The sequence below is a fragment of the Lates calcarifer genome, linkage group LG18 (assembly GCF_001640805.2).
Source record: "Lates calcarifer isolate ASB-BC8 linkage group LG18, TLL_Latcal_v3, whole genome shotgun sequence".
Classification (NCBI taxonomy): Eukaryota; Metazoa; Chordata; class Actinopteri; family Centropomidae; genus Lates; species Lates calcarifer.
Genome location: NC_066850.1, coordinates 3,464,608 through 3,728,948, shown reverse-complemented (window position 1 = coordinate 3,728,948; position 264,341 = coordinate 3,464,608). Strand labels below are relative to the sequence as shown.

Here is a 264,341-nt window from a genome sequence, read left to right as displayed (position 1 = left end):
GTCTGACATTTGATTTACAAGTGACTGGCGGGTAAATATATCATCACGCGGAATTTGCACAGGGAGTCGGCACTTTTAAAAAAAGCGATTCTGATGAGCAGGAAACGTGAAACGTGCTGCTGCTCTGCCGCAAGTAGACTTCACCCACAACTAGTCATTACATGGAGAAATATAAGACCTATAACAACTTCATTTACAACATGTTAATACTTAAAGAGACATAAAATAGAAAACGCAGCTCAATAACACTTGGATTTATCAGTCACTGACACTTCCCTGCTCTTAAGATGTGGAGCAGTGTGCTCCTCAGAGATTAAATTCGAGGGCTATTTAAAGAATGTACTTCATCTGAACTCCTGCAACAAAGAGCTGATCTGTCCTTTAAATTCTTAAGTCAAATTTTCAAATCTCAGTGTCTGATGACTTAAATCAAAAAGTTTGCACAGATAATTATGCAGCTCAACTATCATGAACTTTGACATGGCATCTGTTTTACCTTTAGCAGGTGAGGATACGTTCTGTTCGTTACTAGGATTTACACTGGGAGTGAATATTTATACTTGACTTCACACAATTAGAGCATGACTTGAAACTCAGGAGGTTTTTGAGAGATGTATTTACTTGATAAGAAAACTGAACTCCCCAAATTAACAGTGACTGCTCACTCATTACATCAGACTGAACTTCAACAGGACTCAGCTCCCATCAGGCCTACTGTACGTCTTCTCGTCACTGCTGACAGAGTCATGGTGACTGAGATCGACAAGGCTTTCTACATGTGTCACTTTGAATCCATCTCCACAGTCAGGTGGTGTTCAGACAAAATGCAGCCCCACTAATTCATTTCACTGAGACCACTGTGCAGATGTAGCAGGGTTTTGACAAGATCTTCTGACTCACATTCAGAGAGTCAGCTCTTCATTAAAAAAAAAAAAAGATTCTCAAGAAATTAAAAAGTATGCGTCTATTTCCAGGTTCTTACTGCCACACCATTAATTCGAGATTTCACCAAAACTAACTGATGCCAGTCAGAGAAAACTGTATGCAGTGTGTTTAGTTTATTGAAATAATTCTGCCTAATAATAGTCTTTTGTACATGAAATATGAAAATAATGAAATGAATGTGGACTTTACTGACTGCCACTACCACCACTGGATGGAACTTCGTCCATCTCTTTGAGATCAAGGAAAAACAGACAGAGACAGGTGTGAAGCTTGTTTTCTCTGTCCTGTCAGTGTGTGCTTGATCAGCCAGTCTTCTTTGTTAGTGCTGGAGTGTGATGCTCCCTCAAGCCAGAGTTATGAGTATGCTAGGGTCCACGTGACATAAATATTGTCAGCAGAGGGTGTATGTGAGGCTTTATGGGAATGTCTGCGTACCCACCAATTTGCTGTGTGTGCACAAACTTGTCTGTGTAAAGTCCGCACTAAGTACAGCAGAGTAAGCAGCTCCTCTTCTTCTTGCATGGATGTCACCATTTTGGTCTTAATCATAGTGCAAATACATGCTAATCTACTGTTCATGGTTGGAATGCATTCTCCAAATGGAGTATAATGAAAACTAGGTGTCCGTGCATGTGCCTGCAATAAAGTATAACTTAGACTGAATGTTAGATGCTGGGTGGTGGTGTATGACATATTCACAAAATACTTCAAAATAAAGCTAATTATTAAGTTACTAAATTTAAAATGTATCTAAACCCTCATTTTGATTAAAGTTACAATTTAATAATTGTTGAATGAAAGCAGTGAAGTGAATTTTTCAGCCTGGAGGGCAAACTGTAACAGATGGAAAGGTTGTAATAACTTAACTTCATGCCTTTAGGCTGATTGTGTGTTTTTTTTTGTTTTTTTTTTAGCCAGAGTACCCATTAATGTGGAAAACTTTAAAAACTCATATTATTTTAACCAAAACATCCATACTATTTACATTCTAAAATGTCCGCAGTGAGTCGAAGATTGAGCAGAGCAAACCTTTTTGATCTCTCTGCCTCTCTAATCGTTTATTTAGCAGATCACACACACCAGCTACAGTATGTGTTTTTCGGATCTGTGATCCATAACCCTCAATTTTGTTCTTGTAGTCATTTGACTAATTTCATCCTCTCAAATAACTGCAGGAAACACCAGCATGGATTATTTGTCTGCTACAGAGATGATACACACAGAGCTGCATTCTTAGCTGCTGCATGTCTATGATGCATGTTTTTTTTTTAAATCCAGAGAGCAGTAAGCTGACTGATGACGAGTCACGCCTTGGCACCTCTGGAAGCTGCTAAGAAAAGGGCCTAACCCACACTGTAATATGCTGAACTGTGCCACATCATGCCTCGCAATCTGTTCCTGTCTAGTGTGCCTGCTACAGGCTGTTAATGTATTTCACACAGTAGGTTGACAGAGAAGGAGACTGAGAGGTTTTACATGTGAACTGTGGCAAAACTGCAAAACTGAACATCATCTGTGGCATGTGTTGAATACTGATATCATTAGCTGCTGCATCTACTCTGCCTTTCAAAAATGAGCCTTGGTGTTTTAGTCCCTGCCAGGTACCCCAGGGAGTCCCTACTGCAGTTGCCAGGGGATACAGGCAAAGATTATGGAGGAGCTCAACTAATTAGAAAAAATAGGAATTATGATTTATGATTAAAAATAGTATATATCTCCACAGTGAGTCACACCTAACACCTGAACACTTATTGAGATTCAGAGTATGTGAAAAATAGTTATTAACCAAGCAGTAGGATATAAATCAAAAAGTAATATTGATATAGTTAGCTAATAAATGACAAATGGTTAAATAGCTAAAAGTAAAATTGGAAACTTTTGACTGTATAAATTGATAAATGGTTGAAATTAGGGCTGGGCCATAAAATGATGATGATAATTATCAAAATATAAAATGATATTGTGATATAAAAGTATTGATGTAATTTTTCTTGATATGTTCGGACCATAAAGAATAGTTTAAAACCACAACTAACCATCTGGTTTCTTTCAACTTTCACTCAGGAAAGAATAATGATTTGATATTTATCGTGATAATTATCAATATTCACTGAAAATTTCCATCGTAATAACTTTTTTTTAGCTATGTCTCCCAGTCCTAATTGAAATACATACTTGAAATCCTGAAACATTACAGACTGAAACGTCTGGTGCAAAGTTGACCAAACTGGCGCTTCACTTAAACATTATTGTGATATAAATGTCTACTTTTATATCATTTATAGATTTTAGAGAGAGTTATTATCTGTTTTTAGTGAGAAATGAACATAAGTTTGCAATCGTGCCAAAACAGTTGCAGCTTTTTGCAGTGAAGCCCTCCAAATGGATAAGCTTACCTAGATTTACAGCACCTACAGTAAAAGTTGCTCTCATCCCTTCAATGCTGCGGTGGCTGTTTTTCTGAGGTGATTGGGTAAGAAAAACGCAGCATTTCAGGTCCGCATCAATTTAAAAACTGCAATACGAATGTCTTAACCCTCACACATTGGGGGTGCATGTGTGTGTCTATGTGGATGTGTACATCCTCTATCACAGTTAGGCCACCAAGCTGCTGTGTTAGCTAAAATAGCAGCCGACCCCGCTGGCCTAAGCCTAAGTGACTCTGCAGCGATAAAGACAGAATGGTTAGCAATGACACACTCAGGATATGTAATTAACTGGTGTGTACACGTGTGTGTACATGTGTGAGTGTGCACTACTGTTACTCCTGCTTTTCATTTGGCAGCTTAACCAATTCAATCCTGCCAACTGGACAGTAGATTCATTCACACGCACTAATGGGAAATACTCTTATTGGTTTTTTTGGATTAGTTTGAGGTCAAACTAATAAATTAGAATTAATTCTTTTAACCTCGTCCGTGTGTTACTGCACACAAGATATCCAGTACACAGTGCACAGTGTGTGGATGTATTTGCCTCCATCCATGTATACACTGCATGTGCACCTGTGTATTTGTTTATATTGGTGTCTATATGTGCTCAAATGTGAATGCTTTGTGTGTGTGTGTGTGTGTGTGTGTGTGTTTGAGTCAGAGAAAAGCTCCTCCTCAGTTTGATCCAGTCTTGTCATTTCTGCTGCCAAATGACAGTTTACACAGTACCATGCTGCATTGCCTTTAGCACCACAAAACCTCATGCTGTGACAATGTGCCACCTGGCAAGTTGCCATAGTGTGTGCTTGTGTGTTTTTGTGTGTCTTAAAAGGAAAGAGAGCGACAAAGGGAGAGTTTAAGCTGAAGGCATTCTGTACTCTGATGTCGTTTTTGTTGTGTGGGTCTGTGTGTTTACATGGTTCAGTACTATATTACTCACTGTAATAGTAAAGTATTATTAACATAGCATTTAACATGTATTGAAGTTCTCTTAAGTACTTCTGTTGCTTAATAATACAACTTAATACTCGGGTAGGATTTCTTGGGACAGTTGCAGAACAGCTGATGTGGTAAAAATACATGTATTTGTGGGTGCAAATTCTCCATGCCAACACACACATGTACTTCACTGACCAAAACCCTCAGTTTAACCCAAACATAACTGTAACCTTTAAACCTAAAATGTAACCAAACGGAAGGAACAGAGAAAGTATCCTTGGCGTCAAAGTCAAACACTTTGCACACAGTCCCTCCCAGCCTCATCACTCTTCAGTAAAAAGTGCCCACTCATAAGCACTGACACAGATGTGGAGCCAAATTGTACAATGTAGAAGAACTCTTGTATTTTAATGCAGAGTGAACTTGAAAAAGGCAAACATACAATCCTGTTTGCTGCAGTTTGTCCTTGCCTGTGCTCCAGAAATGAAACACTCACTATGATAGTTACTGATATTTTCTCTCCTTCACTCCTCAGATTAAACTGAGCTCAGGCCAGAGTTGAAACGCTGCCAGCGAGTCAGGCAGGTGAGGACAGGAGGTCAGAGCCGCGTTTGACGGTTGGCTGCTTTAGTTGTCCCACAGGGTGAATCACAGGGGTTCGACCGGCACCCGCAGACCAGGAATGTGTGCACAGAGACAAACATGCGAGCAGAAATACAGATCCGACGACTGTCAAAACCAAAGGTACACAAACTGCTGTTTGGCTGTTTATCTGTGTGTCTGTGCTTTACTTCTGCCAGTTTACTTTTCTGTGAGACCAGTGGAGCCTTTAGAGGCCAGTGAGCAGCTTCAGGAGACACTTTGTGGTTATCAAGTTAACACTCCAACCCCAGGTCACCCTGACCTACTCCACTCCCACCAGACCACCTTAAAGTCAAGAGAGACTAAAGAGGACTATTAGTCTGCAGCAGCCTCTACAAGGCTGAGCTGAACTGTTGGTACTTTGGGAGGACTTGTTGAGTTTGTAGATCACCTCTGCTGCATTACACTGACATTGACTGAAGAGACCAGACATCACTACAGGCAGTCTGAGCCATGCACCTGCTCAACTCTTTTCCTTATCAAAAACGTGTGGGCAAACTTTGGTGGTTCACGAAAGAGCAGGGAAAAAAGAACTTTTTAAGAAGCAACACAGTTCAGATGTTTCTTCAGCTATGTTGGGCAGAATTCAAAATAATAAGACGCTTAACTACACAGCATTAAGCCTTTTTCAAACAGCAGACACAGTATGTCCTGAAGGCACTGAGTACAAGCAGCACAAGCTGCAGCAAAAGCTACAGGCAGCAGGGCACTCGGTGAAACCTGCAGAAACCCTGGTAAATGCAGCGATGTGTTTTTTTTATGGATTACTTATGTTTGTGTCTGCTCAGACCTCTCCAGAAATGTCTGTAATTTACACTGAGCTTGAACAGTGTGAGCAGGTACGGTGATTAATCATCAGTATCTCATCAATCATCATATTCTTGATGGTGACTGACATTCTGTGCTCTTACTACACATTTTCACACAGTCTCACTCCATAACAGAACATATATGAAATAGGTTTATACACAAACACAAATATCCACCTCCACACACACAGACACAAAAAGCCCTGACCCATGACCCACAATAACACTCCTAGGTCACAGTTACTTTCTCAGCCATTGTCCCATTGTTTCAGAGATACATACTGCACACACACATTGAGTGCCAGCGTCTCCTCTCCATCTGTTACTGCCCTTTTCTCCCCTCACTTCCTTACCTCCCCCCTTTTCTTGTCATCCTCCTCTCTTTCTTGTGGAGGGGTGAGTCACGCAGTCTTTGGAGCGCTTGTTACTCAAAGTGCCTTGTTAGCGGTTCTGATTAATCTTCATTTGAATTTCAGAGGAGGGATAACGCCTGTATTTCACAGAGGTGGTGGTTTTAGGGATTGGCGGGGATTGTAAGATAGTTCAGCCTGACATGACAGAGTGAGAGAAGGAGCCTCATGCTTCCTGCTTATTGTAGATATGATTTGAACACTGCTATAAAGTATAGAGAGGAAGAAATTTTATGGCTATCTTGAAATATACTTTACATATTAGAACATGCTAGTTATTTAAAGGCAACAGTATCTCAGAGTAGTTTGCAGCAGCCTACAGTTAAACAATTTAACTGACTCATTTAAATAAGTTGAATTGAGTGGCAAGACGTGGCTAAAGCAGAACACAATAGAAGAAATACAAGTGTCAGGGAGTGTTTGTCCTTGTGCAGGAGTCAGCTATTTAAAGTCCCTGCCTCCTCCTCTGTCCAGTGGATAACACACTGAACTCTGTTTTGAGCCCAAGGTCACTGACCATTTCCTTCAGCCAGCGCTTTCCAAAAAAAAAGGAAAGAAAAGAAAAATAAAAGAAGGCTCACCTTGAGGTACCTCTACGTGAAGACTGACAACAAAGAGGTTGATTCGCTCAAAAAAAGGCAGTCTTATATGTTTTGTTATATATGTCTGGAAAGCTTGAAACTGTAGGATTTGCCAAAGTAAAACAGTTGCTGCAAACTGTAATTTAATTTCATATTCAGCTCATAATTTAAAGGCCTTTAGACTGTTCTCTGGTCCAACACTAAAAGACTGAAGCCTGACTTTACGCATTGTCATGGGTCTATTGTTGTGATTGTCTCCTGATGGATTGAATTATTGTCTTTCTCAGATATTGACTTTTGATTTCTTTTCAAAGGTTAATATGTTACTGCAGTACAAAAAGTCTTGGCCTCTAACACCTTAAATGGATCACAATTTTTACTTCTACAGTGTCAACAACAAGAAACACAATAGTCTCGTTTACTGCAAAGAAGGGTGTCAGACAGACAATGGATTTACAAAGACACCTCCCATTGGAGTAAGACACAGCCTGTTGCACTTGAAAAAAAATTCAATTTCAACAGACCGTTACCATTCAAATATTTATTTTCCCATTTTTGAACAGTAGTTCTAATATTGAATAAAGAGCCTGTATTAAAATTAATACAGTCAATTAAAAAAGAACTGTACACTGTAGCTTGCTTGTTAAAGGACCTCTACAAATATGTAATATGATAAAAATAGCTAATTTAGGCCATGTGACTAAGGCTAACAATGGGGGTAACAGATGAAATGCTAACAAGCCTGGTAAATGAGAAGTCTCTTGTGTAAAGTGCAACAACAGCTCAGACCTTTTTTCACAGTCAAAATCTAAAATGTAAGTAACAATTCATCTGAGAGTGGGCTCAGTGAAAATGTCACTGAAGTCAGTCTGTAATTGCCTTAATATTTTTTATTGCCTGAATTTAGTTTGATTTGTTAAATCTGTTCCACCTCAGTTATTTCTTTAGTATAGAGGAAAGCTTCACAGCGCTGGTTCACTCAAATTGAAACTGACAAAATTGTATTTGAAAAAGGAACAAAACTGAATACTTGTGAAGATACATGTTATGTTTTTTTTAAACCCCCACTTGTCAATTTTGGATTAAGCCCAGAAGCAAAAGGAAATCTGTTCTCCAATATGTTGACAGATGTATCACCACAAATATAAAATAGACTGGAAGGGGGAGCATTCATTTCAAAATACAGCTCGACTCATTTGGATTGAGAGGCAGGCCACAATGTCAAAAAAATCCTTTGTGATACCTTGTTGGTACAGTACGTCTCTTCCACTTTATTACAATGGAAAGAGCTCTACTCCGAAAATAATAGTGAGAGAGAGAGAGGCAGCTACTTGACTGCTGTGGAGTGCAACATTTTGTGACTGCTGAGCTAATTGAAGAGATGCATCTACCTTGACACTTATTTATCAACAGCTTGCATACATTTCCAATGCTAATCTCTCTGAGATCTGCATTACCCCGAATCTGTTCAAATTTGAAAGCAGTACTGTCTCTCAGTTTTAGTCCTTGTCTTTGTGTTTCCAGTTTGCTCAAATGATATATTTCCGGATTTCCTATAGATTATTATGGTCAAGTAGTAATGTCTGATTGTGACTGAATGGTTGGCATATAATTTTAGAGATATTGTAATCATTTGTTCAGCCACATATCCACATATCCAGTTTAAGTACTTGAAAAACTAATGACATTCCCATTAGCCTCAGCTGCATTTGTGCTAATTAACACGTTAGCATGCTAAAATGCAAAACTAAGATGGTGAACATGGTTAGCACTCTACCTGCTTCACATCAGTGTTGTCATTAGCCCCTTTTACACAGCCTTTTCAAGGTAATTCCACCCAGCCCTCAAAAAGGGTGGGGCGATAATGCCAATGTTATGCAATCTCTGTGTAAAAGTGGCAATTGTGAGCATGTTAGCCTGCAGACATGAGCATTTAGTACAGAGTCCCACTGTGTCTATACTGGCACTTATGACACTTTGGGTCACCCACTTTTGCCTGTAATAGTTTGTCTCCTTTTCTTTGTTAACATAGACCAGATATACATCAGCAGTATGCATGGAGGGCCTGAAACACCTTAAATCTCTTACAGTCTTTCTGTTTTTCCAGGTACAACACCCACTAGACAATTAACAAGCAGCTACATGGGTTAGCAGCCAACTGTGCATATATTGTTTTCAAGTACAGCATAGTTAGCTGTGATGAAGGAGCACTAATTCAAATATGTGCTGTACTGTTTCAACAGTGATGTATGCCATTTTGTAAATTAAATGGAATGAGAGTTTTATAGTGTGAATTGATTGGTTTTTGAAATGTACAAGCCTTGTGTTTGAATCCTGTCATGTCTGGCTAATTAGAGAGAATTAATGTGTTTTTGTTTTGTTTTTTTATCTTTATCCTGAAGCTCCAGTGCTAAATGAAACTTAAATAGAGTTTGTGAGGTTACATCTTACTCCTGCTTCACTGTCAGTGGAGATTGCTGGGCAGCAGCTGGTAAAGTTACCTAAGATGAACATCTGATAATGGAAATGGAAGGAAATCTGAGCACTTCGGGGCCAGATACATGCAGACACACATAATGACTGCACATGTTCTGCTCTGTTCACCTCCTTGTACTATACTGTACTGTGTCTTACTAACACACACACACACACACACACACACGTTACATAACTTACAAATACACAACAGGAGTACACACTTCTGTCTACGTATATGAACCACCTGTTACATAAAACCCTCTTGCTCACCTGTTGTCATGGAGAACCGCTAATATCACAACCCTCCTATAAGGGTTGGGACGTTGTTCTTAGCTATCTTGTTCTTTTCACAGCTGCTGTCTTGGCAACCAGATTGTCACATCAAATGTTATACTAATAATTTTTGTGGCATTTAACATGACTGCAAGTTTTTTTTTTAAACATCATGGAGACATGTCATGAAGCTGGTTTTCACTCTGACCCCTTCACTCCTCACAGAGGTTTTACAACTGCAGTTCAAATCTCCTAGCAACCACTATTGATGCTGTGAAGATGATTCACTGTAAAACACTCTGTGTGTAAGAATTTATTAAATACATAACAATCTGGCATGAACATGTCCATGTGAAGAAAGTGGAAAGATTGTTGTGGAGGCAGCTCCCAAACAGAGTGTATGGACAGTGATTCTTCATTCAGACCAGGTCCCTTTGTCTCTGTGGGAAGGTCGGGCACAATGGTCAGCTGCAGCAGAAATTAATATTGGTTTTTCTCCTTTTGTCAAACATCAGCCTGTGTGAGGAGTGAGCCCCTGTGAGCCAGTCCCATTCCACATATCATCTGACCCCAGAAAAATCTGTTGGTTATCATGCTCTTTTTGTGGGATCACCCTAGTTGGCTGCTTTGTTCACTGATTGTCAGTTTGAGCATTGCTGCAGTGATTTCTGGCACCAGAGGACCCTCCTTTGCTAAATCAACAAACTGGACTAGCTGGTCCCCCTGTGTTTGTCCTCACCCTGTCCATTCTTGCATCCATTCTTTACTTCACTCTGGTTCTCTACGCAGGAACACACAGCTCCTTCTCTGACAGCAGCACATTCAGCTCCCACTTTGTTACAGTGTAGATCAAGTGTATAGTCCATAAGCATGTAAAGTAATATCACACTTACCTGACTTAACATCAGTCAAGTGCTTCAATACCTGATTAAATCATCATTTGTCATTTGAATGTTATACAACTCATAAATAGAACTAAACTAAAACCAATTAGATTTTCACTCTTTAGGTAATTAAATCATCTATTAATATTAAAATGAACAAACCCATGCTGAACTAAGAAGCCAATGCTAGCAAAAAGAAATAAAAAATATCAAGCTAACTAAAAATAAAGTGAATTATAATAATCCAGGGAAAGATAGAAGTTTGTGATTTGAAATGAAAAAGTGACGTCTTTGCTTTTCTTGTATTTCTTTTCAAATGGCATCCACTTCCTTTATCAGTGGGATGATGCTCGTAATTTAGACTTTTTTGTGACACAGAAGCTGGAAAAAAAAGTGTTTAGGAAACGACAGAAATTATCTACGTGTGCAGGTCCTTGCATGCCTCCCTACCCTTTTTATTTAGGTCTACAACTCTGTGGTCTCTACATTCAGTGTGACTGGCATGCAACGTAGGTAAGCTTTAAAGATATATAATTAGTCACCTTCCACTGAGGCTAACTCTGCTTTTGTGGTGACACTCAGTGACGCCTGCACTGACAACAGAAGAGGAATATATGGTTTATAATTTGCTGGCAATTTTGAAAGTAATTAGAGGAAGAAGAGTTTTTAGAGACAGCAGTAACCTGTTGGAAATATAACTATTCATCAGATGTTTTTCTTTGACTCAGGAAATTATCCTGAGTCTGAAGTTCTGAGACATTTAAGCTCTGCCACAGGTCTACACTGTGATCATATATTATTCTACTGTAAGTAATTCTGTTGTTGCACTCTTACACACTGAATTTCCCCACTAAAGTAAACTAGTGCCTGTTGAATTCTTCCAGAGTTCAAACATTTTCTGCTGGAATGAAGAATGAAGAAAGCTGAGCAGTTGGATGCGGCTGCTCGGCTTTAATTTGCCCAAAACTCATTACAAATTGGGCCTCCACAAGACGTTCGAGAACAAGACGGCTTTGTGCAACTAATGGATTTAGACGTCTACCTGAAGTCTGACCATTAGTTTGATCAAAGCCAGAGTCAAGGTCTTTGTATTTAGTTTATGTGAGGCAACCATGACAGCTGGTGAAATCACCTTTAAAGTAATAAAAAACAATTTACAGTCCATCCAAAAACAACACTGAAAGAAATGAATGTCAGAACTAAAGATGACTGCTAGTTGGATATTGACTTTAGATTTACAGAAGCTGGAGAACACCAGGTACAAATATGCCTAGTAACAATCTAGAACCACCGGTTGTCCATCACTGCCAGCTCAGGTACAGTACAATGCTACTGTTATTTAAAAAGTAATATCAAACAGTTAAGTTAAAAGGAATTATCTATAATAGCTATCAATGAATCAAACTCATGCTAAATGGAAGCTGTTACTGCTGACATTAACGCCACACTACTTGCTTTGAATAGCCAATATTACCAATATTCAAAGCCATTTATTGCCTCCTAAGCTTCTGATCGCTACAGTAATGCTGAAGATTTAGGGGATTTAGTGAGCACTGCAGACGCATTAGCCAAGATCCAGTCAAGGCCCATTAATTTATAGCATCTACTACTGATGTTGAGCACATAAATATGTAAGATGTCACAAAAATGTCACAAATGTACATTCTTTAAACAATAAGAAAAATTAGGTATACAATTATATACCTATAATCTATATCTATAACCCAAAACCACAGCTACTTTAACTGCAATTACCTGTCTCATTTTTTAGAGGCGTCAGCAACCACAGTGCACTAATGAAATCCTGTGGTCTTGAATGAGTATGAGTTTCTTTTTTCTTTATCTAAGGGTTAGAGATGTCTGACTGTCAGCAGTCTGGCTGTCTGGCTTTGATGAGACCTGCTGGGTAATCCACAGAGGGGTTTCTCCACGTCAGGGCACAGGAGGAGGGAAAGGAAAAGGTAAGAACATTACTGGGGATGGGCAATGCAAAAGAGAATACCACTCTGTCCGCACTTGAAAAGTTAGACAACGGTATGAGACTAGACTTCAGATTTGCCTGTTGAGAAATCATCTCACAAACCATGTCAGTGTCAAAATGTAGGGCAGGAGAGGCGCGCCCGCAGGTTTTACCAGGACAGGAAAATACACTTCTGCATGTCAACCAAAAGTAAGAGTGAAAGATGTCTAATGTTTTATGAGGGAGGATTGATTCCACCCATTAACTTGTGGATCAGAGCCTCATGATCTGGTGGCTGAGTAGGAGAAGCAAAACAACACAATTCTCTTCTTGCCAATAATACTTAGTAAGAAACCGCTACATTCACTGGTTGTGTCATAAAGATGTGATGTAGGGGTCTGCAGTTTATACTGTGCTTACTGTGGCTACAACTGCAGCAAGATATGGCTCAGACTACAGCAAAAGACAGAGGTAGTAACCTCTGTTGGGCATCTTCTCTCCCTGATCAGTGGTGGGTGTGGGTGTGGGTGCTAGTTTGCTTCCAGTTTGGTGTGAGTGATATTCTCACCAAAGTTTGTTGAATGTCTGAGGTGTGGAGTGGCAGGTTCAGGGGGTGCTGAGGTGGATCATCATGAGTGCTTATCCAATAGTGAAGCCCAGTAGTTAGCCTTTCTCTGAGAACTGCAGTTACTCTAGGTAACTACTGTTGTCTTTGTGTTTGTTCTGTCATCATCTGTGTAAGATACAGGCTTTAAGGTGCTTTTAGACAATGAGTGGTTGCTGCTGTCGCCCTTATTTCAGTTTCTAAGGCCTAACAAACTGTTATTTATGCCAAAGAATATAAGTTGCAGTTTTTACAGTGTAGGATTAGACTTGGCAGATAAGAAAACCCTGTGGCATATGGTACAGGATCAGAGCCTGTGGCTGAGGTGGGGGTATTGCACCCTGCTGCCACTCATTCAAACACAGAGCAGCACCAACATACCAAATACCAACAACGTTCCCACGCACCATACACAGCAGTAACTGCTTGCTGCCATATGTTTACTTGATTGGCCTCACATCAACATATTGATCATAGATACCAGCAGACAACATGACAAGTCCAAATGCCTTTGTCAGTGTAGTTAATGAATGAAGGAACAGCAGAGAAAGTCAAGTAAAAATAATAATCTTTGTTGGTGCAATGCGCCCTTAATCTAACTTGGATAAAAGATTCCCTCTAAAGCCAGAGGTAGAGTTTGAGCTGAGGGGAGGAAGCCAAGCCACTCTTTAATATTCAACATTTAAAGCCTCTGTTGTTTAAGCTGCTTGTTGTGAGTATGAACACCTCAGATTAAAACATTTTGGCCAGAAGATGTAGGAAAAACTTAGTTAAGCAAGAGGTTTGTGCCAAAATGAAATGTTGGAGCATTAATTTAAAACACTTGCTTTACCAACCGACTTTATGTCAACAATGGAAAAAAGAGATTTTGCATGTGGACTGCTGTGTAGTTTGAATTTTGAAATGTTGATTTTAAGGTTAAGTTGAACATTGTTTGTTTGTAGTGTTGAGACTGAATAAATGTTTTGCTGTTTTGTTTTTGCTGACTTCCAGTGGTGTAACTGTGCTGGCTGCTGCAGTGATGTACAAGTGTACTCAGGAGTGTGTTGGTACACGGTGACATCACTACTCGGCCAGTGTGCCAATGAAACCCTGGTTTTCAGCCTGGTGTTAAGTTACTGTATAAATCTTAAGTATTGTTGGTGTTGCGTGACAAACATCTTTAGTTGCATCTTCTTTTTTAAGGAGACACTCTTTACTTTGACACATTTTACTTTATTTTAGCTCTGTGCACTGGAGTTTTTCCTAAATAAAATCCAAATCACATTGCATTGGGTGTAGCAAACATGCTTCCTTGCTTTCTTTTCATCGCTACGTCTTTTTAAGTTTCTCAATGTCTTCTCAAAACCTTTTTGTTGGCCATTTCCACTGAGAACATGACAGGATTTTGCCTCAAGTACGACTCTTCGCTTCTTGCAAGAGTGTAACCTGCTGTTACTGTGGAGTGACTCCACTACCAACACAAAGCTTTTGATCAAACCTGCAGCTTTTTTGACACTGGGTAATCTATCATCACACCATGTGTCTGTTTCTCATAGAAGAGAGAAGAAAATTCTGGGGGGAAAAATACTGTGATGAAAATATTGTAAAGTGTTGAGAAAGAATCCTGAAGTTCGCTTGTAGTGTCATAAACAAGCAGACTTGTGTAATATAAATCACTACAAATGAGGCCATACAGTTGAACACACAAACATGCATCGTTATTAGCACGACACAGTCTGTTCTAGAAAGAGTACATCCAACATCGAGCGAGCTGAACATATATGCATGAAGTCGTGGAAATGTAGCCCATCTCTTCTGTTCTTGGTTGGGGGTCCAATGAATGTTGTATGCGGAATCACATTGGCAAATTAACATTTCAGCAAGCTGTGTAAATTGTGGATGATGGGAGGGAGGAGCAGGTGGGAGCAGGGAGGTGACTGTGGGTGGAAACTGAGCAGAATTCAACACTACCCGCAGCCTCCTGCTGAGACGCTGCCTGTTTCGTTTCGGGCTGCACTCAAGCTGGAGAAGAGCGAGTGGAGAGGAGGGAGATGGGACAGATGAAATGAGACTGGGAGAGTGGGAGAAGTAAGACAAAGGGAGGAGGAAGAGGAGGAGGAAGCAGGAGGATAGAGTAGAAGGGAGGATAATGTGGAGGGGTGTTGGAGAGAGGTGGTGGGAGAGTAAGAGAGCAAAGGGTAACAAACAAGATTTCACAGTGCGTTCTCTGTGCAAGTGTGCAGCACTCAGCCCACCAGATTAACACTATTCATTTGTACTGTAGATTTCCACACTTCAGAGGCTGATTTGTTCAGGCACCCTGCTGGGTTGCGCAGGGGTTCGGGCAATCTGTTTCCGCATATTTAAAACTGTTGGCTTCATCCACTGCCACAGTTACAATGCACTCATTCTTACAGCTCCTCCAAGGGGATCATCATCTCTTAGCCTAACAGATAATAATGGCCATTTTCAGCCATTTTCCTCATGATTTTACACTAAAGGTGTGAAAGTGTTAAAGAGGCCATACTCGGGGTGTTTCTATGATCATTTTTTAGCTCAGTGATCCAGTAAGTCTGTGTTGGAGTCATGTTCATATGGAGCTCACGCACAGCCACAGAAAAACACATGAGCCAGGCACACTTGACTTCACACAGCATAGCAAATAACACACTGAGCTTGATATTTTTTGTGGAGTGAAATCAAGCAGATATACTGTATATGAGAAAGCCAGCCTTATGACTGACTGATCATGAAAGAATGTTTTCAGTGTGGATATATTAAGCAATGTATTTATCTGAGGGAACTAATGGTTTATTATTAATTATTGGAAGAACTTGAAGTGTCTGGACAAACTGAAGATAACTTGGAGGAGATGAGATGACCAAAGTCAATATGTCATGTGCTCATCGGACACACACACGCACACAAAATATACAGTGAATAACAATTTACCTCAGAGGTTACTTGATACAGGAAACTAATAAAATGCCTGAATAGATGGTTTTCAACAAGAACTTCTGTTGCATTAGAGATTAGTTACTGCCTGTACTGTGTACTGTGTACAAATTACATGTTGCCCAGTCCTAATTGGTGCACTGAAAAATGTGACAACACCTTTATCCAAGTGAGCCTTGCCCACTTTAAAACCAGTTAGAGAAAAAACCTTAAAGGTAACTGAGGCTCTAACAATCAATTAAAGTACCTACAAGGATTTTCTGGTCATTGTCCTCCTGCAGAATACTTGGTTAAGAAGATGACATTTACTTTAGTTTGAGATATTTTCATCAAAGTGGTCCTTTAGTCACTTGACCTTTCTCTAAACTCCAGCACTAATTGTGTGAGTGTTTCTTTGGCCGAGCTTCAGAGCGACTGCAGCCGCTCCTCCCCGCCTCACTGAGAAGGGCTGAGGAGTCGAACATTACAGCAGCTTGACCCTCTGTCTGCGGCACAGCGCCCTGCTTCTCTTGTGGCCTCTTTTTTTCTGCCAGGTTCCTGGCTTCCTGCCGAGTCCCCGTCTCACTGCTGAAATTGAAATTAGGTATTAAACTCTATTCCGGCCTTGAACTGTGCTTTCTAAAATAAACCCACCTTTCATGCTCTCGCTTGCTTTTTTTCCTGTTGTATTTGTGCTCCCGGCTGGTGGGACTCATGCTGGGATAGTGGCTTGTGTGTATGAGTATGTGTCACTGTGTGTGTGTGCGCGCGCTATACTTGTGGTTTAATGTGTCCATTTGCACAGTTTATTGCATGAGGCAAATTGCCAAAGAAAAAAAGACATGGAGAAAGCACAGGGAAAAAACTCAGATTTGAAGAAATGAAGGCAGCTTAAAGATGTACTACCAGTTGCCATGGCAATAGAGTCATACTAGCACTTAATTTTTGAGTCCATTATAACAGAGATTGACAGTAATATAGTGTTGCACAGAAGTGGAAATGTCAGGATGGTGGAAAATCAAGGAGTCATGTACAAGTATTAGCCTGGTGTTTTGCTGAAACCTTGTTGCTGTCAGAGAGCTGCTGTGTACTGGACACTTCTGTCTAAAAATCTGATCTGCCAGTGTTTGTGTTTGTACAAAGTGTGTGTGAAGAAGAACATAGTGGACATTTGTGTATTTATGTCTGCTATGTCTATTTTGATTCATCCTTCAGGAGCCTTTTGTGCACCAGCAAAATGTCTACAGTGTATACAACTGCAATCACATAAAACCAAATGTATGGTCAAAGGGATGAAATAAAAATATGCAAATGACACAATTACAAAAAAATATAAAAGGAGAAAGAGGATGATCTCGAATATTTAGTTCATGTGCACAGAGATGCAATTATTTTCAAACAAGGGCAGAAAAAGAGAGGAGATGTCCTCATTCCTAAGGGGTAAATACAATACACCTCAGTTCTAAATAAAATTCCTCCAAACAGAAAACGGAGATAATGAGTGTGCATACAGGAAAAAAAAAGAATGAATAGTTTGGGGAGGGGGGAAAATCAATAGGAGTAAAATGTGGAGTTCTTGTCCTCTACAATTCTGAATCAATTCACAAACTCCATAATTATAATAACTGCCTTTGTAAGAAAACCAACCAACAAACCCTGCACCATTAGACAAAACTGAGAGTTAAACTGTCATTTCATAATTCTCATACAGGCAGAAGATTGTAATCTTCTAAACTCCACTCCACATTTTTTTCATGCGTATCACAGACATTGGCTTAAAGAGGTTATTTAGACATTTTCTCCTCTGCTGAATGGTTTGTTGCTGGAAGCAGTTGGTGGTGATGGTTACTGGCCAAGAGCTTGAGCCATTGTTGTGTTTACCACAACTTCTTTAGGGCAGTCTGGATGCTGCAGTGAGTTGCTATCAGCAAGTGATGAGACGGGCCAGAGCTAGTGGGTTAGCATGCTAATTTCAGTAGAAGAGAAGAAGTGACAGAACTAGAGGCAAAACCAGAGTCAGCATTTGCGTTGCTTTCTACTGCTGGAGACAGTTCTTACAAGTAAACAGCTGTTCATGCTAACGTGCTATGTAGCAAAAGCAAAAACTTGTATATGGTACCTTTAACTGCCAGTTTTCAATGTTACGTTTTACATTGAACTAAAAACACGACTGAATGGTTTAGGACTGGACTAAGGGCCTGATATAGATTAAATCAAGAATCAATTTTGAGTTGAGAGTTCTGAAATGAATCCTGACACCATGATTCAAAACCATATTGACTGTGAGATTCCAACCTTAAATAAATACAGCCTCCCTTAACAGGCCATGCATTTTTAGGGGGTGTTATTGCAGATATTGCAAGTTATATGATACTGAATATGTCCTCAAGGACCTACCAAACAATCTAGATCACAAGTGTCTTAACATTGCCATTTGAGATCTGTGTTATACTGTAGCTTGAGTCCTTTTTCTTTTGTACATACACAAGACAAGCACTCAGCTCTCCATGCAGTTAACAGTACAGTTATTTCAAATTTGACATCAAGAATGAAATGCAGAAAAAAAGAGAAGTCTTTCACATCTCCTGCTGTGAAGAATTAGGTATTCCACTTATACTCTCCACTTTTTCTCCTCATGTTTTGCTGACCATTTTCACATTTGGAACATCATTTGTTCTCCTTTGCTACTCCTACCATCCATTCTCACCTTCCATCTCTCCCCGCTCTCCCTGCTTTTCTGCCTAGCATCTGCGTCGAGGTAACTTCAGCCATGAAGAGCTTGAAAAGGCATCTTGAAAAGGCTTGGCTTGGCAGCCTAGGACGGAAAACAAATTAGGAGTTCACGACTTCAAACGAAGCCTCACCAAGGCAACCCCTACTCTTCTGCCAAGGGTTTGCCTCACTTGCTCTAAGACAGCCCGTGAGAAGAGTTTTAATAAGCATGAGCTCCATCTGAAGTCTTCTGGTATAGTAGAGAAGGATAGTACATTTATAATCTCCCTTTCATTTGACTATGGATTTGTTGCCTTCTCAGACACTGTGCGCTTAGTTTCTTGAAAAATACAGTTAATTCTGTGCTAAGTCTTAGATGGTGCACCAGACGTGACAGCAGATTAAAGTTTTGTCACTTTGTCACACATTTGTACATCACCACTATGAGTAAAAAGTTTGGTGACTGCTCTGGCATGAGATTTTGGAGCAGATAGAGAGAAAAAAGGATATGCTCCAAGTTTCTTAAACAAGTCTCCACTGTATTCTGAAGCCAAGAGCTTTACTGACTGCCTGAGAAATCTGCCTGAGAAATGTCAGCAATTACTCCTGTCAGCCGTCTTCCATTTCCCTTGTTTACCTAGGAGACTATACCTCGCTATTATTGATCTGCAGTGTGTAAAAGGTCACAGGATTGAAGATGACAGCAGCCATAGTAACCATGGAGACTCCCTTTCTCTCTGTCTCTATGACCGAGCACAGTATCATTCGCTAGGTAAAACTTTAATGCCAGTTGCTTTGTTGCTCAGGTTTCTTCACAGGTGTGCTGGTCATAATCTCCTCCCTGTTGCCTTTGCTTTATCTTCAGTGCAAACACGTGCCTGCACGGCCCAAACTCACACACAACCAACTTAAATTTTACCACACAAGCCCGCGAATATCATTCAGGGATAGATTTAAGACATTTACGGACAGTGATGTTTGTTCACTTCTAGCAGGGAGATTATTTCACAGTCTTTCTGGTATTCCACTAGCTTGGATCAGTGGTGTTTTGATGAATCATCTCTCTACTGGACAGCTTTACTCTGGGACAGATGCAGCTCAGTTAACAGTAATATTGGTAAAATATTGTCAACGTATGGCACCCAAGATGACTTGGCTGAAGTTGGGGGAAGTGAAGTGAATACACTGTCAACATATAATACTTCATTAACAAGGTTACAGTTTTCACCATGTCTTGGTTTTCCCACACTACATGCAAATGAGGGTCAGCTCTACTCCAGTAAAGTAGGTGGTGGAAGTGCACTTGAATCTGGAAACTGCTAAAACCATGAGAACAACAATTTTTAGCAGCAGTTTAATTACAACAGCAACATTTTAGCTAGTGAGCCAATAAGGTTCCATTTTTCATTTCACTGATCAGGGACCAGGTAAACACCTACTGTCATACAGGCATTGTAAGACCTGGATACTGGACTCTAAGATGGCATCTATTAAATTACAGAAGTACTGCATATAACCAGCTATTTTTATATAGTTATGGTATGAGTGCAAGTGTTGAAATTGCTTTCTTTCTGTTACTTATGGGAAGAAAAGTTGGTAATTTCAGTCTAATTACAGTGTGACCACAACTGCCATAATCACAGGGGACAGTTCCTGTAATGCTACAGACAGCATAGTGATTTTGTCTTTTATCTTGAAGAAAAGAAAGCTGGAGTGTGTGTGTCAGCACCTTGTGTTTCTTTTATTTTGAACTCTTCTCTGCTGGCCAGAAATGTAAAATATACAGCGTGATGATACCAACAACAAACTGTCAGATTTTCATTTGGTTTTTGTTGTTGAAACATTTTATTCTGATTATGTAAAATGTAAAGTCACTGCTCCAGGTGTGCAGCTGCATTGAAAGACTGCTTTTTAATTTTCATATCGCTAGCAAGTAGAAGATCCATTTCAAGCCTTTTAGTTCCTTGATGAGCGAATCTTCTCATTTTCCACTGTTAGATTATTTCATTCAGGTTTTGCATGTTGTTTCATCAACTTCTTCTTTCCAAGTGGTCATGATCTTTGCAGAGTGAGTTATGTATGTAGCCATGAGCATCCAGCAGGGATGAGTGCCTCAGAAACAGGCCTCTGCACTCAAGCCCACTCAGCATGAGCTCGACAGCTGGTAGTCGCACCGCTGGGAGGTTCGGCTCAGTATAAGGAACAAAAACAGGATGGCTAAATCCCCACTGTGTGAGTAAGAGTACTGTTGCTAGAACATGTACCTGCATGATACTCCTGGCCCTGATCCCAATTCTCTTGATTTCAGCTCCAGTCAGAGCAGCTGTGCTGGTGGGTGTGATGAGAAACTCCCAAACTGTGAGGACTACTACTTTTGTCAACACCTTGAACATATAACACTGGACACTCCAACCTGGTCAATTTTGGTAAGTCACTAACTGTAGACATACTGTAGGATATAGAAACTGCCGTGAGAAACTTGTCATGGAGAATATACTGTACATCTCCTTTAATGGCTTATATTAATCTCTTGAATTAAAAGGCTCCTGAGCTAATTCAGGGTAAAAGCTATTATATACTTGTGTTTCATGTCATTAAATGGTCATTTACTTTACCTTACTGACATTTTGGTAAATTGAGACCACATTCATGTCGGTTAGCTTAGCCAGCAGTTGGCTGGCTTAGCTTAGCTCAAAGACTATAAATGGGGAAAGCAGCTAGCCTGGCTCTGTCCAAAGCTAATAAAATATGCCTTTCATCACTACTAAAGCTCACTAATTTCATATTATATCAGATTATTTTAATTCCCTAATGACAAAACTCCAAGAAGATGCTACAGCCAGCCGGTTAGTGGTTCCACCCATAACCATTCAAAAACCACAATGTGTTGTTTTTATACTCAGTTTTTGTATGAATTAAACAAAACATGATGTCTTAATTTGTGAGGGACAAAGCCAAGCTAGCAGTTTCCCTTTGTTCTATGCTAAGCTAACAGGCTGTTGGCTGTGGTCTTAAAGATGAGAGTGGTATCAACGTTCTCATCTAACTCTCCAGAACAGAAAATTACAGGAGAATAATTTTCCACGTCAAACCATCGCTTTGGTTTGGTTTTCTTTAACATCTTGTCCTCATTTACTTTAATTCAACTGTAAACTGCACAGAAAACAACAACAAATCCAATGCACCAAAGGAGACAGCTGTTAGCATTTTGCAAAGCTGCAATAAGACAGATGATGCTAGTAAGTAGTTTTTTAAGTGCATTTCACATATTCTACTTTCCCCTACAAAATATCACTTGTGGTTATACTGTACTGAAGCCTGTGCCAGCTATACTCCAGCAATTTACTTGGAAAATAAAACTTAAATTCTGTTTCTATAGCCTGTAGTTTATTATTTATGCCCTGTGTGAACTGCTGATTTGCTTTGAATACAAGAAAGGGAAAGTGGCAAATATACTGTGTCTCATAATGTGTATAAAAGTACAAGAAAAAAAGTAATGTAAACCTTTTTAGTCATTAATGGTCAAGTCTGTATTGAAACATCCAATAAAACAACTGTCAGTTACCAAAGTCCTCAACTCCAGCTGTTTTTAGAGCACCCATTTTATACACAACATTTAAATCAAGATACTATTAATAATTATATATTTTCATTATTTCTAAAATTCTAGTTTTATGTATTACCGTTTCAAAGAGTGACCGCAGATAGAGTGGGCACCATTAAGCGTTATAAATCCAACCATTAGTAAAGCAACATGTCTATTTTTTCCTTCCTTTTTTTTTTTAAAGCAATTTGCTGCTTCTCATTGCACCCTTTTCATACATAATGTAATGATTTTAGTCTGGATGATCAGAGCAGAGAAGAAGTGAGTGGGGGAGATCTCGGCTAACAGCTCGTTATACTGTGCATTCCAGCAGCTCATCAGTGAGCAGCCAGTCAGCCATTAAGTGTAATATGTTATTAAATATTTATTTGGTCCACGGCCACTGCTGTGCTACATTAGATCTACATGTTCGTCATTAGAGGACATCAGCTGCATTATGAATGCAGGATGTGAAGCACAAAAGCCATGTTTGGAGTTGAGGTTATAGAGGCCAGCTGAAACCCAAACACCTACTGGTTCACTCACAGTCACTGATAATTGTATTGTCCTGGACATGACAGTTTTTGTATTCATCATAACCTGGGACCTAAACTGCTTGTTTCAACTCTGCTTTCACCTCTTGTTGTTTGTTAGCTGTCACAGTTTAAACCATGCTAGCAGCAAACCACCACATAGATTCAGAACGAAATGCCAAAATGACTATTGGATGGATTACCATGAAATTTAGTGCAGACATTCATGGTCAAGGAGGATGAAATCCCACTGACTTTGACCCCTGACTTTTCCCCCACAGATTGCCATGAAATTTGGTGCACTCGTTCATGCTCCCCAGGGGCTTAATCTCCAAAAACTATTAAATCAAACTGTTGGCTGATATTCAGTGTAAGACCTGTTGAAACAAATTGGTGTAGGTCTTCTCCCATCATATCAAGGTTTAAATATTTTATCATGTATGTCATACAGTCCTGGTTCAAACACTATGTTGTGAAAGTGTTGAGGTGTATGGGCTGGATAATATTAGGAGTATGTATGCTCCTACCTGGGTTTGCTAGCTTTTAGACTGAAGTCCCACATGAACCTGGTTTCATCCTGCTTCAGCTCTTGACAGTGCTCATGGGATTCACAGTGAACTTTTCCTGCCTTCAGGAATTTAGTGGAGCCATTATCACTGCTGTCTTTTTCTAGCCAATGCACAGGGCCACACAGAGAGTTTCTGGTGCCAGACACATTGTTTCCTGATAAAGGATTAATGTTACCTGATGAACAACAACTTCCTCTTCAAAACAATTACCCCCACAGGACCTACTGCTGGTGTTTCAGAGCCCTGTATTGACAAAGTTTGCACCTACCTTTAGCAGTTGACTACAACAGTGCTAAAGTTCATTTTTATATAGGACATAACAGTTTGCAGAAATAGGCAATAAGACTAATACTTAAAGGTGTTGTGTTACCACGGCTCTTTCCTTCATCTTCAAGGCTGGGTGATCCTCTTTGTGTGGTTTCCACGCTGTTTGAGCTGTCACCTATTATTCTATATTATAAATCCATAGAGCATTTTTCCAAAGCTCAGCACCATTTCTTATGAGTTTTGCGCAATACGTTTTGGCATCTTACTCCTTGTATAGCTCTTGAACTTTGGGTCCTATTTTGCTTCAGGTTTCAGTTTTAAACTTGTTGACTGCAGCACTTATATTTAGAGTCTTAATAATGAAAGCAGAACAAATACAGAACATTAGCCCTGTAGTGCACTGACTTATGTTTTGGGTGAAAATGCAACTTAATACAGTAATTATATTTATTTACTGCTACATAACCTCCAGCAGTGAGAGCAATGTTCTTCAGCATTAAGAGTAGCCCAGTGCTCCTGAAATAACAAAAGTGGAACATTGTGTGTGTTTACTGTGAGTGTGTTTGTGCATTTGTGTAGTAGTTGTGAGTTACTCCATGGGGCGCAGGAGGAGTGCCTAAAAACTGGGTGTCTTACTATACAAACACACACCACAGTGAGGTGCCACTATGCTGAGCTGTGCTGGGTGACTCGACATGGTTTACACTATAGACCTCACTGCAGGAGGCATTTAGACACACACACGCACACACCCACACACAGCAGGGTCTAGCCACAGCTCATTACTGCCGGTTGAAATGGAGCGCAGCACACACCACTGGGATTAAATGGGTAAATAGCTCAAATAGAACAGTGTGAGCTGGTGTCTGTCATTGTTCTGTGTGTGTTGTGTTTACTGTGTGTAAACGTGGACAGCGTGGACATGTCTACATAGGACAGAGGCACAGAGGTCAGAGACAGCGTGCGATTACTGATTACTGACTGACACACACTCCTCTTTCCTCACTGTTTACACATAAACCTCAGTCACCCTGGGTGTCAAAGCTGGGGGTTGGATATCTATATCCACAGCGGCACAGAGCATTCCTCACACACAACTGAGCGATAGCCACATTATACAGTGCAGAAAATCCTGTTCCAGCTTTATCAATATCCGGCCCTGAAGCCAAAAAACCCGCCACAGCCAACAGAAAAATATGACTGTGGGAGACAGAGAATATTCATCATCGCTGGGGAGGAAAGGTTGGCTCTGGGGAAACTGCAGGTTGTTTGTTCAAGCCAGACAATGTTGTGTTTGTTTATTGTTGAGGTCTCTAGCCAGCTGGCTTCCCCTTCATTGCCACAGGACAGGAATAATGGACAGCCTAGCAGTTGGGGGAAAATCAACTACTTTTTCTTGTGCTTCCTCCTCCCTAATATTAGTTTGTTTTGAGCACAATTTCTCTTCCTCAGCAGCACCATGCTAAATGCTGTTACACACATTCACAGCTGTGAGCTGCCCTGTGCAATGCTGGCCCTGTGCTGCTGGCCAGAGAGCTGCTCCAATGCTGCTGAGGGAGTTTGTTGCCTTTCTCACCTTGATAGAAGCTGCTGAGAGACTGGAGGAAAGATGCTATTCATGTCTTTCCCTGTCAAGATTTCACTGCATTCAGGCTGGTGAGGCTTTTACTCCCAGGTTGTTCTTATACCCACAACATGTACTGAAGGGCAAGTTAGGACTTTGGTGGGCACAGTTACCTCATGGTCAGAGATGATTCACCAACTGAAGAGTCAAATAGCTTTCAGCATTATGCTGTCTAGTCCCAGTGGTCATTTCATATCTGATTTCCATATGTGGGACCTGATTATCAGGGCTGATATTCTCTCTTTGTTCAGTAGCTCCAGAATAAATGTGGAGAATCTGTATGTCCTGTCACGTAGGCCTGTCCTTTACAAGACTGTCAATGAAATGCTGAGGTAATGTTCCATTATAAAGATAAGTTCAGCATTTTTTTCATCAACACAACCTTTTCCCTTTCATGTCAAGAGTTAGATGAGAAGATGAATATCACTCTCTCTGTATGCTAAAACAGTTTTCATCAAGTGAAATTATTCCTTGGGACAATGACATGACAATAAATCCAAAAGAAGCATTCAGTGATGATTTTTGTCAGCTTGACAGTGTAGTAGTGCAGGAATAAGCAGGTTGCAAAAAGTTGTCAAAGGGAAAAATAAATGAGTAAACCCCCTTTTAAAATTAGCAATTATTCATAACAAATTAAATCAATTTCAATTTTTTAAAAATTAATTTGAACATTAAATGGTTTTTTTGTCATTTGATTTTTTTTATTTGATCCATTAATTGATGGATTCAATTAAAATAATCTCATTACATGTATGACCATGAAACAATCAGTGGAGATATATAAGATAATAACAGAGAGCAATAAAATATGAATCAGCAGTTGGAGTATTATGTGAAGTGTTCTACATAGAGAGTAATGTTGCTGCTATCAAAGGAGGCAGGTGAGGATTGAGAAATGCACCGAACAAACGGAGAAACATTAATTTTCCAGACACCTGCAGAGGGAAAAGTTGAGTCCATGTGGACACCAGTGCCTGGATTGGCATGTAGAGCTGGTCTGTGGCCTCTTAATGCTTCCTGTGCTCTTGAACTGACAGTGTTTGGTGCCCTGCCAGTGAACTCTTGCATCTGCCACTTTTCTCTACGTAGATACACTGACTTTACTGTAATATAACTTGATTCTGTAGTCTTTAATTGTGTACTTAGAGACTGAGGGAGGATTTTCTCTCTTGCTCTTCTCACTTTGTCTCATTATTTCTGTCTCTCTTTTTCATGCTATTGAGTAATGGCAGCAGCAGATGATGTTGGAAGTGCAACCACTAATTGCACAATGCTGTTCCCTTCTGCTCTTATCTTGTTGCATGTCCAATTGGGAAATCATACAAGGGTTCTTGTCACTCAGTAAATAGTATTGAGTCTTGTAATGCGTTGAGTGTACAACTCTTACATCTTCATTTTTACATCTTACACATTGCTCTTGTACAACAGAGGCAACTACTGCTGTTCTTTTAGCACAACTGTATTTGAAAGTTGTGTGCTTATTTATTCAACTATAGCTATTTTAATTAGCCATGTTAGTGGCATGGTTCCATAGATAGGTTATGTACTTTGTGTTTGGTGTTAAGTAGCAGATATTACCATGCTAGCATGCTAAGCTAAAATAGTGTATATTGTAAACATACCTCCTTAATTGCCATTGTGAGTATGTTGCTATGCTAATATTAGCATTTAGCTCAGTGTGCTGTTAAGTACAGCCTCACAGAGCAGCTAGCATGGGTGTAGACTCTTAGTTTCAGCTTCTATCAGGAAAGATCAAAGTGTTTACTGTGTTGTATTATTCAGATCATTCAGTTACATCAGTAAAATCTTGAGCTGGTTCCACACTAAATTTAACAAGGGAATGTGTCTGTATACTGTTTGTTTTCTGAGCGCCACTGGCTTTTTTCAATTGTTTTCACTAAACAACTAGTAATAAAATGTAATAAACAAATAGTAATACAAAGCAAAGGGGCGATGCTATCTCTATCATACAACATGGTGAAATGCTGTCAAGATATTGCTGTCATAGAAACAAAACCCACACGCTGTGCTTTTTTGATCAAACTCCCTTTTTGATGCCAGTGCTCCTCTGCCAGAGAAAAAAGCTGTAGGGATATTCAGCCTCACTGAAGACAATGTGATAGTCCAACAGTGTGTCCAGTTTTGTGATAACTCTCTTTATAACTCAAATACCAGACTTCCTGCCATTCAGAATTAACTGCCAATTCAATTCAAATTGAACTAAATTATTCAAAGGATGAACTTCATTTGATCAGAGGGGCAAAGAATATACAGAGGCACTGTAAAAATAGATAAAGTTAAACAATAGAGACTGTCCATAAAAGGAACAATACTGAAGAAAAGCTGCACATTGTTATCTCAGTCCAGTGTGAGCTGGCTTTTAACTACCCATCATCTTGAAATAAAAGTATCCCTCTCCTATTAAGAAAGATTTAAAAGATATAAATGTACACAATAAAAGTGATAAATTAGATATTACATGCAGTACAGTGGTGCTGACAGCTGTCATTACAGACTGAACAGAAGGCTGTGGTTGTCGAATGTTGTTGACAGCCACAGAAACAAAAGATTGCATAAGTCTTGTAGTTTCTGTTCTGCAATACTCTGCTTCTGTGACGCAAATCAAATTTCTGGTGAAGGGTGTGAGTTTGATCATTCAGATACATTCAAATATCTTATTTTAAAGAGGTCATTATAAAGTTGTGTGACTTATGTTCACTTTCTGTCAGACATTTTGCTGCAGTGTAGCCCCTAAACATTGTGGCTTTGGATTTTAATTTTAAAAAATCATCTTTTACTTTTGAGCCATCATTGTTCACAAACTTCATCTTCTGTTTTTCTTGTCCTGTCTTTTACACATAACTGCTACTGCTGAATGACATGTAGTGCCCTTGTGCACAGGAAGAAACCTAGTGAAACGTAAAACTTCAGGCACATTCAATCACAGTTTCTTTGGTAGAGTGTACTGTTTTAATTCAAGCTTCTCTACCATCTCTCCATTTCTGGCTTGGGACTTGCCTTTTGAACGTTTTGAAATCTTATGACACCATACTGTAATAGAGAACAATACATTTTGCTTTCATGTTGTATTCCTGCGGCAGATCCTCTTTGCATCACACAGCATTGTGTGTGCAGTGCATGGTCAGGTCCACATGGTCCTCTCCTCTGCTCTGGCTGGTCAGTAGAGCTTAGCAACCAGGGAGGAGGACAGCGAGATGAGAGAGTGGTTGGTAATGAAAAAACCTTCACCACATTATTGCTTCTTTGTGGGTCCCTGGGTTACTGGTCACAAGCATCTGAGACTACATTTACCCACACAATATGTCACTTATAACGTCTGTCAGTATAATGCAATGTATTGCCATTGAGTTACCTTTACTGGGTCCCCCAAAGTGGGAGGTTCTTCTATCTATTACAAGCTCTAATCTATGTTAAATTTTGAATTTCTTCTGCTCTATATTAAGTTGTGTAAACACATCTGTGATTAACATCGCCAAATTACCCCAGATTCACATCCCTTTGATTTTGCGCTCAACCCCTCCAACCTCCCAGGGTGTTCTGCATGCTTGACACAGCTGGAATCATAAAAAATGCATTCAGTGTATGTTCATCCCAAGCGGCCACTACCACAGCTGAGTGGAGATGGTAATGCAGGGAGTGCCTTAAGATGCAGCTTGGCCACTACAGCCTGTGCATCAATTATCAATTATCAGTTAGCCTCAATATCTTTTTCAAAAATCATACTATTTTTTTTTTTAATTCCATGTTATCTAATATATCTTGCATGTTGGCCTTTTTCACTGTTATATAGATCTATGGTCAACTTGTTTATCCAGGTCTACCCCAACTGTCCAGCCAGAGAAAAACACTACAGGAAACTGTGGAAAGCAATGCCAATGTTAATTCTTGTTTTGTACCAATACCATTTAGCAATAGTGAGACACTGTAGCATTCAGTCTGCCCAAAGGGTGTATTCTAACCGTCTGTCATGTAAACACAACAACAGCTCTTGGAAGGTAAACAGCTGTGAATGCTAATGTTAGCCATGCAGTACTGGCAAAAAACTTGCACATATTACCCTTAACTTGATTTACCAAAAAGAAATGCCAGTATTCAGTACTGCACATGGTGGTGATGAATGATATTAACATAACATTTCAGAAGGCTAGATGCAATCCCAGCTCTGATGACCTACATTAATATATGCATCCCAGTTCCTTAAGGCCAGACACAAAATTCACACACTTGTCTTTCTGCTGTCTTCACCTACACATCTGAGCACATGCACGCACAGACACATTTTCATACATATACTCTAGAGAGACATTAACGGCACATTAGAGGAAGCACAGGCACAGACAGAGAGCTGCTTCATTACTGGTGGCATTTAGCAGGAGGACCCTTGCACCTTATCCAAGACAAATGCCAGCGTGAGGCACACAGTACCACCTATTACACACTGACATCTGTGGATAGGTTAATACAGTCCTTAAGTGGAGGAGATGCCCAGCTGCTCTTGATCACTTTGGCTTTCTCCACTTTTATTGGCCCATGTGGTGTGAGGGGTGGGAAAAGGCGCATGTGCAGGGCCAGTCATGCTCATGCTTGTTTTTATTCTGTATGTGTATGAAAAAGTTTTGTGACAGTATCCTCTTTGCCTTTGTGTGGGTGTAGATGGGAGTATTTTTTTCACATATAAAAGTGATAAAAAGAACTTACCTCAAAGGAAGAAAGAAGCAAAAAATAGATGACAAGCAACAGTGCAGCTTAATTGGATAACAGATTCTGAGCTCAGGAAGGAGGGGTAGGGTGTCAACTATTGAGAAGTCAGTTTATCCATAAAGCACATTTAAAACCTCAGATGAAATTATGAGATTGTTTGATTATAATCAAATAAAAATACAGGAATGAGAAAATAAGACGAAAGAGGGTGTAAGTAAATTAATAAAAGCATAGAATATCTGGATAAAATCATAAAACTTTTTAAAAAGGGAATAAAAGCGTGTACTATGATCTTCAAATCTTTGTCATAAAGGAATGATTTTAATTTTGCAAGAGATCTAAGATGGAAGAAGCTAGCGCTGACAGTGGAGTTGATTTGATTATCAAATTTTAATAAATGTAATAAAAAATAAAGTGCAAAAGAAATGAATGCACACTTACTTGGAAATCTGAGTGTAATGAGAAACGGAAAGAAGGTGGAAGGAAAAGATAAATATGTTTTGGTTTTTTTGTTTTTTTACAAACTGACATGTGCCACATAGTCTTAAGTGCTGAAGTTAAGTGCAAACTTGAGCAGGAGCAGAGTATAATCTGAGCTGGAGCAGTGACTTGTGACAAAAACTGAAAATGAAATAAAGATATAATTCTCTCAAACTTAAAGACCACGCTCTTGAATAAAGATAGGAAAATAATTCCATAGTTTCTATTTGTTTACACAATTCTAGCATAAACAGAGATGCTGTGATATTTGTAGTTAATGCTAAAATGTTGGTCTAGTATGCACAGTGGTGGAAATAAATGAAAGTACTGTGCTTAAAGCTACCCTGATATCGTGTTTCACAATGGCTCCCAATTCATTGGCATGAAAATTGATCAAAAGTCTCAGCAGGATCCCTCACACTTCCACAGCTTTGAGCCCATGGAGCATGAGTAGTAGAGTCCTTCTCCTCTCAGCTGACAGCATTAGTGTCCGACATTCCCTCTGCTTTTGTATGAGAAAATGCTTTTTCGGCCACCGTACATCCCATGATGCAGCCAAAAACTGAGTGTGACCCTTACACCAAACAGCACCTCACATTTTACCACTTTCATGACGTAAACGCATTCAACACAAGGCAGAGACTGTACTTTTCTCCACCACATTTACTGTATTAGATTACTGTAGTTGTTAGTTACTTTGAAGATTATATTTATAACCATATCACTTTATAAGATATGATGCACTTATGAATTCCATACACTTCAATACCCCTGTAGTTCACCCTTTAAAATGATGAATGTAGAAGAGTTAGCTTTACTTAAATAAAGGATCTCAGTGTTTCTTCCACTACTTATTATACAGCATGTAGCCCCACGTTGCTTGAATCTCCACTGAAATCCAAGCTGTAAGATCACTAACAAGTGAGTTATTCCCTGTAGTTTCAAGTCAGCCATCTCCCAAGCTAATGAAGTTATCTGGGACCAGTTTTGTTCGCAGCATTAAATGTCAAATGCAAATTTTTCAAACCAGCTTGTACAGTGTAATAAGTCAAATTTGTGCACTTTGGGCCTGAAACAGTTGGATTATGCAGCACAAGCTGTTTAGGGGAATCTGCCATACATTTTAATGTGCTATTTGGCAGTATGTTAAAATGTGTGGGTGTTGCTATGTCTGAGCAAAACCAACATTTCATCATGATTGGAGGAGGCAGATGTGGGGCTGCAGGGCCCAAGTTGTTGTAGTTAAAGATGTCTTCTATGTTTCCTTAGACATATATAATATGGGTGTAGATTTGCTTGAATTGGGAGTGAACTGTTCTGTATGAAAAATAGTAACACCCCCCTCTTCAGCCACCCTCCTTGTTTCTTTTGCTCCTGTGCCCCGATGTCACTAGAAATCAACTATTACAGCGTAGCAGGACATCCCCAGGGATATATATATATATATATATATATATATATATATATATATATATATTGCCTGTTGTTTCTCTTTCTTTTTAAACAAAAAAACAGAGCCCCTGGTGTGCAGGGATAACAGGGAATCAAAGCAAACACGTCTGTAGGTAAAAGATTAAATTAGGGATTGTCAGTTTACTGCCTGAGGGTAAGGTAGCCTCTGGAGAGAGTTTTAAAAAAATGTCACGACTTGAAACTACATCCATGGCCCCAGTTAGCACGGCTTTGAAGGGCTGTGTGATGAGAGTGTAAATAATATAGGTGGTGTAAGAGTAGTTAATATATATGGAATGTAAAGAGGAAAAGAGAATTCTTAATACAGTGGAATATGAATACATGATGATCTTGATGAGATAAAAACTGGAGGTGGGAACCAGTGATGGGCTACTATGTGTGTAGAAATAAGTAAATAGTAAAAGTAAATAGATTCAGATTCAGCTGAGTGGATAGATGAGATGAACTGAGAGAATATGGGAGTTTGAATGAGGACAAAGCAAGAAACTATGAAACTAACGAATGAAGGATGTGGGTGACTAGGGGACAAGGACAGAAGTAGGCTGCTAATTGAGCATTCATTAATCTCTATTTAGTCACCAAGGCAACTCTCATCTCTGGCTTGGATGCACATGGGTGCCCAACATTAGTCTCCACTATATAAACTAATCTAAAACTATCTCCATAGCTCCTGTAAAGTTCACTAATCATAACATTGTAATTATTACTATTTTTGTCTGCAGGCACACATCAAATTTGTCATTTGGCCAGGTTCATATCTCAGATCTTAACTCCAATTGTAGTGCTTTGGACTGGAAAGCACATGTGACAAATTTGCATCCAGCATTTGTACATCAGCTTAAACCATTTGGAAATGCACTTATTCAGTCTCTCTCCAAATGAGAAGATTTGCCAGTCCATTCATCAAATACAAAGCTACAACCTGGAGACATTTAGCTTAGCTTAGCATAAAGCTAACCTGGCTCTGGCCAGTGGTTTAAAATCAGCCTACCAGCATCTCTAAAACTTGCTAATTAACACATTATTTCTTGTTTGTTTAATCTGCACAAAAGTCAATTTGTAGAAACTCTGGGATTTTACTGTACCTGATGAAATAGTCGATGGTAGAGGTGCTGGTAGGTGAACAGAGCTGAGCTAAGCTAACCATATCCTGACACCAGTATTGATATTCTCTGCTAACTCTGCTAAAACAAATAAGCTGGAATTAATTATTAAACTCCAAGCTGTTCATTTAATTTCTGAGCTTTTAGTACAACCTTGCGTCTTTTCCTACCTATTTTCTGCTTTGAGGAGATAACTACATAATCTCATCAGTGCTCAGCGAAACACAATACCAGTGCTTTTCAGAAATTATTGGTATATTCACACCATGTACAATTGTGTTTCATTCATATAAGTCACATTGCTTGGTTTGTGAGAATGAAGGGAGTTGAATATTGCCAGGCCTGTGTAACTGTATGTTTTCTAAAAATGGGTGTACTGTAATTAATTCATGATTTCTAAAAATATTAAAGCCTTCGTCATTCTTGAAATGATGACTTATGCTGTAAAAGATTGGACAAAATTGCAAGACGTTGCAATATTTGCATGGAAACTGTTTATCTCACATAAAAAAGTCCCCCGCATCCTGGAGTTTCCTGGAGGGGCTGATTAATGTTGGATGGAGTCATGTCTAACTTGTTTGTGTCAACGGGCTGGAAGAAGTTAAAGTTGCATGATTCTGCTGTGATGTTTGAACGAGGAGTCTGATTCAGCGTCTTAATCATGCTTCCTCGGGCATGACCCTCCACCCCTTACCACCACCCCCCAACACAGAAATAACCATCCGCTTCTTCATGCCTTCTGTTGACTCTCAAGATGATAGTCACACAAACAGAGACATGCACAAACGTGGTCGTTGTAACACATCTACACACAAAACACGGGTGGACAGACACAAAGGCAGACTTACTCTATGTGCTCCACACACATACACCCTCCCTCACTTTTCTCTAAATGATTTATCTGCTCTGATTTGGGAGAAATGATTCTCCGTAATGAAACAGACAGAGAAGATGATTTTTTTATTCATCTCGGGACAAAGCAGGCCGTGGCCCTTCTCTTCATGGTAGACAGCTCGTATAAACACCTGCCAATGAGTTTGGAGTTTTCCCATTACCCCCTCACACCCTCTCATCATCTCCTCTCTGGATTCGGCATGCTCGGACAGACAGTCCATCTAATGAAGCCCTGAAAATTCATCGTGCAGCGCCTCGAAGAAGCTCGCCGAGAATCTTTCTGTCACCATACTCTCCTTAATCAATTTACAGGTCGTGAGCTGCGGGCTTAGCTAGATGATTATTGTTATGGCGAGGCGGGCGTGCTCGTCGCTCGCTTGTCTAACCTCGCTAACACCTCCAGAGCAGGCGGCCAGATTGAACGATAAAGTCGTCTCGGCAAACCCATCCTGATTTAGAGCCCCTCGTAAAATTGATACTTATTTTTCTCTTCTCCGGCGCTCACTGAAGTGCGATATCATAAACTGCTCCTCCTCTCCTTTTTTTTCCTTCTCATTCAGAGATTTAAGGCTCTGGGTCAGGGAGGTCACTGAGCAGGGCTCTCTCAATGTCAGCGATCATCAAGAGACTGCCTCTGAAGTCTGGAATTCTATTCAGTTGAGGGTGAAAAAAAAAAAAAAACAACAAAAAAGGCTGGCAATCCAAGTCTGAGTCACTGCCAGCCCTAAAAAATAGACCAGTGACGGATGCATGAGGTGGGTTCTTTGAGTGCTTTGAACAATTTTCATTTTCGTGAGACTTAAGTGGATATTCGGGGCCTTGTGACCCTCCCTCTTTTCTTTCTCTGTCTTTTCGACATTCAGCCGCTCACACTGAGAGACACACTGACACACAGAAGATAGGCTTTGTGCTTCTCTGTGTTATTATCTCCCCTGTTAGTAAGCTGGTTATATGAGCTGCAATGCTAGAGTGGGTCAAAAGCTGTCATACCTTTCCAAAGTGATTGACAGAAACACATACACACACACACACAGCACTATAAAATAATACTGCATTGTGACTAAAGAAGAAAGATTTCCAGACATATTGCATATTCAGGATATATCTGTATATCTCCACAAGAAAACAAAATTATAAAACAAGTAAATATAATATAAAACTCTTCCACCAAACTGCTTTACATGGATATAAGCACTGTGATAGATGATTCCTCCAGATTACTCCGTGCACTGGCGTCCACACTCCCTCTGGGCCGTGTGTTTCAGTGTTATGTTGAGGACGTGTGCATGTGTAATGCAGTGGAAGAGACATGACCTGGGCTCTTACACTTGAGATAACGAAGGTTTGGAAGAGGCCAGGGACATCTAAATCTATTTTTTATCTAACCGCTTTTAATTGCATGGGTGCGTCCTGTAACAAATTTCTACCTAAGTGCTCTACATATACTCTTATGGCCATTAACTCCAGTTTATGTATAAACGTCTGAAAACCACAACTTTTAATATCACTGCTAGGTGGGTTTATTTTTTATCATGACATCTTTACTAATTTGTATTTATCAAATTACTGTGGTATAGAAAAATTATAGACAAATTTTAGTCAGGGTTTATTCAGGGCTTCTGCAGTGTTCACCAAATTAAACTGAAGACTTAAAAAAAGCTGTTTTAATACAGCAGAAAATGCAGTTTAGTGGCTTTTTCAGTCATGCTGATCAAGGACTGACAGAAAACAAAACAATAAAGCCTAGAATTATTTATTAAGCACAGAAATTAACATCAGAGTTGTGTCTGCTGCCAACTGAATATAGTTTATATAATTCCAAGTAATATAATCAATCTATTAACATGACCTGAACTGAAGATTTCTAAAAAGGCCTATGATTACAGTCAATCTGGATGATGTGACATTCACATTTCTTGTTTAAAAGTCACAGAGCTCAAGTAAAATACTGCAAAAAATAGTAAAACTATCCCAAAGAGACACAAAAGGACAAAGAGATGCAAAACAACCACAGACGATACTTTTACATTGTTTGTAGTGATTTTGTGTCAGTGGAAAATTATCAATTGACACATTGTGTTGATGAGCAACTTAGTTACTATGACAAAAAAAACATATTTAATTTAATATGTTAAACACTGCATTCAGTGCAGACCTGTAGATGGCCTGTGTGTAATTTCTTTAGCTAATGTAAGCTTTGCTTCATTTGTTGTAACAAATAATCACCTCACTGCATACTTCTACATCATTATTTTCACACAGTTTCACATGAGATCAGGATTAACTTTTTCTGCCTCATGAAATCCAACACAATCCCCATTTGCTTGTGTTTAATGTTACCAGGAGAAAAAATAGGCAAGAAGAATTTCTTAGAGTTTCTTCTATTGCACGTGTCTGGCCTGTGGTGTGAGTAGGCATTACATGTGGGCAGTTAGGACAAAGATGTGGAAACATTAAGTCTTGATAAACTGAATTAATTTGAGTCCAGGTTTTCCAGGCAGCTACCTCCAGGCTATCTTGTGAACTTCATGGTTGCATCTGTGAAGAAGACAGCACATTAATCTGAACTGCAGTCACTGCAGTCGACTGTCTGGCTGTATGGTATGACCTTTTTCTTTAACAGGCAATGATAACAGCTTTTCAAGTAGTTAATGTCTTTTATTATTCTTTCTCAGTAATGCACAGTTCTAAAAGAACAGGATGTTTCAACAAGTCTTGAAGAAAAAAAACTGATTCAAATCACCCATAAGCCCCAAGCTTTATTATTTTTTTATTTAAAAATTATCAAGGCAAAAATGTCAGGAAAAATCAGGGAATCAGTATTGACTTTGAGTGACATTTGTGAGGAGAAACTGCTTGTATAATTACAACATGCACAGAAGCTGCAAATCATTTGTACCTTACACACCCGTTCTTTTTTTTTTCTCTTTATCTTTCTTTCTCTTTCCTCTTCATGATTCCCCTCATCCCTGTGTGTTCTTTTCAATATTTAATTGGCTTGCTTTTACATAACCAGTGTACAGGCAAGGTGTGCATGTTCTTGCATTTCTATCTTTGTGAGCACCAATTAGAGTTGTAGAAGTGGAGTGAGGGCATTTGTAATAACATTGTGTCAGTGCAGGTCTTCACAAGTACAAAAGTACAAGTGCATATGTGTGTGGGTGAGGAGGGTGACACGGTGGCTGTCATCTGCTTGAAGTGAGGAGGAGAGCACACACACACCTTGACTTCTGACTTTCAGATCTGTTCCTATTTACATTTTCTTCTTACTTCTTATTTTCTTCTTCTTCCTTTTCTCACTGTTTCTCTCTGCTGTTTTTTTCCTCCTCTTTCAGGATCTCATCTGTTTGTTTGAGGCCAGGTATTTTCAAAGCTCTTGTTGAAGTGAGAAGAAAGGCAGAGTTTTGCCCACTACAAAACAGCGAGCGCCCTGCTCCTGTATGAAATCTTGTGGGCTTACTGAGGAGCTTTGTGTTTTGACAGGTAGGAGGAGCTGTGTTTTGCTGAAGCGCCTGGTCTGGGCAGGTTGGTAGATAGAAGAGACACGGGGAAGAGTTTTGCTTTGCTTTGACATTAAGTTTCATGCAGTGAGCTTTTACTCTTTTCTCAGCCTTTTATTTTAAAAAACGAATGCTTTCTGGAAAATGTACTTGAGTAAGATGAAACGACTGATACCTCACGTTCATGCAGGCCACATGTATGTAGGCTTACGCCAGCACCATAGGCGTTATAGCTCTGCTCTATAAACACGCACATCCACAAAACTGTCCTTCATGTGCTTGTTTGCAGGCTCCGAAGCAAAGAAATATTGAGATAATATGTAGAGTAATACTGACCATGACAAGCTGTGGGGGTGACTTGTGGTCAGAGGAAGAAAAAATCAATAGAAGATATGGAAACTGTAGACAAGAATAAAATAGCGATACCATCACTCATGAAATGCTTGGAAATAAGGCCGGGCAGATAAAACATTTTGTATACCCCAGCTGCAAAGCAAATCCCAAACATACAACACCGCCGCATATAGCATTTTATGATGATAAAAAACAGATAGGATCCACAAATTGAATATATTCCTTTCCTCTGAATGGAGTAATCTCCAGCTGCAATCCAACATCTTACATTAAGAGCTCCTCTACTCAAGTGATATGAGATGCTTACAGTCAGCATGGATAAAAGGCATGTTTAGTACAACACTTGCAGAGGGCTCATTGAGATCCCTGCACACCAAACACAAACGAACGCTCTGGAAAAATGATTTGCTCTTGACATGTTGAGAGTGCCAAGCAATTACAAACAACATTAAAAATGTAATGAACCGTATTTGCTTCTGGGCCAGGAGAGAAAGAGAAAAAGAGAGAGAGAGAGACTGGTGTGAAGGATGGTGAGAGAGAAGAGGACTTGATAGATTTGTGTGGAAAACTGAATCAAAGAGGTGTAGCGAGGCAAGGGAGAGGAGGAAGAACATGAGGGAAGAAAGTAGAGCAGCGAGAAAGACACAAAGATGGAGAGATGTTGAGAGAATCTGTGCCGCTCTCTGAGGTGAATGTTTGGAGTCTACACAGAACGCAAGATCTCCTGTAACAGAGTAATAATAAAGGCGCCTGCAGACACTGGGGGAAATTGGATTTTTACAGCAGCTCGTCAAATATAATTAAAAGTTTGGGATATACAGAGTGGCACCAGTAAGAGTTTAGACAGGAGAGGTTGCTCTGTGACAACCTCCGTTTCCGGTGAGAGGAGTGTGAAACACCTCAAGTCAAGGCGGATGCAGATGTTGGCTAATTGGACTAAGCTGGACTGAGTCAGTTCCAGTCCATTTGTCCCCTGATCCAGTAGCTGCCTGTTATTCTCATTAGGATTTGTTATAACACAGGATCATTACTGACCTTTGAAACAGCAACTTGACTGAAATTCTTAGCACAGGGTCTTTTACTTGGGTCACTAATAACAACTGAACCGCCTCCATTACAACTGATCAGAATCCATCCACTGATGAAGACCATGAGATAAATAAAAATAAATAGTAAGTAAGTAAGTGACCTTGAGCTAAGAATTTTTTTGTCAAAATATAAAATTGTTAGATACTTATGATGGGAATTGGAACACTGATACACGCACAAGTGGAAGAAATAATAAGAAACAAAAAAGTTGAAAAATGGCTGATGAATTTGAACAAATGGTAAAACTACAATACGCTGTGAGAGTTTAGTAGTTTGGTATTTGAAGAGACTGTGTGGCTTCGCTCTGCTCTTCTCTGCCGGATGCCTGCTCTCCTAGCTGTTGTTAAAACAATGGTTCATACATGTGCTGAGGTCACACATGGCCCAGTGCAGTGCCAGAGTTCACTTGAAGTTTGTTTCACTCTGAAGAAGTTTACTCACCTCCAGCTCTCTGTGCAGAGCCCTCAATACCCTCATCTCTCTCTCTGTCCTCTGTCTCATCCAATTTTAGCTCTTTCCCATTTCTGCACAGATTGGAGAAAGTAAATTCGTACTTTTCTTGATGATTGTCGCTTTATGTTTTGGTACAGGAGACTGTAATCTTGTGGGATTTTGGTGGTTGTCTTGCAACAGGACTGTAATCATGGCCCTACCTTGTGTTGTGTCTCTGTGTTTACTCTGCTGCTGAGTATGTGTCCTGCTCTTCCTGTCAGAACTAAGTTAATGTGTAGATTTCAGGAAGTCTTCAGGTTTGTCCACAACATAAACACAACCTGGAACCATCTGTATTTTTAAAATTTTATTTATCACCTTCATTTTTCATTAACTTAAAAAACAATTTTTATTTCATTATGTAATCGCTCTATACTGTATTTAACAAGGTATAAATGGCTGGTGTAGGTGGATGCATGACTTAAACATATGTCCTATATCCTATGGGAGATATTAAAGGCGTGGAACAAGAATAGTAGGAGTTGCAGCTGAAAAATGAAATGAGCTGTATGGTGTCATGTAATAAGAAATGCTCAGATGAGAGAGAGCAAAATTGGGAGAGATGTAACAAAGAACTCTGCTTCTCAGAGAGAGAAACATCATAGGGAGAGAGTGTGAAACAATAGGGGAAAAGAGCATGTGTCAAGGATCTAGGAGAGACAAGATATTTTTCCCCCCATCAGATGACACTCAGATCTAATTCAGTCATTTGTCAGCCACACAGGCAGTATGGCTGGCTAATGGACTGGGAAGGCATGAGAGACACCAGCTCAGGGAATCCCTCTGTTGTTATCTGCAGCAGACATTATCAGACCTACTTACTGAGAGAGCTGGCTGACAACAGAGCTGACACCAGGAATGGATCTAAATGGCCAATAATTTAAGGTTTAGAGGGAATAAAAGATTACTGTAATCTCATAACAGTACATGTGATCTGATAACCAAAAATTGCATTGCCCTTGAACATGGACTTAACCCAACTACTTTTCCAGCACAACTGCTCAGAGGCCACCAACACAAGTCTGTGGTTGTACTTGGCAGCTGCCATATCTGAATGTGTGAAGCTTCGGGGTGTAAATATTAGCTGATGTGTACTGGAAAACTGATTAAACAGTCAAAGATTTGGCTACACTGATAGAGAACCACAGATCTGATCCAAACTGTCTAAAACGAGAATAAAAAAGCAATGTTTGGATGGCTGTTTATCCCGTGGGAGCATTCATAAAAATTTATCTTAGCTACATTCTTTGTATTTTTGCGGCCTTAAATTCACACTGTGATCTTGACCTTTGATGACCAAAATCTAATCAGTTCATCCTTGAGTCCAAGTGAATGTTTGTGCCAAATTTGAAGAGATTCCCCCAAGGCGTTACTGAGCTATTGCATCCACAAGAATGGGACGAACAGCCTGTAAACATCATGCCTCCACACGGGCAACAGCCATAAAAGCATTTAAAGAACAGAGATCAGATTGTAGACTGTGTATCATCCTGAAAAATTGCCTAAGAGGGAGAGAGATACTCTGCTTTTAAAAACACAACAGTAAGATGCTAATGCTATTACAAAACTTTGCAAGGAGGATAGAGATACATTAAAAATCCTCATATGTATAAGAGTCTTAAAAATAGTCAGTAATGGACTCTGTTAAACAATGACAACATCATTTTCATCATTCATGATGTGCAATATAGTAGAAAGTGGACAATATAATTGGTCCTGTCATGACACAAGAGCCTGTCAAGCCATTATAAGTTAGTTGCTAAGACTTGTACAGCATTCTCGTGTTGCATGACTGTTATATAATCAGCACTTGGTACAAAGGTGTATATATACTATACTGTCATATCACTGCTGTGCCTACAATCAAAGCAAGAACATCCTCTCTTTTATAATTGCTATAATACCCTAGTGTCTAGTGGGATAATACTGACGTGGGAAGGCAGAATGTATTGAAGTTGACTTACAAATGTGTTATTTTATTCCACTGATAAAACACAGGCATGTCAACTCAATAGATGTGCTGAAAGGCTACTATCACAGTCAAAAGCAGTGTGGATTTAAGGGCATGATGTAGTTAAATTTAAATACCTCAAGCCATTTAAGTCACTGCTGAATTCATGTCTATAGAAAGTGAATGTCTCTGCCCCCCCTGTGGCATAGCAGCAAGCATGAAAAGAAGTGCAGAGCGCTATCGCTGTAGGCTTCTGCTCTGAGTGCCATCGACACAGTGAGGAGCAATGGGAGCTCTGTCTTACACACAATCAAAACAGCCAATAGAGAATACAGAAGGCACTTGTGGGTTTATTGTACCTTTGACTCAGCTGCTTTTCTCTCTCGGGTACCACTCACGGAGACACAAGAGGTGCTGGTGAACAAAAGGTTTCATGAATCATATATAATGTATATAGTGAAGACACATCACAGGTAAAAAAAAAAAAAAAAAAAAAAAAAAGACTGGGGTGTTCTTGTATCATGCAGCAAAACTTGAATCATGTAGATGATCATTGCCTAGAATGAGAGTAGAATATCCATTGTGTTTTCACATACCATCCATTCCTCCTTAAACTTTCTGTTATTTCTTGGTTTGTAATTTCTTGATCTTGATTTGTGATTCTGCTTCCAGAAGTAAAAGTTTCATTTGTTTTCCCTCCAGATAATGTTACATGACTCACAGTTTGAGCTCTCCTACAGCATCAAACTCTACTGAATCAATCATTGGTCCAAATGATTAATAACTGCATCACAGAATATCTGCTTCTTTGATAAAGAGACAAAGGTACAAGCTTGTGTTCATGTAAGTTAACTGTGACTCCCAAGGTTTATTTTGGCAAGAAACATCCAATTCCCTAATTCCCTAACACTAGAGGCTCATTGGTCCTGTCGTATTAAGACCCAACTGCTGTGCCAAAATTACAGACAAAACATGATTTCTGAGAAGTAAAGTTTCATTAATTAAGACCTTAACATAACCTGTATGATTGTTACATTACCTGAGTATTTTGTTTCTATGTTAAAGGACCAGTGGATTTAGTGGCATCTAGCAGTGAGGTTGCAGATTGCAACCAACTGAATGTGGCCTTAAGGTAATGCAAAAAATGCAATGTAAAAATGCAAAAAGTTCATCTGAAGAGCCAGTGTTTCATTTGTTCATTCTAGGCTACTGTCGGAACACAGTGGTGCAATATGGTGGTCTCTGTGGAAGAGGACACGCTCCCTTTGGAGATACGAAGGGCTAATTCTAAGCTAACAAAAACAGAATGATTCTTTGTTACAGGTCATTATAAACATATATGAAAACATAATTATAAACACTATATTGCATTTCTGCTAATAGATTCATATGTGGCCAAAGAGTGAAGTCTTCTTCTGCTAAGATCACCCACTATTGTACACTGAATTGGGACACAGTGAGCTTTACACTCACACATGAATTTGACAGCATTTGAACATGCTGTGAGGTAGGTGACAGTTGTTTTTCATTGTGTAAATGGTAGAAAATGAGTGTGTGCAGGAATAATGTGAAATGGTATTGAGTGGCACAAACTTTAAAGAAATGCTCAATAATTTCAGCTACAAGTCCAGAGAGATGTTTCTCTCATTGTTGCTGTCTGATGGGCAATTTACTGTGAACAACTGCTGTTTCCTGCAGTGTCATTCTCAAGTGTACACTAATTCAGTTTTGCACCATCTCCTTCCAAGTCTGTAATTATTTTACTTGTATATTTATGCTTCTGTTCAAGTGCAGTCGAGAACTGTACCAGGAGTGCACGTGTCATGGAGGTTTTGTTTTGTGACAAAGAGACAAATCAAGGCTCACATGTACACAGTCTCCACTGTGGTTATTGCTGAAAAAGGCAAAGCATGGGATACAAAGAGATACAAGTAACCAACTTTACTTTACTTTAACCTTACTGAACTGTACTTGGGCAAAAAGCTGAGTCCTCACAAGCTGCAAGAGAACTTTTTTAGTGATCATCATGTAATTATCACAGTACGGTGTGTGTTACTTCAGTTGGTTATGAGCCATCAGTAAAATGTCAACACCCACATGTGCCCAGTTGTCCTGGATTTTCACCCTAATGTTGCAGCAGGAGGCAAAACATCTGTCCCCTGTGGTCTCACACCATGTCACAGAGGGCACTGTGCAGCACATCTGGAATGGCTGACCTATGCCAAGGAGCTTCAAAGAACCTGGCATCCTTTGATGCTCAGGCGCATTGTCTCCACCCGCCAAGAAACATCCTGTTTTTGGCATCAGGTACTGCACCACACACGCCAGAGAATTAATTCACAGCTGGAAACATGTGAGAGGTGCTCCCAAAAGCAAGAGAGGGGTGCCATTCTGCTTGTTGGCTGAAATTATTAAATGTATTTACAATTCTGACAAGCTTAAAAAGAAACTGAAACAACATCCTCCCACTCTCAGTACTTTGTCTCTGTGTCATTCCTTACAATTCCTACCATTTTAAAACTGGGATGTTACATGAAAATGTAAGGCTGACCTTGTTGCACTTGCAGTGGTTTTCAGCAGATGAATACCTTTGTTTTAAATTTGTCTCACATCATCCCAGAATTACATCATGGATATACTTTGACTGACAGATGTGTTTATTTAGATAAATTACATTTGAAAAATTAATGCTAACTCACCACAAATGTGTGGTAAGTATGTAGGAAGCCCAGAGGAGTGTGAGTCACCCTGTTTATGCAACACATTTAAAACAGGAATTTGGCCCCTGCTGTCTCCAGATACTTTAGGTTGGAGGAAATGGCTGAAGGATACTCAAGCTAAGCTGCACTGATTATGTTGGCCAGCAATAATGTTGTATGTCTGCTTGGAAAATTCTAGTACTGGTGATTTTTAAAAAAGATTCCTGTTTTATTATATTACTGACAGTGTCCTCTCTTGCTATTCTGGCTGCAATATTGATGTTTAATTGTGTGTGTTTTCTAGGTACCATGTTCTAATTGTCCAAAGCTGACTGTGAATGTTTAATCTTTTATTACATCAACATGAACATCATTGGCAGCCTGCTCTCAGAGACTGCAGATGAAAATTAGCTCCTGGCTATATCTGGTGCAGTAAATACCCAATGCATTGTCTCTGGTAAAAGGAAATTGCCTGTTATTGAACAGCTGCCACTGTGGCCACAAGTGGTAATTACAGGATGTTCTCCATAAAACTTTCCTACATTTCCCAAGATTCTCTTCCCAGTCTCTTAAGAGATGTCATCATCAGGTGACTTGATTGAGGAAGCAGAAAGAAGAAAAACAATTTTAATTGAGTGGATATAGTTTTTTTTTTTTTATATATGTATCATGTATTTTTTTTTACAGAGCACTGTAGTAAACATTCTGATCCACACTCCATACCAGTTGGTGGCAGTAATGCACTAATAAGTTGTTTGCCAACTGTCAATAAACATCAAAGAAGAAGAAGAAGAAGAAGAAGAAGACTTGACTGAGAACACTGAGAGTCCTGAGAGCATGGACTTTGAGAAATGGGTCTTGGTTACTTTGGAGAAACTTGGCTGGAGAACATCACCTGGTTCATTTTTGTGGCCCAGTGTGTGACCACCTGTTACACCTTAACACTGGAGAGGAACAACACCTGACTGAGAGCAACTGGAAGAGGACTCTAAGCAGGAACCAGCAAACATTTCTCATACCAAGGTACAGGGCCTTAACTTCTTGTTTCCTCTTGTGATGTTGAACTTTTTATTTGTAACACAAAGACACAAGTAGACTCCCAAAGTGAAACACCTTGTGTACAGCAGGTAGCATTAGCTGACTTTAGCCTGACTTTGTTGACCATGTAAAACTGTAGCAGCACAACACTTGTATTGAACTGAGAGGTCCTACTTTCACTTAAATTGGTTGTTGTTTTTGGAAGTATACCCATTATCTTTCTTGCAGAGACTTAGATGAGATGATTCACACCACTCTTGTTTTCTGTACGGTAAATCTGAAGCTAGTCAGGAGCTGGTTAGCTTAGCTTAGCAAAAAGACTAGAAGCAGGAGGGAAATAGCTACTTAGCTCTGTCCAACTACAACTGTTTCCAGTGTCCCAATGTTTAAGCTAAGCTAAGCCAATCTGCTGCTGGCTCAACAGTAGCTTCATATTTATCATATAGATGTGGGTTGTGTTAATCCTCTCAATCTATACTCCCAAAATATCAAATTTCTTCTTTGGTTTACTTTGAAAAGTCACCTTAATTTTGTTCAGTAGTCCTGAACAAACTGTACGAGCTGCCATTTCAGGCCAGTTATGGTCACGGTGTTTCTGTCTGGCCACAGGATGAGTCAGTGAATGCTTTTTCTTCATTACTTGTGGGCTGGGGTCTGTGAAAATAGGAAGTTTAGGAGTTATATGGCAGTCTATTATTACTTCATCCAGTGCACGTGACCTCAACACTGAAGAATGAGTTCTAGGTGGCAGCTGCTGTATTCGTCAATCTCCTCTTTGGTGCTTTTTATGCTCTACAGCAGCGCCAGTGTATGATAGGCTACTCTCATTTTGTTACGGTCAAGCAAGTCTTTGAGAAGAGTATAATAATCTATTTTCCAGCTCTCTTATTCCTTTGTGCATGTGTGTCGTTATGTACTGTTATGGATTGTAGTGGCAGGTATTCTATAAACCCCTGAGGAGCTCTGCTGCAGAGTGTTTCAGATGAATCACCTGGTAGGTGGCAGGGGGTTATTACAGAGAAAAATACTGAGATATAAAAAATCTAAAAGAGATAAAGAAGATTGATACCTCTCCAGCGGGCACACGTGTGAAAACATGCCAATGACTATCACCTTTAGGTCCTCACTCTTTCTTGCTCTTCCTGCTCTCCATTCCCCTCTCTCCTCTTGTTACAGTCTCCCAGTCACCCCAGTGCTTCTTCACTTCTTCTTTCCTCTCTTTACCTCTGGCATCTCTGCTAATAAATCCCATTTAAGCTCTTGTTGCGACCCCTCAATCATCGCCCGCGACCAGCTTAAAATAACACTGTGGGAACAGAAAGAATGGGGCTAGTGTGCAGAGGCCCCCATGCCGTTGTTATTAATTGTTGAAGAGATGAATATCCCATTACAGTCCGACTGAGGAATGGAGATGGAGCGGGGGTTATACTGTGATTAATGCTAAGTTCATGCAATGCATGATTAATTCTGAAGTGTGAGTGGGTGTTTAATCAAGGCCACATGCGATATGATCAATTATAGGGTGAAGAAAAAGAGCTGGATGATTAGACTACCTTTCAGAGTGTGGAACATATGTCACCCGAGGTTTAGTGGGTTCAGTCGTATGTAGGATTACTCTGGTAGTGAAAATGAGGAATATAACCATGGAGGCTGGATTACACAGTTGCTTTGTAAAGATGGGAGGGTTAGACTATATTGGGCTCATCCAAGTGTGAGCTGAATGTATTCTGCACTTTCCAACAGGGAGAGTAGTATGAGTGCACCGCATGTGAGTACACCTACTGTATCAAGTCACCTTCAATATGGAGTGTGACACCTCACCTGCCTTAGTTTTCATTTTTATACAGATTTTTTACACTAAAGCATGAGCGCTCCTTTAGGCGCAGAACGGAAGGCTGCTAGATACTGCTACACTGCAAGGGGGATAGAATTTAAAGGAACAGTTCAACATTTTGGAGAACACACTTACTTTTTTGCAGGAAGTTAGATTCGAGGATCTATACCACTGTCAGCACAGGTAATCAGGAGGTACAGCCAGCAGCTGTTAGCTTAGCTTAGCATAAAGACAGTAAATGGGGGAAATAGATAGCTTGCTCTGCCCAAACAGAACAAAGTCCACAATGTTATCAATGTTAACACTTCTACTGAGCTATAGTACCTGTTATCTAAAACGGTCACAAAATCGTTAATGTAGAGACATGAATAATTTCAGCTTTCATCTAAGCCAATAAAATGAACGTTTCCGTGAGTGTTTCCCACAGGTCTGAGATAATCTTGTGGTGGTAGCTGGCAGAAAGGTCCCGCATTACCTGCTAGGACAAAAAGCTATTTCCTGTTCAGCACTGTTGTCTTTCTTGTTGGTCTTTATACATAATGAACTATTTCAGAGCAGTTGTTCCTATGTAAAGCCTCTCTTTGCAAATGTTTAAATGATCACAGCAAATAATGCAGGCAATTTGGGCCACTTCCATTTTTAAAAATTGATAATTCAGTCATTCTCTGTACTGAGACTTTGCTCATTGTACCCTACCTCGTACCAAAATGAACTGTTTATACTGACTATTATATCCACAAAAACAAGAAATGGTGCTGCATAAAGAAGGAGGTACAAAGTAGATACATCAGAGCTGTTCAGAGTGTTTCTGTGTGGCCAGTTTTCCATACCAACCGTCAGCTGTCCATGGCCTGCTGCATGGGGAGAACTGCTCATATGAATGTGCCCTCAATCTGGCCTCTGTAAATGGTTCTGTTGTGCCATGCCAGCTTTCATAAGAGAACCGCAGAGACGCAGCAACACAGCCCAGAGCAAGACATCATAATTCAGGAGAATAATTGGGGCATTTAAACCAAACCTGGGACTCATCCATGCCAGACAGATACAGGTCAGAGCGGCCGGTCCACATGGGAAGGAGGAAAGGATAGATGGATAGAGAGAGGATGGGAGGATGTGACGAGGGAAGAGATAAATGGTAGTAGGTGGGGGGGAGGTGGACAAACGGAAAGGAGAAGATGAAAAATAAATAGTAAAGCGAGTCTCAGCACAGAATACAAAATGAAGGTAAACACACAGATGAATTAGGAAAGAGGGAAAGGGAAAGAGGCGAGTAAAAGAGGGAAAATTAGAAGGAGTGAGGACTAACCAGGAAGTCAATAACGATTATTTTCCTGCTTCATGAGGTGTAACCTAATCTGCTGTGCTCTCCTTTTCACAACTTTCTGATACAAGTTGGCAGCAGTTGATTCAGAATGTAAAGAAATCAGTAGGGAATTCTTCATTTTGGCATAAAGGTCACAGTATGTCATGTTGTGCTCTGTAGTTAAGCTCAGTATTGATTGATTTTCTGATTTTTACCGTTAAGCCAGTGGTTGAGGTAAAAACTTTTTCCATTACAATGGGATAGAAAAGGTTTAAATTGTAATTGTCCATCATTAAGACATTCATGGAATACCAAGTGAAAGAATCTGAGAATCTCAGTCTGAAAGCCCACAAGAATCTGACACATTTTAAGGTTCAATGCTAATTAGGCTAAACTGTTTGGCTATACAATTAGTTTTAAGCCTATTGAGCTCCATATGGTTTGACTGAGCTTTTCTAAAAATCTGTTATGCTCGTTCAACAAGCAATAAACTGCTATCTCCCTCATAGTAGCTGGTATTGTATCAGCTCTCTTGCTGACTCAGCCTCTGATTCTTGACATCCACTTGAACTATGTGCTATAGATCTATTAATTAAGCATAAAATCAGCATTGTCATTGTATTTGTCTTTCCTCAAATTTACCAGTAAACAAAGTAAGGCCAGTGTCAACTTATAGTGAAATCATAGTGTGATCTATGTGTAGTAGACCTTTGCACACTGTATGTAGCCTGTGAGTCACTATGCTTGTATGTAATCAGAGAGAGTTTTCCAACATAGATTTAGTACTGAGTCATCAGTGATTGGAGCATTGAGGGAGAGAGACTGGGCTTAGGATCGGTCAGTTTGAAATACCTATATGACATTTTCTCACTTATCCACCTGGCAACTGAGGAGAAACTGATGTTAACTATGTTAATGGAATCAGTTACCCCAGCTTCACCAACATCCTGCCCTCACTGTGTATCTTCTCTATAATTCAGACAGTGAGACAGCAGAGCCTGTAACAGACAATGAGAATTTGCAGAAGACAAAAAACAACTCCACACACGGGGATTCTTACATGGGTTTGAGAGACGGCTGCCTTATGGACTGTGCCACAGCAGTCCCAGACCACAAACCATGGCCATCTGGCAAGTAAGGCAGGCTAAGGCAAACAGTCAAACTTTCCGAGTGGATTTTCAGTCTCAGTGCAGAAGCCTCATCCCCTCTTTCTCTGTCACGCACATATATAGAAACACACGCCACCCCAGCATCACTCCATATCCGGGGGCTTTGTGCTTGCCATGCTAGCCGATCTTGGCTGTTCTCAAGTAGATGCAGCCCTTTTCTTTTTCCATTTCTGCTGTGTAAACACTACATATTAAGTCCAATAAACCTGTTCTTTCATAAGAACTCACTTCAAACACCAAGTTGGCTGACTGTATTCCCAGCATGCTCATCCCACAAGTTTCCTTCTGGACTTTTTCTAACTCTGAACCATATTTATTCTGCTTTCTTAAGATTTTAAACTCCTGCTGAGGTATTTTCCCCTACTGTGTTTATCTGCTCGTGCCTGCCAAAGCATTTCCCTCACTCAGCCATAATTTGTCAAAGCAGTTTCAAAGGAACACAAAACAACACAGAGAAAATAATGACGGAAACTGTATTTTAATCAAGATTATTTCAAAAGCGATTACAAGCTATTGAACTCAGCTTTACCCAGTTATCCTTTGCCTTTATAATGGACCTCTGTTCCCATTATTGTGCGAGTTCCTCTCAAAAAAGCAGGTAATTTAGTTCAAAGGGAAACACAAAAGAGCTCAAGTGAAAGGAATGGTTGTAGCTCTGCTCTCAATGTCAGCCAGTGGCTTAAATCTTTGTTTCACTCTTATCTAAGTACATTGCCCGAAGCCACACTGCTAATGCGGCTAAAAACGTGCTAATACAATCAGCAGGTATTGAAAGTACTGAAACATACACACAATAGAATATATGGCAGTATATTCTATTGACCTCTTCTTTTCCTCCGTTTATTATTTGCTAAGTCTTTCCATGCAGGTCACTGTGTTTGACCCTTCATCTTAACTAGACCCCGAATCATCAGTATAGAACTTATAATAAGCCCAATTAAGGGCCTGCATCAGGGTTTAAAGCACTGTCTCACAGTGTGTACCTTAAGGGCTTGTGGTCTAATAATTGAAGCATCAGTGTGTGGTGAAAAGGTCAGGGCCTCGTTCCTTTGTCACGTATTCCCTCATGAGGGGTGACAGTGCTCAGTACATCTGTGTCATTTCTTCATTGCGACCCTTATCATTTTTAGTTACCTTTTTTCTGTTATTGCAAAGTGAGTGATTGTCACAGCCACAGAAGGTGGAATGTAATTATACAGAGGTATAATGGAAGGGCATGGGTTAATGGTTTATATAAGTGTGTGTGTGTGTGTGGTGTTTTGTCTATGATATGGCCGCCTGAACAGTGAGTGATGGTCTCTGTTCAGCCTGAAATGTAGAGAGCTTTCCTTGAGGCTTAGCCTTCAGGGTTGATCTAGTAGCAGCCATTGTCAGCAATAACACAACACAGCCTCGATTGTTGCCAACAGAAGATCTTGCTGGTGCTTTTTACCATCGCAGGGCCTAATTAGATTGCAGCATTTAGGATGCCCCAGAGCAAGTTACATCCACATACAAGTAATATCCTCACTAATGCAATGGTGTTGCTCATTGGCTAACTGGAAAAGGATCCTTTGAGTGAATTGTTGAATGAGACATGAGGATGGGAAAACCATGTCTGTTGAAGTTATTTTAAAATGTAGTGTCGACCAAGTCCTCTAAAATAACATCAGCGTTGAAATATTCTCTACATTTGTCTCCAGTGTCTGACTATTGAAGAGGGATCCAGAGAGCAGTGAGAAAGGCTTTAGGAGGATCAGTTTTGGAGTGCCAGATAACACGAGCTGTACAAGAAGCAATGATGTGTAAATGTACAAAAGAAGATGTTGTAAAATTTTGTACAGACATTTATGGTCCCCAGAGGATGAAGCCTGATTCTTCTAGTAATCTGGTCAAATGTTTTCAAACTACCCTGCCGAACATTATACCTGCTGAAGATTAGCATCTAATGACATCGCCAGCACAAGTTGGCGGCAGCCATTTCTGTGTTTTGGCTTCATTTTTGTACAGTGGGAGGAAGTGGGGACGTGTTGTCCATCTGTACATACAGTCACTGTTGTGAACATGTTGAGCTGCTGAGGTCAGCGTTTAGCTGAAAGCCCCCTTGTGCCCTTCAGACCTGTCTACAGTGGCTGTAGACGCTGTGAGCTTTGATTTCTAAGAACTGCTGCATCACAGATTTTACTAGCAAAGCGAATAAAAGTAAAAATAATTATATGACAGAGAGGAACAGAAGATGACAAGGAAAGCAGCAGAATGAAGTGCTAGGCAGAGGCTGATGGATGGAGGCAGAGTTTTACAAAGATGTGGATACATATGGCAAGAGAGAAATGGAGATATAAAGTTATGTAAAAGCTCTATTATCTCACCTCTGTGTGAAAAAGTTATGACACAAAGAGAGATTGAGAGAGAGCTTTATTTGGTCTGTGGCTGGGTGCAGGGGCTCAGGAGCTGACAATATGAGCTGCATAGATAATTATTTGTGCCTTCCCTCAGGTGCAGACATCTGCAAAAAACAAGACAGTCCCCACCACTAAAAATGCTTAACAGTGTTTTCACTGCTGTAATGGCCCTCTGAGGAAAAATAAAAGTATCTTTGCTTTCCTAAAAGTCACAATCAGGTCTGTTAAAAGATGTCGCAATGATCAGCTGGCTCTGATGCACTGTACTCCATCACTTAACATGTAGATTAGATTCAGATGGTGTTTTCCCAGAAAGCCTGTGTTTCAGGTTAATATCACAGAGGCTGCTTCTTAAAGTGCAGGAGAGTGGAGAAGTGTCAAAAAATAATTTTGAATGGATAACTCATCAAATCTGCCATTCTGTACTGCTCAGCTAAATGAACCAGAGGGGAAATTCACCAGGCGAGGCGAGTGTCCCTTTTCCGCTGTTACAACCAACCAGCAGATGAATGGGGCAATTTATGGTTACCTTACAGCAATTTATGTCAGTCAATGGATGGTAAATCCATGTGAAATGGCTCCATGGATGACAAGAGGTAAAGTTAAAAAAGGATATATTATCATAGCAGACATCAGTTCTTATGTATAAAGCAATGACCTCTTCACACCTTATATGCTAATTTACAATAAGACAGTCTCAGGTCAAAAATTAACAGAGTGAAAGAAAACTGTAATAACAGGTAAAGGCTGCACTGAGATCAGACCAGTTGGTTGTTTAATGAAATAGGCCCAATGCACTACAGTTGGGCACTTCCACGAGTACTATAGCAATGGGTTGAATTGACAATTACTGTACTGTATATTTCTGCCTTATTAGCACTCAATGAGTCAGGGAGCTAAGCAGTAAACAGCAATAGTAATTGCTGTTTACTACAAATGCTCCAAAACCAACCAAACTGGTGTGAGAATTGGTTAAATTTAAATTTGCCATTCTACAGTACAGCTACATAAACAAGGCTGAGGTGTCTCTCCTCTAGCCAGCAGCTTTTGTCAGCATAAATGAGAAACACACAAAGGAAGGCCCTGACCAAAGGAGTGGTGAAGTGTCACCCCCACTGCAATTCTCTCACTGGTAAGTGTGCAGACCTCAGGAGGGCTGCCTGCAGAGTTGTCATCACAATTAATTTGAGGAAACCTTTGTCAATAATAGTTCTTCCTCTGCTCCAAATGGGCTTTCAGCTCTGGGCTCATTTGTGCTGCCATTTCTGTGTCCCTGTATCTCAGGTCGGCCTTAGAAAAACTGGATTAATTGTGAAAACCCTGTCATAAATGATGAAACTAACACCTCAATGTATATTATATATATGTGCAAAAGCCACCGCTGTAACTGAATCTGTCACCTTTTGACATGCACAGTGGCTTGAGGACAGGTAACAGTATAATTACCCACTTTACAGAGTGACCTCCACATTGTTGATGCTCTGAAACCATATGAATTGTTTCCATTTCATATAGCAGAATAATAGAATTATCTTGATGGAAATAACTGAAAATGCAAATGGTGTCTCTTGTTGCGCCCTCAGCTGTCTTGCCTGAATTTTGTATTCCTTTTTAGCTTTGCAATAATAATGATTCTGACTTGCAAAACAACAACAGAGTACATGTGTTTGTTCCCTAGCTTACAGATAATGCGCTCAAGTATGGAGCACCAGCTGTTGCCTGAAGTACAGTATGCTAATTACTAGAGTTTTGAAAGAATAGATATGCATATGAACATACAGTATCACCTCACCCTGCGAGATGTAGTGTGAAGTGTGAAGAGTAGAGCGTGAAAAAAATGCGTTTAGGCGTCATTTAAAGTCGTACAGAAATCATAATGTGTGTTTTTTGCTTCATCTACTTAGATTTGGATCTGCTTTTGAAGTAGTTTGTCTTGTGTGTCTTTGCAGGACAGAATTTTAATGCCATGTAAACAGCTTGTGCATTTAAATGTTGGTAAACAGTGATATCACTGGTTTGCAGGTGACACCGTTTGAGACTGATAGTGTGACAAAAAAAAAAAGTGTGTGCCACTGAGTGTGTTGAGCCAGCAAACTGTAAAAGAAAAGATACGCCCTCCTTACTGTGTGTCAGTTAGTTAACAAGTCTGCTGCAGCAGTTTCACTGGTTTAAAAACTTACCGTCAAATGTCAAAACCTGTGCTGTGTGCCGTGTTTAGATGTTGAGTGGTGCTGCAACACCATGAAGTAACTCTGCTGCTTTGCAATCTACAACCCGTCTGTGAGTTGGTTCGTGAGCTGCAGTTACAACAGAGCGAGTTTGTCACGCTGCGTGCTTCACACCCTTGTGGCTCACCTCAAAAATGTAACATTAAATATTAATGAGAAACAAGGGTCTGTCCTATAACATGAACACTTTACACTATAATCCAATCCACTCTAGTAACTTTAGAGGTCATTTGTGACCTAGCTGCACTAAAGGTGAAGCAACACCTTTCTGACACAAAATTTTAACACAACTGAATGCTATACTGCATTATTCCATTGTCCTTTTCCTGGTAGGATATTGGATAATCCCAACTTTCCGAGTTGCCATTTTAAGAAAGAGTTGATATGTCATGCCTTCTGATGCTTTAAATCTGCTGTAGGTTCAGGATTACCAACTAGACAAATGCCCACCATCATTCCCAAGTTAATAGCAATTTTGCTTTAAAAAAAAACTTTAAACAAGTAATCAATATCAAACCAACATTCATTTTCCGCAAAGCAACGAATCAATTGATCAACTAATCATTTCACTTCTAGAGGGCTGGTTTGGGTCAAGAGAAATAATAACTACCGTGTAAAGACAGGTCAGTAGGGGACTAATAACATTTTTTTGCCAGGGGTCATGAGTACAACTAGTAACTGTCAGTGTAAATAATACATATGATGCATTTGGATCTTTCTTAAAATCACTTGTTTATTCAAGTTTTTTGTTATTTCAAGTTTTATTAAACACACAGTTCACTATTAGCAATATGACTAATTAGCAATAATGCAGACTTTGTTAGCATGAATATGACTATTTGTATATGCATGAGGTTTTTCTGATTATGTAACAGTGAAACAGCACATTGTATTGAATATCCTTTAGTTTTTGGACTACACCAATAAATTGGCTATTCTGATATACTGGCTGATATTAGCTTGTCGTCTAGACGTTGGTTTATATGGATTGGTTATGGTAATATATTGGATATTGTTATCAGGAAAAAAAAATTCAGCTTCATCACACAACCCTACATTAGTCTCATGACAGATATAAGTAAGTATTAAAGTGATATTTTGCTTAATTTACAGAATTTAGCCTATTGGCTGTTTTTTTGTTTTGTTTTTTATTTTTTTCTAGAAGGGAGGAAAAAAAAATCAGGTCCTGTAAAATTGCTAAACTTAACAATGGCCTTTATTGCACAATTTATTTATCCCCTTGCTCCCATAACAACCTCCTTGTTTGCAGTTTTCCCACCCAACACTTCACCTGGCCCTCTCCCTCAATGGATGTTGGGCTTGTGGGCAGATTGCACACACACACACACACACACACACACACACACACACACACATACAAATGCAGGACTATTGATTTGTAGAGCACTGTGGTCGAGCAGCTCTGACTGGCCTTGCCCCTTGGGTGAGACACACAATCGGCAGCGGATGTGCTGCTCCTAAACTGTCCCTGGGCACCGTTTCAAATCCCTGTAGATTCATGATATTGATTTGAGCCATTTCTCCCTCCGCCAGCGTCTTCCACACCTCCATCATGTCCCCTTTCGCTTCTTTTTTATCCGACCTTTGTTGTTTTGTTTCATGTTCCCAGAGGAAATTCAGTGATAACTAAAAGACAGTCATTGGTTCTCCTTTTGCTTTTCCCTCTTAAAAAAAAAGCAGTCGGAGTGAGGGGGGTGGGGGTGGGGGGGCAGAGAATCCTGACAAGAGTCAAATCTAGTTACCGCTGTTGTGGAGGGAAGGGGAAAGCACTGTCATGCAAAGAGATGGAGGATGAGAGGAAAAAAATATGAGGCTGGTATGATTGCATCAGAGCTCTTTACAGAAATACCCACTTCCATGCGCTGCTATCTCTCTGTTATAGTGATGTGTCAACGTGGATTCAATCAAACCTGGATATGTGTTGAATATGAATGACTGTGTTTTTTTAAAAGAGAAACGGAGGATTAAATTCAGTGCAGCTGAGAAATTGGTTCTGTGTACAGTAGCTGTTTTACATTTTCTTGACAGGTGAATAAAACGATTACAATTTCGCTGCTGAGTTTCTCCATTTATGCTGAGTGAGACCTCTCTCTCCCTCTCCCCCTCTCCTTACCCCTCTGTCAGTTCCTCCCCCCTTACACTCTCCTTTCACTCACTCCCCATCTCTCTCTGCTAGTTCTCATTGTCAGACTGTGTAATTGAGATAATGCTGTTAATGATGTGTGAGTGGTCTCTCTCTTGTCTTACGCACACACACACACACACACAAACACTGACACACACACACTGATGGCAGTAGATAGGGCTCTTTCATTAGAGCTGGCAAGGCGAAGACAAGGCAGCGGTGGCTTACGGGCACAGACGACCTCGCCGTGGGGGAGCAGGAGCTTTAAACACTAATTAGGATGACTTTGGGAGACAAAACAGGTAGGGAGGGGGATATGAGCAGAGGAATGGATGGAGATTTGAAAAATGCAGGAAGGAAGGGACAGCAGACGTGATATGTTTCTGCAAAAATGAGGGAATAGGAGACAAAGACATGAGGAATGACGATGACAGGAAAAGTCAGACACAAATGGACAGAGACAGCGACAGAAGAAAAAGAGGAAGACCGAGGTAAAATAAAAAATCACTGATAATTTAGACAGAGGGTGAAATTTAGAGAGGGAAATTGGCAGCTTTGCTGCAATCAGACAGGTCTCTCCAGCGAAGGGAGGCATATGAGGCTTCTAAAAATACCCAAGTACCTGATGGGTCCACACTGGCATTACATGGGAGCTGCTGACATCAGGGTGCTTAGTCAAAAATATCATTTGTCATTCATTATCTTCTTCCTGTTGTTTGACTGGGACAGAACAGTTATATCTGACATTACTGGGAATGGAACACAAAGTCTATAAGAAGTATCTGTGTAACACTCTTGCATAAAGGCCACTGTAGCTTTCAAAAATGAGGGTTTGAGCAGATAAGAATAGTACTCCTCTTTTACCTGTGATGTGCTTCCACCCTGAGATCGATGTGAAATGAGAAGTAAGTGAGCCTGGACAGAGGGTTCTTGTCACTATTAGAAGTCTGTGTGGTGGTGTCCGTAAAAACATTCTTTTGCAGAAGTAGTGTGTCGCCAGATGGACATATTAATAGGTCATTAATAGGCAATTGAGTGGAGATTAAAGGTTGCCTGGCAACCTCAGGGCAACAACAAGGGCTGTAGGAGGTGACCGCACGTGGGAAAGCAATATTAACAAGCTTTAGAGGTGAAGGCAGGTAGTTTTTAATACACTCGGAGATAAGCTTGGCAAGAAAGAAGCATTTTGGTACTAATTATGAGGATTGTGTTTGTAAGTATAGCTCCTGAGTCTGTGAAAATGTATAGCATGGCGTGTGTTTTATTTGTTGATCATAATATCAGTAATGTCAGCACAATGAATATTTACTGATTACAGAGCAGGTCTGTGATGTGTGACAGAACGTCCTGCAGAATCAAAATTAAGAATATTTGTTTGTCTTTCTAGGAAACTGATGGATATTGACATCTGTTTATGAAATATTTTTCACTTACCTACTACATCATTTACTAATTTAAAAAAAATAACTATAGCAACACTTTCTCCATGTCCCTTTTTATGAGGAATACTAGTCATTTACAGCCTCCAATCATCTGTAATCTCCAAAACATTTAGTCAGAAATAACACAGTTCTACACAGTAATAAAAAATGTGGCATGTAGCATTTACAATGTGCCGGTCACTGGTTCATGGACATAACAACTACATAAAGGATTGTGTTCTCATTCAGTGATATAAAAGGAATACACACATTGTTTGTCCTTTTAAAGAAACTCACCCACATGTTTACAGCAACCTGTGTGTGCACACAGCCCGTCTTGTCTCCTTCACATAAACCAACATGCTCAGTTCTAAACACTGAATCAGAAGAGGGAGCGTAAGTGCTGTGCTGGGGTTGCCATGGTGCAATGTACATGTTCATACTGACAAGCTGGTAGGCTGTTATCTGTCAGCGTGAATGGTGCAGTAAACAGAACTAAACTGCACGACCCTGTGTCCTCCATTCCTATTCTAACATTAGACAATATTAGATGACACCTGCTGAGAGGCTCCGCTTCTACTGTCATCCAAAACACACACACGGCTGCTGCAGTTGCATATGTAGATATGGACACATACTCCAGTTGTAGGCACAGACACATACACATGGACATATGCAAATGCAAACAGTCCTATCACTCGCACACACACTTGTTACCGAAACACATGCAAAATCATGTGTGCAGGTCACACGCCCACGTTGCTGCATATACCAACACACCTAATTGACATGAGTGTGGGTGCACACACACACACACTTTGCTTTGTTGCTGCTGTCAGTTTAGCCAAATTACTGCTGGAGCCGCTCATCACTACAGCACCTCGTAGGCTGCTTCAGCCAGCAGAGGACAGATGCTGTGTAGGAGTGTGACTCTGTGTGTGTGTGTGTGTGTGTGTGTGTGTGTATGTGTGTGTGTATGTGTGTGTGTGTGCGCGCAATTGCATGTGCCTGGGAGGTGTTATGTCGAGGAGTGCTCTCTCTCTCTCTCTTTCTGTATGTTTGTGTGTGTGTGAGTGAGGGAGCCTGTCTAGCAGAAGCAGGACAGGCTAGTTTAGCTCAGGGCCTACAGTGCTGCAGACACACACACACACACACACACAGACACACACACACCTGCCTGCCTCCCAGCCATCTCCTCTCTCTCGCTGCTCCACAGTGGCCTCCCTTCAGTAAATAACACCATTCATTATCTGCATGAAGCCCTGAAATCAACTCCATGGAATAGACTGGTGTGTTGATGAACGCAAACAGATTCTTTGTATCTACCAAACATGACCAGCAGCTGCTGCTGAGAAATCCGTGTAACTGTTGTCCTCAGTACTTCTGTTAATTGAACTAAATGTTTTTTGTGCTGTAGTCATTTCCGTGTTCTCAGTATGACACTGCACAACATGTGCACGATACAGGATGAGGATAGCTCTTAAAAAGTTGAAAGTGCTTTTACAATTACACTGGATAATGAGATTGATTGAGACTAAACAGAAATGGGATGTTAACTAGACTGAGATTCTGTGGGCATACTTTGAGCCAACTGCTAACATCATCATGCTAACATTCTCACTGTGACTATGGTACCATGCTTATGTTTAGCAGGTACAGTGTTTACACAGAAAAACAACCTCATTTTAAAGGGAAAAGCAAATTCTCTGGCTGACAAATCCCCACTTTCTCATGGTAAAAAGTGTCCAACCCCACTTCATAAGTCATCAGTCTGCACCAAACCCTGTTAATGATATGATGAAAACAAAATCCAAAAACATAAGATGGCAATGGGATCACAAGCTGCATGTCTGCCAAACAGATCTGCATTCTGTCATATATTTCCTGATTTTTCCTTGCAGATTTGTGAAGCATCTGTGAACAGCTATTTTAATACGTTGCATTAGAATGTGAACAAGATTCCGGTCTGAGTTTCTAACTGGGAAAACTCCTGAACCTTCACATTCTTGTTCTGAAACCATCCACTGTTTATTTTGTTGTATATTTATGGTTTCCTGATTGAATCAAACCCATCTCTACATCTCAAGTCTATTTCTCTTTATGGTGTGTCCGTATCTGTATCACTTTATTCCTCCCTCAATCATCACAAGTCTCAGCCACTGAAAAGCCTCCCCCACCTCCTCTCAACCTCCCCCACGTCCCCTCCTCAGTCTGATTCTTCCACCTGCATGCATCACAGTAGGATGGTGTTAGATGAATGATGAACTGTGCTGTGCTGGGTCTCTGTCAGACATAACACTGGCTGAAGGTCAATTTTTGTTTCATCAGACCACATACTTTGTGTCATGCTCTCTGAGCTTTAACATGATTTTCTTTTTCCTATTTTTTCTTTCCAAACATTTGGCCTGCTGCTGTTGGTCCTCGGTCATCTCCCTGACCAGTGTCCTTCACACCCAATTAGACAACTTGACAAAACAGGAAGTAGTTCGTGTAGTTTCTGTATTTGTTTTTTCCTCCCACATTTTTTATACTGATGGATAGGATTTACTCACATGCTCTTGTCATCTCAGGGATTTTAAAGACAGAAACTTTTGCATTTCAGGCAAACTAGCTGCTTTTGGCTGTGATTGGTGCACTTCTGTATTTTACAGACTTGTTTGTGTCACTCTTGCTTAGCCAGATATAACTTGCTTCTTTCCTGTCAATGGATTACAGCTTTTGCCAACACCTCCCCACTTCTCTAATGACTCAGCCTGATAGTTGGGGGCAGCCTTGATCTTAGTTCCTCATGTGTGGTCTGAAATACTTCTGGTATTATATCAGAATATACATATAAATGTCCATACAACACATACTTTATTCCATCTATCAATAAATGAATCCGTTAATTAGCTATACCTGTCGGGTTATTAAATCAGAAAACATTACAGCTTTGGAGTCTCTCTCTAAAATATGCCACTTATCTACTTAATGTCAGTTCATCCACAACAACTACTGTGCAGTAATGCTACTTAGCTATAAAGTAAGCTAATACTATTTGAATAGCAGATAATCAGATAATTTAACAAACCGTAATCAATGTGTTCATTTAGTTATAACAGTTTTTCTGAAATAAAAATACTATTTTATGAATGAAGTGTCATCAGATGGGTGGTGATGCTAATGACATCTGAGATGTGGTCCATAACAAATATACTGTATACAGCTGATAGAAATACGTCTCTTATGATTGAATTAATGTCATTTTTTACCCAACTATGGGTCTGAGGGCTTTTTTTCATCCTGTATGTAGTTCTTCATCAGCGCAAAGGAAATGTTTCTCAGCTTCAGTTTATCCGTTTTCTCCTGTTCTCTTTTGCATATGGAGAGCTGACACACTGTTTCTTCAGTTTTGGTCACTCACCTGGAAAAAGAGCCGTGACCTCCTTCCCCCTCCAGCCCTCTCTTCCTCCTTGGCGCCAAACACAATAGTTAACGGACGGATAAATATTTATGGGATCAAGCTGCATCTGGGTTTTTGTCGGGGTACCCTATGAATTTTTCATCTGCGGCAAAACTGCGGAAGCGCATTGGGAGCTGTTCGGGCGTCTGTGTGAACCTAATGTCAGGAGGTGCGGTGGGCCAATGTTGCAGGTACAGTGATAACAACTCCAGTGATACTCGTGCCGCAGTGCTGTGGTGGGAAACACAAGTCGGGGGGATTGAATTGTACAGAGAGATGCAGTGAAGAGGGTGATGCTCTCTGTGTGTGCTGGGTGGTATAGTGAGTATGTGTGTGTGTATGTAGTAGTATGGTGCACAGATTACAGGATAAGGGGTGTGAAATGTAGTGTGCGCAGGTGTGTGTTTTTCATTTGAATTTGTGCATCTTCACAGACTTTCCTCTTTACTGACCCCTTTCATTTCACCATCAGAGGTCAAAGGTGACACCACAGGGTGAGAGGTCAGACAGCCAGAAATGAGACATCAGTGGGGAGGACTGCAATCAGTCGATGTCTCTGAAAGCAGAGAGGCCAGGAAAGGTCTTGTTTCATGACAGAGGCTACAACCTCACTTCAGTTGTGGTTTCGTGGGGAATCTGTGTATGTGTGTGTGTGTGTGTGTGTGTGCGTGTGTCCTGTTTACAAGGGGTCAGGCTCATTTGTAAGCTGTCAAACAGAGATGCTCGGACAGAGATCAAGAACAGCTCACGGGGGCTAGTCCTGCTCTCCAGGGGAAATGGATTCTGTTTGATCTTTGGGACGAGTAGGAGGGAGTGATGGTGTGTGGCAGGGGAGGGAGGACGGGTGAGGGTAAAAAAATTGGGGGACGTGGAGAGAGAAATAGAAATTAGCAGAAGCATAAAGACGGACTGAGCTTGATTGAAAGAGGAGAGTGAAAGTAAGCAAGAGGGTGTGAAGTTCAGTAGATTAAAGGTTGAAAATCAGATGAAAACAAGATCAACAATTTGAGACGAGGTAAGAAAACACGATCTGGACTAATGGCTGATGGAGAAAATAACACCTCTAACTGAAGGGGAGGTGAGAAGAGAGGAGAGACATGTTTTTCTGCTGCTAATGCTCATCTGAGTGTTAATGAATGTTCTTGTATGCAGAGACAAGCCAAAGACTCATTATCTCCAAAGCTCTGGAAACTAAACTGGGTGAATGGACTACAAAGGGAATGAAATAAAGAAAATCTGTGAGAAGACAAAATTGCATTTCATTGTGGACAGTAGCAGTTGTAGATGCAGGCCATTATTACCGCTGTTTGGAGTTCTAGCCAAGGACATTTTCCAAATCAAAGATTTAGCTTCTTAGATATTTTCTTTTGTTTTGTTTTAAAAAATGACAATAGGTGTATGTGATATGAACTATTGAGAGATCTTATTGGAATACCACATTATGAACAGTTTGACACACTGTTGAACAGTATATATTTGAGCTTCATGCAAACTGTGAAGTGAGAGGAGCTGTTTTGGGTGCCCCTGGTTCCAGAGGTAAATTTCTCACTCATTTTTCCCATAGACAGTGTTACATGACTTACAGTTAGCTCCTCCAAGGCTTGCATCAGCATTAAACTCTTGCAGTTCAATCAAAAGTGCTAATGATTAACAGCTGTGTTACAAAATGTCTGATTCACCAAGCTTAACATTTCACAGAAACTCAAAAAGTTGAAATAATTCAAGCTGGTCGCCATAACCTAAACCTGAAATAAGTTCTGATGTTTCGTATCATAATTTTTTTTCTCTTTTTAACCACGTCAGTGGCCATTTGGATATTGTCACATTATATGTAGCAGCAAGAGCAGAAAAACCCAGCATAATTTAGTTCAGATGGTACTTCAGCCTGTAGGTTTGCGGTTAAATATCTAGGTGATAATCAAACATCAACAGGCAGTTGAGATTCAGTGTTAGCAGAGACACTACAGTACCTCTTTCATTTGGACTCAGTCAATAAAAGCCACTTGAAACATGTTTATTTGTATTGTTAATGATGCTGTTGCAGTATTTAGTTTACTTCACTCACAGAGACAGGGACTCAAGTCAACAAAAGTGGCATGTGTGGTTATGTATGACAAATGGAAATGGGGTGGAAACCATGCCTACCTTGTTTGAACTGGCACTGTGCCGGTTCAGGTTCACCCCCTCACTCTAAGACATTAAGATACACCACAGGCAGGCCACAGAGTTTTACAAATCTGTGTGTTACTCTGGTAGCACCTCTGATTTCACCTCACAGAATTTGAGAAGATATGAATTATTAAGAAAAAGTTAAAACATAGAGTGATATGGATCATTACTGTTCTACACTGATAATAGAAGCCGTTTGTTTGCAGGATCTCCACACACATAATGGAGCATATTCCCATTATACTGTTGTACTTTGATCACATATAAAAAAATAACACGCAGAAGATTATTATTTATAATACTGTTTTGGCATCACATCATTAGTACACACAGAGAACAGAGGCTCCCAGGAATTGAGGCTTTTTCACACCATATGGCTGATGTATGGTCTGAAAAGTTTCATTAAGAGAACTATAAAAACATCATCAAATGCATGTTTCAGTTGCTTGTTAAATGTTTGTATATAAACACATTTTTCCTATGGCTTACTAGAACTGTAAAATGTTATATAGTAGCCAGATACAGGTGATATACTGTGATGGCTGCCATATCTATTTTCACTTGGAGCTGGGTGAGGGTGAGATTCTGGCCATCATCATTTTGTAATTACATTTCAACAAGAGCAGAAATGGAACAAGAGCTATAGATTCAGAGAGAAGAGAGGAGGGGAGTGTCGCATGTGTCTGGGCTACCTCTCTGTTCGTAATACCTTGTAACAACATATCTCCATGTGTCTGTTCATCATCCCTTCTGTCAGCCCATCTCACCCATATCTCTACTCTCTCCCCATCCATTCTCTCACTCCCTCCTTTCCTTATCAAACTTTCCTCACTACACTGTCTTACTTTCTGTTTTCATCTCTCTGTCCCTGTCTGAATCCCATTTCATCTCATTCTCACCTCTCAAACTCTTACCCTCCACTATCCATCTCCTCCTCCGCCCCCTATCTATCCTATTCTACTTCTGTTGGCATGACTGATTGCTGAAACTGGGCTGATTCTCTGCCGCGCTGCCTGCAAAGTATCCCCTACAACCACAACTATGTCACCCCCTCCCTGATACCCAGCCTCCATGTGCATTGATTACCTCACATTGCAAGGAGATAATCAGTGGGCGTGACCAGATTTTGAAACATGATGGGTCCGTGCTTGTGTTTAAATGAAGCTGATCTTGCTGGTTTTTAATCAGAGGCGCAGAGGATGCTTAATCAAGCAGTATTTTGATGGATTCATGGAATGGGAAACCCATTCATCAAGTCAATTACACATTAATCATGAGCTCACCCGCAGATTTGGGAGTGAGACATGAGGAGGGGCTCCACTTTGTTCTTGGAAAGAATAGCAAGCAGCATTATGTAAAACCCTCTTATCCATGAGTCTGTGAATTATTGTACAATGAAACGCAGTCTGTTGGAGGTGCTGATCAGCCAACCATTTGTGTGTTATACAAAGACAGATTCTTGATATGGTTCCATTTGATCACTGCTCGGTGATCCATTAGTCTACATCAAAGAGATCCATGTACAGTATTGTAATGAGTAAGAAAATCATTGATTGTATTGTCCATACAGTGATGCAGCACTGTGAACACTGTACATGAGATTGGATCTAAATTAAAGCCCATTCACTGCCAAGTGTAGACCCAGTGTGATTGATATTTAAATATTGATTATCATATTCCCTCGCCTTCGGAGTGCATTGTATGGACACTTTCATTTGCATAACATCCAGAGGCAGTTAGTATTAAGGTCACAGTAGGTGAACCATTCTCACAAATGTGCCATCAATAAATCATGCAGAGTGACAAGCTCTCTAGTTGTCAGGAAATCAAGAATGAAATATAAGTTATGAAAATTATGACAAAGAAATGATTGTGTGTGTGTATTATAATGATGTTTGTTGGCTCTGAACATAATACAATGTAATCTTGGCAGCAACTGAGGTGAATAACTGAGAATCTGAAGAGTGAAGGAGAAAACTGTGCTATGGTAAATTATGTACATCTTTTTCTATAGGCTCCATATCTGCCAAGGAACAGAGCTTGTGCATATTCATAAAGGATGCATACATTATGAAAAGAAACAGCTTCTTGGTTTTTATTGCAAGTTGTTAATCAGGAAGGCCCAGTGATCTTGCCTCAGAGAAAACAACAGTAAATATGGTGAGAGTTATGCTGGGTTCATTTTAGACAGTCCACAAAAATGACTAATATGTTGACCATTAACACTATATGGGCTCACGTCCTTCTAAAAATTGTAAACAGCTTAGGTTTTTCCTTCAACCATGAGTGTTGAGGATCAGACCTGGAGTTACTCACCCTGGGTTGACTGCTTCTGCATGTAACTTTACCACCGAAACTTGCATTAAGACCTGTGGTTCCAGTTATAGTGTTTACATTTAAAGTCTGGCATTTCTTTCAATGTTGGATTTTTTTTTTTCTGTTTTCGCACAGAATTTGCTTCAAATGTGACTGTGTTGGGTTATGTGTAGATACACACTGTATCTCTGATTCTTTGATGAAAGAAAAATCACATTCTTTAAAGTCTCTTGTAATACAATACTCACATGTGTCATATGACTGTTTTTGGTCACTGAAATGATTCCTTCTGTCCATCGCAAGTCCAATCCAGTCTGGGGGTTTCACTCACTGATTCAGTTATCTGATTCAGGCTGTTACAGGGAACTAGCATTGCTGCAGGTGTGAGTCCTCATCTTCTTATAAATCACAATTAACCTGAAAATTAGGTGCTCGTGAACAAGCTTAATTTTCAGCAAGAGGACGGAATAAATGAATAATTGAAATACTGAGTAAAATAAAAGTCAAGTCAATGACTTCTCAAGGGTGCAGTTGAGATTTAGACTCCCACCAATTTTTAGAGACTGATGGCACATTTTGGAGTTCATCATGTTGCTTTAGGGGGGTAAAACAATCAGTTCTGTGGCCAGGTTATGTTTGGTATAATGTTGGATATTGCTGGCCTCCTCCGATTGATGGAGCATATTCACCCCACTTGATTACAGAAACTAATGGTGCATACCACCATACTGTGCGCCTAACTGTGTGCAGTGTTGCAGACCTGTGCATGTTGAGCTCACAGGAAAGCAGAGAGGAACCAAAGTTACCAAAGGTGTCTAAAATGCTGCTAAATGTACTAACCTAGTAGCAGATGTGTTGGACAACCACATTTGTCAGAACAATTTTTTGCATCACATATGATTAGAGCAGAGATGGAGCTTTTTTTTTTTTAATGTGGAAAACCAATTCATCATCCTTAGGTGCCCTTAATTTAACATCGAGGGCAGTCAATCATGGCAGTTACATTTAGGGAAGGTGGACGTTGCCGCAAATTGTTTTTTAAATAGCTGCCTGTTCACCTGAAGTGTGACAGGACCTCGTGCATTCAGTGCAATATTTGCCCTCAAAACGTACCAGTCACCTGCGCGTTTATCTGGATATGAATGGACATGACATGCATCAGTCAAATAGAGGACTGAGAGTGGTGTAGAGCGTCTGCAGCTTGGCCAAAAACATACAAGTATGGCAGCACTAAAGCAGTCAGTCTGTGTTGTTATGAATTGTGTATCATAATCCATACACACAGATGCTGCTGATCTAATTTAGTTTATTATTTCTTACAGTTATTGAAGACAGTCTTGTCTTGCCTCTTATAAGGGCAACTGAAGACTAATGAAATATGACAACAGCTATAACGAGGAATGGTAGTATATAAAAACATGGGTTAATAATTTTGTATCTTTTGTTTGGACTAGTTTGTGATCATGAGGCATACATTATGTTTTAATGAAGTTTCCCCCTCATAGCAGATTGTCTGAGGAAAATAATTAAGCTTGAAATATGTTGCTATTGCTGCATGGAATATAGCTGCAAATAAAACTATTAAATCAAATGGCCTCAAATCGCCTTTATTGTTTATATAGAATTTAGGAATAGGGCACTTGTATCATCCGAACATCTTCTAACATGTCTTTGTGTTTTTGGGTTTCTGCCGGGTCAGACTCTGTCCAACTGTAGCTGGGAGCTTTCACCCTTCCCTAGACTTTAAGCCACTGAATGCTTGAGTGTCGCTGGCCAACTTTGTCCAATAGATATCTCTCCCAGAACCCCCTTCTCCTCTGGCAGTCCCCGAGACCATATTTCTCCTGTCAGTTCACGTCCAGACCTGGAGTAAGCCAGCTGGCCTTTCTCAATCACCGTCCCCAGCCAGAAAGCCATAGGGCTCTCTATCTGCTGAGCAATTTCAGCCAGGAAAAGTCACACTTGTCTCCCTGTGCCAAAACAGCAACGAGCCATATGCACATTACGTTCTTGATGCATGGCAGAGCAACAAAAGATTGCATGAAACAGAAACAGCAGCAGACTAAGCTGTCATGTCCACTTTTAATATGATGCTTTTAAGTGGCACTCTATAAGGTCTGATCAATCTTGAGCCATGAAAACTTATTTGGCTAACAATGAAAGTGCTAATGGCTCAGCTCTCTGTGAAACTAGCAGCCACACTCAGAGGGGTCTATCTGACTCTGCTTCACTTTCTCATATAGATTCTTCCCCACAAATCCTCATTGATGTGTCTATCCACACAGTGTCGGAAGCCAACCAAGATAACCTCAGCAAAAAATAGATCACACAAGTCAGATAACTGGGCAACTTGGCCCATTATCGCAGTGAAACTTGTTGGTGTCAGATAGAAATCCACTGCTATGTTTGTATGTATGATGACAAAATTACTTCCCAGTCAACCACAGATTGTCACTAGTGGTTATCACATGTGAAAATTTGATAGGAAATGGAATCATGTTCAGTGACATGTTGCAAAAACATGATGAATTAGAGAGAACATTTTTTTTTCAATCTTCCAGCTCAGTCTTTTGACATATTTCCTTAGTAAAACACACATTTTCCTCAAGTATGAACATGAATTTTCTTTTTCTCACTTGTTGGATTATATAATCTTGTCATTTAGAGCATAATCTATTCTTCCTGCCAGCTCAGTGCTGAGCAGTGCTGAGCAACATGCCTGGGATCAGGGACCTGACTTTGAATAATGGCCTTCTATGGCTGCATGTAGATAAGACTGGTCAGAAACATACTGTAAGGATCTATCTGATCGGCCAAATGAGACGCACTTGTTTGCTCAGTTGCTCGGCTGCAGCCAGAAGAAAAATGTGTATCTTTCTGCAGCCGCTGCTCACCAGAAACACTCTCACAAAGCGTCTCTATTATGATGTGTGGGACTAGGGTTATGTCATCTAATAACCCCACAAACATATAATTAAAGATGTTCCACTGAGAGATTTTGATTTGCTTGTATGATTTCATTTGACTTACACAATCTATATTATTCAGTCTTAAAATGCTTTGTCTTCAAATATGTGATCTGTTCTGCTTCAGAATAACAATGGCCCTAATGGGGTTTGGCAAAAAGTATGGTTTTGTTACAAATAAAACTGATTCAGTTAAATTCAATTTGAAGCTGAGGCCTCTCAGGCAGTCAGAATAAAGCACCCTGATTGGCAGGCAACACCAGCTCCTCCAACTCAAATGTAGTAAACCTGCTGAGAGGTTTTTCAGTCAGCGTGTCAGTGTAGATGCAGCAAACTGGCCTGATTACAATGACTGTGTGAACTGTCTGCAGCTGACTTTTTAAATGTAAAATACATTTTATGTTGTAATCTTGTGCTCCTGTGTTAACTGTTTGGTCAATTTATGTTTTAAATGAGTGTATAAATTGGTTTTTCACCTCAGTTTTTGTACTGATGAACCAAATGACTAACCAACTGACATATAATATGCTTATTAGTGAGCTTCAGTGGTGCTGGTGGGTGGATTTCATTACCTTTTACAGAGCAAGGCTAGATGTCTTTATCTTTGAGGCATGCACTGTTGGTTAGGATAAAACACATGATCTGAATACATCACCTTAAGCTCTGTAGAATTTTTAAAAGGTATTTTTCATTGTTTTCTGACATATCATAGAGAAGATGAACTCCTGTCACTCCTAAAATGCTCTTTTGTGTCATTTCTTATTTTAATCAGGCAACATTTACTGAACCTTAACCAGTAAATGGATGAGCTAGATACATCAGGAAATGTTTTGGAATATCCACCAATATCATAGTCAAAAAGCAAAGGCAACAGAGAAGTTAACAGCATACAGAGTTGTAAAATAATCTCTCTCTCTCTCAGTGACAGTTCTGATCTCCCTTTAAATCATAAACAATCAGTAGTTACCTTCCAAAAGCCGCCAGCGTGCAAGGGGAAATTGTCACCATCTATCATTAATTGTCGAGCGATGACAGATTACTTTAACTGTGTCATTGTTCACATCAGTGCCTGGCGTGCATTAACTGGTGAGGATACGGGGGGGCCGCGCAGATGTAACTGTTTGGAAGGGCCTGGGGGTTTAAAATGCCAGGGTGGATTAATTCACCTCCCGCCATGACGGCTGCCCGCTGTTTAGATCCACAGCCCGAAAGCTGTCCTCACTGGCTTTGATATGAGAGGGCTGGGGGAAGGCTGAGACAGACAGGAGGGAGAATGAGAGAAAGGATGGAGGGAACCAAAAAAGAAATAAGAGGATGACTGCTTTCTCTAACCAAGGACAAAGTCCAGATTGGAGGGGCGTGTGTATGATTGACAGTGCTTTGCTTTTGATCAGCCAGGAGAGAAATGGGATGGGACAAGTGTGTGCGCGGTCGTCAGTGTGTATGTGAGTGTGATCGTATCTGCGCGTGTATGTGTGTGTGTGTAGCTAGGAGACAGTCCCCATGGAGACAGCTAGACTAAGCATTCAGTCAAGAGAGGGGAAGTGAGCACAGAGGGCTGTGTGTGTATGTGTGTGTGTGAGTTACTATGCTGTGCACAAGTGTGACAGTGATGTGATGAGACTGATGTCCAGTGTTTGATCCTTTGGTTCTGGACTGTGGGAGCATGTTTCTACTACTAATGGAAACTCAGCACTGTAGTGGAACTAGTGGGTCTACACCTCATCACATACAGTGGAGACCATGTACAGTACACTGTATGGTGTATTAATGATGTTTTAGTGGGATGCTTAATCTTAATATAACACTCATATGCTCATATGTATGATGAAAGAGTTCTTGGTCACTCTAATCATTGGAGGACAAATGTGAACCTCTCAGTCCTCATTGAAAGATGATTTACTCACAGTGAAAAACATTTTACTACTAAAAACTGTACAAGACAAAATAAGTTCTTTTAAGTCTGCCTTGTTCTTCTCCCATTGACAATGGCATAGCTATCTCTCCCAACAGGCAAAAACAAGAAAAAAAACAAACAAAAACATAAAATCTCTGTGGAATATCTACAACTGTTGTAAGGTTGGGCACACAATGAATAGTTAAAAAAAGAAAGAAAGAAAGAAAGATCAAAATCAATGCAGCAAAACCAGATATTACCATTTTTATTCCACACATTCTTTCTCCTTATCAAAACCTAGTGCCTGCATTACATTCAATGCAATTAAATCGGCAATGCAATAAAGGCTTTGTTCGACTTCTAAGCAGTAATCCTGTTAAACCTGTAAATAGTCTTTGACGTGTAAATTGGTGGAATTCACCTTTATACATCTATAACATTACAAAACCCTCTAGGGTTCCTTTTAAATGATGACTGTGTGTTTAAATTAGTTCTTAAACTATTTATTGACTATTCAATAAGCAAATATTTCACAGTAATTTTGACATTTTTAAATCAAAATGCTGCTTTAGTTTATAGGTAATTAATATGGAAATATTTTCTATATAACACCACTTTAAATGCACTGCCTGTGATTCTAAAATAACTGTGATGGCAAAAAGTAGAAAAATAAAGCTGAGGTTTGTGTCATTAAGTCACCCATGTTCCACTGATGACTGCAGGTATCTGTTCTACAGGTCAATCAATCTGTAATCAGAAAGCATTAAACTGTGCAGAAGCTTCATCTCACTGTTCGTGCTGCTAAATGGACAGTTTGTTCCCAGAGAAGAGCTGCTCTTCATGACACTGGGTCATGAAAAAGAAAGACTTGAAAATGCCTGTGTGCTCCCAGGCTGCTGCATGTGTACATGTAGTTTTAAAGCACTTCATTATAGCGATCAATATCTACTGTATAAAAGATGAATGTATCTACAAAATACACCAATCAGTGAAGCCAGTGAACTCTAATGAGTCATTTGATAGTTTATAAATGATACAACAGCACAAGAAAAATCACAATTAAACTCAAATCTGTGTTACAGAGGAATGGGCCGATATATTATTTATTCCTAAAATTTATTATTAATGCAGGTTAATGAATAAAATGACCACAGTACATTTTAAATGTTGAAATGTACATGATGAGTTTTTGCAGTGGTGTTCAATTTCATACTGTTCGTCAGAACAGCTGTCTGGTGTAAACAGTAAATTAATGCAGGTTAGTAAATAGAGCAGCACTGATTTGAATTGATTTTTGTAGAATAAGGTCTGGGAATACTTTTACATTGTGACTCAGCAAATGGACCGTGTTCATTATGCATGTCATGCTGTTTGATTGATACTGAATGATAAGCTGGACCATTTCATTACCAGAGTTTATGAAGGCCTCTTTTCAACGTGACTTTCAAGGAAGTTAGCGAGGAAATTAATCATATTTTAGGTTCCTATTTCCTAGCAGAGGCAATGAAACAACAACAAAGATCCAAACTGCAGCATGAGACACAAGTTCGTGGGACAACAAACCAACAAAACTAACTCCTCTCAGAGGACATCTCTTCACAGCAGGTTTTCAATGTATCCTATTTAACACCCCCATCAGGGCCCATATACCACATTTAACTGCCATTTGGCAAAGTTTAATGTCGTATCAGCAAGTTTGATTAAACAAAAAAGTATCTACAGGTAGCCAATTAAAAGCAAAGAGGGGATTTGAATAAAGATGTTCGACAAAGTGCTCATGTCATCAACTTTAACCCTTTATGGCCATTAAAAAGTTATACAAAGTTCTAAAAGGTAGTTAATCCTGTGCTGCAGAGGAATAATAAGCAGTGTCCCTAAACTACTACAACACTCACACACACACACACACACACACACACAAATGTAGACAGAATGCTGACATAAAAACACACACAAATGTGTACCATGCATACTAAATTGAATTAAGCATCTCATGATTGAAATGGTGGAGTAGAGAAAATTTCAAACCACAACAAACTCAGTATCTGTGATCTAGTGTTGGAAAAATTCTGTTTATACTCCACACCATTACATTCAAATACATTATTTTAATTTATTCAATTTATTGGTTACTATTGCTTTACTATTTGTATTGTCAATATTTTCCTATTGTTGTTGTATGTAAAAAAGAATATGTCTTCCTTGAAATAAAGTTTTCTTTTTCTGTCATTTTAATTGTTCGGTTTATTACATAAATATAAAGTTTCCTCTTTATTTATATGGAGGCTTTTTTATGACATATTTGTAATGTCCTGCATCAAACAGCCAAACTAAAACAGTTTGATCTAATTTAAGTTAAACTGGATGCTGCTGCTTCAAAAATTCAAAGAGAAATCAAGATAAGAAAATCAGTGCAAACAAAACAGAAATAATTTAGATACCAAGCAGCAATTAACATGCAAATCTAACAAGAAGGTTAACAGTGCAATCACATTTCAAGAATTAGCGTACCAAAACAGCAGTAATATGTTTTCTCTATAAAATAAATAGTCCAATAGACATCAGAGCAGCATAAGAGTGTATCAGAAGCTTCTCCTTTAGATGCAGCTGAAATTTTATCTTTAAAAATCACACTAGCTAAAGTCATTATCAGGATGGTGCTAGAAAATGAAAAGCCTCTGTGTAAATGCAGCTGCTTTTTTTTTAACCCCCGTGTAGTGCACCTTCATTTTTTTTCTTTTCAGAGACAGTTATGTAAAAGACTGAGCACAGCAAATACTGCCGCTTTTTAGTGCCATTACCTTTTGTCCCAAGGATGCTCTAAAACTTAATGAACTAGGATACTAAATGTTTTATAACAATATCTGGCAAAATCTCTAGTGCATCACCAATTTTCTGCAAGAAACCCCACATCCTTTAGAGAATGCGTCACTCCAAATGTCATATACTGTGCATGCAGACAAAGAGCAGGGCAGAGGTAGAATTTATTTCTAGGATTACCTGCTGTCAGTATTGTTCACATTCATACCAGCTTAGCAAAAGAAAAAGTTTGTTGCAGAATGGAGGGACAATGGAAAAAATATCAAGTGAGAGAGAAAACCTGGAATTGTTGTGCAATATCACAAAACGCCTGAAGATTCACAATGGAGGGAGACGAGGAAAAATGTATTTGTCAGAGGTAAAATAGTCAATCAGCATGATAGAGGGGACAGGACAAAAAGAGACAGGAAAAGACAACTGTTTACAAAACTGCACGGGCTGTCAAATGTGACGAATGTGTTTGCATAGTAAAAGCTCTCCTCTGTCAGTGGACAATGTCACACAGAGTGTGGGCAGGGTGAGGGTAAAAATCACATGCTAAGTGTGGTTAAAATATGCTTTTGCAAAGATAATCTTACACAATGCATATGATGAAAAACAAAGACAAAAGGAGAGTAAAAAGATTGAAAGCAATAAGTGGAAAAATAATAAGAATATTAACAATCTAGACAAATGGCACGCTATTTGAGCAAGTTTTTTTATTCTCAGAGCTGCCATTGGCTTTAAGAACATACACAGCAAAATCAGCAGTGTTAATTCAACACCTGTTGAGTTCAATTCAACACTTTGAAAGTGTCTATATTGGTCCACACTACACAGAGTTAAAACCACCAGCACCAGTGGACTGCTAACTGTTATTTTCCCCATGAGCAAAATGTTACTAGATCCATTAATTCACTTAGCAGCACATGTGATACCGGGGAATATTCTTTTCAATTAACTAGGCAGTACCATAGACTGTATGGGCAGTACATGGCGAGTTGATTAGCTAACGCGACGTAATATATATTATAGATAGATATTTAGCATAAATAGATATTTAACATAAACCACCAGCTAAAATAAATAGTACTGGGAAGGTAATTTAAGATTAGATGTCCACACATCAATGCTCCTGGTCACATTTGGAGTGTTGTCTCGTCACGTCCAGTCAAAAATAAAGACAATAGCTGGCTGGTCTCCCGCCTCCATGCTGGAAAAAAATAGACACGTTGGACCTCTGGCAATAACACTGGCTACCTAGTGTTAGCAGCAGTCATTTAACTCTCTCTATCAACACTGACACTGTCTGAGGAATAACTATCTTGTAGTTGAATTAGACTTTAACAAGAGTTGAAATGACTCTATATTTTTACTTTCAACTGTAACACTGAAAATCTAACACTTTTGATTTTGCTGTGTAGGATCTCTGCTGCCTCATCAAAGGTTTCTGTTCTATGCCCCACAGTTAGAAGTCTGCTCCCATTGCACCTGATGAAACTTCCTGATTCAGAAAGCCCTAGGCCATAAAAAACGACATTTTCTTTACGGAACGTATATTTTAGTACATTAAGTCTGTTAAAATTGTGTTTAAGAGTTGAATATTTCAGTAACAAGTCCAATATGGGTGTTTCAGCCATGGTTCGGTCCACTTTTATGCTGTGAAATGTAGTATACAGGTGGGTAAGTACAATCACTGTATTGGCCCAGTTCAAGCTCTGCTATCCAGGGTCTTTCCCTGCCTTCTGTCCGGTGCATACTCTGTTTGGCTCCAGTCCCAGCTGTGATCCTGAACAGAAATACATAAGTAAGGGCGATAAAAGAATAGTGAGTCATTTTTTCCCACTCTTGGTGACAGGCTATAGGTGTTACTGCATCATACAACTTACATGGAGAGAGAACTCTGGGAATTTGCATTAAACCAGGCAAGCTGTCAACAGCAAAAAAGGCCATCAATTGAGTTTTAAACCACACTCGTAGGGAAATATTCAGATTTTGAAACTGTGAAAAATGCATTTTGTTGCAGGTTGGGTTTGTGGTGGGTTTTTTTAGGGAGATACTGGGGGGGAACGGTCATGCCTGTTTGAGTTGGGACTTTCTGTGAGAGATAACCAGCACTCTAACACTTGCCTGAGTCAGTTTTCATCTGTGTATTTTCAATACAAAGTCTGAGTGAGGAGCTGGGCCAATGCTGTTAAATAAAAGCAATGTTTTAAACTGAAATTTGAAAATCTCCTCACTTTTTGTGAAGAAATATATACTATTACACTGCAACTCTCTGGATGTGCCATTGGCAGAGGCTGACTAATCTATTTGGGAGTTGAATTTACAAGGAGATGCTCTGTCACTGGCTGTGGTGTCATTTTATAGCCTACGCATGTTGATACAGGATTTTATTTTCCCCCTTTTCAACAAGCCCACATATGGCTATTTATGTACAATTACCAATTTAAGCTATATTGTATTATAGAAAGTAGGGGGGCTAGCTAATGTTAGTTGTCTCTCTTCTTTTGGGTCCTGGTAAAGATCAGACTGTAACGCTGACCAGAGGAAGGTAGGTCATTCTGTGCAGGCCTCACCTGACTCAGGCGTCCTCACTTAAGTCCAGCTATTTTGGGCACTGAAGCACGAGAGTTCTCAGCCCAGTAAGACTGCAGCACCTTCTTCAGACATACTGCATACTATTTTCCATGTAGCAGTCTTGGAGAGAGTGTGTTTAAAAATCAAGTCGATCTGGTTCAGAATCCATCTTTTTTGCCATCCGATTGAGGCTTCAGCATGTGGTTTTCTCAGCAAGTTAAATGGAGTGTTTCTGGCCTGTCACACAACCACACCCCAGTTTGGGTACAGCCTGGGAGGTGGGTTTTGGCTTCGAGCTATTTGACCTATAGCTGAGACAGTGGCATGTTCACACACCAGTGTGCCTGAACTCCAAGCCTCTATGGCCCACTGCTGGTCAGTGAGAGAGCCCCTATAGCTCAGCCTGGGGTTGAATGAGCCAGCAGGAGGCCATGTGCTGACAGGAGGAGACATACATGCTTGGCTCCCCTTTTTGCCTCTGGATGGTGCTCGCAGTGAGCCAGCTGGGAGCAGAAAATTCAAGCATTGGGACTGTGCACTCCACTCTAAGATCTAAGATTGGTCATGTTGGTACCACCTTAGCAAGTCTCAGCCATGTATGGACTGATAGACAGCAGAGCCTTCCTCCTGTATGCTGCTGAGACTTGGACGCTTTGCTCAAATCTAGAAAGACGTCTGGATGCCTTCAACACCAGCTGTCTGTGCAGGATAGCAGACCTCAGATGGTACCAATGGGTCTCCAGTGGAGACTGTTGTGAATAAAGAGGAAATTAAAATAGTCAAGTTGGAATTCCCTGAACAACCGATCAGTGATTTGTTGTTAGGTATGAACATTCACAGGGCATTCACATCTCTGGCTGTTGATTGGTCGACTGAGTGTGTCGCCTCTCTCCAACATTTACTGAACACAGTGAGTCTGGAAAGCCATAGTCACATTAGAGCACATTCACTGAAAAATACTGGCAACTCTCCTCAACAGAGAAAGTTTTCAAGAGCTGCCAAAAGAAGTTGCCAGGCACTATTTTGGAAACAGTTGCTGAACAGGGGTCTTAAAAGTCAGCAAGTCTAGCAAGAGTTGGCAACACAGATTGGATCACAACTGAGACTAATTAATATGCAGATAAGTAGTAAGCTTGAAGCAACATCTGTGTAAAACTACCAACTGGTTAACAGCATGTGGTACAACTGGAATTGAAATGACGTAGTGTACGCCTACAAACATACTGGACCAATCAAATTCAGTAATAACATTTACTGCCGTGCTCCCATAAGAACACATAAACAAAACTTTCTGTCCTCTTTTGGGATTTGACGAACTAAGTACACAACTCAAAACAAGCCCCAGACGTATATACTATACAGATTTAATAGGCCAGTAACTAAGTTCCTTACTCACTTTGTTGGCTACTGTAGCCTTAATGTATTACTGAACTGATTTATCTTCATTCTAATAGTACACAAGAGGAGGTGGAAAGGTCTCATTTTTAGCTTTATTGATTTATCAACTTTCACTGTCTCTCTCTCGGCTCACACTCATGTCATCTCAGTCTACAATGCTCCCACTCAGCTGATCTCCTGCTCACTTGCTTTTACACAAACTCACTCACTCAAATACACACTGAATTTTGGTATCCTACTTCTTTTGGTGAACTCTTACCCCAACCTGCTTGTAAAAATAACTTAGCCAGTTGCTTTCCTTATCAAAAAAAAAACAACAGATTTCCACTGCAATTCACCAGCTGCCATTTAACTTATAACTTAAAATGAGAGAGAGTCTGTTAGAAAACACGCGCTGCACTGGCCCAACTTCCAATCATTTCTGCCTTAGGAGCTTAAGGGACAGATGCTGCATAACGTCTTTAATTGTAACCTTCTGCTCATTAATTTACAAGATATGTTTTCTAATGTAAATGAGAATTAGGCTTGTAGGAGGAGGGGGTATGTGGGAACAAAACACACCCTTGGGAATCATACAGCAGGTAGGATGTTTATTAGATCAGAAAACATTACACAATTTACCCTCACGCCCACTCGCTATGAGAGTTACCTGGCACCTGTGGCTTTTAGTGTGTATTCTTTCATATTACCCATTCAATCATTAAATACTCTTCGTCTATATTACAGGGCCTCTCGAATGGTTGTTGTTTTGCTCTCACAAATTGATCTGATTCACATTAACCATAAAGTGCACAAAAGCAAAAGAATAGGTACAGTTTCACTTTGTCATCCTGCCTACGATCACTTAAGCAAGCCTGCAGTCATCTAATAGACTGTCATTTTGTGAGAGTGAGTGTGGGCACTAGCAAATTAATTACTCAGGCACAACCTGCAACAAAAAGCAGAAGAACCGCTGCATAACAATGTATGTTGACAAAGAAATTCAAATTGTTTTTATCACAGAAAACCACAGCACATACCTAGAGCCATGTGTTTTGATCCATATTCACGGCAAGAAACCACAATGCTACAGCTAAGCTATACTTTTTCACAGTAACTCAACACTGAATTGAGGCTGTGATGCTTCCATTGCAGTCAGTGTTACACAGTGTGTATAGTGGGTTTGGCGATGTATAACAGTCGTGAGTAGGCGGGGGACAGAAAGCTGAGAGGATCTGTTGTGGGAGTTGGTTTACTGGAAGCAGTATGAACTACTGCACTGTTAAGTCGAAAATTGTGCCTAAGATTTGATTGTGCCATTGTATTTGTACCAGTGTTAAGTGCTGTGGCCTTTGGGCATGCCTGCAGCTTTAGCGAAAGAAACTGGATTAATAATCTTACATGATATGATTATACTAATTTCAGATAGATTTATTTAAGGGTGATAACAGGCTCTATTCATGGTGGGCACTCTGGCTTCTTACAGCATGGAAAACACAGGTATAATTAATAACATAAATGACAGCTCTGTTCCTTTTAGTTGGTCCAGTTTGGCACTGAACATGCTGGCTCACTGCCATGACACATTGGAGAAGAGCCATCAGTGATGTTACTAGTTACTCCTGTGAATTTCTTACTGTGACAAGTCAAAATGCCTCCCATCAAAAAGGGTTATATTTGTGATAGTGAGTAAGCCTATTAGTACCTGTACATATTTTTGAATAAATAAAAATTGTCTGCATAATTATTTAAGTTTTGACGTTTTGGAGAAATAATAATTCTAATAGTTGTACTAGTTATTAAAAATATCTTTAAAAGACTTGAGTTTATACCCCTAGTAAATATTATCATACAATAGAGGCTAACTGTTCCAGTGAAGAAATATGTCACAGCATGTGGTCTTAACTGCACCTTACTTTTGAAGTCTATTCTGTAGGTTCACTTGTAATGGTCATATAAAGAGCATATTATGGGTGTCAAGCAGACATTGTGACTGAAGGACATCATGGCTCAGTGACATTAGCTGTTAGATCAGTTACATTAGCCAGTAAGCTACTGCATTGAGCCAACATGCATACCGCGACCCTAGAGCTAGCTTACCTAAATAAGATTTAACCATCGTTTAAGGAATGTTTGACTTTTTGGAAATAATTAGATGAAAAGATTGATACCACTCTTGTGTCTGTGCATTAAGTATGGAGACTTTGAAAATACTTAATTCTAATACTTAAATACTTAAATCACAAATTAACAAGTTATTACTCAGTCGTTTTATCCACACACAAGCAGAATAGTGAAATGCCACAACTGTAATGTTTTGCATTACAGTTGTGGTTTTAACCTATATTTGAACTGTAGACAGATTGAGCCCCATGCCTGCCTGCTAAATCTAACTCCCAGCTGTATCTCCATGGTTACAGTAATGATTTTCTCATGTAGAAAGTGAATAAGCATATTTCCCCAAATGCCAAACTATTCCTAATTAATAAGCCATAATAATTTCTAATAATTATATAGCTTTTCTTTTATTTTCTTACTAAGGCCTATTAAAATGTATGCTATTAAAAAGGTCTTTCCTGCATCAAGGTGAAAATGCATATTATCCCATTGAATGACTAGATGAAGTGAATTTTTTTTTTAATCTATAACCTTGTCATATTAAAAGGTTTATTTAATTTAAAATGTGATCTTTAAGTACATTGGCATTCTAATTTGATAAATACAATACAAAACCTAATCCAGAAAGTATTGATTTCTGCACTTGAACTCACACAACCTCACAAAAAGCTTTAAAAAATTTGCATTTTCCTTGTACTTCCCTTGTGGCAGTCTGTTTAGTGCAAGGCCTTCGACGCCAACATAAGGGCTCTAAAGCTCCAATTAAATCAACAGATGGGTATGGGTCTTGACTACCACAGCTTTTCCTTTCGCCTTCCACCTCAAAGCACATTTCCACACAAAAATGATTGATTTAAAGGATTTTGTCCAAGGTTACCCTGACCCTTTAGTCCTCGAAGGGCCAAGTCAAGTGACAGAAACTTAAAATTTCCTGACTGGTTTCCTGGATCACAGACTTGTATCTCCTTTTTTTTTGATAATGTATAGTATTTGTGTAACTACTTGACTTAGTGAGCATGTGCATGTGTGTATGTGTGTGCCTGCAAAAGCTCATCTCTTTAATGGGACCCATCCTTTGTCTACCGCTGACAAGCGTGACCACTGTCCCAATCCCCCTCAATGTAGTTTCATGCATGGTTGAAACTAATCATTATGCATGTGGACACAGTGACAGTTTCGCAGGAAAGGATGGAGGATATTGCAGCAGCATGAAAAGAAGGAACCCATGGTTTCTTTCTATCTAAATAACAGATGAAAAATAGCTTTGATTATAGAGACTTTCAGCTTTTATAGCAAATATTTGAGTCTTGTTTGGAAAGTTTAACTTGTGCACTTTAAAATTCATGTGTAAAAACAGTATATTAGTTTATTCTAGTGCTTGTTTTCTAAAAGTTAATTATAAGTTAAAATTCAATAACACAAGATATAACTTTGCTCATCCCCAAAGAAAAAAAAATCAGATTAAAGCTTGTTGATCTGCAGGGAAAAAACAATAAAGTATGATATAAATAAAGATGGCATTAAATGAGCATTTTGCCAGTTTTCAATACTTAAGATTACTTTCAATGATTGCAATTTCTACTACCAGTCCATGCTTTCTGTATCTTTTCCAGCTGTGGCAGCTTGTACCTCTGCTGTCCACTGATGCATTCTGACGTTAATGGGTAATTTTGGCCAAAATACATTTTGCTTTCCTCTCTCTGCATGCCTGGCACTGTCACTACAGCTCAGCCTGCTATTTGAGTTGAGAACCACAATTCTAAAAAGTGCCCAGTGGGACTTTATGAATAACCTCACATTTTAGAAGCTCATGCTGGAGCTGATAGTGCTACCACTTGGCTAACGGCCAGCTGACACTGGCAGAGTAGCTAGCTAGACAGTAAAGAGAGCAGCTGGGATCTAACAGGTAGCCTCGACTAGTTATATTTATTGAGGTTCCAGCTGGCCACCATTTCTTGTGTAACCAGGGTGACAATGCAGCAGAACTCTGGGGTTGGCCATACAACGTCAACGCCATCATTACAGGCGATGGAAGTTGTCTGTAAAGATTCTCAGTCATCCAGGTCATGGTTATCCAAGAAGGGTTGAATCAAAGAAAACTGGACTTAGATGCAGATACTTGAACACTGTTTCACAAACTTTTGTTGGTCACAGAGTTTATTTTCTGCAATAATCCAACACACAATGAAAAAATCCCATTGACTTTTTGTCGAGGGAACCAGGGTGAGAGCTCGAGCTGTGGAGCCACTTTTTGTCTTACTCCTGTTCGGGAGGGTGTCCTTTTTTCTCCCCTTTGGTTATTGTTTGGTTATTTGGTTTTATTAACAGTTAATCCCCACATCCCCCTGGACCACACTGGGGATGTAATGTCCATACACATAATTAGCAGTGATATACATTATTCCTTTTAGTCGAATTTCAAAGGTGTAATTAAGGTACATAATACTAGAGGTGTGGGGGATTATTTAATGGGAAATGTGGGATCCAGTGTTTTTGGAGCTTAACTGAAAGTCAGGATATTTCAACATCTGGTGCTTTTATTTGTCTCGCACAAGTCCCTCAACTTAATTGAACTGCAATGCTAAATCATTTTTTAAAGCTCTTTTACACTGGCTGAAGCATTTTACAAATTTCCTTATTGGAATTCTACACTGAGATGCATCTGTGATGCATTATGGAATTTATAGAATTTTTTAATAATTCCACCATTCCTCTTGTTCATAAGTTCTCATCTGGTGGCATTACTTTACCAAAGTACCACCTTAACAAGAGCCAGACTCAAAGAAGACCGACCTGTGCAAGCACAAAAAGGAACACAATGTCAAGATTCTCATGTCAACTCCGGGCTGAAATGGAAACTTTGAAACTGAGCCCCGATGACAGAAGGAAAGAGCTCAGGAAAGCGATGTTTCTAGAGCTGAGGGAAGTGGAGATGGAGCGAAGAACAAGAGTTGCTCTGCAAGAGCTTGAGTGCAGCAAGGGAGAAAAGGAGGAAAAGGAAACTCTGCAAGACTCTGCAAGAAACTGCAAGACTCAGAAGGAAGAAAGAAAGAGTTGAGGAGGAGAGGAGGACGCTGGAGGCCAAACTGAAAGAGGAGGAGAAAGGGCAGGCAAATGAGCAAATGGCCCTGGAAAGACAAAAACAGGCACAGCTGCAGGAGGAGAAGCTCCGGTGGAAGAAGGTGATGACAGTGGAGGAGGAGCCCATCATGAGGCCCATATCTGCTGTGAGTGATCTGAAAAAGGAGCAGCAGAGGAGGCTACAGGAGGTTGAGCTTTGCTGTAAGCAGAGGCCTGAAGACAAAGCCGGCGCAGAGTGCCCGGCTGCTGAGGCAAAGAGCCCGGAGCATTAGAAAAACTCTGCTTAACAACTGGATTGGAGAGCAGAAAACATCCAACCAACTCCACCCTCTGCCCCACAGCTGAAAAGACAGACCTCTAGTCTGAAAGTATGTATCTCATATTCATTTGTTCAGTTAGCATTTTTCTATGCTCATTGCTAGGGCTGTACCTGACTAAGAATTTTGTCAGTCAACTCAAATTTGGGTGTTCAGTACGACTGTGAGCCAGTGGAGACAGACACAGCTGATAAAAACTCTATGGTATAAAGTTGGCATCTTGGTCATAACTTGGTTATCTCTTTTGTTGGCTGTTTGTGGTTTGGTCATTTTTAGATAAGATCTGGTTGTAAAGTTTGTGTGGACTGTGAGGCAGCTAAAACAAAAAAGTGTAATGACTCGTCAAATCAGGGCCTTCCTGACAGAATAATCGACATTTAGGAGGAAGCACTATTTGTCTGCTTTTTTTTTTAACTGTAGAAAAAAAGCTACACAAGAGTGATGGTCATGTTGTGTGTTTTAGACAGCTGACATTGTGTGTTGATAAAACAGCATCAGAAATGCTGAGTGTGAGTTGTGCAGGTCGTACAGTGATCGACAGGTGTTAAAACGTCTTAAGGTCTTTTCACACTTTTTACTGTGCGGTTAAATTTGCACATCAATATGTTCAAACTGTTGACTTTTCATGAGTACTTTCACACGATTCTCATGTGTGAAAGTACACAAATATTACTAATATTAGTCTTTTTTTTCTGAAGGTCAGTTTGTCTGAGCTTTCTCACCACAAAGAAAGGCATCAACCTATCACATATACTGTGGGTCAATCCTCTGCTTAGTTGATCATCTGCCTCCTCAAATGTGGCACTCACATCCCCAGCAGGACCTCAGACTGTCCCATTGACATCCTAGTTAATTGTCCAGAACTGGCTGTGGTACCGTTTCAGTCGGTTTGTCACACCCCCCATGTGTAAAGACCTTTAGATATGAAACCACTGCTGAAATCCTAAATCAAGGCCAAGTTAAAAATATGTGTTTTGAATCCAGTACAAGTCATTGTGCACACTTCACTAAGTCTAAGGCCATTTAAATTTTTAGCCATGAAAGTGGTGTGTTTTGATGGATGGCAGTGTTGGCTCGTCAGTCATTCCACACTAAACAATATCTCAACAGCTGTTTGAGGCTTTGCCATGAAACTTTGTACAGACATTTACCCCAGAGAATGAATGAATACAGACTTTGGGGATCTTCTGGCTTTTCTTGTAGTGCTACTATTTTGTTGATGTGGTTTTCAGTAAAATTTCTCAATGACTATTGGATGGATTGCCATGACATTTGCTACATACATTCATGGTTCCCAGAGGTTGAACTCCATTAATTAATTAATTAGTGAAAACTTACAGGTTTCTATAGATGCTGCACAAATTGTAACTGGGATTTGAGAGTACTGTGTACAAGTCTCTTCTGTTTGATGTTGTGCTATTACTGTTGTTCACTTGTTTTTAGGGATGATATTGAGTTTTTATTCTGATTTTTAAAAAGTAGCCAAGTATAAGGGAAAAAAAAAGACTGTGAAAACTTGGTGTCTTTTTTTTTTTTTTTTTGAAAAGCCTCATTAAGAAATAGGTAACTTGCAGCCCCCAGCTGCCTTTTAGACAGAGCAAGACAGAGCAGTTACACACACACACACACGCACACACACACACACAAATGTTAAAGTGAGGTGAAGTTACTTCCACTTGTTGTTTGGATCCTGTTCCATTTTCAAGCATGATTCACATGAGAAAGCTAAATGGCGGCAGGAGAATTGCCATGGGACCAATATGACTGCAGTTTCTGACAGCTGGGAAATGATTGATGTGGGTTAGCCTGTTGGGAAGATTGTGTTTGACATAATCAGATAATTACTGTAATATGGATGACTGCATATAAATGAAAACATTAATGGGGTATTCTTTTCCCTAGAATCAAAACACAAAAATGAATGCATTTAAACAAAGTCACTGCTGATTTACCAAAAGCCTCGCAGTCTAAATTAATTGTGTTTCCTCTTGAAGTCTCGCAAACTAAAATGGCAAAGGGAACAGACAAATTTCAGCTAAAATGCAAATCAGTCTTTAATAACGCCATAAGACCATAAACTTGCCTGTTAATGATGTGCTCGTATCTCTGAGTGATTGCTCATTTCCATTTCTAGCGTCTTCATCAGGCTTGATGGAATATGTAAAATTCAGTCACATATAACACACACAACTGTAGACATTAACTTGACATGACGCTGTGGAACCTAGAATGCAATGTTATCTCGATCAGCTAATTAAACAGTGTCAGTGCACACATGGTACTAATGATCCTGAATTCTGCTGTCAGTTAGTGTGAGACTCGTGCCATCACCTGAAGGCACATTCAAACCAACCATTATATAGCACGATAAACAGTGGAGGGGTCAGAAAAGATTAGATCCATACCCTAATTTATGATTTATTTGTGCATCTTTGACCCATTTGATTGCATTCAGCTGCAAATGGGCTCCATACTGTAGTTTTGTACATTCTTATATTTAATTACAACACCACTCTAAACTTATCATAACTGCACATTATGCAAAGTTCCAGAAATCAGGAAGGGAGTGCACCACCATGGGCTGTTGATTTTGCCTACATTTTATATATATTGACTTGAAGTATGTTAGGAGAATCCACGGGCACTTTTACTGTTCTCTACTTTTACAATTTTGTGGTAAGCAATGAAAGCGGCTCAGTCTATTTTCTAAATGTTAAAAAGGTGCAAGAAAAGTAAATAAGTAACACTTCTATTTTCACCAAATTCCAGTCTAGCACCACTTAGCGAGTCATTTAATCCACAGTTTTAATCAGTTGCAGTGTGGTGTGAAATAAATTCATTTTGAGCTCATGTTCATGCCTTCACTTGCCAGAACTCAGTTATCAGACCTCAGTTGTGGAAAAAGTCCAGTGATTTGATTTTCATCATCCTCCATACGTACTATACAGCTAATGCTCTTTCTTTTACACTATATCCCCTTTTGTCTGTTCATTGGTTGATTGTCTTTGGTTTGTAACTGCTATCAGTCATTTAGCATCAAATCTCCTTGTTTTTTCATCTCTACTCTTTCTCATGTCTGTCTATGTGCGCACATAAACAAATTTATGTTCTACATATACTGCTACTCCTTCACTCCAGGTACTACATACATAAGTGACTGTGGCAGTTTTGGTCCAACCTGCACTTCCCATTGGCAAGACAAGAAACAGCATCAGCATGTCAGACCTGCAGACGAGGACACGCTCATGTCTGCCACCTACAGGTAAGGAAAGTCTGAACTTGCTGTTGGAAATTGTCAGCTTTGTTAAAAATGAGACTGGGGAGTCTCAGCACTTTGGCACACTGTGTTTGGTTGAACAAAGAGCTTGTTGGCCCAGTTGATCCTTGGGTATTCTTTTGGTGCAACTAACATGAATTTCACAACCAATGTATACATGACAAATAGATCCTAAAAGAGGTACACCCACCTCCTCACAACACAGGCGGCGCTAGAGGCTTGGTGATGTGGGTAATAGTCTCAAAGATACTTTACTTTTTTAAAGTAAAGTAACTATTGTAGCAGGCAAGCTAACTGCTCGCTAGCATGTTGGGAACATGCTAATGCTAGTAAGTCATAATGGTCACACCTGCTTCTCTCTATTTTTGCTGTACTCTGCTGTTTACATACTCTCCCCTGGCATTTATTCTAAGGATTGTACATCATTTTATCCAATAGATAGTTGTCAGTCAGTTAGCTTGGCATTACACATGAGACTACAGCAGGGTTTTAGAAGTATTCAGCCTGAGTTCTGGCAGATATTTCCTGCCTGACAGAATGACCTACCCTATTTTAGCTACATTTACACAGGTAGTAGTTTTTAGCTTTTTGGTTTTTTTTTTTCAAAAGGCATCATGGTCAAGATGGTTCGCTATTGGTGAAAGGCAAGTTTACCAGAGTTTGATTAATTACAGAAGTACATGTACATCAACGCAGAAATGGCCTGCCCTTACTTATCAGCTGTCCACCTGCTGATACATGGCTTGAGGAGCAACTTGGCATCTTAATTTGTGGATGAGATTTTATAAAAACTAAAGACTTAAGCAATGTTTTTGCTGAAAAATAATGAGATCACCTTACCATATAATTCAGATATGGTTGTTCGTTGAAGGACGTTCCATGTGGGCAGTTTCTGTGTAGGTTAGACTAGGCTGTCGTGTATGCACGTGTCTGTGTGTTTCTGTGTGTGAGCAGCTATATGTGTGTGTCAGTGTGTTTCTGACCCCTTGCATCTTTATTTTATGATACTTCATACTGACACATATAATTCTTCCACATCAGTACCTCATGGCTCTCCAGAAAGGTTCCTTAGCAGGAAAAGAAACACACATGCACTCACACACCTGCACACAGACCTTTGCTGCCCCATCCAAACATCCTTTTCAGACCATGGTAAACAAGATATGTGAGGGCGGGCTTTGACCTGCTCTGTGTTAATCCACTCAAAGCACACACACACACACACACACACACACACACAGTATACTTTTGATTCAGACCACATTCATCAGATCTGATGCTGCAGACTCAGTGTGTTTGCAGAGCAGACAAAGAAGGTAAAGAGACAGAAGCCAGTAAGTGCCTTAACTATATTTGTATGGTCATCAGGCTCCCTTTGCTGCCTCACTCATCAACACTGAAACTCAGCTTGCACAGCCTTTAAAGCAGATGTGTGTTTGTGTGGATGAAAAACAAAGAGAGGGGGAGTTTTTCAACATCGTAATTGATGATGAAAAACTACATTTCTAACTACCAGGACCTAAGTGCCTCCCCATTAAGAAAATGACCGTCTTCTAAAGACAACAACTGCTTGAGAGAGGCTTTTATTTGTGTGTGAGTGTGTTTGTGCACACACTGTTGAGCTTCTGTACCATCATGTTTCCTCAGCATTTTGTAATTACAGACAGTTATGGATAATTGCTAGTTAGTAAAATGACAGACGATAGACATGTCTGTTTCCATTTTCTTGTTTTTCCTCTAATGATTCCACACTATTATATATGATACAGTGTGCGACTGTACTAAAAGAAGGAAATATTATGTAGTTAATTGTAGATTTAGCCATTTATAAAGCTTTATTATGTACAGTCAGTCTGTGATTTCTCTGACAGTTTTATTGAACTGCAGATGTCTGAGAGAACATGAAAATGAATTAGATTTACATATTGGTATTAATTAGGGTTAGACCGATATATTGGTTTCCTGCTCTATTTGATGAATCTGTCACATCTTCCGTTCCCTCGCTTCCAGGCCAAATCCTGAATTTTTTCGATTAATGAATCATCTGACGAAAACAGCATAAACGCTGAGTCTCTTTTGTCATGGAAAGTGTCACATCGGCTACCAGCATCTACCTGTAGCTGGCGGATTTTTGTGGGTTTGATTTCGTTGTAGACTAGATCTATATTTGACAGCAAGGTGGGACAGATGGCTGCTCTCTGTATGATGTATTGAATCCTGAACCAGACCAATTGACAGCTGCATCCTTCAAAAACTATCAGGCTGGTGTCTGCTCTAAGCTCCTCTGTCTGCTCCCTGTAGCACTAAATAAATGTCTGTGTCAACAGGGCATGCTGCAAAGCAGTTCCTGGAAACCTATTCAAAAATGTATTTCTTAATAACATTAAATAATCATGCCTAAAGTTTAATTCTCAGAAACTGAGACTGTTTTCCTGTAGAAAATTGCCCCATAGGTTGTCTGTGCAAGCAGCTTATTATGAGCTACAGTTATGTTTATACTTCTTATAAATGTTAAATAGGGGGATTAAAAAAAACAGTCTCATAGGCTTGCTGGCAAACACATGCAAACAGCATTCTTCAGAAATGTAAGAATCAATCTGTAATCTTTTTTCTATGTGAAAATGGCTCTGAGAAGCCATTCTATGAATGTTAGTGGACAATTTTAGTTAAATTGCCACATGTTTATTTTTCATATAATAATCTTTCTTAAAATCAAACCAGTCAACCTGGAATTTTAGGCACCATATACCATCCATTTGTTCCCATCTTGGCAGGCAGTTTGAAGCATCTGTGACAACAGTGCATGTGTATGGATGTTATGAAAGTTGTTTAAGGCAAGTTGTTTCTCTCTTTATCAAGCCATAGCAGGATTTTTTGAGTGGGTCTGCTGGAATACACTGCACGCATTTCATTTAATCCTCCTAAGATGATACAGGTTTCTCCATCACACACACACTTACAGAACAATATGCCTCCATACACTTTACAGATGTAATAAATCCCCTTACATCTACCTTAATTGTTCTTAATGTCTGCCTTGTAATTAGACAAATTGATTTGCAATGCCTTAAGATCCATGTCTTAGTCAACTGCCTCTGACCTATGCAAAGGGTCCATACCCCACCCACACACTTAAGGTTGAGCCTCTGAGCATCCCATATGTGAGATGTCAGCTACAGATGTCTATTCACATTCTTAAAATGATTCTACTGAATGCACAATAAAACAAGCTTTGGTTCAAACCAAGACATGACCCAGTTCATCCCACGGTAGCAGCGCACGAAGCTGTCTTGTCTAAGACTATTATACCTCCCATTGCCAAAGATTCACATTTGAACTTCTGTAGAAACATTGCATCAAAGCTTGCTTTATTGTGCATTCAGTAGAATGGATTTCAGGATGTGAATAGGCATTTGGAGCTGACATCTCATGATATGAGATGTGCAAAGACTCAACTACAGACTCAACCCCAAGTGTGTAGGTGGGGTATGGACCTTTTGCATGGGTCAGAGGCAATTCCCTAAGACATGGATCTTAAGACATTGCATATCACTTAGTTTAAGGCAGACAATAAGAACAATTAAGGTAGATGTAAGGGGATTTATTACATCTGTAAAGTGTATGGAGGCATATTGTTCTGTAAGTGTTCGTGTGATGGAGAAACCTGTATCATCTTAGGAGGATTAAATGAAATGTGTGCAGTGTATTCCAGCAGACCCACTCAAAAAATCCTGCTGTGGCTTGATAAAGAGAGAAACAACTTGCCTTAAACAACTTTCATAACATCCATACACATGCACTGTTGTCACAGATGCTTCAAACTGCCTATCAGGATGGGTAACAAGAGATTCTTTGGTGCCAAATGGATGGAGTATAGTGCAGAAAATTCCAGGTTGACTGGTTTGATTATAACTCCGGATGACTATATGAAAACTAAACATGTGGCGATTTACCTAAAATTGTCCACTAACATTCATGAGCCATTTTCAAATTGCAACAAGACTATCTAGTCTTTGAAGAATGCCATGTTTCTGTGATTACTCACATTTTCAGGAGCATAAGCTGTCTCTAAGTGGTTTGATTACAACATACTAACACCAAGAACACCTTCTGACAAAATTTAAGGCTTTTAGCAAAATGTCAAACGTGTAAATGTAGCCATCACTAAAATGTCAGATAATTGTGTATGAAATTGATGTGCATTGTACTTTATGCTGGGGCATGTACACTTGTGTTTATTTGAGCAAGTGGTATTTACATGCATTTGCCTGCAAGCCTTAGGGTCTTCTCTTTGTGGATTGTCAACCTGGACCAATTCTGGTGCTGCTTTGAATTTCTCCAGCTTCAAAATGACTGCACACCATGTTTAGTATATGACAAAATACTTTATATTTTATATTATATTAAAATATGAAAGTGTATTTTACATCATTAAAACACTGTTATATAATACCAAGGACCATTTACTAATTGTTTACACCGATGCTAGCGTAGCTGTGAGGCTGTACTTAAAGGTGCTATATGTAAGTGCATTCATATGGTGTTGGAATGATCGGAAAAATTAGCTATCGACTGGGAAAATTCACATGAACACCCCTTCAAGTCAGAAAAAGAACTGAATAACTTTGAGCAGTACAGCACATCTTCTTTGTAGCAGCCATGTTGTTTCTGACTGAAAAGCACATGAACTCCCCAATGCTAATGCATTGTAATCTCTACCTTGTTTACTCCATTTGCTAATTTAGAGCTAATTAGCACTAAACACAAAGTACAGCGAAGGCTGGCAGACCAATGACGCTAGTACAGATTTTGAAAAGAGCTAGGGACATTAACATTACTGATGACTTCTACTTTGAATAGGCAGAGTGGTGAATCCTCATCTTGTTATAATTTACTATAGCAGTGTACTTGGAAGGTTTCGACCCCTTAAAAGGCAAGCATAATTTGGTTTGATGTATTAAACAATGTGCATAAAGAAAGAAGAATAACGTTCACATACTTTCCATGCATTCCATCCATTTTTTGGCCTAATGTGACTGTAGTGCACAAAACCCCATGGTCTTCCAGACAGGAAGTCAGTGGGGTATGGTGCAGCAACCCAGGCCATCCTCAGCTTCTTTACCGGCTAGGTGTATGTGAGCATGACTTCATGCCGCTGTACGGTATGTGTGCATGCATGATGCCAGTCCCACACCCAGTGTTTTAGAAAATGACTCAGTCTGACCTTAGTCTCAACTGACAGTGTGTAGGAGCTGCGTGTCCTATAAACTGCACAATAGGCCCAGCGGCTGGCAGGTAAACATAGACGCACTGAGAAAGGTCATCCTATACACCTCCTAACAAGATTAAAAATGATTCATGAGACCTCAGTGATGCTTTTCACCCTCCTACAGAGAATACTTCCTTATTGGAGGGGGAGGAAAAAACAGATATTTTTAAACTTTTCAAACACCAAACTATTATAAAAGTGAAGTGGTGGCTTGATTGTCTGGCGATCTTGATAGGGACCTTAATAATAGAGGGTAAACACCATATGTAGTAGTATTAAACTAGATGCTACCAGTGCTTTCCTTCCACTACTGCAATCAATTCATCTGTCCTTAGAGTTCAGATAAGGTAGGTTTGTGCCCATCAGGCTGTGTTTCAGTATCTGTGAAAATATTGTCCTGCCTCCTATCTGCATGTGTCTGTTTGTGTGTGCATGTGTGCATACACTGTATTTGCATCTGTATGTATGAGTCCCGAGACTGCAGGCCATTTTATTATCTAAATGGGCCCAGGCAGCGCTGGGCTGGAACCAATCACACCAACCTGCTATGATAGGAATCCTGGGGGACAGCATCAACTAAATTCCCTCACTTTTCTATCTCAAATGTGGCTCTTCTTTACTTTATATGCACATGAATCAGCCAAATATGACCATTTAAGATAGCAGCAGTCATCAAATTGCCAAACAGAGGAACACCACCTGCATACACATTGTAGTGGAATATAGAGTAATCACAAATACATTTTTACCCTGCAACTGCATCCACAATGTACATGCTTTTTTTTTTTTTTATCATTTTAGATTTAAAAATTGATAACAAAGCACCACCTCTTTCCCCATAACTGCTGTCACCACTCAAAATGCAAATCATAATAACAACCCAGAACAAATCAAGTACAATTGTGTCTTTGATTGCTGAAAACTGGCATTTTATTGTGAAGTGTCATCATGGAGTCCATGATTATAAGGCATGAGCAGTTTGTCTCATTTGGTATTTCTAAACTAGACATGAAATTTCATTAAAACATCACTCACATGCTGTTGGCTCTGTGAGGCTGTACGTGAGGCTGTATAAGGCTAAATGCTAATGTCAGCATGCTCATATGCACAAAATGACAATGTTAACATAGCACTGAACACTAACTACAGCGGAGGCTGATAAGACTATGATTAATTTTGCATGTATCTGATCGTAAATCCAAGTATTGGACAAAATCTTGAAGAAAGCATCAGCATCAACTCACCAAGTGATGTCTCAAGTGGCGGAAAACAACAGCGATATTAACTCTTCTTTTGTTTCTGTTTCTAACTACTGAAGTTAGCATGCTAACCAACTAGCCGTGGCCTGGCCTAGCCTGATGGTAGTCACATTTAAGCACATTGGATCGCTATCATTAGGATTCATCATCTGAGAACCATGAGCGTCTGGATCAAATTTTGTTTCCATCCATTTACTAGAGACTGAGATATAAATAAGTATATAAATAAATAAAAACTTTCAGGGTATCACCAAAGTCATCAGGTCTCACCCTCAGGGGACCATGAATGTTTGTACCAAATTTCATAGCAATCCATTCAACTGTTTCAGTCTCGACCAAAGACTGACTGCCATCCCTGTATCCATATCGCTAGTGTGACTTAATAATATTCAGTATTCATCAGCCCTTCTTCAAAGCCCAAAAATAAGAAATTAACTCAATCAAAATCTGTCCACGGCCTTTGTTTATTACTTATTATTTCTGATTAAAAAAAAAACAGTGCAAATATGAAATACAGCAGGCTTATTACTCATTCCAATTTTAAAGTGGTTGGAGGGCATCAGAAGCACGAAAGCTGATTTCTAGTCTCAACAAGCACCTGCAAAGCTGCTACTTAGCTTCAAGGGAGTTCTACTTATTCCATATTAGTAGCGCTGTCGTGACTGTGGCTTTGTCTTTGGATATAATAGGCTGAATCGGTTAAGGAAGTGATTCGTGGATCGTGCTTTGTTTGCTTCCTCACATCGATTAAGCCTGGAAACTGCACCGAGCCGTGCTGCTAAATGTTTCATATGACATGAATTAAGAATGTGAGGATCCCCGAGGAAAGACAAGAGAAGGCAGGTGGATAGTGGAAGGAAAACGGTATTGAACGCTAGGGGGGATTACGGACAGAGGTGTGTATGTGTGTGTATCTGTGCTCATGCATGCTCCGGGTTACTTTAGTTTTCCTGAAAAGCCATAGGATGCAGAGACAGTAGCTTTCATGCTGTTAGGAGGACACTAGAGGCTGGATATTCACACACAAATACAAATCCTTACACACACACAAACTAAATCATACTCTTGCATGCACTCTTAGCGGAAGTCCACTCATGCATATCAAAGCTGATGATCTTTAAGTGTAATCCATCCTGAACAGCAGCTTTTCTCATGTCTTCAAACCCAATTCAAAAGCATGTGGTTCTGTTAAATTTATGCTGGGATCAAAATCCATTTATCTGAGTTTTAAAGCTCCTTAATTCAAATCAATAACAAAAAAAGCTCACAAAATCTCCGCATGCTACTCAAGACGGATGGAGAAAAAAAGAGACAGAAGGAGAGCTGTGGGAATACTACAAACAAGAAAAACAAATGACTGGATCAAACTTCATTCACAAATTCATGCTGTAGTAAATGCCTGTGATCAGAGACATCTCCTTATCTAATTCAATTAAACTAAAGTAAAATGGTAAAAGACACTCCTGTTTCACCCATTCAGCTCATATGGTTGTAATCATAACATCATGTTTCCCGTAACAAGCCTCTGACTACTAGGTCTTCTCTGGTTGCATCAGGTTTGGGCATCAGCCCCACACCTTTTTTTGTTTATGGCAATTGTGTTACCACCAGGCCAAGGAGAGAAGATACACTTGATCTCAGTGAGTACTGAGGAAGAGGGAGGACTGGGCTCTCCAGGAAAGTGGGTTTTCTTTGAATTCAGTAAGGGAAATGAGTGTTGGCTGTAATGGATTCATTAAGGAGTCTGCCAGCAGCTTGCACGCTGGCATGATTGCTAAAACTGTCCCTCTTTCAGTGAATTCTGGAGATTTGCTTTTCATTGGGAAGAGAGGTGAGAACGCTTAGTAAGTTCAAGAAGACAACCAGGCGCAGAGACAAACAAAGACACAAAAGGAATGCAAAGAGTAAGCTGCATGAATAGATTAAAGCGGAGGAGTAGATGAAAAACATGTCTGGGACAATTAAGGTACAAATGGCTGAAAAACTAAGCGCACATTTCTTGTAGGATCCCTTGTAACTTAAATGGTGCAATTCTTCCCCTGTAGTAACTCTTCCAGGGGACCTAGAACCTTTTGAAGAACTTTCTGATGGTTCAATAACTAGTTCAGCTACTTTTAGATTTAGTCTTAGTCCTCAGATTAAAGGTCTGTGTTAGTTTTGGTTACATTTAGTCAACCTCATCCTTTTCATTTTTAGTAAAATTCTAGTTTCCAAAAACTCTTCTTAGTTGACTAAATATTCACTCAGACCATCAGTGTGAGGTCTATGCATGTATCCAAGACAGTGTTTTATAGTTTTGATGCCGATGTATCTGAGAGTGGATGTGCTTTGCTGGGATTTTTTAAAATGGACAGCGACTGGGCTTGTTACATCCTGGTTACCAGTAGCACACCTGTGTTGATGATCTTAGTTTTAGGGGCTCCATTTGTTTTTCCCAACATAAGCAAGACCACATAGCTTTAATCAGACCATTACTGTGACTGGTGATTGCTCATTTATTGCTTAATTTAGTACTTAATTTGCCATGCTCTCCGCAGGTTTGTATGTATTCCTGTGCTGTTGACTAAGTGGTGATTTCATGCACTGGTAATGTCCTCCATATTTAAATAAACTGAGGCATGGATATTAGAGATTCCTATTTATTTATTTATTTTCAGTTGAGTGACATTTTTTCAGAATATAGTGGCAACTCTATTTTAATCTAGCCATACTGAGGGTATGATGTTCATGTTTTTAATTTAATTAATTTTAAGCTCTCATTTTTAAATTCCACTTTGGTCACCTCTTTTTTGCTAACAGTAGTGTATTGATTTATCCAGGTTTTTGCCTTTCTGTCTTTCCATGCTATACCAAGTCCTCCAAATTGAATAAGACAAAGTTCCTAAAATGAAACTGTTTTCTGACCTGACACCACTGTTGTTAATGTTTTGTTAGGCTCAGGAACAAAACCAACTGTTAGGGAACAATTGTGGTCATATTTAAAAGAAACTAGAGTTGACTGTAGGAAAAAGACTGAAACTGTTGTCTTTCATATAGAAAACACACAATGTACCAATTCCCTGAACTTTACCTTATACAGTAGTTTGATTTGGTGCACACTACCAGGCATCTTTGCAAAGGGCAGGCAGAGTGAACATAGTGACATTTAGGGAGCCTTGCAGTCATTCATTCATCCCCAGCTCTCTACCGCTCTCCCTCAGACTCCCTCTGTAAACCAATACTGATCCCAGGCAGCAGAGTGGCTGACTGAGTGCCTGTCTGGTAGACCTGCCGACTGTGCCCAGTGGTGGATTAATGTGGTTACTATTGAATCCCCGGGTTAGGGATCGATCTGCCCATTCGTGGCATGAATGCATAAGGAGGAGGGATCAGTTGTGTGCTGTTTTTTTGTGTGTTTGGGTTGGTGCTTGTGTCCTCATGTATGTGCATGTACTGTATGTGGTAGTACAGTGTGTTCCTCACATTTTTCATGACATTTAAACTGTGCATGTTTGCCCAGTTTTGATGTGTGTCTAGGGCATTGATTTCAATACTCCTCTTTTTCCAGTTTCCTTTTTGAAATGTGCAGGTGTTCCTCTTTGTTTTTTCATGTGTCTCCCTGTGTGTGTGTGTGTGTGTGTGTGTGTGTGTGTGTACAGATCCTAGTCTTCCTTTTTTGATTCCTGTTAATTGTATCTGTGGGCCATGCCTGATTCCACGATAGGTTTCTTCATTGCCTGATACAGCTCTATTAAATCTAGTTTAATTTAATTTTCCTTGGTGAGTTGACCACATGTCTCCAACACACTGGTCTCATTGAGCTCTAGATTGAATTGGATTGGGGCATATCGGCTTCTGAAGAGATCAGACTTACCTTTACTTCCATGGCAGCATGTGTGTGTGTTTGATTTAGTTGTGATAAGAGGATGTTATGTATGTTTGAGAGTGCTGTGATTGCACAAAAGTGATACTTTTGTTTGTTACTGCAACATTTTCCCCTTTTTATGACCAGCTGCAAAAACAGGATCAGAATAAGAAAAGACAAAACTCCCTATAAATACAAGAAAAACGATGAAAGATTGTGGGGGAAAAAGAGCTGAGTCACACTGAAAATAAAACAACAAAATTGTAACACCCAAGTAATCGCACTCTCTGACCCAACATTTTTGAAAATCCCTTTATTGTTGTATTTTCTTCTCTTCTAAAAGGCACTTGTGTGTTGTCAGCTGCTGCCATCTTAGAGTGACTTTATTAAGATTTCATGCTTTGTCTTATCAGGTGTTCTGGGAAAACAGGTCTCATTCAGTGGTCACATTTAAATTTCAGATTCTAGATTAAATCAGTCTGATTCAAATGGGCTTTAAAAGTTTTACAACCCACAAACAAAAACTGAATTGAGTCCCCTTGGTCTGTTGAAGCAGAATTAAGGATTACTAGTTATCGTGGCATGTCTTTTCATTTATTGTTCAAGAAAGGGTTCATTATTTCATTTGATTTTCTTTGTAGCTGAGCTGATCTCAAGACTGGCTTTATTTCATTTAAAACCTTTATTCAATAATCAGTGATATTGAGGGAAAAAAATCATTTGGGTTGGCATGAATAATTATGAGAGCACAAAATAATTATAATAAATACACATATAAGTTTATATGAAAAGGTTTATATTTATATTACATTCAAATTTAAATATGTATGATTTAACATTGGATTCTTGACATGCACCACGTGCTGTATAACTAATTGTGTACAAAGATCCAGTACACATGCCGACAGTGATCGCATGCAATAATTTTGGCAAAGACTCCCAGCCTCCCCCTCCTCTTCCTCCAACTCACCAGTTATCACCTCTGGTCTCTAAATCAGTACCATCCACTTGCTTCCCTCTAGCCTGCTGCCTCAGTGTCTCCATGGGTGGGTCTCTTTGACTAAGACCATGCAGCAGCATGCAGCCGCTGGTGATGGATTGTCCCATTACTCTTTGACTTCCCTGCTGTTTGCCTGTGGTCTACCAGTGTGTTAAGAGTGGATTGTGGAGTGTTTGTGTGTGTATGTCGGCACTTTTTAAAATTCTCATAGTCATGAGGTTCAAATGTTCTCAACTGGGCACAACAGTGAGTTTAGAATAGGACCCTAGATTTGGGGTTATGAAGCAGCAACCATTTATTTTTTTGGCCACTTTTGTGGATAGCAGAACAAGGTATAAAAAATAACTTATCATTTTACATAGCTGTTAATAACAACTTGTTTACATATCTCACAGCCATGGAGCAACATGAATTGTGTGTCTAGCTACTTTAAAAAAATATATATCTGAAAATCCAATTTTTCACTTGATTTTTGGCTCTAGCTTGGTCTCCACCAGAACTGCATGCATTGTCTAGCTCTTTACCTCCTAAAAGATATGCTCACAAACTTGTTGCTAACTTAGTATGTCTGTTGTTATGTGCTAAATACATAGCATGCAGTGGATATATGAAAGGTTTTGCTGAAAACATCTGCCCATTGCGGCTGGAAATGAGGCTGCTGAGAGCCAAAATCTGCAGGCTGAAAAATCCAAACAATGACCTGAGAGAGACTTAAAAGTTCCATGTAGAGCTAAGGAGAGCTGCAGTTCTTTGTGGGTCCATCATCACAAATGACCCCTTTAACATTACACACAGTCATTTGACTTGAATTTGATTAAATTCATTAACCACACCAGTGTGTGCAGTATCAGAATATTGCGAATATAATGATGCCAGTAAGTGATCATTAGCATAGGAGATGGTGTGTTATTTCATAGCTGGACATTTGCAAACATCAAGTAGTTTTCTGTTCCCTTGTTTCCTCTAGTTTGTGTTTGACAAAGGTTTCAGGCTACAGGTCTGTGTCTGAGGACTGCACACATCCCTTCTCTTTGATTTTTCACCATGCTCATAGGATGTTCTCCTACGCCCACCCGCCTGCACAGCCCCTTGTTCCAAGTCCTCCCACCAGCCTGTGTTCTGCAACAATTCCCACTGCATGTCAGAGACTTACTTTTAAGCGCTTATTGAAAAGCTCTTGTAGACACCCCTATAAATGCTGTTTGAGTCTGGATTCTTTTTCAGCTTTTGCCGTGACTGTGCATTACAACATACCTAACACCTATGGATTCTGTACAGCTGGGGGCTAGCCCTCACCACCTCTGTTTCAAGTAACACCATACAATCTGACAGGAATGGAACAACATGAAATAGCTCACAGACAAAAACTCATAATAACACAGTGATTTGTTAGCATTTACATGTCACTGGAGCACAAATAAAACCAGTCATCTTCTGGCAGCTCACTCTTAGTCATAGTGGCTGGTGGTGTCTTGGTCCACCAAAAACAGCCACATCCACAGCCACTGCCCCTGAGGCTTAGCTACTTATTTCTATTTTGTTGCCCCTTCTCAGCAATGGAATCAAATTTGGCTCATACAAATACCATTTGGCTCTGACAACATGTTATAAATGTGAGATAATCCATGATAACCTGATCTGGAGCCTCATTCAACCTTCACTCAATCCTCTCAGTTTCTTGGCTCCTGTCCATTCCGATATTTTCCTGCTTCCCTTTAATATCCTATCAGCTTGAATTTAGGAGAATCAAGCCTTCTTGATTAATTTCATCTAATCAACTAAGCCTAAAGCAACTACTCCTCTCACTTATCCACACAGGAACCAATCACTAATCACCATCTTTTTTATCAATCCAATTAGCTGCACCTGAAGCTAATCCAGCTCCTGGTGCTGATGTAAACATGAATTCCTACCACTGCCTTTTCTTGCTACCTGTACATTGCAGTTGTTTCTAAGTGCAGTTTGCACTATGTTCTGACATCTTGTGTGAAGATGGTTAGTGAATGTCCAGAGGCTCTGCCTTCAACCTCTGTGTAAGCCTGCTGATGGATCTTTCTTAATGCAATAAACCTGTGATCCTCAAGAAGACTTATCAAGGAAATTTAAATGTTTGCATTACCCACCCTTCTGCTGTTGGTGAAAATACTACTTGTTGACAGTGTTGTTCATAACATCCAGTCTGATTTGTAGGGGCAGTGCCTACAATCCCAAATTATGGGGTTACTCTCATAAACCTGGTTCTCTGAAAATGTTTGTGGAAAGCTCTGCAAAATATCAAATCTACATTTTATCATCAGGGATTTTTCTGCATGAACCGCATACCTGCTGGTAATTTTGACTGCCTGAAATGTTTTCTCTAAGCTATTAGCTGACTCAGCTGTGGTATGCTGCCCAGAGGCAGACAGAGAAAAAAAACAAATGTAAAAACTCAAATAAAATCCCAGTTGTTCTTATGCCCTCTATTTTGAACCAATTTGAACAGGAAACATACATCACTGGATGTTAGAGCAAAACTAAGCTAAGCTGTTTTTCAGCAGTAACATTAGTGTATGGATGGCGTGAATATTTGGTTCTGGCTGGCAAGTATTTGAGTGGTTTAATATTTGTGTGAACAAACACTAAAAATAGTTGCTAATATCTACTCAGTTCTAATGCACACTCAGGCCATTATCTGTGTCACTTATGGCATAAAGTTACAGTGATGTTACTGTTTTATTCTGTGCAAAAAGGAGTTAAATTAACCTTAAGCTAGTAGACTAAGTGTGGTTTATACTTTTGTGGCAGAAAGGGAAGTAATGGATCTCACATCTCACATCCCACTCAGTTTCCACTGACTCACAGACCTGGGGTCCCCGAATGCTAGCTAGACCCTGTCCTCTTAATAAGGACACACACAGCACTGAGTGTGTGGGACATGCCAATAACTCAGCAGTTATGAACTAGCTAGTTTCCACTTTATTGGAGAGATATAAATTTAAGTTCACAATTGGTCCACTCAGATGTTAAATATTGTGAGGGAAATGTGTCTTAAATCATTATATTGTCAAAGCTCGTACATCGTTACCACAAATATATCCAAAAAAACTTGACTTCTTGAAATGGAAACAATGTGCACAATAGCTGCAGTCTCATTACAGCTGATATTTTCTTTCACAAAGGGAGGGGAATTCAAATATCAGTTCAGAGAAAGGGACACGCGGGAAAAAAGAGCTTTTGCTACCCATGAGCTCTGCCCAGGAGAGTTATGGCATTAAAATATAGACTTTTTTTCTCCCCACTGTGGGTTCCTGGCTCAGGAAAGGCTTTACAGCGTAAGCTTCTCAAGTATTTGGACAGTGACACACTTTCTTATTATTTTGGATGTGAAATGACAGCGTCGCTGCTGACTGCCAGCTTTAATTTCAGGACATTTTTCTAACACATTGGTTGAAAAGCAGAGCTAGAATCCTTATTTTCATGTCGCCCCTTATTACACTGTGTTTAAAAGAATTTCAGCAGATTATGATTGCAATGAATTATCAGGTCTTTTTTACTCATCAGAAATTCTTCATGTGCAATTACTTCTGAGAGAAGAGACAGAATTGGAGAGGCAGCACTCACTGCTGGTTTGAGACAAGCAAGGTGACATGCAGAAAAAGACGGAGATGTGGAGACAAATTTAGAGAGGGAGCAGTGAAGGGCAGAAAAAGACAGATAGGCAAAAAGAGAAACACCTGACAGCTCTAGCCCTTCACTCCACTTTGCCAGCATGAAGCTTTACACCTCTGCAATATTTGCCCTCCAAACAGCTCCCCCCATGGGCTGTCAGCCTCAAGACTGTCCCTCTTCACACCCAGAAGCTATCCACAGTATGACAGCTATGCACAAAGCCAAACTAACACTGAGACAGACATACACAGCCACAAAAAAACAGTACACAGGTATGCTGTCAGGTGCACGCACACATCCCCTGATGGGTGCACACACATAAAAACCCACGCAAGACACGCTCATAAGGCCAAGTCGGGTGGAAGAAGAATGCTATCAGCTGTCCACCTACAGATTGAGAAAGGCTGGAGCCTCACTTGAGGACACACTCGCACACGCACACACACATACATGCACATGCACATGCAGGCTTGTCACTATAACCTGCTGAAGCTTGTATCTGATGGTGAAATGTGGATGACAGTCCTCACCTTAAGTTCCCTGCATCAGTATATAAACAAATAAGTGAGGTGAAGTAAGTTACAGTGCTGCATTACAGTTATCCAAGACAAAATTCTGCTTTTGGCAATCAGAATAGCATTGTGTCAACTACTAGAAAAAAGGTAATAAGAAAAAAAAGTCTTTCATCTGTCTGATAGATGTGAACAGAATGATTTTTATAAAAATGTTGTATAGCCAGCGGCAGTTTAGGCTACCCGCTCCATGATTGAAATAGTTGGTTCATTAAATGAATGACTACACCGCTGAATGAACAAATCACATTTTTACTGTACTTTTTGACTGAAAGTTGGCTCTGCCTGCCAGCTTGAAATTTTAATTTTGTTCCATACATAGAGTGCTATTTTCAGTCTTTAAAAAGATGCTCTCAGCCACAAACCCATACCCAAGTGGATGGACTATGAGGCAATGGGCCCCTGACCACAGACATGTTAAAAGCCCCACCACTACTCTTAGATCGAGCTACAACACCCAGACTGAGTGAGATGAAAATGACAAACACACTTTGTAGCTGTTTTCCATCTTCTTATGGTCATTTGTATCTCTTTGAGAGACATTTTGGCGCTGAAGCCCTCTGACCCCTTGTGCCCCTGTTCCAGTGCCAGATAGCCCCCTCCGTGCGTAAAGCAAATAAGCCGTTGCTGCTGACTGAGGTGCCTGCAACTGAATCAAACTGAAATGAATCTGAGATCACCTTTCTGGCAGCGTATGCTTTCCAGCTGACATCCAATGAAATGAATGAATGACCACAAATCTGTTTTTGTGACTGCATTTCAGTAAGCCCACTCTGGTGGCTTTGGTGAAACAGAAAATAAATAATGAACACCATGCCTAATTAATAACAATATGTTTCACAGTTTGGCCACATTGTGTGACGCAGGAAGTGTTATTCATGCAATTATTTCCTCTCATGCACAGGTTACGAATATGCATATTATCCCACTTGGATCAAATTTAAATCAGGATACTGATCTACAACAACAACAACAACAAACAAATGGCACAGAGAAAGTGTGACAAGCTCTTTTGTTGGCATGGCAGCAAGTTAAGCTATAACCCATAGTGGTCACCAAGGCCTTGACACAAAACCAATAACAGGGGAGGTGTATTCTTAGTATTTTTTTACTATGTGCAAAGCTGCATTATTGAGCAAAAATGACAGATACTATATGCACCAAAAAAGTACTTGTCACCGTTTACTAGTGTGCAGAGGCTTAACCAGTGTCGATAGCATAAAGATTAGGTTGGTGCTATCTTATGGATCTAGATCCATATTGCACTTGTTATGATTCTTTGATAATTTCATAAAAAATGATTTAGTAATGGCACTTTAACAAGAAAAAAAGTTTTCAGAAATATGTCTGAGGTTGTTCTGGCCTCTGTTATTACATCCTTAAATTTCCTGTTGTAACCAAACAAAAGATTAACATGTGCAAGGTAACAAAATCCACCTACCAGCACTTCTCAAGCTTACAAAATAATGAAGTGTTAAAAAGACCTGTTGTGGTTTTACAGGGGTTGTGTGCTTTGATGGTAGCTAAGATTTACATGAGAGATGATGACAGGGAGGCCATAAACAAAAATTAAATGCACAGCTTTAGGAGAACATACAGTACAGTTCAGCTCAGTGACTCACCACCCATTTAACCAATTTTGCAGGAAGCAAACAGCCTGTGCTGGCATTGCAGAGACAAACAGTAACATCAGACTGCTCCCACACTAAAATTAGCCCAATTAACAACCTACTTCTCTGTGTGGATCTCTGAAACATCGAGCTATTATGCAGAGCATATCCTCCCATCCACAGTCATAAGGTCCTTACAGTTATGACAGGATTGTGAATTTCGGAGGGACACAACATGAATGTCAATAATCCAGGCATGACAAAACTTAACAGCAGCTTCAACAAACTTCACAGCCCCTGTAAGATCATCTCTCATGCTGTGAAAACTCCTGATAGCGGTCATTAATCATTCCAGTAATTACGAGACAGAAAATAAACAGTGGGGGTGTGTGGCTCCTTTACTCTCTTTTTTCTCTGCCATTCACTTAATCTCTTGTCATCCCTTTGAATATCCCATGCACAAGTTTTGACTTTGTGTGTCCTTCTTGCTTTAACCATGGTCTCCAGACACGTTCCCGCTCTGTCACTCATTTATTCCATTGTCTCTGGTTGTCAGTGTAGTGTGTCTGTGGTTGAGAGAAAGGAGAAGGCATTGGCAGGTAATTTGAGAGAAAACAGCACCTCTGTTCTATAGACTGATATGCCAACAGCACTACTCACCAACTCAACCTTCTCTAATTACTTCCCAGCCAGATGCAGACACTTTTGTTGTTTATGTGTGTGTGTTTTTGTGAGTGTCGTTGCGGCATTGTTTGCAGTTGGGCATTTTTCATTGGAATGGGACTTTGTCTCTGGAGCTTGTTGGCCAGCTTTGAGTCTGGGCAATAAAAGTCATTTGGGGGTATTATGGACTGAGCAAGAAAGGTATTGTGAATGGAGGATAAGATTATGGAGCGATTCCCTTATGCTCTCCTCTGCCACTTCACATTACATAGTTAATACACACACAGACTCTGTAGCATTGCTCGTCCCCTGGATCAAACCAGATTTTTATTTAGTCAGCTGGGAGCCGACCAATTCATGCTGCACTCCACAGTATGGCCGAGCGGACTGCTTTGCCATGAATTTACATTTGTTTGGCTGTCAACCAATTTTCGTATGATATAAGAACAGGTTGGGACTTGGCAAGGTTATGTTGTATTGCACTGAAATGGGAAACCACAACTAAATGCTCCCACCTGCAAGCTTTGAAGTTGTCGCCACATGTACACACATAAACAAGAAATATCCACCAAACCATCAATTCCTCCTGCGTGCTTTCATCCCTTGAGTTTACTGTATATTGCTATTCTAGCCGACTGAGATTGTTGGATAGCGCAGACACATATCCCATATCCCTGGATCTCTTTTGGGGTTACTTTATATTTAGCCTTCTAGTGGCTGGTCTCGCATGGCTGCACGAGCCTCTTGCTCAACGCTGTGCCGAGAATCCATAAAGTCGTCCTGAGGATTCGGGCCTGTCAATTTGTGTTTTTTTTTCAGTGAGAATACTGATTCCTGCCCTTCATGCTTCCTCCTCTATTCCTCAGTCATAAGGTTGAGGAAAACAGAGATAAAAAGACATAGACAGAAAGTAGAATCTGCAAAAGAGCAAGCCAGGCCAAGGAGACTGGTGTCCACGAGTTATAAAGACTCCCAAAGAGACTTGAGTAGAATCTGGCTGAGAGGCATGGCCTGGGGTTTGACAGAAAATATGAAAGGGTGAAGTAGAGGCCAGGGGGGGTTAGGGGGAGGGAGTGGAGAATGAAGTGAGGATATTAAAATGCAGGAAGGGTAAGATGGAAGCAACAGAATGGAAACGGTCTGAAGGGAATGTATGGTGTGGAGGAAAGAGTTGAGATAGAGCAGAGAGTTGGAAAAGCAGTATGGAAAGGCTGCGAAGGAATGACTGAGCACAGTGGTCAGGGATGTTAAAAAGTTAACTCAGATTGGAGATGAAGGCAGGGGCAAAAGAGAGAGAAGGGAAAGGCTAGAGCAGGGCTATGACTGGAGGAAAGGCTTAAGCAGAGATTAGTCTGCTGCCTGCCTGTCTGGGATTGATCTAATACACAACAAGGTGGCTGTTCCTGATCGAATATGGGTGATTAGTTAGCAGATTGCCAAACAGCCCAAAGCATGATGGAAAAATGAAATAGAAAAGCACTTCCACTACTCCACATGTAAATCTTTAGCCTCGTATTTGTTTATGATCTAATTCTCAAAGTTCTTAACCCATTTAAAAATCAATCATGTTTTCAAAAAGGGATTTGTTTTCACTGAGACACAGACTTATTACAGCACAACAATACCCGTCAGTTAAGCTTCTGTAAGGAGGCACAGTTTCCCTTCTATAAATGGTCCTTTTACAGGCTTTAGACTGAGCCTGGCAGATTTAAACTAACGGGAAATTTACACACAATGGCTTTGATTAGAGCCTGGCTTCATGCTCCGCTCCTATTCCCAGACTTCTATTTCCAAGTATCTCATAACATTGCTTCCAAAAAGCTCATATGGGATCATTTCAGATTCCCAGAGAAATATATTCATTACCATGCAAATTAGTTTGGGAGTCGTTGACTTAAAGCATTCGCCATACTTCATTTCAGAGTCTGTAAATGCAATTAATGGGACCTTGTTCAGAAGAAAGAGAATTGCCTGCAGATAATTGTCATTGTTGGGATCCTATTAAAAAGTTTCTCCCCCCAGTAAAACATAGCATTGAGAGGAAACGGTAGCCATCGCGTCACTGCGACATAGGCCCCATAATGGGATAATAAAACCTCTTTCATCTGCCATGACTAGAGCGACACTCACAACAAAGCAACACAAAATGATTTCCGACATGATTTCTGAGAGCACCCCATTCAATTACCATTCTTGAACAATCTATGCAAATAGGCTACCTGCAGCGCCCAGCTGCGACGGATGCCGTGTGAAATTCTACTTAGCAGGGATTGGGGAGGAGAAGTATTGGGGTGGGGGGAGACAAATACAGAGATGGTGGAGAGAAGTTATTCAAAGAGAGGGATTCAAATAGAATGCAGTGTGCATAAGTGGAGATCACAGGAAAAAGCAGATGCTGTTACTTTTTTGAAACAGCGCTTGTTTTTGTGTTGTGAAGTATGTAACAATGACAAATGTTAAGGAGGAAGCAGCAAAGAGGGAAATGTTTAAATCTGGAGGAACTGGTCGGTCACTATGGTGATAATCTATGATCTAGTGTGATGGGGTCAGAGGCAGGTGACAGACAAACAGCCCAGAGCAAATACAGATAGAGTCATTGGGCGTATGTTGTATGTGCTGAAGCTGAGCAAATCTCTGAGCTGTGATGTTTTTGAACTACAGGTCAGGAGGTTGACTCTGTGGAATGAAACTGTTTACTTAGGGTTGGTGATGGAAAGCTTAAAGTTGCATTAATTTCTGTTAAATCTAATTGCTCGTACTGTAGTGACAAACACACAGACAATTACCACCAAACCCTTTTAGCTCATAACTGTTTCCAGCAGCAACATGCAGCCTTTATCACCTTATCGCCTCTGATAAAAGATACCTGCCTGAGGATTAAACAGCAGAGAGACTACTATGAGGCTACAGCCAGAAACCACTTAGCTTAGCATAAAGACTAGAAACAGAGAGAAACAACTACCCTAGCTCTGTCCAAAAGTAAAAAAGGTTGCCTACCCTTTGGGCTTTGTACAGATTAAACAAACATAATAAGATAAAAGATAAAGATTTGTCAGCTTCAGACGTGTTTTCAGGTGGATTTGTTTCCTGTGGAATAAGATAGCTGTTTCCACCTGTTTCCAGTATTTTTTTTGTTTAGCATTCATCAAAGCTGAAATATAATAATCAGTAGTATTTTTATTTTTGCAATGGAAGCAAGAAAATGTACTGTGCAAGGTGCAAGATGATGAAATGTCTATTATATTATAACTTTTCACATCGATGCACCCAGGCCCATTACAAAGTAAAATGCTGGTTTTGATAGCTTTGAATTGATTGTACAAAACCAGAATTATTGATCTGATATTGTAGATAACTTACCCTTCCTTCAATTACAGATGTGATGCTATGTGTTCCTCTTCTCTATTTAATTTTCCTCTAGCTTTCGGCAATTTGCCAGGCCAGGAGGCAACACAAGCAGATGCACCTGTTATCCATTTGTAAATGACAACAAAGACATGGGTGCGTGGAACAGGTGGGTCACTCTGTTCCCACCATGTTGTTTACCTGGGATCAACACTCACCCCTGCTGCTGGAAGGCATATTATCCCTTAGCTCTGCTCCCATTAGTCAAAAAGCTGTGCTGAAATGTTAATTCGTTGAGAGAGGAGAACACAGGCAGTGAAGGGCTTCACCAACCGCTGTGCTCTGGTCAGCTCAGCCTATGCCACAGTGAAATGGGGAAGCAATGAGGGGTCAAGCCATTTATATCATGCGTGTAATCACCGCTGACAGCATCATCATCTTTAATGTCAGAATTTGATTATTTTCCACATGTGGGAGAAGATACATGCACGCCATCACATGTGCACATGCATTTTTCACCTGTGCCTGTTCCCTGTGGGATTTCAGGTAATCAGAGATGTCAGTGGAAGGTCCTGGAATGGATCTTACTTTTGATTGTAGTCGCACGTCTCCATTAGAAGAGAGGATAATTGCACTGTATCATCACATCATCTCATAGCTGGATGTTCTGTCATTGCTGCTATGGCCAGCTGACAGAAAATGTTAACACCAAATTGAAGAGTGGAGAAATTATGCGTCAGTTTCACATCATAAATACAGTGACGCATTATCTGACAAAAATTAAAAAAACATTTTATTTTACACTGATTGAAGCAGAATATAGAGTACTGTATTGAAAAGTTAATTGATGACTTTGTCCTCATGAACCATCTGAATGCATCACAGTAATAAATTGCACAAATATATGACGCTGGGTTATTTTTCACACATACAGTATAAGTAGTATATCAACAGAGGAGAGTGATGTGAAATACTGGATTGTAATAGCAGTGTTCATCAATGATTTAATATGTTTTCTCATCTCATATGTCGACACAGAGATAGATTGGGCAATGAAAAGATCGTTTTTTTCTCAGATATAGACATGATATTGACGTGCACCGTGGCATGAGAGACATGAGAGAAATTAATGATCAGTTGGACATCAGAGGATGTCAACTTCTTCACTGCACTCTTAGTGGCACAATAAGTTTGGACATTTAATAGTAGATTGTTGACACATTCTTCTAAACCATATTGTTGTTGTCCAAGAAAAACCATGTATCTTCAATTTGGTGACTTTGAATTTTTCTGATTAGATAGGACAGTAGAGAGACACAGGAAACAGGGAGAGAAAGAGAGAGAGTAGGGGAATGACATTCAGCAAAAGTCCAACTGGATCAGGAGTCGACCCAGGGTCCAGCTGCTCAGGGCACTGAGGCCCGTGTGGTATGCTAACCATTCGGTGGGGGGGATCAGATTTTTATTCATTTGCAAAATTGTGCATTTGTGAACACTATAAATTAGCCAAAAATTATCATGCACATTAGGAAATGTTTTGATTTGTAGATCATGTAATGAATTGAAAGTAGAAGCAATGCTGGGTATTGAGTTCTTGTTTATAATTTAGTTGCTAATTCCCATGTACTAAACAAAGCTTCATCCAGTTGTCAGAAAAGCCAGTGACAGATTGTATTTATCTGTACTCCAAAGCTTTTATGTCACTCTGATATTGTTTTCATTGAAAGCCAAAATGATATTGCTGAAGGCCAGAATGAGAAATACTACTATCATGCTGACATGTTATCAGCACAGCAATTAACTGGCTGACTCTATGAAGCTGTTCAGCTCCAGTATTAAGTATGAGATCTCTTTCTTCCTGCTCTGTGTGGTGAACCACTGTCTCACAGATATTTTGGAGAGCTGAAAAGGCTTCTCGGTTTCCCCTGTTTCTCTTAATCCATGACAGTAAGAGAGAGCCCGCTGTGCCACCAAGAAGAAGACTTTGTATGCTTAAATCACTGAGTGGCAAGCCAAGTTCAAAGCCCTCCTCGGTGGCCCAATAAAGAGGAAGTAGCTTGTGTCTGGACGGATCAAAGGGAAGAAGCACAGGGAAAGGTCAGGTCTCAGATGCTCCCACACTGAGAAGCTCAGTGCAGCGCTGAGAGGAGAAGCTCCCCACCACGTTTTCTATTACTGACACAAAGGCTGCTGCTAGGCTTACGCTAGATGGTATGTTATTATACATGTTCATTATTGTACAAAAAGAAAGAAAAATGCAGCACTTACCAGCACTGTCTAGGCTCCTAATTGCCTCTTGATTCTTCAGATGATTCTTCATCATTTTAGGATTTTTACATCAAAATGTGCAAACCTTTAAAAACCTAAAGCCTAAAAACAAAATGGTGCCTCAGTAGAGGAAAGCCTCTTGTTAATTAAGACCTCATGGATTCCACCTTCTTTGAACATGTGACTTTGTAGATCCTGGAACCCCTGACCACTTAGCCACCCTGCTGCTCACAGTCATCTACCATTTTAATTAGGAGGTATACTGTGTGAGCAAATGCTAATGCTAACATTCTTGGAAACTCTGCAATAGTAGGATTTTAAGTGTGTGCCACTAAAGTTATCACTTACTGGGACACAGCCTCTTAGAGTCACAGTAACAGTGACTACGTGACATGCTGTGAACTTCTAAAGCCTCCCCACCAAGCAAAGTGCTATAGAGGCATTTCTCCATATCAAATAATTTAACACAAGAATACAGTGTCTTGGATATACTTGCTTTTACTACTAAGCATTCTTTTTAGGAAATAAGTATCGCGTCTTCACATTAAAGGTTGTTACCTATGGAGCTGGAGGGTCAATCAGTAAGTTTCCTGCATAATGTAACACTATACAGCTGTTAAAGCTCTTCCTGTGTTTCCCTGTTGCCTTATTAAGGTTTCACTGACTTGTAAAATCTTTGCAAAATCAATAAAACATGGTGTTGGCTACTACCAATAATCTGTTACAGAGCTGCAGCAGGAGACTTATCAATAGGAAAGGCCTGAAAATGGAGGTGAGAATTGAAGTATAGCATTAAGATATGGAGTTCCAAAGGGTTCAGTATGGAGTATATAATTAAGTCATTTTGAAATAAGTAACTATATCATGAAGATGTGAAATAATTTGAAAAGGATTCAAACTCATCCTCATCATAGTGAAATGTCACTTCATCAATCTAAATGAGTTTAGTTTATGTCATTTAATGGTAGAAATCTTCAAAGTGCCCTGTTTCAACAGTCTTTTTGTGTCATAATTTAGCTTTTCATAATACCACATTTATTTCATGGCATTTTTTTATTGAATCGATGAAAAATCCTCCAGCATCATTGCTGTTGCCACCTGCCAGGTGTCAAACAATTGAGCAGCAAAGAAGATTTTAGTGGAATCTGTTCCTGCCACGAAACCCGTCCTCGTGGGACGAGACGCTGCTGTGAAGAGGATTCAGAAACAGAAAGGTTTAGATCTTGATAGCGGGAGGATTTCATCGTAAAGAGAAGAAGTTGCTGTTGAAGAGATAATTCAGTGGATGGTGGGAAGAACAAGATCCAGCCAGCCCCACTGGAGCAGCTGGATGAGGCTCAGCTCAGCCAGCACTGACTTGAGAGGACTTTGAGACATGTTCACTACCACCTTCTCCAGTGCTCCTCCAAGGACTTGCAAATTAGGTTAAATGGAAAACCTGACACTCTTGTATTGGCCTTTAATCAAGAATTAATAAACTGGCATTAAATGGGTGTAGACTGTGTTTTTTTTTCTTTTTTTAAATTCAGGGTTTTTCCTGTTCACTTCTCCAAGTGAATACTGACTATTAATAATTCTAATGACACATAGATGATGACAGTGAACTTTCTTTGTGTCCTTGTTTCAGCAGTCTAAAGTCCTGCTATTGTCCCCTAGAGGTTAAAGACACAATATGAAAGTGTTGAACAGAACAATCAACATACTGATGACTTGGCTATTCTTAGAACCTTACCAGACTCACCAAATGTCCAAGTGTGGTGCTAGAGGAAAGGTCAGGAGGTCACCAAAATCACTAGGATTTATCCTCTGGGGAGCAGGAATATCCAGATTTTCTCCACTGTAAATTGTACCTGTCTGAAGACCACAGAAAATGCCCCGTGTACATACATGGTAAAAATCAAAATATGGATCTGCCAAATGAAGAAGAGCACTAGAAAAGCACCCTAGAGAGTAAAAGCCTGTACTGATATCCACCTAATGGGTATTGGTATCAGCAGATATTGGTACAGCCCACAACAGGGGGGAAACGACGAGCCTGGCTCCATCCAAAGATTAAAAAATAGGCCTCAGAGCACCTCTAATGCTCACTAATCAACACATTATAACTCACTTATTTAATTTGTACAAAAACCAAAGTGATAAAACATTACACTGCAAATGGTTATGGGCGGGTAAAGCTAGAACATTAAAAGAAACCATAAAGGAGAGGTCCTAAGCAAATAATTGAAGGTAATTCCATAAAAGCATCTGTCAGTTTTAAAAAGCTTTATTTGAGAAATAATTCAGAGGTAAAAAGCCTAAATTTAAAGGTATTGGAACAAAAAGCCGTAATGGCAAAGGCTTGATTGCTTCTTTTTTGTTTGTGTGTCACATTATACTTTGGTGCAGTCATTGATTATTGCTCACCATTATTGTTTCACCTGTTTCATTTTATTTTGCTTCATAACATAAAGATTATTTTATATATATATATCACGTCCAGAACTAAATTCTCCCTTTTCATAAATGTACTGTCTTGCAATCTTGCAATCTAGATCACTGGAGGAACAGCATAGCTAGGGAGTAACACCTTAAAGAAATCTTGCAGTTTTTATTGTGTTTGTTTATATTTTTTCATTTATGCTACACAGTATTTTCCAGTGTCCAGAGGTCACTGTCTGAGTGAGATAAGTAAGATTAATTATCTCTGAAAAATTTTGTTTCAGTTTTTTTTATTTATTTTTTTTATAAAATGTTATGATGTGATACTTAATTCAGACTTGAATATCACCTTTGGAAGCCATATCTCCTTAAAAGCAACATTCTGCATGAAGTCAACAAAAAAGAACAATAGAGCTGCCGTAGTTGCCTGTTCTGTCTGTGCTGCATTAGTTCCAGGTATCATTCACTGCTTCCTCTGCGGCTGAGTCTTTTACTCATCACAGCTGCAGAGACTTGCTGCTAAGATTGGGGATCATGCGTCTATCAGAGAAGTGTGTTTATCAGATTTTTCAAAGCCGTTGCACTTGGCAGCGGCTTGCAGATGTTTCATTTGAAACTCTCATCTACATTTTAAAACTCCATTTAAACTCCACAGATATTTGTCGAACCCATTTGAACTCCAACAGAGGCCAGACCCCGGCACTAAGCACCAGTGAACACAGAGAGTCAACAGAACCAGTGCCACAGTGTTGTTTCATGTTGAGAGAGAATACGATAATATTTTATTATGGTTCACAGCCAAAAAAAAAAAAAATAACAGTGAGAGTCAGCCAGTATCTTTTTGTACAACTCTGAAACCTTTGAAGAGAGGCTAACATCCTCCAAAATAGCAGTATCCGACTTAGTGTTTTTATGCCTTGTGTGCTTCATTCTGTTTGGAGTTTTAGAAATGTTATGTAAAAATAAAAGATGGGGATAACATATGTAGGCCACAGCTCATGCATTGTATCCACACCGAAGCAAATGGCTGTTTGAGAGTGTGTGACAGAAACAGAACGAGGGGGAAACAGTGCATATGTGCTTAACTGCTTAATTTGCATTGAAAGTATGCGTGTCTTACTTAATGTGCATGTGAGTAGGTTTGTGCTCTTGTCTATTTGTGTGTGTGTGCCAAGCACGCTTTCACCTTAATGTATAGTCAGTGCCACAGTCACTGACACAAACACCACGCAGCAGGCAACATGCCAGTACTTTCCAACCAGGGCTGTAATTGACTGTCTACATTGAGTCCATCGCTTTTAAGATCAGCCCTGCAACAGGGAAAGAGAAAGAGGGCATAAAGAGAGAGCTAGAGAGATGGTGAAGGGAAAGGGGCACAGATAATTTTGGAGAAAAATGTTCACTTTTCACACTGTCACTAACATTAGTTGCTGAATGGAGCAATTACATACAGATTTAGAGGTTTACAAGGACTGATGGGGACACACAGCAATTAACTATTTTATTACACCCAGCATGGTTTACAGTCTGGTTTTACAAGAGCTTTAGTCTAGTGCACATTACTACAACAAGGCTATGCAGGGATAACTTGGAGTCTAAAGGAACTTGTTGGAAATGATAGGCCAGCTGACAGACCATCTCTATTAGCTCCAAAATAGAAGTGCAGTATTTCTGGCTTGACTAATGAGTGAGGCATATTTGTTCCCTGACGACCACAGGATAGTGTGGGCACAGGGTTTAGGTTTAGTATGCATGGCAGGGTATGTTGAGGTGAAAGCACAGAGGCCCCCAGAGCCACGCTGCCAGCAGGACAGAGCCAGTTCCAGCTTGACGGGTGCAGCCAGAGTGTAGGGCGCTCAGTGGAGCTGTCCGTGGTGCTGATGTGGAGGAACTGGCGCCGTCCCTTGTACCGGCGGCTCCATCGTGTTGATTATGCGGGCTGCGCGTTAGCGCTTGGCGCTGTCCATGGTGCTAGCGCTCCCTTGTGTTGTCCACAAGGCTGGCACTGGCGCTGTCCGTGGTGCCGAAACTCTATTGTGTTGGCCAGGGGGAGTGAGCGTCAGTACATGGCGCTGTCCATGGCACTAACACTCCCTTACCACTGTTTACAAAGCTGTTACTGGCGCTGTCCATGGTGCTGAAGCTCCTGCGCTCTTCTGCGGGCTGATAGCCAGTGACGCTGTCCACAGACCAGCGCTCCATTGTGGAGGAAAAAACTCAAATATTTATTGAAGAACAATTAGCAGTGTAACAATGTAACAATGCTCAATTACAAGTAGAAATGCTGCATTTAGAATAAATTTTACACAAGTAAAAGTACAGCAGTTTTATGACCAGCAAGTAATCAATGCAAGGAAAAGTAAAAGTTCTACTAATGTGGAAACGTGTTATTTTATTAAATATTTTAATAGCTGTAGATCTATTGGAGCTAGTTCGGTTACAACATATATAAGATCACCATATACTATTTTGTAAAATCTTAATTTACAAAAGTAACAAAGGCTATCAGATAAAGGTGGTGACATTTCCCTCTGAAATACAATGTGGTAGAAATAATATGTAGAGTATATGTACTTCATTACATCACCACTGTCCTGCAGTGTAGTTTTAATATGACACGTTTCCCTGTGACATGAATTAGAGGAGCATGACCAGCATGACTGAGCTCAAGATAGCAGTAACATCCATTTAAAGTTGAAGTTAGTGCTCCTCGTGATGGTTTTAACTATTCAGTGACATATACAGGATATGCAAAAATGTATGTTCCTTAACATGCGTCTTTAAAACCGTTCACTGTGGTGCTATATTTGCTAAAAAGGGGAGACAAACATCCCCTGATCCAACAGTAATAATATTTGCATACATGTTTATACATTGCAAAAACCAGTGATTACATGAATCATGTGTATGTATGAATTATGTGTCTCTTACTGAAGGAAAATATTGTTGAGGTGTGTGTGTGGGGGGGGTCACTCAATATTTATTGACTCGAAATCAAACAAACATACAGCAATCCATAAAATCAATGAAAACATTGTAAGCCTTGATTCACGCTCATTTCATGATGTAAAATCATTTCTTTGGTGCAACAGAGTCAAGCTGTTGTGATATCACTGTAAACCGCGACCTCAAGTGGCTTATTGCTGACGTAATATCGATTATCTGAATGTTTCACTTTGGACAAAATCACTTGGAGTCGCACGGTGCGCACTTTCTCCCACAGTCTCTCTGTCTCCACATATCCATTCTCCATCCTCCGTTTCCTCCTGCAAGCACTGTGATCTTCGTGCCCAAATCGTGAGCTTTATGGACTTATTTTCACCCCCCTTTTACGACCAACCCTCCTTCATCCATCCAGGCGGATTTTATTAGGACCTCGTTTATTTTTCAACCCCGGTCTTTGGGCTATGCCGTCGGGGCTGCTGAGGCTGGAGAGAATGGTGGAAACCTACCACAGGTGAAAGGAGGTTTTACGGCGCTGCGGTATAGATGATTGAACACTTTGAGCATTAACTCAACGCAATCTTCAGGCACCGGCGCACCGCGCTTCCTTTCACTGAAATATAGGACGGAAATAGAGGTGAACACACTTTGGAACAACTAAAGGGACGTTTACCAACTTGTGTTTCTGAACGAATATTTAAAAAACACTGCTTTATTTCCCAGCTGGGATTCCTGAGGAAGATGTGACCTTTTCTTTTGCGCACCGGCAATCCGACTACCTAATGAGCAAATCACCGCTTTTCTATCAGTTGCTCGATCTTGACATGTCTTTTTGTGGGATTACACGCGGAGATATGAGCACAGTGAGAGGCCGAGCTGGATTGTGAGATTACCATCTTTTCCTTTTTATTTGTATCTCTTTAAAGAGGAAGTGCTCTGTATGTTCAATGGCTTCAGTGTCAAGGTTGGCAAGACGCAAAGATGCCAGTCGCTGGCCGAGAATGTCGTCAACTTTCTGGGCTGTGGTGCTTCTGACAGCGCTGCTTGTTCTCTACTGCGGTAAGTCCGGACGCTTTTTTCCCCCTTAACCACTCATATCGGCATTTGGAAGCGTTGGACTCTGGCTGGTGCGCAGTGGGGGACCATGTCATGTGGGACTGCTTGGTATTGGCAATCGCTCTTAGAGTATTGATCCCACTAGCTGTCGACGTGTCATTTTCTTCTTTATCTCAACAGTTATTGGGAAAAAAAAAAAAAAACACACACACACACACACACACTAAACCCCACGCACTCCCTTAATCTTTCTCTTCCTGCTCTCACTCATTCAAACACTCAGGCAGACATGAGCAGGCACTTCCTGCAGAGAGAGGGGGCTTAGATAGGAGGGAAATGTGTCTTTATTGTTTAGTGAAAACACTTTTCTTTGGATAGGAGGATGAACTTAAGTGTGCCAGAGGCGTAATTAAGTCTCTTGTGGCTCCCTTTAATTCTCTCCCTTTCTCTCTCTCTCTCTCTCAGGAACACACACACACATCTCCCTCCCCTGGGCTGTGTTACTGTCAAACTGACTTACCGAGGTCAGACAGTCATGCATCTGTCATATTGGCTCTGCACTAAACACTGGTTGCAGAGGATGGAGCAAAGAATGAATTCACATGAGACAGTATAAAAAACAGGCGTTTTATTTATGAATAATTCCTCTTTAGTTGGACACACACTACTCCAGGCGATAATTCAACTATTGCCTGAGGATAACCTTATTAGGCAAACATATGCAACCACACACACACACATGGTCAAACAATCTCTCGCTCTCCTTTTCTCTCTCTCTAAGGCTACCTCTCTGTCCGAGTGTGTCTTTTCATTTCTTGTTCCCTGGCACCTTCACACCTTCTCTCTCCCTCGCTTCCCTTCTCGGTCTCAAACAGCATCTGAGTCACTTATGAGGAGAAATCCAGCTGGCACACTGTGCTCCAGTCTGCTATGTGAGAAAAAAATGGAGGCAATGTGCAACAGCCATGATAAACCCATTAAAAAAACTGAATCATAGGCAGCTATATTTCATTAGCTTGGCCATAGATGCTGTGTAGCAATGACAGATTAATATCATTCATCTTGTCTTTGAGCTGGCCCAAGCCCTTTCTTTTCCTTCTTTATCCATTCACAATGGACAGAAGATTGAGTTTGCTTTGTAATCACAGAGGCCTCAGGTTAATCAATGGGGATGGTGAGGTGTGGGGTTGGTTTATAAGAGTGAAAGCCTCTGGATGGAGGGGGGGGGGTTCTTTTTCTTCTTTTATGGTGCCTACGGCCATGTTGATTGATCTCCAGCTTGGATGTTTGTTTCAGTCAGCAGTCTTTGAAACCCCCCATGAGGAGCTCGACCTCCTACCCAGGAACACCTCACCTCTTCTGGAACTTAATAATCCGAGCAGTAGTGGTTATTTCTCACTGCTCTCTCTTTCTCTTTTTTCTTTCTCTTTTAAATTTGTGTTTCTTCTTATCCATTTTCATTTTGTTTGACCTTCCTCATTTGCTCCATCTCTGCTTTGTCCCTTTTTCATGTTTATCATGTCCTGTCCTTTTCTCGTGTCCTTCACTGATCTGGTCAGCTGCGGTCAGCCTTTATCTCCATTTTAAGATCAGTTTTTCCCATATTTTCTTTTCTTCTCTCTTGTGGTAGCATTCGTCCTTTAATTCTCTTCCTCTCTTTTACATGTGTCTCACAGCATTTTTAGTATTTTCCCTGGTGAAAGTCTGAGCTGAGCCGGCCACTGCATCTTACTGTATGTTATTTTGACTGAGGGCTCAGCAGTTTTTTTTTCTACCCCTCTCATCTCTTTTTGTTTCTCTTCTCTTGTCCTCTCTATTAGACTTGCTCATGTTATTTTTTTTACAACAGTAGTAGTGCAGGAAATAGCCAAAAAAAATACACCAATTTTGTATATATTTATGATATAATGCTGAAAAATGAAGTTTAGTTTTAATATGTCCTTTAGCCATAGTGGAAATTGACATAGAAATTAAGATCAGAGGTCTCTACATCGTACGGCTGCAACTTATGATTACTTTCTATTGATTATTGATTGTCTGATTATTTCTACAGCTCAAAGTGACATTATCAGACATTTTCCAACTAACAGCCTAAAACCCAAAGATATTTAATTTACTTTAATGTAAGCGAGAAGATGTACCAAGAAGTAATAAATTCTCCCATTTTAGAAGCTGGAGCTTTTAAATGTTTGTAATTTTTGCTTAAAGGTGCTATATGTAGGTTTTTGCTATTGCTACTTTAGCCAACTTTAGCATTAACAGTTGTTTACTCAGCAGTCTCCCACTGAAGTTAGCTTGCTAATAAGCTAGCCCTGGCCCATTCCATCTCAGTACACCACTTTGCAATAGTAAGTCAGCTTAGAGTCCAGTCTTCCCTCAATCCAGCAAAAGAGGAGGAAGAAGAAGCACTGCTAAGAGGGCATATTCTGTCCTCTATCTAACTTCTTAAACTCTCTTGGCCAGCATCCATTATCACCACTACCTCCACCACCCAGTCCCAGGAAGAATATAAGCCCAGCCGCAAAGAGAAACAGTGATACAAATAGAGGCAGAACAAGAGTTAATGTTGTTGTTGAGGGCTGGTGAGTAATTGATTTTAATTCTACTGTTGGTTATGTAGGAATAGCAAAAAAGCACCTTTAAAAAATGTGAAAATAGTTGCTAATTCATCTTCTGTTAATTGTGGTAGTTCTACTAAATATTAATACATTTGGTTTATAAACATTATCTAAACAGTTCATAAAGTTTTCACATTTTCATAAAAAACTATGTTAGATAAATATGTACATGCATTATTTATGCATGTGTGTGGCTATACAGAAATGGCCCAGAGTGTGTAGAGGGTTTCAAACTCATATTTCTACTGAACCATGTAGCTTTTATTTTGTTTCAGTGGCCTGGAGATATATGTACTTTTCACTCGTCTCAATGACTCCAGCTCCTGAAGTGCTGGAGAGAGGAAAAATTACTGTACACAGTGCAGAAATTTACATGCACGGCATGGTGTGCGCCATATAGCAATTTTGTTTGTATCAAGAACAATCTTAACTTCACAGTGCTGCTGTGTTGTTGCAGCCAAAGATGGGGGGTGGGGGGGGGGGGGTGGTTGGGAGGGTTGAGGGGTAGCTCTGTGATTATGGCTATGACTCATATGGTGCCTGTCACCCAGAATCAACATCCAACTTCACACGATCTGCCGTCCGTCCTCACTCAGGCCCTTCCGAGAGGGAAAGACTGAAGAGAAGAGAGGAGAGAGAGAAAAAATGTAGTAGAGGGAGAGATGGAGGAAGAGGCAGTGAAAGAAAGGTGAAGGCAGGAGGTGGCTTGATATCCTCACTAATGCGCTGATAAGAAAAGGGAGAAGTGTGAGAGGTAAAAAGACGAGGACAGGAGAGGTAGAGAAGGTTTGGAGAAAGACAGAAAGAGGTAGAGATAAGTGAAGGAGAGAGGAGCCCTGCTGAGGCTGAAAAAGAAGGCACTGTGGAGAGGGAGAGCGAGGAGGGAAAAAACAGTTGAATAAGAAAGTGAAAAAAATCAGAAAGAAGGAGATACATACAGGGCAGAAAGAGAGACGCTCGCAAGAGAAATGACAACAGCTCAACAATTTAACTGCTCCCACTGTAAGCTGCTGTTGAAAACTCTAATCACACCAGAATGCTCCAGTACCCTCTGATTACATTACAAAAGGAAAAAATAAATAAATAAAAGCATTGTATTCTGTGCACTAGCTCCCTCCTCTGGAAGCTCTCAGCCATGCATTTGTTTGCTGACGGTGCTATTATGTATTCATGAGGCTGTAGCTCTGCATGTGAGCTCGGAGGAAGGCGCAGATAGATCCCACAAGGCTAGCTAATCAGTATGCTAATCTTAGCTTTGGATAGCTAAGGAGTGTAGCACACCCATGGTCCTGGTTTGAACTGCAAACAGAGAGGAAGAGGGAGAAATGGGGGGAAGATAGAGCAAGGAAGAGTGAGGAAAAACGGGGAAGACGAGGTGGAGGTAGCGATTGGAAAAAAAGGAGGCAAGAGAGGCCTTGTGAAACTCGTTTCTTGTCGTCAAAAATGCTGATTTTGAAATTGCTGATTGAGTACAGGCTTCAGTTTAATTTACATGCCTACATGCACAGACAGATATAACACTCAAGGGCATAAAACATGCATTATATATATTAATGGACGTTACATCAAAGCAGGCACAAAGGTTACACTGGTGCCCACACGAGCGCAACTGCATCAAAGCAGTTATTCAGGGTCATAAAGAAAAACGCAAACACCCATGACCTAATTGCACATACATGAGCATCACCCTGCAGGGGGACAGATTTAAAGAAAGCAGAAAGGTCGGACACACACATGCATGAACACACACTCCACTGCTGTCAGGGACCAGAGATTTCCACGGCCACTTAAAGCCTTTCTTCCCCCCCTCGGATCAGTCTGTCTCTCAGCGTGGTCTCCTGTGTTTCCCTCTCCCTGTTTGTTTATGACTCGCTGTTGTTCTGCGGCTGAAATCGATGGGTTGTCGACTGTTTCTGAGAACTGCAGCTCGGGGGCATCTGTGGAGAAAAAGATGGTGCCACCCAGCCCAGGCGTCTCACCTCGTCGCCTGAAGAGCTCAGAAAACACATAGTCTTGCATCGGTGGTGACATGGGGAGGCTCGTATCTGTTCATACACACACATATACACACGTGCACAAATATCTGTCGGGGATGTCTGAGAAACCTTGCGAGGCTGATTCACCAGCGGAGGAAAAAAAAAACGGGCCTCAGCTGACCTCGAAAAACGCAAGAACTTGTAGGTGAACGCATGCACATATTTGAATATCTTATCCTATTTTCAGCATAGCCCGGAGCTTCTTCCTCTGCAGGGAGGGAGACAGAGAGAGGAGCCACTGTCAGGAAGCAGCAGAAAGGGCTGCCGATGGCCTGGGGACGTAAATTCATAAAGGGAGTCAACTTGTTGAGTTTTCCACCGAGAAAGCCAAGAGCCACATTATGGACCCCCGGAAATGGGGCCAGAGACCGCATGCATATTTGAACAGCTTTTTAGAAGGCAGCTTTGCAAAATTTAAAGACCATGATGAGTGTCATTTGAAGGGGAGGAGTGTGTGTGTGTGTGTGTGTGTGTGTGTGTGTGTGTGGGTGGGTGGGTGGGATGGGGGGAGTGGGGGCATTTGCTGTTATCGCGTAATGAGCATGCCACAGATGGAAAGCATCAAGTTTGGTAAGGCAAGGAGGGAATATTAAGAATTTTGTGACTTATGGTATGAAATATTAAGCAGCAATGGGATCTCTTTCAGCGTGCACAGGGACCCATTGACATTAAATGGGAGATGGCAGTATGGCCACAGGCGGTGTGTTTTTCTGTGCAGCCTGCACTCATGTGTCAACTTGCTGCTGCATTGTGTTGTCTGGCAGTGAGTGAATAGAACATTTCTGAATTAAGGGAATGCTTGTTGGTTGTGATCTTCAGGCATATGGTTCTCTGTGAGGCAACAGGCATCCATCACCCCATAAGTTTTAAAAATGTGTTGATGTTTCCAGACTTTCAACTGTGGAAAGGCAATTACATCAAACCAAGGACCTTTTTTTTCTACAGTGACATAGCACTAAAGTTGACAAGTGGATTGCTTCCTTTCAGTCCTCATTTTTTACAATGAACATCTGTTATACTGCATAAAGAACTTGCTGTTTCACCTTGAATTCTCACAAACTTGATATGTTAACACCATCTATCTGTCACTCAGTCCACCGCTTTGGTCCAGACTGAAATATCTCAACAGCTCTGGACGGGTTGTCATGAAATTTTGCATAGACATTTGTGGTTTCCAAAGGATGTATCCTGCTGACTTTGGTGATGCCCTGACCTTTTCCTCTAGCACCACCAGCAGAGAGACACTTGTTTTTTAGTAGCATTTCTCAACAGTTTTCAGATGGATTACTATGAAATTTGTGACTGAGATTCTTGCACACATCTGGATAAACTGTAAGAACTTTGATGATCCCTTTAGTTTTCATCTAGTGCTGTCATCATGTCAAGTATTCACTTGTCCAGTACTTTGAGTTGTGATGAAATACCTACAAAAGTAATGATATTCTCATCAGCCTACACTGTACTTCGTGTGTGGTGCAAATTTTGTGTGTGCTTTTAACAAGGATATAACATACTGTGAATCATGGCTAAGCTGATGCCAGTGCTCTTGGCCACCAGTGAAAGGAGCTCTGCTGCTAAAAGCTGTGATTTGGTCAATGACAATGGTTAGTCAGTATAATCATTTGAAGTTTAAAGATTCATTGTTAAAGATTTGCTCTTAAATGTACTGAACATTTCTACAAATTAGCGTGCTAACACACTAGGGCCCATGTTCCCAATGCCCAGTGTTCCATGGTTTCCATATTCCCTAGCTCTATAGCATGTAATGGGAACCTGAAAACGATATCTCCCAGCTCTGTATTAGCTTAATATAACATGGGTTATTGTGGCAACTCATCAAAGGTGTTTTCTGTTCCCCAGCACTGCTGTATAGTTCACAATGAACTTGAAACAGGTCAAACACAGAATATTGAACTGGGGACTGGGGACCGTGGGAAAACAGATATACTCCCAGTACAGTCATACTGAAGATAAGCAGCAGCTAACCAGTGTTCTCCAGAAAAAAAACCCAAAACAAAAAGATTTACACTGATAACATAGAAGTCAGACATATTTAGAAATTACAGGTGCATTGCTCTGTGTAGCCTCACGCTAAATCAATATATGTCGGCCTTTTAGTTGACAAGCCTAATACACATAACACTTAAAAATGCAGGTATGTAATCAATTACAGCCTCAGTGCCTTTCCCCAATATTACTACTGTGTGTGTGTGTGTGTGTGTGTGTGTGCTTCTTGTTGAAACTATTGATTGTGGAGAAACTCATGAGAAAAACTGCTTAATAAAAGAAGGATGTAATGTCATTGATTGCGGCAAAGAGCAAGTAGGTGCACACATGTACTTACTGACTGTCCAAACACAAGCCTGTACTGGCAAATAGCAGGATTTTTGCTTTTGCTTCAGTAAATCCTACAAGTCAGCATCTTGCCTGTGTTTTGCTGTTTTTCTTTCTTTCTTTCTTTTTTATCAGAGCTTCATCTGTTGTGAAGTTTCATCTGTTCTTCCACAGCTGCTCCATGGCCTCAACTGTTAACAGCCGCAACAGTTGGTGCACTTGTTTATGCTGAGATGCTGTAAAAGTTGCATTATGGCCGCTTGATGCTGATTCTACTTTTCTCATCATTTTGTCCTCAACACCCTCTCCTCCTCTCTTTCTGCCTCTCTCTCTGTTCCTTCATCATCTCTACCTGCACCCTTTTAAGCAGACCACGCTGTGTGAAAACATGGATGCTGTAATAGCATGCTAATATGCTGTGACATTTACTTAATGTGAAAACAAATTGTGAAGTGTTTGGAGTTTGCATTTAGGCAAAGTATCGTCGTATCCGCCACCATGGCTAATTGCACCTTAAATGCTCCGTGTCCCATCGTGAATTAATTTGGTGTCAATGTGACTTTAATTACCATTAAAACTGCATGTATAATATTTACATATCATATTGTAAGTGGTGTATGGCTGCAGGGCTCAACAGGTCACAGTCAAAGAAAGGGGTTGTTTGTGTATAATTGTGTGGCTGCCATTGTGGCATGCAAATATCTTGTGTTAACTGCTCGTCCAGCTCTTCAGTGTGAATACAGTTTCTCATTAGAATAAAAGTAAAGAGCCAGAATTTAAGATCCAGAGCCTCTGACAAAGAAAAGGTGATTAATGGTAAGTTTTTGAAACCAATCCTGTAAATTGTGTGAGACGGCTTAATTGGGTCAGAATCTAGACAGAGTCTTGCGGTGTGCTCCTGCCTCAAGAGGATTCATGGATGTGCATTTGTGCTTGTTTTGCCTAGGGCCAGTAAGCCCATTCAGAGAGAGATGCTAAAGCTACTCCCCCTTTATTACTGCAAAAAGCAATTGCTTGGAAGAAAATGCCAGAATGGTGCTTTGAATTCCTGGAGGGGCCCATCACGGAGACGCGGCCCACGGAGCTGAGACAGCTAGCATCTGGAGCAAAGACATGGCAGTAAAGTGGAGAGGAAAAAAAGGGGGAGGAGGGAGGAGGAGGGAGGTGGAGAGAGGGAAAGAGGGAGTAGGATGGCAGAGAGGCAGTGAGAATGAGAGGGTAGGAGAGGGGAGACAGACAGAGCGCATGAGGGAGACAGAAAAATGGTGAGTGTGAGACAGACAGAGGAAGGGGTTGACAAGGGAGCAGTAGAAAGAACTTGGGAAGGAAAAAAGGACTGAGCGGGCAATGAGACAAAAGACAGACAGACGAGAACACTCAGACGGTCCACCAATTGACAGCCAGTTGGGGAATAAAGTCAGCTAACACAATGAAGTAGTCGGCAGACAGACTCGCTGTGGAGTAGCCGAGAGGCTTTCAGAAGTAGAAACAAATATTACATTAGAAGAGACAGAAGCCATTTGTCACAGTGGGAGGCCTGAGAGGTAGTTAAGCTGCAGAATATAGGGACCCATGGCTTGGTTGATACATGTCGCCATGAGGAGGAAATTGTGCTGAAGTCAACTCCGTTCAATCAATTGTCTGGTGTCCTTCAATGACTCCCGCACTTAACAAGATAACGGCAGCACAAAGTTTCACCAGCCCAACTCTTGAGAACTTGTTATGGGGCCTTGAGGGCCTCCCCTCATTCCCTCTCTCAGTCCCTTCCTCCCTCCTTTCATCCATCCCATCGCTCCCTCCCTGCCAGCTTGTCAGCCACACCACCTCCACATCAACGCCTGGTTGACATACATGCTGACAGCCACGATTCAATGTTAATGTTTCTGGAAGATAAATCTGCTGGACGTTTATGGCCTAAATGACAGCTGCACTCTGTCTGCACCCAGATGTTAGAGATGGTTCAGATTCTGACACCGTTTCAAGGATTGTTAGAGACAGACAGTCAGTCAGTCAGTCAGTCTGTCTTCTCTTGGCTTTGCGCCACAAGGTGCATTACCTCGCCCTCAATTTGAAATGGCTTCATTAAATAATAGCTAGAGTATTTTCAGAATAACAAAAGCCTCTATCTTCTTATTTTCTCTCTCTCCTTCTTTCTGTCTCTCCTTTCCCTCTCTTTCTCTTTCTCCCCAACTGCTGACACTATCCGTGATTGATATGGAAATTACAATGTGCTTGCCCTCATTTATCTTGCACTGTTGCTTGTTGCTGGTCCAACAACCATTTTGGGATGCAGAAACGATGAACTGATTTGCAGCTGCTGTTGCAGAGAGCAAAAGGGATATTCTGCAAAGATTTGATTTGAGACCCTGCGTAGCCCAGAGGATGAAGACCATTTCCTGCTTTAATGGAAAAACAACCACTGTGCCTATGAACGAGGCAGTAACCTCAATATTTCCAGAGGCACATACAGTACAGTGTCCCAGAAGCAACAAATGTCACTAATCAGATGAGTCAAAATGTATCACTGAATACATAAATAAATAATACAATGCAGCTGAATAATTTACATGTATGTAGGACTATAAAACCTCCACATTTACCTTCCACCCATAACTATACATTTTTACATTTCATCTCCTCCTTTACTGTTTTGTGGGTCATAGCTCATGTTTAACCCATTTAAAATTCTGCTTATAATAATTTTCTACTGTTATACAGTATAGTATGACATATATCATTGAAGTGGCAGAGGGTGGACATCTCAACCATTTATCCAGTACGTTTGGCTAAATGTTTCCCATTCGGCCACTGCTTTATCAAATGTATCCAGTACATTTAGCTAAGAAGCTGTTCATCCATTTCTTGCTATCAATTTTAACTGTCAATAAATAACTTTTGGCTAGCCATTTCAATTGTTTCATTCCATTTAGCAAACTATTCCAGCCTTTTGTCCTGTTCTTTTAGCTCAACTTTTAAACTGTTTACCTTTAGCTAAATATTTAAACTGCTGACCATTAGCTAACTATTTAAGCTGTCGACAATTAGGAAACACTTGTTCTACCTGAAAAAAAATAATTACCAGTACTATTTCTTTGCAGTCATAACAAACCATTAATTTCAGAACACTATCTAATCCAATATATGGAAATGCACCATAAATGAAGTAGTTAAAGTGAAAATGGCAGAATGATGATAATTATAATTTAGTATGGCATCCAAGCTTAAAAACTTGGTGAAGTTGCTTGTGCAAGTTTCTTTTTCTAATGAGGATGTTTTAGGATAAGTTAAGATTAAAAATCCTTGAACTGGATAAGACTGATCTCATACTACAGCAGCAGAAATGTGAACTGCCATGACAGAAAACACAGGAGGATGCTGATGCCTGGAAAGACGAGGCAGTCAGATGAAGTAAGTAGCTGAGCTGAACTGTTACAGTTTTAGCTTCTCTCGGAGCTTTAACACAGTCTTGCTACAAGATTCTATCTCAGTTTAAACTGTGTTGGATGAGTAAATGTAAAAGACTTAGTGTGTGTAGTTCTCAGTTCATGGCAGTGGGAGTGTATTTGCTTCTTGCTACATACTAGGCCAACAGAGAGACCAGTGTTTTTGTGAAAGTGGGCATCATTAGTTCTTGGTGTCCTACTAGTAAGCAACCACCAGTGGTTCTAGGGGTGCCTGGTCTGCCCTGATATGTATGGTTTCCAGGAAACAGCCACTGCCTCACCAAACTAACCAACTAACAGCCAGTGATCGAGATGGAAGCGTTACAACCTTAAGCAGTGTTACAATCTTACTCCAAAGTGTTGCAATCCCACTAAGTACTGTGTCCATGTTTAGCTTCCTTTAAGCAGGCCAGGTTTGCCTGACTTGACTCAGCAGCTGGTAGTACCACCTCCTGTACATATTTGCTTCCCTTGACACTTCCCATGCATTTCAAACTGCCACCTGTGTGCCAAAGAATGACTAAGAGTACAAGAGAGAGCGCTTGGGGGATTTGGGGCTTGCGCGAATTGTTGATATATCAGTATCAAACGGTAGCTCAGTATTTGATCCCCTGCTCCTGGCAGCCTGCAGAGTTTGGCTAGACTTACCACTGCAGGTTTTTGACCACACAAACAACAGAACTAGGGATGGCAAGGTCGCTATACCAGTCAGTCCGTCCACCATATATGTGTGTGTGCGTGTGTGTGTGTATGTGTGTATTTATTATTATATATAACTATTGAACAGACTGACATAAAATTTTGTGCAGACATTCATGCTACCCAGAGAATGAATCAGATCAAGTTTTGCTCTCCCCTGACTTTTCATCTAATGCTACTATCACATCAATATTTTCATGTGGCCAATATTTTGATTTATGACTAAATACCTACAAAACTGACATTCCTCTCATGCTAATTAGCAAATGCTAACATGCTAACACACTAACCTAAGCTGATTGATAAGGTTAACATATAGCTGCTAAACATCAGCATATTAGCATAGTCATCAGCATTTAGCTCAAAGCCTTGCTATGTATAAGTAAAGCCTCACAAAGCTGCCAGAGGGGCTGCCTCTGGTTGTTTATTTACTGGAAATGTATTCACAAGTGAATCAACAACATTACCACAGTATGTAATGTAAAGCATTAGGTCATTAACTAAATGTTGCTTACAACAAAATATTTTTGCAGGGGCACTGAAGCATTAATAGCTTTATTTTTTTTCACTCAGTACTAGCACATCTTTTTAGCATGCCATACACCTTTTGTAGGGATGGTCCAGTCTATACAGAGGCAACGTAACACTCAAACATCACAGCACAAACACAGTTGTATTTGTGCCAGAAATACAGCTAAATACTTTGCTTTGAATCAACATGTATGAGACTGTGGAGCTGTTGTGAGGTTTATGTGTTGATTTGTGCATATTTAGACCTTTTGTCAGTCATCACCTCTGGGCCTTGCCATGCAGAAAGGGTTGAAGAAGATCCCTGTTTGCCTTTTTTATTCTTCCTTACCCTTCTGACATAGTCTGAGGACGAGAAGAGCAACATGCAGGAATAGAGGAAAGGCAGAGAAGCACGAGATAAAGCCAGAAGAGTGTGAGTAGCAGAGGGGTGGGACAGAAGGTTAGCACTGCTGCAAGGGACACAGTAGGAAACGTTGCCTGAAAGTGCTCAGCAAGCTGCAGCAGTGTAATTCCAACTGATACTCCTCTACATGCTGGAACATGCCTCAGTTATGCATGCATGGCAGGCTGGAGGACGTTCTGTTATTTCTCTCATGCTCTCTTGCTATCTCGGCCTCTCATTGTATACTGTACTTCCTCTCACTCCAATCTCCCCAGTGCCCCCCACCACCACCACCACACACACACACACACACACACACACACACACACAAGCCTTTGGCAGTGATAAACCCTTCCATTGTCACTGTGACAGCAGAACATGTGAGTTATGCCTGCCTCTTCAGGGTTGAAGAGCTCATTATGACTTCTCAGCAGGGAGCCTATAGGCAACAATATATGTGATGTGCATTTGACACAATCAGTGAAATTCATGCAAATGTATTCTGTTATGAATTAAACTGTTGGATATTGCCCTCTGTGCTATAAAATACTCACATCATTACTGGTAAACTCTATATTTCATGTGGAGACTTGCATTTACACAATGCTGTGAATACTGTTCTCAGATAAAAAGCAGAACATGGTTTCTTTTGATTTCATGCTTTTCTATCCATGCATGATATCATCTTGGGATGTATTCAAATGGAATAAGTGGCTGGTTATAGGAGTTTTGTACCATTTGTGAAAATGACACATTTTCACTCGGATAATTTGATCTCATTTGTACATGTATAACTTAAAAGAAAACACTATCCCACCTCAGGCATAAAACCAGAATATCATCCATCATTATTTTCTGAAGGAGATACAATCTACATAATTTCGATGCCATCCTTTACTGAATGGTTGTGTGCATATGTCAGTGAAAAGATGTGTGATAACTGACTGGTGCTCAGCCACTCGTGTATCTTGTTCAAATATCACTTGTGAGCACAGACATAAAGTTTAAAGGGTCATGTCACCCAACTTATAAACAAACTTTTTTTTTAAAACTAACCCCATAGTAGTATCAGGCCCTGCAGATAGTTCTGCTTTTACTTGCTCTTTCACCAGTTTTCTCTGGAACTACTTTCTACTGAAGAAATAGTCCCTGTTGATTATCTAGAGTAACAGAGGCACTGTCTCTGAAAAGAATGTCTTTTTTACTACACAGGCAATGTTAGAATTAACAGCTGTTTACATACCAGTTGTTTCCTTTGCTCCTATTTCTATTGCTTTCCTCTTCTGAAACTATCATGCTAACTAGCTAGCCCTGGTCTGTCCCATCTCATAATGCCATTTTGTGAGTGCAGTGTGCAGTTATGTTCAGTATAAATATTTAGTGACTTTTCAGGTATGTTCATTGCTGTTGCATTTAAATAGTATTTTTGGAGAAAAGGCTGCAATAGGGATTAGTGAGAAAATTAATTATTTCATCCATAATTTGGCTGAAATGATCCTGTGAAATATTCCTTCACATTTTGTATTAACAGCTGAAATATCAATGATGAGGTGATTCTACAGTCTTGTATCATGTCATACACACTAATTAACACATAACAACATGTTTCTTGTAACTTGCAAATTAAGAATAATTGTTACAGATAGGTTTTAGAATTGTACATCATCGACTCGGGGCTGCATTGAATTCTGTACATAATATCGGCGAGGTGATTTCATTTTGATAAAAAATGATCTGTTATCACAGGAAGATGCATGTGTCACCAGCTCCCCAATTAAATCAGAAGCTCTTGGTAGCGAGTGCTGCTTGATGAATCAATCCTACACACTCACATAAATGTAATTACTTCATTTTTCAACGTCTGGGGAGGTTGCATCTAGCTCTGTGTACCCAAACCTTACAGCAGAGAAATGAATAGAGAGAACTCCTCGCCATTTTGCCCTCCTCTTCATCTCCTGTAGGGTCCATCCCATGCAACTTAATCACAGCTATAATCATTCCATAAGAGCAGAAGTTATCATTTCATCAATTCCCTCTGGCCCTTGGAGGACATTACAAGCGGGATATGAGTTTCACATCAAAGTAGACACAACCTCCATTCATACCCACCTACACACACATACACACAATTTATTGCTGTGCAGTCCTCTCCAGAAGAAGGGCATGCATAATTCAACAACACGTTAACATCAATTAGCAAAGGATCACATAAAAAATTACTTTTTTTAACCTCTGAGCTGTGTAGGTGGGGGTGGAGGTTGGTTGACATCTGTTGTTGCGGTGCTGTTGCAGAAAGGTGATCAGATGATGGGCGTTATTTTTTGTGTATTCTAATCCCATCTTGCATTGAGAGGACAGATGTTGGCAAGCTAATTAACAAATCCTTGGGCGATGTCGAAGCGCGTCTTTGCATTCAGAGGCTCCAGGAGGGGAGGGAGATGTTTTGTTGAATCATACACAGTCAGCATCTTAATACACAGTCGCACACATATTACTAGTGTGCGTCTCTGTTTGTGCACGAGCAGTAACATTCACTCCTTCCCTGCAGTACAAACCACCTCCTCCTTATCCTCCTGCTTTTGGAGTGACACATGGTTGTGAGTGCAAGTGAAACCCAAGTGAGAGACACAAAGCGGCAAGGAGGTGGGGTGTCTCGTTTTCCGTTTCCTGTTGACACACTGTGTCATCACCAGCCATCAGCTGTTGCTATTTTATGTGCGACGAGACAGACACATCACATTATTGCTTTGATACGTCAGATAAAAGTAAATACTGAATATTTCAACATTTTTGCATCAGTAGCATATGTAATAATTATGAGTCTGTTTTCTCAGCAGTTGTATTAATATGTTTTAATTGGAACATAATTACAGATTAAGCATTTTTGTGAACTGCAGTTATCTATTTTACTCTGTTTATCCTTTATATCTGTTTTAAATGGTTCATTAAAGGGGCACTCCACCAATTATACACATTAAGTTCAGTTTACTCATCATGGGGAGTAGGGTTGTGACAGCAAAAAATTTTCATGCTACAATTACTGTGGCCAAAAAATTCCATGGTGAATAGTATTACCATGATAATACTCAAACCTTCCTGAAATACTACTATTACTGTTGAAATATAGTACTTTTTGTAGCTTTGTTGGATGCTGCTCATGAACTAACATCTCATGCACTAAAAACAACCTGGATAAAGGCAGGTTGGTAGGTGGACCAGCTCATGTTAGAAGCCAGAGATAGACAGTCTCTCTGGTCCTAGTGTGTCCTTTGAGGCTAATCAAACTGCTAATAGAGACAGAGGAGCTGTGTTGACGGTTTTAGGAACTGATGTTGAAGTTGTTACCATCAGAATGTTTCACCATGGTGCTGTAAAATCGATGTGCCGGTACATTGCTAATGCAGGGTGCCACTCAGGCTGTGAAAACAGATGTCCTCTGTGGCTGAGGGGAGTTTTCTGAAGTCAGATTAAATGACCCTGATGATGTAATCAGGGTTGTCTTGGCTTGTCTTTTCAGCAGAAAGCCTGTGTTTCTGTACAAACTGAGGCATGATGTTTCAATGACAAGTGAGTTGTGTTATGGGAAATATAGAAACTAGCTTTTTTGGACTTTTGACCCAAACTAGGGGACTAAAAATCAGCATATCTCAGCCTCTGTCCGCACTGATTTTGACTGCTCTTTTTTGAACGTATCTATTGCAAGCCTCGCAACTTTGTGGAAATGCAGTACTAAATTGCTGGAGTGCCCATTTGTCTCATTACTATTTGTTTTTAGTGGTTCTTTAATGTTTCTTTTATAGTTGTTTTATTGCATCCTCAAAATGCATCTAGAAAGCAATTTTATTTGTATTGGCCAAAAGTTGATAATGAGTTTCATAATGAAAGAGAGGAAAAATACATTTGATATAAGCGTTTATGTAGTTTAACCTATAAATTGTGGCTATTTATTTTTGTGTGCAATTAATACAACTCACATACTGTATATCATACAGCACATGCAGTACTGTATATCTTTCAGCATGCAGCTGTACTACAGACTTTAATGTGCTGTGTCATGATGTTCAGGAAAAGTTAACTTTAAACAGCTATTTAAATAATAAACTTGCGCACAATTTGTCTCTTAAAATGTTAAATTGTTTTCTCTCTTTCTCCCTGTGCTGATGACTTGACTTGCTGTGGCCCCTGGGCCTCTGGGTTAACACTCGCTTTTAAGCCTGCACTGTAGTTGACTCAGCTTTGAGCATCTGATCAGAGGGCTGAACGTCCACTCACCCTCACCACAAACCGAGGCTGCCCTTGTCATGGCGGTGTCTCACGGGAAGGTAAAGCATTAATGGTTCGGTTATTGCACAGGGCAACAGCTCACGGGGTACAGGGTATTTCTCTTGAACACCCACACTGTGCACACACACACACACACACACACTCACATTCATTTGCTTGTTCTTATTCTCTCTTTCTTTTGCTGTCTTTTTCTCATTTTCACACACTCACATTCTTAGTCCTCCACACAAGAGCACATTCCCTATTCATTTTTTTGAGTTACATAAATATCCAGGACATTTACCTCAACCTGAACCTAACCCCACTTTTAACCCCACCTACAGTCTTAATCTTTGTCCTCACAGGTACAGCTAAACCAAAAATACACACACATACCCACACACTCATCCTTATACGCATGTATAAGTATGCAAATTCATAAGATAGTGGAGAGAAGGTACCAAATAATGAATCCTTTCCTTACTATTTCAGGCAGATGAATGGCCAGGAGGGTGGAAATAGAATTTCTCGATTTCATAACCCTGTTCTTTTGTTGTATTGTCATCCTCCGTAACGAGGTCACCTCAAATCGCTTCTCACCCACTGGAAATCGGGGAACAGGAGTATGAAAGAAATGAGGAGAGATTGTAATGTCAGAAATGTAGGGTTGTTGAGGGGCCAGTCTTAAGTGTGCAGATTTAGTCGCGAATGCGTTGATGTCTTTGAAAAGCCAAATTTTAACCTATGGCTTTGTGCTCAGAATGAACGTGAATTGCGCTGCTCATTTGAATGTCCAGCTGGAGTGTGTGTGTGTGTGTGTGTGTGTGTGTGTGTGTGAGTGAGAAAGCAGTTTTTTAAAGCTTTGCGTGACAAGGTAGGCGAGTATGTGGCTGCATTGTGCGACTGAAATGAATTATCAGAAGCTTAGGAGTGAATGCACCTTGGAATACACGTGCACTCCCCTCCATCTTTTAATCTTTTTCACCATCCCATTTGCACACACGCGCCTCCTCCACCCTCCACCTACAGCCATGGGAAGGGGCACTAAGTTCTCCTCCTTTGGGAACCACCAAGAGAGATTAACGCGAAGTGTTTCTCTCTCCACGGTGGTTCACTTCTGTAGTGCTACTAATCTAATGCACACATTATTCAGTGAGGCCCTGCATCTATTAATGGAGAGCATTGCCAGATTTATCACCGAGGTTTAACTGTATGGTAAAATAGCGCATTAAGCAGATGATATCACAGCGTATATGAAATGATTATGCTGGCTCCAAGATAAAAAAAAAGAGGCTGAGGAGACCTGCTTAATTAAATGCAAGCTCCACTGGTATACATCACTGTTTTTTCTCATGCAGAGGCCACTTAATGTAAACTATGAGGAAGAGAGCCGTTTTCCTTTTTGCTTCTCTTTTAATAGTAAAGAGCTGATCTGCAGTGTTTTTTCCCTCCTCCGCCCACTCCTCCTCCTCCTCCTTTTCCTCCTCCTAACTCTACTTCTCTGCTGTGTCATCTTCAGAAGCCGCTGTGCCCAAATTATGCCTAACATTTCCTCCTGCTTGCCAGATTTTCACAAAAAAGGGGGCCAGTTGGATTCCTCCACGGGTCATTCCCACTGCATGTGTAATCTCTTCCCCACCACAAGAGTAGAATATCCCTTAATTCCATTAAAACTCCAGAAATCTGTTGTTTGACATTGTTTGTACTCAGAAAAACTTAAACTGACACTTAATTGACTAAATGGGAGTAATGAGTGCTCTCACTGGAAAGCTGTGACCTTTGCAGGAGGACACGCACTCCACCAACCCCCTGCTACACTTCAGTCAGTATCTGGTCTGGTACAAGCATATAGACCTCACAATTCGACAAGACAACCCAACACACAGCGTCACACTTAACAATGTACCATGCTTCTCTGTAAAGCACAGCAGTTGTTCCCTCATGGGCATGCAAAATTTAGGTCCTGTTTGGTGAAAGACAGATTTGAGCATGATGCAGCAGCCTTTAAATAAGCCATAGATTTCTTCTCTGTTCTTTTATCAGGGTAAGCACACAAACCCTGGGATAATTCAGGCAGAATTGAATGCTCACTCTCTTTTTCTCTACTGCTCCTCTGAGCTCCCTGAAGCTTCTTTATTGAATAGTCCTGGATGTTCTAAAGAGGAAAAGTGGGAAGGGACCACCAGTGCTGCCAAAAATGCATCGGTGGCTCCAGGGTAAAGCGGTTAAAGAATTAGTCTAATAGTGTATGCACATTGTAAGTGCTAGCATGTATTTAATGTATGTGCACGCCTTTTACTGTCTGTACAGAACATAGGCATTGGGCCTTAGCAAAAGGGACATGTAACAAAAGAGTTTTTTTTCTTCCTGCTCCTTTGCATAGCAGACTATGTATAATTTGCTAGCTTAAGGTGCTATATCTAAATTTTTGATATCACCACGTCCCCAGTGTTAACACTAACAGCTGTCTACTTACCAGTGTAGGGGAAGTTGGATGCCATTACTGCTAGGAGAGGGCACAATAATATGAAAAGAGTGCCAGTCAAAACCTTAAAGAGGCTATATGTAAGTGTTTGTTATTGCTACATAGCTAACATTAGCTGTTTGTTTGTCAGTCTAGAAGAAATGTTATGAGTTCACCATCAAACTTCATTCCTTTACTCGCCAAGAGCAACACCAGTGTTAGCTAAATCTGTTTTGCTTCTATTTCCGTCACTTCTTTTCTTCTGCTGAAGCATGTAGGCATGCCATCCAGCCCATCTCGTAATAACACTTTGCAATATTGAGTCACTATAGCATCCAGTCTGCCCTCAGTCCAACATGGTAGGATGAAGAAGTAACACCGCCCAAAAGGCGTATGCTAACCTCTTGTTTTGTAAACACAACAATCGCTGAAGCTCTTAGTAAGTAAACAGCTGTTAATGCTCAAGTTAGCTCTGTAGCGATAGCAAAAACATGAATATAGCACCCTTGAAGTGCATATTTTGTGTGGAACAAATGTATCATTTAATAACACCATTAAATGTCTCATGGCTACTGTGTGTTTTTACGTGTCAGGAAAAAACAACAAATGTTGTATTTTATATCTAGGAGAACCCATTTTAATGATTTTAGTTTTTAAGACTTGATCGCTCCAACTCGGTGTGTCTTCAGCTTTGAGTTGCATTGTGTGTTTGGACCCAAATATACCTACTTGTATGTCTATTTAGTTATTTTTTCACCAGTCTTACTTTTACTGTGCAATATTTATGTTAGTGCTCACTTCAAAGCAGTTAGGCTTGGTTTAACAATGAGGTGAAAGAGAATATATCTAAATGTAACTGCAAAGTGCTTCCTAACGCCGCTCTCTATGTGATATTACTAAAATGTGAGCCAAAAGCTTTTAATGGTTGCATCATTAAAAAAACAGCACAAAAGTAAAGCTGATCTAAAGTAGAAACTCAGGCTGTGAAGAGCCCTTACAGCTATCGCAGGAGACCTTGTGTTTCCTGGCTGTGTTCGTGCCAGGCGGCCCCTTGTGAACGCTTAGCTGGTCTTTAACTCTCGAAACACACGCACACACACGTGTATCAGGTTACCTTGACTGACAGTGACCGGGCATACAGCCATACTGTGAGGTAGGCAGATCGACCTACTCCCGAGCTTTATACATGCTGCAGAGGAAATGGAGGCGCTTGCAGGAAGCTAGACACACAGACATCTTACAACCCCCTCGACACAAACACGTTCCCTCAACATACACACCTACACAATCCCTACTCCAGTATACATACAGTCTTTGTTCTCTTCAAGAAGCACACACGTAAACATACAGTCACAGGCAACATGCCTCACTGTATTAAGTAAAAACACATAAGTGGCTCCCTTGGGAGAATGTAGGTGGAATATACAGGGGTATTTCCAAAGCCCAAGGCGCACTAAGTCACTGCTCTCTTAGACAACAGGCTGCTAATAGGCCTTGCCTGAACTCAGTGGGAGTGAGGTTTGAAAAAACAGGGTTACGATGAAAAACAAATTCCCTTATAGCACCCGAGATAGTTTGGCATGGGAGTAAGACTTTGTGAAATAAATGCTGTAGTTTATAGGTGCTTGGTAAATGTGAAAGTAAATAACATGGAGACTATTTTGCCACAGGTGATATCTTAGATATTGATAGCTGCAGGAATCTATACTTTGTCTTATTATATTTGTCACTTTCTTTTTACTCATTTTATTGACCTTACCTTTGCTGTCACTCTTTTTTTTTCCTGTATCTCCCCCATCTTATCCCTCATGTATCTTGTAGATTCCCTTTTTCCTCCTCTCTCAAGCAAGCTTTTGTCGTTCCACTTCTAAGTTCTCTCTTTCTTTCTGTTTCCTTTTCCTGTGGTGTTTGTCATTTTCTCTCCTACTGCTTAACAGGCGCCATCAGCAGCAGCAGAGCTATAAAGTGCTGTATTTTACGGTTAAGGCTTCTGGCCCCAAACAACTCTTGGACAATTTTGCCCGGTCATGCAGTTAAAATCTGTGTCAGAATTACTGTCCAAAACATCAGTTGCTGTCACAGGCAGCAATTTTGATGTGATTTAAATGGAGGGGAAATGTGTACAAAGGCCAATTACTGCTGTGGTTCTTTCCTTCTAACGTAAGAACCTCAGACCTGTTCTCCCTGTCTACTCTTTCTCTATTTATCCATTCATCCACATCAGTGAATGGAAGAGGACTATAGAGAGGAGAATGACATAAGGGGAAAGTAGAGGATCTGAGATGATGATAGACGCATGTGTTAAATTTGGAAAGGAAAGAAAGGGAAAGCAAAGGGAGGGAACAAAAGAGAGTGGATTAAAGGAAAATACTGAGTACTGAGGAGGAGAGAATAAAGGCAGTAAACGAGTGTCGAGTTCAACTCAGGACGTTACAACAAAGGGCGACTTTTTGGGTTTTAAAAAGGGCTTTATTGTCTATTCCACTTGTAAGCTCTATTTCAAAAACGCTTTACACTGTAAATATGCACGCTTAGAAGGATCAGGATGAGCCCATTCAACCCTGTGAGGGCTTCACATGACTTTGCACTGAGCACATCCACACCTCCTCCAAGACATCAGTTTTGGTTCTTTTTGGAGTGTTTTACTTTTCTGACTCAGCATCTGATACACTTAAGACTTGCTGCAAACCAGGAGAAATTCTCTCCCCATCTCAGCCAAATGGCTGTATTTGGATTTGTTGATTATGGTTAGCTGGTAGCACAGGAGTGATGTTTCAAATATTGAATCATGAGCTACAAATAACACCTGTGCAACAGCTTGCAGTTCCATCTTCCTGTGTTGCGATATGAGACTGTGGATGTTTGTTTCATGTAATGATTGGGCTAAAGGACACAGGAGCAAGGACCTGAATGCAGAAATTTATTGCAAATCAAAACAGAACAAAAAGCTTCCTCGGGTGAAAGTAAAAAAAAATAATAATAAAAATAAAAGAATTTTAAAAAAACACAGGGGAAACCAGGAAAACACAGGGGATATACGAGTACACAAGAAACACACCCTAACTTAACATAATACTCTGGCAACTGGAGAGGGCAAAGACAAGACTATATAAACACAGGGACTAATTAACTAATGAAACCTGTGTGAGACTGAAAACAAGCCGGAAAAGAACAAAGACAGGAAGTAGAGACACCAGAGACACACCGGGGAGGTAATCACAAAATAAAACAGGAAGAGACACAAGGGAAGATGATTACCAAAATAAGAAATAAAAGCACAGAACACACACCAGGGAGGATAATTATCAAAATAAAACAGGAACTTAAAGCCACAGGGACGGGTCATGACAGTTTAGTCTCAGTTTCAGAATTGTGAGACTGGGGTTGAGAGACTGAGCTGGGGTAGAGATCCTGCACAGCAACAACTAAACATAATAACAGTTATTATTATGATTGATACTTTGATTACAAGTAATATTCAAAACTGGCAAAACACTGACCATAGAAGAATTGGGGACGTTCCTTTTCACATAAGCCAGTAACTACCCCTCACCTTCCAGTGTAACTTAAATTCATCACCCCAGCAGTCAGAGAGAGTACTCTTCTACCTAAATATACTGACGTGTCCTGGCAGAGACACAATAGTCTTGGGCGTTGCAAATCAAACCTGGGCCTAAAATCCTGCTGGCCTCTTAGTGGCCCAGTTTAACAAAAGCCTGCCAAAAAGTAAGCCCCGTAAGGCTGATGTCAGTGTCCCTCAGATAATGCAGGAGCTGAGGTGCAGGACACTGAGGAGGATGGGGCAGGAGAGGACAAGGAAACAGAAAAGGCTTCATTTTTATGGTTTTTGCCTTGAGAGTGTCCTTGTGCACTTTGCATATTTATGATGGTGAGGGGACAGGTGGAAAATCAGAGACAGGATTTAGAATAATTCCCAATTGACCCTTCTGGCAGTAAAATTGTAATAATCCAGAAGCCATCTGATATTCAAAGGTATATTAACTTAGTGGGTTCACTGTCTGTCTTCTCAATGACTGACTATCTGGCTGAATGACAGAGCATGTTTGACTGTGCTGGTGCATTAAAGTGGGAGGATGGAAATTTTTATCTTTATTTTCATTTCATTTTATTTTATTTTATTTTAAGCTTACAGCTGGTTTTGCTTCCTTGCTGCTCTCTCCCCACCACACCTCCAGCTCCAAGGCCCTACGTGACATTACTGGGTCATACTATTAATATACACCACAGGGGGGCTTCATTGCATCTTTGTATGCTACTTTTTAAATATTACTGTAATTCCAACAAATGCTATTTTTAGTTAAGGTGCCAAAAGCTGCATGTGTTTGTCAGCAACCAAAATGAAAAACACACTCTCTTGCCTAATGGAGGAGGCTTGTGTTTTTCACTCCTCATGTCACATTTCTCAGCAAAAATCATTGAATTGTCGAAGCCAGTGTAAATGTAACATTTGTTGTATTTGCTCAGAGTGGTATTTGACTAGAGAGCATCCTGAAACTAAATTGCCAGAAGCTATTCAATCATTACAAGTCAAAACAGTGTGACACATTAACGTCACATCAACATCATTCCCCAGCCTCATCAAAGTCCTCTTCAAACTACATTTCTTAGCAGGAACCTGTCAGGCAAATCACGAAGGAGTACAAAGTGTATTGAAGAACCTCTCCCCTAGTACAGATCAATTTTCTTTGTGATCAGTCGAGCTTGATGAGATAAAAGCGTTTCAAAGCATTTAAAAGGCAAAGCTGTTTCCTTCGCTGTCTCCCCAGTCAGCCACTTTGAAGGCTTAGGACTTTTTCCCCCGCTTTCTTCTCTTTTGTTGATTACACTCAGGGTGTTAAAGTGGGCTTCTCATTTTGTGAGCACAGCATGATACAGCACGAGGTCACCATGCAAAATACCATGCCTAACAGTCATTGTGTCATTGTATCAGACATAAAAAATTGTTGAACGTGCTAAAAGAAACCCTCTCCACCATTTGTTCCTTTGTTTACGAGGTTCAGGTCTCAAATCAAAGCACAGAGTCCCTCCTGAAATATTATCCTCTCTAATTCAGATATATTTGCCTGGGAAGAGGGAAGAGGCTGGATTGTGGCATCGCAGTGTGGTTCAGGATTTAAACCTGCATGGGTGGTGGCAGTCTGTGCAAGTGCCAGGCTGTGGTGTTAGCCACTGGTCCTGCCAAGCGAGACCCCGCCACATAAACAGGATTTCCCCCCTTGGCGGGCAGGCTGGCATTGGCAGGGCCCCGACGGCCCTTTGAAGTGACAGGCCCCCTGAGTCCCCCTGGGAGAGGCTTGGGATCTGATCCTTCTGCTCACATACACACTTGCCAGGGCACAAATACACACATATTCATATATTCGTGTTTATGCAGGCACATCCGCCATGCACGAGCACGTAATCTGCTCCTGCTCAATCAAGCACCCAAAAAATATGATCTACCCCATGTGTCCAGCGAATACACACCACCGCAGCACCGCATTAAACCACACTGACATCTCTGTAGCCAGTGCTGATAAAGGGCAAACAGGAAGCTCCCAGAGTGCACCTGGCTCTGTGTTGATAAAGGAGCAGGTCGCGGCTCCCAGTAGGCATCTAGGGATGGGCCAAGAAAAGAAGGATGAGGTAGACTGACAGAGATGAGAGCAGGAATAGATGAAAAAACACCTTTATCTTATTCATTATGTGTGTTTTTTTTCTTTACTGTTTTATTATCACTTCTCTCATTCTGTCTCAGCTACTTGTAACAGTCATGACTCAGAAGTACTCAAAAAACATATTTTCTCACTTCAAGTGGGATCCAGCCAGATAGTTTTAGTTTCATGTGCCCAGGTTTTGAAATATCAGTCTCTAAGGTTTGTGCCTCCAACATAACACAACACAACACATCAGAAGTCTATGGATTTTGTGTTTTGGATGAACCCTGTAACTGAGAGAGGGAAAACAGAGATTTTATGACTCTGCTAAGTAATGTTGCATATCCTAGGGCAGCCTTGTTTTTATTAAATTGCAGCAGCGAGTAAGTTGTTGAAAGAAATGTAAAATGAAGCCTGCATCACATTTTTACATCAGCATAATGATGATGGAAGTTACAACATGCTCATACTGAACAATCACTCGTTTTACTGTTTTCAGTTCAGACCACTTTTCAGGCCACTTTATGCTAACAAGTTTGCAATGTCAATTTAAAATATGTCAGGGTTGTCTTCACTGCTGCCTCCAACTGGTGAAATAACCAGTTACTGCAGGTTCAAGGTCAAGCAAAGACTATGCTGTTAGTTAAATACTGGAAAAGTTAACACTTATTTAAAGCATGAGATGAGATATGTTGACTTTTCAGTATATCTTTGTCACTATCCACCCTGACCTCCTCTTTATGACCACTGTTCAGTTTACACGTCCTGGATTGGAAACAGACAGCATTTACGGTCCATTTAAAATGCATTTGACAAAACCATGTATGTAATATTTGAACAGAATTTTTAAGAGAAAGAGTTGCCTGTGCATGTGGCTATGCCTCCACAGGCTGGTCTAAGCTTATATTCAAACACCACATACAAACTAAACTGTGGCAAACAAGTTGTTGAAATAGTTTAATTAATTGGCTCTTTCTGTCAAGTGTTTTCCTGCATGATTTAAATACTTCTTGGCCTTTGAATTTGCAAATTGACAATTATAATTATTGGATTTTGCCTAGAGGGGAGAAAGCTAATGATTTGAGCTCATTTTATTGGGATTAATTTAATTTATATTTTGAAGATTGTGTGTACTAATTGATTAGCTTTAATCTATCTAAATGTGGGAGTCACTTTGCCCATGGCAGTGTGGATTATGTCATGCTGCCGGGGCTTCGGTTGGGTTATTAGGCTACACACTTCATCTAAATGTGTTGCATTACTCATCTGCCCACAAACTGATAGGTGTTTGTTGTACACATCAATAGTAGACACTGAGATTGATTACACCGCGAATGGTCGAAAAGATTAAGAGAGAGGGGAAGACAGCGACATAAATAAAGATCGAGCTTGGTGGGAAACACAATTGAAAAGTGCAAGAGAGTTAAACGGAAAGATAAACGAAAAGAGAGAGCGAGAGGAAGAGAGAGACCAGAAATCAAGAGAGAATCAATGAGGAGAGAGAGAGCTATCAAAAGCTTTCAACCTAGCGCCTGAGCTTTGAAAGGGACTTCATCAAAATTGGTTTCCCCCAAACCCTCCCCCCAACGTTCCATCAGCCATGAGCTTGGCAGTCGTGATGGTAATATTGCAGGAGTTGCCTATTATCGATTACCTCATGGCAGCCCTCCTTCATTCTATCTGTCACTATTAGCTCCATGAGTGAGGGGACATAAGGGGAGTATGAACAGAATGCAGGGTTTGGATAGTGGAGGTGTGATGCATCTGCAGAGAGGAAGAGGAGAAAAAAGAGAGGAAGTAGCAGTGGGGAGGGGGGAGTTGTACTTTATTTTTCACTTTATAAAAAAGCAAGGCCTACATCACTACATAACATACATTAGCATTAACAGGTATTTACTATTAATGTAACTGTTGCATTTACAACACAAGAGTTTAGAATATATCCTCAGGGCAGCATAACTTCTTCATCCTCTTACGTTGGACTGAGGGCAGACTGGCTGCTACTCACTACTGGAAAATAGTATTTTACTACAGGAGGAGCCAGGGCTAGCTGTTTAGCATGCTAACTTCTGTGGAAGAAAAGACATGATAGAAACTTGCAATGTTTCTTCTAGACTGATAAATAAACAGCTGTTAATGCTAACATTGGCTATGTAGCGATAGCAAAAACTTACATATACCTTTAACCCACCCTTGAAAAAAAGAAAAGAATAAAACATTTATAAATACATGTTGAGTAACACTATTATGCAGCCCACAATCCACAGTATAATTCAGTCATATAGTATAAACCAGCTATCAGTGAAATACTGTCTCTTACTGGTACTTAAATGTAGGCAGAGTGGAAGAAAACACGACAATACAGAGAAAGGAAGTAACAACTCTTCATTTTAGAGGGCAGGAGGGATAGATTCCAGGCAGCGGTACACAGTGACGTCTGATACAAAGACATGATTGTTGTCCCTTACCCATGGCCAAATGCACCTGTATACATCTTTTTGATGTATGACACCTACTCAGTCTCTTTTATGTAATAAATCTCACAAGGGGAGTAAATAAAATATAAATATGTGGTATGAGAAAGATCTACCCAGTAGCAAAAATGAAATTTACAATATCATCTCACTTTGCTGACCTTTCATCCCTAACGATTTTCATACAGCCCCTTAGCAACTGTAATGTTTGAATAGTGCCAATTTCTCCCACATATTGAGGGAGCAATTTTATTTTGTTTTTACCTCCTTTTTTTCTTTCTTTTTCTGGCTCCTCAACCTCACACTTTTCATCTCTCCCACTCCCCCTTTTTTCAGTTTCGCTACTCTCTCTCCCCTCCTCTTCTGGCACTCGACAGCCTGTCTCTATTCTCTATCTTCCCTTTGCCTTGTCAGGTGATTGAGAGGCATGATGCGAAGGAGGGAACAGGAAGGGGGAGGGTGTGGGCAATAAACCCAAAGATGAATCAGGGACCAGGCAGTGAAACCCACATCTCTCCTCTCTCTCTTCCTCTTACTTCTCCTCCAGGCACAGAAGGGTGTGGTGATAGGGTTGGCAGGGTAGAAGCAAGAACTGCTGAGGACTCACAAATCCTTGCACTTTTTTCCCCCTTTTTTAGAGGCCCTCCACCATTTTATGCATGTAAATAGTCGTGTCTTGTAAGCAGTCCAGATGACAGGCAGCAGATGTTTACCCCAGGGCTCAGTAAATCACAGGTTAGTTACTTTGATTATGGACCCTCGTCAGTCCCCGAGAGAAATAACTTGACAGGCTCTGAGGCAAGCTTGTGGCATGAATTATAAATAACACAGTCGGTTACTGCTCTTCAATGGCCGTCCAAGGAAACTAAGAAGGTTTTTTCTTCGAGAAATATAGTCACATTGAAGTTATGACATATTTTTCTTATTCATTTACTTACTTGGGCCTCCATAGTTGGAACAGATGGTTGGAGGTAAAAAGCTACACTTTGGCACTGGAGACCCACAGGTTTCGTGTCCTGTATCACACATTATTATTATGAGATTTATGCCTCTAAAAAAATTTGGTTGGAGAAAGATTGTTCTTGGTTAAACATCAGAAAAATCAATACATCCATCTTTTACTCTTGGCACTTCACAGTTTTTTTTTAATTCAGATATTTCACAGTGTGTGACTTAACTGTTTGGCCAAAACTTTTTCTATATTTAATCGAACGTAAAGAATTTCCAAACCCTAACAAAATGCTTGGAATTGCTTAAAGGTGCTATATCTAAGTTTTTGTCAGCTACATAGCCAATATTAGCATTAACAGCTGTTTACTTTGCTGTTTATCATTGTGTTTACGAGACAAGCACTGAAGTCAGACTGAATGCTACAGAAACTCATTATCACAATGTGGTATAATGAGATGGGACAGGGATAGCTGGTTAGCATGCTAACTTCAGTAGAAGAAGAAGTAGAACCAGAAGCAAAACAAGAGTTAACACTGGTGTTGCTTTCCACCGCTGCAGACAGCTCTTCAGTTTGATGGTGAACTTGCAGCGTGTCTTCTAGATTGGTAAGTAAACAGCTGTTAATGCTAATGTTGGCTATGTGGCAATAACACAAACTTACATATAGCAGCTTTGAATATAATATACTTTCAGTGTGAACACTTTAAAGTGGATGACACTGTGCTTTTGCAAAGTGGTTATCTATGTGAAATACACCTTTTGAAGTAATTAGGTTAAAACACAACCATGTTAAGATACAGGGCCACATTTCTTTTGTATATGTGTCACAGCAGAGACTCCAATTTAAGATTAGCAAGTTTAGTGTGTCAGATACTGAGCCTTGTTTTCTTTTTGCTGTAACTTTTTCTTTATCCCAAAATGTAAGGAGGATTGGTTAATGAGGCCATCAGCACAGGAAACTGTTGACAGTATGCACATGAATAAGCATAGAAATGTGCTTATTAGTTTTCCTATCACTGCTTAAAAATGTAACAGTTAAAAACAATAAACAACATCTGGACAGTACTGTGGCAATGCAGATTCATTGTATATGAATGCGATTTTCAGGACATATATATACAGTGTACTGTACAGCGTATTTTCAGCATGTGTTTATATGCAGCATATATTATTGGATTGATCATATATTTCTTCAACTATTTTGCATAAAAGTCTTCCTGTGTTTGACATAAGACCCTTAAAGCAGCCAACGTTTTCCTCCTCACAAAAGAGCTTTCCGCTCAATAGGTGGTAGCACATGGAGCCAGTACAAGCTGCCCATGTGTGTATGTGTGTCTATGTACGTGTGTATACGTGTATGTGTGTGTGGGGCAGCCAAGTAGGCAGTCAGGCATCATGCGGCCACTGTATCAAAAACAGCAGTGGATGCCAGCCACACTTCCGCTTCTCACATGAAAGGATGGAAATGGTTGTGGTTCGAGGGAAAGAGAGAGAAGAGTAGGGGGGAGAAAATGGGGGGAGCAGAGGTGGGGAGTTGGTCGGGTTGCAGCAGGGAGGGATGGATGGGGCGGATGGATGGCTGAACGGCCCGAGGAGGCTGCCAGGCACCCAACTTCCCTGCACAGATGGAGCCTCCTCCTCCTTTTTTCCACCTCCTTCTCCCAACACTGCCCAGGAATATGTGTGAAAGATGTATGTGTTGGGAATTTTAAGGTGTATGTGTGCTTAGAAGTATTTATGTGAATATTGGATTTTTAGCCTTGAGCGTCTCACAGTGTCTTTATGTGTGTGTGCAGGATTTGCTGAGACATAGGGAGGGGTTATTTGCACAGTACAGTGGGACGGAGAGGGTGGGGCGGCAGAAAAGGGGGGGGGGGGGGGGGTTGGAATGCAAATGCCCTTCCGAAAGAGAAAACTCAGGCCTCAGCTCATTTTTATGCATTTTTTTTTTTACGCTTACTGCGCTCGAATCAATCAATAAATAAAGCAAATGTGGGTAAAGAAAGAAAAAAAAGAAAAGAAAACGTGCATTTGTGGGCAGAAAATTGTCGCTGGATAAATATGTAAATGCTCAGTGCTGCCGTGAAACATTGCCATTGCCCTCCAAGCATTTTGGGCCTACTTTAGATGCAAACACATGAGTGATCAGAGTCAGAGCCTTGCTTGATAGCGCTCCTCTCGAGGAAGCTTTTATGCCATGTATTCTTTCTTCTTTCTCTCTTCTTAATCAGCTTGCCCCTCTCACTTTCCATTAATCAACCTCTCTCTCTCTTTCTCAGTCTTCCTCTCTCTCTCCCTCTGTTTACCTCTTTCATACATTCAATTAACAAACCTATTTTTATTTGTCGGGCCTGCAGATTCTAGTCACACTAACAGTGTGTTGCTGTCATCACTCCTGTGGTTCATGTAAAACCTGTGCCTTCCTGCACAGAGAGAGAAAGTGTGTGTGTGTGTGTGTGTGTGTGCGTGTCATATCAAAGGAAACATTTGACTCCGTTTTGACTCCACCTTGACTCCTTCATGGATCAGCCCCTGCAGAGAAAGCAAGAACAGACATTTGTGCCCTTGGCAGCTACAAAGAGAGATGATTATCAGGGATTGAGGTGATGTGTTTGTGAGTGTGTGTGTGTGTATGTCCATAAATACTGTATGTGTGTGTGTGTAGGAAAGATGTGATGATGAATATGTTAGAGGTTGCCTTTGACTCATGCAGGATGCAACCTTCTGTGCCACTGCGCCTGTACATCTGGGCGGGAGCACTGATCTATAAATTCTCATGTGTGATAATTCCCTCCTTTTTTTCTCACACTCTTTCTCACACACACACACACACATATACATATAGAGAGAGATACAGGTTGCAGGGGAGGCAGGCCGGGCGAGCAAACATGTGGTACTTGCCAACACCCTGCAAAACTAATCTCATATCTACTTTTGCTGCTGGGAGATTGTTTGTGTGACGGCCCTAAGGAGAGCCCGAGCAGGCAGAGAGGGGATAAAATCAAATCTAGCTCTTGTCACCGACTCAATTTTCAGAGTCGTGTGTGTGTGTGTGTGTGTGTGTGTGTGTGAGAAAGCAACATAAAGTGCACGTGGGAATAAACATGCATGCGTGTGATCCCATTCCAACACTGCCACATTACTCCTGAGAAAATGGAGTTTAAGGTTTTCATTGGTATGCCAAAGTTACAGAACACTGTAAATTTGGCTGCTGCTCGAAATGAATGACATCCATTCTTTGCTCTTGTTCTATTTGCCCTTCAACTAAAGAGCCTCTTGAGTCTATGAGAACAGGCGAGGGCATGTTTTTTTAAGGCTGGCGTTTCGGTATACAGTGCAGGTGGTGCCATACCCTGTGTGCTGTGGAATAAGAGATGAAGATGGAGCCCTCACATCTCTGTAGCTGGCGATAATGGGATTCTAGGCCATATTTTCACGGTGTAAAGAGACAAAGCCTGGTTGGAATCAGGGTTGATCCTCTGTCTTTCTAGTGCTGTCAGAGGGAGTCTGAGCCTTGGAGAGGCCAGAGGATGGTGCTCTATCTTTACAGTGTTTGTCTTCATTCTCATATACTGTCCCTTTCTCTGTTATTGCTTTCACTCTTTCTCTTTCTCCCAGCTCTGTCTGTCCCTACTGTCATTGCTTTGTTTCTTCTTGTCTTTCCATTTCTCCACTTACCACATGCTGCCACAGTCTTTTTCTCGATAGACAATCTTTTACGGTTGACTTGTCAAAGAATTATCCAAAAATATCAGTCAAAAAAAGGCATCTATTTACGGTAAAAGATCATACCAGTGTGTCTGGAAAAAATCAAAAAATTATTTATAATTTACATGGTTGCCGGTCATTTTCATATGCATGCAGTTCAAATTTGTAAATGTATTTTTAACCTTTGATACACACATATCGAGCAAGTTTCACATCTGTTTTTGTGTATGTGTTGACCTAGATGACAAGCTGCCACAAAAAAATTCTGCTGTACGGATGAATGAAGTTGTATTGAATTGAACTGAATGATATGGATATGAACGGAAATCAATGGATGCTTGGAATGTAAAAAAACATGTAATTTGTAGTGGGCTTAAATGTTCAAAAGCACCAGCGTGTGGTCTATTAATTTGGCTTAAAGCTGCACTAGTGAATATTTTGATGGATCACCAGTGGATCAAATGACTGTGTTTAGTGTGCCTCACTTGTAGTACCAAACCTACAGAAAATGATCACCTGACTCAGACGTTTCTCAGAGCGTTTTTTCATCTTTCAGCTCCTTGTCTTGTTTTTTTCCGATCTGCAACTTTAATGTTTTGGTTCAGTCTCACAGCTCTCAGCAGTGATGTTTCCAGATGCAGCAGGCAGCTGTTTAACAGCTACAAAGCTCTGATAAACCCACTGTATGCTACCCACCTGACAACAAACAGCAGATGGACAGTTAGTGGCTAGCTTGGGAACATATTTAAGCATTTAGCAGCCTCAAGAGTGGACAGGAGAGTGAATATTGGACTTACAACAACAGGCAGACAAAAACATGGATTCAAATTAATTTTATGATATAAAACTTATTCCGTTTTATGTTTTTGGATTAACTTTGACCCTTTGTGAAAAGTAACATGATAGGAGAAAAAAGCCAAATAATGCGTTCCAATTTTTTAAACACAGCAGCACTTAAAAACAAAACAAAAAAAATACTGTCTGTTCAATCAGGCTTAACAATGATTTTGTTAGCTGTGCTGCAGAGGCTCATTTTCAAGTTTTGTATTTCAGATAATAAACCGTCAGGATACATGTGAATAACATGCACAAGCGTAAAAATAAAAACACACACAAGCTCTTTAGTTTTCTAGTTATCATTTAATATTGAGCTCACTTTGTGTGCCTTTATCTCTGAACAGTCCCCCTGCTTAACCAAAGGCCATGTGTCTACAGTGAAGAACTGCAACTGAGCAAAGAGGCGGTATATGGATCCAATAATGTGTGTCCATCAGCAGCCTGTGGTGATAGACAGACTGTGTTAGTGTCTGACTCTCTGCTGAAGCGTTGCCGCAAAACTGTGAATCATTTCGCCCTCCATGTCACTCCGTACGCTTTACTCGCTGTCGTCTTTATGCCCCTGAAAGACAAAAATTAGTTTTTCCATGTCTGACGCCCCCCCTTCTCCTTCTTCTCCCCTCCTCTATGGCTCTCATGTTCCATTCTGCCTCCTCTCCTTTTTCTCTCTCCACATGCCCTCATCTAATAATCACATTTCTTTTCAATTGCCTTTTCTTTTTTCTCTCCCAGATGAATGCAGGCAAGCCAGGGTGACTGGAGGTTACAGCAATCTAGAGAGGAGACTGCTTTTTTTTTTATTTGTATTTTTTTCTTACCTTGTGCCAGACAATGCTGCTACCACATGTTATCATCATCTACTTGATTTTTGCAATTGAATTTTGTTTTGGCCATGGAAACTGCAGCCGTGACTGCTTTAAAGCTATTGCTGCTTTTCAATTTCCCCTGTATAGCTTCTCATCCTGTAGCAGATGCACCACTCAGAGCCTGCTGTGCATAAGTGATCCACAAGGCATAAACATTACAACACGTGTGTGACATATTTGCTTTAAGGCCCTGATTTCACCTGTCATGATGCAAAATAATACACATGTACTGTGAAGCACATATGCAGTTGTTACATATTGCCATTAACAAAGTAACACTTAAATCAATACATTAGTATGCAGTTAGCTTAGCTTAGCACAAAGACTGGAAACCTGTTCTGTCCAAAGGTAGCAAAACCTTCCCACCGTCACCTCTAAATGCCAGTTTATACCTCTGTACAGAATCACTGCTGCAGGTAGTCTACGTCATGGCCTGATGTGCATCTCCCTGTTAGCATCGGATTCCCCCCTTCACATTTTGACATTTATCAGCTGGGTTGAACAACAGTGTAGGCTACAGCGTAGGCTCTACGTCGATCCTAAGCAGAAGTATGAGCTAATTAACAAGCTAACACAGCAAAAGCAGTTATGAGGCATCCATAAAGGGCCTCCAGGAAGTCACTGCTCCTGCAGCACCAGAAACACAACACTGTCGTGTGTTTGTACGGGGCTAGCGCCAAGTTGAATGTTTCATGACTGCGTCGTGTCCTGACCTAATTTTATTGCTTTCATTGGGGCAAAGAGACATGTTATCACCTGGATTGGTGTCTCACTTCTTTTTCCTATTTCCTCTCTGCCTCCTTTCATCTCTCATCTCCACACACATACATTCCTGCCTGCCGTGTAACACACAAACTCCTGTTACATTCAGCCGTTTCCTCACAGATGAGCTCATACAGTAGACAAGGCCAAACACTCTTCTTCAAGGCTTTTCTTTCTTTACATCTCTTCCCTGCAGCCCTCCCACTTCTCTGTCAGACTCAGTGATCTGTTCCTAAATGTGCCAGTATGAGATTTCGACCACACTTAACAGCAGTGAGGATGTTCCATACATAGAAGATTGCAATGAAAATTGAGACTCGAGTCAATTAACGCTCTTTCAGTCGATCTGGAATAAGATAGAGACTGTGGTTCATTTAATGTTGATAGGATATTGATTTTTAATTACATCTTAACAGATTGAATATGACATCCTCATTACAAAAGTTGATCAATATTTAAATGATGGAGTCGACTCTCTTCCTGAATTGCTTGTATTGAAAGTGAACTGAAGCCAGCCCCCAGAGAGACTCCTGTGTTGACACTGATGTGAGATGCTTTTTCTGGACTCTATAATCGAGGCAGTTTATCAGTGATGACAGTTTCTTGGCAACAAGCTAGTCTTTAAAAGCAAAACAAGAGCAAAACAGTTAATAAGAATGTTTGTATTGCAATTTGCAGTGACACTAATTGGAAAACCACTGTAATTTCATTGATATTTATTAATATGTGCTGGACCAATATTTTAATGCAGTATACTGGTATATCAATGCAATGTTAGTGATGAAAGTGGCATTCCAAACTCTGGTTAGAAAATAAATGATTTAAGGTCTGTGATAATATACTGAACATCTCATTTCCCAACCAATTCAGACTGTACTGTATGAAATGGATTAATGGGAAGGAGCAGAAGCAAGTTTTCATACTCGATCCAATTTAACAAACTTGTTTTGCAAAGATTGCAATCTCAAAGGCAGTGTTTATGATCTTTATTCACCATGTTAAGAAAAAATCTTTACAAGCCCATGACAAAAGCAAGGATTAGAGGCGAGAGCAAGAAGGTGTGATAAATCATTTTCTCTCTGCCTGTCACATGTTCTCTGACAGATTTCAGTTTTGAATCTTTTTGTTTAGTTTCTGAATTTTTCTTGTGATGTGTTTGAACAAATATTGTCCTCTGGTATCATTACCAACAACTTTCCCATGAGACAGAGGAAAGACTCGGTGGATCAACTTGTGTTTGCTGTTGTTGAGACTTTCTTCTTAAATATTTAATTGTCGTCGTTGCTTCTCTTGTTTGTCTTTTGTCCACTGAGATTGAAGATAAATATTCAGTAAGAGGATGCTGCACATCATGAGGTTATTTCTTTATTAGTCATTTGGGTCCTCATTTTATACATTTTAGCATTTTATTGTCTTCTATATAAAGTTTGCTTAGGATGCAAAATATAATGCACTGTAAAAAGAAGTTGAGAATAAGTTTTCCCTTTGATTTTTTGTTATGTTAACATTACACTCACTTAGAGGTTCCAGTTATTCATTTCCAGTTATATTCATTTTACTATTATTAATATCAAGTCTATATTAATATCAAGTCTGTTCCCAAATGTGCTGCAGCATCTGATGTTTGCAGCTTTTGTTACATAAGCAAAGTCACATTTGGATTGGGCTCCTGCTGCTGGAAAGTATGACACCCATGCCTCCAGAAGCTGGTATTTAAAGGCTTAGCTTCTATTGTTTTAACTTTGACTGGAAAGAAAAGCGCAAGAAAAATTTGGTGAAGTGAGTTCTCACCTGGTCATGTGTAGTCACCTCACCACTTTGTTTCAAGACCTGACTTATAATCATAAGTTCTGAAAGTTCTAAGTAGAGAATTTAATTTGAAGTGACCTGAACTGACCAATGAGTTAATAATAAATGAACAGTTCATTCAATAAACTGTTAATGAAATTTTACAATGTAGAGCAGGGGTTTTCAGTCTGTGAGGTATTCTTCCCCAGGGTGGCACGGGAGAGTTAAAAGTGGGCTACTTCCAAAACTTAGAGAATAATTATCCCCCGTGTAGACATAAGAGAAAGAATAATGATGGAATGAAAGTTTGTGTTCCCAAACTTATGGTGGAACTTTGTAACTCTGTATTGACTGATAGCTAGAAAAGTTATTTGTGCTGCAGAAACTGGCTTGGTTTGTTTGCACACCTAATTTTTTTCTGTAAATGTTGCTGATGTGCTTGTGGTGCTCATATTCGCCTGAGAATATAAGTTGACATTTTTACATGTCGGTCGGCTTAGCTATTATTAATTATTATCACATCTTCAACACAGCAGTTGTTTCCAAACTTTACTTGATACTTTGCCTGATGAAAGCTGATGAAAAGGAAATTAATAATTAATCAGGTAAATTCAATAAAGCGCATGACACTGATGATTTTTAATGCTGCAGTAGCACTTATTTGGTAACTAACAGAATCAGGCCAGGTGAGGTTTCAATGCTGAGGGATGATGGATGAATGAAAACTGGGAATATAGAGACTAAACTGAGAGGAAGCTCCCGGGTGTGTGCATGTGGGTGCTTGTTTGTTTTGCTCCGACTACAGGAAATGTAAGAAGCTTAGTGGAAGCCTCAAGAGGATGAATCTATCAGTGGTGTTTGTCAGCTCAGTATATTGCATTTCCAATAATAAGACTTGATTAAATGTGCGTTGTGCGTGTGTACAGTTAATAATGAGTAATACTATAACTTTGTTGGTTAAGTCAACGTGAGTGACACTGCTTCCAATTAAAAAGAGCAGGATGTATAAGCGTTTAGGATGTTTGGATTAAAATAACAAAACAATTTCCTTGTCAGCCATACATCCAATCAGAGAAAAAAAATTCTTCTGTTCAATAGAAAGAGTGAAATCTTATCAAACTACTGCTTAACATTTCCCCCACGATTTTTCACATAGATTCTGGACATGCTGTCTTTGTAAAAGCTGCTAGTGAGATAAAATTCTTGGAGATCCTACACATGTAAAGACCAGAAATATGCAGCTGAATACTGTGCATCTCTGACTGGTCATTCATTTGTTAACAGGAATGGAAACTAGGCTGAAAACCTTGACAGAAACCTCCAAAAATGTACGTGCTTTGTGAACTTTGGAAGCATTTTTAGATTCGGTACAGTAAGACCTCATGTTCCCCGAGAATAGAACAGCACAGAATTAAAAGTAATAAAAGTAATTTGTCTTTTCTTTTAGGCTAATAATAAGCCCTTCATAGAAATAAATGGGCTATAAATGACACTGGTATGTTCTTTATAGCTCATATATTTCTATCTTTAGATTTCCTCCAGTCACTCATACGTTGCATAATGAGTGAAATCAGACATAATTCACTCAAAACACACCAAACTTTATGATGTGGAAAATGAACTGATGTCCCAACGAACAAATGCTTCCTAAATACAAAGACGTGAATGTGACAGATGTCTAAGGTGACGTGTTTTTGATGGATTGTCTGCTGGCAGATACTTTGTTTCTCTCCTGTGGGTGTCAGGTGATTGACAGTAAGCAAAGAGGAACACAGTGCCCACACTGATATGAAAACATTCAGCTTGAGCACGAGGAAGTCATGATTAAACAGAAAGTTTTACAAAGCCAGATTAGCGCTTCTGTGTTTACCGTGATGGATCATTTCATGCAGATGATCTGTGTCTCTGTGGTGAAGTTGTGTTTGATACTGAGTGGCAGCAGCAGCAAAAGGCCTCTCCTGACTAAGATTGATCCGTGGTGTCTCCAAATATGGTGGCTTTGTGCAGATAGCACCAGGGATGTAGAGGAGAGCAGAAACTCCTTTCTTTCTGTCAGAGTAATCCATCTCAGCCACAGGAGTGACCCCTCCTGCAGCAGGTTTGTTGGACAGTTGTATTAAATGTATGCAAATAGCCCTTTTTTTTTATCCATTTCTGCTTTTGTCTCTTAACTCTGGTCCTTGCCAGCTATTCTGCCATAAAGCTGAAATGCCTTCACTACATATTTTGTCCAAATTTAGTTAGCACCATGTATAATTAAAGAAAACTCTATATAAAGACACATATAAAGACCAGGATATTTTCCTTAGAAGTAAGTAGAGACAAAGCTAAAAGATAGTGCATGTTGAACCAAATGAAAACAAATGTTACTTTGCATCTTCTGGACAAAGACACATTTGATTGTAAAATTGGTCAAATAGTTGCTAAAATGCAGGTGCAAGGTGTCAACATCAAATGTGACACGTTCCCATAAGGGATAAGGAGACAGATAGCAAAGTATTTTGGTGATGCTTCCAGATCTGGTTGGATCATTGTATAAAACTCTGGACGTGCTGTGAAATTTAGATTCTTCACTGAGTAATTCATGGATTTTGAACCGTCTATTCAATTATCTGTGTATTAGGTTCCTAAAGGACTTTATGTAGAGTCGAGCTCTTCCCACAGGCCCAAAGGCAGCCATTGTTTCATGACAGACAGCAGCAGTGTGTTCATCTGTCCAAACAATAATGGCTCCACCTGTCAGAAGACAAAGTGGGTCACAAGGAAAGCCATAATGCTGGCTGCTACCTCAACTTTTATCTCTGATTAAACTGTAAGAATCTTTGTGTTGGACACTGTAGTGGACATGGGCCGTATGTTCCAGCTTTTCCCTCTGATTAAGCCCTCCCTCAGATTTATTGACCATGGGAAATAATGGGAAACACAGCGAATGTAGAAGTTTTAGCCCATTACTCATGGCTTTTATTGGCATGGGCTCTGTCTGGCGCACAGCCAGTGACCTGCACAGAGGACAAAGCAAGTAACGCCTCTCCTGGCTCCTGGCAAGGAAAAGCATAGCGATGAGTGGGTGGCAGTATAGAGGAGCAGAGAGGAGACGTGGCAGCAGCAGTGTAGGTGGGTGGTGTGATGATGGAGGGGAAGGAAATGGTTTAATAATTTACAGAAAAAAAAGAAAAAGAAACAAAAAAGAATTCCACAGTTCTCTAAAACTTATCTCAAAACATTTTTGCTATCCTCTTATAATATAAAAGAGAGGTTAGAAAAAAAATTCAAGCAAACATCTAACAGGGATTTATAATGGTGTCTAGACAGAACAGTTGGTCCCCAAGGCAGCAAAATGAGCCCCTGTGTACTGTGTGATAAAACTAAAGTTCAGAGATGAAGATGGGATGTGAAATGCTTAGATACAGATATTTATATTTCAGGGTGTCACATAAATATACAGGTGGAATAAAATTAAATTGTTTTATGTTCTGGACCCAGACTCTTTTTAATAGCTCAAAAACAATGTCTAACATTGTTTTACCACCTGAATACTGAATGACTTTTCCTAATTTTATGAAGTAATGATGTTTTATAAGACTGCTGCAGAAAATTCAATCAATTCAAATCCATTTTCATGTGTTCTGTATTTGTAAATGTTGACAGTGCTTTACATACCCCATTCAAATCATAAATAAGTCTATTTGGTTTCTGTTATTGGAGATTTATTCATGAGAGAACTAACAGGGAGTCAGTCCTGTCGGAGGTCTAACTGACTAAAAGCATGAGTAACATCACTATGAAGCATGATATACTCTACATTTCTTTCTCTGTATGACTTTCTTGGCAAACAAAAGGGATATATGTCTGTGTGTGGGTCTGTGGGATGCCCAAATAATGAGGAAGCAAATGTTAATAAAACACCAGCTTTAAGAAATAGACATGGAATGACAGATTTTTTTTGGCCACTTGGGAGCAGCAGAGATGACCTGTGAACGCAGCACTGATGTACAGTATTATCATATTTCAAACTGATATGATAAAGTAGTTGCCTATTTACAACATCAGAGATACAGAGGAGCAGGTAAATGTTTCCGTCCACACAATGAACTTTCCCTGTCTGTAGTTTGGAGCTGCTTTGGTAGTGTACAGTGGGTTTTTAGAGCTGAAAACATCTGTCTGCTCTGAACCAAATCAGTAAAGTTGCGGTCCATAAAACCGAATCAGTGAGCTGAGAAATGCGAAACCACTCCATAAAGCTGAACGGAACCGCAGACGCTGGTGATAATTCTCTGTAGATTCATCATTACCCACATTGCAAATTTTTTTTCCGGTGAAAGCTCCTGGCCCTGGGTGCTGTCCGCGGCCCGAGTCTGGCCCATTCACTTCCACATCTGGGCTAATTCCTGCTGTTATCCCCCAGTGCTGGTTGACGGCCAGGATGATTTTCTGTGTGTGTGTGCCAGAATTGGTCCAGATGTAGAAGTAGCAGCTGACACTCATGCTGTATGTGGGCTGGACCTAGGCCGAGGAACTGGACATACATTGAGCCAAAATACAAATATGTGGCCCAAGTGTTCGCCAGAATAATTTTGCTATCTGGGTACGAACAACCCCTTTCACATTATACATAGTTATTTGATCCCTTGCTATGGTAAAAAAAAATGTTACAAAGAATCGTGAGTACAGCCACTTTAAGTACCCTACCTAAATTAAATAACAGGCCTAGATATCACAGATATATGAAAGCTGTTTTCTGTCCACACTCAGGTGGACAGTTTATATCAGCGTACTAACGGGTGCGCAGCTTCTAGAGGTTGCTGCGTGCCGAGTGAAGCTCGAGTCTTGGCTTTATCCCTGTCACTGACTTAAGAGTGGAGCCAATTTTGATCCACATGTTCCTACTTTATAAGCAACTCAACAGAAAAGCCTCATTACCGGTTGGTGTAGAATTCTGTTTGGAATATCTCTTCACAATTACACAAACTGCTATTGCCACCTTAAATTAGTGTTTAAAAATGGCACCCTAAACACCGCACATATGGTTTGGGTGCTCTGGGACTATTTTACAGGTTCATGCGCGTCAGGTGAGATGTCAGGACCAGGTGCATAAAGATGGCAACCTTGTGAATAGTTGTAATTGGTTCCTCTAGCATACCAAACTGTATCATTCTCTCTCAGTGTTTCCAACTGTTTCTTAATTAGGCTGCACACACGTCCATGCAGTTATATTTAGTTTGCCGCTCCTCTAGTGAGTATAGAGTGGTATAGGCACAGCAGATGATAATGTTAGACAAGTGCACACACATCCACACAGTCACAAGCACACACACAGTCTTCTCACCCCAAATCCTTGTAGAGGTCAAGTCTCTGTTAATTGCTTTCCATGCAGTAGATGGATGGATCACAGCGCTAAGAGAGGAGGCATGGAGGTGTCAGAACAGGAAAAGGCGGGGGCCTTTCTCTAACTTACACACACACACACACACATGCATGCAAGCAAACGTGATATAAACAACACACACACATTGTGACCGCATACACATTCAAAGCATGCACACCAGCACAGACACACACACACAGTCTGGCATGCATGCCAGCCAACAGAGACTGTTATCAGCTAATTAGTGCTAGTAGCTGCAGGGGCCAACCTTATTGACACTGCAATGACAGTTTTCTGGTTTGAGTGACACCGTCACTCGTCCAACCATGTCATTCAGATTCAATTATAAATACACAGTCGTGGGGATAAAAGCTCAGAAGCATCCCCGAGGAGGAAACGGCTGCGCTTTCAAGGATGTGGTGATCGCTCAAGCGGCCATATGGGCTGTAGCAGGCAGAGTGACCAGTCACTTCCAAACGGACGACTGACGGATGCACTGAGTGAATAAACGAATGAGTGAACATCTGAAGGCTTCATAGTTCTGTGGTACATCCCACATCATGTGAGACTTAAGCAGCATGCACATATACATAAACCAGAAACAATGGCTGTATTAGCAAACAGAATGGGAGGAGGGTGATTATACAAGCTATTGTTTTGCTATTCAGTATTGGTCCTCCTCCAGCCGGATTGCCTCCACTCACAGGATCCTGACATCCTTTTTTTTTTTTTTTACATCACAGAGCAGAGGAGGCTATTTAAGAATTTGCAACGGCATCAGTTCTTTTTTGTTTGGAATATGATGAAATTTTAGGCCACATGTGTAATAGGTTTCGGGGGGTTGTTGAATATTCTTAGAGAAGGAGCCTGAGGCTGGGCTAACCTAAAGCCTATTGCTTGTCTCAATAACTGGGAGGCAGAGTTTTCCTCATTACAGTTTTTTTTTTTTTTTTTTTTTTTTTTTGGTCATGTCCAGAGATGAAGTGCAGGACAATCCACCAAAAATCAGCTCTTTGAAAATATTTAAGCCAGAAAAAGTGTAGAATCTTAATGAAGTGAATGTTACAATGGAGCATAAAATACTCTCTGAGTTTGGCTTAATGCCATTTGATGATGATCACTTGCAACCCACGGTTTGCTCACTTTTATTTATCAGTGGAAGCATTTTATTATAGCAGCTCTATCTCGTGCTTTGTAGCTGGAGGAGATTATTTGGGGGAGTTGTGACGTAACCTGGAGCTAAGCAGAGGGGGGGAAGTCGATTTCGTTTGAGGAACACACACAGGGATGGAGAGAGAGAGAGATGTGCCCACATTCCTGCCTGCAACTGTTCTGATCTTTGTAGATGATCTAATGAGAGGACAAACTAGGCAGAAATAACCTGCGCAGCCAGGTCTTTGCTCGGTGTGGTGTTTCATTTGTCTTCAAAGAAAAGTCGGGTGGGGGGGTGATCTGTCGGCCACAGAGGCTTTTTTGGAGGGGGGGGTGTTTCCAGCAGGAGCGCAGATGAAGAAGAAGAACAGGGGGATTATTCCGGGAGACGCATGGTTTATGAAACTGGCTGTTCTCGTGCGTAAATGGCAAGAGTTGCATTGGAGTGAATCAAAGGGGAAAGCGAGAGAGAGCGAGGAGGAAGGAGAGAGAGAGAAAACAGAGACAGAGGGAGAGAGAGAGTGAGAGGGGGGAAAGTGACGGAGCGACGGAGCAATATAGTGGAGAACTGGAAGAGAGAGAGAGAGTGAGAGAGAGAGGGAGGGAAAACGAGAGCTGCGAGGCGACTTGGTCGGCAGTGTTTGCCTCTGCCTCTCCAGCTATGGGAGAGACATGTGCGTAACATGCAGCGGGGAGCTGTGATCATCATCTGCGCGCCGCATCGCCGTGTGGACCGCGCCGTGCGCACTCGAAGACGGAGCCGCACTGAATAAGGGGCGCAGCCCGCTCCGCCGGACCTGTCGCGAGCGAGACTCTAACGGTTAAGCCGACGAGAGACTCTTGAAGAAGAAGAGGGAGAAGAAAAGAAAAGAAAGCAAGAGGGAGCGGAAAGATGTCAGCCCCTCAGACTGTGATTGGGGGTTAATCGCCCCCCGTGTGTTTGGAGCCACTCTGACGCACCGGGCGGCGAAAGCGAGCGCGCGTCTACACATATTTTTGGTTGTTTTACGGATTCCCAGCCCTCTTTATCACGCCCAAACCCGGACTATCAAGTGAGGATTTTGCAGGAAAGGTGGCGGGGATGTTGAATTACACCAGTGCGTGTCTGTGAGCTGAGGTGGAGTCTCTCTCTCCCGCTGCACGGCTTGTCTCGGTCCGCCACGAACCCTCCTACGCCAGGATGCAGCTGCTCAGAGTTGCGTGGGCACTGACCGGAGCGGCGATTTGCTGCTTTCTCATTCTCCTCATTCACTCCCGCCTGCTCAAAGAAGGTAATCACTCAAAACTCCGCCGATCCAACCGCTCACTTTTCTGTGCACTGGTTTAATGCGCCAGCACATTCCCTTTAGTTTAACGAAGTTTTCCGCTGCCATAATCCCAATGCGGAGTGTGTGTGCGTCGCTTCGGCGCAATTTCTGGAGGGTGTGGGGGGGGACAGCGACTTTCTCCACCTTTTGGTAGCACTTGAATAAAAATCCACGCTGAAGCAGGCTCATTTGCATGAAGCACAGATTGTCTTGCTCTGCTTTGCTTCGCCTAACCTGCATTTTCCTCACCAACAGGTCATGTGGGCGGAGGGTAATCGATTGATCAATTCTGCATAATCGAAGATAAAAATTCAAGCTGTGCATGAGGGGGAAAAAAGTAGCATAAAAATAATCAGCTCTCTGCTTGTATAGAATACTGATTTGCTGTAAACGTTTTCAATAGATGGCACTAGAGTCTAGCTTTAGGGTAACATTGAGGTCAAGCGGTTCTAATGTCGTTCCATTCACCTTCTATTGTGTTTTCTGCCCCTTTCATGTTGAAGCCGGGATAAATTTCAATCCCGATCATCACTCACACACCTCCCAGCGAGGCTCACTGCTCTAATACACTGTCCACATTGTGTCTGTCATGATCGCCATGCTGTATGGGGATGGGAACAGCCTGTGGGATGTGGCTGCATTGTAGAGAGTGGATTCATATTTTTTTTTTTGGGGGGGGGGGTTAATTGAGTTTCATTTGCTGACATTCAGATGAATGAGTGACGTGTGGTTTAATGAGTCTGGCAATCACCAGAAACCAGATCCATCAGAATCTAACTGATGTCTCACTGAGGCAGATCCCCCCCCTCCGTCGTTAATTCCACCCACAATGGAACATAATAAATACAAATCATACCTGTCCACGGGGGAGGTCTTCATGCAGAGGTTGAGTACACTTACTGCTCAAACTCCTTATGAAAGTCAAATGGTGTAACCCAGGGAATCATTGTACTGCATGAACCTGGCACAAAAAACAGCACTTAATATTCCCTTTATGCATGTACACCCCGGGGCAGGAGGCAGAGTCTGTTTGGCACTTAGGAATGGTTATGGGTTTTCCTTTGTGCTGTTTTTTTTTTTTTTTTCCCCCATAGATGCGTGGCTTGGAATGGCCTGCCATCCCCTTCTCCGCCTCCGGCCCTGGGGCAAATATTCAGGTCAAGCAGTGGCAAACACTCCTTACCGCGGTCAGTCCCTGACAACTGTGGGGTTAGGAGAACGTCCAGACATATTGAAAGAGAGAGAGAGAGAGAAACTTGTCTGTCAGCCAAAATGGGGAGACAAAGGGGGAGTTTAGGATTTTGCACTGGCACATGTCCCAAAGCCTTCCTTTTGGATTTTTAATTTACTGTGGCGTGCTTGCCTTTCTGTTTTTTCCTCCCCACAGAGGTCAAAAAGAGGATTGTGTGGCCACCTAACAGTACGCAAAAAATGCTGCTCATGGCTGTGTTAATGCGAGGGGGCTCTCATTAGATTCAGGCCGTCAGCACTGTCGGGCTTGTTGACTGGCAAGGCAATATTTTTGACCTTCACCGCCGCGTTGTTTCTCTGTATCATGTTGTGCTTTTACACCAAGGTATTTTTCCCCTAAGCCTGCATTTTCGACTGCTTTCAAACTTGACACCAAGTGGATTTTCAACTTCTGTGGCCAGAGGTGGTGGGGGTGGTGGGGGGCTCGGATCGCTGGGTGATGATGCAGTTTAAGTTCATTACGGTTTTTAAGGTCCCTGTTGAAATCTACTGGGGAGAGAGAGAGAGAGAGAGAGAGAGAGAGGTGGAGGGAGGGAGGCTCACAAAGGAGGGTTGAGAATATGCTCACTTTAGGCTACGAGGATGGCCAAGGTCAAAGACAGCTGTAGGGGCTAATAACACGAACTGATAAAATGAATTCAAAGGACTGCATTAGTGACTGTCTTTTGGGGGGGGGGTGAGAAAAATGAAAGGCACGCACAAGGGCCCAAAAGAGAATAGACCCCTTTTAATCTTCTCTCACTGTTCCTTCATAAGAAAATCAGGGCTGTGCAAACCAACCAATGAGTTAGAACAAAAGGAAGAGGAAAGACGAGATGTATTTAGAGCTCAGCTCTCTGTCTATGCATTCATGTGGTTGTGTGTATGGAGATGGTATGTAATCTGAAAGTAGCCTGTCGACAGCATGCACCCTGAGTTGCTATCACATTGATAAGGGTGGGAGTGCTAACTAGCTAGAGATCCAGGATTCGGATTTTCGTCGTTCCCCCCTGCTGGTGCTGTTAGGTAACCAAACGTGTCTGCGAGTGCATTCCTGGGAGTCGCACACCTCGTTGTGTCAGCTCCCCAACCATAATGTGACACGGGATCTCGTGTGCTGAGAAATGAGGATGCGGAGAGGAGGGGGTGGTAGTTGGGAATATATTAAAACATTATGCATAGGGAATGTGGATGAATTTTTGCGCCATAAATTTCTCAAACTGTCCACTTCAATAATTCAGGCAATGGAGCAAATCCCATTTTGCTCTTCATTGGCCGAGATATTTGTCACATGGCAATAGAGAGAGTCTGACAGGTTCTTGGAATAGTTTTTGGTGCGGGAGGGAATCCACTGGTGGACCCAGGGCAATCTAGGTAGAAAATAGTGAAGAGATAACAGTACTGCTAGAAAATAATTTGTAGCATGAAATTGCGGCACCCTGTGGGTTAGAATTAAAGTTATGAGGAACAGCTTCTTGAAAACCTCAGTGGCCTACAGTTCTTTCTTAATACAGCAGTAAAGCTGTGGAGTTAAGTGAAAATTAGCAAAAGGGAAGATTCTAGAGATTTATTGTTACAGTGTTGTCATATTAGAACCATTCCCTGTCAGTGAAGAGGATTTTTTGTAGAAAATGATCTTCATAAGTGATGTAAATCATGAGGGAACCTGAAGGCCCACAGCTGCAGAGGAGATAAATTGAATAATCTTGAATGATTGATCTGTATCTGCTTCTTGATGGACATGACTCCATGCTGAAAGTAGAAATCCTCCTCTAACATAGAATGGCCTTGGCTATTACCAAACACTTTGGTTTACAGTATCACTTTTAGTGCTTTGGGGCACTTGATGTTTCATGTGTGTGAGAAAACAGACCTGAAAAGACTTGGTGTTACGAAGAGAGTCCCCTGTGAATCCCTGCTACAACTGCTGAGCAAAATTTTAACTGTGCCCATTTCATTAGTAGACACCATTCGTATTTCCTATTTCAAAGAGAGGCACATCGCCTAAAATGTCTCTGTGACATTGAGTTACATAGGAGAACTGTAGCATATTTTCTTTTTATTCCTTCATAAAACCTTGGGTCCGCGCTGCTCCAGTGGCCTCTCTGCGTCCTCTACCACCAGTCCGCTTGACGACTGCACTTATTGATCCTCAGGTAAAAACCACAGGGTGATTCGTAATGGGCTCAAAGTGACAGAGATGTGTGTATTCATACACCGCTCCTGACACGAGGCGACCAAAATCGGTTTTCATTTACCACAGACAGACACACAGTCGTAGAGATCCTCTTTAAAAAACAGAGAAGCTATGGATTAGAGTGGCAGTCTGTGGCGTGGCTGCTCTGCTCAGAGCAGCCTCAGGCAGATTTGGGTCAAGCAGTGGCAAACGCTTGGTGTCATGCACGTATGTTTTCAGTGGAGGAAGGGAGGTCCCCAACACGTCTGAAGATATGAGTTTAGGAAGAGAGGCAAACCATGTGCATGCTCTTGTGTTTGACTGTTTCTTGTTTTCCCTTATGACAAACAGGTGGAAGGAAGGAAGGAATTACAATTCTGTAGTCATGTACTTTCACAGAGCAGCTTGTTTATGACCAGCGATGCGGCATGCACAGGGAGACATTCACGGGGAGAGGTCATCAGGTGCACTTTCACTTTAAGAGGTCCTTGTGGAACAATGCCTAATCAGGTCACCTTTACAAAGCCCTCAACGCTAAGCTCAGGCCACTGCAGGAAAAAGGCCACTGCACTCTGCAACGTCTGGAAAGCGGCATGCCCTCGATCGCAGCCTTCAAGATGTCAGCCCATTGTCTGATAGTGACCAGTAGATGCATGGCATTCACATAGGAATGGGACCAGTTCTACAAGTGCAGATTCTGTAGGATAGTTGCCTTTATGCACCAGAGTTGTCAAAAAGTGGATGCTTATGTAAGATATTTAAGGACTGCTGCACAACTGTTGTTTTTATGGTTTTCCTCTTTATTCTTTTCTTATTGCAGAGATTTCCATCCAGCTATTTCATTTTCTTTGTGCCATCTGTGTATGCTGTGTTGCATTTTTCCATCTGAATATTAATTCGGTTTATGCTAAAGAAGCAGAATGCACTTCAGGCGCAGTCGTTAAAAGGCCTAGTTGTTTGCCAACGATCACCTTCATCTAAAAGATGTAGATAGCTTAATTACAACTAAGGCCAGCGTGAAGTGCAGCGTGAGCTCTGACTCGAATATGACTGAGAGATACAGCAGCGGAGGTGTAGTCATTAAGTATTTCTTCCTCTTTAAGCATCTATTATTAATCTGCAGAAAGGAGGGATTTTAGGGAACTCAGCCCTGAAGCACAGCTTTAGGCTCAAGTGACATAAAGATAATATGCGTGTACTTAATGCTGCAGTAATACTCCTTTAGCATACAGAAGCAATGCCACAATCACCGTGTTTTACTTGGCAAATCCTCAGCGGCGTCAAATCCCTCACAGCGACGATACACATGCTGTAGGTAAGCCGAGCGTTCCCCCTGCATGTAATCTGCTGTGCACCCGTTTAAATCGAGCCCAGTGTATCTTTAATGGTCAGTATCAGCTATAACCCAGGGGGGTAATGTGCATTAATCAATTGCTTAATTGATTCATTAGTTAAAGGGTTTGTTAATTAATTCACTTCGATGAATCAATCACAGTTGCAGGAGGAACCTGTGGTGGTTTTTTCAAGGTAATCTAAGCCTACACCAAACGACCCCCTTGTGTCCTGTGTCCAGGGGCAGTTTTCATCTGTGTGTGTATGTGTGTGCGTGAATCTTCAATATTTACTCATGCCACTGTTTTTCACAGTTCCTATCGATTGCGGGACAGTAAAAAGTGTGCACTATTGCACCCAGTTTTCCTAAAGTCCTATTGATTGCGTTTTGGCAGTGCTGTGGGACAATAAAAAAAGGCAGTGGTCGGAGTTAGACTCTAATGAAAAGCTGGCTGTGAGGATCCTCTCTAGGTTCCAGTTTTTTACTGGAGCGACTCATTGGCCTTTGGAAATAGTGATGTCACAGAGACATCAACCCTAACACACTTCATTCCTGCCCTTCCACCCATGAAGTCCCGTCTAAAACTCCCTGAGGCCCCACCAATCTGAGCTTGAAGACCTAAAATTGAGCTACTCTGTGAAACCTTGAATCAGCAAGGACATGCAACGCTACATCTCACATCCTCTGGCGCATTAATGTAATACAGATGCCGGTGATAAAATGTGCAGTAAATTGTGGCACAGATCAGCAAGCTGGCGCAGATTGCTAGATTGTGCTCCTGCTGGATGTAAGATGTGGGAAAATGCATAAAGGATTGAGTGATTTTAATAACCGCAGCTGTATCTTTAATTAAAAACTCAAACAGTAGCCAGGGAATGTGTTCTGGTCACCGCCATGTGCCGTATGAATTAGTCATGTGAGTGCTTGTACACACATGTATACAGTACAAGACTGAATGAAGGAAGAGAGGAGTCTTTGGCAGAAGACGCACACACACACACACACACACACTAGGGAACAGGGCAAGAAGAAGGAGGGCCAATAGTTTGAGAGGTTAGAGAGTAGCAGGGCCATTTGTCTATCGGCTTGTCAGCTGGTGGGCGAGAGATCCTCTCAGATCAGCGTTTTCCTCCAAGGAAGGGCGGACTCCTCTGGGCCCATTCTTGCAACACTGGCAACATGTCCATCACGACCATCTCTCAAAGAGAAGACAGTCCCACCCCTCAGATGATCCAACCCAAGCTTAATATACAAGCTGGAAGAGTGCTGATTTAAGGGAACTGAGCTGGACCTTCCGTCCATCTTATTCATAAACTAGCTCTACAGACTATTGATTCTGTGACCACCAGGGTGCTTGAATGTGATACATCCACACATTCCTGAGGAAATGATGGGTGAGAAGTGTACTTACCCTTCTGCAGGTTTCAATTTGTGCTTTCCCACTGTGTCAAAGGCAGAGATGAGGTCATTCCCCCCTGTTCGATCAATCACTGCTTCTCTGTTCATCTAGCTGATCAATAGCTACTTAAGAAGTTTGATCTTCCCCGTGCATGAGATCACAGTCATTTGAATGGATCTGGAAACAAGGTTTTCCTCCTCTCTTTCACAACAGCTTGGCCCTGGAGGCCATTGTGACACAAATGTGGTGTCTGTGATAACAGGCTTGGTCATGCTTTATGGATCCAGTGCATTGGAAGCATTTCTCCATTTCCATCTGACAGAAATGTAGGTTTAATCTGACATTAGGTTGGCTATAGTGCATTAGCTTTTTGTGTCAAAGGGGCAGAATATTACCAATGCTATGCTGCTCCACTGAAACAAATTGCATGTTACTCTTTAGAAAACTAATGGAGGCTTTATCGATTTGAACAAGGCCAGCCACTTGCTTTGTCTCGGCTGTCAGATTGTGTCTAAAGCAATTTCATAAAGATCATTATTTTCTTTCTCAGGGATGTCTTGCAGCCAAACAAGATCCTCCTTCGTTCGTTCCTGCCTTTTGTACTGCTTACGGTGGCAGCTCTTATGGTCCAATTGAAAATGAATTAGAATAGAATGACACATAATGAAAATCACTAAAAAACATTGGCAAGTCACATCCCCTTAGCTTGTTGCACCCGTGAATAGATTGCTTGTGGGCTTCCAATTCCTATTCTCGATCTAACGCAGTGGGAGAAAATGGGTTTAGCTCACTGTAAAGGACAAGCCATAACATTATGGGTCATAACAGGCAGTGCCACTCATTTATCTCATAATGCCATTATGGCGTGCGGAGGGAAAGGTGCTGACATGGGTGTTAGTCATGCGACAAAGCGAGACAACAACACGCAACACGTTTGCTGCACTTATGGTGATCATCAGTGACATAATTGATGAAGCTGGCAAGCATTACAGTATCAAACTATGATCCAACAGGTTGCCAGAATCAGATTATTCATATGACTGCTTGTTTTGTTCTTGTTTACCCATTGGAGATGAAGTTGTGAAGTATTTTTATTGCAAAATCTGATGCATGAAATTTAAAACACGGAGCTGGAACCTGCTATAACTCTCAAATTGATTGATGGATGTTGTAGCACAGAGGCTATGACTAATGGATGGATAAAACAGAGAAAAACTGAAAATGCTGACTTTTAAGTCTTCATTTCTTCTGTGAAATGCAATGGCATAGTTTGTGCATGTGCTCCAGTTGTACAATAGCCTGAATCTCTCTGCTGTCTTGCAGTACTGGGCTTACCGTCCCTCCCTCTGCAACTGTTAATAGCCCTTTTTTTACAGTTACATCGTTGCTACATATAGTTTTATGCTTATGTTTACAGCTCTGTCGATATAACAGCAGGGAGGGGAGGAAGAAAAAAGAAAAACGGAAAAAAAAAACAGCCAGCGATTCTGCTTCATCATAATCATCACGGTCCATTCCACATGGGGGAGAGCAACTTCATTATTGTACCTGCAGGGACTGTTAAAACCAAACTCATGAATACAGAAAGCTTTCTTCCGTGGTGTGTTGTTTCTTTACGGTGCCGCTGTTAGGGAATTTTTTTAAAGCCACATTCTTCACTTAAAGGTAATACATACAGGATATGCACTGTGTACACAATAATTTACAAGTCATGCTGAGTATTCACTGCTATTGGTGCTAAAGCACCCAGGTTTGCCAGATGTCTGTTTCAGCTCAAACAGAGGCGTATATATACTTTATATATAAAAGGGCAAGTGGGTCACTGATTTCTCCAACCTAGTGTTTCATCATCTGAAAAGTAATGCACATTTTTCAATTTGGTATACATTGATCTGTCTGGCACACATCTTTCCTCCTTTCATAACATGGAGTTATCCTCCTATTCCTCACACACCTGGTATTCCATATTTCAGAGGTTATTATCACCAAGAAAATTCACAGTAAAGGCATGAATCAGACGTACCCTAGATAGCATTTCACCACACAGTGTGAAACACAAAATAAGGGGTGGAAAAAAATCATATTTTTATAATGATATGTATTCAGCAAATGAAATATGCCTGGCTTGCACATTTGCCTTGCTGAACAGACAATAAATTATACCTTGCGCACCGGCACATAAGCCCAAGGATAATACCACATCCAATGAGTTGAAAGGAAATAGGGCTTATGGGGATGCAGGAAACAGAACGCCCTTGCTTAAATCAAATGGCGGGGAGAGGAAACATTGACGTGGAGGTCCTGTCAGTGCGATTTTACCTCCTGCGTGTTTACCGGTGTGCGCAGGTTGGCGTGTAAACACGCCGCCCTCGCCCTGTCTGCAGATAACGCCGCGGCCACAAAGTGTCTGAGCGACGTCGAGTTAACATGCAGAGGTGTACTGACAAATTCAAATGTAGACATACGCATTCACACACACACACACACTCATACACACTTACAAATATACACCGGAGCTTGACAGACTGTATGCACTATCTTGTGTTTGCTTTAGTACATTGCAAAGCAAATTCCTGTAGCTCCAAGTCTAATTTATCAAACAGACTGTATGAGTGTGTGGAGTGGTGTGTGTGTGTGTGAAGTTTCATCATACATTCTGAACACACACTCCTCTTCAAGATAGTGAATAAATGCTGCGAGCAAGTGTAGATGTGCACACACAGGCACAGAGGCAGCCGTGTATACATATGCATACAGAGCCACAAAGGGTCACTTGCTCACTCACATAACACACACACACACACACATAACACAGTGTGCGGCAGGTTCTTATGGGACTCTGGAGAGGATGAAATATTGCTGCAGTGGCCACACACATGCACACAGTCCACATGGAAGCGCACACCAAAATAACAAAACCCACACATCGAGGGATCGCTGAAGCAATCTTGTCAAAGATGGAGATGTGTGTGAACAGAAGAAGCATCTGCGATGTCTCCTGCATGTCAGCAGCTTGATAACCCGACACGTAACATGCATACGTGCACATACACTCCACATCCAGGAAACGCTGGTGTCATCTGTCATTTGGTTGCCACACATTGACAGATACAGTACATTCCAGTTATCATCTGAAGACTTGACATAATCTCTCACACACACACACACACACACACACACACACACATAATACACAACCCATCTGACATGCAGGCAGACAAAAAGGCAGAACTGACATTATGGAGGCAGGGCAGAAGTAAAACCAGTGACATCTCAGCCCTAATAGTGTCTGATAGGTAAACAGAGCATAGCCACCCACCTGCCTTTTGGCCCAGGTGGAACCACTTGAGCAAATTGCCTCCTTAATTGATGGACTTGAACTGGTTGCTGTGTGCAAGCTTGTGTATGTGTGTGTGTGTGTGTTTGTGTATGCGTGTGTGACTGCTGGGTTTTCTGCCGGTGCCTGTGGCTAGGGGAGCAGTAATAGTGGAAAGAGAAATCTGTCAGCCGGTAATGAAATAATTGGCACGAACGGTTACACATGCGAGCGCCCGCACACACACACACACACACACACACACACACACACACAATTGCACTTTGTAATGCACGTAAATATACACACCTGCACAGACTCCTCATAGATATGCACTCTCTTGTATATGCACTCATACACAAACACACACACACACACGTACACACACATACACAGCTCCAACCATGAGTACAGATAACAGCCTAGTGAAGGAGCCTGATGCACCATTTCCTCTGGTTGTAGCTACAAATGAACTAACCCAGTGGCTGAATATGGACAGACTGTGACAGCAAATGAGGCGGAAACGAACAGACGGATAAAATGTAGAGATGGAGGAAGACGAGGCAAATAACGAAAGGACACTATACATAGATACTGATATACATATATATCTAGATATATATTTCTCTCTCTCTCTCACACACACACACACAGGGAGTAAAAAGTCCATGAAAGAAAAGACAGAGTAAAAGAGTGGGATGATGACGGAGACAGAGGAGGAAGAGGGGGGAAAGAGGGAATGAGACAGACAGAGAGAGAGAGAGTCACAGGTTGTTGCCGATGGGTTGCTTCCTGAAATAAATCCTTTTTGGGGGAGGGTTACCATGGCAACTCAGGTAACGGCAGACGGGGATTGGTTGTGCTAGTAACCTGCACCAGCACTGAAGAGAGAGGAAGAGAGGATATCGTCCAAATTCTGAGCACAGTTTCTATCTTTGTATGATTTGGTTCAACTGCACTGTTTGGGATTATCCAGTGCTGCATGTACGTCACTGGGAAGATGAGGACTGAGATTATTTGTCAGATTTCTGTCATTTTCTTTCTAAAAATAAGCTAATATACTAGCTATGCTAACAGATAATCACTTCTTAAGATGCTTATCGCTGTCATTATTTTGAGAGTGACATGGCAGAGGTCATAGGTTGTGTCTATTTGTGATGTTAATGTGCTCAGTGTTGACCAAGAGTCAAACTCTGTAACCCAGAATGTCTGAATAGGAGGTGTCATCATTTCAAACTTGAGCTGGAGCCTTTGACTATGAATAGAAAATATTGCCTGTGTTTTTCACATTTAACTGTGATGGTAGGAGTGTCCAGATACTTGAGTAAAAGTAGCAATGCTGCAGTACACTAATACTCCGTTACTGCATTGGAAATGTCACTTTACCACTTTCTGATGAGCCACCATCTAAGCTGTAATGAACAGTTTTTTAAATGGTTAAGAAATAATTTACTAATGCTCCTCCAGCACTTTGGCACTTTGCTTGTCTTTCAGGTTCGCTCTTTAATTCATTAGCGAGGCTGTTCCAATGGACTGTTTGACCACTTATCCTCTGGAGGTGGGCTGCAGAACATGTGGACCAAAATCCATTTAGAAACTGCTCATTAATATTTACAGGTGCAGACATATAATGTAGAATGGAACATATACGGGATATATATGGTTTTTATATCATTCATTGACTTATACTTGGAGTTTGACTAGTTGTTGAAACTTATTCAGCAGAAATGAGAACAAGGGTAAATTTGACATATTGATGGCAAGAGCTGTTTTTATTACATTTTAAGGCGAAGTTCACATTCTGTTATTTGAATAAAGACTCTCTCGCATCCGGCATCATGGCCAACAATGCAGTTAGAAATGTGGGTAAAACATTATTAAGTACTTGCACCTTCTGATAAGTCAGTGACTTACAGTGACTTGGGTTTCTCAATTTCTAATGAGCCTGTAGCAAAGGCAGCAAGGTGTTGTGTTGGAGGAGGATTTACACAACCTGGCAACCCAGAGGCTGCTCTTATTAATAGCTTACAATTGATTGTTGGTAAATGACGCACTGACCAAAGATAAATCCATTAAACCCTTTATAAAGCTTTAGGTTTTGTGTAACTGTTTTCCATGTTTCTGTCGGTGCTTATGCTTCATTTCTCACATTACAACACCTTATACAATCAGCATAACACCCATACAGCACCCATACAGAAACACTATTACCTTATTATGAAATAATTTTAGTCAAAATCCTCTATTTTTTCTATGTAATAAATCCCAGTCAGACATAACATCCATTGTTTGTGAATTCAGTGTTTTCTGGACTGTTGAATGTCCTGTTCTACTGGGGTCAAAGGTTAAAAAAGTTCATGACGCATTGCTGCTGGCACCTGTCTGTATTTCCATTGTCTGCCTCATGATCCAAAACCTCAATCTAAAAGGTTTGAATTGATTTGAACTATATATAAAGCATTATTTTGAAATCATTTGTGTATTTTTGTGTTTGTATGATTATAAGCATAAAACAGCTTTTTGTTGTTTTGTTATAAAGCCTCAAATTCATCCACTTTTATTACTCCTGATCAGTGATTAAGTCTTTCTCTATGCCATTACTTCCTCTGTTTTAAAAGCCAATATATAAATAGTTTCTTTAATTAATTCTAATTAAAGCTCCTGTGACATTTTAGAGTGCGTGAGGATGCAGCAGTTTGAGTCGAGTCGGTCGCGTTCACTCACCGTCCTCAAAATAGCCCCATAATGGTGCTGCTGCAAGTACATGTGTCTTGTGGTGTAGCCCTCTGGAACTGAGAGGAGATAGAAGAGAGGACACAGTGAGAGAGTAGAGAGTGTGTGTGTGTGTTTGTATTAAGCGTGGTAGATGCAGATGTGGGGAAGCTGCGCCAGTGTAAGTCTCCGCAGAGGGCTGTATGAGGTTGGACAGTGTCTGTATGAGTGTATGTGTGTGTGTGTGTGCATGTGCACTCGCCTATATGCAGCTGTGTGTTAGTATAGACTCCAGTTAATGTGTGCAGTCCTAGTGTATGTGTGTGTGTGTGTGTGTGCGCGCTTGGAAGCCTGCAACGCAGCCAGTCAATAATTAGCACAGACAGCAGGGGGAGGACGATGAGAGAAAACAAGAGGGAAAACAAGACAAAAAAAAAAAAAGAAAGAAGAATAAAAAATAATAAGAGCAGCAAGTGCAGCTGAGTCGGCCACCCACCCACCACCCACCCACCCTCTGGTTACCGTGGAAATCCAGATAAGGATGTTTCCTCTCTTATTCTGCTAACAGGGCTCTGCATTGGCTCTGACAGAGCCTGAATACCAATTACACTGCCATGGCACCTCCTCCACTGGAGATAGAGACAGAAATAGGGGTTGTGGGAGCAAGACAGAGCGACGGTGGAGGTGCAGGGGGGGCACAGAGAGGTACAGTGGGAGAGATGGATGCAAGGACAGAGGGACAGGGAGTGGATACAGCTGACCATATAAAAATGACGACAAATGGGAGCAGGTAGAGGGGAGGAGGAAAGAGAAAGCGCCGTGTGTGTGGGAATGGGTGAGAAAAGAAGGATAAAAAGAGGGAAACAAGGGGAGTATGTGAGAGTTTGGGGAGCTGTAAACAAGTGGCACTTAACTCTATCAACACTGCCTTTGTCTGCAACTTTTCACTCTCTGAGGTAATCAAAGGGGGCGTAACAAGGTGTCCTCTTGTCCTTTTCGCTGTCTGTCCGTGACCGTTTCCTGTGAAGTTCAAGCTTTTTCCCATCTGCGTCTTAAAGTCGACGGCTGACCATCAGCTGGTAATAATAGCAGAGGCCTGATGATAGCTCTGGTGTTGAAGCCAATGAATAATTTATCATTTATGCCGTGCTGCAGTGAGCACATAGTCTCCATTAAAGCACATTGAGTGTCTTTGCTCCAGCTCTAGCCCCTGGCTTTATTACTAACACACACACACATGTGGACACACACATAGACACACTTGAATGCATGCTTACAGATACTCAAAGAAGGAGAACTTCCTCTACATACTTGACATCCTCCCATCTCCCCTTCTTTTTCCTGCTTTCCCGTCTTTTGTTATGCTAAATGCTGTCGCTACAGTCGGCAGGGCTGTTTCCTCTTTAAGAGCAGACTGTGTTTGTCAAAAGCATGGTGCAGGATGAGAATTCAGGTTCTGATGAATTCTTAAAAAAAAGGACATGGACATGCTCAACTCCTCTGAGAAGAGCTACAATGAAGGAGGCAGTGCTCTCTTTGAGCTCCCAACGCGCTAACACTGTGTCACCACTTGCTCTGATGTACAATACATTTTTTCCTTCCTGCTCTGTATCTCTCTCTCTCTCTCACTCTCCCTCTCTCGTCTCTTGCTTCCTTCTCTCAATAGTAGCAGCAGTTTTTATTTATTTATTTATTTACTTTATTGTAGGAGTCAATTGCCAGGCACCGCCTTTGTGACTGGCACAAAGACTTTGTTTGCTTTGAGAAGCAGTAACTGTGTTGAGCCATGAAGTTCCCGCTCATCCACTTATTGTGGAACACTGTGCGTACAGGGCCCATAGTTCTCTGCTGCAGTGGAAGCTATTCTCCTCCACCCATGTATTTGACTTGTGCACTTTGCAATCAGTGTTTTGTTGAATGAAATCATGTTTTTTTTTTTTCTGCAGTAAGCAGGTTTACACGTTGGCTTCCCGTCGACCTGTGAGATAAAGTTGAGCAGTTTGTTCTGTTGAGCTAAATGATTTTACCATCACTCTGTACTCTGACTTTTTAAAGGTCCCTGTAGAGTTCCACAGTCTACTTATCTGTGCCTGCTGAAACTTGTGTGATCGTTAATTGGTTGTAAAATATTCGTTGCCAATCATAATACTTTTTAATTGATAGTAAGTAACAGATTCTCATTTTTCAGACAAGATCCTTGTTAAAAAAATATATTAAAGATTTTATTTCTGGTGGGGCTGTAATCAAGACTTACTAAGTCTGAGCTCCAAAATCAAGTCAAGAAAGAGCCAATATGGAGCTGATTCCACAGTTACACTCAGACTGCACATTGTAGGTTTTAAAATCTGATTATCAATGAATTGCCTGTCACTCAATATCTTCATTTGGACTTTTCTTATGCAAAAAATAATCATAGAAGCAGTATAGAAAAAAGTACAAATGCTATGTAAACCTGTAAAGCTAGCAGTACCTTATTTAATATTTTTATTTAATAAGGCAGCACATGGTCTCGGAGTGTAGGGCCAGTGTGCTTTGGAGGTAGCATTAGCTGTTAATGTTAGCATTAGTTCATCAGGTAGAATACTCCTGCACATGTATTCCTGATGGGAGAGCTGTTAACTTGTGGTGCCATAAATCATCATCATTACACATTTTAATGAATGCAAATGTGGTGTAGCTGTAGCTAACACTGGACACTGTAGAACCCACCAGGTCTTGAACCAGGAAAGCTAGCAGGAGAGGAAGGGCAAACACACACAGGAGGCACAGGGGAACAGAGGGAGATGCAACAGGACTCTGCGTCGAACTCAGAGACCTAACAACTGAGACTGGAGGGCGAGTCTGATTTAAAACACCCCTGAGGCGAGACCATCAACGATAATGAACAAACATCTCAATAGAGATTGGACTCGAGTACAACAGCCCCAACTCCTGGTTGCACGTCTGTTAGCAGAAGTTATTCCACATTGCTGCCATGTTTGATCAGCAGTCTTTAAAAAGAGTGGGGTTTTTTGTAAGTCAAATTTTAATTCTTCTGACATTTTTGGAGGTGGGGTCACATCAGCTGTCTCTAACAAGGTTGCATAAGCTAAGTAACATAATTTCACAGTGACTCACATGCATGGGAAATGAAGTTGAACAGTTTTTTTTCCAGACAGAAATTGCAGGAGTTTAATTAGCTCTGTCACATATTTTGTAGTGATTTTTACTGGGGCCCTATGGAGTATATCTAAATGCATAACCTTAATATATTAAGAATGGTAGAAGTTAATATTACGGTTAATGTTGAAGGAACAACATATCTGTCATAGTGCTTGTAATATTGCCAAAGAATCCTCATACAAATGCTAAAATTAGCATTTTGTTTATTTTACCCTGCTCAGTTACAGTGCACTCAATATACTGCATTATTCTGGCTACACCCCAAAATTATAGCTGTACACAACAAAACCTTCTCTTTAAACTGAAATTGTATCCTGGAGGTTCCAGCATGGTGTCCCTGCCAATCTGCACCTCCTCCCTGCAGGGAATATTCCAAACCATTTCAGTTTTTTTTTTTCTCTGTATATGCGTCTCCTCGTCTTCTTCCTGGCTTTCCTGCACCTGAGGCACGAGATTGTGATATCTCTGCAACCACGGGGTGGGCAGTAAGGTGTGTTATCGGTGCTGGCACACTTTAAGAGGCACCACACAGGCACAAATGACACACACATACAGGTACTGCACTGCTCAGATAAAAAAGATTGTGACAATCTCCTTCTCAGTGTACCTCAGGGGCAGAGGAGAAACAAACCACACAGTCACACCCTGGAAATGACAGAAATGCCATTTCATATTATTTCCCACTGACAGTTCAGCTCTGTCTGGTTTGGTTTTGTTAAAATTTAGCTCTTGTCATTTTTTTTTTTTTTTTGTTTGTTTTACTATATTTTAGACCAGATGGTGGATTTAACATTAACAAAAATCATAGTGTGTTCACATGTTCCCTTATGCGTTGCTATGTGCATTCAGTTCATCATACCAGTAGCCAGGTTATCTCCTCCTTTATCATTATCTCCTACACTAGCTCATAAATCTGTGTGCTGATAGCCCCGCTCCAGCTTCGTAATGCATATTCATAACGCCACCACCTAAATATTCATGAGCAAATGTCTGGCCAAACAGCTTCCCCCGCCAGAACAGTGAAATATAAGACACAGTTTGCCTTTTTATGTGCTTGTTTTCGCTGCTGTTTGTGGCAATGGGTGGGGCGTTTTGGAGGAGATGATGTATTTGCATGTCGCGAGGAGAATTATAGGAGCAGAAGTTTCCCTCCAACTATGCAGACGGCTTCACTGAGGTATTTCCCGCTTGAGGTTTTTTTTTTTTTTTTCAAAATCGTCCAGGGGCTGGGTAGTTGAAGGTGAAAAATGAGCAGAGTAACAACTGTTGAAAGGTTTATTTTCCAGAGATGGCGCACATACATCACGGTTACAACAATAAATGACATATTACCATGCAAATTAGAGATGCATCACTACTACTTTTTTACAACCAAAACAAAACAGTAAACTTAATGTATTTTATCAAGTGAAAGAGTTTTTATTGAACAGTGCTGTGTTGCTGGAAGTCAAATCTACTTCCTTTATTGGCCATCTGACCTATTTTCATGCTTGCTGTTACCACTCTTGTGTATATACATCCCAACTGCAAACAGCTCTCTATCGAACATAGTGCAATCAGAAGTAACGCTGTCATATTGACCTTGGTTGAGACCCTTCTCTCTCATTCTTATGTAGACTGAGAAAATAGGACAGGGTGAGGGTATTTTTTTTCTTTCATTTATTCACTTCAGTTATCCTCTGCATGAATAACCTGATAGCAGATTGATGGCAGATGTGGAGAATGGGAGGTGAGGAATGCTGGGTTGTCATGCACAGGAAGAGGTTGTCAGAATCCAGTCATTTTTTCATTAGTTACGAGCGTTGGTTGCAGTATATTTGGCAAAAAGTATAACACAAAATCAGCCGCAGCACACAGACATCTAAGTGACATTTAAATATGATACCTGCCGTGACATTTCAAACCTTACTTTAAGCAGCACTCTGTTTTTTAACCTTTATCCATGCGTCTTTAACATTAGGAATAATGATCAGTACAAGGTGTAAAGTTTGTCAGCACTCCCTGTGTTGCTTAGGGAGCCAACTCCGAGCAGCTCAGACTGGCCTCACAGTGCTGTACTGCAGGCATCAAAACTACAATAATAAACCTCAGGTCGCCCTCTCCTTTTATTTAACATCTGACCTTCTACTTCAGCTCTTCCTCCTGGTTAAAACACCAGAGACAGTTAACATCCTGGATATTGATAAATGAGCGCCTTTTAGCAAACCTGATGATTCAAGCTTAGCTGAACAAAATGGTTGGGCTTATAAGATTGGGGTAACTGCTAAGTAACCCAATTATATATGCTGTGCAAAAAAAAAAGGGCCTGTGGGGAATTCCTCCATTAATGGCCTCTTCTCTACTGATGTTTAATATGCTGTGAGGTTTCTATTTCTTGCACTTTCATTTCACTTCAGCCTCTAACATAGAGGATATTATGTTCTACACGGTCATTTTCCATGTTTATAATTCATTGAGTATAATTATATAACTGTAGCATGTTTTAAGAGATACATTGCAACTGCTCATTAAGCATTTACACAAAGGGATCTAAGTCCACAACGTGTCCTGCTTGAGAAACTGCGTCACAGGTAGCAGCTCCATCCTCACTGCCTCACTGCAGTCTTTGTTTAGGATTGCAGGCTATTGATTCCGTAGTAAATGCTGTGCTGCAGTGTTGATCGGTAACATACTACACATTTAAACTCCACTGCGATCAATCACTCTTCCAAGTTTCTGTTTGAGCATCACAGTAGCTTGAAGGCCTTGTCGTTAAGTGTTCGGCATCTCTTACTTAAAGACCCCCTCCATTCAAAAGTGTGTTGTGTTTATTGTTACTTTACTTGGATGCCTGACCTTCGGTGTGTAGAGTCAAGTGTATGCAGAGTTTGAAACCAAGGTTGTTTTATCTGCGGAAGGGGAATGTTTCCCTGTGGCCACCTTAAAGACGTGTGTACGAGCAGCATTTTGTTACATTGCAAATGGAAACCAATCATGGCTCCAGTATAAGAGAAATGTGATGGAGAAATTTGAAACCTCCTGTGGACATACACTGAGAACAGACTTTTCAGTGAAGTAGGAGAGATCTTGTTCCCAGCCTTAAACTTTTGAAATTAACAGTGTTTGCATATTCATAAATATTTCATAGAGGGGGAGAGGGAATATATGTAATTCAGACTATTTTTTACTTGGCAACTGAACTTTTTTGTGGAAAAAAACATAAACTATCATTCAAAGCAGCATATATGCCTTAAGAGATGTCTGGAGGGGATCTTTAGAACCTTAGTCTCTGTATAGAAAATGTGTGTGAGAATATATCAGCATCTACAAAGTGCAAATTCTGTCCTCTAACGGTGCTCCTGCTTCTCCTGGGGGTGTAATGGAAGAGTGCGAAAGTGATACAACAGTTTATTTTCGATAAGCAAAAACCTGTTCAGCTCCATTTAGCATCTTTAATAAGAAAAAAACATGCATGTCCCTTTAAATTTTGAGCAGCCCATTATAGTGTGTTCCCTTATTTCTTTATGCCGAATATAAAAAAAAAACACTTATAAGCACAACAACAAGTGCAACAGTGCTTTTGGATTATTATTCTGTTCCAGGTTTGACTGCCTTGGTCTTGTTTGTATCCATGTTAGGTTTTTTTCTTTAGCTGTAGCTCATATCAAGAGAATTCTCCAGAGTACAATCAGTGGGCAAGTAGATCAGTAAATATGCAGCAGCTGTTGCCAAGATGAAACTTGACCTCTCTGTAAAAAAAAAAAAAAAAAAAAAAAAAAAAAAAGCGCTTGACAGTCACTCTCACCACAAGTCCACATGGTCTAATTTTGTTATTGCTCCGGCAGAAAGGCAGCTCCTCTCCTGAAATTAAGATATGGTACTGTTGTGCGACTGTGACAAAATGACAGTGCCTGACAGCATGTCCCTGCGACTGACAGCCTAACGTCCCTCACATCCCACCCCCCACACCCCAGCAGGCATCACACAGACACCAAATTATTCATCTGTGGAACATTTGAAATGAAGACAAAAAAAAGCAGAGGAGCAAATTTCTTTTCCTCCTCTCTTTCCTGGGTACGGGTGTTTCAGTTTCCAACAAGCCAAAAACTGTCGCAGTCGGTGACATGCAGCTCCGAGGGAGCGTAACGTGTGCGGGTGTGTATGTGTGTACTGTACATGAATGAAAGCCACCGTTAACAATGGTCCGACATGAGATGAGCTGTGTGCTTCATGCTCTGTGTAGTTGTCTCATTGTCAGTCAGTCAGCTGTCAGCAGCGTTATTGCGATGATTAGGAAAAGGCCTTTTGTTCAGACCAGAGAATCATCTCTTTTCAGCTCATTTGGAAGAGAGGGGAGGTGAAGGAGAGAGGAGAGGAGAGAAGTAAGCACTGATAAATCCTACTGAGTAACTTAGGCCACGGCACAGACCACTCTGTTATTCTTGCTGGTTTTCTGTCTGTCTTTTTTCTCAATTTCTCCCTCATTTTCCTCTGCTGCATTTTCCCCTCACTCGCCTCCTCTTTCTGTCCATCATCTCTCTTTCTCTCCTCCTCTTACTCCCAGACACAGTGACATACACACACAGAAACATAAATTGCAAACTTTGAAGTCTCAATGAAGTGACAGCTGCATGCTTCCTCACTGTCTGCCTGGCTTTTATTGGCGCCCTAACGTTGCGCAATGGTAATTGGGTGAACTGCTAATCAGGCACAGCATAGAGGGTTTTTTTCTCTGTATTATGACTGTTCTCCAGCATGAAACAGCTGAAGGCATATGGTAATTGACTGTGTGCTAAACCCCACGCCACCCCTCCTTAGTTTCTGTTTCTTCGCCTGTTAAGCTTCCTGTTCTTGTGCACCACATATGCAGTTTACACTGATAACACTGGCAGATGTACCTCTTGAAATTCTCAGTAAATTCTGAAACAATGAGTCCTTGATTTCAGACAGGGGTACACAAAAGCAGGCTTCTGATTTCCGGCCAGCAACCAACGGTTTTGACGGCTGCTGTTGGCAGATTTTGCAGTAGCTAGCTAGTTAATTAAGCAAAGATGAGTAGATTGAATGCACAGACTCTGGCTGACTTTTCAATGTTTCCAGCTGAGTTGTTTTAAAAGGAGAATCTTGCAAAAGGGCTCTTACACTTGATGGCTACATACATGAGACTGTGCTAAAAGATTGAGGCTAAAGCTACAGGCCAAAAGTCAACATCTTCGCCAGCTAATTATCTGTGTTGTTCTTGTATGTCAGTGTAGTGCTACTCAGTGCTAGTATGATAAGGAAAAATGTCTTCCACAGAGATAATACACAGTGGAAAATTTAGGCTTTTAATGTAAACTGTAACCTAAACACTTAATTAATGTTTAATGATGTGCCGTGTTGCTACTGTAGATTTAGAAGTAGTAGACCCAACTAAAAGTTTTACGCAGCTATCAGCTCCACCCACAGTTTCATGGCCTATTGATGCAGGCCCACTCCTGGAACAGTTCACCTGAAAAGCAGCCAAAAGCCGAGACCCATCAGCGAGAGTGGAGGTTCTGATGGGTCGCATCTCTCTGTTTTCATCTCCTGTATCCCAAGTTGTGCTTACAGCCTCTTTTCCCTCCTCCGGGACGCAAAAATATTAACTTTCAGCGTGGTGCGGCTGCCAACTTCCTGCACCTTACGGCGCATTCTGTCCATCACGGGGAGTGCTTTAGACTGGCAACTCATGGGTTCTGGCAGCATTAGCCAAAGCAAGGAGTTGCTCCATCTGTGTTTTTTTCTCAGATCAGTCACCTAATAGACTATTTCAAATGTGTTACACTAAACCTGTAGAATTGTCCAGTTTTTGTGAGTTTTTTTTCTAATGATGCAGACTTTTTTTTTTTTTTTTCCATTCTCTGTGATATTGCACTAAACTGTAGATCTCTACTACCTCTCTCTCTCGGAGACTGCAGTTAAAGAGAACTAGATTAAAGAGGTCCTTGCATCCACATTGCCTGCTGGAGTTGTTTTCTTTTTTTGTGGGCAAGAAGCACAGGGCGCCTCTTCATATATTGACTTTCTGCTCTTAAATAATTAAATACTAAAGAACCGTTATCCTTTTCCTTCTGCTTGCTTGGGTCACCATCCTCAACAAACAGGATTTTCACAAACAGCCTCATGCCAAGATCTATTGAACCAGTTTTTCCTCACGTTGATGATGACCAGTGCAAGTGAGGAATGTGTGTGTATTTACAGGAAACCTGAAAAAGCCATGTTGTTCCATTTTGGAGATCCACTTTGTTAGCTGTGTCATCTCAAGCAGAAATATGCAAACAGAGCTGAATGAGGCTCCAGCATTTTCTCATTGGTACAAACTCACCGCAGTGAATTGAGTTCAGAAGTTAATGGGATTTGCCAACTTTTACATACAAAACAGCAAAAATAAAGGGTTACCAACAGATCAGCAGAAATTAAATGCTGGAGGGGGAAGCCGCAGATAGAGAAAAGATGCCTTTTGATTTTCTCTGCTCCCTCTAAAATACAAGGACAGAAGCAATAAAAACACACAAAGAAGGCTTTTTGCAGCAGCTGTTTTCTGTCGATTTTAATTCCCTTTTAGGACCCTCATTTTGAAAGAGGAAAAGACTCTTACAATGGTAGCGTCTCCAGTATTTAGGAAGGGCACTGATTGGTAGACTCTTCTCTTACCTTTCTCATATCACCCCCAAAAGTCGAAAGCAGAGCCAGCGAAGCGACCGACTCCTCGTGTTCCAGAACGAGGAGTTCATTTTTAAAGGTGTATGAAATGATGAGATTTCAGGAGCGTGGATACAGCAATGAGTTGATCACAAAATCCTATAAAAGGACGCTTTATTGCTAAAGATAACTGTAACTACAACCCAACCCCAAAACCCACCACTGATCTTATTATATGCAGTCTGCAATGCTCCCTTCGGCTAATAAAATAAAATGGATCATAGGCTGAAATTGGCACTGACATGTACTAAAGCTACATAATATCTTGAAAGAAAATTCCATCATTGCACTAAGGACACCTGCTTGTATAGTTGGGCATATTTTGTTGAATACATTCAGGTTTATTGAAGACAGAGGACAAACAGAGACTTAAAGAGGATGAGAAAGAGAAAACAGCCAGTGGGAGACAGACGGAGCGATGAGGACACACACACCCAACAGAAAGACAGACAGATCAGAAGACAGATAGGACAGGGAGAGCGCTGGCAGACGGAGCGATGTGTATGTGTGCGCGTCTTTATGCCCCAGCTGAGCCTCGGCAGAGCAGCAGCACAGAGGCCAAGTTAAATGGGAAGGGGAGATTAAAGGCAGCGCCGGGGCCTGCAGCCTCTGTATTCAATCACCGCTCTCCCCCCACACCTCAGCCTGCATGCTGATCAAGCTGCAGTGAAAGAAGCCATGCACCCTGCCACTCCCATACACAAGTGCAAACACTATACACTTATCAGACTGAGAATCACCATGTGATTATCAAAAAATAACAGACTAATGACAGCATCACAAAATCGTGTTAATATCACAGCAGCTGTCATTAAAATAACAGAAACATTTACCATCTTTTAACATCAGCAGCCGTCCTCTTTGGTGCAAATGCAACAAAATCAAAAAGCAGCATTAAATTACTTACATTTATCATTTTATTCAAAGCTGTGTCCTTGTGAAATATCTTTGAGATCTCCTTAATACTCCATCAACTCCATCTGACAGATTCAAATGATCAAGATTATTGAGTCCTATACCGTAGGTGGATGGGTGAGTGGAGGTAGGAGACGGGGAGGGTGGCGGCGTCTGCACTGATGCACGAGTGTGTATGTGACCAGCCTGTTTAATGTCGCCGTTGCTTATCAAACTACAGCTTCAGTTGGATTTCTGCATCTCTGTGGAGGCGTCCTTGAGGTGCAACTGCAGATGCTTCTTGCGTGGGAGTAGATTTCGTAGTTCAGTGTGAAAAATGTCACCTGTTGATTTCCGTAGCTCTACTGTGACAGTAGATGGTTCATGTGGGAATAAAGATTTCTGGGTTTGTTTCTGGGATTTCTCTTCATATATAAGGTTTGATTATAAAAACAGAACTGCGGGTAATTTATCATAAATTATTCAGATCTTTTGAAGTATTCTTCCACATTCCTTTCATGCTTTTTTTGCCATTTCCTCTTTAAAAAACACATTGTTATATAGCATCAGTATTTTTAGAACATCCTCAGTTTTGCATATGAATCACCAGACTGCAGCTGACTTGAGGTTATTGCTGCTGCAGTGACAGTAAAGAATATCCTCCTCGTGCATCTATCCCCAGCATTTTGTTTTGATGACATGAGGGGTTGGAGCATTGTTTATGGACAGTGTAGAGTAACATTAGGGCAGGCGTCTGCACTTGTGGCACAGCATGCTTCACTTGTTGAAAGCTGTTCTGCAATCAAGTACACACGTTATTCTTCAGTATATGTACACGCAGGCTGTCAGGGACACACGAACAAACGTTAAAAAATCCTAGAATCCTGCATTTTGTTTTCCTGGGAAATGGGACCAGATTATGGTGAGAATTCTCAGGAAATACTGAATCCCATTTTCAGGTATCACACCCTAGTGTCATATGAATTAATTACACCGGAAGTAGTTGTGTTTGCATTCCTTTCACTTAATTATTGTGAGAGACAATCACCAAGAGGCTTTACAAGATCATTACCAAGCCTTTCTTCAAGTTGTTCCATAGCGACAGTCTCTGCCAGCACAAGAAACATATAAGAGCAAATACAAATAGCTCAAGTTGACCAGTCACACTTCTTGTGGTCTCCACGTTGTACCTTTGTAGCCCCTGAAGCCCCAAGCTGCAGCTACATTTTTGAAGAGTTGCACTTCAGCACTGACAGTGCCTCCAGCAGAGCTACAGAGCTTCTGTGACACCCTGATGCAGAAACATGAATCCATTACTCTTTTTCTGTCGGTGGCTGTGGCTGTGACTTGAGAGGTTAGCTGTTAGCTTCCTCTTGGCCATTGCTGCAGCACCGCATTTTTTTTCTATTCATGTCACGTCGGAAAAGTTGTCAGTTGTCTTTATAGAATCCAAAATATCCACACAACAATAAGAGAATCTTTCAGAGATGGGGATAAAGACTTAGAGAGAAGAGATGGCAAGGTTGTAAATTGTGAATGTCCCACCTCCTGCTGAGTGCCCGTGTGTCAGCAAGAGAATAAATGGGAGATGGAGGGAAGGAAAAAATAAGGCATGAATACAAAGAAAGCAAGTTTTAAAAGTAAAATGCAACTGCAATGAAGCTGCTATCTCCCACATGTTTATACACAACCACACACACACACTTGCAAATGCTTATTATAGATTTTCACACACACTGGAGCGCATTCGGCCCTGATCAGGAGCCTAACGCTGTCTGACATACCTTGCTTCTGTCCCCCAAGGGTGCAGAAAGAGAGGAATGATTGGACTTTCAGACGTTCACCCAGGGGTCTTTAGTCTGAGAAATCATAGCAACATTTAAGGGACTTCACCTTATCATCATTGCCCTGCAGTGATGTATCCTCTGGGGGTGGAAAATGTGCTTAATTGCAGTAGTGAACTGGCACTGGTATGTGTGTGTGTGTGTGTGTGCGTGAGTGTATATGTACATAAGCTTTCCTGTGTTACCAAGGGTTACCGGGGTCATTTGTTTTCCCTTTTCTCCCGCCGTTTTAATTGATGATCATTCATTGTTTCATGCCAGCACCCTGTTATTAAGCAGAGTTCATTATTCTAAAACGCTAACGCTGGGGAATAGAGGGCGTCTCGTGGGAAAACACCATTCTTTACGTGCTTTACACAAGGTCATAGTAGGAAAAAGGAGGCCTGAGCTTCATTATGAAAACCCTTTTGAGCTACACAGGGACTCAGTTGAATTTATTTAATCACAAGTCAATGGAACAGAAAAACATGCATTAGGTTGATAAGAATGTGTCTCAAAGCTTCTGTATCCTGTACAGAGGTATTAGCATCCTAAGGCCTCTGTAAGATAGTGAGGTCTCCCATCCAGGGCAGCCTGAACCGACAAACTGTGGTGTTTTTGTTTGATAAAGTATGTAAATGTCACTGTTCAATAAGGACTTTTTTAGATGACAGTAAGTATTTTAAGTATACCAGCTTAAGAGTCTGTAAACATGCTAGCTCACTCTGATGTTTAGCAGGTATAATGTTCACCATCTCAGTTTAAGGTGTTAGCATGCTAACATTTGCTAATTAGCATTGCATTGAAGAACTCAAAACATCGGCTCTGTTATGCTTATTGTCTTGTGCTGTAAAATTGAACTTATGAGAACATGATAGGAAAAGATTTTTTTTTCTATTGAAATCTGTAAGAAGCATTTTTCATAAGTGGTTGCTGTGGTTGCATGGCAACATTCAGTTAGTTCACGTGTGTGTGAGAGAGGGAGAGAGGCTGAGCTCGGTCGTGTGGTTATATTTGGCATTTATATGCTACATTTTTGCTTATATTCTTTCATAAGTGCATGTGTTTATGTTTTAGTGTGTGTCAGTGCTTCTGTGTGGCTGCTGCTTGCCCAAGCATTTTAGGGGGGAAAAAAGGGGGCAGAAAAGGAAAATCAAATCACTTTTCAGAGTGGCTTCACAAAGCAAGCGAAGTGCTCAGACAAGCTTGCTTCACCCAAAATAGATTGGCCAGACCACAGTTCTCTCTCTCTCTCTCTCTCTCCCTCGTCATGATGAGAGAGTGCTCCCAATGAGAATTGTCTCCAGAACTTTCTCTGACTCATGGCAGCATAGGCAGGGTATTAATAATTTCAAGGCTAGCTTTATGATGAGTTTTTGGTCATTCTGTCAGTGTGAGGGGAGAAAATGAATGTCTACTGGCAGTTTGAAAGGACTTCTTTCTAACAGTAGTCTACTGCTTGTTATAAGATGGTGGAACTTATCTGTACCTTTTGATTTTTTGTAATTAATCCTAATTTTTCCAGTGTAGGTATTGGCTCTATTTGAATTGAGGCAGCAGTGCTAGTCAAAGAGTAAAGATGAGTTTGCAGCGTCCCAGAGGTAGGCAGTCATTTAATGTTTTAAAGGAATAATTTGACATTTTGGAAATATGTTTATTCTGTAAATGAGAAGATCGACACCTCTCTCTTATTAGAAGCTAGCAGCCAGTTAGCTTAATTTAGCTTAAAGACTGGAACCACAGGGAAACAGCTAACCTGGCTCTGAAGTTAACAAAACCAGCTTTCTGCCACCTCTTAAGTCTCACTAACATTAGCAATTCTTCAACACAGACTGCAGCTAGATGTTCGTTTGTTTGCTAAGCTAAGCAGCTGGTAGCGCTAGCATGAAGCATGACCAAGCTTTCTTCTTCTATTCATCTGACTTCCTTGCTTTGAACGGGAACATCATTTGTCACACCTTTAGAAATTAGGTACAAACTGCTTTCAGTGATCGTCCAGACTCCAGATACATTGAAAGCTAATGTCCGACTTCATTGTTTCTGTACCTTCTTCACCTTCCTGTTCAAGTTCAGGTCATTGCAGAGATTTCACTTAGGCCCTACATCCTCCGACAACTCTTTTCCCTAAAGCTGTAATTTTGTCTGCTCCGCTCTCCTTCCCGTTACGCCACATGCTGTTCAGTTGGCTCTTCCAGCCTCTGATTAGGCTTGTTAAAAGGATTCATTTAAAAACTAGCCCACCAGGCCTCAGGGTAGAGGGATGACATCAAGGTTCTACTAATGCAGCGTTTGGATCCAAAATGGGATTTCAGACTTGCAGTCTTGGCGCCGGACTCTCCCCTCTCATTTTGAACAGCTGTAGCATGCTGGAGTGATATAGCATTTTAGTCTGGCAGTGTCTAACATGAACACACATATACACTCTGTCCTCTCCAGCAGAACAGATGTAATGCGAGTTTCCAGCTACATCGAGCTGCCATGTAGTGTTTCTGGGCTAAGTGGAGAATATGTGGAAAAGAAATTTTTTTGTGAACAAGGCTTTAGCCATTACACGCATCTTTTTGATGTTTAGAAAAGAGCATGTCCTTGTGTTGGCATCCTTATAATTCAAATTGCCTCACAGCCAAACACACACACAAGTCACTCAGCTCCTCAGAGACACCATGACAACAATGTTTGCTTAATACACAAATCAATATGTTATATTTCAGCATTTAAGGTTCCTCACCTTACACAGCATATTTTTAGCCCTGCTAGCGAGATCTCAGTGCTCTGAGGATGCCAGAGTCAGTCGCTTGAATGGCTCAAACCTCAGTGGTCCAGCTGAGTGTGAGGAGGAAAATGTCCCGTACAGGCTGCTGGTACAGTGTTTACACTCTTGTTTTGCCACTAAATTGTGCACCATCAGCCCACTGAGAAATCCTTTACAAATGAACATGTGATGAAGCACTTCCAATAAAAACCTCACTGCCTTCTATACTCTTTCATCAGTGCTTTATTATCAGAGATGTAAGCAAATATAGGTACAAACAGATACTGCAACCTGATACGAACAGCAGCCAAATTTTTGCAGTGATATTTGTCAGGTTGTCAAGGTTTAGGCCACTTTTTGTACCATTAGGATGATTTCCATCTAAAAAAAAAAGTTATGCTGTTTTCAAATTCTACTTTAAAACTCTTAGCACCCCATTGCCACAATTTGTGTCCCTGTAACTCCAGAACTTTTCTGGGAAACATCACATTTCTAAGTTTTCTTCAGTATCAAAGTAAATCATTGATACACAGCAGTAACAGTAACTGCTGGTAGCAAATTCAGCTTACTTAATTGTCCAAAATGTCAGAAAATACTGACAAAAAAATGGGACTCAGTTTGTTGCCTAGAGCATGACTGACTGAATCCATGGTAACACTGTTCCTTGTAAAAGTTTATATTTGTTCATATAAGTGAAGACTTATAAAGATTAATGTAACAGTATCTAAAAGACTTTGTATATGGATGTTGAAATACACATAAATCCCTTCTCCTAAATAAAAATGACGTTTACGATGACAGGGCAGGTTCTAGGCTCTGACTGGGTTACTTTTTGTCAGTCAAATCTGACAACACTGCTCAGTGTCATTCAGTCAAATCAAACACAGACATCTTACACACTTTGCCAGTGCACTCTTTTCAATGCTGTCAGGATCTCAGATGTCCATCGAGGACAAACCATCCATTTAGAAATCATATAAACAAAGTTACTCCTTTTAACTTCTGATCTGGGCTGATAACCTTCAGGTTCAAGGTTTTTTTGTCAGTATCAAAGTAATCCAGGTGATTGTTGTCTACATGCTGCAGACCAAGAAATGCTCCTGAAGCAGTCAAAGCAGCACGACTCTCCATGATGTAGAGTGTAAACAAATTCACAGAAAACACAGACGGTGCAGATAGTTTGTGGATCGATGCTCAGACATTCTTCAACACTCATCCTCAGTAACTTTTCATCAGTTTTCAGCAGATGTGTTGTTCGGTGCAGGATAAAGCTCGACTGATGTACCACAGGTGTTATTTTACCCCATGATCAGACAGATATTAAAGCCTGGCACCCTGCATGATTTGGCAGGAGACGTGAATTGATGAGCTGAAGTTAGGGACCACTTTTAAAACTCCTTGTTCTATTTCCACTTTTCATTTCCACCTGTGCCATTAGCAACTTTTATTTAGACTTAATTTAGGCTCACTGTATTATTTTTAAAATGAGGCGCAGATGGGGTTTATTTACACAGAATGAAGAATGAAGCAGTGTAGATGACTTCTAACTTTAACTGAATGCAGATATTTTGTGTAAGTAAAAAGATTCAGATACAGATAGTAGTTTTGCGTTACGCCCTGATTTATTATGTAATGTAATGGCGTGGTAATTACATAGCCAGAATCAACTGAAAGCAAGGCCATCGTTCACAGTCAGAGTAAAATACATTTAATTTATTGCTCAGGACCTGTGAGATGTGGTGTTGATTTACCATCAGCAAACATTTCTTTGCTATTTTTTTGGATGAGAGCCCTCGTCTTTCATATGCAGGCTGCCACAAGTATGACTGTAAAATGAGGACTAATTAAAGACCCACTCTGTTGGGCTGCATTTCAATATCTTAGGTAAATTTCATGGCAGGCTGCATTTTTGTGTCGGATTTAGAAGGACACTCAGAGATACTTTGGAAAAAGCTGTTTCTCGTGCAGCGCAGTATGCAATCCCAGCATGACTCCTGCACTCCACAGATTTTCAAAGGACAAAGAAAAAACTATACCTACCCCTCCCACCGAGCCTAAACCACTCACTTTATGAATATCTAGGCATTTGATTCAGCATATTGAGCCTCTAAGAAGCAGCTTGTAGTTGTATTTGGATCTCCTGAGCAGCAAAAACAAGAATAATTTTAGAATATGAATGTAAAAGAGCCTCTAGGAAAAAGAAAAACATGCTTGCTCTCAGACATCTGGGCAAAAAGATACAAGGAGAAGACGGTGGGAAAATGTCATGTTTCCCTGCGTTGTAGCTGCGCTGGACATTTGTCAAATGGCCATGTATGGCAGAGCAGTTGTAATGTGCTGGGGAGCGGGATGAGAAATAATAAAGCAAAGAAGCATGTCAATAACATTACATTGTATTAAGCCATAGCTCTGCCACATGAATCCATCTTCTGCCACAGTCAGAGCTTTCATTTCACTCTAGGGTGGCCACACATACATTTTAATCAGCCATTTGGCTGGCCAAGCTGACAACTGCTTGACAACAGAAGCTTATAAGGGTGATGATAAATCATAGCACTACTGATACAAGCTTTGGGTTAGTTTCTAAGAACACCTGCCAGTTTTAGATTTTTCCCACCATTCATGAGGTTATTCTGGGAAACAGGATTAGTGTTTTCGTCTCTTCGCAGTCCAATTTCTTTTCAGGATGACTGTGACTGGACTGCATCTTTGCATAAATAAAAATTGTTAATGAAAAATACAATGCAAAAATACAGAAGTTCTTTCCTGGGCCACAGTGTGTAGTCATGCTGGCTTGTTGGAGTTGTGAATCCTGTAATATTTTCTAACCTTTTCAACAGATCCCTCCAGGCCAGTAGAAAGAGGAATACTTTCACTTTCTTGTATTGGGGAGGTTTTTTGTGCTTTGTTTGTTTAGTTTTTTAAAGAATGGCAATGTACGTGGTATCCCTGGCACTGTGCTCTGGTGGCTGAGCCACGGGGAGGCTCGGAGCAGTTTGTTTTAGGAAGGAAGCAAAGAAGTCGACTCCTGCTTTATTGGAGGACTGAGACCAGCTTGTCCTCAAGTTCTCTCATACAATATTTGGAAAGACTGCAAACACCTAGAATGCTTGCAGCTGAAACCAACTTGTTTAAAACTCTAATTCTCTTTTGCAGTTCTCTACAGACTGATGTCTCTATCGTCTCGAGTACTTGATATTCACACCACTAATATTAGGCATATAGAGCACAATGTGTTCCTCTGCTTATGCACCAGAACTTGAAGATAAAGTCAAGTCTAGACAGATTCTTTCCTGAGGGTCATAATTCTGATACACATGTTTAATGCTAGCTTTTTTAGTCCAGGATGGTGTGGGCTGGTAATGGTAATATCAGTCAGACTGGAATATCTCAAAAACTATTTGAGGGATAAAATTTTGTACATTCATGGTCTCCAGAGGATGAATATCAAGTGAAATACCTACTGGATGATTTGGCACTAGAATTTTGTGCCGATATTTTTATTTATTTTTATTTGCCTTGTCTAGTACTTTGGTTGAAAATTGAAGACATTTCCATCAGCCTCCGCTGTGTGTTCTGTTTGGTGCTAAATTAAGATGGTGTACATGGGAAACATACCTTCTAAACATCAGCATTTTGACTTTGTCTGTGTATGTAAGCATGATTATCTTAGCATTTAGCTCAGAGCATGTGATGCCTAAGCCTCACAGAGGCTTGAATAACCATGACTTGAACCAAACTGATTTACTGTATTTCAAGAACACAAACACTTACTTGGGACTTGAATGTGGTAGTTAAAAACTGAAATTGTACAGCCTTCCATGTGTCTCACAAAATAGTTTAACTCCAACAATCTCAGCCATTTTGAAGATACAATGATAACAGCAGAGGTAGAATAAAGGATAAACTGTATGGTCTCCCATGATCCTATCCCTCTGTTGACCTATATACACAATGCCAGTAAATACAGCGCTACTGAAATATTTTATGAGGCAGGGTACAACTGTTATATTTTTATACCAGGTTTAAAATTAGAAGATTCTTTATCACCCTCATAAAGTCAATGCAGCTGTATAGAAGAAGACAATATACACTGCACAACAACAATGTGATTCTGTTTCCCAGTAGCTACAGCTGTGACAGTAAAAACAAGGCCACTGTTTGATGAAACGTAGGCAATTAATGAGCTCCATCGACTCAAGAACCGCAACGTCAAATCAGCCAGACTCTCTGAGCTTGTTGACTTCACACATGGTACCTCAGCACCGCAGCCATCCACGCGATTACCTAAGACACCCAAACAGTCTTTTCAGCTCCTCACAATGGAAGAGTTCCAAAGGAGAAGGAACTGACAAAGAGAGGAGGCAGGAAGCAGGCACGGGGTAGAAGATGTGCAGAGATGGTGGGTGGAGTAGGATGCAGGAAGTAAATGTACACACACACAGGTTCAGATACACACACACACACACAGGGGCTTACATGACAAGTCATTATCTGGCATCATCCAGAGAAGGCAGAAGAGTTGCAAAAGGGAGGAGGGAGTCAAGTGAGAAGGCATGAAGGAGAAACGAGCAAGTAATATAAAGGAAGAAAGGAGGACAGAGGAAGAGGAGGAGAGCAGGAGAAGGAGGTGGTGGAGGTGGGGGTTTGGTCTTGATCTCTCAAGTGCAAAAGACGTGACAGATTGGATTTTGTTGGCATGCATTTTTGAGCAAAGGCATCCAGTGTTAAGACATCTTGCTGCAAATCTGTAATCACCGCTCCCATCTTCGTTGTAGAGTTGTATTTATAGATACACACAAACTGTTCACTACTAGTATATGGCTACTGGATATAAGAAGCCATACCCAACAGAAGGAGAGAAGGGTAAACATGAGTGCTCTTCATCACTGGAAATGCATCCCTTGGTTGGATTAATTGGCCACTTCAAGTCATTATGTTTACTTGTAAATTCACAACCTATTTTTTCTCCCACGCACCTTAACACGAACTCTAAGTGGTTCTTTACGGATGGACAAAATCCTACATCTTGAGCTTAATAAACCATTTCAAAAACATTTTAATTATTCTGAAAATGCATTGACAGGAAGTTGAAAGCAGGGCTGCTTTTCTTAGCTCATTAAAGGTTGACATGTTTTAGATATATGGTTTTCACAGGCCAGCTGGTTAGCGGTTGGTGTTCTGATGATATATGCATGCATTTTTATATAAGTGTAATACATAAGTGTTCATTTCAGTGTCTGGCCATGATTCAGTGTGTGGGAAAGAGGAATAATGGGGTGCATTGGGAGCATAAAAATAAGAGTAATGTTGTTGTACAAGTTCACGCTGAAGTTTACTTCTTATGCCATCTGGCTCACTTAGCTTTTTGGCTGCTAAGAAAGTAGTTTTTGTTGAAGGAGAAGATTCATAAGTCAAGTTGTTCTTCAATAGCTTGTTACTGAACTTTTTAAATCTTCTGGGTCTGGAAGACTAGCTGCCTTCTGACTTTACAAATCTGCACTTGAATGAGATCTAACCAGCACTGTGATGCCTTTGGTCCAGTGGTGTCATCTTATTTTTTTCTTCTACAGAAACTGGGAATTAGGAGCAGTGCATAGTCCATCTATACCTTATATGAGTGATGTCTGCGTGATTTTTGCCCTGAAAGATGCCTTATGAAGAAGAAGGGCTTGTATTTATGTAGACATGCCATTAGAATAATACATACTGCTATGCACCCTGGCATTTTCTCTATCTATGGCCACAGCCACCACAGGTACCAATGTGTGGATGAATCCTGATAGATCCCCATTACCCCAGGTGTGACCCCTCGCAGCTCAGTTCATTAAGCCAGCCACCCAAGTGTTCGGGACTCAAGTCCAGATTTAATCACAACTTCCATCCTCTTGCCAATCACAATTAGATCCTGATAAGCCTCTCCAGGATGGCACCCGAGGGCCTCCACACACAGACAAAGGTTAATTTGCAAGCAGCAAGGGCCCGGCTACAAGGCCAAAGGTCACCTGATTGAATACATGGAGGATGTATGTGTGTAAGATGGGGGGGCTTGGCAGCAATTACAAAGTTCATCAGTATTCATGCATTTCATTCGTGGCTAATGGGTACATTACCTTCAAAGAGGTGGGCTGATAGGATGTGGCCCTTAATGGGAAATAGCTTGTGGGTACTCTTTAGGTAGCTGAAATTTAAAAGCAATTTCTTCACCATTGTCTTTTAAAGTCCCTTCACACATGCAGTCAAATCAGTGAGACACTCCATACCACTGCAGTGTGTCTGTGTCGGCTCCTGAGCACTTCCACTGGAGCTGTACGGGGTTAAAGATCTTGGGTTTGTGAAGTCACATTTCTCCTGACATAAATATGAAAAATTTCAAAATGTCTTTCTCGCTAAAGCCAGTTAAACAAAAGTACTTTAAAAAATAGTCTTTGACCTTCACAACTTCTCCCTGGTTATTAAAATCACACTGTGGAACTTTTGAAAGAAGAAATGACGCATACTCTACTTAGAAAAGAACAGTTGAATTCATAAGCAATAAAACACACCTTCACTCAATTCAATACAATGAAGGGGTTTGCTCTTATAGCCTTGCTTGCTCTGGTAAAACCTTAGGGTAATGGTGGCTAATGTTGTAAAAGAAGCTATGGGTAAGTTTTGCTATCAGTGCATAGTCAATGTTAGCATTAACAGCTGTTTACTCACCAGTCTAGAAGAAATGTTGCGAGTTCACTATCAAACTTAATTCCTTTACTCATCAGACTTGTCCCCAGTGGTGGAAAATGCCAATGTTTTGCTTCTAGTTCCATCACTTCTTTTGTTCTACTGACGTTAGCTTATTTACTAGCTAGCCCCAGCCTAGCTGGCCTGTTTCATCACTAACTGTGTTGTATCCCAGTTTAAAAAAAGCAAATCTCAAGGATCCATAGAAGGATTGTTGTTTATGATGTATGATGTATGTCTACAAAAATGAGAATGAATGTTGTTGTCATGTATGTTTATATGTACAAAGTCTTCTTGTAAACACATATACAAATACAGCATTTGTTCTTGTGTCAGACGCTGCAGTGAGACACACTCCCTCCAACTCGGTAATGTTTGTGTCGTGCCCTGCCAATTGAACTACAAAGGATTTGGAAAAAATGACAGAGCGACATTACTGAGCATGTTAGAGAATACAAATTCACCAGAAGAGACAGACTAGTTTATTCTGCCCTGTTTATGATTTCATCTCTCTGACCTCGCATCCTGTGGTGCAATGTCATTTTCAGGCCAGCTGGCAGCGGGGACATGTGAGATTGTGACGCTGGACAGGGACAGCAGCCAACCACGGCGGACCATCGCCAGGCAGACGGCCCGCTGTGCCTGTAAGAAGGGCCAGATCGCTGGAACTACAAGAGCCAGGCCCGCCTGTGTGGACGGTAAGAGGAGGAGGAGAGGGCAGGGAGATCCCAGCTTATAGCTCGCTTTTAACACAAACACGTTCTTCCTCAGGCATGTTTGACTTTTACATTGAATCATGTTGCTGCTGAAGCACATAAAGAAAATTAAGTGTAGAATTCCACCATATCCGAGTGCTGAATCACATCATCAGTCTTGGGGCAATTAGGGGTTTGGCTGTTTTTAAGTAGGGGCTTAAGGTGGATAAACCTACAATGTGGAGCAAAGTGGATCACAGGGCTGCCTTTGTGATGTTCGTAAAGCCTGAACCAAACCAATTTACAGTTGAATCATTTTAGAAAGTGGCTGTAGGGCGGTCTCTAAGTCCCCCACCAACAGATGGGCTAATATTTCATGGAACAGTGACACTATTTGTGGAATAGTGTCTGTTACAGTCTGTATTTTTGTATTATTATCATTTTTAGAGCTGAAACAATTAGCAGATTAATCAGTTAGTTGACTGACAATCGATGAATTGATTAAAACTTTCTTAAGCAAAAACCCCACTGCTTCCAGCTCCAGAAAGGTGAATATCTGCTTGATTTCTGATCCCTCTGGTTCCATATATTTGGGTTTTTGACTTTTGGAAAAACAAGCAATTTAAAGTCTGCAAATGATTATTATTATTATAATTATTTTTGACCCACATTTTCTGAATAAAGAGAAAATATCATAACAATTACAGGAAATAAAAGCCAGCCAGATTCATAATAAAATGGTAATTTCTCTACACATTTACATTCAGCAGAGATTCATATAACTGATCTTTAGAGAAACAATTATTCTAATCTATTTCTTTGTTAAATGTAAATAGCAGAAATCAGCCTCTGCACACTGTCAGTACTTCATTGTAATACATTTAAATAATTTAATTGAATCGTTGGTTAAGTAGTAGGTTATTATTAAAATGTAGCTTTTAAGTAACTTTACCATAAGTGGATTTTTGTTACTTGGAGGCATCACATATTACCCCACACACCTGTCAGTTTTCCTGTATGAAATGTAAATACAGCTCCATTTCCAGCTTTGACGTGCATTTTTTAGGTTTAGGTTTTAAATGGTTTATGTATCTTAAGAGGTAGATGAATCTTTTTTTTTTTATGTTAAATGTTGTACTTTGTGTGCAGTGCAGAGGAAGATGCTCATTAATTGTTGCCGTGACATCCTCACATACATTTCTGTAATGGGAAGAAGCTTCAACTGTTTTTTCCTGAGCCTTTGAGACATTTCTCTAGTCGCCATTCTAACCCCATGGCAGCTCGAGGAATTTCTAGAAACCTAAGTCTTCAGATGGGGCTGAATGATGCCGTGACTCTGGGATTTCTCTCATCTTTCCCTGACATCTTCATCGCGATCACACTGCCTCTTAGGGTGCCTGTCAGTTAGTTGCACTCTCGCATGATGTGGCCTCTAGCCTGGGGAGGGAGGGGAGGTCGTCTGCACAGGTGAAGGCAGAATAAACAGCTCTGTTTATTAGGAAAGACCCGCGGTGAACTGCACCTGAAGACGTGGATGTCTTGTTTTGCTTGTGAGTTGACTGTAGCGTCACAGTTGTATCTCTGATTCGAGGCGCTGCCTGCCCCCAGTGCTCAGTTTGACTGGTTTTACCCGCTGATCATTCTGTATGAAAGGAAGCCGTTGCACCACGTGTGAGCGGAAAGAGGGTTATGCCAGTCTGAGTGGCAGGTGGAGCTGAACATGACATTCGAGATTTGACCTTTTTCTCTGGATTCATTTTCTCCCTTTAGCTAAACTGCGTCACACTGAGATTTGTGTGCTTATTCTAAGTCCTGTAAAGAAAAATCTGATCTCGCAGACACGACCACAAGCGCACCAGTCACTTCGCTGTCCCTACTTGTGCCTTTTTTTTTTTGCTGGTGAATAAGTCGTGTAGATGTTGCATAAATCCACAGTATCCAGATATTATCGGGAGGTATTTGTCACAACGTGGGCTCCGTGGAGCACTGTGGCATTTTGCGTAGGCTATATACTCCTCTTTTTCTGAAGAGAGCTTAGGCTTATCAGCTGGCTTTTTGGAGACCTGTGCAGGTGGACTGCAGCTGTGGAGGTTCACAGCACAACTGACTACTGGGCAAAATAAAAACGCTGAAAATTATATTCACACTCGGATTACTGATATGTCATTGGGCTTGTTGTTATACAGCAGAATAAAAACTATGAAATGTACTGATGCACAGCAAGGAAAGGCACTTTTTAAAGTGCTTGACATCTACATAAGTGTAAGGTGGATATTGATGATGGACAACATCAGACGTGTCAGAAGTGTCTGCCTACAGCAGCCCTGTTCCTACCTGTGCTGAGATTTCCCTGATTGCTCCTGTTTACTCCAACATATGAAAGACACAGGTCAGTTTGAGGCTGCAGATCACTCAGATGTGTGTCTGTGTGCAGGACTACTTTGCATGTGTTATCCCTGAAGTGAACTGGTCTCCAGTCCAGGTTTGGATACTAGTGGATATGGATAGGAATAAATATTTTAAATGAGCATATACTGTATTTTTAAAAATCTACAAGGCCAAGTATATATATAATGTATGAATAGCTATTGTATAATCAGCTGTGTAGTTGGTGTGTGTACTGCATTAGTCAAAGATACATATCACTGTTCATCCCACAGAGCAACGCTGCAGCCAATCAGTTTACGAGGAAAGATACATGCATTTAATGTAAGTCCCTTCAATGCACATTTGATCTGGGTTGCCATATTTAATTTTAGGACTGAGTGGTGCAAGAAAGAGCGCTTCACTCTAACCTTATTATATCATGGAACCCTGTATATCTAATTTGATGGTAACAGTTTGTGTTCACTGTTCAGGACATTGTTGGGACAATATGTTAAACTGATGACTGCAGGCAAAATACTAGTAACTAGTTAACTATTACACAACTTTTTTTGTCACCAGTTATGGAACTGATTAGATTTATTGAAACGTAATTTTAAGGGACTTGTACCGGAGTATTCACCTTTTTGCTACTTTATACTTATAATGTAGTACGTTTTACTTTGTTATTTTGCAGATAAAGGATGTTTTGGTTTTGACAGCTGAATATACAGTATGCACATATTAAACATGCATGTACATAGAGGCACATCTGTGTGCACATATTTTCTATGTCAGACTGTAATTTACCATTTCCTCCCACATTGTCACATTGCTTCAACTCAAAACACACACACACACACACACACACATGCACACACACACCTTTATTGCTGTTCATATTACAAAATCCCACAGCTTGATATTATTGCCATGCAAATCTGAGATGCTTGTCTCCACAAATGCAATCTTATTTGTTTACTCAGACTCAGGCTCTGCTCGCTTTGGGGACACTGAGAGAAAGAAAGAGAGAGAGAGAGAGAGAGAGCTGACATTAAAGACCTCAAACGCCACAAATGGGATTTCAATCAGTTTTAATCTACTTGAGTCCTTGAGGTCTGCTCTCTGTTGTAATATGCCTTTGCCTTGGCTGACACGATCGGTGTCCTTCATGCTTCAGCCTCTTTTCACATCGGTCATCCCATGCATGCAGGATAATCCATAGCTCCATCAACGGCCTCACCCAGCTTCCAGGGCAGTATGTGGTAATGAAAACAGAGTGAGTGCTGTAGTTTCGTTGATCCCAAAGAGCCACTCTTTGTTGTTGCGCATTTCCCATCTTCCTGTGTCTCTGTGTGTGTTTATTGCTTTGAGGAGGTGAAAATGGGAGATAAGCCTTCGACATGATAAGCTTTCCATAGCCGGCGCTGTTTGACGTGTGAGTCCATAAAGAGACTAGCTTTTAAAAAAGAAAACAAAACCTTAAAGAATCGCATCTCTGCAGCGTGAAATGCTCTCTCTGACCCTTTCTCTTTCTCCTTCACATATTTTTTTTACTCCCTACTTCTGCTCTTTGCTTTTTTTTTGTCTGTCTCTCACACACACTCTCACTGTTATAGCCTCTCTCTCTCTCTCCACTGTATGTCTTTGATGGCTCTACCCATTTGAGGCCCATATTGCAGCCTAGTATTGCATAAGTACACCCTCTCCCATCTGCAATTTCATGCTCTTGAGCCTTTTTACCTCTGTGCTTGATGACTTTTAAGAGAGCCGATATTGATTCTTATTAGGAGGGTGAGAGACCGAGAGAGACTGTTAGAGAAAAGCAGAGAGTTACCTGCTCCCGCTGGCAGCAGGAAAGAGTGACAAAGCTGCAGACGGGGGAGGAAACTCCAGAGACCTAGAAGAGCTTGTTGAGGTGGACTGTGGCTGTGGCAGTGACAGCTCGGCAGGGAGTCCCTGCCTGAGGTGAATGTGTTTGTATTTGGTCGTCTTTCGCTGGGATGCTGATATTGATTAAAGCATAGGTGACCGGTTCAGAGAGGCTTAGGTCTGCAGATAATACTGTGACTGATAGTGAAAGAAATCAGTGTGTGCATTCTTGGTTGTGTGTGGAAAAGAGAAAAAAATGATGGAAAAAAAATCAAAGTGCATTTACTGAAGTACTGTACTTAAAGGTGCCACATGTGAGTTTTTGCTATCGCTACATAGCCAATCTTAGCATTAACAGCTGTTTACAAAACAAGAGGTTATCTCATCCTCTCATATTGGACTAAGGGCAGAGTGGATTCTACAGTAATTTACTGTCGCAAAGTGATATTATGAAATGGAATGGGCCTGGGATAGGTAGTTAGCATGCTAACTTCAGTAGAAGAAAATTTATGGAAATTGAAGAAAAGCCAGAGTTAACATTGCTTTCCACTGCTGGAGACAGCTGTTGGGGAGTAAAGGAATGGATTTTGATGCTGAACTCGCAACGTTTCTTCTAGATTGGTAAGTTAGCTGTTAATGCTAACATTGCCTATGGAGCGATAGCAAAAACTTTAAATAAACTGACTTGAAGAATTTGTAATTTGACTATTTTCTTTTTATGCTTTTCTATGCTTCTACTCCTTCTTATAAAAACATTTTACTCTGTAACTGAGTCCTTAAACACACAATAATCTATTTTGTTGGCCACATGTGGGCGGCAGAAACAAGCTGTAAACATGGCATTGACATAACCTCGTCTTGCCCATTTACACATTCAGCAGCTAAGCTTTCATTTGGAATCATGTTTCTGGCCACCTGATGACTCTAAGTCCAACGTTCACTCTCTTTTAGCTCTTACTTTTGAAAGTTTTTTAATACAGGATGTTTACTTATAATGGGGTTTTTATTAATTGTGTTATTGCCTTGTTTTTAACTGAAGTCAGGCATCTGATTACATCCTCCACCACTGCTAACACATAACTTGCATCATCGTATCTATAAAACTGTTTTGCAAGCTATAAAAACGACTCTCATCCCACTGGATACACATCCCTGGAGTTTTTAGCTTGCATATGAGGAATTGTTTCAGTGAATCAGGCAGTGATAGAGACAACAGTATGCGTCAGACTCAGTCTCTGGGCTATTAAACAGTACCAGAGCTCCAATCATACTGCATCAGCCCACTGGTTTGATTTGATCCAGGGAGGAAAAGGGGGGGGGGGCAGTCTGTTGGGGAAACATGTCATGTCAGCTCCAGCAGCCAGTTAGCAAGCTAGCCGCTATACCGCAGCACTGTCCAGAGGGACCGGGACTGGAAAAGATGGTCCGGTGGTGAATCTGTAATGTGGCTCCTTCTCTCTATTTTCTCCTTCTCTTGGTCCTTTTTTCCTCCGTCTTTCTGTTTCACACACACACATACAGACTGAAGACTGACGACCACGGGCTGTGGCCTTGTCAAAGGGAGAGGAAGGGGAGAGGGCAGGCAGATGGGGACCGCAGCCTGAGGTGGGTTGCTTCTCCTTGGGTGTGCTGGTTTGGAGGCTGTAGCCTCTAAACTGGAGCGGGACACAAATCACATGATGCTTTTTATATAGCGATCACACCCAGGATGCAGAACTCTCCCAGTCTTTTTTGCATCCTGTCATTTCTTATTCAGACTGGTGCTGATGACAAAACACCATGTTTCCATTCCAGAGATCTCCAAATTATAATTTAGTATTGCTTAAATATCCAAACAGGAATAATAACACATTTTTCACTGCACTTTGATTTGTTTTCCTGCATTAAAAAACATGATCCCTTTCCTTTTAATCTTAGCATCACGTTTATGACAGTTCTGGTAGTGAAAATTTTTGTTTTGTTTTGTTTTTCCACGTATCAGGGATAATTCTGTAAAAAAAAAAAAAAAAAAAAAAAAAAGAACAACTGTGACCAGGTATTGGATTTATTATTTTGGCATCTGTGTGACATAAACTGAGCCAGTATTTGTGCTGTTTCTCTAAAGTGCAAATCAACTGTCACCTGTAATTTTAGAAAATAAATGTTTTTACAAAATAACGTCTGGTGAAATAAGTGCAGCTATTTGGTAATAGAATAAAACAAAAAACAGAAAATGATAGTAAAGGCCATATATGATATAGTGGGAAAAATAACTAAACAGTATCATTTCAGGTGACTGCAACAGACTGAATTCAGGGTTATACTATAGGCAAAAGTAAAAAGGTTACTTATATCTGCTGTACAGTGATTATGGCATATTGTGACACTAAACCTGATGGTAAAGGTTAAAAATGGAAGAAAAAAAACTTCTGGAGGGAAGAAATCCATTTTACATTCCCTTTGTGAATTAGGTCTGATAATCCAGTGCTACAGTGAGATGAAGAAAGGTCCGACCGAGCTTCCAGGCAGTGATATTTAAAGATTGGATTTTTACTGCTGGGTTTTACTGTAGGAACTCCAGCAACTTAAGTTATGTTATATCGTTTGACTTTTATAATAATCATTTACTTTGTAAGAGTAGGTTTTATAGTCGTGGATATTTTATTTTGGTAAATTAAGCTGAATATAAGTTTTATATTAGCATTAATAGCTTTTGTTGGAGAGCAACAAGAATCCCCCCCCCCCTTTTTTTTTTTTACATCAGTGGACCAAGTAAATAATTTGTCAACCTTCAGAATCCAGAACCAAAAATGTTGAGCGAGACTCACAAAAAGTGACTTTTCCCACTTTTTGTCAGAACACTTCCTAAACATGATCGAGGCAGCTTGCTCCAGTTGTCAAGCCATTGCTCTCACAGGGTATGATAGAGAATGAGAACCAAAGTCCCAAACAAGGACTGTGTGTGTGTGTGTGTGTGTGTGTGTGTGTGTGTGTGTGTGTGTGTGTGTGTGTGTTTCTTCTTTTTTGATTCTTTTTTACTCTGAATTTTCTGGAAAATATTAATGTGCAGCTCTCCCTCCAGAGTGACTGGTATCAAAACAGCTTCTTTGTGGGTTTACACACACACAAAGAAATACTGAGCCGCTTTGTGTTTTGCAGTATGACAAGCAGAAATATAATACAAAGAATGCTTGTATTTCCCCCTTAGGGTGAAAAAGCTGACGAGTGGTGCACATTAGCATAAAAATAATGCAAAGTGTCATGCTCCGGCTTTCACTCTGTGGCAGAGTTACAGTAAGTTTTCCACCCATTAACCTTGCATTATGTTGCTTTGTTGCCTCCTCCCTGCTGGATTCCTCAATAAGGAAAATCCATTTTCACGGACACTGAGGCTGCATTTATGTTGAAATTCCCTTTCCACATATATCAACACGCGCAGATAAAATTAGGGGTATGTTATCTTAAAACTGTCTCCACTTCCCAGCACAAGTGATAACTGAGCTGAAGCATTTCATCATGATGAACTTTGACTGTTTTTGCAAAAACAGATTACTGCCATTTCTTTTTTCCCCTCCAAATAATGGATGCTAATGCAGCCAAAGATGAGTAAGTAGTCAGCTGTGTGTGTGTGTGTGTGTGCAGGAGTAATTCCATATGCATATATTGACTGTAAATATTTAATATCCCAGATGATATAGCTCGTACAGATGCCATAATGCATCCAGGCAAGCCGTTACGCTCTCTCTTAATGAAGCTGCATCATCTACGTATCCTTGCCCAGAACCCATTGCTCTCTGCATTCATAAATCTACAGGCACAAGGTGATGAAGTGGACCCAGGTGTTCCAAGGTTCTGAGTTGTTGATAACGTCAGAGGTTATTGATGCCCCATTGCTGTGCATGTTGCTCTCTGTGTTTTATTATAATTAATCCGGGTTGAATGAGAAAGAGGCCACTAAACTTCTCTTGAGAAGCGCTTGTAAAGCATATACAGTATATGGATACACTGAAAAGCAGTAACATTTACCTGAGGCTTCAGTCACTTTGGATCTTCTTACTCTGACTCACACAGTCGGTGTTACCTAAGCAGCTGTGACTCACTGATAATTCTGCTCTGGAGGGGAAAAAAATCACTTTTGTATAATTCTTGCTAAATTCTGTGCTGATTGAATGCCAAATCCTTCAGCTGAAGATCAACTCTCCAGTAAGTGTTTATGAAGAGGGATGTTGGCACAGTAAGACCGGCTTTGCGTGCGGCGTCTGGCTTTCAAATGAGCCATCAGAGCCTCGTGCTGAAGTATTGCCGAGCTCTTCATGGAGCGGGATTGCTAGCAAGGCCATCGCACCAATCACTCGGCGAGCCTACGAGAGTCGTCCTAACATCTCAGCCTTATAAATCTTTAAGAGCGTAGATGTCTCAGCTCAGCTGTCACTCCCGCCCGCCTCTTCTTTTACCTCCTCTAAGAACACAAATATGGAATTAATAACATGTGGGAGAGGATGTAAGTGCTTGTATAAATTGGGACATTACATATACAGTATGCACTTCCACATAAAAGTACACAGATGGATAAGATCAGCAGATGTGAATAAATAAAAAAAAGGCAGCTTCTCTCCCTTTTCCTCTCATTTTTTCTGCCGCTTTATATCTTCATCTCTGACTGACACCACCCCGGTTGGTGGTGAAAGCCCGTCATCAGCTGAAGGCGGCGAGGACACTGAGGCAGCTTTTTTGGCTCGGCACGCCGCACTGCGCCTCCCTAAACGCCTGCCGCCTGTCGTCCACGTTTCCCACAAGTCTGCTCGCCAGCAACTGCTGTCGGTCGAACGGTCCGCGTTCTCGCCCTCTCCACCTCACTGGTCTAATTGGAAGAGAAAAGTTCCTCCTGCAGTGAACGTGTCCAAGGGGCTGTGTCTGTTTGCGAGGCTACGGGCTATGAACAATTAATTAATAATTACAGCTCCTATGGGTCCCCTCGGGACCCAGACCACAATTTACAGCAGGAGGGGGGGCGTCAAGTCAGTCTGCAGTCAGCTACTGCTGCAACGTGGTGCCTGCATAATGGTCACAGTGCTGCTTCTTCCCATCATAACCAGTTGCTGAGGTGTTTTTGCCCTGCTTGTTGATCCAACTCTATGTCCAGAAGGATGTGTGTTTCTTTGACTTCCCTATTAATGGAGTCTGGGTTTCTTTAGGTGTGACTTTTTCTGTTCTTGTGTCACGGCCGTGGCTGTTGCTGCTAACAACCTACTGCTTCTTTTTGTTCCTGGAAGTCACTGTGGCTGTTGACAGACAACACATCTTTTTTTTTTTTCATTCATGAATAAAAAATAAACCTGAACAGGAAAAACAGTAAACAGGAAGAAAATATGAAATAATAAAAATAAAACATCTGAAGTATACACATTTTAAAAGGTATTGACTTTAAAATTATATATGAATAAAAATAAAAGCACATGAAAAGTTAGATATTATTGTCATGCATACAGCTATGCCTAAAAGACACAACAAATCATTCCAACAATGACCCCAAAAAAAGGGAAAGAATACCAATTAAATTAATTTTTACAACAAAATATTTAGATCTTCATATCGACATACCGACACTTCATATGTCATAGCTGATCTTGCCCTCTTTTCCAGGCTTTTGGAATCAATCACAACAAAGCACCAAAGTCAACATCACTTTCTGTTAAGAAGGCCAGAGATTACTACAGTGTAAGAAATCAAATCATTCACAGTGGCTCAGTGGTGCAGTGTCAACATGACAATTAATATGCAAAGAATCACTTAACACAACATAGCATGCAGCAGTGATACAGTTTGACAAGACTGTAAATATTCATATCATGTCTGTGACCTTATGTTCTCAGCTACTGTCTATTCATTAATTACATTCATTATAATTCAAATCTTATGTTTATGTCACAGCCACTGCTGCTGTACATTGTGTCATAAAACTTTCAGTCAAAACATGAAGATATTACATGAAAGTTTGAGGATATGGAGAAAATAAAGGGTGAATGCTGAACGAAAACCTGAGGACATTTACTGAAATATATGCAGGTGTTGCCTGTGCAGGTCACTCCTGGCATCTTATAATAATAATAATAATAATAATAATCCTGGCCGTGATAATAATAATAGTGTATCTAAATTGAAGGTTAATTTACAGCACAGACTTCTTAAAGACATACAAAAGCATCTATCTAATGTCTACAATATGTTTTCATGCTCTCAAGTGTCCAACAGTTAATCTTCAGTCCATGTGTGGCAGTTTTCTAATCATGTCCTTGAAATCCCCTCAGGAACAAAAAAATGAAATCAAGCACTTCATCATCATCAAGAACTCGTGAAAACACTACAATCTCTTAGTGTCACACACAGATGTAAATTTTCCCCCTTCTGGCAAACATGGAGAAGCAATATGTGAAAAGACAGCTTGTTCTGCAGTAATTCCCCGTATTTGTCTGAATGTCAGTCTGTGACAACCTCGGTGAAACATGTTGGCGTGTTGGATAGCGAAGTGGCTCTTTTTGCCAGCTCTTACTGGAAGCTCCGACGAGGTGGGGGCCAATCATCTCTCATGTCTCTTGTGGCATTTGATTTCTGCTGTTGTTGGGGGGGGGGGGCTGAAAGTGTTCACTCACTTGTTCACTCGCTCACGCTCACTCACTCACTCGCAGCTCCGGTCCAACACACACAAGCCCATCTGGCACTGAGAAGGGAAGTGCTTTCCCTTTTTAACCCCCATTACTCATGAGGTGCTGATTCCATATGATGGGTGTCAGAGCCCTGCAGTGTACATCTCCTCCACTCTCCGGCGCCCACTTATCTTCCTTTCATCTCTTCCTTGTGATTACAGTTTCCTCTTTTTTTTATTTACAAGAGCCTACGGGAATCAGATGGTTGGAGCCCCATTTTTTTTATTTAGTAGGATGGATGGATGGATGGACAGATGCAGGGGCCACAATGTGACATGACATTAGATCTCTGCTGGGCGGCTCAAGGATCTGTGCTGACTTTGGCTGCAAGGGATGTTAGGGGAACGTTAAATAGAAGGGAGAAAAGGGGAGGTAATCTGTATTAGACTTTGTTCCTACAGTGTCAAAACACAAGCAACAACACAGTGGAAGCAATTACCCATTGCCTTGTATCATGCTATTAAGCTCATGTTGGCTAATTTTCAGCACACTTGGATTTGTGCTTTAAAGACGCACAAAAACGAGCTCAGCGTCATCGTTTTTACACATTTCACACATGTAGTTGCTTAAAAAATGAGGGCGACTCTGACTATGCGGCCTTCGCACAATTGGGATGTTACATGTGTTTGTGTGTGTGTGTGATGCTGCAGCAGGAAGTAATTTGGTGGTCGGTGGATGTAAATGTAACACGGTTGTGATTATTCTTTATCTTCCTCATTAAAGCAGCGGAGGAACAGCTGCACGAGTACACTGGGCAACTAAAGAAGGGAGGCACTCTATTGTGACTGAAATGATAAAATGCATAATTAGGTAGTCAATGTTGTGTTCCATCTCTCTCTCTTCCCTCTATACCCCTCGCTCTGTCTTGTGCTGATAGGTGCAACTCCGTGTTTCCTCTCCATTTTCAGAAATGATGTTGTTCATTAATGCAATGCAATTTTCGGGCAGGCCCTTCTCTCTTCCTCACTGCCGCGTTTTGTCTTTGGTAATTTACCTTTATTGGCTGGCTTAGCAATTTCATCTGAACATGGGTTCATTTAATAATGTATGCGTCTCCTTGTTGTGTACCGTTCCAAACTCCCACCTGTAATTGCCGTGCAGCTGGGTGCGCTCGGCTGGAGAGATGCACCAGCTGAATGTGTGGACTCGGCATAGACGACGGGAAAACGAGGAAGAGAACGAGAACGAAACTAGAAGAGGAAATGGCTCTGTGCACATTTTGTTTGAAAAAAACTAATCATCCTGTGTGGTTCATGTGAGGACATTTGAAGTTGGGCTGGGCATTATATCAAAGTGAATTGGATTAAATCAAATTTACGTTCAATGTGTAAAATGTCTTTACTTTCAGTCAAAAAGTAGCACAGATGATCAGCTGTATTACTTGATTTGTGACAGTCCTGTAAGCTGAGACGTGAATACGTATATCTGACGCTGTTTTACAGTGCTGTTGTCTCGTTACTCCAGGTGGCTAACTAGCTAGCTTTGGCTATCTTGTTGAGAATTTAGTGGTCACTCCTACTAGAGGGACAGACTAAAAAAAAAAAAGACTACACATTGATCTGCTATTACTCATAGAAGTTAATGGAACAGTGTGTGAATTCTTCATTGTTCAATCTGCACCTGCCATGTAGCCAGGTACCTGACGTTAGCTAACAGCTGTCTGTTCACTAGAATAACTGGAGTTAGATCAGAGGATGTTATTCTGCGGTTTTTACTTTTCAGAATTTTGACTGTTTGCCCTTTTGAACAATAATAATGATTGTGTTTCTAATTTGATATTTTTTGGTGCTCTCTGAGACAAGTCTAACCTCTGCTCTGCGACCCTTGACCTCCTGTGCAGGGCCACTTGTTCATCACGGCCAGGTCTTCTCAGGTATTACACATAATGTTAAACAGACCAGTTGCAAAAGAACAGGACTCAACTCATTTTACCACAGAAAACATGGAGCTTAACCTGCGCAGGTCCTAGGTCACTGTGTGTCTAATTCTGCTTTGACAACTGGGCTTATACGTGTCCTGTGTCCTTATTTGAGCTGTGTTTGTGTGCATGTGTGTGTGTACTGTCCTGAAACATAACTGCAGTCACCCTCCGCTCTCATCTAATTGTTCTGCAAAGCCCCGCGAGGAGGATTGTGGTCACAGTTGTCTTTGTCCTTGGGTTGGAGCACCACTGGCTCACCTTGCCAGTAATAAAAAAAAAAAGAAAAAGAAAAAAGCCAGGCCTTCTGTTAAGTGCACACGCACATAAAAAATGTGTGTGTGTGTGCACATGTAGATGTTAGTGTGTTCCTCAGCAGGAGGACAGACATCATTATCCCCACCCTTCACACCATCCTGTCCAAGGGAACCTTTTAATCTCCCTGTAAAAAAAAATAGAATAAAATCAGATGAATGAAGTAAAATCGGACCCCTCCCCCTGCACCCTGTGCATCATCCCCTGCTGTCGCACAGGGGCAATTTTTATAAGAGCAGTTATGGGACATCACATGGCCAAAATAATATTAGTATGGTGGTGACAGGCATGTGAAGGCAAGATGAATCTAGGATAAAAATAAAGGCAAATGAATACAAATGGTGTCTCCTTCACCTAGAGGGGGGAATAAATCATACGTGGACTAATGTGGTGTGTTCTCTCTCCCTCTCTCTTCGTCGCTTTTTCGCCATCACACAGACACTCTCCCTCTCTCTCCCTGTCTCTCTCTCTCTTTCACTTTCGTTTCCTCTCATTCTCCGACACACTTCATCTGATTAAGTTAGCTGCAAAGTGTCCTTCTGTATTCATAATCCGCTCAGAGAGGTGAGGTGGAAAGCAGAGGTATTTACTGTATGTCGGTGTCAGAGCGTTACTGTAGAGGAACGCAGGCATCTCACTTATGTAAGATGTGAAATATGTGTCCTCCATATTTTGTGTGTGCATGCCTTGGTGCTTGCTTAAGTGGTCCACTAACTAAGGAAGGACAACACAGTGCAGATTAACCTCTCATATTGTCAATGTCTGCTGAAGTGCTCACTAGGCATAGTAGTATCTGTTCAACTTGAATAGTCCATACTTGGTGCTACAGTGATTTTTAAAATAATGAAAACAACAAGAGGGTCCATCTCACAGTGTGCACCTTCGACTTTGTAGGGGTAATAAAATTCAGAGTATTTACAACACAACTTTGCTCCACAGGTTAACATGCTGGCATATTCACAGGCTGGCTTGTCCCCTTTTTACTAATCCACATGGTAATCCACATGATTCCCCATGTCCATCTGCGTGTGTTTGATTAATTCCATTAATTCCATAAACTCCATTCACTTGTCCATTTTGACGTTAGCGTGTGGATTAAAAATCTCCTGACACCCCCTTGAGCATGCAAACATGGAGCTAAGCCAACACTTGCAAACTGGAGAGAAAACAGCTGTGACGCTACCCAAGGACGGACAGGTAGAAGAGAGGCTACTATTACTATGAAAAAGACTGGAACAGCCTGATGTGAAGTTTTATGAATTGATTCATAAGAAAGCAGAATGTGAGGGTGTGTGTGTGCGTCATGGCAATTGTTTGCCACAAGGTTCTGACTTGTAATGACTGGGAGATTGTGGGAAATAATTCCCAGTTGCACCATTAGTTTTGTGTCCACTTACAAATTGGATTGGACATAGGTTAAGATTTACCTTTTTCAGGCCCAGCCCCATGTTGTTACCCTCATTCAACCCATATGTCACTTACATGGACGTTTGAGCTGGGTAGCCACACAAAAGTCCTCACCGAAAAACAAGGTGACTATGATGGATATAACCAATGCTACCCCACTGGTTGGCATATACAATCAAACTGTAATGACTTGAAAATATTTATCACATCCAGGGTTATAAATTGTGAGCCAAAGTTTTGAAGCATTTTGTCTCCAAACACAGAAAAACCCTACTACCGCCACCTTTTTCCTCCCTGAAAAATGGATAAACTGCAGTGTAATGGGACCAGGCTAGACTGATTTGAGGGTGCAGAGGGCACGTCCCGATTGATAGATGGAAAAGGAAGAGGTAAAGCCTCCCATCAGATGATTGTGTATTGCATGCACACCCCGCAGGCAAGAAAACCTTGCTCCCCGCAAATCTCTTGGAGTCTAAACCGAGGCCAGAGGTTTGGTCCCGAGGGGAACAACACTTTGTATGAGCACTTACCGTGGACATAGCACTTTAAAGGCCAGGACTGTTGAAATGTGTTGTGTACCAAAATGTTTTTTTGCCAAATACTGACATTTGACGGATCACTGTTGAGAAACTAATTATAACATTAAGTCCTGCACTTAAGTGTTCCTGTGGAGAGCGTAATTAGATACTTCTGAGGTGCATAAGTGTGTTTTTATTGTATTTCTAACCATCAATATTTAATTGTTTCTGGATTTGTGAGGCTATAGTTTAGATTTCCCAGTCATAAATGCATTGATTGGTGTCTGTAGTCCCTAAAAATTTTATTTACTTTATTCAGGAGAACTAGCATATTGAAAATGCTCTTTCATTTGTCTTTCATTGCAGCCATTCTGAAAAATTTGAAAACCTTTGTGGGTGCTTGAAGAAACCCCCCCCCCCCTTTTTTTTTTGGTACAAAACAATCTGCAGAAGAGCAGTCATCCAAAATTGCAGGCCTCAGGACACAGAGTCCTGCTGGTTTTAATTCTAGCCATTTTATCAGGGACTGTTTTACACCGGGGACGTCAGGTGAATACAATTAACCATTACAGGCCAGAAAATCAGCAGCATTCTAAGTCCTTAAGGCAGAGATTGAAAGCTTTAATTGCCACAAAGTGAACAGATTCTCCTTGAAATTGTAGCTGGTGCCACTAAATATAAAAAAACATGTTCAGGGAGGCTGCCAGTTTTCTTGGCAACAGTCTTTGTAATTATACCAGTTGCTAAAAATTTATGTGGTAATGATTTATTGATGTCAGCTACTAAAAATAAAGGTTAACAGAACAAATTATTGCAGAAAATAAATTCCTAGTTGCATTATGAACAAGGCCAAATGTGTTTTGTTACTGCTGTGGGTTGAGCAAATATGCCAAGGTGACAATTAACTCTCCAGTTGTTGAAAAGTATCTGCTTTTAGCAGTTTTTATTCACATGAAGGAAGAGCAGCGCAAGCATTCCAATGGGCTCTTAAAAGGAGTACCATCTCAATAGGTCTTCAGTCTAAATGGTTGGGAAGTGAATCACACTCCGCAAATCAGCCCTCAACTTCAGCAGCTCAGAGACGACGCAGACAAAGTATTCAGCGAGCCCTGTGCAATTAGAAAATGGATCAATAACTCTTGAATCTCCTCTTATCTATCCAAAATGGCCTCCCATTCCACAGCTATAAGCAACAATACACATAGAGAATGCTAAAGTATGTACACATATATTCTTGTACTTCCATCCTTTAGAGGACTCTATATTAACAGTGTTCATTTTATATCCATAATCCTTCCAAAACCCTGACGAGGCTAAATTGTCTTCAGTTTTAAGGTCTGAAACTGAAAGCGAATGTCCTCACAAGGATAGAAGTACACTCACACACAAACAAGGCGTATCAGTGAACAACTCTTATATTATTATATGGAGTCCAACTGTGTAGGCTGGAGCTAATGAGTGAGCCAATGGCCCCACCCCCTCATCATTGGCACTAATTACAGGCATTAATATTAACAAGCTAATTTGCACTGGTGACAGAATGTATGCCGTTCATGAGCTATGTGTCTGTGTTAGAGGTGGTGGAGTGGAGAGGAGAGGGAGAAGTATTTACACTCAATACATTAACTCACAATACCCATCATCTCTTTGTTTTGTGTTATGAAATAATCAAATTGTGTAACTTCAAAATAGGAAATATATGTCTTGAATAAACTGTCCTGAGTGAAGCTAATTAAGCTAACAAGTTTTCTTAGCTCATTAGCTCTGAGACTAACCAGCATAGTCCAGCCAGACTAGCTACTGTATAACCAACATTTTTGAAAATCAAATGGAAAAGAATAAAGTCAAATTAGATGTAATTGGCTCTAACTAGCTTTATTATTAGCTAGTATTATTTCTCCAGCTGCTATCATCACATCATTATGCAGGTCTACCTCTAATTTCAAGTTTTTTATGAAGACTTTTGTACAGACTTTAGGAGCTATCATAAACTGAGAGGATCCAGACACTGGAATAAACTCAGTCTAGTAAGCTCTGTGTTTTCTGAGAAAAATTTAACTTAAATAGTCAAGTTAAATTAAACTTTAATTTAACTTTAACAAAAACAAAGGAGGGGTAGTTTAAGTCCACAGAGCCACAGCCGCATGGGAACACTTTCACTGAAAAATATTAGTGTCTGTCCTCAAGGGAAAGGAGTTTAAGTCTGCCGTAAAAAGTTGCTAGATTTGTTGCTAGTATCTTTTTTTGTGGGAGGAAAAAGTTGCTAAAGGGGCTTTTTAAGTGAAAATCAGTAACTTGGCAACACTTCCTGTGAGCAATCACTACATCACCGCCCCAACTTAGTGGACTTACTCTGTAAGATTCACAACTTTTGTATGGCTTAGTAAGTTCGATTTGAGTGTTTTGCCTAAAGATCCCTTAAATTTGGTTGATTTGTTATATTATATTGGTTATATATTTGGTTATTGTGACCAATATACTGTCTGTCTGTAGTGGTGTATCTGTAGAGCCAGAATCAGCCAATATCGTCAATGCCCATGTATCAGTCGGGCTAAAGTTCTTATTAGATAGATAAAAAATACAGAATAGTAACAGCATCATGTTGGAGAATTGTGGCAGTGACAGTAGACTAAGCTTCCCAACATTCATTGCACAAATATATGTGTCTGTTGACTTTTCCGATCCTCCCTTTTCTTGGTCAAATCTTCATCATATGTTAAGTGATCGTGATTGAGTGGAAACTGTGGTTTTAAAAAGGATAACTGCTCTGTCAGACTCTAAGGTGATATGGTCTTGAATCTAGCAGGAATTTACAGTGCCCTGCTGTGCATATGAGGAGGTGTGTGTCTGTTTTTGCGACATGTGCATGGGTGCGGGTGCACGTGCATAAAAAGTGGGACTCCTGTGGGAGATGAGATCATCTCCTGAGACAGGACAAAGTCAATATGGAGAGTTACACAGCGCCCTCAGGGAGCAGGCCACCAGAGGCTGGACTTATACCGACGGATAAAGATGGAGAGGGAGAGAGAGGAGATCTTACTGTGTGTGTGTGTGTGTGTGTGAATGTGTGTGTGAGTGTGAGAGCAAAAGCAAGGGCAAGAGAAAGAGAAGTGGAGTGGAGAGCAGAAATTGTTTTCTTTACAGTATATTCGGTGCACACAGCTGTTGGTTTGCATAAAACCCAGCACATACACAGGCAGGGAAGTGATAAATTCTTCTTTGGTGTTGAGTTGTCGTGTATTTAATCAAGCATTTGAAGCCGTCTTTTTTCCAAAAACCTCTGCTGCCCGCTGGGAACTGACTTTTTGGAAAGATATCATTACAGTGTGTGTGTAGCACTGTATGTGTGCATGTGTAGTCTGACTAGCAGTGAGAAAAATCCAGCTATAGAACAAAGTTTTATAATGTATTTGAGTTCAGAGCTCAGGTTCTAATTGTGTCTGTGTGCTTAATAACTTTTCTTTTTTTAATGGGCAGACAAGAGAATTGACAAGAGAAAATGTCAGTCTGTAGATTCATTAATAGTATTTAAAAAGCTTAGCACATTCACTCTTAATAAAGAAACTAGACAAGCTCTAAAAAGTTGGGCTTTTAAAGTAAAAGCATAATTAAAACCTGGAAGATGTTTCGTTTTTTCATTCACCTTATGATTTACATGTACTCCAAGCTACCTATTTTCATTTGATTAGGAACATGAAGAAGAGCAGCAATGTAACCCATTCATGTGTGAGTACTAATAGTATAACAAGATTAAATAAAGGCTTTGATTGCACAGAAGATTGTATGGAATTCTGCATACATTTCAACCAACAAAATAAATAATAAGTAATCAGTTTTAAATATATCCTCTGATATGTGTGCACACATACAGTATTATGTTAATCATATGTCATTCAACCGTCCTGCCCAGTTGACTATGTGTCTTGGTACAATGTGTGCATCAGTGGGTTGTGCACTTGTGTTCTTATTTTTTGGTTATTTTTTTCTTTCCTACAACCACTCTGTGCTTTGCCACTTAAAAGCCTCTTGTTTAGGTGATTCACTCTGAGTGGCCCATTATCTGTGATTCATCTCCAATGCAAAATAAACTCTATTTGCTCTCCTCTACTTGGCATAGGTACATTTTACTGAGAATTTACATATTCAAAAAAAGAGAACTAATTATCCAACAAATATAACAGGAAGTGATTTGTAGTTGTGATATGTATTTGTGGTGAATTCATATTTTACTTCAGCTGTTTACATGTTGATGGGCTGAAAAAAAAATTGTTAGCCTTAAAGCTAAAGAATGCAAATTCTTGAAAGCACACCACTCCACACCTCCCACCCCTCCTTCTCCGTTACACTCTGTCTTGCCCTCCACCTACATCCTGGGCACGTTTGCTATCTCACCTAATGCAGGAATTGTGAGCTTTGCAGCCTGTGAGTCAGCCACAGCAATGTCTTCCAGTGGCTAATACTAGCCTGGGGCCTTCATGTGAGTAGTAAACCAGAAGCACGTTCACATATTGATTGACAGCTGTGAACTCCCACCCCTGACTTTGGCCTCCACTGATTGGTTAGACAAGTGAGGCTCACTTAAAAACTTTGTAAGGGAAAATCTCTGCACTGCTGCTTTTCAGTAAACCTGGGTCACAGAAGCCTTTGACAGCACAGCTCCACATTAAGATATGTTTTGGTGCATATTTAAACTAAAAAATATCAGAAAAAAATTATACACTGTATATATTTTTTTTAAGCATTAAGACATTTTGACATAGCCAAATTAGAGGTGTAATTCTGGTAGCATTAACAGTATGTGCCTACTGAAGTTATAATCCTTAAGATTTCAGTCCTGGTTGCCAAGGTTACCGTGGTAACAGCAAGTACGGTTTAATACCACAGCTAACAGTGCAGAGGAAGACTGCTTTGTCAGAAAAACAACAGACGAGCAAATGGTGTTTCTGTTTACAGCGTGGCCAAATAAATTCACATTGTTTTAATAAATAAATCAATCAAGATAATTGCAACAGTAAATAGTGAGATTGATATTGACTATTTGAATCCCAAGTGGGAATGGCGGACCCTGCCACTAACCATGAAAACTACCATACAGAGAGGTAATTACAGAATGTAAAAATGCAGAAAAGTGACAACCATAAACAGCATAAAAATGGTGTTTGGTGGCTAAATGAAAATACTAATGAGTATAACTTTAACAGAGCAGCCTGTTCTCTCAAATATCTTAAAATGTTTCCAAGCTCAAGAATCACAGAAATCACTTAAATAACAAGAATAGTTTCATCTCACTGAACAGTAATGGCCTGAATGGTCTGAATTTCTCAGTATCTTTGGTTGCTGGTGATGTTAAACACTCAGAGCAGAGTACTTGTTGTGTCTGAAGAGCACTAAAAGTGTTTCAGCTTATCTTTGCTCGTCACTATCATGCTCATGCATTGCTACTTGATCTCGGCCCCCACAAGCTCTTATGTAGATAGCCTAGCAGATGCTCAGCACACAGCACAGCCATGAGTCTCGTTTAGTTTTACAAACTAAGCAGAGGTTAATGTTTTTTTTCCACCTAGAATTAGAGGAAGTGAAAGTAGAAAGGTTGTTTAGCTGTCCCTGTGTATGTGTGGGTGGATGCAAGTGGAACAAAGAGAACGAGTGAGAGAAACTATCCACCACAGAACCTGTGATAAAACTTTCAGGGTGTTAGGAAGAGAGGAAAAAGAAAAGAAAGCGGGAAGAGAAAGACAGACCAAGCCTCCCATTGTACCTACATTCTCCCATGGCGCCTAGTTGTTGGGCTGCCTTTAAATTTGTCCAGGGACAAAGCGGCACAAGGTATAATCCACCTGCCAGTCCTGTTCAGCATCAGCAGCACTCTGGCAGGAACATTCTGCCCCCCACTTAAACACAAAATACCATCAGTGCGGAACAGTAGAACCCATTCTCCTCTCCGCTCTTTCTCCTCCTCCTCTTCTCTGGATTACAAATGCACCGCAGGAAAGTGACGTGGGTGGTGTTGTAGAGAGACAAGGGAAAGAGACAAACTCAGAGAGGGAAACCTGACAGAAGGATGCTTTAGAGGCAGAGTGGGTATTAGCGAGAGTGGAAAAGAGATGAGCAAAGAAAGGAGATGAGACATGGGGAAAGAAATGAGTGAGAAAAGGGAGACAGAGCGCTTTTTCCGCTCCTTCCCCACCCTGCTCACTGGCGAGGAGGCCCCAGGAGAGGGCCCAGATTGATCGGTTCATTTGGATTGGAAAAGTGGATCTCCCCCCCCCAAAAAACTTGTTTCCTTCCAAACCAAATGACAAATGAGCTATCGATTTGTTGTTTACAATCCGGGGTGCACAGTGCCCCCTCAGCGCACATGATGGACCTCATAATGACCGGGTCTCCGAGGTTTACCATCACTGCATGCCGCTAACTGACAGCTCTCCAGGCTGCAGAGCGCCCACTACAGTACTGTAGGTCCAACCCTGTTGTTTTGTCAAGAACTCAGACGTACTCTGCTCCGCTCTGTGTAAAATGACAAAGGCCATTGAGCAGGCATGGAAAGTAGAGGAAGTGGCACAAACACTCAAGGTTCTTTTTCCATTTTCAGAAACCAAACAGGCCATTTTGCCATTTTCATTGAGCACAGGGAAGATGTCAGGATCAAAACATCCTCAATGTCTGTCTGTTGCCTCCAAACATAGCATAGTCCTTGATCGACACAGATATACACAGTGAAGGCATCAGGTGATCAACAGTGCTGCCACAGACAGCCTTCCTATACCAAGCGTCACAAGAAGCTGGAGGTTATTGTTTCCCTGACCTTTTCTATTGATCTGTGCTGATCCCTGAAAATGTCAAGTTAAAAACTCTGCAAGCCGCAGCCACACTTAGTAAATACAGTATCCACACACAACAGACAACAGACACACACACACACTTATAGCTGAAACAAGAGGGAGATTTTTTTAAAACCTAATTTCATTGTGAAATGTAATTATAAGACAACATTATTGTGTGCCAAGTGTGTGTAATTATGATAGTTATTGGTGTTTTGCGTGATGTCTGCGGATGTGAAATAATGCACAAGCCTCGTAATCATCAGTCTATTCTTCCGTGTCTTCATAGCAGACTGTTCATTACCATCAATGGGCTTTTGTAAAGGATTACTTTATTGGCCATTTCACACAAGAATAGTAAAATAGTCTTGTTGTATTCCTCCAACATACACATGCATACAGCAGTGCCTCATTTGCATGTGGGTCTCTCATCAGGGTATTACACTGAGTGGTGCTCTGTGCCATTTAGGTTTGAGTGCATTGATCAGTGGAGACTAATAGTCAGGTTTACTTCCAAATTTTAAAATGAATTTCCAAAAAATCTGCAAGAGAAAAAGTGAGTTTTTATTCACTTTTGTTATGTGAATATTAGGTGTTAGCTCATTGAGCAGCTTATTTTCCATTCAAGTGCCATTAAATTTTTGCAGCAGTAGAGGGAGCAAGACGATGAAAAGAGCACCAGTCAAAACTCGAAGGCAGCAGTTTACTTGCGAGTCTAGAAAGTTCTGCATCAAACCTCATTCCTTTACTCCTTGCCTCTAGCTCTATCACTTACTTTCTTCTACTAAGGTTAGCATGCTAATCAGCTAGCCCTGGCCTGTCTCATGATTTCCCTCTGAGATATAGTGCAGACAAGGTTTAAAGCAGCAGAAAATGTAAAATACGAATGGCCAACAATTGTACTTAAGTACAGCACTTGAGTAGATGTACTTCCACCATGTCCCGCCTTTTTCACTTGAGAAACTAGCGTCATTCCACTTATCACCTTACCTCCCTACTTCAACCTACCTGCAGCACAAAGACAATAACAGGGGCTGTGTGGGGTAAAAATGCATCAAAAATTGGACTGGGAAAGTTCTAGCATTAATCTAACCTTGGCAGTTTGATATAGAAAAAAAGAAAAGAAAAAAGATAGAATCAAGAGTAGAGGCAGATTGGCCAGATTTTGATCTGTAACTCAGCACTTTTGTGGCAAGGAGTGAGGGTGCGGGGGTGGAGAAATTGTGTAGGAGTGAGAACTAGATTGCTTCCTGATGCAGCTGCCATGCCAGGTTGGGAGGAAATGACATCAGGCATCGGCAGAGAGAGGGAAAGAGGAGAAAGGAGAGAGGAGCAAAAAGGGACAGGAGAGGAAAGAGGTGGAGAGGATGGATACAGAGCTCAGCCAAGCAGTACTCTAAATACATAACTAATGTTCCTTGCGGTGCAACTAGAGTCCCGGCTCATTTATTGTCTCAATAAAGCTTGTCTGACGGCCTCTGCATCGGTTATCAGTCACAGAACCGTCTTAACTGGGTCAAGACCGCTGGGGTGGGGGTGGAGAGGGAGGGGGAGAATCAGTTCAACCTCTCTCCCTGTCCCCCTCCCTCTCCCTCTCTCTGTCTTTGGAGCAGTGGTGGTGGCAGAAAGCACAGCTGGGGCCCTGTTATCACTCACACTTAATGGAGAGAGGTCTTGGAAATTCAGAGTACCAGGACAGATATATTTGGACCGTTTATCCTTTGAAATGCACACATGCGGGCCGAGTGAAGGACACCTGGTGCATACTGGATGTGCTGGAGTCAATACCCTCCATTTGAGTCACTATATTGCTGATGATATGAACCTCTAAAACTGCTTCTTTGGTTTATTTTACATTCAAAGCGGCACCTTAAGAGCCAGTTTTATCTCTTTTTTACTCCAATTTTTGTGTGTTTCTTCAAATACAAACACCTTTTTTCCCTAGCCTTTTCAGTGCTAACATCCGTCAAAGGAAATTAATAACACAGACTGCTACATCAGGTGAAAACCTGCTCCAAAAAGAGAGGCGACAAAGGTACAATTTTGAAAGTACGTAGGATAATGAAGTCTGATCAATCATTGTTATTACAAGGAGGAAAAGTGCCTTTAAAGAGAGTCATCAGGAAAAGGCAACGTAAAGGCAACTAAAGCACATTTAGAGGCAGCATTAAGTACACTGAATAACAACAACAGCTAGAGTGCTGGGAAATACTGGGAAAAATTACTTTTCTTAATCACAGCGAGTTCGGGAAAATGAAAGGTAACTTCTTGTCCTGTTGAAAGTACAAAAGGGGAGTATAACTGCAATCTTTAAACGCCGCTTCATGCATTCAAAAGAGCATACGTTCCTCAACAACATTTCAGCAAAAGAAATGGAAAAGCTCCAAACAATGGTTTGTGATGTAAAAATGATTTAAACCGAATACAAAAGATGAACAAGCCAGCCTTAACACAGCAACATAATATCTTTGTTCCAAAACTTTTTTATCTCTCACTTTATCACCTGTTGCACGATAAGCCTCTGATCAGCCATCCTCACTTTTTTCAAATACCATTTAGATTCATTGCTATTTCTCTAAATCAAAGCTAAATATTATTATGTGTGCAACACATTATAAGCAGCTTCTTTTTTTGTTAAGGTGATTATCTGAAGCTGGTGTTTTGGCTCAAAACATCACATATTCCATTACTATTTCATTTTGTTTTCCTGCTCTAATTATTAAATTATCATACACTGCAGCAGCTGAATAGTCAATGAGTTCATAGCTGATGGCAAAACAAAAAAACAAAAAAAAACCTGAAGGCAGAAAACTTTACAGTCGTTCCCTCTGCTGCTGCTCGTCCCTGCCTCCAATGAAAATGACACCACAAGCTCCAGGCAGAGTAAGAAGCTTTAAAATTGTGTATGGGATTATCTATAATAAATACCATGTTCCATAAATATTTTACATGCCATTTTAGGCATTTGGCTGACACTTTTAATGAGAGCATTTTGCAGTGAGTGAACAGTTTTGGTCAAAGACAGATTTTCTGCAGATTGAAAAGCAATCACACTCAGTTGTGGAAGAAGTATTCAGAAGTTACATCCCTTAAGGGACCGTTATAGATTAAGTGGAGGGTTGTGTTTTTTTTTTTTTTTGTTTTTTTTTTTTTGCTGAAGGGAGGATAGTCCAACTTTTTTTGGAGAGCATATAAGGGTCTTTTTTTTATTCCAAAGTGATGTTTCAGCCTCCCCTTGTGTTATTAATTAATAAAAGGATATTATAGTTGCAAGCTTAAGTTTGCACAGTTGGTCACAAGGATGTGCAACAATTCAGATTCAGGAATTTATTTTTCCAATGATAGCTAGACACCTATCAAGTAGGACTATATTTCAGTTTTGGATGTATGTATATTTAATATATATTAACTCTATATCATTAATGGTGAAACAAGTTGTATTAACTCAGTATTTGAAATGATAGAAGGAGACTGTGGCAGTTTTTTTTCTCTAAGTGAAGGGTCCAAAGATAATAATGCAGGAGGGTAAGGTGAAGCCTTGTTTTTTAAGACCTGAAGATTAAACCATGTATCCCAGTAACAATTTTCATTGAGGCCCTAAGATTTTCATGAACTCTGACCACATTTTTTATACTATTTATGTCAGTGTTTTTATGAAATACCCTGTCAGTGTATTTAAATTCTGTAGTTACCTCCATGTGTAGTAGATTTCATTGTGAGCGGCGGAGTCCGCCACTCCTGTACTGAATTTAGATTGCCTACCTTCCCATAAGGGATGCATATATGTAATCCAGTGTTATTACTTGTAATTTTATATGATTGATATAAACCTCCCTGTTAACTGTTTACTCCAATAACACCAGATTAGAGCTGTCTTAACTTACTTCTGTTGCAAATCAACCATTTCCCAGTGCTGCTTTTTATTTTATCATTTGTACATCTTTTGCACTCAGTATAGGTACTGAAGTGTATTTTTTATATCATAAGTCACTGTGTAGATTTTATAAACAGCGCTTATATGTATACTTATATATCTAATCTAAGTAACTCATAACTATTGCACTGAAATTTATGTAATGGCATAAAAACCACCTGACCAAACAGAACTATAGACTCTTGTGCAAACACATGCAGTATATCCATATGTATAAAAAACACTGATATACACATACATGGATGTGTAAACAGGGAGAACACACACACGCTGAGTGCTGAGTACTTATAAAGACCAAATGACCTGAAAATAATAAGCACTAACCAGATTCGAGGGAAACCGAACAGTCTTTTATAAGCTGCCTTACGCATAACAGCAATGATTATGCTCTTATCTGCTTTGGGGACTGTACTGAGTTGAATTATCATTCATGCTGTATTGCTGTTTTGCTTAATTGGAATTTGTTTAGCGGGCTTTGTAAGGGAGCAAACAGGGAATAAACAGATTTATGGGGAGCTCTGCCAAGTAAAAGGTTATGCATAATTTAAGGCGGATTAGTTTGGATGTAGAGGTCAATAAGGCTAAATAGACAAGAATCATCAACATCCAGGAAGGAGAAGGGGTGTCTTGAGGGTCTGGGCCTGTACCAGCTCCACAAACTCTTTATTAACAGACGGTGAGGCGTGCTCCCACGCATCCGGGAGCATTCATTAGCACACTTTAACACACTCATATATGCACACCTTGCTCATACATCAGCACACACATGTGCAGCTAACAGAAAGAGTACTATACGTGTGTGAACTAATTACATCAGTGTGTTTATTTCTGTGTGAAGCCTCAAGGCATTGTTCTACTTTAGTCTAAGTATGTCACTATGTCATTTGTCATCAACTTCAACGTAGTCACCTTCATTACCGTCGGCCACATCATGATAACAACTGTCAACGTAACCCATCATTCCAGCACTATACTACCCTGCTGTCGTGCATGTCCATTTGTCACATTTCCTTGCTCTTTACATTGTTTATGACTTGTTCACTCAGCTGCTGATAATGGCGGTACAAACAAACAGCCTTTTTTCCCCACTTATTATTAGTTGCCTCTGTCAGACAGCAGTTCAGTCTTGGCACATCACGCAGAGTCTCTGAATCAAACATCTCTGGTTGACACAGTAGATGAACAAAAAACCTAATGGTAGTAATGATATGTTGATGGGCTGAAGTGTTCAATTTAGCAATTCATTCAAGATAAAACAACTTTTTTGTGTTATCTTGAGTTTTAAAGAGCAATTTAATAACTCATCTTGAACACACTTCCAGCACAAATTCAAAAAGTACATTCACATCCAGACCCATTTCAACTGTTCCAGCTTACATCTGACAGACATGCAGAATTCTTAGAACTGTAATTACATATGTAACTCCCATTTTAACGACATTTAAAGTAGTAATTTTCACAGTCGCCAAAGCCTCTGGTTTGAACCACAGACCATTTCAACTGCTAGCTTAGCTTAGCAATGCCTCCACAGATGCAGCAGATTATGGAAATTCACACAGAGACAGATGATGATTTGCACCAGTCACCCATATCAACTCTGTAAACTAGTGGTTTTATACCAGATATGGAGGGGGGGTGGAGATGTGATGTTGCCTTGGTGCGTGGTGTTACAGGAAACGTCTTAGATCTAGAAGACAGAAATACTGGAAAAGAAAAATAACAACATAAAATGGGACTAGGATCAGTTGATAGTGTAATAAAGTGGCTTTACATGTAATTTCACTAAGTTTAAATCGTAGATTTGGAGTTTGGGGTTTCTCTTTAAACTCTAAAATTCATGAGCCGAATCCTTAATTTTGTGTCTGCATGACTGTGAGCAATGTGTGCAGGAGTAGTAAGAGCAAGTGAATGTGAATGTGTTCTGTCTGTTGGGTGGGCGGCGTATGTGTGTACTTGTGACAGATTCACAGTGCAGTTTGCTGCACATGAGGGCATTCCGTCACACCGAGTAACTGTGCCTTTTTCCACTCTTGATGCGAGGCCAGTTTCTACACTGCTTTGTCATTACTGAATGGGTCTTGGAGTCCTCATATGTAGCAGTTATTTTGCTATTACCAATTCTTGCAAAAGTGGTCATTTTTGAACCCCATATGAATTCTGTGGTGAATTTCACTCAAGATGCATAAACAGCTTGATGAATATTCTTAATTCTTAATCGCTAAGCAATAAACTCAGTCACATGGTTAAATGTCAAATATAACACAAATATTTTTCTGTATAGGGGTTTTGAATGGGTATGTTTGTGTTCAGCAGCTGCCTCCAGGTGTATATGTCAGGGTTTACCATTCACAGCTGATGTACTGGTGTCTCTGTAGACGCTGGTGTTAAATGATCTCTTTCCCACAGACTCCTGCTCACACTGACATTTCCTCCTCTGGCTCACAGTGCCTTTGGGGTCTCTTCTTTGTGCGTGTGTCTGGTGTCTGAACGCACATGCGTGTGTGTGTGTACACGCTGTTGGCATTGAGCTGTGAGGAAATGTCAGAGCACATCTGCGAATGAACGATATCAGCAGTACCTGGTGGCCAGAACACGCGCACACACTCACGCATGCGCACAAAAAAAAAGAAAGAAAAAAAACATAACAAACAAGCCCAGAGCAATGGCATGCCATACAACCTGCCAGTTATGTGCCACAATAGCACCAAGCATAAATAGTATGCAGGGAAAGGAGGATGTGGCTGGAGGCTGCAGTGTGGCAACTGGACTTCAGTGGAGACAATAGCACATGAGGGAACAAAGGAAATTAAACTATACCATGATTCTCAACTTGTTATATATATACATATGTGTGTGTGTGTGTGTGTGTGTGTGTGTGTGTGTGTGTATATATATATATATATATATATACACAAAAAAATGACAGATTTCAAGGAACTGAAAGACATCAAGAAGACAATAGTTTGCTTGCAAAGATAAAGAAAATATACATACATGAGTATTTATTGTGGAAATCATTATTAGTGTTTTGCAGTAACACAGTTACTGTAAACTACAGACAGTTTTGTTAAAAATTGCTGCACAGGTGCTGCATGAATAGTAAATTTTTAAAGGATTTCAGGCTCAGGATTAAAGGCTTTCTTGAGAGTCACATAAGAAGATTGAAACAACTCTCATGTCCGTATGCTAAATGTGAAGCAATAACCAGCAGCCAGTTAGCTTAGCTTAGCATAAACACTGGAAATCGAGGAAACAAACAAACAAAATCCACCTACCAGCACCTCTAAAGCTCACTAGTTAACATGTTATATATGTTTTGTTTAGTTTTGTTTTTTATCTGTACAAAAGCCATGTAAAGGCAACAAGCTGTGGTTCTGTGGGGATGTTATGTACAGAACTATTTGTCGGCCTGGTTTAGTGACTTCCTGGTTCCACTGGTTGCCTGGCAACCTCTTCTGGATTAAACATGACACAACATGTTAATTAATGAGCTTTAGATGTGCTGGCTCTTTTAATTGAGCCAAGCTAGCTGATTCCCGGTTTCCAGTATTTGTGCTAAGCTAGGCTAATAGCCCCCTGCCTCTAGCTCCATACCTAATGGACAGACATGAGACTGGTATCACTCTCCTAATCTAACTCATGGAAAGAAAAAGAATAAGTGAATTTCCCAAAATGATAAACTATTTCTTTTATGATTTGTTTAATTGTCACCATTTACAGTGCTGGCTATACTGAAATGCTTATTCAGTTGGAATAAAGAAGTTTTTAACCAAGATGAAGAAAGGAAGGAAGAAAGGAGAAACAGAAAGAAAGAGAGACAGATAGAAAAGCAATAATCGGTTCCAGAAAAGATAACTGTAATTTGAAAACTGAGAACTTTCATTTCAGAATAGTCTTGTCTATTAAAGTGAACCCAGTTGTAAAGCATTGCTGTCCTCACACATATAGGATCTTAATTCATTTCCTTTTAATTTTTTCTTTCTAGCCAGTTTTATGTTTTTTTATATATATATTTTTAAAATATGAGGCTTATAATGTGTATTCTCATATTCAAGAGCATGCAATAGATGTTATAGTTGACTCTCATACACACATACATATACACAAAACACTTACACAAGTGCACATGCACGCATACAGACACACAGCTGAGGTCTGGAAATGTCAGTCAGCATGCTATCTCATTATTTCTGCCTCTTGAAGTTTCATGAGTGCAGAGGAGCTATTTGGGACACAAATTCACTTCACCAAAAAACCTTGGGCTTTTTAAAAAGGGGCTTGACAGCTTTTAGCGCGCAGATACTCATCAAGGCCGCCAAACGGGTGGAATAATCTTATGAAAATCAGGCAAGGCAATAGACTGGAAAGGAACAAGCATGGGGAGGAAAAAAAGAGGTGAAGAGAGACCAAAAAAACAGAGGAAGGGAAATGAGATGAGGAGAGAGTAAGAAATAGAGGGCAGACATAAAAGTGCAGAAAGAGAAAATAGTGTACGTGAGGAAGAAGGGGGGAGATGAGGGGAAAACAAGACAAGAGAAAATTAGCCGAGAGGAGATGAGCTGCAAGCAGAGGAGAGGGGATAGAGAGCTGGTGGCTAATTACAAAGCGCAGGGATTTATTTCTTTGCATTGGGTTTTTCTCTCACATTCCGCTGAGCTTCCTCTTAATTCCTGCTAGGCTCGATTCAGGTTTAGAGAACGTCTGCCTACCACGGCAGGTCAGATAGTACAGTTAATTATCCAGATAGGAGATCCACTGTAAAAGGAGACATGGGAGGGGATTTCCATGATGAAAGCAAATCTCAGAGTCTTAATGGCACTCATATGGGTTTTTTCAAGCCATCTTTTGTTTGACTTTGTTGCCTTGCATGTCAGCATAGAGATTACTATGAGTGTGCGTGCATGTGTGTCTCCCTCTGAGGGTGTGTTTTTATATGTAACATGGTTGGTTGTACATTAGTGAGCATGTCTGTGTTGTAGCTTTTACAGTACTTAGCTAACATGCTTATTCCCACCAACTTAAATTACGTGCAGTGCAAAGTGGTCTTAAATTGCCAGATCACGAACCCAGCAGTAGAAAAGCATGCTTTTTGTGTACATGAGATTTCATGTGCTACAGAGAAATGTGCACACAGGGAGAATATTCTGACAGATTCATAACACTGCTTTGTGAATTCGCTTAAATGGCTATTTGGCTCACCATTACTGGCCACGTGGAGGCCTGAGCAGCACGCCAATGCATTAGAGCCCAGAGGTGAGAAGACGTGGCAGCAGACTGACTAAGACCAGAGAGTATGGCTGAAATAAACAAATATGAGAATAACAGGATTTGTTCATCTCACTAAATTCACAGAGTGCTAAATTAGTTGTGCATATGCTCAGTGCTTTTGGTATGCTCAGGGATTTCACGGTGAGGCAAATACTGGAACTAAGGGCATTGAATTAAGTTTGCTCAAATGTTATAACATATTATTACCACCGTAATTAGCTATTACTGTTGTGACACAGACAAAATCACAAATGGAAGTGATTCAGAATAGTTCAGTACTGGCATATAATGTGGCTAGTTAGCTGTTGTAATAGTTAGCTTGCTGATATACGAAGCAGCATTGCCCTCAGTTTCAGAAACTGGCCAGCTGCATCATTACCATCTTCTCGTTACTAAGTATGCCAGACACGGTGAGCTAATAAAGAGGCCACTAACAATGGATGTATTAGAAGCAGAGAGGGGCCCACTGAGGCTGCACAGGGCCCAGATCTTTGTTCAGTGCCACTGGGTACAACAACTGTATGTGAATGCATGTGGTGAAAATGTTGCATTTTTTTAAGTAAACGTGCAGCACATCCATATCTAGTGTCCAACATCTGCAGCCCCTGACATGCTGCTGATTCTGCTACCTGCCCAGGCCACATCTGATCTGTACAGTGTGTAATTATCTCAGCACATCTTCTTATCTTGGCAGCATCTCTAGGAGAGTGCTGCACTGCATTTATTACACCAGATCTGATCTGTCTTTAGGGTCTACTTTCTTTATTTCTTGTCTGTTTTCTTACTATCTTTCTTGCTTTCTTTTTCCCATGTGCACTCTCTCTCTCTCTCTCTCTCTCTCTCTCTCTCTCTCTCTCTCTCTCTCAAACACACACACACATACATGAGCCCATCCTTCTCCTACCATCTCAGGCTTGGCATGGCATTAGACAGAATTTATTAGGCCAAGATGCTAGCTGTTGACATGAGTGTGATCTACCATTTGGTGGGAAGATAAGTGTCCCATGGAGGGTGTAATAATGTTCTCTCCCTCTCTACACCTTATCTCCTGCTGATGAAAGCATGGCTGATACCTTCCCTTACACATAGCATAAAATCTGTGAGTGTGTGTGTGTGTTTTTATTTCTGTCCATGCCTGCCTGTGCCCACTGGTGTGTTTGTGTTTGGCTGTCTGAATGCGTGGGTGTGTGGAAATGTTTAAGGGATGTTTTTATTTCATATCACCCTTGGGTCTTACAAGTTTCAATATAAGCCATTGCCCTCACCCCAGCACAGCCGTAATATGGTCGAATGGTAACAGATCCTGTCACTATCAGCCAAGATGTTGCTGGGAGATGAGTTCAGTTAGTGACGTGAATCCAAATGTGTCAGATAAGGGCTGTGACCTAACATGTCTTTACAGCTTGTGATTGGTCCTAAGATAAATCACAGTGATTGGATTGGATTGCCAGATAGCAAAAAGAAGTCCACACTTCTCCAGTCTGTATGTTTTTTTTTTTTAAATCGGAGATTCAACATTTATACTGCTGCATTTTTAATCACACTATCTGGCTATAACACCAATGCAACATGGACTATGTATAAGAATGGTGAGAATCAAGCAGTTGAAATTATTTGGTTGGTGGAAACTCTGTAGAAATGGGAACAGACTGTGACTTTATTACCTGGTAAATCAGGTCTAATAAGCAATTTTCACACTGCTACTCTAAGTGTCCCAAATCAAAAATTTTCAGGTATGTTATACAAAATTAGATTTAGAATTTGATTCAAGTTCTGTCATGGTCAAATGTTAATGCCACAGAATATGGTTAAATAAATAGTGGGACATGTTATGAGATAATTGGATTTGCTTTTTTGCTGAGAATTAGATGACACAATCAAGACCCCTCTGAGCTGGAGCCAGGAGATGGTTAGCCTAGCTTAGCATAAAGACTGAGAGGACTGGGAAACCATTAGCTTGGCTCAGTACAAAATTCAAAATATCCTTATTGTTGCTGGTGTATCTGTGAACTTTGGAGAGAGTGAAACTAGCTGTTTCCCCTGCTATCATCATTTTATTTATGCTAAGCTAACCTAATAGCCTCCTGGCTCTTAATACACATTAGAGTGAAATCAACACTCAACAAGGAACTGAAAAAAGCACATTATCCAAACCCATTCTTTCAGCTTCGGCATCTGTTGTTGTTATTTTAGCCAGGTTTAGCAAAATCATTTAGCCATAATTTGGTGAAAATAAGAATGTTTGGAACATACTGAGCACACAGATGGACACAGAAATGTGGATTATGCTGCAGGAGGAGTTTGAGAAATGTATTTGGATTTTGGTACATTTATACTGCATCAGTGTGAAACTAGGTCACTGTTGGAAAGTTTTGTAACTAATATGAATCCAAGTTAACTACAACAAGGTTAATATCATCCACAAGGATGATATTAACCTTGTTTGGACCGTGATAGTAAAAATATAGGCTTACTATGGTGAGTTCCTTTTAAAATCATTAAGTGTTATGGTTTATAATGACAAAATCAAGCTTGGTTAGTAATGATAGTTTTAATGACATGTTACAAGAATTGTAATACTTTATTTAAACCTGCATTCATTCATTTATTGCCACTTTGGAGCCACATAACAATAAAACATTTACATATTTTCACCCAGTAAAGTTGGTATGATTAACATGTTAGCCATCTGTTGCCTTTTTACACATTCACCAGACAGAGCAACATTAGCATTCATTTGTAGTCCTGTTTCAGGCTACCTGACATATGTAACGCCAAAATTACCTCTGCTTTTAGCTCTGTTTTCCCTGAGGGAAAAATCTTTAGCTGCTAAATGCTCCACTAGTCACTAACTTCCTCTGTCTGCTGTTCAGTCCTGACTGTGTACAGCAGCTTTATCTGGGCTTTGTCATTGAAAGTAGCCGCCTGCTGTAGCTGGAAACGCCGCTTATAAGAGCAGTGAGAGTGAAACGAAACAAGTTTCAAGTTTCAGGCATTAAAATCAAAGCAATCAGCTGAAAGATGCTTAATAAAACTGAGGAGAATTACAGAGCTGGCTGATAATTAGTCATGGGTTTGTCACTACAAGTGACACTTTTGACATCACACATCCATTGTTGAAAATATTGATCAGAGCAGTTTTAATTTGTGATGGCAATTGTCATAGCTTCAAGATGTCAGTAGGGCCAATCTCCATTAATAATCCTTTGAACCAACTGGCAATCTGTTCTGTCAACCTGAGACGTCTGTGTGGTTCCATTATTAACTCGTACATCATTCATCTGACGCAACCCTGATAACTTAAGTCTCAACTGTCATCACTGATGGAGCTGTTTTATAGTTCTTGCTGTCAAAAATGACATCTGTAACACACATGCAGAGAAGACCACTTCTACACATGCACACAGCATTCATTCCCTCATTACTATTATTTACCAGATGGTGCAATACATCTTCATCAGCTGAGGGTCACCCCACTGGATGGTAATTCGAGAAGCGAAACAAAGCCTGTTAGTGAATTATATAAGTGACCTTGCTGACAGTTTTAATTAGATAAATTCACAGTAATGGATTAAATAACAAAAGAAAGAAAGAAATCTTCAGAACACTGCCAGGCTTTGGGCTATTACATCTGACAAGTTTTTTCCTTTCACCTTACTGAATGGTGTGTTTTCAATATGTCCTCTAATTTGCTCCTCTGTTCCCCTGCTTCCCTTTTCCATTTACATCCACTCCCCTACTTTACACTTATTGCTACTGAGATATTGCCGGTTGCAGAAGCAGATTCAGAACACATTTCTTGTCCTTCATATTTACATAAAATTGACATTTATCTTTGACACTGGCATACTTCACAGTACAAATAATAAAGAAATAATAAAGAAATATGTGATAAAATGGTAAAAAGATAAAATACATCCCATAAAAAGGAAAAGGTAAGGGCTACAGAGGTCACTGTGAGTGTGTGTGGTGGGGGGAGTTCTTATAAGATACTTCTACTCTGTAAAAAATAATCATAGTGAATGAAATGAAGGAGCTTAGGGTTTGAAGTGTATGGCTTGAAGGACACATCTATTATAATTCAGAGGATGGATAGGATCACTGAAAAACTGGATTACTTCTTTGATTGTGGATTGGTCCCGGACTTGGAGCTGTTGCTAAACTTGTTAACCTGCTCTTTTGTGTGATTGTGACATTCCCATCCCATGAAATGATGACATAACAACATACTTAAGAAATGACCCATGTTCCACGATCACAGAGTGCCTGCTGGCATTAAAGAAACAGCATTATTAATATGATATGAGCTTCTACAGTAAAAAAAAAAAAAAAAAAATGTTTGCAAGATGTTGATTCAGGGGTTTTATGACTTTTTGGCTAAAGGCAACTGCCAAGCACCTGCAGTTTACCCTCACCTAGCTGAGGGTAAACTGCTGTTGGACAGATCTAGGTTAGCAGTTTCCATTTGTCTTTGGTCTTTATGCTAAGAATGCCAAGAAGATAAGCTAACCAGCTGCTGTCGGTGGCTTCATATTGAACACACAGTGGTATTGACTGTTTACTGACTCTTTGGGATCAAACTTTGGGGTCTTGGGAGCAGTCAGATGGCAAGGTTGTCCGTTAACAGTAGAGGGTTTGCGCTCCACTGAAAACCAAGATAATATTCATCGTTTTTCCATCGACTGTACAAGTGAAAGAGTTTGTTGTGTGAGGAATAAGAGATTGAAGGAGATTGTTGGTTTGGGATAGTTGCAAACATTCTCCAGTTCAGATGTCAGAAAGCTGAGGTGAGACTGGGTTTCAGACACTGTTCATTTTGAAGCACCCTGAACCCCTTAGGGATGAAGACTCGATAGGGGTGCAAGAAAGTACTTAGCATTTCTGGGTATCCAGAAACCCAACAACTGGCTTCATGGGCAAACTATGGTCTACAGCAATAACTTTTGAAATGTGTGTGTATCTGTGGGAATTGAGTTATGTATGCTTAGCAGAGTGCTGTGCCTGTTTTGTGTAGCAAGGCTGCTACAGAAGAAGAAGTCACTGCTGACTACACTGAATAGTTTTCAGATTTTTGAGCTATTTGAAATTGTATTGCACCCCATATGTAACTTTGCCCTGAAGTGAGAATATTCAAGTCACACATATCTTAGATTGTTTGTGTGCAGCTAGCCTCGAGGCAAACTATAGTAGTGCCAAGTAATTCAACCTCATGTAGTATGTCAGCAAAATGCACTCAACAATAATAATTCTTTACATTGGTGTCAATTTCCTGCTCACTGTTTACTGTGCTGACACAGTGTTCACAGTACTTTCATTATTTGGCCATAGAGTGCTTGAGAAGGTATACATATTTCATGGATTGATTGATATATAGATATTGTTTATGGTGAACAGATATTAGCATTGGGTACAGTGCTCACTGATGATCAACATGCAAGGTTATGACAGCTACTGAAGGTGCCCTCATAGGAAATTTATAGATATGGAGGAGAGGACAATTCCCACATGTTTTATAAGGGAGCCAGTATGCCATGAATGCAGTGGTGAAGGAGTATGATGTATGTATGCCCTATAATTCATTCTAGGTTCCACTGTTATCCATTAAAGAATGCTATTTTCCATCCATAAATGCATACGAATATGAGCATAAATTTATGTATCCCTCTTCCTTTATCTTGCCCATATCCTGTACTGGTCAAGAATGTTATCTAGATATGCTTATCCTCTACTTTGTCTTCATCCTCTCGCCCTCTCTTTCAGTTCATCTCTTAGTCTTTTCTGTCACAGATTTACATATTCATGCAATTGCTTAGTTTTTATTCTTGTATCTTTTTTCATGCCGTGTTAGATTTATGAAGATTGAGAACCAACCTGAGACACAAAGGGCTGTGATTAGATACCTTATCTTTAGACCGGTTTCTTATTACACCAAAAAGCACCTCATTAAACCAAGAACATAATGACCCTGATATCCACTTTTTTTTTTTCCTTTCTGTGTTTTTTCACCTAGCAGCCACTATATTCATAAACACTGTTAAGTTTTTCTAAAGAATAATGTTTGTTTACAGTAAAGGTTCTTCAGGGTATCTGTAATGTATTGGAGGAGGCAACGACAAACATGTCACTGTTTTTTCACTTGCGCCTTCACTCTGACTGTCATTATTTATTCTCTTGGTGATGGCACTATTTCAAAAGCCACAGGTTTAATATAAATTTGTGAAATGCTTTTTTTTTTTTTTAATGCTCACTGATGATTCATTCTGCTTCCCTGCCTTTCATACATACAGTACCATGGCTGATTTTCTATCAACAGCTGACTGCTGTTGCATCAGTGGCTACTGATACTACTGCTGCTATCTTAGGGGACTAAAAGATGGTGACAGTTGTATTGGTTCCCCCCTTTTTTTTCTTTTTGTCTGATTTAATCTGACTTACTCTGGGCAGGAAAAGTGAATGGAAAAACATGCTCCAATTTCAAGTTTTTGTCATGAGGGAAATGCGTCAAATTATTCAAGAGTTTTTCAAAAAGGATGGAAAATAAAATAATTTTTCCTACATGGCTTGACCCATTTTGTTTGATAGTGCAGCTCTTTTTCTGCTTCTCGTGAATCGTTAGCCAAACTTTTGACACTGCAGTTATGAAGATGACATGATGCTGAGGCAGTGTGCATCCTCCCTACACCAACAACAGAGGGTGGCAATGAGAACAAAAACATGGGGGCAAAAGTAGTTATACTTCATGGAAGAAAATGTTTAGACAGAAATGCACAGAAACAAAAAGAAGTGCAGAAAGACTGTATTGCAGCTGTAACATCACTTCCTCCAAACTCAGATGTAATTGTTGCTATATATATCATTGTTATCATTATGGCCTAGTGTTCAAGTGAAGCCTACAGTACAAGTGAATGTAACAGGCTCAAGCCCGAGGCTTTTCTGGGAAATGTAGAAACTTCCTAACTGAAGTCTCAAACTTCAGTACAACAGAACACTTTGGGACAAAGTTAGTGCTCAAAAAAGTACAAATTACAACATGTTGTTGAAATGCATTAAATGTCAGAGATTGTTAAAACTGTATGTGAGGTTTTTTCTGCTGCTGTTGGTAGCTCACGTACAAGCTTAACAAAATAATATTTGAAATGTTGAAAAATGCAAGACCGGCTGTAAACCTGCTAAATATTATTTGTGATATTTTATTCTATTTACCTGAATGATCACAGCTCTCTCCATCTCTCTCCATCTGTCTGATTCTCTCCATCTTTCCCTCATCTCTCACTGTCACCTCCTGCTCTCGTATCTCTCACTCGTCTCTTTACTTCATTGCTCTTCATCTACCTGCATATCTCATCTCTCTTCCAATTCACCCCTCTGCATTTCTCCATCTTTGCCTGCATCTCCATCTCCATCACCCCATTTATATGTATTCCTACATATTTTTCCACACCTCCCCTTTTCCCATCATTTTACCATCCTGTTATCTTTGCCCATATCTGTCTTCTGCCATCTGTCACCCCCCGACCCACTCTCCCCATTTTAATCGTTACATCTCTGCATCCACCTCTCTCTTTCATTTCTCTTCATCTGTTTATTTCTCCTATTTTTTCACTTTTCTAATGGCTCTATCTTTCTTTCTTTCTTTCTGTTTTCCTCTGCAGCTGGTATTGTTCGGAAAAAGCAGTGGTGTGAGATGGTGCCATGTTTGGAGGACGAAGGTTGTGACCTGTTAGTCAATAAATCTGGCTGGACTTGTACACAGCCCGGAGGCCGAGTCAAAACCACCACGGTGAGTTCAGGCTCTCTTTTAGCCCGTAGGTAACACAAACCCCTCACAGACCAAGTAGGTGTCCACAAAATGTGTCTACTGTCTGCAGCGGTGGCACTGAGAACAACATGGCTGTAAGAGCTTCAAATGAAGCATTTGCACAGAAAATCAATTGTGGTGTAAATCCAGACAAATGACACATTTTTGTCCATTAAACTAATGATTTAGCAGTTTTTTTCTTGCCAAACACAACTGTTAAGTGGCCATTTTAATAAGCTGAATCATTGTATAGTGTAATAAAACATTTTGGGGAATTGGCTCCCATTAAACGCTTTAATCTACAGGCATATATACAGCATGAAAGCCAGATTTAAAGCACTATTTTCAGCCTCTGACTACTTGGTTCAAAACATTACGTTTAAAAAATGTCTGATATTTGACAGTGTTAGTACTTGGACATGCTTGTAAAGTGAAACTGAAACTTGAATTTAATTGTTCTTTTTCGATGGTACATTGTACATTTATAATTTTAGTCCAGTATATTGTTCAAACTACTTAAAGTGAGATCATTTTGAAAGATGAAAGAAACACAGTCCACCTTTCACAAACAACTAGTTAAAGCTTAAATTCCATACAACAGCCTTACTTGGTCTGGTATGAGCAGTAGCCTGTGGCAGCTAATGGTAGCAAACTTGTGATAGATATTGCTGTTTTAGCACAAAAATAAAACCAGCAGTAAACACATCCAGCCTCACCATGTGACATGTATATCATTTTCTACTTGTGTTCCCATTCCACACTCTTATTACACACAACAGACTCTAGACAGAGTAACATTAGCATTCATTTGGAGTCTTGTTTCTGGCCATCTGAATGAATCTAGTCAGATATTCTTTTTGTGTTTTGGTCTCCACCAAATCCTTGGGGAAGATGGGGCTCTTTAGCTGCTTAATGCTCCATCATGTTCACCTGCTAGATGCAAATTTTGTCTGTCTGCTGCTTGGTGCTGGACATGTAGCATACAATAGTTTAGCTGTTGTCTCACTGCAACACTACAGAGCTGAGGGGAGCTGCAGAGTTGGTTGTGTGGGTTTGTCATTATAAGTGACACCTTTCACATCACATGTACTCATTTGACCCAGTGTTAATATAAAAATACAAAATTAGTGCAGCTTTCAACGCCTCAATCAGGAGAGTGTTGAGTATTACACGACAATTTAATGCACCATAACTGCCACCCATGACCACAGTGGCTGCTGTTTAGCGAAGATTGCGTGTCTTGCTTTAATAAAGTACATAATGACCATTTAAGTTCATGACTGTGCCTTTAGGCAACATCTCCAACTGTTGCTGTATTACTGTTCTTTGGCCCAGCTTGCACAGAATCAGCCACAAGCACATTTATAACAGTAGAAAACCCAGTTAAGCATTCACAAACCCCTGAAAATGCTTCTCTCCCACCCTCAGCGTCTTCAGCTCATCTCTACAAACTGTACGTGGTTTGTTTACTTCCTCGTCGCCAGCAATTAGCTTGAATTAGGGACGCTCTTAATGTTAATGATGGCAGCAGATGGGGAGCCGCCGCTTGTATTCGCTGAGATGCCGCCCATTCATTCACCCGCTCGTCCTCCATACCCTATCTCCAGATCTCCAAGCCTCCTCCTCTCCACTTCAACTCCAAAACACACACACATACACCTTCCTACCTCCTTACACTCCTCGCGCCTCCTTTCAAGAGACGTAAACACTGTTGCTCTCGTGCCTGTATGCTGAGTCTTTACTGTAGTAATTAAAGAGGTCTCAGTTGGGAAACATATTACATCACACACACACACACACACAACACAGCTGCCCTATCTGTGAATGTCAATGGGTGAACACTGAGGACTGGTGGGGCATCATTAATGCATCTGTCATGATTTAGTCATCAGCTGACTAACTTGTTTATGCCGTCCTGTTGAAAGACAAACACGCATACATAGTAGATAGAGACTGAATGCTTAACTCAGATGATATGGTATGTTATCAGTCAGGCTCCCGCCCCTGCGCTCTTACTATGTTGTGAGTCGTGTGTGTTTCTCAGCTCCCTGACACCACCCTTGAATATACCTGGTTTTGGAGACTGAGGTGACAGCTGTTACATGTTCCACCTACAATGTAATTTGTTATCTGGGCAGGCAGATACCCCACACACAGACACACACACTCATAGGTAACATATAGCTGGATTCATTTATTATATTTGACAGATATAGGAGCTAGTGTGCGTCTGCTGGAGGGGGTTGAGTATGCAAATGTAGTGGTCACGGTGTGTTCAAGGGCTAATAGATCCAGTGCAGGTGCATTCTTAACTGCATGTTAACATGCTCTCACTGACGTCTGTTGGTGTGTGTTTCCAACTGTTTGCATATTCATAATTATGAATATATCTCCCTGCTTGGCCTACATGTGCACTTCATAACCTTCTTAGGATGTCAGTCAGTGTACCTCTCATCAGCTTACACTGACAGTATGCAGGATGTGACAGGTATTTCTTGCTTGCTTCATTGGGTAGCCTACTTTAAGCTTGGTGACAGCTAGTCAAATGGCTGGACAGCTATGTGCACTCATCTGTGCAAGTCTGTGTGTGTGTGTTTAAGCAGCTTTCACTGTCAAGGATTCTAATAACAAGCAGACTAGCAGACTCGGGTCATTGTTCAAACTTCTCCTGAATATATTAATTTATGTGATGGACGGACTGGCCTAATGTGACCTCTCCCTTTAACCTCAAGTTGAGGAGAGTTGGGAAGATTTAGGACACGACCTCACAACCGTGCATGTAAACTAAAATTGCCTAAAATGCATTAAAGGTTAAGGCCCATTCCCCAAAACAGAAATTACATAAACCTCTTGTTATCTGCAGACCCAAGGGAGAATCACAGGCAAAAACAAAACAAACAATTTACTCTTCTGCCTCCCTCTGGTTAACTTTGAACAAATGGCCCTTTCCCTAAGGCTTTTCAAGGTTAAACCCAAACTGCAGCCACCCCAATGTTGCCTAGGGATGACTGTTGGCTGTGCACAGTCCAGTGAGCATGTCCGACCTGTCTGTCAGGTGTTTGTGCGAAAACATCAATGCAGACAAACAGACATGTCCCTCAGGGCATTTGACTAAGCCTAGTCAATCTGACTCAGCCCCATAGCCCCATAAAAGGCTATTTTGGACAAATGTCAAGAGGCAGTTTGCGTGTATTGGTCAAATGTTTGAGAGTTTGTGTTTTCTCTGTCAAACAGAGGGAGATTGTTGTTCAGGATGACACCACTGACCTCTTCTCTACCTTTAGTCGTCAACAACGCTCAGTATGGGTTGCACGGCAGTTTAGATGTGCGCTACACATCCTCCTTCAACCCACTGACTGTCGCTCAGCTCGGCGGTCGCAATTTGATGTGCTTCTGTTCCAAAATAACTTCCTCACATACTTGTTTTCTCTCTGCCTGACTTTTTCTTCCTCTGTTCACTTTCACTCGCTATCTTTTGTTCACATTACATCCCGATTTTCTCCCTTCGTCTTTGTCCCCCTCTCCATGCATTTATCTTAGTCTGACCCTGTTTTGAAGAGTACATGTTGTTCCTGTCAATAAAAACACAATATGGATTTTTCAAAGGCTGGTTCCAGAAGAAACATATGAAGATTGATATGTATATAGCTTACTGTTGACAGTGACGTTTTGAGTGAGGTTACTTTTATTAGCAGCAGACAACAACTGCAGCTGAAAAGGACACATATCAAATACTTCTGAAGCTCCAGCAAACAAGTTTCTCCTCTAAACGACTGACCTAATAGAACGTGGAACTGCTCAGATGAACTATATCAAGCTTTAAGACTGTAAATGAGTTCCATGGCTTCACCTTACTGTAGTAATGAAACAATAAAATGCACGTGGATGCTCAACTGCATGTCCATCAGTCACTACTTTAATTTCTGTGTCATTTTTACCTGAGTACATAAAACCAGGTGTCTGCCAAACTATGTCACTTATGTAAGCCCATATGGATATAAAAAATGATAAACAATCACTTGTAGAAATACTGGCCAGAAAGATCTGCCTAAACATAACTGATGTGACCAAATGTTCAAGTGTTCTGGCAGTCAGCCTGCCTTTGAATAGCACTCATTCAGTCATTGCTTAGCAAACAGTCAAGCTCTGGACTTCTTCTTTTTTTAAAGCAGGAATGGATTAAACTGTGTGTTTATCTGCTTTAACATCAGCAGCAAATGTTAGCATGTATGGCTAACTAGCTTACTAGTAGATTGTATTAAATATCCAATGGTCTCTGAAAAATTCATATGAAAAATATATATTCATGCAGCTGGTATGGGGTTAATTTCTAACTCCCAAAATACCTTCCTCTCATGATGCTAAATGATTTGAATATACATTTTATCACACAGTTACCACAGTCAAATGCTGTCTTTGCTGCCTTTCCAAAGTGCTGTCTTTTAGCAAAGCGATATGTAGTCTCAGCAGTCATCTCCTATACCTCCTTCTCTCAGTGAAAGGCTTACTGCTGTCTCTCTAGAGAGGAGGATGCTCTGCGCTGTGCCCTCCACCATTTTAGACTGGCAGATGAAACAGCGCAAGGAGCTATCTCTCCCTGCATGTGCCGACGCGGGGAGCTCGGCGAGAGAAAGAGGCAGAGTGAGTGCGCCATTAGAGGAGAAAAGTGAAATCACCTCAGGTTATCTGACGGCTTTTGTGACAGCCCGATAAGACGAACAATTCAAAACAGAGGCAGAAAAGCAGTGTGAGCGAAGAAAAGAGCAGTGTGAGTGAAAGACAGAGAAAGAGATTTGAGTCAGATGTAGAGCATCACAAAACATCATTTAAGTCATTTTTGGTTGGTGCCCATCAGGCGAGGGCTCTTGTTGTTGAGGCTTTCATTATTACACAGCAAGTCTCTAAAAAACAGCTACTGTCATCCTGAAATCCAGCTAAATGCATCTACTTGTCTAGTAGAGTACTGTAGTTTTCACATGTAATAATACAACACACCATCATTTTCAGACATTGCAGGAAACAGTGGCGGTACACTTGTGAAACAACTGAAATGACAAAAAATTCTAACTAGGCCTTAATCATACGTTCCATTAGGTCGGTCCTGATTGGGGTATTTAGGCTGTGAACGGAGTGCCATGAGCAGAAGTGGCACCTACTGAGAGAAAGACTGTGATTACTGTAATCAAGACTTTTTCACCGAGGAGAGCAGAGGAGAAGAGAGGAGAGGAGATTAGTGGAAAGAGAGAGAAAAGATGAGTTAGGAAAGGGATTTGGTCGGAAAGAAGAGAGTTGAAGTTGAGGGTAGAGGATGAGCAGTCCATACTGGAAAAAAAGACTAAGGAAACAGCATGAGTATAACTGATAATATGAGCTCCTGTGTATGCACATGCATATTTTATAGGCTTTGTAGGTGCTCTGCATGTGTGAGAGGGTATGATTCTACATTCTGTATGTGCTTTCATATGTATACATGGAGATAAAGGCTGTTTTCATCCTCACACACACATCCTTTGTCTACAAAGGGTGAAGTTTACACAAGACAATCCCCAGGCCAGTCTGTGTCTCCCTGTAAGCTTGTGGAGTATTTACGCATTTATACATCTGCCAGTGACAGCATGTGTTCGGCCGAGTATGAAAAAGCTCCTTCGATTGGGGTTTGTAAGCAAGTGCTGGGGGCCTCCCCCACCATCCCTCCGACCCACCACCCCACCTCCCCCTCCATCATTTCCTCTCCGTTTCTTCCTTTCCATCTCTCTGCGGATCCGGCTCAGCCTGGGCCTGATGGGATCCCCCCGCAAAACCCCCATCCACCCATCCACCACCACCATCACCAAGCACCCCCCCTCCTGTGGTTCTGGGTCCGTACCGGCCTTGGTAATTGATCCCTCTGGGCCCTCTAGGCACATCCAACAGTGGGTTGAACAGAATCACCACTAAGAAGACAGCTGCTTGGCCACCCTAGACAGGCCGAGAGAAAGGGAGAAAGAGAAAGAGACCCTGTTGCTGCTAACCATTAGCTCTGTCTGCCAGTTTCCTTCAAGAGGGAGCCAAGTCAGCACATCGGTTCGGCTTGGAAAATACCAAGTCTTCCATTTTGGGAAGCTGGGAAAGATACTGGGACAAGGGAGAGCACAAGAATGAGTGAGCCTGTGCTTTTAGCCTGTAAGAGCTTGTGGGATTGATTTGCTAAATGAGCAGTGTTGCCTAAACCCAAAGCCTCTGCTAGCCAATAAAACCACCCCTACCTATATTTCAGCCCAAGTGTCAACACTGCCCAGTTCCAGAGTTTCCATGCGGCCAACAAAGGTAATTGATTTCATAAAGCTGGGAGTGATTACCGGCTGGCCAGTGCACACTTTGTAAGTAGCAACCAGCTAGAAGAGCTGCAGGTTTATTCCAGCAAGCAACTTCTGGACACACTGAAGGACAAATCATGTGCTCACTCACACTCAAGTGTTAATACAGTAAACTGAATGTATCTCCAAACGTCATCTATTCAGGAGCTAAGAAAATCATCAGTTTTCAGCTTTGTGCCACAACATTTCTCATACAATCCAATTGGTTTTTCAATGGTCTATTTAGCTTAGTGAATAAAATAAAATATTTGATAAATCAGTATATCTCAGTATATCACGTCAGCTTGTTAGTGTTGCAGTACTGTTCTCCTTTGTGGCAGCCCACACTGCAAGCATTTTTTCTTCATATGCAAGTGAAAATCAGTGTTCAAATGTGAAAAATGATTTGGGTGCGCAGGTGTGAGTGCCTCTCAGTCTGGTCAGAATACACAAGAGTGGTAGCAGCATTCAGGTAGCAGCTTTTTATTTTTAGCTAGCACTGACTGTAGGTCATGTTAGTTGGCACCAATAACTACGACCAATCACATCTCACAAGAGCATTTATGAGAGAAGAAACTCCCCAGTTAAACTTTAAGTCATATAATTTCAGTAATTTAAACTAAACAACAATGCTAACATACTGATGTTTTAAAGGTATTTTATTTACAGCATCTTTATATACACATGCCATTGTAGACAATTAGTAGCAATAAAAAAGAGACCGTAAAACAATATATTATGGATGAATTAACATTAAAAACACAAGTCATCTTTGAATTTTGCTTCCATGTTTGGTACTGTTATGTAGAATCAGACACTTTTTTTACACCTACACGTCTATATTTAACACAAGAACGCATTTAACACAGAACAGTTCGGCCTCCTGGTTTATACAAAGCCAAACAGACTCATTTTCAAGACATCTCATGCAGATAAATCAGTAATGGTGGTGGTGATGGTGGTGGTGTGACTGTGTCTAAATCTGGAAGAGCAAAAATTCTGCATCCTCATTTTGAGCTTGATAACCATAAAGCCTCCCTTCCCCTCCCCCTCCCTCTCCCTCTCCTCCTCCCCTCATTTCCACTGCCTCTCTCCCCTCAGGCTCTATGACGCGACAAGAGTCCCCCTCGACACTCTTGCACTATGGAGAGCATTGATGACCCCTTGACAGACAGCCAAACACCATCTACCACCAACACCACCACCAACAACAACAGCAGCAACAACAACATCACAACAACTCCACCCAAACCCTGGTCCCACAAAGGCAGGAAGCAACACAAGAGCACCAGGGGCCTCTTGGAGGCAGCAAGGTACAGCAGGCAGCCCCTGAATTTGGATCTCTTTTGACTGAAGTTCTTATAGTGTAGCTAGTTTTTTTGCATAGAGATCAGCTCAGTCTTTCGTCTGTTATTGATAGCTAAATGGTCTATCTTAGAAAAAAGGTGTTGGATAAATAACGTTTTATTTGCAGAATCTGATTGGAATCATCACAACCAATGACAACAACAGTATGATTTTATCAGACAGCAGAAACATCACAGCAGAATGTGCAAACAACAGGAAGCATGGATACAAATACAAATACACACATAAATCCAGACACAATTTAAACACAACCGTCTGCTTGTTTGATATCCTTATTTGGCTTACTCATTTTTCCATGAGCTCACCAGTTCCCTAGTGTGTGTTTAACCACAGAAAATCCATGTGTGCAGCAACACCAGTAAAACCCATCGGGTTTATTTGCAGCTTGTTTTTGCTCTGCAACATTGGCATGCCTTGTATATTGTCTTTAAAGTACTGTGTCAGATGGAGTCTGTGCACTCGAATAAAACAAGGCGCCAGACAGACTCTGATATTAATGCATGTGATTGGGAAATAGAGAGTGGCCATGTAGTAAATTTAGCCTACAGCGCAATAAAACGGGATGAGGCCAAAGTCATAAAAATGCCCAGTCTCATAGAGTTTCTGAAAAGCAGGCCCTTCTTGTCGGTCAATATTGTTAGCATTTATGGCCCATGTTATGATTCGCTTTCGAGAAAAAAAAAATCAGATCCTGCTGCTTTTCAGTCCAGAGAGCAAGTCCTCAAAAGATGGACTGCATGCAGTGACCTCAGATCCTCTCCCACTGCATCATATAGAGGATTATTGTGTATTTACCCACAGAGAAAGCTATTTAAGATTAGATTTAAACATTTGATCCCCTCATGTGCAGTATAAAGGAAGACAATACCATATCACCTGCTGGCATCTGATGCAGCACTGTAGCTTATGTTATATGAGCAGATATAAGCTATACATTACAGACTATTAAGGGCAACATTTCAAGGAAGTTGTTTGTATCTAAAACAAATAAAATGACATGATGTTATTCTTTCCTGAACCCGCCTTGGTTAAATCCGGTCTAATGTTCCCTCTTGAGCATTAAAGTTCTGATCATATTGTAGGAATGCAGATAGGGAACTATGTTTGCTTTGATGTTCTGAAGAAATGTAGTATGAAAGGGTTGATAATGACATAACACTCCAGAGAGCTTTGAACTCTCTCTTAATGCGGAATGGGGCCTAGTGTCTGGAGGCCCGAGCATACATGTTCATGTATTTTGATCTCAGCATCAGCTTCAGGCATTATCCAACTTCACAGCATGTAATGAGTGACTTCCCTTTTCTTATTAACCTGTGGATCATTCCTAACCCACAAGTTCACTTTATGAATATTCATCTGCCAGGCTATTGTGTCGCGTGTGTGCTCTAATCCAAAAGGAAGCTTGTTTGACTTGAAATTAAACAGTGACAGAACAGGCAATATTAGAAAGAAGTTTAGTAACTTAAAGCAAAAAAGCAGAGGCATTTTAGGATGATAGATTACCAGAAACGCTTAAGTCTGTTAGCTGATGTTTTGGCATCACCTCGCCGTCTTCTTCCAAACCAGCTATGTATAAGAAACAGTGGAATCATACATCAATTAATCGGCTGCATACTCCCGAGAATTCTGCATTAGTCACATCTATCAGTGTCTTGATAGAGAGTTTGGTGAAGCACAGTAGATCAATTTTCTTTCATCCGTAACCATTCACACGTTCACCACGGGTTACCACGCTGTGACATTTTGAAGGGAGTCAGCAAGAGTTCATGCAGAGAGGAAATGTCAAGCCGGGGCCATATGTTTGGGTGCAGTTGCTTTCAATCCTCTAACACCCAGCTGGAGAGTGACTCCGAATGTATTGTAAATATAGTTTTCTTTAGATGCAGCAGATGTGGCTGCATGCACCTTCACTTGAATGCACATGCAAATTGCATATGGAAACTGCAGATGCACGTGTGTTCTCACTTATACATGAAAGCGTTTCAGCTTTGCCCGGAGACAGGAAGCTCTGTGTAACATCCCTGAAATCAAATGTTTTCCCTTGTCCTCGATTCAGTGCTGCTGGGCACGTATCGATATGTATTGAGCGGATGGCCTGCTTGCTCCATAACAAGAGAAGCCTGCACAAATTAGACATTAACACAGATGGATTCTGTCCATGACTTTCCCTTCTGTTACTGTGACACCTCCAGCTCTTATCACTCTCACTCGAGAGCCTAATTCTCTTCCTGGTCTTGTTTGAACAGCCAGACCCACTGTACTCAGAGTTTGTCCATGTGTTCAATAGCCAGACCACTGCTGCATCACATTCCCCTCAACGCTGCATTCCTCCAGCATAAGAATGTAAAATATCCTATCGCCGTTATAAGATATAAAATAGAGTAATATGGTCGTTTCCTGATAAACCCGAGGTAATAATCACCTAGGGCCTGTGAATTTTATTCATGGGGCAAATTCATCTCATATTCATCTGACATTCGTTCCTCTTTTTAATAGAAGGCTTGCGTTTCCCTGAGATGAGATTTGTGTGTGAGATTTATGGGAAACCATTTGCGACAGTGTGGGTGTGAGAAAAAGGGAGAGGAACATAGAGAGAGTGTACAAAAATTACCATGGTAGACACAGGCTGTGTGGTAGCTTACATTAAACAAGACTGTCTCTATGCCTGGCATCTATTTAAATCCATTTACATTCCATTTCTCTTGAGATTTCTACAACAGTGTTTCTATGCAGTGGTTCTGTCCTCCCCCTCCATTTTATCAGTGGCTGCTTGACCAGTCAGTGCCACTGTAATCTCAGTGTGCCCACTAGGAGGCATTGAGAGAGGAAAACTGTGCTCACTGTGGGATTAAACACCTGTTTGGGCAGCGGTCACAGTCAAGCAGTTTGCACACTCATGCCCTCTGCTTTAAGCCATTATACCTCTGGGTCACTTCATGCCCTGGCTCCAGCAAAACCATGACATTATCTCTATGAAACCCTGAGCTCATAGAGATGTCTATTATTCCCACAGCATCAGACATTGTCATCTGTGAAACATGCTAGTACTCCATCCAACACCTGCCCCTTTCATGGCAATTTGCACCCTGTGAAATCATCAAGAGTTCATTACTATGAATTAAGCTTCAGTGACAATGCGGCAATCTTGGAAAGCATCAGCGCCTCTATCAAGTTGGCTGTGTGACTGGCGGGGGCCAGATGGTGAAGAGGCTTCCAGATTTGTCTTTCTGTGGTAGATTAATTGTTTCTCGGTCTCTGCACTGTGAGACTCGCTTTGTTATTGGGTTAGACCCACTGAAGAATTCTAAATATTTGACTCGCAAAACACTTGATTTGACAGAGAGTAAGCTGTTGAAATGTAATTTTTTTTTTCTTACAATGCTACCAGATGGCTGCAATTAATGCCTCAGTTTCCTAAAGAATATGCAGTTCTTTTAGCAATACACAATGGATGCAATGATTCCATAAATGTATTCTAAAAAAAATTACAGTTTAACATTTTGGAAAAAAACGTTTCTTCACTTTCTGGCAGGCAATTACATGATAAGTTTTATAACACTTAGCATAGCTGTTTGTTAAATATGAAGCTACAGCTAGCAGCTGGTTAGCTTTTCTTAAAATAAAGACTAGAAACAGTTAGAGGCTGCACTTTAGAGTCAGCAGGCACATTTATACTGTAAAGACAAACTTTGATTCCCAAGACTTAAATAAATGTTACATTCCTGAATTTCTAACACTAGACAGTTTGCTGCTGAATGTAAGACTACAGAACACAATCATATTTTCATCTCCAAATAAAAGCAAAAATTTAAATGCTGTTTTGCATAAATAGCTTCTCTCAGGAGCTGAGGAGTCAGTGACTATGACTATGTGCGAAAACAATCATCTCATATTTGCTCTGTTCTTGTTGATTCACAGGTCTCATAACACAGCCAGAGGCGGGAAAACCAGGGAGTGACTGTTTGAGGGAGTAAGCTCTCCCCTGGACACTGAACAAACTACTCACTGTAAAACACTTCCTATTTCCTGTGACCAGCTCCTCCGGGTTTGTGACTGCTCCCTCCTGCTATCTGTCGTTGGGTCAACATATTGCATCCACCTCCTCTCCACTCTATCTGCCTGCTCTGTGAAATTAGCAGCGCCTGCTCGTGCCACGGAGGATCGGACACCTTAAAATCCCACAAATGGTTTTTGCCTCACTGGAAGTCCTCTGTTTGGAGCTACTAACTGCTTTAAATAAAGAGGATTTTCCACTTCTGTCTCCTAGCCTCTAGAGCAGGAGTTCCAGAGCATAGATGGGATCATTACAGACCAGACCCTGTTGCTTCTCGGACCACCTCACGAGGCCGTAAAACAAACTCGAACTGAGCGCTCTCTGCTGTGAATAGGCCTTCTGCTGGAGTAAACCTCCCATATTTTTATAGACCAAAGAGCAAAACAACAAATACGATCATTATTACAGAGCGGACCATCTGGCAGACACACAGAGACTTTGTGAACTTGCTGCTTGTGTCGCCACCAGCCAATGACTTGCCCCCCCACCCCAACCCCCACACCCCACCCCCACAGAGACACGGTGCACAAGAGGACAAACCCCGAGCTCCAGCAACACATGTACTGTGCACAATCAAAAGGAGTACTTTTAGAACCTTCCAGACATTTTTTTCTCAGACTGAGCCCACCACTGTATTTTGGAACTGGAGATATAGGTACTACATACGTATAACTGTGTATCAAAAAAAAAAAAAAAAAAAGGAAAAAAAAAAAAAAGAAAAGAAAAAAATCTGATTTGCATTTTTCAGTAGCTACGGTTGGGACAGCTTGCAGAAGAATTGTTGGGTTGGTCACGGATAAGGAGCGCAAATCATATCAGAGAAATGATGAATATTTACAGAGAGTATAAATGCTGTTGAGTCTGAAAAGAAGGAGGAAAGAAATGTCATTAAATGTATTTTGAAAGGCCCTAAAAAGTTATATATTTAACAGTTTTATATGTTGTACCTTTGTAGAGAAGCTTATTGGACTTAAAATGTGGTCACAATGGCAGTTTAGTAGGATGTGAACAAATGCTGTTGTTCTCATGACTGCTGGCTTGTAGTCCCAGGTTTTCTGTTCACACCTCAGTAGCCGCTTTCTTTTCATGATCATCAACAAGTCACTGTCTATCAGAACCATTCATGGAAAAAAAAGGAAAGTGACACAATTTATTGAGGACTGATCTGCAGCCAACTGAACATTGTAAATCTATGGTAGTCAGTGGAAGCCATTGAAATCTGCTAATTTGCTATGATATTGTATTGTACACGGTGTGGAATACTGACTCATTTCCTCTCTATGGGTTTTGATCTCTTAATTTATTTTTGTGCTTGTGTTTGTTCGCACAAATCGGGCCTCTCTCCAACAGCGAGGAATACAATGAGGAGAGAGAGAGAAAAGAGAAAGAAGAGGAAGCGTTGCAGAAGTATTAGAGTCATTTACATACATTTTTTTATCATGAAATATTTTAAGAATAAATTAAATACATGAAAAGAAACGTCCCCTGCAAATTTAGACGGTCTTGGTGTTCAAGGTCATCAACGGGAAACTCAACTGATCTTCTTTTTACTTTTAAGGAATGTACTGAATGTGTTCTGCCACAAAAAAGGTGACTACGAATGAAAATTTTCTTTTCTTTCTCAGTCGATCAGCTGGGGTTATTACCAAAATTTCTGGCTTGAAATCTTTAAAAGCTCAATGGGAAAATATATGAGAGGGAAGGAAACAGGGCACTTCAATCAGCCAGTACTGAGATCTGTTCAATCAAGGTTGTTCTAATGGAAATGTAACCCCCCACCCCCACCCTAATTTCTTAGTTCTTTTGGTCATCAACAGCAAAAATCATTATTTATCCTGCAGTTTTTTAATTAAGAACCCCTAACCCTACCAAATGGTTGAGATATCCATTTAAAGCAAAAAGGCACTTTCAGCCACAACTTGATTACATTAAAATGAAATGAAGTACTCCTTTTAGTCACCCACGTCTTTCATATGAACGTGAGCAACATCTAATAACGACATCATTTTTTAAGAAAATAAAAAAATAAATGGCTGTATAAAAATAACAAAAAAGGCCAAACTGTTTTTCAAACAGTTCATCCCCTTGTTCTGTCATTCTACAAATCATTGCTGTCATGTATTCAAACACACTGAAAAGTATTTCCTGTTTACTTCAGCCTGGACAGTTTCTTTGCTCTGAGGTTGAACCAGCCCCACTGAGGTTCATTGAATCAATATTACCAGTATCAGTGGAATCACTCTGTACAGTTACTGAAGACATCTAAAAAAATATTTGAAAAATCATACTGACACACCATTTTGGCCCAAATATAGGGCTTATTATAAAATGACCCCGGTTTACCAACATCTGTGTTGAGAAAAAGACTTAAAGGAAGGAGACAGCTGTAATTGCAAAAACTGCTTTGCAAGAGATCAAGAGAATATAATAAGGTAAGTAACATCATGTCACATAAACAGTCTCATTTTCCTTTACAGTTCTGCACAGACAGTGGCTTCTGAAGCAGTGCAAGACAAAGAAAACACTTCCAGCACAAAGGGAAAACTGAAGAAACCAGAAGAGATAAAGTTAGTTACAGTTATTTAATGTAAGTACAAATTCCACCAGTTGTAATCAGGGCTTAAATAATGAAAAGAACTTGTCTCTGATAGGGTTGAGAAGACTTCCATGCAGTAACATAGTGTCATAATAATGAAAGAAAATGTCAGTTGGAGGCATTAATCCATATGAGCATGCAATTATGCATTCCACAGAACTCCTTTGTTCAATGACAAACACTGTCGTGTTTTTCCAATACAGTTTTCAAGGGCTATTGAATTGACTTCACTGGATGACACTTGAAATAATAATGACTGTATTACTATAGGCTCCATAGTTTAGTAGGACTCATTATAGCTTTTCAATGTTTTACAGCAGTTACAGCAGTGCAATGTTATTCCAGTTTAAAGATGGATGATCAGGTAAATAAGCATGAGATGTTGTTGTTCTGTGAAAACTATGTGTCTCCAAAACATTAACTTTTCACCAGTTACAAAAAATCTGTCCTATTCTCTTTTATGAGTCAGTGGGGTTATAAATGATCTGTTTATCTTGATTATGTTAAATAATTAAACTCAATTTTTGGGTATAAACAAATTTGGAGATACATGGTTTTCACTGGACAGCATCACAAATAAATAATAATGATACAGATTCTGACTGCACATCCCAAAAATAAATGTTGGCAGATCCCCCAGGATAGACATAAAGACAAATTCTGCAAATCTGTAGTAAACTGATGCTCCTTAAAACAATGGATTAAATTATCATTTTCCAAAAAATGCAAAAACATTATAGTTTTATCAAGCTACACCATTATAACATAATGATATAAGCAAGTTACTTGGAAAGCAACTCAAAGAAAAATGTATTCCAGTCTACTAGGATGGACATTCAGTTTTCACAACAGTAAAATTATATGCAAATTAACTTTAAATTAAAGAATCATTTACTACATATATCTCCTATAAGAGCGTCAGTTTAAAACAATGTATTTTAGCAGGCAAACACTACCTTGTTTTATAAGTCTATTATAAGTCGATGTTGAATTAGATTTGCTGTGTGGTTCTAAGTAAGAATACACACTGCATGCTGAAAAAAAAATGGCTATAGGCACTTCCAGGTACATACAAGTATTTGTTCCAAGCATTTGTTATATCCGACATCAGACCAATGGGAATATGTATGAAATCCAGCTCAATCTCCTCTGACCTCAAGCAGGAAACAAAGTCTTTTGATTCCATGATAAACACTGAGAAGCAAAGGCTTTAACCCCAGCTTCTCCCACTAAATCCTGGTTTGGCTGAATCATCCTGTGCACCGCCCTCTGTGAATCTGTGTACAGAGGAAACAGAGGAATATCTGGAGCTGGAAATTAGACCTCAAAGTAAGTGAGTAACTGAGGGGCTTTTTTTCCCCTCTCCTCCAAAAGAGAAGATTGTCTGGTGGAAAGGGGGGTAATTACATCAGATCGGGGCAAAAGGGGCACACTTTAATAGATTACCCACAAAATGAATGTGTTAAAAGTTAATGTAATTAATCACAGTAGTTTAAAAGTCTAGAGGAGTAGCTAAGTAGCTTCTGAGTAGCTTCACAGGCTGCACTCGCCAGAGACACCGAACCACAGTATCCACGCAGTAAAGCTGGCAGTTGCTTAGGTGAGCAAGTCAGCTGGCCAATTTGGCGTTGTTGGCTTGCGTGTCTCGTCATTGGCTGCGCTGTGTGTCGTCATGGGTCATGACCTTCGGGGCGGAGCTCAGAGAGGCAGAGAGGCGGAGAAACGAAGTCGGGAAAATAGATTAAAACCAACGTCTGAACTGTTACCTCGGTTTGTCAGTACTGCGAGGACACTGAATTACCGAAGAAGCCTGGATGCTAAAACAAACTCTGAAGCAGCTTTTTTGTCGAACAGGAGTGGGACTGGACGCTGAATACACATTCGGCGTGAAGGTAAGGCTAAGGAGCAAACTAGCTAGCGGCTAGCGTTAGCGGCGAGCGTTAGCATTAGCTTTCTCTCTACGACATCTGTTGACCTTATTTCCATTTTCAGTCGTTTTTTATCGCGTCGGTAAAAGTGTGTTTGTGTTTCTGTAACTGAGGCGTCCCTGAAATGAGTTGTGGACCCCCGACGTGGACGGGTGAAAGCACAACCGGCTCTTGCTAGTATGTTTAAATCCCTGTTGTATTTGTTTACAATCACTGTATCGACATTTTTCACCTCTTTGTAACGTTGTGTTCCATCCTGGTCATTTTAACTCAGATTATAGCGGTCTATCATGTCGTTGCCATCGTTTTGTATCTGTTTGTGGTCATTTTGTATTAGATTGTCTCTGTACCTGGTTGCTTTACACCTGGATGTCAGCGTTAGCTTTACTGGCGACCGTTAGCATTAGCCTTATCTTGGATTTTGCATGGGTTAAATGGGTTAAGTGTTTCTGTGATAATAGCGTCCCTGTCGTTGTGATCATTTTGCATCTTAGATATTCTACACCTATTGATGTTCAGCTTCTTTGTCTCTTTGTGGTCGGTCTTACTGCGTCTCTGTAGTTCCGTGTGCATTCCTGGTCATTTTACATTTCTTTGAGGTCATTTTTTGTTCTTTTATTGTGGCAGTTAAGCATCTAGTTGTGATTGTTTTGCATCTAAGTTTTTTGAGGGTGTGACAATATACTCAGTTCATGAGATAAGATGATACACGATATTTGGTTCACAACACAGGCAAGATTTTTAACACTATATTTAATACAATTTCAATGATGGGATATATGACTGGAAAGAAATGCAAAACACACAAAATACAATACAGTGCATGTGCATTTTGAAATGTCTCTATGAGTTTCAAACTTTTAACTGAAGCTCAGTGTGATCTTCTAACTGAACTGCTTTCCTCAAATAGAATATAAAAAGAGAAAAAATAACAAAGCTAAATAAAACTGCATTTTACTGTCATTTTAGTCACATTTTTAGGTGTAAACAATAATCAAAGTACTACTCAATAATGTGCAAACAGAGACTGACCAAATTTTTATTCAAGCATGATACAGAGTTAAGAGGTGGTCACAGCTACACATTTCGGACCAGGGATATCTGCCAACGCACGTTCTCTGCCAGTGGTGGCTTTGCTGTCAGGGAGGCTAGCCCTAGTCGTGTAGATGTGCATTTGTTATTATTTGGATGTAAGAGTATGTTTTTTCTGCCACGTTGAGAAAGTTAAAACATAACGTATGTTCATACAATCATTAATAATACATTTAATTATACATTTTTACCTTTACTAGTACTAGTTTTAGTAGGAGTGTGGCAGTGCAGTATGTGTGAGTGTATGGGGTGGTGTGCCCCAGTAGAGCTTTATGCCTAGCAATGCCCCTGTCCCAGACTAAGATATGGTCTCTGAACTGAGTGCTCTCACCTAACTTCAAAACAAATCTGCACTCCACCCAAAGAACACCTGTTGTTAACATTAGATTTTAAAGCAAACACTTAAGAACGCTCTTAAACAGCACTTATTTACTTAAAATGTTTCACATAAGCTGCTATTAAGAGCTTTTTAAATTATGTTATTATTAAACAAACACAAAACAAAAACATTTTAAATATATGTTAATAAGAAGAAGGTTTAAATGTGAAATAATGATTGTGTATGTGACTGTCTGTGGTGGAAGAAATACTCTGACTTTTTACTGAAGAATAATGAACAATACAAGTTAAAATCCTGCATTAAAAAACTGACCGATAGTGTTAATTGTTGTTGTGCAGTTCACAGTAACATACGTGGTTGCTTCAGTGATTAGTTGATAGACACACAATTAATAATTTTACTTTTTCCCAAATATTTTTTGTCATTGGTTCTTCAGGAGGTGATGATAGTCAGTCAGATGATCAGGTTATTTTCTGAAACAGCCCTCTAATGTTTGTTTGTTTTGGTTCAGCTGTAATGCTGAATATTTCTCTATGTTTTCATGGTCAAACTGTTGATGAGGAATAGGTAGTAGTGTATTGATAATTTTCCTTTATGTTTCTCTTTGATTTCCTCCAGGTGTCACCACTTCGGCCATGACATCGTCCATGATCGCAGAGACATGGTCCATGATCAGGGAGACATTGTCCACAATCAGAGACATTGTCATGATCACAGAGGTGTCATCCAGGATCGCAGAGAGTCTTCGTGCAATGAAGAAGTTCTTTGAGACCAGGACAGAGGCCTCCAGGTAATTCACAAATAGCTTTACAACTCACATAAACAGCTTTACAGAGCACTGACATTAAACTGTTTATGTTCAGTATTCAGTATATCAAAAAAGTGTAATACTAAAAGTAATCTGCTATATAAAGATAATGTATCAGTAATCTGTATTGAGAGAAATAATACAAAAGTAATTAGCAATATTGGAAGTAAGATGTAATTGTCAAAGTAATCTGTAAATTTAGTAGTAATATGTAATAAGAAAAGTAATAAAAAGTAATAAAATGTCATTAAAATGTCATAGTGATGAGAAAATGTCACAAAATGTCATATTATACTAAGGCTTCAAAAAATAGTATCAGCTCATCATACTGAGACACAAAAAAGCCAGACTGGAGTTTAAAACCTACCTGAGGAAGCCAAAGTCCTTCTGGGAGAATGTCCTGTGCACAGATAAGATCAAAATAGAGGTTTTTGGACTACTAATCTGAAGAGCTGAGTCTCAATCAGAGGTCATGGGTCTTTCAGCAGGACAGTGACCCAAAGCATACTTCAAAAAGCACCCAGAAATGGTTGAAGACAAAGCAGTGAAGAGTTCTGAAGTGGTAAACAGTGAGTCCAGATCTAAATCTTGCTCAACACCTATGGAGAGATCTCAAAAACAGCAGTTGGGAAAAGGCACCCTTCAAATCTGAGAGACATGGAGCAGTTGACAAAAGAAGAGTGGTCCAAATTTCCACTGGAGAGGTGTAATAAATGCATTCGTGGTTACAGGAAGTGATTGATTGCAGCTATTTCTTTCTAAGTATGTGCTACTGATGTGGATTTGGGTTTAAAGTCCAAACCGCTGGGCTGTGATCAGAATTCTTCAGCCTGATTCAGGTGTCCAAAAATTATCAGGAGATGGCAGTGTCCAAGGCAGCAGAGTTTATTTGTCGGCAAAGAAACCCAAGAACAGTTCAAAGTGCACACAAGATACACCTGAAGAGCTCCAAAACTGTACTGGCTCTGTCCCTCTTTATATACAGTTTTGGCTGTGACTTTCCACACCTCTTAGGTCATTTTATTGCTTTATCAAATTTACACCATTAAAACATTTGTTAGTCTAACTGTCCATCCTTGGTCCCCTCGTTAAAATACACTATTAACTTATTTGTCATATGCCACTATCTCCTGAAATGCACCTGGGCTTGCCAACTTGCTTGCCAACTTTTGCTTGCTGGGTCATGTCATGGCATGCCCTGTCCTCATCTGACCTGTTCACTCTCTGTTTTACACCATTATGTTCTGGCCTGCTATGATTGTATTTTTTAAAAACGAAGTTATCATTGACTTTACACCATTATTTCTTAACTCTTCCTTGTATCATTTTTTAAAAAATATGTATCTCTTTCACACTTTAATATGGATTACACAAAGTATGCATTATATGCAGTGAACACTAACATCTACTCTCACACAGTGACATTTAACATATATCACATGTTTTCTTTGAATCACTTTGAATCATACAGTAAATAATGACAGTACCCTTGCATTACAATATTCCTTTAAATCATTAGCTTGTTGCAATATTCTCTCTTTTAGAGGCACTTTACTCTTTGCACATCACATAGCTGTTGACTCCTTACACTACACTACCAAATATTAAGTTGAGGTTGTCAATAATTGTCCGGTCCATTTTTGTAGTTCTGTGTGGAATTAGATTTGACTTTTTTTATCTGTGCTTTTATGTTGTCCCACTGCACAAATAAGAAATAAATGTGAACATCAGAGCATCTGGGGAAAAGTGGTGCATTACCTGAAACAAGTGCGGAAATACCAATATTTTGGCCATGATTGTACATGATTATATCAATCATGTGATCAATTCAGTTTTATTTATGTAGCGCCAAATCACAACAAAAGTTATCTCAAGGCACTTTTCATATAGAGCAGATCTAGACCATATTCTATATATTATAATATTTACAGAGAGAAACGCAACAAATCCCACCATAAGCAAGCACTAGGTGACAGTGGACTAGGAAAACCTTACTTTTAAGAGGCTGAAACTTTGAGCAGAACGAGGCTCAGGATGGGTTGAATTAGTTGATAGACACAATTAGTAATTGTTTTAGTTACTTCTTCCCAAATATTTGTTGTTGTTCCTTCTTCAGGAGTTGAGGAGTCAACTGTTCATTTTCTGAAACAGCCCTCTAATGTTTGGAAGATGTTCTGGTTGAGCTGTAATGTTGAATATTTATCTGTGTTTTTATAGTTTAACTATTGATGAGGAATAGATGATAGTGTATTGATCATTTTCCCTGTGTATGTTTCTCGTTGATTTCCTCCAGGTATGACCACTTCACCCACAATCGCTGAAACGAACGCAGAGACATCATCCACTATCAGAGAGACATCATCCACAATCACAGAGTCCTCATAAGATAAAGAAGTTCTTTGAGACCAGGACAGAGACCTCCAGGTAATTCACAAACAGCTTTACAGCAACTGTCCAACACAGAGCACTGACATTAAACTGTTGATGTTCAGTATTCAGTATATTAGAAAAGTGTAATAACAGAAGTAATCTGCAATATAAAGATAATAAGTAATCTGTATTAATAGAAGTAATGTAAAAGTAATTAGCAATATCAGAAGAAAGATGTAATTGGAATGTATGTAGTAGGTATGTAATATGTAATGGTAAAAGTAGTTTAATATCAGATGTGACATTAAAAGCCATATGTAATATAAAAGCAATGCAGAAGTAATAGTAATCCAAAATAGAGGTAAAAATGTCACTTTATAGTGGGACAATGAAAATGTCATAGTATAATATGTGGTCAAAAAACGCCACAGTACATTAAGGTGTCAATAAATGTCAAAAAAATGTCATAGTATAGTAAGGCATCAACATGTTTTGTTAAATGTTGTGGTTAAGCTGTGATGTTGAATATTTCTCTGTGTTTTCATGGTTAAACTGTTGATGAGGAATAGGTAGTAGTGTATTGATCATTTTCCTTCATAGGTTTCTCTTTGATCTCCTCCAGGTGTCACCACATCGTCCACAAGATCGTCCACAACTGACAAGATGTTGTCCGCGATCGGAGAGACATTGTTGAGGATGAGGGAGACATTGTCCACGATCAGAGACATTGTCCATGCGCTCATAGAGACATTGTTGATGATCGCAGAGACTTTGTCCATAATCTCAGAGACATTGTGCGTGATTGACGTCATCCATGATCAAAGAGACATGGTTCATGGTCAGAGAGACATTGTTGAGGATGAGGGAGACATCGTCCATGATCAGAGACATTGTCCATGATCGCAGAGACCTTGTCAAAGACAAGAGAGACGTTGTCCATGATCAGAGACATTGTCCCATGCTTCGTAGAGCTCTGCGCAAGAATCGGTAGAGACACTGTGGTTCCTCGATTCGACGGCATGACCGCGATCATGGAGACATTTGTCGATGATCACAGAGACACCGTTTATGATCTCAGAGACATCGTCCTCGATCACAAAGACATTGTCCATGATCACAGAGACTTTGTCCATAATCTCAGAGACATTGTCCGTGATCACAGAGACGTAGTCCACCATCACAGGGTCTTTGTACAATGAAGAAGTTCTTTGAGACCAGGACAGAGGCCTCCAGGTAATTCACAAGTAAAGTTAAGATAATCCTTTATTAGTCCCACAATGGGGAAATTTACATTGTCGCAGCAGCATAAATTATTGAAAAGATAGAAAAAGACATAAATACAAGTGAAGACGAGACAAAACCAAGATAATGCTATAAAAAATATACACATAAAACTCAGTATTCAGTTTATCAGAAAAGTGTAATAATAGAAGTAATCTGCAATAGAAAGATAATAACTAATCTGTATTAATAGAAGTAACGTAAAAGTAATTAGCAATATCAGAAGAAAGATGTAATAGGTATGTAGTAGGTATGTAATATGTAGTATAAGAGCAATGCAGAAGTAATAGTAATCCAAAATAGAGGTAAAAATGTCACATTATAGTGGGACATCAAAAATGTCATATGTGGTCAAAAATGTCAAAAAACGCCACAGTACAGTAAGGTGTCAAAAAATGTCATAGTAAGGCATCAACATGTTTTGTTAAATGTTGTGGTTCAGCTGTAATGTTGAATATTTCTTTGTGTTTTCATGGTTAAACTGTTGATGAGGAATAGGTAGTAGTGTATTGATCGTTTTCCTTTCTATGTTTCTCTTTGATCTCCTCCAGGTGTCACCACTTCGTCCACAACATCATCCACGATCGCAGAGATGGTCCATGATCGGAGAGACATTGTTGAGGATGAGGGAGACATCGTCCATGATCAGAGACATTGTCCATGATCGCAGAGACCTTGTCAAAGACGAGAGAGACGTTGTCCATGATCAGAGACATTGTCCCATGCTTCGTAGAGCTCTGCGCAAGAATCGGTAGAGACACTGTGGTTCCTCGATTCGACGGCATGACCGCGATCATGGAGGCATTTGTCGATGATCACAGAGACAGCGTCTATGATCTCAGAGACATCGTCAACGATCACAAAGACATTGTCCATGATCACAGAGACTTTGTCCATAATCTCAGAGACATTGTCCGCGATCACAGAGATGTAGTCCACGATCACAGAGTCTTTGTACAATGAAGAAGTTCTTTGAGACCAGGACAGAGACCTCCAGGTAATTCACAAACAGCTTTACATCAACTGTCCAACACAGAGCACTGACATTAAACTGTTGATGTTCAGTATTCAGTACATCAGAAAAGTGTAATAATAGAAGTAATCTGCAATATTAAGATAATGTATAAGTAATCTGTGTTATTAGAAGTAATGTAAAACTAATTGCCAATATCAGATGTAACACTTAATAGTTAAAGTAATCTGTTACTAGATGTAGTTTGCAACAGGAAACATCTGTAAATTCAGAAGTAATATGTAATGGTGAAAGTATTCTAATGTTAGAGGTAACAGTATAAGTAATATGTAAATGCAATGCAGAAGTAATAGTAATCCAAATTTAAGTAAAAATGTCACATTATATTGGGACATTGAAAATGTCATAGTATAATATGTGGTCAAAAATGTCAAAAAATGCCACAGTACAGTAAGACGTCAAAAAAACTCATAGAATAGTGAGCATGAAAATGTTTTGTTAAATGTTGTAGTTCAGCTGTAATGTTGAATATTTCTTTGTGTTTTCATGGTTAAACTGTTGATGAGGAATAGGTAGTAGTGTATTGATCGTTTTCCTTTCTATGTTTCTCTTTGATCTTCTCCAGGTGTCACCACTTCGTCCACAACATCATCCACGATCGCAGAGATGGTCCATGATCGGAGAGACATTGTTGAGGATGAGGGAGACATCGTCCATGATCAGAGACGTTGTCCATGATCGCAGAGACCTTGTCAAAGACGAGAGAGACGTTGTCCGTGATCAGAGACATTGTCCCATGCTTCGTAGAGCTCTGCGCAAGAATCGGTAGAGACACTGTGGTTCCTCGATTCGACGGCATGACCGCGATCATGGAGGCATTTGTCGATGATCACAGAGACAGTGTCTATGATCTCAGAGACATCGTCCACGATCACAAAGACATTGTCCATGATCACAGAGACTTTGTCCATAATCTCAGAGACATTGTCCGCGATCACAGAGACGTAGTCCACCATCACAGGGTCTTTGTACAATGAAGAAGTTCTTTGAGACCAGGACAGAGGCTTCCAGGTAGTTCACAAACAGCTTTACATCAATTGTCCAACACAGAGCACTGACATTAAACTGTTTATGTTCAGTATTAGGTATATCAGAAAAGTGTAATAATAGAAGTAATCTGCAATAGAAAGATAATAAGTAATCTGTATTAATAGAAGTAAAAGTAATTAACATTATCAAAAGAAAGATGTAATAGGTATGTAGCAGGTATGTAATACGTAACGGTAAAAGTATGTAATATGTAATGGTAAAACTAGGTAACGTTAAGAGTAATATGTAATATAAAAGCATAGTATAGTAAGATGTAAAAGATCATCAAAAAATGTCATGTTATAGTAAGGCTTCTAAAATAATAAAATAATATCACAGGTGACAAAAATTATAAAAACATTTCATAGTTTAGTAAGGCGTCGAAAAATGTCAGTATAATAAGGCATCAAAAAATTAAAAAATGGCAAAATATATTAAGGTGTCAAAAACAAAACAAAATGCTGAAAAATGGCATCAAAAACCACCAAAAACTACCAGAAAATGTCATAGAAAGGCATCAAAAACCACCAAAAACTACCAAAAAATGTCATACCATAGGAAGGCCTCAAAAAACACCAACAAATGTCATAGTATAATAAGTCATCAAAAACAGTCAAAAAATGTCATAGTATAGTAAGGCGTCAAAAAACGTCATAGTATAACAAGGCATCAAAAAATGTGATAAAATGTCATAGTATAGTAAGGCGTCCAAAAATGGTCAAAAAACGTCATAGTATACTAAGGCGTCAAAAAAACGTCATAGTATAACAAGGCGTCCAAAAATGTGAAAAAATGTCATAGTATAGTAAGGCGTCAAAAAATGTGAAAAAATGTCATAGTATAAGTAAGGCGTCAAAAACGGTCAAAAAACGTCATAGTATAGTAAGGTGTCAAAAAATGTGAAAAAATGTCATAGTATAGTAAGGCGTCAAAAACGGTCCAAAAACGTCATAGTATAGTAAGGCGTGAAAAAATGTCATAGTATAGTAAGGCGTCAAAAAATTGAAAAAATGTCATAGTATAGTAAGGCGTCAAAAACGGTCAAAAAACGTCATAGTATAGTAAGGTGTCAAAAAATGTGAAAAAATGTCATACTATAGTAAGGCGTCAAAAAATGTGAAAAAATGTCATAGTATAGTAAAGCGTCCAAAAAATGTGAAAAAATGTCATAGTATAATAAGGCGACAAAAAACGTCATAGTATACCAAGGCATCAAAACGTCAAAAATGTCATAGTATAGTAAGGCGTCAAAAAATGTGAAAAAATGTCATAGTATAGTAAGGCGTCAAAAACGTCAAAAAACGTCATAGTATAGTAAGGCGTCAAAAAAATGTCATAGTATAGTAAGGCGTCAAAAAATAAAAATAGTATAGTAAAAAAAAAAAAATCATAACAAGGCATCAAAAATGTGAAAAAATGTCATAGTACAGTAAGGCGTCAAAAATGTGAAAAAATGTCATAGTATAGTAAAAAATGTGAAAAAATGTCATAGTATAGTAAGGCGTCAAAAATCAAAAAACGTCATAGTATAGTAAGGTGTCAAAAAATGTGAAAAAATGTCATAGTATAGTAAGGCGTCAAAAAAAAAAATGTCATAGTATAATAAGGCGTCAAAAAACGTCATGTGAAAAAATGTGAAAAAGTCATATAGTAAGGCGTCAAAAAATGTGAAAAAATGTCATAGTAGTAGGCGTCAAAAAACGTCATAGTATAGTAAGGCGTCAAAAAATGTCATAGTATAGTAAGGCGTCAAAAAATGTGTCATAGTATAGTAAGGCGTCCAAAAAAAAAAATGTGAAAAAATGTCATAGTATAGTAAGGCGTCAAAAAACGTCGCGTCAAAATGTGAAAAATGTCATAGTATAGTAAGGCGTCAAAAAATGTGAAAAAATGTCATAGTATAGTAAGGCGTCAAAAAACGTCATAGTATAAAGGCGTCAAAATGAAAAAATGTCATAGTATAGTAAGGCGTGTCAAAAAACGTCATAATAATCAAAAAATGTGAAAAAATGTCATAGTATAGTAAGGCGTCAAAAAATGTGAAAAATAGTCATAGTATAGTAACGTCAAAAATGTCAAAAAAACAAAAAAATGTCATAGAATAGTAAGGCGTCAAAAAAATGTGAAAAAATGTCATGTATAGTAAGGCGTCCAAAAATCAAAAAATGTGAAAAAATGTCATAGTATAGTAAGGCGTCAAAAAACGTCATAGTATAGTAAGGCGTCCAAAAATGTGAAAAAATGTCATAGTATAGTAAGGCGTCAAAAAACGTCATAGTATAATAAGGCGTCAAAAAATGTGAAAAAATGTCATAGTATAGTAAGGCGTCAAAAAATGTGAAAAAATGTCATAGTATAGTAAGGCGTCAAAAACGGTCAAAAAATGTGAAAAAATGTCATAGTATAGTAAGGCGTCAAAAAATGTGAAAAAACGTCATAGTATAGTAAGGCGTCAAAAAATGTGAAAAAATGTCATAGTATAGTAAGGCGTCAAAAAATGTGAAAAAATGTCATAGTATAGTAAGGCGTCAAAAATGGTCAAAAAACGTCATAGTATAATAAGGTGTCAAAAAATGTGAAAAAAATGTCATAGTATAGTAAGGCGTCAAAAAATGTGAAAAAATGTCATAGTATAGTAAGGCGTCAAAAAATGTGAAAAAATGTCATAGTATAGTAAGGCGTCAAAAATGTGAAAAAATGTCATAGTATAGTAAGGCGTCAAAAAATGTGAAAAAATGTCATAGTATAGTAAGGCGTCCAAAAATGTGAAAAAATGTCATAGTATAGTAAGGCGTCAAAAACGGTCAAAAAACGTCATAGTATAATAAGGTGTCAAAAACAGTCAAAAAATGTCATAGTATAATAAGGCGTCAAAAAAAAAAATGTCATAGTATAGTAAGGTGTCAAAAAATGTGAAAAAATGTCATAGTATAGTAAGGCGTCAAAAAATGTGAAAAAATGTCATAGTATAGTAAGGCGTCAAAAAAAAAAATGTCATAGTATAATAAGGTGTCAAAAACGGTCAAAAAACGTCATAGTATAATAAGGTGTCAAAAATGTGAAAAAATGTCATAGTATAGTAAGGCGTCCAAAAATGTGAAAAAATGTCATAGTATAGTAAGGTGTCAAAAAATGTGAAAAAATGTCATAGTATAGTAAGGCGTCAAAAAATGTGAAAAAATGTCATAGTATAGTAAGGCGTCAAAAATGGTCAAAAAATGTCATAGTATAGTAAGGCGTCAAAAATGGTCAAAAAAGTCACAGGGTAGTAAGGTGTCAAAAAATGTGAAAAAATGCAAAAATGTCTTAGTATTCTAAGGTGTCAAAAACAGTCAAAAAATGTAGGAAGGAGTGAAAAAAATTATAGGATAATAATGCCTTATAGTATAATTATAGTATAATAAAGAATGTCAGTATACTAAGACATAAAAATGGTCAAAATTTGTCTCAGTATAGTAAGGCATAAAAATGTCAAAAATGTCAGAGAATAGTATGTTGTAAAAAATAACATAAAAAAGTCCATAATATAGTATGCTGCGAAAAATGTCAGTGTATTCTGTCATTAAAAATGCCACAGGATATTACGTTGTTGCCAGAGCATAGTATGTTGTGAAAAATAACATAATTTATTAATGATAAAGAACCTAAATAATTTGTTATTAAATAACATCATTATTAATTTAGCCTTAGGTAAGTAATTTCAGAAAAATAATTTCTGAAAAGAAATGTTAGTAAAGGTAAAAACAAAGAATTGAAAAAAAAAAAAAACCCTGTCCAAATCCAATGCTTTTTCAAATAGTTCACCAAAAATCTGTCCAAATCCACCCCAAATGGCATTAAACATGCCACTGAGTGACTTTAAGGTGAAAATTTTGGACCTGAAATTTTGACATTTTTTCACTCCAAGTGATGACCCACCACCTGTCACAGTCACCCACAACAGTTGTGCGTGACATCAAAAATGGTGGTGTCAACTTTTACAAAGAATTCACCAAAAACCTGTCCAAATCCACTCTAAACAGCATAAAACATGCCCCTGAGTTATATGTACACACAACTATCTCCTAATATTCACACAACAGCAGTGGATGGAAATGTTTGTTTCTCCAAAGTTGGTTAAAAGTTTAACTAAATTTGGTCGAAGAACAATGACAGTTTCTCTAGTGTGAAACTGAACTGAATAAATTTTTCACATAGTTATGGTTTACTGTACAAATGAGAAAGACAGAGAGAGAGGGAGGGACAGAGGGAGAAAGAGTGTGTGTGAGAACTGTACATTCATGAACTATGTAAATAAACTTTAATAATGAGCGAGGTCTTTTTGTGATAAATCAAACTATTCAGACTTCAGATCAAATCCTGAAGATAAACAGTTTAATGTCAGTGCTCTGTGTTGGACAGTTGATGTAAAGCTGATGGTGAATTACCTGGAGGCCTCAGTCCTGGTTTCAAAGAACTCTGAAGAAGACATGGATGAAGTTGTGACACCTGGAGGAAATAAAAAGTCAAGTCAATTTCAATTTATATAGGGCCAATTCACAACAGAACTTATCTTGAAGCACTGTATATATAGAGCAGGTCTAGACGGTACTCTTTATATGACAAAGAGTCACCCAACAATTCCCACCATGAGCAAGCACTAGGCTACAGTGGCAAGGAGAAACTTCCGGAGGCAGAAACCTCGAGCAGAACCAGACAACAAATACAAAGGAAAATTATCAACACGCTATGACCTATTCCTTATTAACAATTCAACCCCAAAACACAGATAAATATTCAGCATTGCAGCCAAATCAGAACGTTTTCCAAACGTTAAGAGGAATGTTTCAGAACATGGGCTGTTTACTGTCACATACGACAACAAAAAGCATCACTTCTTCAAGAGTAAGTAACAATAAATATTTGGGAACATTTAAGTAAATTATTATCATAAATCTTATGTTTCTGTATTAATTGTCTGCCACCTAATCATTGGAGGAATCATCTCTATTACTGTGTACTGCATAACAAAAACTTTCACCTAAGTAAATATTTGAAAGCAAGGTTTTTACTTGAGGTACTTTTAATGATACTTCAGTCCAAGGGGCAGAAAATTGACTGACAAGTATTTTGAGTTTTTTAAAATTATTATAACTAGTACTATTTTCTGACAATTTATAGACACAATTAATCAGTTATTATAATATTAAATACAAAACTCATTAAAAGGATTTAAACAATAACACTGTTACTAACGTTAATAATTCAGCTCATCAACACATTTTTTTCAGACTGGGTAAAGCTTTAAGAAACACACCTGTTTGGTTTGTAAGGTGAGAGCTGGTGTTTCTGTCCAGGCTGCAGCATCTGAAACAGTAAACCTGGAAAACACAAGTACAACACTTGAAAAACAAATAACCTCATTAATAAAGTATAGTTCACCTCCAAAACTTGAACAGTGTAGAAGAATACAGCACTGAAAACTGAAAACACTAGAACCTTGACAACCACACTTGAGTTTTGAGCTGAATAAACAATTTGATACTAGAACATGACTTTATTGATCTCAGAGAGAAAAGCAATTTTAAAAATCGTTTTAATAATGATTTCTAACAGTAAACTCGGCTCATACATACAGCCAGCTAGAGATGCAAAACGATGCAATACCACCACAAATAGACACAAAATGATCACATCGACACGATAATCCGTCATTAACTGACTTATAATTACTAAACTGGAGCACAACATTACAAAGACGCAGTAAAATGTCTGCAAAGTAAGGGTAAAGAGATGTAAATGTAGTTGTAAACAAACACACTACTAAACAGTCACCACCCTCCACAACTCATCTCAAGGACACTTTCAGCACAGAAACACAAATACACTTTAACCCACGCAAATAAAAGCGCCTGATAAAAGGGGGAAAGCCTCAAAGCCACCATTAACAATCATTAGCAACAATTTCCCGCAGGGGGACTAATAAAGGATTTTGTTTCTGATTAAAAGATAAGGCTAATGCTAACGCTCGCCATTAATGCTTATCCTAACAGCCAGGTGTAAAACAGCCAGGTAAATGATATAAAAATGACCACAAATAGCCACAAACCGATGACAACGACATGATAAACCATCATAAACTGAGTTAAATGACCAGGATGGAACACAAAATGACACAGAGATGCAAAATGTCGGTAAAGTGAAAACAAACACAGGGATTTACACAGATTATAAAGAGCCCATTATGTCATGACTGAGCCCACAGCTCCTGGCTCAGTCACAGAAACACAAACACACTCCCAATATAAACGACTGAAAATGCTAATGCTAACGCTCTCCGATAATGTTTATGCTAACGCTAGCCGCTACTGTTGCCTTACCTTCGCGCCGCAGGTGAGATCAGCGTCCAGTCTCACTCGTATTCGACAAAAGAATAGCTCCAGAGTTTGTTTTAGCATCCAGACCTCTTCATTGACGGCAAAAACAGTTCCAGAGTTTGTTTTAGCATCCAGACCTCTTCATTGACGGCAAAAAAGCAGACCGGCAGTAATACACAGTACTGGCAAACAGGAGCGCTTCTTCAAACTTGGTTTAAATCTCTTTTCCAACTTCCGTTTCTCCGCCTCTCTGCGCTCCTCCCACAAGACCATGGCCAATGGCGAGGCACGTCGTGGTCAATGACGACATACGTCAGTTAACATAAAAACGCTGATTGGCCGGCCGGTTCTGGTCCGCCTAGCAACCGCCTCTGATTGGTCTTAAAATTCATCCACAGTAAAGGGGAGATATTATTTGTTCACTGTTCTCCACAGCCACATTCAGGATAAATAAATTAAATATTATTCATCCATGTATTTATTTATTTTAAGACACTATTAAATAGCAAATTGTATTTAACACTGTAAAGAAAAAAAATAGTGCACAAAATCTGAAGGTGAAACTTTATTTGTGACTATTTTATGACTGGAAATTAGCATGCTCCTGTAACTCTTTCTCTCTTTCTG

General features: G+C 40.3%; 1 protein-coding gene and 1 long non-coding RNA gene across 5 annotated transcripts; both read left to right on the top strand.

Moving 5' to 3' along the window:
• The first annotated feature begins 44,718 nt into the window (after positions 1-44,718).
• tafa5a (TAFA chemokine like family member 5a) lies at positions 44,719-246,360 on the top strand. 4 transcript variants are annotated; one of them, XR_007814997.1, is made up of 6 exons: positions 44,719-44,941; positions 85,639-85,762; positions 194,080-194,229; positions 232,979-233,106; positions 240,561-240,772; positions 244,746-246,360. XR_007814997.1 is itself a non-coding variant. In XM_018700554.2 (4 exons), the coding sequence occupies exons 1-4, from the start codon at positions 115,567-115,569 to the stop codon at positions 244,752-244,754; spliced, it is 399 nt and encodes a 132-aa protein (XP_018556070.1). In that variant the 5' UTR covers positions 114,851-115,566; the 3' UTR covers positions 244,755-246,360. The 4 variants fall into 4 exon arrangements, 1 of the variants encoding a protein (XP_018556070.1); XR_001963616.2 differs by lacking the exons at positions 44,719-44,941; positions 85,639-85,762 and adding an exon at positions 114,853-115,678; XR_001963617.2 differs by lacking the exons at positions 44,719-44,941; positions 85,639-85,762 and adding an exon at positions 157,632-159,276.
• Positions 246,361-253,784: 7,424 nt separating this feature from the next.
• Positions 253,785-257,376, top strand: LOC108899860 (uncharacterized). Its single transcript, XR_001963618.2, has 4 exons — positions 253,785-254,069; positions 254,638-255,248; positions 255,848-256,293; positions 256,895-257,376. It is a non-coding gene; the product is annotated as an uncharacterized LOC108899860 (long non-coding RNA).
• Positions 257,377-264,341: the final 6,965 nt, after the last annotated feature.

Excerpts from the sequence above, each read along its gene's own strand:
- tafa5a (XM_018700554.2), top strand. The coding sequence starts at position 115,567 with ATGGCTTCAGTGTCAAGGTTGGCAAGACGCAAAGATGCCAGTCGCTGG. Across the intron at positions 115,679-194,079 it reads GCTGCTTGTTCTCTACTGCG|GCCAGCTGGCAGCGGGGACA; the intron begins GTAAGTCCGGAC and ends TGTCATTTTCAG. Across the intron at positions 194,230-232,978 it reads CAGGCCCGCCTGTGTGGACG|CTGGTATTGTTCGGAAAAAG; the intron begins GTAAGAGGAGGA and ends TTTCCTCTGCAG.